Source organism: Camelus ferus, chromosome 13 (genome assembly GCF_009834535.1).
Source record: "Camelus ferus isolate YT-003-E chromosome 13, BCGSAC_Cfer_1.0, whole genome shotgun sequence".
Taxonomy (NCBI): domain Eukaryota; kingdom Metazoa; phylum Chordata; class Mammalia; order Artiodactyla; family Camelidae; genus Camelus; species Camelus ferus.
The window spans coordinates 6,025,820-6,309,102 of record NC_045708.1 but is presented as its reverse complement, the minus strand read 5'-3'; the positions used below and the strand labels follow the sequence as shown (position 1 = coordinate 6,309,102).

The 283,283-nt window shown below is 52.8% G+C and overlaps 3 protein-coding genes and 3 long non-coding RNA genes across 16 annotated transcripts; 3 read left to right on the top strand and 3 right to left on the bottom strand.

The window, feature by feature from the left end:
* The first annotated feature begins 10,651 nt into the window (after positions 1 to 10,651).
* On the top strand, positions 10,652 to 20,319 carry LOC106728873. 2 transcript variants are annotated; one of them, XR_004325328.1, is made up of 4 exons: positions 10,652 to 11,193; positions 19,104 to 19,319; positions 19,543 to 19,792; positions 20,082 to 20,319. It is a non-coding gene; the product is annotated as an uncharacterized LOC106728873 (long non-coding RNA). The 2 variants fall into 2 exon arrangements; XR_001365150.2 differs by lacking the exon at positions 10,652 to 11,193 and having other exon boundaries at positions 18,582 to 19,319.
* Positions 20,320 to 83,460: 63,141 nt separating this feature from the next.
* Positions 83,461 to 145,738, bottom strand: SPSB1 (splA/ryanodine receptor domain and SOCS box containing 1). 5 transcript variants are annotated; one of them, XM_032495133.1, is made up of 3 exons: positions 145,531 to 145,738; positions 92,710 to 93,550; positions 83,461 to 85,513 (listed from the first exon to the last, which is right to left on the bottom strand). In XM_032495133.1, the coding sequence occupies exons 2-3, from the start codon at positions 93,401 to 93,403 to the stop codon at positions 85,386 to 85,388; spliced, it is 822 nt and encodes a 273-aa protein (XP_032351024.1). In that variant the 5' UTR covers positions 93,404 to 93,550; positions 145,531 to 145,738; the 3' UTR covers positions 83,461 to 85,385. The 5 variants fall into 5 exon arrangements, with proteins under 5 accessions (XP_032351024.1, XP_032351023.1, XP_032351025.1 ...); XM_032495132.1 differs by having other exon boundaries at positions 145,545 to 145,738; XM_032495134.1 differs by lacking the exon at positions 145,531 to 145,738 and adding an exon at positions 131,180 to 131,400.
* Positions 145,739 to 164,157: 18,419 nt separating this feature from the next.
* Positions 164,158 to 193,549, bottom strand: H6PD (hexose-6-phosphate dehydrogenase/glucose 1-dehydrogenase). 2 transcript variants are annotated; one of them, XM_032495131.1, is made up of 5 exons: positions 193,157 to 193,549; positions 184,335 to 184,980; positions 183,092 to 183,209; positions 172,610 to 172,879; positions 164,158 to 171,374 (listed from the first exon to the last, which is right to left on the bottom strand). In XM_032495131.1, the coding sequence occupies exons 1-5, from the start codon at positions 193,159 to 193,161 to the stop codon at positions 170,011 to 170,013; spliced, it is 2,403 nt and encodes an 800-aa protein (XP_032351022.1). In that variant the 5' UTR covers positions 193,162 to 193,549; the 3' UTR covers positions 164,158 to 170,010. The 2 variants fall into 2 exon arrangements, with proteins under 2 accessions (XP_032351022.1, XP_032351021.1); XM_032495130.1 differs by lacking the exon at positions 193,157 to 193,549 and adding an exon at positions 188,732 to 188,911.
* A 25,400-nt stretch (positions 193,550 to 218,949) lies between these two features.
* LOC116668247 lies at positions 218,950 to 232,134 on the bottom strand. Of its 2 annotated transcripts, XR_004325327.1 has the most exons (6): positions 230,495 to 232,134; positions 229,605 to 229,674; positions 228,701 to 228,800; positions 223,442 to 223,568; positions 220,555 to 222,632; positions 218,950 to 219,640 (listed from the first exon to the last, which is right to left on the bottom strand). It is a non-coding gene; the product is annotated as an uncharacterized LOC116668247 (long non-coding RNA). The 2 variants fall into 2 exon arrangements; XR_004325326.1 differs by having other exon boundaries at positions 229,605 to 232,134.
* Positions 232,135 to 244,838: 12,704 nt separating this feature from the next.
* LOC116668246 lies at positions 244,839 to 255,078 on the top strand. Its single transcript, XR_004325325.1, has 3 exons — positions 244,839 to 247,856; positions 248,417 to 248,732; positions 250,100 to 255,078. It is a non-coding gene; the product is annotated as an uncharacterized LOC116668246 (long non-coding RNA).
* A 10,707-nt stretch (positions 255,079 to 265,785) lies between these two features.
* Positions 265,786 to 280,907, top strand: GPR157 (G protein-coupled receptor 157). 4 transcript variants are annotated; one of them, XM_032495125.1, is made up of 5 exons: positions 265,786 to 266,356; positions 273,617 to 273,801; positions 276,295 to 276,508; positions 279,672 to 279,866; positions 280,265 to 280,907. In XM_032495125.1, the coding sequence occupies exons 1-5, from the start codon at positions 265,790 to 265,792 to the stop codon at positions 280,466 to 280,468; spliced, it is 1,365 nt and encodes a 454-aa protein (XP_032351016.1). In that variant the 5' UTR covers positions 265,786 to 265,789; the 3' UTR covers positions 280,469 to 280,907. The 4 variants fall into 4 exon arrangements, with proteins under 4 accessions (XP_032351016.1, XP_032351017.1, XP_032351019.1 ...); XM_032495128.1 differs by lacking the exon at positions 265,786 to 266,356 and adding an exon at positions 268,205 to 268,234; XM_032495127.1 differs by lacking the exon at positions 265,786 to 266,356 and adding an exon at positions 268,576 to 268,623.
* Positions 280,908 to 283,283: the final 2,376 nt, after the last annotated feature.

The following is a 283,283-nucleotide window of genomic DNA, read 5'->3' as shown; positions in this document are numbered from 1 at the left end:
TATCCAGAAAAAACTCTAATTTGAAAAGATACATGCACCCCAATGTTCATAGTAGCACTATTTACAATAGCCAAGACGTGGAAGTATCCTAAGTGTCCACTGACAGATGACTGGATAAAGAAAATGTAGAATACTACTCAGTCATAAAAAAGGAAAGAATGAAATAATGCTGTTTGCAGCAACATGGATGGACCTAGAGGTTATCATACTAAATGAAGTTAGCCAGACAGAGAAGACAAATATCATATGGTATCACTTATATGTGGAATCTAAAAAGTGACACAAATGAACTCATTTACGAAACAGAAAAAGACTCACAGACATAGAAAACAAAACTTATGGTTTCCAAAGGGGAAATGAGGGGAGGAGGGGTAAATTAGGAGTTTGAGATTAGCAGACACAAACTACTATATACAGAATAGATAAACAACAAGGTCTTACTGCAGAGCACAGGGAGCTGTATTGAATAACTTGTAATAACCTATCATGAAAAAGAATACATATGTAAATGTATATATGTATGATTGAATCACTATGCTGTACACCAGAAACTAACACAACATTGTAAATCAACTATACTTCAATAAAGAAAAGAATATGTCGCCCTTTGTGTCTGGTTTCCTTCACTGAGCGTAAGGTTCTCAAGGTTCATCTGTGTTGTGTGTGTGTCCTTTTCATGGCTGAGTAATATTCCACCACATGGCTGTGCCTGATTGTTTATCCAGCCCTCTGTCTATGGACACATGACTTGTTTTCATCTTTTGTGAATAGTGCTGCTATGAACATTCATGTACAAGTTTTTGTTTGATGTGTTTAATATTAAAGTCCTACTGGAAGAGCAAAACTTTAATTGCCCAAGTACAGGAGGGGAAAGTTCTGTGACCTAGATCTGCAGTTTTCCTTCATTCTCATCTCAGTGAGGACCAGTGGTGTAATTCATCTCTTAGGGAAAAAGATAAATGAGTGCAGTCTTTGGACTGTAATTTGCTCAGCTTGGACCAAAGGCCAGACCTGCATCAGCTGTTTACCGTGGAGGTGGCAGTTCTTGGAGAATAAGTCCCTCGTGACCAGAAGTACCAGCCCCACTGTGTCCCATGCTGGTCAGTCATGAGCACTGAGGGCTTACAGGGGCCACAGAAAAGGTAAGGCCTTGGGTTCAAACCCCAGTCCTGCTACCTCCTGACTGCAGGGCTAATTTTGTCACTAAACCTGTCTGACCCTAGCACCTACTCATAATGGAAATTTCCTAGGATGATTGTCTCAGATAAAGTGAGATAATGTGGCAATACTTGTCATGTGAAAAATGCTCCACTGACATTTGCAAGGGCCTTGGGGTGCAGGAAGGGCCAGCCCAGGGCTCCAGGATCACCCACTGAGACCCCTGGCTTTGCTCCCCAGGCTGAAGGTGCTTTAGGCAGAAACAGATCATAATACAAAGCAAGCTGCTCTCACAGTTTGATAAAGAGGATCCAGCGAGGGCAGAAAAGCAGGTCGGGAGACGGGGGGAAACCGTGAGGATCACAAACACGCTCGACCCGGCCAAGGTCGTGTCTGCAGTCGGGCCGATGAGATGCACCTGCACAAAGACAGCCCCCTTGGCAGTAAGACGGCGTCCCCTACTGGGAGGATTTTCTTTCGGGTCTCCCCACCTAGAGCTCACCAGCGACGCTGGAGGGAGTTTTGAGGAGAAAAGGCAATAACAGTGACGAACAGGCTGGAGGGCTTGGTTATGAGAAAAGATGAAATGACAGCTTGGCCGTAGCACAGATTTAGGGGAGACCCGGCCTCCATCTGGCAGATGTGAAGAGTCCCAGATGGAAGGAGAAGTTGGGAGAGTCTGGAAGGACGTGGGAGGAGTAATGATGCGGTGTTATGAAAAGGAAGTGATAGGCCGAGCGTCAAGACGATTTCTGGGCGAGGAGCCTGCTTAGGAGAATAATAGCCTCCCGAGGGCCGCGGATGTGCTCCGTGGCCTGCTACAGCTAACACTGCACAAGATCAAAGTCTTAGAAGCTGCTCTGTTGGGAGTGGCCGCCTCCTCCTCACCTCAGATGTTTCATCTCCAGGCCCCTTTCCTGTTTCATAAGATTTGGAAACACCACGCGGGTTTGCAGCCCAGGTCTTCTGGGCGGCGGATGGGGTGCTGGCCATGAACACAGGCTCCGAGGAGAGCTTAGCAAAGAGGAGCAGACGGATGGGCTAGCCCGAGGGTAGCTTTATCCGCCCCGGGAGCCAAGGGCGGATGAGGGGCGAGACCAAGGGGGATGCTGTTGGCACACCGGGGCAAACAACCAACACGCTTCTGGCCTCTGGTCTGAGCCAAGCAAACGTTTGGCGGGCTCTTCTAGGGCCAGTTTCTTTGACTTGTATGGTTCCTGTTCTAACTGTGTCATGATGCCAGCCACATTTCCAGTGGTCAAAGCTGTTTCGTGCCTATTGCCTCCTTTATGTGCTCACTGTCACTACTTGAAGCCGACCTTAAGGGCGGCAGAAACCTTCGCACCATCCGGTCCCCTAATTTGCTGTGAGGAAACCAAAGCCCCCCAAAAGCAAGTGACTGGATCCGAGGCAGCTGGCACGTCCAGACCTCGCAGGAGGAATCCTGGGGCCATGGGGCAGGACTCCACGCCCAGGAAGCGCACCAGGGCAGTGCTTGGCTGAACTCTAGAAGGATCGCTTCTGGGAGGAGCCGTGGGTGGCTGAGGGTGGACACGGATTGGAGAGAGACTTAACTGTATTCCCCTCGTATACATTTTAAATTCTGGGCTGTGTGCATGTATTACTTATTTAAAAATAAATAGTATTTTAAAAAACAAGGAGAGGACTAGCGTGCATGGGGTAAAGGGAGCAACGCGGATGTGGAAGAGCTGACGTTGGAAAGTAGGGCGTGACCAGGGGCTACTGTAAGGAATTTGAGCTTTATCAGTGCTGGCTGTGTGGCCCTGGGCAAGCTACCTAACCTTCCCGTGCCTTTATTTCTCAGGCTCTACCTCAGGGCTGTCATGAAGGGTAACGAGTGACTCTTCCTGGGAAAAGTGATTCCCTGAGAAGCAACTGTCAATGGTAATCCTCCAAAGACGTTCGCAGCTGGGACCCGCGCTCGTCCCGCCGGGGCGGCTGGGACCTGTGCTCGCCCGCCAGGGCGGCTGGGTTCGGTTGGGAACTGCAGGGCTGATGAATGACCCCGGTGGGGGCGCATGGGGCATGCAGGTGCTTTTCAAATGGGGGCAGGTGGCAGGTGAGTGACTTCTCAGAGGATGAGGCTTCCGGCACGCCAGACCCTGCTCTGCTGAGCCCAGGAGGGAAGCCGGCAGTGGGTTCCCGCAGTACAGCCCGGAGCAGGGGAACCCATTCTTCCTAAGTCCTGGGAGGGACTAGGGTATTAGAATTCGAGGGCCCAGGTGTGCAGTTGCTCCTGGGAAGTTAAACCAGCAGCTCCAGGAGGTATGAAGGGTCCAGAGAGATGACTTTTGCTCCCTGACAAATAAATGCCGGGACCGACGGGGGAGGAGACCGCTGGGAACCAACTAGCATTGCCTGTCATTGGGGTAAAGGAGTCTGTGGATCTTCCTCCTTTGACTCAGCATCACCGGTTCCCAAACAGTCTCGGGTTACCCAGCTCAGCCTCACCCAATCTGTTCACACCTTAACTAGCATCCGGAGGGGTGGTCCCTTCTGGGAGACCCAGGAACAAGGGAAAATGCGCCTGGGAGGGTCCTCCGCCCACCCTGCCGGCGCCACCTCCAGATCCGCCCTCTACTCACTGAGGCCCGATCACTGAATCAAAGGGCACGGGGCCAGCTGGCCAGGGGCAGGCAGAGCCCCGACATCATCGCCTTGGCTGGTCTGCAAATCAGAATCATCCATGAGGAAGTGAGGACCACAGCTGATCCCCTCTGACAGCCTCTGGGCTCTCACATTTAAAATCATGAATGTGGCCGCTACCAGAAGCATTAGACAGGCTTTGGGGGGCATCTAAAGGCCTGATCAGGATCCTCCCAGGCTGGGGGAGAGAACTCCGTGCTCCCCACCATCCACAGTGTGTGAAAGGCCTCCCTGTGAGGGAGTCCCATCTCTCGCCCACCCCGCCTTCCCCCCTCCACCGGCAGGGGTGGGATATGGCTCCAGAGGGAAGGGCCCCAGAGTCCAATCTCAGCCAAAGCAAAGACCAATCACTGAAATATTAGAATTTGCATCCTTAAGTTCAGGACAGAACGGAGCTGCGCTTGCCTGGATGAAGGCTGCTGCATAAATGTAAACTGCATGTCTTTGGGAAACACTTGGGATATAAGCTCTCTTTTAAAGCAGTGTTTCAAGACGTTTCATTCATCCATTCATTCAACTGACATATATTGAAGGCTGACAGTGGCCCAAGCGCTGTGCTGGTCAGCAGTAGGCCAGGCGCAGACCGAGCCCGGAAGGAGCCCTGTTTGGTGTGTGTGGGGTGGAGAGGAGACATCGGCAGATAATTAAGAACAACGTGCAGGCGAGTGGTATGACTGAACCACACGCAAGGCTGTGGGGAGCCCCAGGGACGCGGCTTTCTGCTGGAGGAGAGGTGGGGCACTGAGTCAGGGAAGGCTTTTTGGAGGAGGTAATGCATGAATTGAGTGATAAAGGATGAGTAAGCTTTCAGGGGTTGGGTGGGTGTGATGAGAGCATTCCGGGCTGAGGAGACTGGGAAAGCAGAGCCCCTAAGGCAGGAAAAGTGTCGTGTGTGTGTGTGTGTGTATGTGTTTGTACTGTGCGGCTGGCATATTAAATTAGAGGCAGAGGGTATAAGGGATGAAGAGGGAGGGAGGCAGGGCTGGATCAGGAAGGCTGTATGTTCCTTTCTAAGGAGCTGTATTATATTCCATAAGGGATGGGGGCACGCAAAGGCTGGTGGGTGAAATGAAGTCATGTTTGCCACATGTATTGTTTGGGTCTCTTTTAGTTGCAGAAACTCAATGCCAACTAGCTTGGGCACAGAAGGATGTCACTGGCTTTCAAAAATGAAATGTCTGAGGATAGTGCTACCTTCAGGGAGAGCTGGACCCAGGTGCTCAGACAATGTTTTTTTTTTTTTTTTTAACATTTTTTATTGCGTTATAATCATTTTACAATGTTGTGTCAAATTCCAGTGTACAGCACAATTTTTCAGTTATACATAAACATATATATATTCATCATCACATTTTTTGTCTGTGAGCTACCATAAGATCTTGTATATATTTCCCTGTGCTATACAGTATAATCTTGTTTATCTGTTCTACATTTTGAAATCCCAGTTCTGTCCCTTCCCACCCCCCACCCCCTTGGAAACCACAAGTTTGTATTCTATGTCTATGAGTCTGTTTTTGTTTGTTTGTTTGTTTGTTTGTTTGTTTATTTTAAGATTCCACATATGAGTGACCTCATATGGTATTTTTCTTTCTCTTTCTGGCTTACTTCACTTAGAATGACATTCTTCAGGAGCATTCATGTTGCTGCAAATGGTGTTATGTTGTCAGTTTTTATGGCTGAGTAGTATTCCATTGTATAAATATACCACATCTTCTTTACCCAGTCATCCGTTGATGGACATTTAGGCTGTTTCCATGTCTTGGTTATTGTAAATAGTGCTGCTATGAACATTGGGGTGCAGGTGTCATTTTGAAGTAGGGTTCCTTCTGGTTATATGCACAGGAGCGGGATTCCTGGGTCATATGGTAAGTCTGTTCCTAGTCTTTTGAGGAATCTCCATACTGTTTTCCACAGTGGCTGCACCAAACTGCATTCCCACCAGCAGTGTAGGAGGGTTCCCTTTTCTCCACAGCCTCTCCCACATTTGTCATTTGTGGACTTTTGAATGATGGCCATTCTGACTGGTGTGAGGCAATACCTCATTGTAGTTTTGATTTGCATTTCGCTGATAATTAGTGATATTGAGCATTTTTTCATGTGCCTATTCATCATTTGTATTTCTTCCTTGGAGAATTGCTTGTTTAGGTCTTTGGCCCATTATTGGATTGGGTTGTTTGTTTTTTCTTATTAAGTCATATGAGCTGCTTATATATTCTGGAGATCAAGTCTTTGTCGGTTTCATTTGCAAAATTTTTCCCCTATTCCGTAGGTTGTCGTTTTGTTTTACTTATGGTTTCCTTTGCTGTGCAGAAGCTTGTAAGTTTAATTAGGTCCCATTTGTTTATTCTTGATTTTATTTCTATTGCTTGGGTAGACTGCCCTAGGAGAACATTTTTGAGATGTATGTCAGATACAGGTGCTCAAACAATGTTGACAAGAACTTCCACTGAAACCGTTTCAGCCTTCTGCTGAAACCAAGTCCTATGACTAGTTTATAATTAAAACTAATACCTGGGTTTCTGTTCTTGATCTTCTTATTCCTCTTTGTCCTAGTCCATACCTGTTTGATCACGTTTGCCTAAAGAAGAAGGAGTAGTGGAAGGTCAGGTGCCTTGGGCCACAGCTTCCTGATAAGCATCACTGTTTGTGTGATGTTCTGAGTTATCTTCCAGGGCAAGATGACCTGTGCAGATTACGCTGACACAGACCCCGGAGTTCACAGACCGTCGGACCAAAGACTCGTTAGACCGCAGATGATTGAAATGATTAACCCAGCTCCTTTGTTCTCCCCCTTTAGAAATCCCTAACTCAGAGACCAAGGTGGAGTGGATCTGGGACTTGTCTCCCATTCCCTTGCTTGGCTCCCTGCAACAAAATCCTCACTTTGTTGCAAACTCCTGCAGTCAGAGCTTTCTGTGCCACTGACACATCAACCCTTTGCTCGGATTCAGGGATTCTGTTCTTTGTCTCTGCTTTCTTCTGGGTGGGTTTCATTCCCAGGCGGGCACTCCTTCCATGGTGGCAAAGGTGGCTGCCAGCAACTCCAGTCAAACAGAGAGCACTGTGTGCTCCAGAAGCCCTGATGCTGCTCTCATTGCCTGGGGTTGAGTCACAAGCCCAGCCCTGAACCAATCACAGAGACTGATCTGCCAGGCTTGGGTCACGAGCCCGCACCTGCAGAAAGCAGGTGGGGAAGCCAGATGGGTTGAGGGGCGGAAGGGATGGCTTCCCCAAAGTAAAATGTGGGTGCTACGATCAGCAGGGGAAATGGGGTGCTGGGCAGCTAGAAACAACAGATGTCTAGTTTCATATTGTATGACTCCATTTCTATGAGATGTCCAGAATAGGTAAATCCAGAGGCAGAAGGCAGATTGGTGGCTGCCAGGGGCTGGGAGGAGGGGGAACAGGAAGTGATGGTTTAATGGGCAGGGGGCTCTCTTTTGGGGTGATAAAAATGTTTTGAAACTAGTTAGAGGTGGTGGTTGCACAACACGGTGAGTGTACTAAGTAGTCCTGCATTGTTCACTTTACAGTGGTTAATTTGATGTCCTGTGAATCTCACCTCAATGAAAAAAACCATCAACACAGTGGGTATCTACTCCCCAGGCAACCATGGGATGCTTCCTCGTCCCACAGAGCCTGCTGGATGGCATGACTCCTTTCCTTCCCTTTTCTCCTGTTCGCTCCCTCCTTACACCTCAGAGGGCTTGGGACCTGCAGTGGATTGTAAGCCGGAGGTATTTCTGGGCGTGGTCACTGGCAGAGCCAGAGTGGTTGGTCCAGAAACTGAGCTCATGACCTGGTGGAGTGGGCTCCGGTGAGATGCCAAGGACGTCTTGTTCACCAGCTGTACCTGTTTTCCTCCTGGCGTTGGGTAGTGGAAGGGAATTACATGACGTAGGGTGCAGGGCTGCAGCTCCAACTGGCCGTGAAGACTTGGAATGCCGGATTTCCATCATCTCTTGGCACTGAAGGTGCATAGATGACGCCACTGTGAAAGGGCTGGTCTTGGGGAAAAGCGATTCGCATTGGAATTGTAAAGGGGAGAGAGGGGTTTGGCTCACTCTCTGGGCCTTTCCAAATCCTCCATGCTGGGGTTTGGGCAGAGCCCAGAGCTGCCTTGAGGCTCTCCCAGAATGAGCTTGCATTAGCTCCTCCAGGAATGGGCGTTTGAATCCAAACGCTCCTCCTCGGTTGCTCGGCACCAGCTGGCTGCAGCGGGATGAGGACCTCTGGGCCCTGGCAGGCCCGGCCCTGGGCTCATCTGGCACAGACACGGGGAGCGGACCCTCTGGCTGAGCTGTGCTCTCTGCTCCTGCCTTGAGCCAGAGACGAGCTGGTCTAACGGGGTCTGATCTCAGTGATGCTTCAGGGATTCTCAGGTCATGGTTCTGGCCCCGCCTGCACTGCCTGCTCCCAGTCACGTGGGGTTCAGGGTCCTATTTACAATGCAGATTATGGTTCCCCTTCCCCGACCAGCCGACTGGGTCAGAACCTCTGAGACAGATTTTACAAACTCCTTTCAGGGACGCTTTCACAAACTGAAGTCAGAGAGTGACTGGCAGCTGGGACTGTGTTTTGCTCCTGAAAGTGAGAATTTCTACTTGTTTTCCCTCTTGTCTGGACAGGTAGGGCAGGGATTCTGGCAGATGTCGGGTTCTGACAGGAATATTGCAGTGGGTCCTGGGGCCAGCGCGGCCTGGATTTCAATCCTGACTCCACCCCTTTTCAGCCAAGGGACTCTGGACTAACCACCTCCCTTCACTGGACCCCAGTGGTATCATCTGTACAAAGGAGCTCTCAAAATCCATGTCCACCCAGACCCTCTGAAGGTGACCTTATTTGGAAATAGGGCCTTTGCATATGTAGTTAGTTAAGAAGCCCCAGATGAGGTCACCCTGGATGGAGGGTGGACCCTAAATCTGACGGCTGGTGTCCTTGTAAGAAAAGGAGAGGATTCGCAGAGAGATACACAGAGTGGAAAAGCCATGTGAAGACCAGGCAGAGAGGGCAGTGATGTGGCCCCAACTAAGGAAAGCCTGAAGCCACCAGAGCAGGGAAGGGCAGGAAGGATTCTCCCCGAGAGCCTTCGAGGGAGCTTGGGCCTGCTGACACTTGATTTCCAATTTCTGGACTCTTGAACTGTGAGAAACGCTTTTCTGTTGTTTTAAGCCACCTCGTTTGTGGTAATTTGTAATGGACAGCGTATAGGAAGTGAAAACACTCCCTCAAAATGTTACCAAACTCAGGTCAGGCTGCTCGCTGCTCAAGCAATACTGAGAGGAACTTGTTGGTAGAAAGGAAAGTTGCTTTTAATCAGGATGCCAGCAATCTGGGGAGAAGGTGGACTCATGTCCCAAAACCAACTCTGAAGAGTCTGCTCAGCCATGAAAGTTTTAAAGGGAAAAGGGGATGTCATCTCAGTTAATCGCTGAAGTACAAGATCAGAGTTGTAGCCATCTCCCACTGCCTGCAGGCTTGTCGACTCCTCGTGGTCTTTCCTTAAGTGCTACCTCATTCACACAGTCTGTTCAAGAGATTACCAGAGGAGGAGCAAGGGAAGAGATCTGGTCATCTGTTACATATTCTTCATTTCTAATTCTTTGATGTATGGAAAGAACCAACAGGTTAGGCAAGATATTGTGTGATCAAAAGATTTGAAAGGTATGCTTGGGGCAGAGATGAGTAGAGCATAGGGGGCCTGGTTTCAAAGTTGTTTACCGTGTAGCTTTGCTAAAGTGACAAGGCAGAGGAGCATCCTACTGAGAGTGGTTTCCTGCAAAGAGCTCCTTACAAATCCCCTCCCATTTCCCATCAGATATCATGCTGTTCCTGTGGGACTAGGGACGAAGGTCTGTCTGCCATGACTGCTTACACTGAGAAAGGGCATCGAGGTCTTAGGGTGAAAGATAGCGATGTGGGTTTGAAGCATCTCTTTGCTGACAGTTTTAGTTGCCCGCTTACATATACCAGTAGAACAAGCTACAATTATTTTGATGCCTACAAAGATACACATTATTATGGGCAATAGTGTCAATGCCAGCCTTTTAAGGCCAGTTCTTGGCATTGTGCTGGCCACAGATTCAGTCCTGCTCAACATGGAACAGCCCGTGTCGTGGCCGCAGTCTGGTCATTGTCCAGTTAGCTTTCTCCCTCTGGTGGCAGTTATAGTGTCTGTAAAATGACTCAGGAAAGAGCATCAGATTGTGAGTCTGTGACTCCATTGTCCTAGTCATCACGTGCTTGAGCCTACGCTTTTGTGACTCAGGGAGGCCCAGGAGAATTAAGCTTTTCTACAAACAAGAGGCGGGGGACATAGAGGGCCTTTGTATTTTGAGGGGGCGGGGTTCTGCTCAGTTCCAGAAGGAAGTCATCTCCTAAAGCATTTTATACACAGTTAGCAAGTAGTAGTCAATAAACACCCATGACATTCACCATGCTGCCGCCCCCCAAGACGGAGCAGCAGGACAACCCTGTGTCTTCCGGCGGGCAGCCAGTGGCCCTGGGGAGGACCAACACGTCAAAAGGAGCACCCCGAGTGTGCTCAGGGTGCACTGCCTCACTCCTCACCCTCCTGGCCTCCGGAGGCTGGAACCCTGGGGCAACACAGCCTGGAGGGAGCAGGGAGCAGGCAGGCAGCATGCGGAATGCTCAGAGCTGTGAATCATGGCACGCGGGCCTGCTGACACATCACACTTCCAGGGCAGGACAGCGGTGAGCTAATGTGGGTGTCGAACACTCAGGGCCCCTCCCAGCACCGCCCAGTGCTTCAGTGTTGCCCAGAGGGAGCTGTCCCCACCCCACCCCTGCCCAAGCGTGTGTGCTCTCCCCTCCCTTGCACACACAGCAGGACGAGCAAACTGAGCAAACCGTCTAAGCCAAGACGTCAGTGGAGGTTTATTATTTGGATGCTTTGGAATGGGCGAGGCAAACAGTTTCCACTTCCCTGAGGGCAGCCTCATCGTAAATCCTGGAATACACACCGCACATCTGCCACAGCTGCATGGGAGAGTGTGACGGGATAAGCTTCGAAGGGCTTCGTTCCCAGGGCTGGAGTCCCTTTCTCTCCTGCCTCCATCTATAAAAATAATGGCTTTCAGATGGGGAAACTGAGGCCCAGAGTTGCTAAGGACCTACTATGCATCTCCAAGTCAGAGACCTTCTTGGCAACAGAGCTAGGATTGAAACTGAGAGCTCATCTTGGGCAAAGTTCTTTTCTACTTTCTGGACCAGGGTCCTCGTCTTCTCGGCCATCGCTGCAAATCTCCACACCCCTGCGCCCGGGTCCCGGATGTGCCCCCGAGTCATGCATTGTGGCTCCTGAGGTCTAGAAACGACTCTTACTGTCTTGGCCCTCACCTTCTGAAAGTGAGTATGCCTCCCTTCAGCAGTGCGCTCACTGCGGACTCCCTCTGTGCCCACCCCACCATCAGAGGTAAAGTTTTCCCGAGGCTCTGGATCTGGGTCCTGGGCCTCTGTGGTTGCCAGATGGCAGTGAGCAAGAATTTTAGGAGAGTCGGTGGAGATGGCATCTAGCATGGAGAACGGGCTCTGGCGTATCCGGGCACACGCAGCCCCTAACCTGTCCTCCGTCTCCCCAGGAGAGAGCTCCAGGCTTCCCTGTGGGCGAGCCATGTCCTTGCCGGGGCTCTGAGCGGGCATCTGGGACAACGGACAGGGCCACTTCGAGCTCCCCAAGGCGCTTGCTTATTTATTTTACCATCATGACTTGAAGCCAATATTTAAGCATTACCAAGGCAACAGCCCAACTCTCCCAGCCCTTGGCCCCCGTCCAGCCCCACGTGGTGGGGACAAGGGCAGGAGGGGAGCAAGGAAAATGAGTCAATCACCCCCCACCCCCCAACCACCTGGGAAAACAGTGACCCAAAAACAGATCCCAGCTTCTCTTACAGGGAAGTGGTAGTTTTCTGTGGTCCTGCGACTGAGCGCTTGTCACACAAGAGGAACAGAATCGAGCAAGACTTCTACCCCAATAGTTTGCTTTGTTTTGGCTGTTATGGTTGGAGATGACAGGTTTTTCAAACGTTTTGTTGAAGCTTAATATACACGGGGAAACCACATATTCCAAGGGTATCATTTTTTTTCACAAACTGAACTCACCCTTTCACCAGCACTCCGATCAACAAACAGCACATGAGCAGTGCCCCAAAGGCCCCCTTGCCCCCCATCCTCATCACTGAGTCCCAGGGTGACCATTACCCCGGCTGCTCACAGCCTAGCTCGGTTTTGCCTGTTTCTGTACTTTACATAAATGGAATCGTCTGCTATGTTCCATCTTGGGTTGAAGCCAACAGCAGTTTTAGGCACTGGGAGGGTCCAGGGGTCCTTTTCCACTGCCAGCTCCTGGGAGGAGGAGAGGGCACCTTCCCTGTCCCATGGGCCATGCAGGTGTCAGGACAGGGACTGGAGAGCACAGATAGAATGGGGCGGGCGGTGGTCTTGATTTTATAAAAAAGCCCCAGCATCTTTTTCCTCTGCGTATCTCAGGTTTCTACCTGACGTGCAGGGATGGAGAAAGGGGGTGGGACGCAGAAGCATAATAAGCCCGACCAGTGGGGTCCCCAGAACCCCGGTCCCCAGAAGCCTCACTTCTGGCAGGATGCCGGGTGCACCCACATCCCCTTTGCTGGTCAGTGGGCCTCTCCACTGCAGGGCTGGCTCTGATCACCCCCGTTTTTATGCCTGGTCGGGGCGGGGCAGGGGTTCTAGTGGCTGGTCGTCCCGGAGATGGGGAGAGCCTGGGCTCCTGGCCGCCTGGTCAGGCCCTCTGTATTTTCAACACTTCCTAGCCCAGACTGCTGCCTTTGTGAAATACAACAACCGTGACGTACGTGGGAACATGAAATGGAAGGAACGAAAGCCTCACAAAATACAGGCGCCCATTTCTTTTTTTTATTACTAGATTCGATGGTCATTAAGTTACATCTCACAAAATATAATAAGACACACCTAACGAGAGGCAAAAGGCGTACAGAGGTTTCTCAGGGCTCACTCTTGATCTCTACACGTACCCTGTGGGCTTTGTGACAAGCTGTTAGCTGACCAGCAGGTCTGTGGGCCACACTTGGAGCAGCCCCGCCTTAGACTACCCTCTGCCCTGCCCTGAGCTGACCTTGACCGGCCTCTGCAGTTGGCATCTGCCTGTGGCCCCCTTCCCAGCTCTGTGCAGGGCCTGTCTCCTTCCTATTTCTGTATATGTTGCTTTAGCTGAAGTAAAAGAGTCAGAAGCCTCTGCCCACCCATTTTAGGGTCCTTGTACAAGACCCTGAGCACAGAAGCTTTGCTCTTTTCAGTTTCTCATAGATCCTTAGGAATTACACCTCAACTTTTTTGGCCTCTCGTGACCTCTCTCTCTTGGGTGTGGGACAGGTTCCCCCCGGAGCTGGGTTGGAATATTATACTGCTGAGAAGAGGATGGGGCCACACACTTCTCTCCTCCCTTTGCCTCCACCCACTGAATCCCAGCAGCCCAGCGTCACCCTCTGAGAGGTGCTGAGAGTGGGAAGGAGGTACCTAGAGAGGGCAGGAGGCATCTCTGCCCACTCCTTGCTTAAGAGTCTCCATCCTGTGGTTCAATCCTGAGCCCACTCGTCCTGGGCTTTTTCTTGAGGGAACGCTCTCAGGATCCAAGTGGGCTGGCAGCTTTATCCCTGTTGAGGTCACCACCAGGTCTGTGACCAAGCCCTCCACCCCCAGTGTCCTCTCTCTCCCTGCAGGAGATCCGTGGTCTCGGCTCCTCTTACTCAGGGAGACCCCCGAGGTTGCTCATCCTCCCCTCACTTGCAGGAGGGACAGCTCCTCCGTGGCCATCTACTGTGTGACCAGCCTCTCCAGAGGACAGCCCACATACACCTCTTCTGGCCCTAAGTGTCACCAGACCCATCTGACCAGAGTGTCATGGGTGTATGTGGGATCACATGTAGGAAGGGGGACAGTGAGGAGGGCGGAGTGCGTTTCCTACGTGAGACTGATTTTATCTGGGCTTCTTTTGGGACAGATGGGCTCAGCGAGGATCGCAAAACCCCAGCCAGAGACACACGCAGAACCAGCGGTGTTGGGATTTACGAGCTGTCACCGGCCCTGCTGTGTACAAGCCTTCCTGCTTTCCCCTTTCCTCTCCTCATTCTTCTGCTTCTTTTTTTCTTTTTAATAACCCTGGCTACGTATTTTCTCTAAACCAAACCATCTGTTTACTAGCTTTCATAAGCAGTAATAAAGACAGTGGAGACCCAAGAGCCTTTTGGGTCTAGGCTACTTCCCCAGCTGTCCCCAGGCGGCCCAAGGATGGAGTTAAGTGCCCCAGAGCGGGGCCTGGGGGTCACGGGTCCGGCAGGGTTCTTTCCTTCTTCCTGAAGTTGCCAATTCGGAGCCGAGTCTCTTTGGAGAGCAGCTGCAGCTGCCTCTCCATCGCTCCCTCTTTGCAGAGATGCCACAGGACGGTGGGGTCACCTGCCCGCGGCAAGCTGCCTGCTGGATGCGGAGCTGGAGCAGAGGAGCTGGGAAGTGAGGCTGCTGAGCGATCCGGGGGTAGCGGGTGCCAAGTTCTCTCCGCGGGAATGTACTGGGCTGGGAGGATGGGTGAGCCCAGGAAAACATTTCGACAACAATGCTGAGTGCCTAGGTGACAGAGGAAAAAAAAAAAAAAGAGGAGTCTGTTTGGGAACAGATTTCAGCCTCCACTTCCAAGGCATTAGTAATTCAAGCAGCAGTGAGTGTAATATTTACTTGGGAAACTATGAAAAGTCGTGTAACAATGTTCTCCGCAGAGCTTTCATCGTTGGCTTGCTGGGTTCCGAGCGCAGTCAGCCACCTAATCACAGACAGGGCCGCACTCTGCCATCTGGCAGCAAAGGTTAGCACGCTGCCGGCAGCTGGGACCGAGGCCCCTTCAGTTCCAGGCGTCCTCCATCACCAGGCCCAGTGCCAGCCCCTGAGCCCCAGGGAGCCCAGCATGTCCCATCAGGTCACTGCCGTAAGGATGGCACCACACATGGCTTGGACCGGGAAGAAGCCAGGGATGGTGGTGTTGACGATTACCTGTCTGGCCCAGCAAGCAGGCCCAAGGAAAGATGAAATCTTAGGTCAACAGCTCTACTTTATTATGTTACGCTGTTACGTTATGTTTTTTGGTAGGGTAGAAGTGAGAGGTAGAGTGAGCAACCATCCTGGTTTGTCTAGGACCAAGAGGGTTCCAGGCTACAGGACTCTATGTTCTAAAACCAGGACGAGTTGGTCACCCTAGTGGAGGGGATGTCTACAGAGTAGGCAAAAGTGCAGGATTCAAAATCAGCACTCATGGTTTGCCCCCAGGAAAATCAGGTAACCTCCCCAGGGTTTATCTATAAAATGAATAGATTTGACTCTTAGGGGAAGGAGCAAATTTGACAGTGTACAGGCCGGGCAGGTAAGCTGACAGTGAAAGGGGCAGGTGTGGGGACACAGGGGGGTCTGTGGGCTGGTGGTGACCAAGGAGGTCTGGAGGAGAGGCTCCTCCCCTCACCGCAGTCAGGTGAAAAGTGGGCCCTGGGCTGCCAGACCTCTGAGTTTTTTAAAGAATTTTTTGTGAAAATCCCCAAATTCTGAAACATTGGCTCACCTATTAAGGACATCCTGTAGAGGCCTCACAAACACATCTGGTTGCCAAGTTGGCCTCTGGGCAACCGGTTTGCAACCTCTTCACTGCACAAGTTCTAAGTTTCCGGTCAGCTCTACAGTTCAATGATTTTGCAAACCCCAGCCAGCCACCCCCTCGGTTAGCTGGAAATTAACCACATGGTTTACTTTGGGGAAGAGTAAGCATATTACAAAAGATGATGCCAGGGAGTTAATTCTAAAAAGTGGTTTCTACGAACTGTCCCAGGCTTGCCTTTCTCTCTGCTTATTTAGATGTTGTAGCGTCCCCATTGTTAAGATGTCTGCTATAACCTGGACGAACCTTAAAACAGTATGCTGAGTGAAAGAAGCCAGACACCAAAGATCACATGTTGTATGATTCCATTAATATGAACTGTCCAGAACAGGCAAATCCATAGAGACAGAAAATAGATCAGTGGTTGCCAGGGGTTGGGGAAGGCATGATGGGAAGTAACTGCGAGTGTGTACAGGCCTTCCTTTGGGGTGATGAAAGTGTTCTGGAATTTGATGGTGGTGATGGTTGCACAATGTTGTAAGTACTAGGAACCACTGAATAGTATAATTTAAAATGGAGAACTTTTTGGTATGTGAATTATATCTCAATTAAAAATATACACTGTTAAGTTGTCATTTCTCTTCAGGTTGATCTATAGATTTTAAGCAATCCCAGTCAAAATTCCAGCCAGGCTTTTGGGGTCAGAAATTAACAAAATGACTCTAGAATTCAAATGGAAACGCACTGGGCATAGGATAGCAAAACAACTTTGAAAAGGAAAGGCAAAGGAGGAAGTCTCACACCACCTGATTTTAAGACTTGTAAAGCTACAGTAAGCAAGACGGTGTGGTACTAGCATAAAGACAAATAGATCAAGATAAACAACAAGTTTATACTGTCCAGCACAGGGAACTATATTCAATATCTTGTAGTAACCCATAATGAAAAAGAATATGAAAAGGAATATGTGTATGTATATGTATGACTGAACTATTAGGCTGTATACCAGCAATTGACACAACACTGTAAACTGACTATACACCATTAAAAAAAAAATCAACAGTCCTCTAGAAATAAACAGGTCTATTTAAAGACAAATAGGTTAGTGAAACAGAAAAGAGAGCCCAGAAATAGACCAAACAAATACAGACAATAGATTTTGAACAAAGGTTAAAAGGCAATTCGATGAGAAAAGGACAGTCATTTCAACAAATGTTCTGGAACACCTGAATATCCATATGCAAAAAAAACTTGATCCATATATTGCATCATACAAAAATATTAAATTAAAACAGACTTAAATGTAAAACTTAAAACTATAAGACTACAGAAGAAAACACAGGAGAAAACCTTGTAACTTGGGTTAGGCAAAGATTTCTTAGATATGGCACCAAAAGCACAATCCATAAAAGAACAAATTGATAAACCGAACTTATCCAAATGTAAAAGTTCTATTTTTTTGAAAGACAGTCTTAAGAGACTATAGCTAAGCCACAGACTGCTAGAAGATACTTACAGATCACATGTCAGATAAAGGACTTGTATTCAGAATACATAAAGAACTTTCAAAAGTTAATAAGAAAATAACCCATTTAAAAATGGGTGAAATATTTGAACAAATAAATGCTTATTTTGTTTAATAAGCTTATATTTTTCTTATTGGATGGCCAACAGCATATGAGAAAATCCCAAAATTATTACTCATTAGGGAAATGCAAATTAAAGCCATAATGAGATGTCGCTACACACCTATTAGAATAGCTAAAATGAACAAGACTGACCATGTCAAGTGATGGTGACGATGTGGAGCCACCGGAAGTCTTATCTATTTCTGGTGGGAATGAAAAATAGTACAACCACCTTGGAAGAGAGTTTGGCAGTTTTTTAAAAAGTTAAAGTATACCATATGACCATATGACCCAGCCATTCTATTCTTAAGAATATTCAAAAGAAAAGGAAATACATGTCCACACAAAGACAAATGTTCACAGCAGCATTACTTATAACAAGTAAAAACTGGAAACGACCTGAATGTCCATCAACAGGCGAGAGGGTAAATAAATCCACACAATGAAACAGTTCTCAACAATAGAAAGAAGTGAGCTAGCGATACAGGAAAAAACATAGACAAATTTCAAAATAATTATCCTGAATGAAAGAAGACGCACCCCTCCCCCAGCACTTGTATCAGCTTGCTTGCGCTGCCGCCGTAACCAAGTGCCACGGGTTGCGTGGCTCAAAAAACAGGTATTTACTTCCTCGCATTTCTGGAGGCTGGAAGCCTGAGATCGAAGCATTGGCAGGTCTGGCTTCTCCCCTTGGCTTGTAGATGGATCTCTCTCTGGTGTCTTCACATGCTCATCCCTCGGAGTGTCTGTCTTAATCACTTCTTCTGGTAGGGACCCCAGGCATATTGAGTTAGGTCTCCCTAATGATCGCATTTGAACTTAATTACCTCTTAAAGACCCCATCTCCAAATGCAGTCGCATCCTGAGGTCCTGGGGGTTAGGGCTTCAACACATGAATTTGGGGAGGAAGGCACAAACCATCCCATAACAATACTGTATGATTGCATTTATGGAAAACTCTAGAAAATGCACACCGATCTAGAGTGACAGATCGGTGGCTGCCTGAGGGTGGGGGAGCAGAAGGGGAGGAAGGAAGTGGTGACAAGGGGCCTGAGGGAACTTCTCGGCGTGATGATACGTTCCTTAGCTCGATTGTGGAGATGCTTCCATGGATGTGTACATATATCCAGAGGTCATCAAGTTGTACCCTTTAAACACAGGCTGCTTGACACAGAAAATAAACTATGATTACCAAAGGGGAAAAGGGTGGGGGCAGGGATAAATGAGGAGTTTGGGATTAACACACACACTACAACATATAAAATAGATCAACAAGGACCTACTGTATAGCACACAGAACTATAGTCAGTATCTTGTAATAACTTACAATGGAAAAGAATCTGAAAAAGAATGTAGGGGGAGGGTATAGCTCAGTGATAAAGCATATGCTTAGCATGCGTGAGGTTCCTGGTTCAATTCCCAGTACCTCCATTAAACAAACATAAAAAAATAATAATAAAGGAAATTATTTTTAAAAATAATAATATATATGTATATGTATAGTTGAATCACTTTGCTGTACACTTGAAACCAACACATCATTGTAAATCAACTATGCCTCAATAAAAAAAAAAATACATGCTGTTTATTGCATGTCAACTAGACATTATGTCTTAATTAAGCTATTTTTAATGAAGCAGTCTCAGTGGTTTAGTTCTAAACGGCAGTCTCTCCAAGTGTCCTGGGCCTGGTGTACCTCCAGCTCCATCCTGTCCGTGGCTGTCCACGAGGACCCTGATGGTTGAGAGGGGCTTCCCCCTCGCTCGCCTCCTCTCAGGCCATACTCCACATCACTTGCTTTCCTGAAGCTCACACCGGCCTTTCTGTCCCTCACACAGATCCAGTTTCTTCCTCCCCCAGGGAGGATGTGGCCCCCAGCATGCCGCATCCTCACCTCCTCCTCCTGCTCCAGGTCTCTGTGTCATCTCTGTGCTTGATGGAATTCTAAAAATGCCTTTCCCCCTTCTATGTCCTAATCCCTGGAAACTGTGAACACGAAGAGACCTCTGATCACTCCTGCGGCTAGGTGATGCAGTATGACAAAGTTGGCCTTAAGATGGGAAGTCACGAGCCCTGAAAAGCAGACAGTTTTCTCCAGCTGGTGGCAGAAGGAGAAGTCGAGGGACACAAGATGTGAGAAAAATCAGACACTGCGGTTGCTTTGAAGATGGAAGGGCCACACAGGAAGGAATGTGGGTGACCCCAAGTTGCTGAGGGTAAGCCCTTGCTGACACCAGCCAGAAAAGGGGTGACCTCAGTCCTTGCTATAGGCTACACGTTTGCATCCCCTCCAAATTCAGATGTTGAAACCCAGTTCCCAGTGTGGTGCCGTTTGGGGTGAAGTCCTTGGGATGTGATTAGGTTGGGAAGGTGGAGTCCTCATGAATGGGGTTAGTGTCCTTATAAAAAAGACCCTGGAGAGCTCCCTTGCTGTTTCAGCCACGTGAGGACACAGCGAGAAGACAGCTGTCTAAGAACCAGGAAGCGGCCTCTCACCGACACTGAATCAGCTGACAACTTGATCTTGAACTTCCCAGTTTCCAGAACCCTGAGTAATAAATGGTGCCTGGTCTGTGGTATTCTGTGACAGCAGCTCGAGCAGACTAAGACAGTCCTACAGCTGCAAGAAACTGGATTCTGTGAACAACTGGGATGAAGTTGGAAGAGGATTCTTTCTGAGAGCTTCCAGGTAAGACCCCAGCCCAGACAACACCTCGATTTTGGCCAAGTGAGACCCTGAGCATAGAACCCTGGTGAGCTTACAGGAACTGAGACTAATAAATGGGTGCTGTTTTTAAACTGCTGAGTTTGTGGTGACTTGTTATGGCAGCAAAACTAACATAGCTCCTCAGGGGGATTCCCTGACCATCCTGTCTGAAGCAGCCCCCACCCCCCTACACCTCTAATTTTCTCACAGCCCTTCTGTTACCTGCAAAGCAATAGTTTTGCTTGGTTTTTCCGATGCATTCCTATACTAGAACGTAACCCATGAAGGGGAAGACGCTGTCTCTTCTGCTCACCTGTGGATCCAGAGCATCCGGGCCTGACCTGAAACAAGTGCTTGATTTGTGTCTGTGGATGGACAAGTGATCCTTGAAGATGGTGCAGCCTGACCACCAAGGAAATTCCAACGCTCCTCGGCTCCCTTCTTTCTAAGATGTAATTATAATGTGCTAATTTGAATTAGAAGACCTCTCAGTAAAAGTTAAAATGACATTAAGAAATGATTATTATTAATTTCGTCTAACCAAAGCAGCCAGTTAGCCAACTTTCTCAGCTAACATTGAACTTGAACCCTTGTACTTGTTTAGAATCTTTCTGGAAAGGTCCAGTGATACTGTTATTGTTTTGCTAAATGTGACTGACCAATTCTTAGACATCTGAACATTGATAGGAGTAGAAACCATCAAGGCAGTTCCCAGAAAGATTCAACATGGAGTTTCCATATAATACAGCCACTCCACTCTTGGGGGCCCCCACAAGGAAAGTGAAAACGTGTGTGCAAACGAAATCATGTTCACAAATGTGCAAAGCAGCATCACTCAGCCAAAAAAGTGGAAACAACAAAATGGCTATCAACTGGTGAATGGATAAATGAAATGTGGTCTATCCATGCAATGGAAAATTATTCATACATAAAAATGAAGCAATGACATACGCTACTGCATGGTGAACCTTGAAACATTGCAGTAAGTGAAAGGAGCGAGATACAAAAGACAGCATATTGTATGATTCTGTTATTTATGAGATGCTCAAAATAGGCAAACTCATAAATAGAGAATAGATTGGTGGCTGCCTACGGCTGGGAGGGATGGGAAAATTAGGGGATGATGGCTAAAGACTGCAAGGTTTCTTTTTGGGGTGATAAAAATGTTTTGAAATGGATTGTAGTAATGGTGACACAACCCTGTGGATATACTAAAAGCCACTTTTTTTTTTTTAAATGGAGGTACCGGGCATTGAACCAGAACTTCATGCATGCTAAGCATGCATTCTACCACTGACCTATACCCACTGCATTGTGCAAATTTAAAAGGGTGAACTGTATTGTGTGTAAATTCTATCTCAATATAAAATGTAAATGCCACAAAAGTAAGAATAAGAACAAAGTGAATGGGGTGAGAGCTGCTGGCATTACAAAGATGTGGACCCATCAGAGAGAGGAAGGGGGCCTGGCGCAGAACCTTCAGCGAGGACTCTCTCCCCCAGGCCCACATCCCTCCTTGCAGGGCAGACTCCTCCTCACTGCCACCAAGACTCTGAAGCTAAGAAAGCTCCTCCTTCCCTGGTCCACTCTGAAAATACAAGGGTGTTTTCAAGTTTGGTCATTGGTGTCTTTGCACTTCGACACATACACGCGGAATCTATCTAAAATTTGACAAGTTAAGGCCAGAGAGTTTATGCAACCTGCAGATCTTCTCTCGTGGGTTGTCTGATATCGTGAAGGCATCCTCTGAGTTTCCTTCTCAGGATCCCTACTGGGCCTTCTGAGAGCCCAGCTTCAAGGACTTTCAAACCCTCTGCAGGAGACAGGCACCGGCCTCCTCCAGGTGTCTGGGTGCCTTGAAATCCCTCTCGCCTGATTCCAACAGAGTCTGTGGTTAATCCCTCCAAGAAATGTCAGAGTGCTTGGAAGGAACTCAGCTCCTGAGTAACACATATGGCGGAGAGAGAAACACCTGCTGGATCCTCAGCGACTCGGGGCGCACGCTCAGAGCGCCTTATCAAGGCTGCGCAGCCGCATATGTTATTTACCGGAATCAACTCATCCGCCCCTGGAAGGAATCTTGGCCTGGAACCTGGAAACGTCAGGCATGTAAATCTGAGCCTGGAGAGATTCTTGCAGCTGCTGGGGCTCCGTCCAGAGCTCACTCCCTGTAACTTCCTCTAGGCTTAAGGTTGAGGACTGGAAAGCACAGAATCCATCTTCTTTGGCCTTTCACAAACTTTCCCACGTGACCCAGAAGACGAGTCCTGGTGCTGGGCGGTTCCGAGACCAAGCCCTCTTACCAGCGTGGGGTGCTTGTTTTTACCCTTTGCAGGGACTTTCTAGAATCATACCTGATATTTCTCCCAGAGGGACAGAGATGCTTGGTTCAACTTAGAGGCTTCTTGGTGTCTAGCCTGGTCTCTCTTTAGCCTGGAGGACAACCCTGGCTACCTGGTCGTGGCTTCCTTCCCTGAGACCTGGGGCAGCCTCTGGGACCACGAGGCCTGGACCCCTTGGCTGTCTGGCTTTCCCTGACCTCAGCCCTTTGATGGTCTGTGCATCAACCCTGGGATAAACACCTGCCTCCCCACTTGGCCAAAATCGCAAGTAAGTCCTCCAAGATTGAGCCACATTAACTCCATGCTGCCCGAGGATGCAGGCCCCAAAAGGCCACGTGCAAAGCTAGAAATCTTGCGTTTTGCACAAAGGTGGGATGTCGGGTGACTGGAGATGTCCATCGCCAAGAAAAGCCCACTCTGGGCGCTTGGAAGAGACATTTTGATCCGCTCTCGCCAGAGGGCGCCACACGCCTATATTGCTCCCCAGATGTTGCCTCCAGATTTCAGAAAGGGGGTGGGCGTGCCTTCCAGATTCTCACAATCACCACTTTGCAAACTACTCACAGGCATCCCAGGTCACATTGGGTACCTTGATGATTTTATGAGAAAACTCAGCTGACCTGAAAAGGGGTCTTTGATCAAATAACCAATTTTTTTTGGAGGGGGAGAAGGGGATAATGAGGTCGGTTTGTTTGTTTGTTTATTTATTTATTAATTTATTGGTCTATTTATTTATAATGGAGCTACAGGGGATTGAACCCAGGACCTCCCAGGACCTCGTGCCTGCTAAGCACACACTCTACCACTTGACTATTAACCCTCCCTCTACCGACGTTGCTTTTTCACAAAGCCTTGCATTGTAGCCTTTTGCATGTCTCCATGTGCTTGTCCTAGTGCTCATGAGATGGCATCACCAAACTGGCCTCATCACTGTAAATAGCGGTGGATGGGGAGCTGCTCAGAGTGGGTGAGCCAGTGGCATCCCGCCTGCGTGTTTCCCAGCTTCCTCCACCAACCCCTGATGGAGCCAAATGGATACAGGACAGAAATACACAAGTGAGGGGGGAAAAAGTCTAGATTTGTGCTGAAAACCTTTGAAGCATTCCAAGGAGAAACCAAGAGTTGGAGTCAAACACTGGAGGGTCAGGGACACACTAGAGCTTTCAGCAAGTTCCCAATCCCTCTAGAAAGACGAAGCACACCAAGAATTTGACACCCACGGGGGGCTGAGGACCAGGCCACTGCCGCTGGAAACGCTCTCTGCTGAGCACAGGCCCACACCCGCTGGTCCAGAGTATCCTCTTGGCCTTGCCTCTGCCGGGCTCTTGTTCACAGCTCAGAAAACCATCTCAGCCTGGGTGAGTGCGTCTCGGCCTCCTGTCTCCTCCTACTTTGTACATTCAAAACTTACATTTTCTCCTTCCCTCACATGGATTCTCGTTCCACCTTCCTCATTTTGTCATTGCCCCTTCTCCAATCTTCCTCATCTTCGGAGCTTACCCAGCGAGCCTCTCCTCTCTTACCTCCATCAGCTCCATCGCTGCCCTGGAGCATTAGTTTTTCCGTGACAGGGTCGGTGGGAGCGCCCTCTTCCTGTCCGGTCTGTGCCCAGCCCCACCCACAGGCAGGTTTCCCCTCTGCATTCTACACTTTCTACAATGTAGCCACCTGCTGAGCAAGTGATTCAACACCAAGTCTAGGTTAAGGTTTTCTCCTGCTAAAGAAAAAGTTATTTAGTGACACTTGCTGCAGACAGGAAGGCAGATTTTCCAGCGGGACCATGGCAGTGGGTGCAGGGACCACTGTGGTGGGGTCTTACCGTCGGGGAGAGACTGGGTCTAACTCCAAATACAGGTTGGGCAGATGGGAGTTTAGAGTCAAGGACCAGGGGTGGGGTCAGTAGGTGGAAAATTCCTAAGAGGAAACACTGGGGGCAAGGGGATTCTGGCTAAACAGACCTCACAAGGTTCTTGCTGAGGGCAGGCCAGGGTGGGCAGACATCCCCTGGGGGCTGGAGGGGGATGAGGAAGCTGATCAGATATTGAGCGCTGGGTGGGGAAGGGGGTGGTTCTTGCTGAACTGACTCAGCAGGCTTCTTGCCAAAAACTAGATTTTACAAGGAAGGGATAAAGATGGGCCTAGAAGTTTCAGAAGTCTTAAAAAGTTTGGTCAAGCAAAGAATCTTCGTCCTTTTCTAACATTTGCCCCAAGGACAGTATTTTTCTCATCTCCGATGGTTCCAGGTATATAGTGCCTCGCACAGCTGCTTGAGAATGCTGTGAGATGGGAACAATGACTTTTTTTACCTTATGGGACCAGCATTCTTCTTAGGGAACAAAAGGTCTTTGTTTAGGAAAATACCTCGCTAAGGGGTGGAAGGTGAAGCCCTCAGAGTTCGCAGAAGAGACCAAAAAAACCAAACCAGACCCCACATACCTTAAACTATTCTGCATAATCAGAGAACAAGCATTTGGGGAGAGAGAGAAGGGAGAAGCTTGGAAGCAGAAGCAGTAAAGTGGGGGTGAAGGCAGAAATGGCTCATGGATATTTCAGAACACTGCAGAGGCTAACATTCCCTTTTAAGTTGGCAGCATCTGTAAACTTGCTTCAAGCCTCCAAATCTTCAGCAAGAGTTTTGTTGTTATTATTATTACTTGATTTTCAAAGAGAAGGCATGAGGCCACGCATCCGCCGGGGTTGATGCCGAGGTGGAGATAAAGCAATAGGAAGAGTCAGGGTGGGGCGGGGAGGGAAGCAGGGCAGGGCCAGGCTGCGGGGCCAGCAGTGGCCGGGAGAAACATGACAGGAAATCTTGGGGAGGCTTGGACCTGCCTAAGGGGCTGGAGGAAGACAGAGCCTGAAGCCACCATCCAGCACTCAACAAGTCTGCCTGGACGCATCTCATGGATGGGTAGGTGGGGGGTCTGCTCTGCCAACTCGCATCTCTGCTGCACCGACTGTGTGCCTGGCATGATGCTACAGAGACACAGGGGGAACTTGCTCGCAGCTCCACAGTTCCCATCACTCCCTGGAATCACGACTGCTTCCTTGCTTAGACAGCTTTGCCAGCTCCTCCTGCCTGAAGGCAAAGTCAGCGTCAGTGCACATTCCTGGGCCTGGGAGATGACCCTTTTTAGCCCAGCCCCAGCTTACTTGTTCAGGCTCTCCTCCGAAGTCCCTCAGGAAGCCCCTCTGCCCTCAGGCTGCATCTGATTCCCGGATGTTCCCAGAAGGCATCAGGCCAGGCTGCAAAGCTTGTATACCCCAAATTCTATTCCTGCTGCCTTGGTGAAATCTCACCTGGACCTTTCCTGTCCATCCTGTCCATCCTTCCAAGCCAGGTGAGCGATCACTGGCCTTGTGGTCCTCCCTGACCACTCCTTCCCCTCTCCCCACCCCGGCACCATTCCCTCAGGCCCAGCAGCCTCCATCATGGTTCCCTTGGTGCCCCGTGGTGCTCTCCATGGGCAGAGATGGACCAGATCATCACGATTTGCTTTGACAGAGTCTTCGCTCCTGGACTGTAACAAGAAGAGGGGCCGGTCTTACTCATCTCAGCGCCCACCAGGCACCTGGCATTCAACCAGCGTCGGCTGAATTTAACTGTCTAGGCAGTGAGGGTGAGAGATATTTTTGTCTGAGGATCCCGAGAACTTTCCCCAGAGGACAAGGAACACCAACTATGACTGTAGCCATCCCTTGGACTAAATTTCGTCCCACTCCCGGTATAAATAGCTCCCTTTCCGCATATCAGAAAACAGTGGCTCCTACTAGCTGCCCAGCTGTGTACCAGCGCTATAAATATCCCCGGCTGGACCTAGCCTGCCTTGGCACGGGGGCCAGGAGAACTTGGACAGGGCGAACACCCAGCAAGACGAGGGCAGTGGGAGTGAAGACGCAGAAATTGCCCAACCTTGCTCTTTCTGCACCTCCAGGCACAGGCTGACAAGGCTTCCCACGTGGGCTTGGAAACCCCCAAAGTATTCCTGGGAATTGGGCAGAGACAGAGAAATATCAGCTCCTCCTGGTCTGGTGGTTTTCAACGTACTGTCTGCTGCGTCTCTCACCGGCTGAGACACAGCTTGGAACTCAATCTGAGGCAATGCTCCCAATTCCAGCGGGATTCTTGCAGGATGGGAAACGATATGTCTTTGAAAGGAGTTGCTTTTCAAGCATGTTTCAAAAGGGTCATGTAATTCGATGCTCCTTGAAGCTACTTTTTACACTGAATAAACCAAGGACCTGAATTCCACATGGTCCTGTGCTTTAGAACCTGCACAGATGGCCAAGGAGGGGAAAGGGAATTGATTGTTCCGGTTCCTCCCACGAACACAAACCAACTGCAGGCATCACACACCATGTTTTGAAACCAGGGCGTGGCATGGACGGGGTTTATGCAACAGTAAAACTCTCTTCTTTACTCTCCAGGGCCCGTTCCACATGCCTAGGGGGCTGGTTTCTCTCCAGCCTCCCCCAACCACCCCCAGTGCAATCTCTGGCAGCCCCAGTGCCCTCTGGCAGCTGTAGGATAGTAAAAAGGCTTCAGTCACTTCAAGTCTACAAAAATTCATAGAAGGTAAGTTTCTTCCCACCTAACTTCGGCTGCGTCCAGCCACAAGCCTGCAGTGGGAAGTGGTGGAGGGTCACTTCTCAAAGCCCCCTCTATGGTTTGGGCCGGGGTCTCTAGAGAATTGATAGGAGACAGAGCTATATATGTGCTCTAAGGAGCTGGCCTCTAAGCATGATGCAGGCGGAGCAGCCCAAGACCTGCAGAGGGCAAGCCGGAGGAGACCCCTGGAGAGCTGAAGGCTCAGGCTCCTGTCTGAGCGAAGGTCCGGAGGCAGGAGTGGTTGGACGTCCCAGCTTGAGGACAGTCAGGGGGAGAGAAAGCTTTCTTTCTTACTTCACCTTCTGATCTACTCAGGCCTTCAGTGGATGGGCTGAGGCCCACTCCCCGCCGAGGAGGCGACCTGCTTCAGTCGGCCAACTCTGATGCTAATCTCGTCCAGAAACACCTTCACAGACACACCCAGAAATAGTGGTTGGTCAAATCTCCAGGCACCCCGTGTCTGAGACATGTAATGTTAACCCTCACACTTGATTCCTCCACGTTGTCTTCTGCTCTTCTCCCTCCCAGTACCTGGGCCCCTCCAGGGTGAAGTGGGCGAGGGGGGCCCATGCTGTCAGTCATGGCAAATATTCTGAGCTGACTTTTCTCCTGTGAGAGGCTTTGGGGTTCCTTGGAGGCACCTCATGAGCTGGGGGCTTGCTCGCCTGCTGTTCCCTTGAGGGAGATGGAGATACACCCAGCTGGGGCTTTAGTGGGATTGGCCCCCTTTTCCCAGCAGCCCTCCGGGGCCAGCTCTCTCTCATCGTCCATATCTGGTCCAGGAGGAAAACCAGGGGCTGGGACTCTGTCCCTAATTGTGCAGCCACCTCCCCTTGTAATGACTTTAGGGCTTCTTGCTGTTAAGATTTCCCGCATATGTGACAGACACCAGTAGTCTGGTCCCCCAAGCCCCTGGGTATGTATGTCAGCTCTCTGAATGGCCTCCTCGAAGTCCCCCTTACTGGACCCCCTCCTCTCATCCATGATTGGGGCCACAGCATCCAACCACTCTCTCTAAAGAAATCATCTAATTTCCAATCTCTCCCTCTCGGCCTTACCACCTCCAACCTGTGGGTGGCCACAGCTCTTTGCAGGCCATGCAGTGGTGGTCTAGTACCTGCTTGGGACACAGTAGTTGGCACCTACTGGTTTGTTCTCTGCCTCAGGACCTTTGCCAGAGTTGAAACAGAATTGCTTTTTAACATCTTGTTCCATTGACATTAGCTGAGGATAGTAGGCCAGCAGTTAGTTTTAATCGTACAGCTTGTCTTCTTTGGTCTAATGATGCTCCAGGCATTTCCAATGGTCTTAGTGACACCCAGGGCAGAGAAGGTTGGAAGCTAGAGTAGCTTTTGTGCACTAGGCTGCTAGCGGCTTCACAGAGTTGGTTGGTTACCTCATGGTCATAAATGGCTGCTGCAGCTCCAGGAATCATGCCCACTGTCAAGGCAGGAAGAAGGGGAAGGGGCAACACCAGTTCTATCTGTTTCATAGAAGAAAAGCAAAACCTCTACCAGAGAGGCTTCCTGAAGACATCCATGCCTGTGTCCTTTGGTAGGACTGGGCCAGGTGCATTTGGCTCTTCCAGCCTGAGCTGAGGTGGGCGAGGGAGGAGGGGGGGCTGGGAATGATAACTTGTTAGTCACAGTGACAGTCAGCGTTGAGCAGCCCACTGCAACCGAGATGGTGGCTGTGCTCAGGAAAATCTTTCCCACCATGATCACCATCCTCCTCCTCCTAATTACCAAATACAGATGGGCTGTCATGAATGATGCCGTGTGGATAAGACACTACATTTGATAAATTAGATTCCATTCTCAAGGGGCTCGTCCTGATGCTTGTGGAGTCCCTCCACCAGCAGATACATCTCAAACATTACACTTTTTTTTTATTGTTGCTCTCGATGTTGATAAGTCATGGTGGTATTTCAACCCTGGCTCAAGAAAACTCAGATGTTACAAAGTGATCTGGATGTACTGGGACAGACTCAAGACGTGAAAATGTGAATCAAACCATTAATGCAGAAAAGGGAGGTTCTCTGCAATTCCTGACAAAAATTTGGATATAAAGGGGAAGGCTCAGTGGTAGAGCATATGCTTAGCATGCATGAGGTCCTGGGTTCAATTCCCAGCACCTCCATTAAAATATATACATACATACACAAATAAATAAATAAGCCTAATTACCTCCCCCTTCAAAAAAAATTGGATATAGCCTTCATATCTGTCTTCTTTCATGGAAATTTTAGTTTGCAATTGGTTCTATGTAGACCTTTCTAAATAGAATTGTTGTCAAGACTGTAAGTAGTTGAATTTTTGGTCTAAAATTAATTTTTCAGTTGGATTTCTCTAAGGGATCAAGTGATTGCCTAAAAGTAGGCTGGCTATGCTCTTAGGCTAGTTCAGTGCTTTTAATGTAAGTTCATGAAATATTCCTTGAGCCTAAAATAGCTTCAGAGTTACCAGACTCAGTGATGATGGTAGAGACAGCTTGGCACCAGTAAGGATCTGGCTGATCAGGTGAGGAGAGCCTTTCAAAAGCCACTCGATGACATTGTAGGTTTGGAAGGGGGTGTCCTCCCCACTGAAACCAGGATAACCAATCAGGTGTAGGAGTCAGAGAAAATGAGGCTGGGACGCTAGTGTCATTATTTTTATGAACCTGTTTGTAGGACATGGCTTGGGTCTGTGGGCTAGTGGGCTTGCTTGATGTTGCCCTCCTGAACTGGACATGCTGATTTACTCAGGCCAGCTGAGAGCTGACCAGCTGACCAGTGTGTGCTCTACAGCCAGGCCATCCCAGAGAGGAGATGGGAGATGCTCTGAGCATGCCCAGTTCCTCCCCATCTGACCAACTGGGAAAGTGGCTCCTCCTCCCATCGGAAAGGAAGGGGCGAAAGGAGGAAGTAAGGTGGGGGGGAGAGGCAAGGAGTGTCACTTTAAGGAATTCCCTTTGCATGGCAACCCCAGGAGCTGGGAGTAAGAGTTCATCCCCTCCCCAAATTTATAAACTTAAAATACTACAAACATACATTGTGCTCTAATCTGAGATGGAGCAAACAGCTGGGATTCTAGACTCTTCTGTTCTTTTTATGAATCTCCCCACAGGTTCTCTCTGTGCCTCAGTTTACTTATTACAACCAGAAGGATAACAAGGGCTTCATATTAATAGGGTTGATGTAGAGGTTGTTGTGTTTAAGCCAAGTATTGCCTTTATCTTCTCTTAGAGTTTATTCTAATACTAGTTATTAACAAATTATAGTATCCTATTAAAAAATCTGGCTGCTTAAATATATATGAAAATGGCTACATCCAAGCAGTGAAATATTATTTAGTCCCCAAAAGAAATGCGCCATCAAGACACGCAAAGGTGTGGAGGAAACGTCAACGCGTTACTAAGTGAAAGAGGCCAATTGGAAAAGGCTGCTTCTGTGTGATTCCAACCACAGGACATTCTCAAAAGGCCAAGCTATGGAGGAAGTCAAAAGAGCAGAGGTTGCCAGGGACTGGGGGGAGGGAGGAACGAATACAGGAGCACAGAGGATTTTGGGCCGATGAAACGGCTCTGCATGACGCTCTCAGGATGGATATGTGTCATTATACATTTGTCAAAATCTGCAGAGTATACAAAACACAGAATGAACCCTAATGTGAGGTTTGGGTGACAACGACGTGTCGACGTCGGTTCGCTGCGGGTACCGCTCCGGTGCGGGATATTCACGGTGAGGGGGCTGTGCGTGCAGCGGGGGGCAGGGGGTATACGAGAAACCTCTGTACTTTCCATTCAATTCGTTATGCATCTAAAGCTGCTGTAAAAAATAAAGTCTATTAAAATATATATATTTGAAAATGGTTAATAAAGAGACCCGGGTGTATTTATTTTTAGAAGTCCACCCATTTCATTCCCAAAGTCTGCCAACAAATTCTTCCTCCATATTTGAGATGGACGTCGTGTCCGGCCGAGGGAGAACATCACCAATGTTTTTCCATAAAGACATCCATTCAGGCAGCTTCACCTTCCTCCGCTCCCACCTCCCTCCAGGCCGCCGTGGGCTCCCTGTGCTGGCCCTGAGCGCACAGAACATTGCCAGGTCAGCAGGATACACCGTCCCTTAGACACAGGAGTATTATTTAGTCTACGAACTCTCAAAGGAAATATCCACTTGCACGTGAAAAATCTCTGGAATTTCTCTGTTCCTCTCTGTCCAGGGTCCCTGCATCTGTGAAACCGCCTTGAAGGGCTTCCATACACAAGTGCTGCCTTGTTCTGCGCTGACTACCTCAGGCCCAGCTCCAGAACCCTTCTGTCCCCGCCGGTGTCATTCCGAGCCGCTCCTGCCCCTCTGAGACTGGCTGAGCCCAGGAGGAAGAGAGGGGGGGGGGTAGAGGAGGGAGGAGGCAGGGGAGGAGGACCCTCTGAAGGTCAGAAGTGAGAAGACATCCACGACTGGGGAAAATCTAGGAGTACAATCCAAAGCCTTAAACTCTCCATCCTTGACTATCTGAACCTCACCACTCTTCACTCCGTAACTGAGGCGGGGAAGATTTGGGACTTAGATGTTGGTAAAACCTCTGGGCTCGCGTCCTGACACTCAGCCATTCTCAGTCTCTGCCTTTGATCGCTTGTGCTGAAAATTCCTCTGTTCCCCGGTTTCCGGCCCCACTCATCCCCTTTCTGAATTCTTTTTCTTCTTCTCTTGAGTGTCCCCTGCCCCTGACAGGCAACTGATGCTGACGGATCTGGAGTTTATTTAGATTAGGTGCCCGGGACTCAGGGGGCACCTGAGGGCCTTACTAGAGAGGCTGTGGAGGTAACCGCACTGAGTGCCCGCCTTTGCCTTCCCTGTCACTTGAGGACAGGGGAGCACTTTTCCCTTCTTCGGCCCCTCTCTAGCCCTCACCCTCCAGCACTGTCGCCGGGGCTGCCCCGTCTCCATCCGAGCCCGGTTTTGGCAGCAAAGGTGAAAGGTCACAACTTCCCAGCTCCTTTTATAAATGTCGTTCTTTTTCTGCCTTTGGGTTGGGTGAAACCCAGCAGGTTGGGTTAAACCAAACCAGCACGGAAACGGGAAGGTGGAAAAAAATCCGAGGGAGAGAGGGTACCCTTTGGAAAACAAGAAATAGTCCAGTACCAGGTGCGAAAGTTTTAAATAGAAACGTGCTTACGCTGCACTCGTGGTGACAACAGCTGGCCCTTGGAGGTCCCGGGTCTTTTCAGAAGACAAACATTTAACTTCCAGACGGTTCTGGGACAGCGTTACCATCACATGAACTCATGACAGCAAATGCTCAGTGGCTCTTTCTGTCTGTGCATCTCAAATTCCTGGTTCTCAGTTGTATGCTGAACCGCTCACATTCCAACACACACACAATGACTCCATTTTTTGAAATGCAGTCATACATGGGAATTTTATGACATCAAACCCTTAAAAATGTGGAAACTTCGGTTTCAAAATACTTAATGGAGAAAATAATAAACCCCTTGATTCTCAGTTTCTTTGCTCTACTCATGATCCGTTTCAGAAACTGTGGCTGGCACGGGGTCTAGGAGGCATAATCAAGTATTCATATATGCCCAGTCTTGGCACTGCAGACCGATCGCTCTGATCTGGAAATATTTTCCCTCCAGACAGGAATAGAGAGGTTACTTTTGGGTCAACTCTCAATCTCACAAAAGGCTTTTCAAAAGGGATGAAAGAAAATAAGTTCTGACTTGTGGGGAGAAGCCAGTGAGCTTTCAAATGATAAAGATGCGGAGAGCCTCTGGGGCTGGCAAATCTCTGGGGTGGGGAGTGGGTGAGATACACAGGGTTACAGGCCGGCGGAGAGGGATGGAGGCCCCACTTCCTCCAGGTCTCTTACGTAGACTTTCCAGCTGGGCTGCTGGCTGCAGGCTCCGTCCCTCTCCCCGTGGCTGGGGCAGCAGCTCCCCAGATCTCTCCGGAAAGCCTTTGGAATGGCCCTCTGCCTGCATGTGGCTGCCTTGTCTGCAGCTCTCCCCGCCCCATGGCTCTGTAACAACAGGGGAGGTGACCACACATCAGATGCTTTTCCTCCTCAGGAGCTCGTCAAAAGTGGGGATGGTTGGCCCCAGTGGAGCAAACACCCATGTTCCTAAATCATAAACGGTTCTGCCTTTGCTCTGGAATGATCCCCCTTTCCTGTGTCTGTTGGGAAAGTAGAATGTACAGACTCAAGGGGGCGGCGAGGTAGAGGGAGAGAGGAAAGTGTTGGCTCATCTCCTTCAATCTCTCCGAGGAATCAGGAGAACCAGTTTCCTTCAGCTTATAGAACTTACTTAGCACCTTAAAGCAGAGTCATTTCCTCAGTTGCTGGGCAAAACTTTTGCAAAAACATCCAGTGCCTAGACTAGTGCCTGGTGTGCAGAGGACATGCAATAAATACTTCAGAGTGGGTATGCCAAGCACTGTTACAGGGACTGGGCTGTGACAGTGGAGCAAGAGAGTCAAAAATGTCTGCCCACGTGGAGCTGGTGCTCCAACCAGGGAGGCAGGTGGAGGGCAGACGAGGAGCCGGTGCTGTTTTGGCGGGGATAGCAGCTCCAGGGACAGTCATGAGTGGAAGGAGGACACACGTGGAAGGGCCTGGGGAGGAGGGCGGTTGAGATGATCCCACTGGTTAGCAGGCATGTGGATAAAGACCTAATGGAAGGGACTGGAGGGAGCCACATGGACGACCCAGAGAGAGTGTTCCAGGCAGAGGGAGCAGCATGTGCCAAGGCCCTGAGGTGGCTGTGTGTCTGGTGAGTTCAAGCATCAGCAGGACATCAACTGGGGGGCTGGCATGGTGGCAGCTGAGTGGACAGAGAGCCTAGGGGATGAGGTCAGAGATGTGAAGGAATGAATTTTGTTTAGGCTCTCATCTTCAAAAACCTCCAGGGGCATATTCAAGGGAAAATGTCATTTAGATTAGAGACTGACATGACTGTGGGATAAAACAGGCAACAGAATTGACAGCAAGTACCGGGCATTTGGGAAACAGGAACAGGTGGATGGAGGAGCATCTTGGGTCTGAGACAGGTTGTGTTCCGAATCGGACTGGAGCAAACTCTTAAGATCCTCAGGTGGGTAGAGATGTTTTGAAATCTCCCGGGGCAGCTGGACTGATTCTTTGGATAAGACAGAGTGGAGTCTTTATCCTAAAATGACCTCTGTTGAGGTTGAAGGAAGAGAGAGCTTGTGTCTTTACATCTGAACCGTGTCTCCTCTACGTGGTTCTCTCATGCCTACGTTTAGCAGCCGCTAGTCTCATTGTTCTGTTAGGAGATGGGAACTCTGCCTTGCCGATGCGGAAAGAGAAGAAGCTTCCCTGTTGAATCTGCCTTTGCCTCCAGCCCCTGAGCCATCTCCTACTTCGGATTCCCCCCACCCCCAGATTTCGTTAAGTAAAACTGCTCCAGTATATAATGCCCCCCATCATTTTGGGATCCAAACCAAATCACCCTCCCTAAGCTTCCTACAACCTCATCTCACTGAGATAAAGAAATTGCTGCCAGGGGCAGACTTGGACCCCAGGGTTTACAGCTGCTGCTGTCCCGTTGTGTCAGCTAGGGCGCAGAGGAACAGGTCAATGACATTTAAGAGCCTTGCTACTTCTGAAGTCATGTGGAGCTGAACCCTGTCCCTGCCATGGTGCATCACCTGTCCTCTCTGTCCTCAGGTTTTCCCAGTCACCTCTGTGAACTTAGGGGATGTCACTCTGTACATGAGTGTTTTGAGCCCCTTGTGAGCTTTTGTTTTTGTTTTTACCCACGTAGGGAGCTGGCTCAGGGGACACTCTGGCCCGTGGGACATAGTTACCTTTGGAGGTGGCTTCCAAAGCACTCTGAGTCACTCTCACACCACACAAGTAGAGCCATCCTGGAATAAATAATTTTTTTCCAAAAAAAAAAAAAAAAAACCGACCCTGGTTTCCTGGCAGCTCTGAAATTCATAAGGGGCGCGATGTTGCAATACCAGGGGGGCAGGTTGGAGAGGGAAGCGCTGTGCTGTGGGAAACTTGGACATGATCTCATCCTGCTCAGGCTGCAGCCCGGGCTCCGTCTGCTTCTACAGGGAAGTGTTGGCAGAGCAGGGAGGAGAGCCAAGCCCCAGAAAATGCCAGAGAGAGAGTGCCTAACCTGGGCAAGCTGCGAGAAGGTGGCCCCAGGGCGCCCTGACGTCCACGGTCAGATTCGAGTGGGAACGCTGTCTGCTGACCAGCAGCTCTGATTCCTTTGCTGAAACCCCAGCTGTGCTGGGAACTGACCTCATTCATGAAGTAAACACTGAATCAGATACCAGCAGGCCTAGCCCTGGGTAAGTGGAAATAATCCGGACATTTCCATAATTCTGGAGCTGCCAATTGGATTTGGCGAGAGAAACTCTCAATATGTCAATCGGAGTGAGTTCATTACCTTCTCTCGCCAACTTAATCAGAAGCCAATTTGCCTTGCTGCGGTTGAATTTATTTGTATGAAAGTGCTTTCCTTACATTTTAGTTTTTACAGCCCAAAGAATGTACTGGAAAGCAGCGTAGTCTAGCAACTGGAAGACAATACTGGGAATCCGTCGATGGGCGTCCAGTGCTGGCCGGGCCCACAGCACTTCCCTGTGCCAGCGGTTAGCGCACTTGGCCTCGGGATCCTGTTATTGGAAGACGGCCGAAGGGCAAGGCTTGGTTGTAATCTTGGGGCCCTGTGGTTGTGTGTTCCACCTCGCGGTCACACCCACCTGCTGTCGGGTGATGCTGTCCACTCGGGATTACTCAGACCTCCTGGACCCACCTGGCGTGTTCTTCGCACCAGCCTTCCCGTTTCTACCTGGCTCCTCCCTCAGGGGTAAAAGAGTTGGCTTGTCCCTCTATGGTAGTTGAGACCACTGTTTGCAAGACAGTTGCATGATGTGGGGGAGAAATAATTTCCAATAGCAATTCCTTTTTCATCCTCCTTTACTTACGTAAGCCATGCCTCACTGACTTAGGGAGACGGGCTGCCCGAGTTCCGACCCCAGCTCCATCCCTTCCAGGATGGGTGACCTTGAGCAGGTGGCTTACACTCCGTTCTGCACCTCAGTCTCATCATCTGTGAAAAACCAAGTGAAAACAGCGCCTACCCCACAGGAGTGCTGTGGGGCTGAAAGGGTTAACTCGTGGGGCGCACTTAGAAACATGCTTGGCACACACACCAGAGAGCCAAGTCTTAGCTTTTATTAGCATTCTTACTGTTATTATCAGTCTGAATGAGCAAGAACCGACAGCGGGGAATGGCCATTTTTACATAGTTTAGTGGTAAATTTACAAGGTGAAAATCAACAACTACATTACAGGCCCGGCTACAAGAAGCCAGGCGGCCAGAGGCATGACTGACTCACCGTGTCACTGAACTCAGTTACCTGATTTCTCTCTTAGTTTCTTTATCTGTTGCAGGGAAGTGTTTACTGTTCCTTAGTCTTGTCTGATTTTTGATCCCGAAGTAACTCAGAGAAAGGTGTCATTTAAAGATGATTCTGTTCATGCCTGTTTTTCTCATTATGCCTGGAGCTGGACACCCAGAGTCTCCCCTCCCGGGCCCACTGGAGCTGTTTCTTCACCCAATGCCGAGAACAGTCTGTAAATGCCAGTCTCACAAAGGCCCTCTTTCCCCTCAGATGGAGCCATCCTGCCTGTTTCCTTCCAGTGCTGCCCGAGCTGTTTATGACCCTCTTCCAGGCACCCTGGCCCCTTTGTCCATGCTGGGAGCAGAGGAGGATCTCCGTGAAAAAAAACATTACGTATTAGATAAACTGAAGCCAATGAGCTTGGTGTTGATCCTGGGCACAGTTCTGGAGCAGATAATCACATGAGTGGTTGACCAGCACTTAGAAAGAGGGATCTTTAGGGTCAATTTTGATGGTCGAAGGACTTCCATTAGATTAGTCAATCCAGTGAGTGCTTTGCCAAAGTGTGATGACTTTTAACAATAGCTTAAAAGTTTCTCATGAAATCCAAATGGACAAAATCATGACCAAAGTCTGCTAGAGGTTGAAGGGACATTAGCTAGTCATGTGTCACATCTCCCATTAAGGTGACACCACTTGCCCAAAGTCACACAGCTAATTAGTGTCCAGGCTGGAGTCTGGGCCTGGCCCTATGCCCCAGATGAAGGCCCCACCCAGCAGCTGTGGCTCCTGGGCGTGGTCAGGTGGAATCCTAACAGTACATGGGACACTGTCCTCCCAAGGCGTTCCCTAGTGGCATGCCAAACGGTTCTATCCTTGGCGCTCAACTCTTTAACATTCTATCAACAACTTGGATAAAGCCAAAGATAACTGCTTATCAACTGTGCAAATAACACAAGGCTGGGTGGGAAGGCCAGTGTGTTGGAATCACAGAATCTCGATCCAAATGATCTCAACAGGAAGGAATGATTGGTGGAATCCAACAAGATAAAATCGAACTGTAATACATGTCAGCTCCTGCATTTAACTCCAAAACCCAATTGCAAAAGTATAGGATGTGGTTGGAAAACATGTCCCACCTTACCCGTAATCAAAGACATGCAAATTAGAGCAGCCATGAGCTAATCACTTTCCCCTATCAGACTGGCAATGATTAAAAGAATGAAAATTCTCCAGTTTGGTGGCTAAGGTGTGGGGAAATAGGCCCCCCTATAAACCGCTTGTGGGAGTACCAACAAAATCACCCTTTCTAGAGGGTAATCTGGAAACAGAGCGAAAACTGTAAAATGTACCATTTGTCCCAAAAGTTTTGCTTGTAGAAATGTATCCAAAGACAATTATGTTAAGATCTATGTACAAAGATAGTCACAAAATTACTGTTAAGAGAAGAACATTTTGGGGGGTGGTGTTCACTTTGGGAACAGAAATCTTGGAGGCCTCAGAAGGGTACCACAAAGCTCTTGTCAAATACTGGACACAGTAAAGAGGAGGGGTCAGGGTCTGTGTAGCTCCTCAAAGCCAGACCAGAACATAAAAGAGATTTATGTGGCCTAATATTATAAAGCAGATTCTAACAATCAATTCTGCCCCAAATTAGGATGGGCCCTCTGTCCAGGGTGTCGAAGTGGACAGTTATTATTCTTTAGCCATTGGGATGAAATGTTCATCTTGGTTCCTCCCAATGCAAAGGGGCAATGAGTCTTTATTGTATGAAATCAACAAAGGGCAGACTCGCCACTCAAGGTGAAGGTGGGAGGGAGGTGATACTGGGTTTTACTTCCTGATACTGAATTCTAGGAATAAAATGATAAACCCCTGGCCCCCAACATCACCCTTACTGAAAGCCTCAGGGAGATGACCACACCCCTTCACCCCTAATCTTTTAGGACTATCTGCTGTGTATCAGTTCCCCAAAGATAAAACCTCAGGGGGACTTTTAGCTTTTAGGCCTGAAGAAAAGAAATAAAAGATGAATGCTCTTTCTCACCAAATCATTTCCACTGTATTTTGGCTTCCAGGAGACAGACATATGGGGTAAGTGTTTAACTACTCTGTCTACACCTTTTCTCTTTTGTGTTAGTTTCATCTAAAACTTTCAGTTTTAGTCACGAATCACACCTGTCTCAGCCACATTTTATGCAGCACCTCCAAATGTGCACATTCCCTTCTTTTTGATGCTTCTTCTTAAGTGTGCCTGCATATTTATCATTTCAGTTTGTTGAGTTTATTTTCTTCAGGTCTCCCCATCAACTGTGTCAGGTGATAATTAACAAAAATATTCATAGTTAACACTTTACTGAGCCCTTGAGTGAGACATCACCCTGTACCCTATCAGGTGGTCCTCACCGGCACACACCCTGGGACTGGGCACAGCCTCCCTCCACTCATTTGTGGCCAGAGTAATCTTTACATATGACAACACCTATCACATCACCAACCACAGGCCTAGGTGGCCTCCAGGGCCCTGTATGGGCTGCTCCCCCTGAACCCCAGTGTATCTTCTACCAGGTTCCTTCACTTTGAGCTCAAGTCACATGGGCCTGTCACTTCTTCCAAGCTGTCACACTCCTTCCAGCCAGTTTTTCTACACATAATCTTCCCTCTTGTCCCATCTCTTCTTCCTATGCATTCTTAATTAACGCTATGAGGTAAATGGTGTCTCCCCTGCCAATCATATACTGGAGTTCTAACCCCCAGGACCTCAGAATGTGACTGAGTTTGGAGATCCGGGCCTTTAACAAGGTAATCATGTTAAAATGAGGCCATTAGGATGGGCCCTGATCCAATCTGACTGGTGTCTTTGTAAGAAGAGATTAAGCCGCCTGGAGAGACACTACGCTTGCAAGTGCACGGAGAGACCATGTGAGGACACAGGGAGAAGGTGGCCATCTGCAAGGCCAGGAGAGAGGCCTCTGGAGGAACCAAACCTTAGACTTCCAGCCTCCAGGACTGTGAGCAAACAAATGTCTGTTGTCTAAGCCGCCTGGCCTGTGGCATTTTGTTATGGCAGCCCAAGCAGACTAGTAGTTAAGAAGTCATTCCCTCAGAGAGGTTCTTCCCACCCTCCTCCCCATCTGCAGCACTATATTGCCCCCCCCCCGCCCCCGTCACACTTACCAGTTTGTGAATAGTCACTTATCTGGAGGACTACATGGCTATTGTCTGTATCCCTTCCTCAGGATCTAGACTCTGGGGCAGCAGAGAGACATGCATTTAGGTTCTCCATAGTGTCTCCAGCAGCTAGCACAGTGCTTGCTGGTCACGTGGGGGCGTGGGTGTTCTGTATTGTTTACTGAAATGCTGAAGTATTAAACTGAGGCTCAGTTAAACTTCTTAAAGGTCACAAAGCAGCTAAGTGGCAAAGGGAGACTGAAACGTCAGCCCCTAAAGCTCTGGCTCTTAACCACTACTTAACCCTCTGATCTTGAAATGCAACGGTTCACTCAACAGGTGCTTCCTGAGCACTTATCACTTTCTGGCTTCTGTCTAGGAACTGGGGATGCAGCCATGACAAAACAGACAAAATCGCTGCCTTCCTGGGCAGAGGGATGTCACATTCGTAAGGAAGTAAGTTGTGTGGTATATTAGAAGGTGATAAATGCCATGGAGCCCAATGGGAATTTGGGGCTGGGGAGTCGGATTTGTAATTTAAAGTCAGAGATTAGACAGGCCTTTTTGAGTAAGGAATGTTTGAGTCAGGCTTTGACGGAGGTGAGAGAGGGACCCTCAGGGATATTTGAGGACAAGCCCCATACAGAGGTAAAAGCAAGTTCAGTGTCTTGGAGGCAGAAGGAAGCCTGGCAAAATGACTTATGCGGCTGGAGTGAAATGAGTAAGGGAGTCAAGTTAGGAGAGGGGCTCAGCAAGCTTCCAGGTGGTGGACGACATCTCTGTCCATGGTACAACTTTGGCTTTCGCTTGAGAAGGACGCCTTTGGAAGATTTTGCAGAGGAGCCACATGATACGACTTTTAACAGAATTACTCAGGCTGCAGTTACATAACATAGACTGAGGAAGAGAGGGGTAAAGGTAGACTCTGGGAGCAGTTTGGAAGGCATTTATAATCACCCATTTACAATCATCCGTGAGGGACGAGGGGCTGGGTCTAAGATGCTGTCAGTGGAAGTAGGATTCTACATATATTTTAAAGAAAAAGCCAAGGGGATTTGCTGGCAGGTTGGATGTGGGATGAAGGAGATCACAAGGTTTGGAGCCTGAGAAGCTGGAAGGATGGAGGTGCCATTCTCTGAGATGAGGAAGAGCACGGGTGAAGCACTTTTTGGTGAAGAAGCTCAGGAATTGCATTTGGACATGATCAGTTTGAGCATCTTACTAGGTATCCAAGTTTTGATACCAAATAGTTGTATATTCAAGTACTGAGATTCAGGGGAAAGGCTCTCATTAGCATTTAGATGATTTAGAGCCATGAAACTACATGAGGTCACCAAGATACTAAGTTAAAAGAGAGAAATCCAAGCAGACAGCTCTGGAGGCACTGCTACATTGAAAGGTCAGGGGAATGTGGAGGAACCAGCGATTGAGACTGAGAAGTAGAAGCCAGGGACAGACGAAGAAAATCAAGAGTGTGCAGTCCTGCGAGGCAAATGAACAAAGTGTTTCACGGAGGAGAGGAGATAAACTGTTTCAAATGTTGCTGATAGAGCAGATAGGAGGACCGCAGGGAAGAAACGGAGTGTGCAAGGAGAGGGGTCAACAAAGAGCGGAGAGAGCTGGAGACTGCGACTATAGACACTTTCAAGAAGCTCTGATATTCAGAGAAAGGGAGGGAGAGAGGAGGTGTGAGCTGGAGAAGTGGAGTCAAGGAAAGGTTTTCTTAGGAAGGAAGAAATAATATATTTATATGCTTATGGGAAAGATCTTGTGGAGAAGAAACTGAGGCACAAAAAAGTTAGGTTACCCCTAGCACTAAGTCTCCTGGTCTAGACCCTTCGTCCCATCCCTACGCTGCTTAAGTGACAGATTTAAGCCTTATCCGGGCCTCCTGCCCCACCCAGAATCGGATCTAGGGCAGTTTGAATTTTTACTTTACTTGGATCAGAAAGTCATCCGAAATGTACTACCTTAAGTCAAGAAAACCCTTACATTGAATTCTGGACTCTGACTCTAACTTTGGGGCTTCCTGTAACTCGCCGGGCTGAACAGAGCGAAGACGTACGGGATCCTAGAAAAACTCGCGTAGAGAGCGCCTCACGGCGCCTCCCGCGCGATTTCTAAACCTCACCAACGTCAGCTGACCAGCTCTCCTCCAATCCCGCCTCGTGGGCGGGGCTAGAGGCCCCGTCTCCACAGCAACGCCTTCGTCAGTTCGAGCCGGGGGCTTCAGCACCGTGGGAGGCGCGCTCGGATGACGTCACGCGCCCCGCGGCGCTTGTATGACGTCATTCCTAGCTCAGCAGAGGGGGCCGCCGACCCGCACGTATAAAAACAAGCACGGCTTTGGACACCAAGCATGTGTCATCTCAGATTGACTCCTGAGTAGCTCTTAAACGCCAAGTCGTGAGCGAGCGCAGTTGAGGTCCGCCCGCCTTCGCTGCTGTTCTTTTCGTTTTGGCCAGAGATATCGTCAGAGGTGCTTACAGTTCCATCTGGCTTTGTCAGAGCTAGTAGCTTAAGGGCGGATATCGAAGAATCAGACAGTCCCTTCACTTCATCTTGTGTGTCTCTTACCTCTCCTGGTGCGTTTCATCCACAGTGTCACAGACTAGTCTGAAAATGCTAGTTGGATTCCCAAATTGCTGTTGCCAGCAAGCTTCCTCTGGCTGGCCATTTGTTTCTCAACCAATGCTTGTAAGGTCAGCAAGCAGACTTTTTAGCACCAGTTGTAAAGTAAGGGTAACCAGACTCCCACCGAGGGCCTGAGAAGTTCTCAGAGTCAAGTATTTGAACTTTTAAGGACTTGGCAACTTCTGTTGACAGCTTGTAGTTCTTTCTACCTTCTTTCAGACTTTTACCCAGGATACATACATTCGACCTGGCTAAGTAAATGACCTCCAGGTGAATGAAATGTCACTGTTCTGAAACGTAGAAAGCACCCACTGGTGCTGAGTCCTGGGAATACAGTGATGATAACGACAGTCCCTGCCATTCAATGACAGCTCATTTACATTGATTCATTCAAGAAACATTAATTGAACAACAGCTGTGTGCTAGGCATGGTTTAGATTACTATTCAATGAAAGAATGAAGTAAGACCTAGAACAGCATGTGGCTAGGAGTCAGACTTGATTTTGAACCTTGGCCCTGGCTCCTTACTTGCTGAGTGATCTTGAGTGAGTTATGACCCCCTCTGCACCTGAATTTCATGATTTGTAAAAATGCACATAATCCTACCTCCTAAAGGTGACAGATGTGAGAGTTAAACCTTGTGCTGAGGTTTGGGGGGCCTTTTCTCTCCACTCCTTCCCTTCTCGGTGAGTCTTTCTCAGGTCTTACACAGCGGATAGCACCACTAGTGGGAAAACAGCGCCCTGAGCAGCACACAGCCCTCAGAGGTCACCCACAGATTCTCCTCAAATTGTTTTAAAAACAACTTTCATCCAGACGCTGTTTTTTGTGGGTCTGTATGCTGAGGCCAAGTTATACTTAAGCAGAACTGTCCTATCTCATCCCCAAACAAGTTCCTCTAAAACCACCCAAATCCAGAAGGAAAAAAAAACCCGTTTCTTGAAGTGCATGGTGACTTGAAGCCAGGTGTTGGAGGGTGGCCTATGAGGTTGGGTCAGATCCTGGGTCACTGTCTGAGGGGGAATGAGGCACTGACAGGGTTGGGGAGCGGGTGTCTGGCTCCCTTGTCACCACAGGGCCTGTGGTTTCCAACCCTGTCTGCATCCCCGTCCCATCAAACGACAGTGGGAGAGAAAACAGACGTGCACATAGGCGGACACACACAAGCATGCAGACTTGCACAGCCTTCAGAGGAAGTGGAGGACCAGATGTTCTGGGTTTCCTGTTCGATGCTTCCACAGCTGGTCGAGTCTGTGGTTGTGGTTTGTCTGTCTCGGGCTCATGTGAGAGACAAAAGCTGGGCTGACGGGAAACCTCCCCTCCCGGCCCCCCTTCCTCAGCTCTAACTGATCAGTCACACGGAAACCTGGCAGGTCAGACATTTCCTGAAACACCCAGAGTCTGGATTCTCCCAGGAGGAAGCTGAATCCCCGAGCCCTAAGAAGAAGCCCCTGGGCGGATAGCCGGCCCTCACGGATCCTGGGGACGATAGAAACTTCTCCAAATATACTACTAATATAGACCTCCATCCCTGCTGAAGAGAATGAAGATGAGGCCGGGTTGCTCCAGTCACTAAGCCAGTGCTGGCATAGAGCAGTCACTCAAAAACACTCAGTGCACGAAGGAATGAATGAGGCACAGGGAACTTCTTTTTCGGCGGCTGGATCTAAAAGCCCCAGCTGGCCATCGCTTCTCATAAGCATCTCTGGATTCAAAGAGATAAGGGTTTGAAGCAGCTCTGCGCTACCGATTGGCTGCAAGTAATTTAATCTCTCTAGGCCCACTGTCCTCATCGACAACATTATCTGTTTCACAAAGTTGTGAGGCCTGATGAGACACATGGATTTGCTTGAGGTGGAGTCTGGCCCATCGTAACTGCTCAATAGATGCTGGTTCCCTTTTCTACTTGCAACACTGCTGTTCATTTAAGGAGATGCACTAAAAAAACAAAAGAGATAAAACAACAAGCAAAATATTGACCCCAGGACAACTGCCTGGTGGGGCCATAGAGTGGGAGTTCTGGTATTTGTGTCGGTGCCCATTGTGGGGAGGATGCTGGGAGAAGGGGCGGGGCTGTCTCAGGGTCTCCAGGCCCTGGAGGCAGCATCAATGTCTTCCTCTGGGCGTGGAGTAAGGTGGTGGAGGGAAGAGCAGGCAGAGTGCCCCTTCACCCCTTCACTCAGAGTGATATTAATAGTGATGTCTCCTATTCAATCTGCATTTGGACGTGGGCAATGGGGGACCCCTGCCTGAGCCCCAGCCTCCAACAGTCTCCACTCCAGCCCTCCTTCAGCCGCATCCCTCTCTTTGAAATGAGGCATCCACAGCTAAGTGTAGCCATGAGGGTCATCGCCTCTGAAGTCTGACGGACCAGGTTCACATGCTGGTTCTGACACTTACAAGCGCTGCAGTCTTGGGCAAGTTACTTCACCTCTCAGTGCCTCTGTTGCCTCATCTATAAAATGGGTCAAATAATAACCACATCATAGAATAGTTGTGATGTTTAAATGTGTGAATATATGTAAAGCACTTTGAACAGCTGCTGGCTCCGTGGATCAGTGTTAACCACTAGATGCGCAATCGTGTTTGATTCTTAACTGCAAATAGGTCCTGTTAGTAGTTCTGTTTCACAGATGAGAAGACTGAAGCTCAGAGAGAGATGTAACTTTTGCAAGTTCACCCAGGTAGTAAATAGTCAGGCTGAGACTTTACTCCAGGTCTTTCTGACTCTTTCTCGTGCATGAGGTTTTAACCACCTCCCCAAGTTGCATATTTTTCTTCTCCTTGGAGTCCTCCTCCCACCCCCACCCCCACCCCATGATGCTCAGCCTCTCCCTGCCGTCCTGGACCTCACCCTCTGCAGTCTCCAGCTGGATTTTTGCTTTCAGGTCAAGGTCTTGACTCTTCACTGTTTCCCTGCAGGAACTTACCTTGCAGAGTGACTTCTTACATGCAAATATTCCTTCCTGGGGATCACCTGAGTTTATTCACGAGAAGATTTCAAGTGTTTCTAGGACTGTTCATATTTTAACCCAAAGAAATGACTCTTTGGAGAGAATTCCACAAAGAGAAGCCTGGCAGGGGAGACATTCTATTGCTGTTTTAGCTGGAGAGGTGGTCCTTTGCTGCCCCCTCAAATCCCACTGCCCCGGTGGTGGGCTTCGTCTGATGGAAGAGGCAACACGTGGTGATGCAAAGGGTCTCAGACTTCATGAGCATAATTATTGCCTGAGGAGCTTTGAACATGGAAACTCCTGGGCCCCATCTCAGTCTGTAAACTACATTTTGAGAAATGCTGGTATTGCAGCAAGAGGCTCAGACCTCGGTTCAAGTTCTCTAATTAGCTGAGAGACCTCAGGAGGACATTAACTCCTTCCGAGCTTCATTATTCTCATCTTTAAAATAGGTATTAAGCCGATCCCACCCACCTCATAGGGGATCACTAGTGAAAATGCCTCATTCCCTGTTCAGCGAGAGACTGTGAGAGAGGACCATTACTATACTAATGTTTAACCAAGTGCTATAGAGAAATTCAAAGGAAAGCGTAGACACAGGCCCAAGCTTCAGAAGTTCCTGAAATCTTTAATGAGATAGGGAACCATGGGCCCCTGAATGTAAGCACTCCTTTGGGTGAAGGCTGCTGGCTGGAAGGGGCGGAAGCATTGCTTTCCACCTCTTGGGCACAGGTCCCTCCCACTGCACAACATGGCAAAGTGTGTGAGAGTCTGCCAGGAGCATTAATCAGCCAGGGCTTGCCAGGTAATGCTGCAGTGAGAAACCAGCCCTGGGTCTCAGTGGCTGAACACGGCAAAAGGTTCTTTCTTGGTCAAGCTGGACATCTCAGTGGGTCAGCAGGCAGTTCTGTTCCACAGACTTGCTCAGGGACCCAAGCAGGCAGAAGCTCCACCACCTTGAACCACACCGTCTGGAACACACGGCTTCCATAGTCAGAGTGGCCGGGAAAGAGTGACTAGAGATCAGGGACTGGGCTTTTTACTGCCCCAGCCTGGCAGTGCCTTGCATCCTTTCTGCTCAGTTTCATTGGCCAAAACTAGTCACGTGGCATGGCTGGGAAAGACCAGGAGCAAATGGCATATTTGGGGAGCATTATTGTCCCTGCCACAGGATGCTTCCTGCATAGTGTAGGGGGCTCTGAAAACTCTTGGTCCAGATTTCTAGCTAGGGCACAAAGACCAGTATCTCTCAGAGAGAAAAGAGAGGAAGAGTTCTCTGATGAGTTGCTCCCGCATCCTATGTGCTGAGAAGCTCGGCTTTCCTGTCTGGTAGAGCAGAGTTTTATTTGTTAGTTAATGTGGTTGGCTTTTTTTTTCCCCCTCTCTCTCTTCTTCCTTTTTCTCATTCTTGCCTACCCTCAAAACATGGGAAGAGAAGCAGTCTGCTTCAAACAGCCAGCAGTCTGGCCCAGCTCCCTCATCTGGAGAGGGGCCATCTCTCAGCAGGCCAAGAAATACCCCGGAGCTCCCAGGGTCCTGTGGGCGCTGGGTGGGAGGCTCACAGAGCCAGGAGGCTCTGTGCCCGGCCGCCAGCTCCACTATCGGCCTGAGCACTCTGCGCAGAGCACAGCCGAAAGCAACCCAAAGCTCTTCGGAGCTGGAGAACGCTGGAATGGAACCCAGCAATTTGGGGCAGGAGTGATTCTGGAGCATGCAGCTTGGGAATTTGCCTGAAGAAATCTTTCATTCCTAGAGCGTTGGTGGATAGATGGCACTTATTTGTTTAACCTCAAATCAAGCCACAGACCCCATTTCTGGGCTGCTTTGAAAGGGTTGTTTTAAAATAGCTGAACAAGCTGAAAATCATGGGTCTAAGTTGCTGGAATGGCTTTGCAGAAAGCAGCAGGCTCAGGAAGTTCCTGAATTTTCCGTAGAATGTGACTGGCAGTAGACGGTGGGGGTGGGGGGTAGGGAACAGAGCCTGGACCTTTTTCCTGCAGGTTGGCTGGACTGTCTCTGTGGCGGGTTCGGCGCTGACCTGGTCAGTGTCCCCTTGGGCGTTTCGGGTGGGAGGAACCCTGGAAGATTCCCGTCTGAGATCCGCTGTAAGCAGTTTTGCAGTATCAGAGTGGAGTTCCTCTGTTATTTCTGTCTGACCAGCCTCTGCTTCCCCTCTCTTGGTAACAGAATGTGTCTTTCCTCAGGACAACTGTTTCCCTGGTTTAGGTAGGGCTGACTCTGTGGCCTGTGTGTTTGACAGCTGGCTCTGGGGGGGTGGCGTGGGGAAGCCCTGACGCGCAGCGTTTGCCAGTTTCCCTGGTGTAAATACAGGCGCACCTTATTTTATTGTGCTTTGCTTTATTGGGCTTCCTGGATATTGTGTTTTTCACAAACTGAAGGTTCGTGGCAACCCTATGCCGTCAGATAATGGTTAGCATTTTTTTTAGCAATCAAGCATGTTTAAGTTAAGGCATATACCTTGTTTTCTAAGACATAATGTTATTGCACACTTAATAGACCACGGTGTAGTGTAAACACTATGGAAAGTTTTGCATGCACTTGGAAACCAAAAAAATCGCATGAGTTGCTTTATTGTGACATTTTCTTCATTGCGGTGGTCTAGAACTGAACCCACAATATCTCCGAGGTCTGCCTGTACTCCCACCATGGCCAATTTCAAGCTACAAACATGACAGTACTGAACCCCCATAGCACATCTCTGGTGCTGATTCTGCCGTATCCAGGGATGAGCAGATGACCCAGAGGCACCCTGTCAGAATTCTTAGGAGCTATCAGAGAAGACCATTTCCTTCTTTTGGAATTGCCAGATAGATAGGATGTAGTCTGAGGCTGTCAGCAGTCATCTTCCCAGTCACAGAGAGAATTTGTTAGAGAGAGAGCCCGCAGCAAGGGGACACTCATGATGCCATTTGAACACCTGAATCCAGCTGTATCTGAAGCTGGTATATCTCTGACTATCCAGTTACACAAATCAGCATTTCCCTTTCTTTGTCTAGGCAGTGTGAGCTAAGCTCCTGCCAGCTACCAATAAAAATGCCATGAATAATACAAACAGGTCACCCATAGGAAGCCAATTAAGTAGATTTGGTGTTTATCTTGATTGTGGCGGTGGTTTCACAGGATATGCATCTGCTAAAACTCACCAAATCGTACACTTTACGTGGGCGCAGCTTATTGTAAGTAAATGATATCTTAACTAAGATGTTACAAATTAATAAACAACAACAACAGGTTTTGGGGCGGGGGGTGTGGTGGGTGGGAGTGGCTTTTTCATATCTTATTCTGCCACGCAAAGGCTCAGACAGGAAAAGGTGAATCTAGATGGTTCTACCACTCCCATCAACTGGTTCCTGCTTCCACCAGTGCCATGATTTTTATCCACCCATCACTGACCACCTGGGACTTCTTGGAGAAGAAATGGATGAAGGAAGGACGGAAGGAAACAGCCCTCTTGGAAGTCGGGGAAGCAGAGCTGAAGTTGGGTGTTACCTCCCCCGCAAGCCCTGGAAACCAGCCAAGTTACCATTGTCCTTCATCCAGTGACAACAGAGCAGCCCCGCTGACAAAAGCGAGCTTGGCCTGGGGTTCCTTTGAGAGGGGGATGAAACCAACCCAGTGTGCACCCACTCCCCTCTTCCACCTCGGGGGTCTGGGAGACAGTGGGCTCCAGGTTGCAAAGAAAGAGAACCTGGCCTTGAGCTCAAATCCCACCATTTTGGTGCTGGCGCAGGGCCCCGAGGCTGCCAGCTTACTTTCTCCCTGGGCGCCTGGGACCACACCTCGTCTCCTATGCAGCCAACTTAGTCGCTAGTGGAGTGGAGAAATAATACTGACGGAGGCAGCTACTGCTGCTTCTTTCTTATGAGACTGTTTGAGTGTCCACCCTGAGCCAATTTCATGTTCCAAATCGTAGAGGTAAGTTCTCTGACAGTCGCCATTATACAGATGAGGAAGCCAGAGCTCAGAGAGGTTAGGTAACCTGCTAGAACACAGCTAGACACAGCTAAGAAGAGGCATTGCTGGGCCTCAAACTCACATCCTTCTGGTCCTGAACCTGGCTTCCACATCTGTACAGAGTGCAAAGCAGAGTGAACTGCATTTGCCTTTCTCACTTGGTGGCACCGAATTCATAATAAGCCAGCCCCAACAAGGTGAGCCAGCTGGGCAAGATGAATTTCAAACGCCTGCTGCGTGTCAGATTGCCCCGAGCCCCCGGGCCACGGTAGAGTTTTCCCAGCCAGGGCACTGATCCCCACCTGCACCCCAGAGGAAAGTCCTGGGGAGATGGCTGGGGGCAGAGTTGGGCCACCCAGCTATAATGGGCCAGAATCAGCCTGGGTCCGGCTCACTACTCTGCAGGAGGGGCTGGGCACTGGTGCTGCCCCTGGCCATGAGCTTTTCCCCAAGTGTGGCAGGAGTGTTATTCCAGAACAGGTAGGGGTTCTCAGCCCAGTCTGCCCAACACACACCTCTCTGATGACCACCAGGCCCTCGAGAGAGGCTGTGCAGAGCCAGTGAGAGTTCTACAGCCATTTGGGGCCCCTGGCAGGGTAGGCATAGTTGTGCTCTTGTGCCCTTGTGCCCATTTCACTCAAATCACACCCGGTTCTGGTCTCCTGAATCATCCCGATTGAAGTCACCCCCTTCCCCACTGCAGCCCTGATCTGCAGAGAGACTGCTTCGAGCAAAGGACCCACTTTGGCTGAGATTTTAGCTGGGTTTCAGGAGGCTGACTTGGTCTGATTGGGTGGTGTGGATAGCCAGATGTGAAGGGGGAGGGAGAGGACGGGGTGGGTGCAAGGTGGTGGGTTTGTCGGGGTGGAATGTGGACAGAGAACAGGGGAGACCAGTGAGCTTAGGGGGAAAGATGGAGCAGAAAGGGGCTCTGAGGCCGGAAAGGGGAGTGGGGGCAGTGTGCACCCCAGGGCTGGAGAGAGGAAAAGCACCAGAGTAACTAGAGCCCTGAGAAAGGGCAGAGTGGAATTACAAAAGGATTATTGATGAAGGCTGTTAGGCAGGAGGGGCAGCGGGGTCCCCAGATCAAGAGCGGAGCTGCCCCAGTTTGGGGATGAGTGCTGTCTGGGTGTGTCTGGCTGGCAGGAAGCTGGGCAGGGCCCGGGTCCACTGGGTTTGGGCTTCAGTGTCTGTGGGGTGCAGACAGCAGCCACGGGGCTCTCAGCCCCAGGACCCGTTGGAGCTGGCCTGGGCGTCCGAGGTGTCCTAACGATGCTCGTATTTACCACTTCCATTTACAGATCATTTACAGTTGGTGTGACTGGCGCAGCACTCAGCACGCTCAGCAGTTTTCTCATTTAATCACCCAGGGCTCCGAGCCTGGTCTCATATGAAGTAACAAGTGGTGGGACTGGGGTTGGGACCTGGGTCACTCCTCTGGCCGTGTCACCCTGTGTCAGTGGAGGGGGTGGGAGCCGAGGTGGGGGCTAGAACTGCTGGGGACAGTGTCACCAGCCAGCTTGTCTCGTTGGCCAGGAGTTCCCCCTTCTGTCTCTCCTTTCATGAGGCAGCGAGGGCAAGGTGCTCTGAGCCACCAGGAGGGTGGAGAGGAGGGGACAGCCTGTGATAAGAATGAGTGAGTGTGTCGGGGAAGACGAGTGTGTGTGAAGGTGGGAGCGAGTGTGTGTGGGTGAGTGTGAGTGAGGGGCTGGGCTGGCCAGGGGACATTAGCCCCCACAGAGTCTGGCTGTGACAGGAAGTCACTCACCCTCGGTGTACCCAGCAGCCCTCCTGGGCTGGGACAGGATGCTGTGGTCTCTGCAGAAAAACGGGAACCTGGGAGGGAGCAGAGGGAGGCAGTGGCTGAGAGGGAGGAGGTGGGAGATAGGGTTGGAGGCCTGGAGGTGGGTGGGGGGATACCAGGGGCTGGGATGGTTGAAAGGTGAGACTTTGGAAATGCTCTAAGACACTGAAGAAAGGGAGGAGGGCAGATCTTTGCCTCATGTCCTCAGGGATGTACTGGGGGACAAGTGAAGCATGTCCCCCCTGGAACTGACTCGCTCCACCGTCAGACTGGCACTGCTGTTTTAATTCCTGGGCTCCTCTGCCTGGGCCCCAGCTGCCAGCCCAGGGCCCCAGGGTCCCAGGCCAGGGGACATGCCTCCCTCAGCTCTGTCAGCAGGAACCCTGCCCACTTTGGAAGACAAGATGTACCTGGTGCTTCACCTCTGAGAAGCCTTCCCTCCCGTGGCACAGGGGCTCCTCCCTTGTGGCCCGAGCTGCTCATTTGTACAGACATCAGCTCCCCAACCCTACGGGGCAGCCTTTCAATTCCTCTTCAGCGTCTGCAGCATCCTGTCGAATGTGGTAGGGCCGGTCTCACAGCTGACACCACCACTCACGATGAAAACCATGCAAAAACCATATTGGGTGGATGGGGTTGGGGAGGGGGAATATGGGAGGCAGGAGGGATCCCACCCCTGCTCTGTCCCCAGTGAGACCTCATTCCCATTTTTCTCTTAATACCATTTGTTAAGATTAAAGACTGGGGAGTCTGGGGTGAGATGAACTTGGTTTAAAGTCACCCTTTTCTTCATGTGTGGCAACCCTTCACACTGTAATCCCACATCTGGAAATTCGAGAATTTGACTGAAGACAGTAATCTCCAAAAAATGAAAGACTTTTCCATATGAAGATGTTCACAACAGTGTTATTTATAACTGTGAAGAATTGGAAACTACCTGTATATGCCAACATGGGACAATGGCTAAATGCATAAATATTAGATAGACATTTTAAAAGATGGTTATGATGACTTTGTGGTCCCACGGGAAAGTTTCGTAATAATGTAAGATGATCATGGCTACGTTAAACAAACAACAACCTTACATCCAAAATGTCTGCGTGGGAGAAACTGCAAAAGAAAACAGGGAGATGTGAGTGTTGACAGTACTACGGTGATTTCTAATTTCTCCTTTCTGCTTTTCTCTAACAAGCATGAATATTTATATCAAGATTAATTATACTTAAAAATATCTTTTTTCTTATCTTGAGAGTCTTAAAAAAAAATAAAACAACACCAAAATGAGAAGAAACAAGCATGTTAATATGCTGTGTATTTCCTTCCAGTCCTTTCTCCACGCATATTTCCACATCTATAAATAGATGCTCAGTTGACTAGAAAAGAAAAATCCCAAGGAATTTTGGAGGCGTTCTCTCTGGGCTTGGAGGTCCCAGTTCCCTGGAAGCTTCCTGCGGCTGTGGGAAGAGTCAGGCTTCTGGGGCGAGAGCTGCTCCCTGCTTGGAGCCTTGGGCCAGGGTGAGCCCACTACCCTCAACCTGAGAGCTGCTCCCCAGGAACCAGCTTGCTGACGGGTGTCCCTCAGACTTACCTTCTCTGTTCCAGCCCCCAAGTCCTGGTCCTGCCCCTCCACTGCCTTTCTAAGGACCTCTCAGCAACCAATTTGCTAATGAATCCTGACCTTTCCAAAGTCTGAAGTTTCTTACTAGTGAGAGACTTTCCCTTTTCAAGTGGTTTTGGCAGTTGTTGGCCACGGCTTGGGGCTTTCCACCTCAGTTCCACGGGTTGGCCAATCAACGGCAGGTCTGGCCCCAGAGGTTGGTGGTGCCAGGACCTGCTGGGCCTTGCCCTGCCTCACCCTGCTCAGGTGGGGACATTTGCTCCAGGGCTCTGTCAAGGCCGCCACCCTGGCCCCCTGGGAATCTGCTAGCAGAATTCAGGTGGCTGTTGACTCATTCACCCCTCCCAGGCCTGGGACCATCTCCACGCCCTTGACCGGGGGGATAGTTGCTGCCTCCACCCTTCCTAGGAAGCACCATGCACTCTGGCGAGGAGGGCACGAGGGAGGTGGGGGATATGGCAGCCCGGCTCTGTGCAGCCTGCCCTCAGCATAGGACTCCGCTCCCCACCCTCACCCCGTCCCATCCTATGGCCCTAAGAATAAGACCCTGTGATTCAGAACATCTCTGTTCCCCCAGCATCCCTCCCCGTACCCCCTCCTTCTTCTGCACCGTCCCCCATGCCCGCCTGAGTCGCTTTCTGATAACCACAGCTGGGTTTCTATCTTGGTCAGAGATGCACATGAATCAAGATTTACCAGGTTCTGCCCTGAGCTGACTTTCCTTTTCAGCAGCCTGTTTCCACTTAGAAGACAAAACAGGTCAGGCTGGCCCAGCCCTGCTTGCTGGGTCAGGACGAGGACAGGGTGGGGAGGCTGGGCTCGGGACCAGGGCAGGCATGGGAGGGTGGGATGAGGTGCCCAGGCACTGCCGTCTGCACTGCCCTCCAGCGCCCTGCACAGAGCCAGGCGCACAGGACCACTTCAGAGTAGTTTTGCAGAATAGATGCTCTTCCCCAAGCCTGTAGGGGATGCAGCAAAAGATTTGGTCATGTTTTTGTCTTTCGATGATGGGAATTTTTTTGGCTCCATTCTCAGTCTAAATCCCTGAAAAAAGCACCTGCTAATCACCCACTGGGTGCAGAACATGTGCTCTATTTTCAAAGGAAAGCTCCGTCATCCCATTGCTCACTTCCAACTCAGACCTGGAGGGAGGCTGTCTCACATCTCAGGCCCTTCCCGGGATGGTGCTCTGGAGACCCGGCGTCCTGTCTAGGCCTGGGGCGTTGGAATTTAAGTGGCACTTCTTAGCAACGTTCCCTTTAATCCATTAGACATTTATTATGGTTGTACTTCTAACATCATTGTTGATGGTATGAAGGGGCCTGAGACACCAAGGTGCCCCATAATCAACAGCATAACTCGCAAGGCGGTGGCTCGCCCGGGGGGAGAAGGCAGACAGAGGAGGCCCGAACCCCTCTACGAACTGTGATGGACCCTTCCAGTTGCAGGGAAGGTCCACTCAGGGTTTGCTTGGAGACTGGGGGTCCACCGGAAGGATAACTGTGGACCCAAAGCTGGGAGGGGCCTCAACCAGGCCACCCTAACCGGGAGGCACAGCTGTTCCTGCAGGTCCAGCCCCTCTTCCCTCCGCTGGTAGCCGCACCCCCGACTACTGCATGAGAGGCAGTTGCCAGCGTTTCCAAGACCCCGCCCTCTTCTCCTAGGGGGAGGGCCCATGACTCAGAGCCCGCCAATCTCCTCACACCTCTGACTGCAGTGATTGGCTTAGGAATTAGCACATGCTCCAAGCTGGCCAATCAGAGCCCTCCCAGGCATTCACTGCGGGGAAGGAGCTCTTTTTCCTGGGCCAGGGACCAACAGAGCAAGCTTTGGGTTTCAAACGACCATCAAGATCCACTCCTAGAGAAAACTGTCTTAGAGATGTGGTGAAACATGGACGCCTGAAGCTGAAGCTGGCCCATCTGGGAAGTTTTCAGATAAAAGCTCATAGGGTTTTTTCCCCCCTTAAGCTAGTATGAATTGGGTTTCTGGTACTATTAAGGAAGAGACAAGCCCACAGGGGTTATTGTTGCTTCTCCTGGATATGGCATGGGTCTTCAGGAGGAACCAATTCAGGTTGATCTTTATCTTTAAAATTTATTTATTTATTTATAATTTTTTTTGGGAGGGGAGATAATTAGGTTTATTTATTTATTTAATTTTATAGGATGTACTGGGAATTGAACCCAGGACCTCGTGCATGCTAAGCACACCCTCTACCACTGAGCTATACCTTCCCCCATCAAGTTGATCTTTTTAACAACTACATCTGATATACAAGGTCTTGATCCAGGTTTCTTTCTGTGTCCTCATGCCCCTCTCAGGCCCCCAGCCCCCAACCCCCAAAATCCTCTCAGATAATCTTCTCTTTGGCTGACTTCAGTGTGGTCAGCAGAATAAGGACCCTCTAAAGATGTCCCCGTCCCTGTCCCCAGAACCTGTGACTATGTGCCCTCACGTGGCAAAAGGGATTTTGCAGATGTGACTAGAGTTAAGGACCTTGAGATGGGGAGATTATCCTGGGTTATTCGGGGGCCCCCTGTAATCTCAAGGATCCTTATCAGAAGGAAGCAGGAGGATCAGAGCCAGAGAAGGAGACGTGACAACGGGAACAGAAGCTGGTGTGAACTGAGGAAGAGGCTGTGAGCCAAGGAATGCAGGTGGACTCTAAAGGCTGGGAAAGGCAAGACAATGGATTCTCCCTTTGAGCCTCCAAAAGGAACAGCCCTCCTGACCCTTCTTTTAGCCCAGTGTATAGTCTGCTTGGTATACCATACCAAAATACCACGGTCTGGGTGGTTTAAACAACAGAAATCTATTTTCTCACAGTTCCGGTGGCTAGGAGTCCAAGATCAAGGTGCCAGAAAATTCGATTTTCCTTATCTCCTTAAAGGCCCTCTCTCCAAATATAGTCTCATCAGGGGATTAAGGCTTCAACGTATGAATCTGGGAGGAGGAACACAGTTCAGACTGTAACACTCAGTGTGGCTGGTTTTAGACTTCTGACCTCCAGAACTACTGGAGAATATACTTCGGCTGTTTTAAGTGACTACACGTGTGGTACCCTGTACAGCAGCAACAGGCTCACACACCCAGTCGGCAATGCTCTTTCTCTCTCACCATCATGTCCTCCCACGTGCTGTGCCTTCTGCCTGTCACTCTCAGCTGGCCAGCTCCTGCCAGTCCTTCCTGACTCAGCTTCCTGTTCCACGAAGTTTTCCTCTGTTTATGTATCTGTCCCCTAGCCGGGCGGAAAACTCCCATCCCCATCCTCCATTCGGGAGGTATATACTGAGCACATCCTATGAACTCTACAAAACCCAACGTTCTTACCCCCTTGGGGCTTTTGTTCCAGCAGGGGACAGAGGGCAGGATCTCCACCCCTCTCACCTGTGTATCCCCAGCACCTAGCAGTGTTAGGCACACGATGGACCCCAGCGCTATCAAATCAATGAGAGACCGTGAGTGAGTCTGAAGTCCACAGCCCCAGGCCTCGCCCTCGCACATATCCCTACAACTGCCATTCTGGAAAAAGCCCAGAGTTCAAGTCTCAAGTCTGGCGGATCAGCCGGAGTGTGTTTTCCTGGCTCTGAGTGTTCCCTGGGTCCTCCCACACTTGTTAAGCCTTCTCTTTGCTCAGCCAGCATCCAAGGCCAACTCTGGGGCCAAGGGCACAAGTAGCCCATTCATCAGCCTGTGCCCTCAGTGTGTCCACTCTGAGGTTGGGTCCCCCTGCCCCTTCATTTCCAAGCCCTACGGTTCTCAACATGGGGTGATTCCTCCCTCCTCTCCTCTGCCTCCTGCCTCAGGGACATTTGGCAATATCTGGAGACATTTTTAGTTGATGTCATGACTCTGGGTGGGGAGGGGTGCTATGGATATTTAGTGAGCAGAGGCCAGGGATGCCACTGAACGTCATCTGATGAACAGGACAGCTCCCTTCCAAAGCAACAAAGAAATGTCCAGCCCCAAAAGTCAGTAGTCCTGAGGTTGAAGAACCCTGAGGCTTAACCGCACTCTTTTGGACTCTTTTTGGCTGGAGAGTTCAAGCACTTGGGTTATGAGATTTGGCCCCTCTTTTTAGGACTAGATGGGCAAATCTCTGCTGTATCATGTTAACGGTGGTGTCCTGTTGAGAGACAGTCCGCCACTGTGTTATCTTCTTTTGAAGGCCTCCCATTGTAACTTTGTTCTAGTGGATTCTACATGCTGAGGCTGGGACATTTGGAGGCCACACCAGACTGAGAGAAGTGTGTTTACTGATTCCTGACACAACAGCAACCCCCAAACACACCTGTGGTTCAGTCTCTGCTCACATCAGCCCTGCTCCGGTGACAGGTGTGTGTTGAAAATCACATGGTATCAGACCATCCTGGGCACAAGCCCTTGCCCTGTGGCCTCTGAGCCTCAGTTCCCTGATTTGTAAAACAGGGATGGTTAACCTGTCCTATGGGATCGTAGGGGAATGAGATATGCGTCTGCTGGAATGCTAGAGCCGGCTTGTGCCGGCTCATGAGGGTTGAATGATCAATTTTCAGGAATTTTGTGTGTCGGTGGTTAAATATGGCCCTCATTAATAATTCAGTTTTACAAATTATATCAAAAACAATGCTAATACCCCCAACTCAACACTTCCTCCTTATTTTTTTTACTTTTTGCTATTGCCTGAAATCTTATGGTTATTTACGTCTGCTGCATCTGCGTGCTGTGAATGTTATATAATGCTATAATATTAGCCGCTATATATTTCTTCTCAACTCCGCAGGCAGTGGCGCCACCTCGGTAGCTTGGAATCAGCCACAGTGGAAGTGTTCACACCATGGAAGTTGGTACACACTATTGGGGCTTGAAAGTGAAGGGGAAGAATGGTAATAACGCAGGTTAAACCTGAAAGCGAGTCAGGTCTCTGGTCCTTACACTGTGAACAGCATACCAAATTGAAGATAAGACTCTTTTCATATTCAAACACCGTTACTCAGTTCAGCAAAAAAGTGCAGTTGCCATGCGCACCTCCGCTGTTTCACTCTCCCTCGCTCATTCAGGTAAATGGAGATATTAATCAACCTTCAGGTCAGAACTGCACCCGCTCAATGATACGGGCTATTTCTTTCACCGAGGTGGATAGTGATGAGCGTTGATTTGTAGTTTAGACTAAATGTATGTTCGCATGCATACGGGCCCTTTTCCCGTCAGAGAGCCGATTGTTAAACATTTACCAGCACAGCGAGGGATGTGAGCATAGATATTAAAATTCTTAATGCAGAGACAGAATTCCATCGCAGTGTCAGCTTAGCTGACGGCCCTGCAGCTGGAGCCCTGTGGGAAGATGACGTGTGCGTCTGAGATGAGGCGGGGACTGGTTCTTGTGAACCGTGGCCTGGAGGGCCCACTCTCCCTGCCCATCAAGCTACCTTGGGTGGGCATCCTTGGCACTAGCAGGTGCACACACAGGCTGAGCCTGCCTGGTTGCAGGTGAGGGATCGGAGTACCCAAGGTGGACGCCTCCTGGTGTGGGCGGGTCCAGTGCCCATCCACCTCAGGAGATGGCCTAGAAACTCCAGGAGAACCCAGACTGAGCAGGTTGGAAGGGCAGGACGTGGGCCTAAGTGGTTTTTGGGGGATGGGATGGAGGTGACCTCAAGGGCCACACTCAGAGTGAGTCCAGCCTTGCCGGCAAAATACTGGGCAGCAAGCCATTTACACTGAGTCATTCATTGATTCAAACACCATTTGAAAAACATCCTGTCTGCGCTGGCCCTTGGCTGCGTGCTAGTCATCCAGCTCATTTATCTTTCTTTCTCTTGAGGAGAGAGTGTTCTAGGCAGAGGGGACAGGCCCTGGCTGCTCTAGAGCACGGCTGGAATTGGTAGGGGTGGGGTGGTGACAGCATGTTCAGGGCCAGATGGGGGAGAAGTGTCACAGAGACCAATGTAAACAGTGAGCTCTAAGCCCAGCTCACATGGCACCATTTTACTAGTAAAGCTTATAAGCAAATGTTGGTTGAATGAAAACCGTCAGGAGACGGGAAGCTCACACTAAACTTCTAGGGGGCGGGAAGGAAAGGTTCTCAGATGTCTGAGAATCTGTGTGAGCAGCATTCTGGGAGGATAAGCCAGGCAGGAGGTTCAAAGCCTGCAAGGACCCACCCCCATCCCCGACCAGGCAGAAGCTGAAATGATGTTCCCGATGGTAAGACCAGACCGTCTGGTAGGATGGTTGGTGCAGTGGGTCCTTAACTAAGATCACACACTTCCTACCTGGCAGGACTGGCACTGGGGGACGGGTGAGGTCAGCAGGGTGGCTGAGTGAGCTTCTCAGACTTTGTATAAAAGGCCCCTAAGGTGAATCTTTCAGGGGCGTTTCCTCCAAACCCCCTTCCTATGCCCCGCTCCTGCTGGGAACCCCCTCATTGTTCTGCGCCTCCACCCCTAAGGTAGCCAGATTCAGCAAGTGAAAATAAGACTCTTCGTTAAATTAGAATTTCAGGTAAGGAACAAATAACATTTTAGTTGATGTATGTTCCTTGCAACGTTTGGCAACTCTGCGCCACCCGCACCTCCCTGAATTGGTCCCGGGGGCCTCCTCTCGTCTCCAGCCATCCCTCTGGGCGGGGATGGTGCGGCGCAAGGTGGACTGAGTCAGCGCTGAAGTCAGGTGCAGATGCAGGGAGAGGCCCAGGAGCTGGAGGACACGGAGGAGTGAGGTGTCCAGCGGGAACTCTGAGGGCAGACCTGGACCTGAACCAGGATTGAGGGTCCCAGACTTATTTTTGTGTGTGTGTGTGTGGATAATTAGGTTTTAATTTATTTATTTATTTTTATTTCATTCATTCATTCATTCATTCATTCATTTAATGAGGTACTGGGGATTGAACCCAGGACCTTGGCATGCTAAGCACACACTATCACTGAGCTATACTTTCCCCCCAAATATTTTGTTCCTATTTTGTTTTTCTTTGTTTGTTTGTTTGTTTGTTTGTTTTTTAGGGGAGATAATTAAGTTCACTTATTTTTTTAAAATTATTATTATTTTTTAGTGGAGGTACTGGGGGATTGAACCCAGGATCTTGGCATGCTAAACACACACTCTACCACTGAGCTGTACCCTCCCCTGGGGGTCCCAAACTTCGTAACTCCCACCTGCCAAAGGGTGGGCTGGCACCCGGCTTCTCTGAGCTCATGTTGTCCCCTCTGTCAAATGGGGATATTAATACCACATACAGGTGGTGGTGAAGGTTACGGGGGATGGAGGGCACTTGGCATAGTGCCTGGCTTATGCTGGGTGCTCAGTAAGTGGTGGGCATGACTGTACACTTACCCATTATTCTATATATTTTGTTAATTACTCACAATAAGAAATTATGATTTCTCTAGACTGGTCCTTTGTTTTGCTTACTGTTATATTGCCAGCATCTAGAATGATGCCTGGGACAGAGTGGGTACTCAGTTATTATGTACTGAGTGGGTAAATAATGTGGGAAAGGCCTTCACCTCCAGGTAGCCGGGAGTGGTCCAGGCACCCAGCCTGATCCCTGAGGTTGGCCCAGCCTCCTCCCACCTAACCAAGCCAGCCGGCATCGCCCAAATGATAAATAAACAAGGCACGTGGGAACATAGAAAATCCAGGCTGAAATGTGTAGCTTTGTTTCCATTGAGTTCTGGGAAGTCAGGCCTGTGACAGGAGGCGGGTGGTCTCTGGGTGCGTCTCAGGAGCCTGGCTCCCGTTGAGAGCCCTGTGGGGATGAAGGATGTCACGGTCTAGCCCTCCCGGCAGATGGAGAGGAACCTGGGAAAACAAATGCAGGATGGGCAGCCACAGATTCTGTTCTAGACGTCCCTGTGTCTGTCCCCACCTCCTCAGTGTCCAGTCTGCCTGGCTGGCATTGTGGAAGGACGCAGCATCCCACAGCCCATGCCTGGGGTCCGAGTTCTGGTTCGCAGTATTTGGGCAGAGGTGCGTTCAAATTCCTGAGACTCTGATCGAGATGCCCTGCAAGCCCCAGACTCAGTCTGTCTGAACCGAGCTCTGACCTAATTCCAGGGATCCGCCCCTCCCTGGGTCTCTGCCGCAGGCATTCCCCTGATCTCACGCCAGCGATCCTGGGGTCTCTCCACATTTCCACACCCTCTCTCCCCACATACAAGCTCCCACCAGGTCCTGTCATTTCTACCCCCAGCTATCTCCTGATCTCTCCACACCCAACAGCACCGTCACTGCCTTGCCATCACCGACCACTGAGTAATCACTGCCACGCCCTAACGTCCTGGCCTCCCACCTGTTCTCCTAGCGGCCATCCCTGAGTGCTGGCCTTGGCCAGGCTGCCCTCTGTCCTGTGCACCTTCTCCCGGCTTTGCTTAGCTACTTCCTACTCAGCCCGCAGGTGCCTGCCTCCTTGACGGACACAGAAATATTCAAGTCGATCACAGACGCACAACAACACTCCCTCCTGAATATTTAGACAAGAGCCTTCTAAGATCAGAGACAGTCTCCTGCATAAGCAAAATCCCATTTTCATGCCTGGGAACTTTACTTTGATGCAGGAAGATGATACAACATGTGACCCATAATTTAATTCTCCCAGAATCCTTAAAGTTAGTGGCTGCCTTGATTTCGCTTTAATCCAGGATCTAACCAAGTGTTATGCATGGTGTCTGGTCGCGTGCCCCTGTTGTCTTTGTGATCCCCCGGCACCACCCGAACTTGCCCCCCAAAGCCCTAACCCTTCTCTACAAGGCAGCTTTAACCATCTGCTCTGCCTCTCGACCGCCAGCTCTCCAAGGGGCGGGGCTTGTCTTGGGTTTGGTTGTTCCTGGTTCAATAGTTTTTGAAGTTGAATAGAGGCAATGACACAAAATTCTGTGGGCTCCCAACTATCCTATCCTTCAGTGATAAAATCGGTGCCCTGCAAAGGGGCATGGTTGGGAGAACACTGTGAACTCAAACTCTCACTCTAAACCGTGGAAGGTGTGAACCTTGAAAACAGCAGAGGCAGCTTGTCTGTGCCTGATTTTGGTGTCTGTGTGAGACATGACACTGTCCTTTTATAGTGAGAGGGAGGTTAGGGACCCCTGGGGCAGCGGTGTAGGGGGAAGGGACAGGGTCAAAGTTGAGCATCTTTCTGGCTCTTCCTGAGTCTGGGCCTCCCTGTGTTGCCCATCTCTCTGCACCCTGGTTTCACCAGTTCCCAGGCGGTCCAGGGAGTGCTGGGTACGTGCAAGTGCAAAGCTAGGACGCAGCACACGCTTCCTGGATTATCAGCTCACTGGGGTCATTCATCCTCTGAGGCCCTCTCACTGGCAAGAAGAGCTACATACTAGCTGGAATAACAATGGCCTGGACTGGGTCTTTGGAGGGGCAGGAAGGCCCAAACAGCCCTGCGAGACGGAGAGGTCATTCAGAGTCACCAATATTTATTGACACAGCCATGACTGTTCCTGGGACAGCTGTGAATCAGAGGAACTGCCGGGAATAGCACTCAAAGGCCAGACTCACACTGTCTGACCAGCTGCCTGCTGGCGTCCCTCCCTCATCCCCACCCCCCACCCCCAGCAGTGGGGCAGGAACCTCACCAGGGCCCATCAGGCCCCAGCTCGGGTGCTATGTGGGCAGGGTGAATGCAGCAGGGTACCTGCTTCTAGCTTGTTGCACTGTGCTGAAGACAAATTCATTCCTTCATTTGTTCAACATGTACCACTTTTGAGCACTTACTGTATGCCAGGCAGAGTTCTAAGCGCTGGATTTGGCTATTCCATCTACATTTTTTGAGTACCTACTATGTGCTAGGCATTGTCTAGATACTGGGTTCCAGTTATTTGTCCTTCATTTTTTGGAGCACCTACTGTGTGCATGCCAGGTACATAGCAGGTGCTTGCCCAGGGCAACTCAAGCCAGTAAAGTAAATCCCAGTGCCAGGCCCTGTCTTCATGCCTTTGGGTCTTGGCAGTGCCACCCTGGGCTGGGTAGAGCAGTTTTGCCTCAGCCTGACAGGGATCTGCCCTCCCCAAAGTCAGCCCTTTGAGGGGGCGACCAGAGTGGAAGACCCACTTCTAGCCCAGGGCGTCCAGGCCTGGCCGCTCACAGGCAATGCAGCCAGGCTGAATTCATCTCTCACTGGCTCCTCGGGGTGCCCCCCTCCCCATCAGAGTGGCCTCCGTTGCTGGGAGACATCGGTACAAAACAGTGCTGGCTATTCTGCAAACCTGGCGTCGCCCCCAGCCCCGAGGGCTGCTGCACAGAGCCCAATCCCCTAATTAGAACCGGCCGGCTTGGCCTGCACCCGGCCCAGGCCCAGGCTGACTTCAGTGGCCGTAAAACTTGCAAACTCTTTCCTGTGTGTTCCCCTGGGATGCAGCCTGCAGGAGCCTGGGAGGCGAGTCATTTCCCCTGGCCTTGGGCCGGGCAGGTGCAGCTGCGGCCTCCGGCCTCCTGGACGGCAGAGGCTACGGCTCCAGGGCGTGGGCCTGGCATGCTGTGGGCGCTGGGAAGGGATTGCTGAACCAATGAGCCCCCGCCCTCCTCACCCCTGCAGAGGCCTCCCTTCAGCATCCTCACCCCTTCCTGCTGACCCCGTCTGCCCCAGGGCATCTCCCCATCCTGCAAGGCCTAGCTTGGGGGCACTTCCCTGGTGGCCTTGTGCAGACATACTGTGTTGCCTTTGTTTTACCTGTCTGCCTGGGAGTTCCTCAAAGTTCGGAGCTGAGTTTTGTCCATCTCTACATCTCAGCACCCACCATGGGGCTGGGTCTAGAGTAAGTTCAGGGTCATTTGTTGAGTGGCTGATTGGAGGCTCAGCTGCTGGTTTCCAAACCTCTCTTGGGTCCCCCGGCTCTGGCAGGAAGGAGCCCACCCTTCTCCTCCAGGGGCCAGAGATATCAAAGCCAAAAGCCTTCTCCCAACAGACCCCCAGAAGCTGGCACAGCCTAAGACATCAATGTCCCCGGCCAGGTGGACCAGGCTGATTCCAGCTTATAAGCCAACTTCTATCCAAGCCCGGGCCGAGATTTTCACTTGGAAAAGATCCCCATGGTTGGGCTGGCCAAGGACCCAATTCGGAACCTCTGACTAATCCCCGCTGTCCGACCTCTAGCCCCCGGGTACAAGGGAGCAGCTGGCACTGAGCTTCCTCCCCAGGTGCTCCTAGCCCTGTCTGTGTGAGAGGTGGCCAGGGTGGGGCTGGATTGACACCCTGAGGTCTTCTGCTTCCCCTTTGCACCCCAAAGCCCACGTCAGTATGCAGAGAGCCGTGGCCCCTAGGGTTTTTCCCGGCCCCGAGGACTGTGTGCGGCGGCCTCCAGCAGGCCCTGCCTGGCTGCGTGTTTTCTGGAAAGATGGTTGCTCTTTTCCGAGCTCTGGGGGTGCTTGTCCACACCAGAGGCAGTGGGATCCCCTGGTGGGAGGCCAGAGGGAAGGGCTGTCAGCCGAGGCAGGGACTTCAAAGTGCTCCTCTGGGCTCCCCGCTTGGGCCTCCAGCTGCAGGCTGGGCTGAGCCGCCAGCCCGGCAGCTGGCAAAACAGGGCTCTGCTTGCTCGAAGCACCAAACAGCAAACAAGGATGGTGCCCAGAGAATCAGAGTGACAGCGGGATCCTCCCAAGGAGTTGGGGCTGGAGGGTGGTTCAGGCTGCAGGCACAGACAGGGTCTCCACCCGCATCTCTTTAGGGCTGGGTGGAGGATAGGGGGGAACTGGCTGGTCCTCGGTCACCTCTTCTGGGGACATGTCACCCAGCTTTTGCTGATTATCTAGGTACTGATTCGTGAAAGATCCACCAGGGGCAAAACGGGGACTAGGAAGACTGTGACATGATGCTAAGGAGGAGAGGAAACTGGCATTTATTGCCCACCAACTGCCTGCCTGGCTTGGTGCTGAATGTTGGAGCTAGAATGGAGGAGGGCAGCCCACAGGGGCGGGAGGGAGCGGGAGGGAGGTGAGTCCAGGCTGTGGGCTGCCCTGGGATCTGCTGGGAATGGGGAGGCCAGTCCCCCGTCCTTGTGGGTGGGGCCCGCCAGTGTGTCCAGAGAATGAGGTCTTTGGTGGGCCATGTCCCTGGAAAGGAGGGAGGAGTGGAGGAGAGGAAGTGGTGAATTGGCTGAAGCTGTAGTGGGACCCTCCTCCCAGCCTCTTCCCAGGTTCCCTTGCTGGCTGCCGACCCCTCTCCTCCTGTTCCCTCTGTGATCCCAGCAGGGGCGATGAAAAGGGCCCTCCCCACCCCCGGCCACCTGCCTCCTGGTCTCAAAGTTCCCGTGTGACTCAGGAGGGTGGAGAAGCAGCCTGGAAGCATCTCAGCATCCTCTTCCATCCCCTCCCCGGCTGCCAGCCAGAATTCCTCACCTTTCCTATAGGACCCGGATGGCCTGCCTGGCTCTTGGGTCCTGCAGAGCACATGGGATCTGAACCGTGCTTCCACTCAGGAAAAAACTGGCTTGTCCAAGGGTGTGGCTGGCAGGCCTTGGCCAGGGGCCCTGTGCCAGCCGAGCGGCCGTCGCCGTGCCCTGGCTCGTCTACCCCAAACAAGGGCTGCTGCTCGACCTCACAGACTTAACCGAAGAGTACTTTTAAATCTCTCCAGCTGCTGGTCACTAAGGCCTGGACAGAGAATTCTGGGCTCTGGAATCCATCCCAGGGGACAAGCCTGCTGGGTCCAGGGGAGCCTCCAGCCCCTGCCCTGCAGGACCTGTTTCTCCCCAGGAAAGAAGTGGCAGGGCCCTGCCCGAGCCTGGTAACTAAGCTGTGGAGGCCTCAGTCCCCTGGAATCCAGCTTGACAGGACCTGGTATATGTGTGTGTGTGTGTGTGTGTGTGTGTGTGTGTGTGTGTGTGTGTTGTGTGTGTGTGGCGGGGGGTAGGCTGAGCTTTTACGGAGTGGCCCTGAGGATGGCGAAGGCAGCAGGACCGCAGCCATGGCCGGACGCTCTCCTGGGGAGCCCTGTCCTTTCCTTCCTCTTCCCGGGGATTGCTGAGACCGGGACAGTTCAGCAGGGCCCAGCCCCATGTCCACAAACACCGTTGCTGGGGCCCTGATGGCCAAGCGGAGGCCGCCAGGATCCCGCTGAGAGCGCGAGCCAGTCCTGCAGGTGCCAACTCAGGGGAGGGTGACCATTTCGGAATCCACCCCTGTTCCTCTTGTAAATGATTTACTTTCTTTTATTTTTTAAATATTAAGCTCTTTATTGGGTCTGGAATTCTGCCCCAAGAGTTGATGTAGGTGGGTCTGAGAAAGTGTAGGATTCCCTCCTTCCTTCCAGCGGGCCCTTCCCCAGCTTCACCTTCCTGTGACTTCCTGGGGAGCGGGGACAGTGACGCGCCAGGGACGGTGTCCTCTTGGCTTTCACCAGCATTGAGCCGCTGATCCTCTGCCCTCGGGGTGTTTTTGGAGAAGGTTCTCTGTCACTGGACTGTGTGCTGGGCCCTGTTTTCCTAGGTCAAAGGTCAGGGGCAGCAGTTTTCAACTGCAGGATCTAATAGGCTAGATGCCTCTCTGAGGCAGAACCGAATAATCCATCACTAGTGGGAGTTAGGGCGTGAACATTAGGATGGGTACGAAGCTGTGGTAGAATCATGGCTGCCCAAAGCGGTCGGCTTTCTAGTCCCCAGAACCTGTGACTCTGTGGCCTTCTGTGGCCAAAGGGACTTTACAGATGTAATTAAATTAAGTACTTTGAGATGGTGAGATTAGCCTGTATTATCCAGGTGGGCCCAATGTGGTCACAAGGGTTCTCACATGGAAGACAGGAGTGTCAGAAGGATAGCTAGTTATGGGCTGAACATTTGTGTCCCCCCAATGTCCACATGTTGAGGCCTTAACCAAACCCCTCCTGGCCCCCCACCCTACCTGCCGCAGTGTGGCTGCGTTTGGAGATGGCGGGATCTAAGGAAGAAATTAAGGTTAGATGAGGTCACAAGGGTGGGGCCCTGGTCAGGCAGGAGTAGTGTCTTCACAAGGGGATATGCTGGAGAGGCTGCACTCTCTCCCCTCCCCCTCCCCTTGTCCCTCCCCCTCCTCCTCTCCTTCTCTCCCCTCCCCCACCCCTGCCACTGAGGAAAGGCTGGGTGAGGACAAACCGAGAAGGTGCCCGACTGCAAGCAAGCTGGGAGGAGGGTTCTCACGAGGAATCGCATTGGCCAGCACCTTGATCTTGGACTTCCCAGCCTTCAGAACTGACAAATTTCTATTGTTTAAGTCACCATCAGTGGTATTTTGTATGGCAGGCTGAACAGAGAGAGAGAAACAGAGAGAGAGGGGAGATGGATGAAGGGTCATGAGCCAGGGAATGCGGGTGCCCCTAGAAGCTGGAAAAGGCAAGGAAACAGATTCTTCCCTAGAGCTTCCCGAAGTCAGCCCTGCTGACACCTTGAGTTTAGGACTTCTGGCCTCTAGACTGTGCAATAATACATTTGTGTTATTTTAAGTCATTTTGTGGCAGTTTGTTATAGCAACCACAGGAAACTAGCGTGGGGCCGTCGGAGCTCTGACCTGCCCTGTCTGGCTTCCTTCCCCGTCCCCTGGTGGCTGCTCCCGGACCTTCCTCTGGGAGCCTCTCCTCCCTGCTTTCAGTCCCTCTCTGAGTTAAGTGGAACTGGCCCCAGCCCTGAGCCCCTGCGTGAAGCAGGTGACCAGAAAATAAAAACATCACAGCAGCACGTCTCCCTGGCTGCAGGGCAGGTGGCTGAGCCCACAAGGCTCCGCGCTGGGACTCCTGCAGGAACCACAGGGTGGAGGGAACCGCTCTTTCCATGAGGTGGCTGAGGATGAACGTGGGCTGGGAGCAGCTGGTGGCCCCCGGCCACTGCGGGGTGAGGGCCGCTTCGAGATGGAGCCCATGCAAGGACTCAGGGGCCTAGAACTGAGGGGGGACCTGGGTGCCTCCTGGCCTCCCGATCAAGCCCCAGCAACCCAGTCCTGAATTTGGTGACACAGGAACCACTAGAGCCCCCGTTTGGCTTAACTCAGTTTGAGGTGGGATTCCATTACTTGCAACTCAGAGCTTCTAATGATGTCGCCCCTTGCCACTGTATTGCAGTCAGTCTGCTCAGGTGGGAGAGAAGGGGCTGGAGTCGCAGCTGCAGCTCCGGAGTCACCCCTCCCCCCTCACCCTGCCTCATCCCGACAGCAGCCCCTTTAGTGTTTGTCGGGGGTATCAGGACGCATCGCCCTGCTCCTTGAGGAGTCTGACTTGGAGCTTCTGTGATAATCCCGAGAGTGCTTCCTGTTTGGATGTCTTCACCCTTCACTGCATTGCCCTCCCCAGGTGGCCCCCACCTCAAGCCCCCTGGACACCCTCCTGTAGATGGAGACCCTCTTTTCTGATTGTTTCATTCCATGGTGTTCTGGGACAGAGGGCTTGGGCTCGGGGCATGGGACAGAAAGCACAGGGTGGCTCTCTGGCTAATCTCATGGAAGCCCGTGTGGTAACAGGCATGGATGCCAACATTATCATCATCATTGTCAGTACAGACACGGGCGGCGGGACCCCCATGCCCTCAGGCAGGCTGGGATCCATCGGGGCCTCCAGGGTTCCATTTCCACATCCCTGGGGACGGAAGAGCCACAGCTCTCCCTCTGGGATCTGGGTGGGGTGTCACTGTAATAGTAACTGATATCTGCTTACCCCTCCATCCCCTGCCTCCTGAGTCGGAGGCTGCTGGTGTGACCCACCCTCCACCTTCTGGCTGGGGAGCCCCGCAGCAAGCTAGAGGGAGAGAGGAGCCTGAGGGTGGGGCACACATTTTCTCGGCCCCCTCCCCATAGGCCTGTGTTGGTTTCCTGGGGTGGCCAGGAGTACCACAGACAGGCCGAATTAACAACAGCAGACGTTTATCCTCTTACAAGTCAGGAAGTCATCGTGTGTGAAATCACGGTGTCAGTAGGGCCCCGGTCCCTCTGAGGCTCTGGGGGAGAGTCCATCCTGGCCTCTCCCAGCCTCCGGGGCTCCAGCTGTTTCTCGGCTTGTGGCCTCATCACTCCAATCTCTGCCTCCGTCTTCACATGGCCTCTCCTCTGTCTGTCTGTGTGTCCCCTCCTCTTATGAGGACACCAGTTATAGATTTAGGATCACCCCAAGTGTGGGGTGATCTCATCTCGAGATCATTAAAAGACTACATCCACAAAGACCTTACTTGCAAATAAGTTCGCATTCTGAGGTTCTGGGGGGACATGCGTTCTGGGGGTACTGTTCAACCTACCACAAAGCCCCCTTGGACTTGCTGTGTTCCCTGCCCGGAAGTCACTGCCCCTCAAGGTGTCCTGCTCGGCACGCCTCTCTCGTTCCGGGCTTGGACGGCTCCCACCACCCTTCTCCTGCACCCCGATGGTAACGGCTCTGCTTGGTGCCAGCCCTGGTTCCCGCGTTCTCCTCTTCTCCCTTGAGGTTCCCCTGCATCCCACCTTGTAAACAAGCCCTTCTGGGAGGATCCAAAGGTGCCAACTGTTTCTCATCGGGATGCTGAGGATGGGCACTGAGCACTTCCTCCACCTTCCGGCCCCACAATCGGTATTATTCCCGCCTGAATGAAGAGACAGGCTCTGAGGGCTAGGTTACTTGGCCAAAGCCATGCGGCTGAGATGTGGTGCTGGTCCACCCCCGGAGCCCGGCTTCGACCTCAGGGCTTCACTGTGACCTGCGATACCCTCCTTTCTGCAGGATCCTGGGAAAAGCCAGCTCTGCCTCCGAGGGGTGTCCTTCAGGGTGTGGAGACGCAGGGAGAGTGGGGCCTGACTGTGCGGACTGCTCCAGACTCTTGTGGCTGTGGGTGATAGAACCCCAGCTCTCACTGGCTTCAGCAAAAAAATTTATTGGCTCATGCACCTCAAAAGCTATCGGGTGGCCTGGCCTGAGGCGCCTCTGGATTCAGGGTGCAAAGGATGGCTCGGAGTGGGTGTGTTTCCCTCCCCTGTCTCAGCTCTGTGTCCCCTGCACTGGCTCCACCCTCAAGCAGGCAGCTCTGCCCAGGCTCATCCTCAGCAGGATGGTTCTCAGCAGGAAGAGAGCCTGTGGCAGTCCCAGGCAAGGCAGTGGTAGACTGGATCACGTGCCGGGCAGGTGGCTCCCCACAGGGAAGTCAGGGTACCTCTGAGACTTCAGCAAAGGGCAGGTTCCCAGCCTCCAGCTTGATGGGGAAGGTGGGCAGAGGTTTTATCAGTCACCTAGAGCAGCAGGGATGGGGCAGGCAGACTTGGGGCTGGGGCTTCCTCCTTAGCACAAGGGTCCTACTGGGCCAGAGTTCTGGGAAGGAGGGGGTGGGCAGTCTGTCTGGGCAGGCAGGGGGGATGATGGTGGTGATGGGGTGGAGGTGTGTGCGAGCACCTGGGTGCGGTGTGCAGATGGACAGCCGACCTGGTCCCAGGACTTCAACACCACAAAACTTCCCAAGGGACGGGGCTGCATCTTCAAAGTCTGCCTTTGCGTCCCCAGACATCACAGGCCCCCAGATCTCCCTGGCTGCTCCCCACAAAGGCTCTGCTAGAGTGAGAGAGCCCTGACTGCCACATCCTAGCTGTGTGACCTTGGGTCGGCCCCTTCCCTCTCTGGGCCTCAGTTTCCTTTGCTGTAAGAGGAGGCCTGCTCCCTTTGTTGGGAGGACTGAGCGGAACTTCAGCTGAGAGACAGCTGCCTGGGGCCTCAGCAGACATTCGACAAGCACCCTGTCTGAGTCTAAAATCCCTCCTCCGAGTCCCTGCGGTGGGGCCGGTGCTCTGCAGCTGGGGCCTGTGTTTCCAGTCTCCTCAGTGTCCCTTCTGTTCACCTTGTGCCCAGCCAGGCGGAAGGCACATAGAGCCTGGGCTACTGGTCCACTGCTGTCCTTGCCACCCCCGGTGTCTTCAGTAAGGGCTTGTGGAGAGGCAGGTGCAAGGGATGGGGGTCTCGGGAGTGAGGAAGGGAGGGCTCTGCTTTCTCTGGGTCGTGCATTGAATAAATGTCTTGGGCCGACATGGTGCCAGGCGGCGGGGGACACGGGGAGGCGGAGGGGCTGGGAGGCCTGGAATCAGAGCTGCCTCTGTCTGAACCCAGACCCCGCCTCCTCCCAGCTGCGAGCTTCACTTTGGGGCAACCTACTCCCCACCTCCCCCCATGCCTCAGTTTCCTCCTCTGTGAGCTCTAAGTGAGGCTGGTGCCTTGCACGGGACCTGGTCCCTGAGCCGCAGGCTTCGTGGACAGTTTATCAAACAGCCTGGATGAGTTTGATTTTGCTCCAGTCACTTGCCTCCCAGCTGTGCTTGGTCAAACCGCTGCTCCCTGGCCCTTGACTTGCAGATTTTTAATCACTTTCAATTTTAAAAAGCAGAGGCCTGTGCGTTCTAATTCTCCAGTCTCTTCCTTCACTCTTCCCTTCCTGCTTACCCGGCATCAACAGGTGCACCCCCTTCCTTGCAGCTGGGGAAGGGAGATGCCTGGCGGGGTGCCCTCCAGTAAGGCGAGGGGACGCTGGTCCTGGTGGCCGGAGTCTGTTACTGGAGGCAGGTATAATCTGGGGCAACAGGAAGTGTCTCACTCCCTCTCCTGCATAACATTGTCAATACTACTGAATGCTTGGGACAGAAATTTCTTTGTTCTGTGCACACTGTTGATGTGAGCAGAGAAAGAGGAGGAGGAGGGGGAAAAAATCTCAGGAGTGTGCAGTCCCTTTCCTGAGGGTCTGCAGGGCCTCCTTTGTCTGAGGTGGTCCTGGCAGAGGCCTGTCTATAGCCAGAGGGACCAGTGAGATGGTCCCTCCCCACTGCGGAGCTGCTTGGCATGGTTTGGGGAGTTCCTCCCTGAACATTCTGGACTAATGGTACCATTTAGATCAGATGGGTCAGAGAGACCCCACAGAAAGGACGCCTGCCTCCACTCTGGCCGTTGCTCTGGGGAGATGGGGACAGCCCAGGTGCATGAACCCCATGGCACTGACCCCTCCCATCCTACCTGTGACCCTCATTTTCCTCTGTCTTGGCTCCTAGGAGCCCTGCCCTGGGTGGATGGAGGGGCAAGGTTTGGAGAAGAGAGTGAGCATGGCTCTGCTGAATCCCACCAGCGGAAGCTCTCGCCTCCAGGATGGGCCAGAGTACCAGATTAGGAGCCTGAAGGGTGGGGTCTAGTCCCCAGTTACCCCGTAATAAAAGCAGAAGTTCCACTCCACCCACAGGGAGAGTGCTGTGCTGGGCACTTACACGTGTGTCCTTGGAGAATCCAGCCCACAGCTCCCTGAGGTCGGGGTCCATCTCCACCATCTGCCTCTTGATTCTGTGTCAGTCTTTCTTCTGCTCGCCCACTGACCTTCCAGGGCTCCCCCAGCGCACACCAGAGGCCAGAATGAAGGGTCCACTGACCATGGAGGATCTAGGTTTTCTGTTACAGAGATTCAGTCTGGCTGGGCCTGACGGGAGAGAGCGGAGGTGGCACAGGGCTGCCTTGCACAGGTGTTCAGGTTGTGTACTGCACAAAGGTGCCTGGCCTGTGAGAGCAGCTGTTGATGAAAACATAAAGTGACTTTAATGAGACTGTGTGGGCAAGTGTGTGAATTTGGGCCTGTGCTCCTAGGGAGCCAGGTAATTCTTTACGTGACCCTCACACAGGCCAGAACACCCTCAGGGAGGCAGGTAACTGCACACTCCTGTGTGCACACGTACACACATGTATACACATGTAGCTGTACCATCCCCGCTGAGCTCAGGAAATGCCCCAGGGTCCCTCCCCCTGCCTGCTGCTCTCAGACTGATCTCTGCCCTCTCCGGGTTCCCCGCGGGCAGACCTGAGACAGGATTTGAGAAACAAGCAGAAACCAAATAAACGAATGCATAAAGGAGAGGGCAGGCGGCTGAAAATTCCAACCTTGTACCTTGACTTCGTGGGCTGAGCAGCGCTCTGGACCCTGGCAGGCTCTGGGGTCTTTGCTGGGTGGAGGGAGTGCGCTTTCTCTCAGTTTAACCCCAAGTGGTTCTGGGCTTGAGTCCGCAGCTTCTCCCAGCCCAGACCTGGGCCCAGGGACCAGTGCACTGACTTTGGAAACTGAAGTTAAAGCACCCAGTGGCCACCCGAGTGTCCACTGGTCCAGCAGTCACCACAGGCCCCGGGGAGTGGTGAGTGCCCAGGATGGGGCAGATGCCTTACCAGGGCCCCAGGGGGACCGTCCAGGAGTGCCTGGCCTCCTTCCTCCTTCCTCCTTCCCACAGGCAGCGTAGGCTCCCGGCCCCCCAGGTGTGGGGCTGGGGTCTGGAGGCAGGGGCAGAGGTGGGCAGGGAGGGAGGGGGAGCTCTGTCCCCGCCAGCCTGCGGGGAGTCTGCTCACCCCACCCCAGGCTCTGTAGAGAGGCTGGAAGACAAAGCTATTTTTATTTATGATAGTGTCAGTGGGCTGGCCTCTGTCTAGACAGCTGGTGTTATCATTCGAGGCCATCCTGGAATGCGCAGCCCCATTTATTGAGAACAGAAGACAGTGTGCAGATTAAACAGCTCATAAAAATAAGCTGGGAACAACACTGGGCCGGGAAGAGCAAGGTAACCTGGCTAGGTCAATTGTCCTTGTTTGTTTTGGACCCAGGGGCATTTTCAGAGAAAACAAAGAGTGATGTGGCCCCGGGGAAGCCAGCAGCTCTGCCTGTGGCCCTAGGCAGATATCGTGGGGGCAGGCTGCAGAGTCTCTCCCTTGGGGGCAGGAAGGGACAAAGGGGACAGGCCTGTGGAGCAGTCAGGGCTCTGTCTGTAGAAACCTTGGCCTCCGCAGGGCTGCCAAGCACCCAGCTGCCCTCTCCTGCCCTCAGCGCAGAGGCCATTGCTGTCATCCTGTTATTTGGGCTTCAAGGAAAAGCCAGACTCTGGGTGATTGATCAAGGAGACAAGTGTCCTGGGCGCACATTGACCACTTCATATGTTCATTCATTCATTCATTTATTCACTAATTCATCTGTTCATTTATTCATTCAGTCAATCAATCCACAAATGTTTATAGCATTTATAACATGCCTGGCAGTAACTTGGGTCTTATCTTCAAGATACTTCCAGGGGAAACAGACGTGAAAACACAGACTTGGGTCCTGGCGTGGAATGCCAATGATCTGACCTCACCACTCCCTTAGTTAAAGGGCTACTTGGTGCCCACGAGAGAGAGAGGCTGGCACCCCAGCCCAGTCTTCCTCAATGCCAGCGTCATGTCTCCGCAGTCTCTGCCCTCAGCCTGCTGTCTGCACCCTTCATCCCAGTGCTGATGACCCACCCTCCCCAGGGCCCCCCTTCCCCTCCTCGGAGCCTCTCCACGGGCTGCTCACTCTGTTCTAGATGGCGTTCCCTTAGGTCCCCCCCGACTTCCCCACCTCAGAGAAGCCCTCACAGCCCTGCCCCAGACAAGGGTTCTCGAGGCCACCTCTGTGGGCTGCAAAGCCTCACTTTCCCCCTACCCCTGCAGGTCCTGGGGGTGGGGGCTGGGAGCTGAGCACATGTGCGTGTGAGCCCTACGGGCCGGGGCCGGAACCTGCTAGTCCTGTGCGGATGGCGCACCAGCTGCCCTGAGCCTCAGTGTCCTCGTCTGCGAAGCGCGGATGAGCTCGGCCCCCCCACCCTGGGGGGAGGACGGCATGGATGAGAGAGCGCTGGCACACCGTGACGATTTCCCGATGCTAACGCGTGCTACTGTTCTGTCATTGTCACTTAATCCACTTTCTACCTTCAAGACCTGCCCCAAACCCGGTGCAAGCTGGGTGTGGCGTGAGCCAAGTGACAGAGGGAGGTTTTCTGGGAAGTCTCCCTTTCTGTGAGCGGCTCAGGGATCAGCTTCTAAGCTCCAAACACAAAAAGGTCAGTTCTGGGGAAGGGGAAGAAAGAGGAGGCAGCAAGAGTGGCCTTGACCCAGTCCTTCCGGAGGGACAAGTCTGCTGTGGTGCGGCTGCTGTGTGGACACAGCCAGGCGGAGCTGGCGGGGCCCAGGTCTGGGCAGGAGAGGGTTCCTGCAGGGTTATAGCCTGGCAGGGCCCAGCTCTGCTCCCAGCAGACAGTCCCAGCTCCCCTCGGAGCCTCGGTTTCTACTTCTGGGGAAGGAGGATGCTAGGATCTCCCCTGTGGGCTTGCCCGGGACAGGGCACCCAGTGCTCAGGTAGCGCTGGATGCTGTGTGGACGCCTGTGTCCACCGAAGGCCAGGACATGACAGCCCTCGCCAGATAAATCCGTCAGGCAGACTGGGCCCAGGGGTCCGCTGGGTTGGGAGAAAGTAACGCAGCCTCTTGTGGTATCTGGTGCTCTTCCAAGCACACCCTGCCTCCCACCCCAACCCCCGCCGGCACCAGCTGAAGGTAGCAAATTCCCTCTTCTGGTTGCCCTGACGGATGCCTTGGCCTCTCAAAGTCAAGGCCTCCATCCTAACACAGCTCCCTGCCTCGTCCCTCGGCCTGGGGCCTCCGTGGTCAGAGACGCCTTGGTTGCCTTTCCTTCACCTTCAGAAAGCCCGAGGGTTTCTCCTGCTAGCCCTCCAGGCCTTCAAGAGCTAAGCCCCTCCCTCTCAGCCTCTTCTCTCATTCACCCCATGTGCATTTGCTGAACACCTACTGTGTGCCCAGATAAAGTGGGAACCAGACAGGCACGACACCCACCCTCCCATTCCTGTGGCAGGTAGGGTCCACTCCGTCCTGGGGCTACACTCAGGGTCCAACACAGTGTCCAGCAAAGTCAGGGCTTGGTGGACACCTGCTGAATGAATGAGCACGTGGCTGCCAGGTGGCAGAAATCTCCCAACAGCCTGAGGGAGGTGACAGAGACTGGGGTCAAGAGCCCAGGGTTTGGTGCCAGTGAGGCCTGGTTTTGAGTTCCGGTTTCACCACTTCAGCTGTGTGACCTTGGGCAAGTGAATGAGCCTCTGAGCATCCGAGTTCATGGCAGCACCTGCCATGGAGGTCTGCCGACTAGATCGCACTGGAACCCAGGTCTCAACTCTGAGTCCTTTTTTTGAACCCACTACCTTCAGGAGGAGCTGACGCCAGCTCCTCCAGGACTCCTGCCCAGGAATGACCCTGGGGAAGGCAGGCTCAACTTCCCTGGGGATGCTGGGCCCTGTTCCCCCCACCGTGCCCCACGGCACAGCAGCAGCAGCTTTGCTGGGCTGCCCCACTGACACCCCTAGGCCTGGGGATCACTGTGCACAGAAGAGGTCCAGGAGCACAGGACCCCACCTTCCCAGGACCCCCTGCACTGCATGCGCTGAGTGGGCTCCACACAGCCACCGTGATGCTCCAGAAAAGCCAGACACCAAAGGGTGGAGCTAAAGGAGCCACACAGATGGGCCTGGGCTCTTCTAGGTGTATAGACTCTGGTGAGTTTTGAGTCTAGAGCACCCAGGAGAATTCACAGCCAGAGCCTGCGCCGGGAGCTGCCCAAAGATGGAAGAACTTTTGTATGTAAACAGAATAAATGACCGACCCCGGATACCTGAAGTTCTGGGTTTAATGCTCCTTCAAGAGGCTGCCTGTGGGAGACAGAGAGGCTGTGAGCTTAGACAACATTATTATCATTCATAACAGTAGTTTACTGTTTCTACCCAACCCTTAAATGGCACTCGCTATGTGTCAGCCAATGTTCCCTGTACCTTACAAAGAGCCACCCAATGAGGCAGGTCCTATCACCATCCCCATTTTACAGTGGAACCTACACAAATAGGCTCACTTCCCTCCCCCTGGAAAACTCCTATTCATCCTTCAAAGCCCTGCTAGGGCATTCCTGCCCTGATCAACTGGTGGAGCCCATCACTTCTAATTTTATATCACTTTGATGCGAAGCCCCATCTCCCACATCTGCTGCTCTGTGTCCACCCATTGGTCTTGCTCAGAAGCCTGGTTTTCTGAGTCTGAATCCCTGGCATCTCCATGTGTCTGGCACAGAAAAGGGGTCAAGATGTGTTTGCCTAATGGGACCACGGAGGCTGTGGCACCTCTTCTCCTTACTCCCACGGGGCCTCCTGCAGGAAGAGGTCACTTGTCCCCTGCATAGGTGGCCAGGATGACTTCAAGGACCGGTCCTCCGGAGGTGGGTCTGGGTGGGCTGCTGCTTCCCTTCATCCCCAGCTCACCCTTCCAGGAAGCCAGGGGTGGGGGTACTCAGAGGAGGTCCCCAGCCTCTGGGGACGGCTACAGGGAGCGTGAGGGGAAGCCCCAGGACCAGAGGGAGGGGCGCTTTCCGGGAGGGCCAGGCATGGATGCTTATCTTCCCTACTTGCTCATAAACAGACATTATAGCAACTAGACCTTGGGCATGCTTGGACTTCACAACTTCTCACGGCGTTGCCCCATACCCAGACCTCATTTGATCTTTGCAACACCATGAGCTTGGCTGGAAGGTATCATTAGTCCTACTTCACAGAAGAGGAAATTGAGGCTCTCGTAGGTGGTATCCAGAGCCATGGGGTTGGTGACTGACGTTCTGATCTAAACCCCAGACCCCGGCCTTTCTGCTCCCTTGCCTGTGTCTCTCTGCACTTCTGTAGGCTGTTGGGGGCATCATACACCCCGCGGTGGGAGGGCCTGGGAATGCCCTAAGTCCCACCACCATTTCTGGACTGGGAACACAGACACGTGGGAGAGGACGCCCTGGTCGTAATCTCTCTCTGGTTCTCTGCAGGATTCAGAAGTTAAAAGGGAGCAGGGCTGGGAATGGGTGATGCAGAGAAGTATGTCGCTGAGGGCTGTCAGAAAAGGTAGGCTAGGGGGGTCTCCCCTTGTACCCCAGGGAAGCAGGCCCTCCAGGGCCCCATGAGCTGCTCCCCACAGCCCCGCTCCTCCCAGCACGGCCCTCAGAAGGAGAGCCAGACGCGGGCGTGCTGGCCCAGGAGGTTTCCTGCCCAGTGGACAAAACATTTCTGGCGCTTCCAGGAGGGGACTGAACACTTTGTCCACTTTGGCGGACTTCAGGATTCCTGGACGGACACAAGTGTGTTTCACATGCAACAAGATTAATTGCACAACCTCCCCACCCCCAGCCCAGGCTCCTCACTGCCCCACCCTCTTCCCTGGTTGCCTGCTCTGTTCCAGAGCAAACTTCTGAGAATTCATTCCAAGTGGCCTCAGGAAGTGAACACTGAAATCATGTGTCTCTCTCCACTGGCCTCATTGGTGGGGAGAGAGGCTGAGAACCCCCCACAACCCTGCATCCTGTGAACCCCAGCATGCTGGAGCATCATGGCCCTCTAGACGGGGTTGGCCTCTGGCCTGACGTGGTGGCCTCGACCCCAAGCCTGGTCTTACTGGTGCCTCTCTGGAACTTCCCTTGTTCGCTGGGATTTCCAGGAGGTTGGGAACCTTCCAGAACTGCCCTCCCCCAAAGAACTGTGGTCCCATCCCCGGTGCCCTGTGGCCTTCCACACCCCATTTGAAGAGGCCGGCCAAAGTGGGACCAGAATGGAAGAGCAGGAATGAAATGATGAAGTCTGTGTCCACACCTGCCAGGGGACAGCCCTGGCACGTGGGGCCTGCTCCAAGGGTGCCTCCTTGCCAAGCTGTTTGTAGGGTCTCAAGGCTGGTTTTAGACCCTGCCTACCCCAGCGGGTCCAGCAGTGAGAACATTCCACAAGTTTAGGGTGCCTGCAAGATGCTCTGAAGTCAGGGTCAGGCTGCCACCCCAGGCAAGTCGGATGCTTTGGAAAGCAGTCTCCCACTCTGGCTCCACTCAAGGCAGAGCAGGCTTGGGTTGCACGGGAGGGAGCATCCAGGCCGCTGAACAAAGGCCCATGGGCGGATGCCAGGGCCCCAAACCCTTTGGGGCAAGATGAACTCCGGCGGGAGGCAGGCTGCTAACCAGTAAGCAAGTTGTAAAAACCCAACTCAGACACAACATCTGGCAGTGGCTTCAAATAGTTCTCTGTCTGAAGTTGGAGTTGCTCGTGGCCCTCCAGTAAATCAAACCATGTGCAGAGAGGAGCCCTGGGCCGACCTGAGGCACCCTGCTTGGCCGGGTCCCAGCCGCGCCTCCAGTTTCTTGTGCTCTTTAAATAGCCTGGGGTTCACATTCCATTTCCTTGTACGATCTGTTTGAGCGGGCCTGGCTGGGGACGCTGCTGGGAGGCAAGCTGCCTCCCTGGGTCCCAGAGAAGGATGGAGGGAGGGAGGTCGTGAGACTCCACAGGAAACTTGGCACCTGGGGCCTCCTGCCCCTGGCTCAGCCTCGGTTTCTGATGAGCAATGCCCGCACCTTTCCAGACCCTGGGACCCACTCACTATAGCTGGTCAGAGGGAGACCCGGAGAGAGGGTTCACATCCTCTGTCCAGGGACAAGTTTCCAGTTCTCTCCACATCCTGGCCTGAGCTTGGCCCTGAAGTTCCCATACACAGCCTGGGCACCCACCTTGTAGAAAACATCTGTCAATCCAGAGCTGACCTGCTCTCATGGGACTGGCTGTAGGTGGCTGGGGCAGGGGTAGGTGGGACTGTGGCTAATAATGCAGGGACTTCTTGCCCCTTTGGCAGCATTCATCACAGGCCTGGCCTTGGCTATGTTTTCTACCTTCATCGTTTCATAAATCCTCATGGTCATCCTATCAGTGTACTGTTATGAACTCTGTTCTAAAGATGTGTGTGTGTGTATGTGTGTGTGTGTGTATGGGGGGGTGGGTATAGCTCAGTGGTAGAGTACGTGCTTAGCATGCACAAGATCCTGGGTTCAATCTCCAGTACCTCCATTAAAAATTAAAAAATAAAGATGTGCCCAGAGGGTTGAATGGTGGCCCTTAGGAAGATACATCTGTATCCTAACCCCAGGACTGTGACTGATCTTATTTGGAAAAAGGGTCTTAGATGCCATTGAGTTAAGGATTTGGAGATGATTTCATCCTGGATAACCTGAGAGGACCCTAAATCCAGTGCCAATTGCCCTTATAAGACAGACACGGAGACATAGAGGGGAGAGGGTCATGTGACGATGGAGGCAAAATTTGGAGGGATGTGACCACAAGCCAAGGACTGCCTGGAGCCTCCAGGAGCTGGAAGCAGGAAGGATTTTTCCCTAGCGCCTCCAGAGGGAGCACGGCTCTGTCCACACTTTGATTTTAGGCCTCTGGCTTCCAGAACTGTAAGAAAATAAATGTGTGTTGTGTTAAGTCACCCTTGCAGGGTAGTAACTCCTTGCAGCAGCCACAGGAAACTAGTACAATGTGGAGATGGGGGTCAGAGAGGCTGAGCAAGACCACATAGCTCCTGACTGCTGGGCACTCTGCTGCCTGATTATGAGACTGATTTTTAGAAAAGTGACCTTGTTTCCATCCAGAGGGACAGAAGCTCCCAGGCCCAGGCAAATTCCCTGCAGGACGTCCTCCTGGGAAAGGCTAGTTCCTGTGCAGCGGCTGCAGGAGGCTGGAGCACAGACAGCGTCTCTGGGCGTCTCAGGCAGTGTGCAAGTAATCACACCGGCTGCTTTTATTGACCCCTTACTATGCGCTGGGCAGTGCTCTGAGTTCTTCACAGACACACTTTAAAATGGTGAATCTGATGATGTGTATATCTCACCTCAATCTTCAAAAAGAGCCAGTTGGGAAATAGTGAGGTAGGGGTGCCTCATACCGGTATCCTGGTGTGCTCAGCCCTAAACCTATGATGGCTCAGTGGCCTCTGGGAGGAAAGTGTGGGTCCCACGTCACAGATGGGGACAACAAGGCTCCTGGGGTTCTTATTCCCCTCCGGGCAGTAAGGAGGGGAGCTGGGCTGGAATCCCGGGCTGTCCTGGCTCTGGATGGTGTCCAGACCCTGTCCCCATCACGCAGCCCCAACACACAGATCAGCTGGAAGGTGAGGGCCTTTGCTTTGGGGCTGGAGTTTACTCTGCCTGTGTCATCAACAGCCCAATGGCGGCTTCGCTTAACAGAAATCATTGGGAGGGCACTTCATAAATGGGCTTTGGTTGAAAATTTTCAAAATGTGGGGCCCAGGGACACAGGTGGGAGGGGAAGTGGAACGTCAGGGGACATGGTCCTGGGTGGGCTCTGAGGTCGTGGGAAGTGGCCTCGAGCAGCTCCCCAGTGGCCGGCCCTACGGGACGGCGCAGGGGCAGCTCTCAGATCCTGGTCTGGCTTTCCAGGGACTAATTTCCTTGGGGAAAACCGAGGCTCAGGGGAAGAGCCCAAGGCTGAAGCTCCTCCGCCCCCACCCCGGCGTTTCCCCTGGGACCCACCTTGCTCACTCCTCCGAGACAAGCACTTCCGTCGCAGCCCCAGCTGCCTGGGGCTTTTGCTCACGGTCTGAAGCAGGGCGGGTAGAGCTGATTCCCATGGAATCTTCCACCCTGGTGCTCGCCAAGCTCCTCTGGGTCACAGCCCCTCTCGGGCCTCTGCAGGAAGTGGGGAACAGTGGCGGTGGCGGGGGGCGGGGGAAGTGGTTGGTGCTCTGCATGGGTATAACCTTGCACGTAATTCTGGGGCCCCAGGGACCCCTCTACTGCATCAAAATTTCTGGGATTTTGTTTTTTCCCCAAGGTCACCTGGTCATTCAGATGCAAGAGGTACTTGTACTTCAAATTGAGGCCCCCAAACTAGGTCCTGTTACTCCTGCACTTCTGTGAGACACATTCTTAGGGGTGGCTGTGAGATCCACCCTCAAAAGAGTCAGGGAAGGGATACATGAGGCCTCTGCTTTTCCTGTCTACAAAGTAGATCCAGAAGAGGCTACTGCTGGGCTGGGCGGGAAGACAGACCCGGGGCAAGGTCAGTGCCACCTTCCATTTAGCTAGTTTCCCCAGCCTGGGCTTTTCCAGCGAGAACATTTTCTCTGCCCAGAAATATCATTATCAGACCAGCAGCTGTTCTCCGGCCCAGGAATAAAGGTTCCAGAGAAGTGTTAGCTTCTTTTTCTCTTTAAAAAAAGAAAGGAAAGTCAGAGCCCTCAGAGGACACGGAGGCCTGAAGCTGGGACCGGATTTTGCCGAGGACACCAGGAGGCCGGTTGCTGGTCCTGCCCGCCAGCAGTTGAGCCCTGAGAAGCCCTCCAAGAGCCCTGAGTGGCTTCCTCTGCGTTTGCTCGGCCAGGACATCATTTGTTGATTCTAGAGCCCAGTCCCTAGCTCATGATTTCCTCCCTGGTTGCCATGGCCCCGCACAGACAACACAGCAACTCCTGGCCCCAGGCAGCTCATTTATTTCAAATATTCCTTGCAGCTGGCCTCCAACCATGTTTGGGTGTCTGGACTGGAGCATGAACTAATTGCTCTGTCTTCGGCCCCCTCCCCAGCTCCCCCGGCATACTTTATGGTTCAGTAAATCCACATTCCTCATCTAGCCCTCCCCGCCGAGGAGAAGCGGGGGGGGGGGGGGGGGGCGGGAGGGAAGCCGTGTGCAGGAGATGGTCTGCCGAGGGGGGAGGGAGGGCTCTTCCCATCGACGGCCAAGCCCGAGAGCCCGCTACCTGCTTGAAGGCAGGGTATTAATTACAACCACATGAGCCAGTCTGCAAGATGGTTTTATTAAGACCGCTCCCTTCAGCACGAAACCCTGCTCCCCCAGAAGTCTCTCGGCAGCACAAAGGCCCTCATTTTCCCCATGCTTCTAGTCCCCCGCCTCCGTCCTACCCCACCGTCTGACCCCTCGCTTCCCCCTGCCACCACTTCTAAGCAAGCTGGAGTCCCAACTGCAACCCAGACATGAACTCCAACCTAAAAATAATTTCAGCCCACCCCTTTCTTCCAGCTGCATCTGGGGAAGGCATCCAGGGGTCCCTTTTCCCAATACCCACCCTTGATCTTTGAAGACTTTACCTGGGAGGAAAGAACATTTGTCAGGAAGTTGGTTTAGGAACGTTTGGTCCATTCTCAGAAACCAAGTTCAATCCAGGAACTGCCATTTCCCAGAACAGAAGTGCGTGAGCAATTACAGCATTTGTTTGCAGGCTGGTTAATATGCCCAGTCCTGTTCTAAAGCCTCATTTCACTCTTGCTACCCTCCTCCGAGATGGGCACTGTGATGACTGCCATTTTGCGGAGGCTCATCTAAGATCACACAGCTCGTGAGGGTCAGAGCCAACATCTGAACAGGTCTGACTCAGGAGGCCACGTGCTCATCGCTGGACCAGCCCACCAACACACTGAAAGAATCTCCCCTTACCCCGCAACTTTTACAGAGAAAAAGCTGACACGGTCTCCAACAGTGGTCTCCAAATGCTCTTCAACAAGGTCCCTGCGTAGTTGGAGAAAACTGCCAATTCCTGGTCCCCAGAGGTGCTGATTCAGCCCATCCCAGGTGGGGCCCTGAGACGGGCACTTTAACAAACATCTCCCAGGTGGTGCCGATGCAGGTGGTCTGAAAAAATCTGGCCAGGAGGCCGTCAGAGAAAGGGACACAGGACTTTGGTCCCAGGGGTCTTGGACCCTCAGACCAGGGCACTTTTCCCATCACCACGGATTCTGACATGCCTTTAGAATGAAAAGTACCCAAAGGGAGCTGAATGCACCCTTGTTAATTCTTTGGAAACTAGTCACAACACGTGATCATATCTAGTAAATTTCTTGACTGTTCACTTTCTCACCAATTCTCTAAGCCGGAATTTCCTGTCTTCTCTGCTGTGCTGGGGTGTGGGGAGGGGAGACCCTGCTCACAGTGGCAGGCAGAATGAGTTCACTTGGCATCACTATGCGCTTGGCACTGGGTACACGAAGATGAAGTGAAGTTCCAGCTCCTTCCACTGAGTGCCCAGAGCCTGGACTCTGAGCCCACACCTGGGCTCCTAAAAGTCCACTGGCAACTCAACCATGAGCCAGAGGTGTTCACTATGTGCAGAATCCTATTAGGTCAGCAAGTCCCTTACTCTGAGCTGCAGGCTCACGAACTTCTGAAAAGGGACGGGGAGGTTCTGGGATCACCCCTTCCAGGAGTCTCCTTCTCCATCTGGGGCTCCAGCTGGCATCCCACCCTCTCCCAAAGGGTCAGGGAGGGTCACCCCCTTATCTGTTGAAAACCATGGACCCAGGGAGGAGTCAGCCACGCCCCATCCCTTCCCCCAAAGCACAAAGTGGCTTTGTATTACATTACTACATATAAAATAGATAAACAGCAAGGACCTACTGTGTAGCACAAGGAACTATATTCAATTTCTTGTAATAAGCTACCGTGGAAAAGAATCCGCATATATATATATATGTATATGTATATGTATATGTATAACTGAATCACTTTGCTGTACACCTGAAACTAACACTGTAAATCAACGACAGTTCAATTGAAAAAATAAAATAAAAAAAACAACAAAGTGGCTTTCTATTTTAATAAACTTTACTTTATTCTAATAAGGTTACTGACTATTATCAACCATCATAAAATAGAATGGGAGTTTCAAAACTGTACAGGCCACAAGGCTCTGGGCTGAGAGGAAAGAAGGATGGGGTTGAGGTTCGGGGAGCTGGGGGGCGGGACATGCAGAGAGATGACAAGGAGCCCGGTGATTTGTCCAGCGTCTGCGGGAGACGGCTGGGTCAAGGTGATAAGGCTGGATCTGTATAAGTGAGACCCTCTTGTGTGCAACATTCATCAAAACATGACCCAACCTGAAACCGGAGTGAGGACAATCTTTAAAAGTCTTACAGGTAAGGTTCCTCCCCCGCCACCCCCTGAAAAAAAAAACACCTCTAAATAATAAGGGGGTAATTTACACTCCTCACCCAGTCTTGGCACCAATTTTGTGCTTTAAAAAATACACACTTTTTTTTAAAGGTACCCTACAGCAGCTGTTTAAAACACGATTCTTACAGACAAATATATATGCATATATATTAAACATTTTAAACAAATAAAGTCATCTATTGTACCTGTACAGAAATGGACAGAAGTCAGATTCTAAGAGCGTTGACTTCAAGACATAAGAAATGGTGAATGTGGTGGCAGGTGCTGGGGTCTGCTACATGGGGGAGCTGTGCAGGAGAGGGAGTGTCCGTCTCCTGCTGGCTGCCCGCCCCGCCCCACCCTGCCCCTCTAGCACTGGGGCATCACGATGAACTGGCCCAGAGCGTGGACAGGGGCATTTAGCAGAGACCTGCACTGGCTTCTAGGATCCACGACTCTACTCTGGTCTCCCCCACCCCACTCCGCCCCTGGCTTCTCGGGGGATGGAGACTCACACATCTTCCCTTCCTGGCTGAGGTGGCCCTCGGGGAAGCCGAAGCTTCTGAGGATGCGCGTAGAAGGTCTCAGGATAGCAAAGCAAAAGTAAAACCGAAACCATACCCCAAATCCCATAGAAGACGAAAGAAATAAAACCACGTGCAAAGACGTATGAGCCCAAGTGGTAAGTGGCTTCCAGGAGAGACACAGGGAGCTGCCACAGCCCGTGCCGACTGGTCCCCCAAGACTCTAATATTGCACGTGAGGCTGATGCTCCCTGAGGGGCCCGCTTGGGAACTCGGTGCCCCCTGGAAACCTTAGGTCAAGAGACCCAAACAAAGACACCCTGTCCCCACGTGGGGACACATCACAGACACGACCCAGCGAGAAGGGCAGGTGAGGCACACACATCCCAGGGAGGGGCAGGTGGATGAAAAGCAACAGAACACTCCAGAGAGAGGTGACCCAAACAAGCTTTCCTTTCTAAATGGAATAAATAAATGGCTTTTGTTATTGTTAAAAGAATAAATACAGGGTACAGGGGGCACCAACAGCCAGGACTGATGCTCGGTGCTCACGTGCCTGCGGAAGGTCCAATTTTGGTTTCTGCCTTGGTGGCCATGGTGAGCTTCTGACATCCTGAGCTTCGTCTGCCGTGGCCGGGCCCTGCTGGGTGGGCCCCGGCCCTTGTCTAAGCACCTCTTAGCACCCCCGGGATCTGCTCTCGGCACCAGGGCATCTCCCACCTGCTCCATCACTGTGGGACCCGGCAGGTGGGGAAGTACCCCAGGCTACCCGGAGAGCAGACCAGAGCTCAGGGTAGGAGTTTATTCTATGTGTCTTTGTCCGAGGAGGGGCCGTGATTCGGCACGCAGGGAACTTCTGCCAACGTCCGGAAGGGGAACGGAGGGGCCCGCGTCCAGAGCTGTCTGTGTCTGGCGGGGCAGCCAGGGAGGATGAAGAGGAAGAGAGGGACTTCCTCCCACGCCGAGAACGCCGGTCCAAGATGCGGGGCGCGGCGGTGGCTCAGTGAGTTGGCACCAGGGGGCTGTCGTGCGGGCGGCCCCGGGCGGGGCGTCACTGGTAGAGGAGGTAGGCCTTGAGGGAGGCGGGCAGCGGCAGCGCGTGGATCTCACCCAGGCGCTCCTTCCCCAGGGCCAGGCGCACTGAGCGGCGGCAGAGGTCCATGAGCGGCAGGGGCTCCGCTGGGGAAACCGAGGAGAGACAGAGAGCGTCGGGTTAGCACAGCTCTGGGTGGTTCTAGAACAGACAACACTAACAGCAACAGCATCATTAACTGTAGTTTTAATACACAGACTATTAAAAATTAACTCATTTTACATTTTAAATGAGCTATTAATTGCTAGCACAGAGAACTCAACTGGGCCAGGCACCTTTGTAAGCCCCTCTGCGAACACTAACTCATTTAATCCTGGCAATGGTTCATGATGAATGGTTTAATAGTCACGGGCAGGTACTATTATCATTCCCATTTTACAGATGGGGAAACTGAGGGGTGGAGAGTCCAAATCACTTGCCCAGGGTTGCACTGTTGGTAGGAGGTGAAGCTAGGATTCCACCCCAGGCCGTCCCTGCTCTTACCCACCGGACAAGTGGTGGCCTTCAATGCACGTCCATCCAGGGCACACAGAGTGGACCCTCCCTAGCACCAGACCCCACACGGACTTTTAGGAGGGGAATCATTTGGTGTTAATGCAACTGTTCATGGGTACCGTTCTCATCTCTACAGCCGAGGGGACCAAATTGCCAGGGTTACAGGCCGGGATCCAAATCCAGGCAGTCTGGGCCCAGCTCTTGGCACAGGTGCGCAGGCCCTGGGTTCCAGAGGGGCTGCTAGCTGCAGTCTACCGTTGTACCTCTGTCTTTGTGTTCCCAGGGGGCCCGGCTTCTTGCAAGAGGCTCTGTGTAGCCTGCATCTTATTTAAAGTCTCAGCTCCAAAAGGAGCCAGAAAGTCATGCCCTCCCTGGCCCTGGAGGCTGCCAGGGGCCCCCGTGAGCTGACTCCTTGCTCTTGTGCCTGAAACCAGGTATAGGTGAGCACACCTGAATAGCTCGGGGTCCCCCCACCAAGTCCTGGACATGGAAAGAGCTGAAATGAATGGATTGGTGGCTTCATCCATGGTCTCCCCCGAGTCTTTTATGAGCAAAATAAAGCTCAGATCTCATTCCACCAATTAAAAGTAGATTAAAGTTCTTTAATATTCACCAATGTGTCTTAGAATATTAAAAATAACATTGAAAATTCTGTTACTGAAGACCAAATCCTCTGGTGGGGGTGCTGGGATAGACAAGGCATGACCGCTAATGAGCAGAGGCTCCCTCTGGAGTGACGGAAGTGCTGTGAGGAGGACCGCCGCGGTGGTCCACAGCTGTGAGTGCACGAGAGGCCAGCGAACCGTGCACGCTGATGGGTGACTTGTGTGGCGTGTGAGTTATAGCTCAATAAAGCTGTTAATAAAAAATACGTCTTAGGCTTGATAATGCATTTACTGAATTCCAGGCTTTAAAGGAAGACAAACAACGGGTCTTCATCTCCCAGGAGCAGTCACAGGAGACAGGGCTAAAGTGACAACTGTTTTTCATGGAAAGCTTTGAAACAGGGCCTTTCCTGGAAGCAAAGGATGAACTAAATGACCTTTTGGGTCAAGGATTCCACAGACTCCTGGTGGGTCAGGCCGAGGTCCTCCTGGGGAGGAGAGCCTGGGGTCTACCTCACCATACAGTGTCCTGCCTCGGTGATCCCTGACCTGGTCCTTCACTTCCACCCTGCACAGCAGCCTGACCTCGAGCAGATCACTCCCTCTGCCTGGGCCTCAGTTTCCCCATCCATCGTAAGATAAGGCTCCCCAAAGTCCCACTGGCTGAGCTCCTGAAGGCCAGCAACACCTCACAGCAGCTCTCGGCTGGACCAGCTGTTGTGAAGGGAGTGGTCCTCTGAGTGATCGAGTAGGGGAACTGGGCTCCCCTCTCTTCCATCTTCCCCCAGCGCCTTGTCCTACAAGGATGTGGCTCAGCTCCCACTGGGAGGCAGAGGGCTTCCCCTGGTGGCCCAAGGCACTTGAGAAAGCATTAAGAGCCATTGACCGTGGCTGAGAGCCCTACCAGGCTGTGGGGGGAGGGCAGAGAGGGAGTTCCCATCATCACCTCTTGGCTACATGGGTTTCAGGTCCACTCACCAACATCCTCAGGAATAAACATTTCCAAGACAGCAGGTCATTCCCAGCCCCACTGATCTCGCAGGAGGCAAAACAGTGATGCTCAGGGTCACGGTCTGATTGCAGAGACCCAGCGCGAGGCTACAGAAAAGGACGTGGGCACTGTGCCAGGAGAAACATCTGTCCCACACATTTTGGTTGGTCGCTAACAGGACTCCGGGGGCCTCCCCCAACCTCAACACTTTGGACAGGGGGCGGCAGGTTCTGCATCCAACTCCATCCACACAGCCAGTGCCCAGTGCTCTTCCTCGGAGGCACGAGGGGCCTCTGGCCGCAATGTCCACCTCCAGGAAGCCTAGGCGCCTGCTCATTTACATAGTTTATATGAATGAGAGGGGGTGGCGCCCAGAGAGCAGCACAGGAATCAGGAAGTGACGCTGGCGCTATTTACGGGAGCAGAAGGTTGAGGAAATGGACGAGACCACACGCCCACTTCCACATTTCCAGGAGAAATGAGCACCTGGTGGTCTATTTGAACAGATGGCGGGGCCGTCTCCCGGTTCTCCAAGAGACTGCAACCCAGCCGTTGCCCCCAGAGCCTGGCGTCCTGTTCGTGGGCTAAGTGAATGAACTTCGGGGCTGTGAGGTCAAGTATGAACATCTCAAGTCAGGAAGTGCCTGGTTCAGGGAGGTTCCCATCCAACACCTTCCCGGCTCCCAGGACTGGCCCTGCACTCACTTCTGCAGGCAGCCTGCAGTGAAAAGGCTCTACGAAAAGGATGCTGGAAAGTTGTGGGCGGAGGAGGACCGTCCCAAGGCATGTGTGTGTTTCCCCTTTACATGAAGCAGTTCTTACAAAAAAGAAGCAAAACAAAATACCACCCTTGTCCTTGACCATCAGGGAAGGACGCCGGACACCCGGCCAGGGCACGTGGGCAGACTTGCTTCTGTGCCCCCCCGTTCTGAGAGTTTGCTCTCTTCATATGCTCCCCTGCCTCCCACATGGCCCCTCTCCCCTAGAAGGAAGCCCCTGCAGGGTGGGGTGATTGGTCCCCCCGATGAGGAGCTGCCCCAGAGCCCAGCTGGAATGGAGGTGCAGGACGTGAGGTGCCAGGGAGGGCGCTGGGGAGGCCAGGAGAACACCGGGAAGAGGTCACCAAGTTGAACGACAGGAAAAGAGCTGAGCCTTTCTTGAACTGGCAATCATGACAAACCACACCAAATGTATCTGGGAGCCGTGAAAGAGAGAATTTGAAAATGCTGAATTGCAGGGAAATGCTTCCTGACTGGGAGGTGCCTTTAAAAGCAGTGGGGGCAGGGAGAACCCATGGTTCAGGGACTCTCCCTTGAGTGATGGCCAGTCTGCTGCTTGCAAAGGGGCCTCTCCCTTCTGCATCTCTGGGGAATGTGGCAGGCAGGCCTGGGGCCAAGCTGGGCCCTGTCTCCCCACTGCCATGGCCATCTCTGCCCCTTGGCCCCAGGAAAGAGCAAGGTGCCACAGCAGCCCCTCTGGTTACAGCCTCAGCCCCAGAGGTCGCAAGCCTTCAGGGAAGAGTCAGAGCACGTGGCCTGTGATCATTGTTGTCTGGACAGGGTAGGTCTCGTAGGGACACACTGCTCTTGCTCTGGCCCCAGCCAGTTCAGCCCATGGCCCCAGCACTGGGGCAGGGACTCTGATGGGGTGGGGAAGGGTCTGCCTGGTTCCCAGGGGAAGGCAGGCTGGGAGGACAAACGGCCACTGCAGCATCCACATGCCACCGGCGACTCTGCTGACCCTCTCTGTGAACAGCTGCTCCCTGCTGAGGTCAGGACCTGGTGACCAGGCTGGGTAGGGAAGGAGGGAGCAGACTTCCCAAACATCCCCGGGAGCAGGAACAGATCAGAACCACCTCCAAGACTGAGAGCAAAGTCCAGTCCAGGCCTGACACCAAGAAGATGTATTTGGCCAGCCCTGGCCAGAGCTTCTGCCTGTCACACCCTGCTCCCTGGGTGGATCCTGACATTCCTCCCTCCTCAGCTGCCTTGGAAAGGAAAGCAAACCCTCCTGGGCCCAGTACTTGGGCGCCCTTTGACCTCACCTGACAGACACTCCACCATCTGAGCGCTGGACTCGGTCTGTCACAGTCCTGTCTCCTGGCCAGGTGGCAGCCCAGGAGGGGGAAGGTACCGCGGGCGGAATGGCACCCGCCCCCCACACTAAATTCAGGACCGTCTGGAACCTCAGAATGTGCCCCTATTTGAAACAGGGTCTTTGCAGTTGTAATTAGTTAAGATGAGGCCCCACGGGAGTAGGATGGGTACTGAATCCAATGGCTGGTGTCCTTGTAACAAGAGGACAGACACAGAGGAGGCCACGTGACCACAGAGGCCAAGACTGAGTGATGTGTCTACAAGCCAAGGAGTGCTGGTGTGGGGTGGACTCGAACCCTCAGAAGGAACCAACCCTGCCCACACCTGGGTTTCGGACACCTGGCCTCCTGACCTGGGACTGCACACATTTCTGTTGCTTGAAGCTGCCCAGTTGGTGGTCACTTGTCCCTGTGGCCTCAGGAAATGACCACACCGCCCTTCCTGCTCCTCTCTACACCAGCCACTGTCTTAGGATTCTGACCCCACCCCATCCAGATGACCCTTGACAAGGTCACCAGTGATCACCTCACTGCCAAAGCTGATGGACAAGTTTCAGCCACAAGTGTACTTGATCCGGCTTCACTTTGTCCTTCGTGAATTCCTTTTTTCGCTTGGTGTCCGGGACAGCCCTCTCTCCTCCAGCCCCACGGCTACTCCACCTCTTCTCCCGCCTTGTCCACCCCAGGGCTTGGCCTCAGCCCTCTCCCCTGTCCCTCCCTAGGTGACTTCATCCAGGGGTCCAAGCTTTAAGCTCCATCCCACCACCGGTGACTCCCCGACTGACCACTGTCTCAGACTCGCAGAGCCACCAGGATGGGTCAAATAAGCATCTCAAATTCCACTTCCCCACTTCCATGGTGCCCACTCTGGCCTTAGCCCCTATCACCTCTGCCCTGGACAATGGTCAGGGCTCCTCCCTGGCCTTGCAGTGGCCACTCTCCTCCCCACCATCCATTTCTAAACAGCAGCCAGAGTGACCCTTCCAGGACATGAGATCTAACATCTCGCAGTGGCCCGGGATGCTACACCGGCTGCACGGAGTTCCCCACCTGGATCCTCTGAAGTCAGCCAGCAGTGCAGAGTGGGGCCCATTCATGTCTGACCAGAAGTGGGGAAGCCAAGAAGCCAAGGGGCCCTGGCACTGCCTGTCATGATGATTCTGGTGGGGAGGGAGGGGGTCCCCATCGGTAACCAAGAGTGTTGAGGGGGCTCAAGCCACTGGGCACCTGGTCTCCACTCAAGGTCTGGCTCACCAGTGGGATTCTCACAGCCCATGCTGCTCCTCCCTGCCTCAGCCCCGCTTACATTTCCCAAACCCCAAAAATGATGAAAGCATCCAACCTCCCATCTGATGCAGAGCTGACAGGGCCTACACCTATGACACCGCTGGGGCTCCAAGACTGTTCCGGCAGACCAGCTGCCGAGCCTTGTCCTGACTTGGCGGGGAAACCGTTCTGCTCGCGCGTGCCCTGACTTGCCCCGGGTGAACAGGCTCCAGTCCCCTCCCGGCCGCTCTGGATCCTGTGTTCTGCCTTGGAGCTGGGCACGTGAACAGTAAAGCCATGCCCTCACTGCACCGATGGCCCTGTTTCCAGAACGGATAGGGCTGCACGGCTCTTGTGGAGACCAGCAGTCCCAGGGGCCTGGCAATGATGCGACTGGCCCAACAATTCGCTTGTCTCCCTGTACAGAACAGGCCGTGGTCACTCTCTGCCAGAAAGAGGGAGGCAGGGCTGTGGGCCAGGGTCCCCTGAGATCCTAGATCCCAGGGCTCCCAATCCTTGCCCATCCCTGCACAGGGCAGATTTGGCTGTGGACTTTTTACCCTGTCACCTGGGGAGACAGACTCACAGAACTCGCCCTGCTGGTTCCCTAGACCAGGTCTGAGGTTACTTCCTCGGGGAGGTTACCTGCAGGACGCACACCTGGCCGCCCCGCCGAGCCGCACGGCCTAGGGTGCCAGTCGCCCGCACCACCTGCACAGGTGAGGCAGGTGCCCCGCCTGGCTGTGCGCTCACTGTCATCGCCCAGGCAGAGCCTAAGAGGGGCAGCGACAGAAAGAGGCTTCCAAAGAGAAACATTTTAAGAGTTAGCTCTGCCTAGTGGTCCTGGATGTTTTCTCCGGCATCTTCCGCAAACTGAAGGAGGAATGGGAGAACCTGAAAGTTTGGAGGCTGCAAGACCAGAGGAAGTGTCTGTGCTCCTGACCCCTGGCCAGGGCTTCGTCCACCACTCACCTGGGCTGCGAGTGGGGCTAGATCCCGGGGATGCCAGGCCAAGCCCACCCCTAAAGAGGTCAGTGCATGGGTGGACAAAGCTTTCTGGCCCACCCCCTTTCCAAAGGTGGCATCTGCAGATGGTAGAACGGACTCGCAAAGGAGTGAGGGTCAAACATGTTCTGGAACCCTGCGGTCTCCTGCCACCATGGGCTCCCAGCCACAAAGCCACAGAGCTCCCCACTTCCCATCCCAGGCCTGTGCTGCTGTGTGCTACCAGGACATGCAGGCTGTTTTCACACGTGGTCTAAGAAAGGCCACTCCCTTCTCCAAAGGGACAGGTGGAAGCTGCTGCTGACTCAGCCCGATTCTAATCCACATTCTCCTCTCCAAAGGCCTCCTGACACTGAACAAGCTCCTCTCAGGGAACTGTGTCCCAAAGGAGCCCACTGGCTTTCATTTATGTGAGAGGCCCTAGTACCCCCAAAGCCGCAAAGCCCAGCTCAATACCGTGCTGGCTACTGTGCTAGAAAGTAGTCAGTTGCAGATCAAATCTGGAGGCAGGTCAATCACATCTACCAAAGACCATCCATCCACCTATTCACTCATTTATTCACCCATCCACCCATCCATCCATCCATCCATCCATCCATCCATCCATCCATCCATCCACAGGTGCTGACAGGAAATCTGGCAGACTCTGGCTAGAAATCCTCCTTTAACCAGAGGCAGGCAAGAGTCACCTCTGAGGATCTGAATGCTGGGATAAAGATATTTAAATTTCAACAACTGTAAACTTTCAACCAGGTTCAGCCAGGCCAAGGGGAACACGGGAAGTCCAGGGACACTGCCACTTTGGACGGCGCAGAGGACACTTACGGTCAAGTCCGTTCAAGTAGCGCATGCGGATCTCACAGTGGCCCCAGACGGCGCTCACTACAGGATAGAGTTTTTTGCCCTTGAGTCCCCGAAAAGCTACTCCCATGTACTGTCCATCCACAATGAAACTCAGGGTCCCGTCGTCCATATCCAGGGCCACCAGGAAGGAGTCAGGGACAATGAACGTCTCGTCCGGCTCCAGAAAGGCCGGGTACGTTTTGCTCGGCTGGTTTTTGCCATCATGGTAGAGCCGGTTGCGTCCCAAGTCCCAGCCCCAGGACTCATGGTTATTCCCCACGAGCGTCGTGTACCCAACGGAGTGCAGGGGGGCGTCCGCCGTCGCCACGCCCACCACGGCATGGGTGCCCCGCTGCCTCATGGCCCACGTGATCTGCCACACGTGCAGCCCGCGTGTGTACCCGACTTTGCCCCTGATGGCGTCTGTGCTCTGGGCCACCGGATGCCGGTGAAAGATCAGCTTGTCGTCCTCCTTCACAAAGACGTTGAGCGAGCGGTCGTTGTTGTTCCAGGAGTGGAGCAGCTGGACGTCGTAGGACACGGGGGGCATGTCCAGCAGCAGGTCCAGGCGGGTGGGCTTGCAGTAGTCCAGACCCTGGAGCTCCTGCTTCAAGGGCCGGTACGTGGGGTCCCTCATGTCCACAGTCTTGATCCCTCCAGTGACCTTCTGACCCATCCTGGCCTCCTGTATCACCTGTTCACCGACTCCCAAGGCACACTCATCAATCGCAGGGCCTCTTCTCCAGTTTTCCAATCAGGCCCAGACAGCACTCCCAGGACGTGGCTAGGCGGCCTCTGCACAGGGCAGAGTGCCCAGTATTGCCTGGCAGATGGAAAAAGAAACACGAGGCTAGTGAGCAGGGGTGCGGAGAGAAAGGGGAGAAGCCAGCTAGGGGCACAAGGTTCCTATCGTATGGGCACATCCTGGCAGCCTGCCTTCCTGGCTCCCAACACACCCAACTCGGGGCAGGCCAGAGCCTCGGCACAGACTGAAATTCCCTTCTGGGCCCGCAGCTAGGTTGGCATAAAGGAGGGGGCCGTCCACCAGGCAGTCTGCGTGCAAAGGTGGGCTCTGGGGATGGGCGTTATGCTCAACTGTGTCAGATGCATGGCCTGAAACAGGCATGGTTTCTCAGGGCAGAAAGCCAAGTTGGTCCCGGTCCCCAGATCAGCCTGGTGCGGTGGGCATCTCTCCTGGTCAGAGCAAGAGGAAGCTTACTTCTCGCACCTGCTGTTTGGAGGGCAGACGAAGCCCCAAGTGGCAGCAGAAGCTGTTTGAGATGCTAACTCTCAGCCCCTCCTCTCTTTCCCACCACAGCTGCCTCCAAAGATGTACCACTGGTTCACTCTAGGGAAGGGAACCCCAGGGGGCACATAAAGCTCTTATAAAGGCCCCTGAGGCTGCAGCAACCTCCACAGCACGTCACACATCGTGCCTGGGCTGGGGCTGCCAGTGATGCTCTTCTCGGGGCTCAGCTGGCCCGAGTCAGGTGGGCACAGTGGCTCTCATCCTGCACCCCCAGGTAGCTCTGGACCAACGCTTAGACGGCTGCCTCTTTCCTACCCACATCCTTCAACTAGCAGCTAATGTTTGCTCCTTGGGTCCCAACAGCCCATCTGGAGAGGAAGTCTGACTCCAAGACGCCTCATTCCCACCCTGGCTTTACTGTCTCTTGGGTCCTTTAAGGGGGATCAGAGCCACGAGTTGGAGGAGAGATTTCACTGCATCCGTCCCCTCCTCTTCATCGGCAGCACCAGGAGGAGGGGACTGAAACGAGGGACAGGACTCTGGCCACTCCTGTCCTTGCTGCCTGCCTTGGAGAGGGAAAAATCACATGCTATTTTGATTTCCCGTGGCTCACTGGAGAGAAAAGCTTCTTCCCGCCACCACAAACTCCCTGGCCGGTGGAAAGGACTCTGGGCTGCCTGGTATGGAGACGGGCTCCTAGGAATGACCAGACAAGGGAGCAGGCAGGCTCTGGGCTAAATAAACACGACTAAATGAGTATGCAGAGGAGCCCGGGCGAGAGGCCATCGGTGCCTGGCTGCTGGAGGAGCGTCACATGGGTCACTTGTTCCAGGGAGCACTCTGGTGCCTGGGACAAAGAACACAAAGGAGCCCAGTGTGCGGACTGCAGGGCTGCCCCCTGCAGTGGGTGTGTTGCTTCCCCACGGTGGCAGAAGACAGAGTGCCTGCTGGGGGATGAGGGCAGGGACCGGCTGCAGGACGTCAGTCTGGGAACCTGGGACCACTGGCCTCCCTACTGGGGCTCAGCGACCAGCCAGATGCCTGTCAGGTCTCCAGCTGACCTGGTGCTGCCTCCCTCTCAGCTGGGAAGAGACCCTGTGAGATGACACCTTCAGGGCAGCCAGGGCTGCTGGAGGCTGGCTCTCAGCAGACGCCCCTGTGGGGACACTTGGCCCCAGATCCCTCATCTCAGTGGGCAGGTCACTCTTCCCTTCCTCCCCTTTCTGGTGTGGAACAAGGGGCTCCCCAACTCCCTCATGGGCACTGCTTCAGAGACAGGCTGGGACCCCTTGTGTCAAATATTTTCAAAGCCAGTTCAGAGCTGAGGGGTCCCTCTGTAGTCGGGGGACCACCTTGGTTCTAGAAAGTTCTGAGGATACCATGACCTCATGTCCTGGAACTCCCAGGACAGTCCCAGTTTCAAGGTCTCAGTCCCATCAACTCCCAAGAGCCATGGAAACCTCCAGGACTCCCCTACGGGCCCTGCTGAGCGGGCACCCCGTGGCTTCGGGGCCTGATCACCAGGCTGCACAAGGGTGGAGGGTTCTGGGTTTTGGTGTGGAAACATGGTCCTGGTTCCTGCAGAGACCGGCCCCTCGGCTCAGCCATCCCTGACCCCCTTCTTCCATGCCTCCTCGACAGCATCTTTCTGAGTGGGGGGTGGGGAGGCTGACCCAAGGCAGATCTCAAAGTCCGAAGCACCCACACCCATCTCTGTCTGGACACCTCCTCTGGCGGTGCCTGGCGACCTCTCTGTGAAGGACTCCGCGGGGACACAGGTCCCCTCTCTGGGAGGATGAGGAGTGGAATTAACTTCCAAAGAAAGTTCATTTTACTGCCTCCTGGAGTGAGGCAGCTTGCTGTCCTCCTGGTGGCTGGCTCACAGCAGGAAGGCCCTCTCTCCTAGAACCTCATGGCAGGACAGTCCCACCCAACTCCCATCCGTGGGAACAGGTGGGAGGAGAGGAGACACTGGGCAGGTGGGCCACGTGGGTAGGGAAGGTGGTGCGGAAAAGTCCTTCTGACACATTAATTTAAAATACTTGGAGCAGGGAAGGTACAGCTCAGTGGTAGAGTGCATGCCTAGCATGCATGAGGTCCTGGGTTCAATCCCCAGTACCGCCACTAAAAAAATAAATAAACCGAATTACCTCCCCACCCTAATAAAATACTTGGAGAGAAATGGGGGGGGAATGGAGAAGGACCATAACAGGGAGGATGAGCATAAGTCAGAGGTGGAGCTGCGAGAGGGGAGAGAGGGAGGGGGAGACGCATGGAGGGAGCTCTCTGGCCAGTAAATCCGAGTCTGTGCACACGTATAACTCCTACTTCAGCTGGACCAGCATCAGCAAACCTTTTCCACAACGGGCGAGACAGCAAATGTTTTAGGCTTTGTGGGCCCGATAGTCTCTGTGCAACTGCTCAGCTCTGCCTTGCAGCACTAAAGCAGCCACAGACAGCTCAGTGAGCACGGCTGAGTTCCAATAAAACTTTATTCACAAGAACAGTCCAGTAAGAAGGTGACCAACCCCTGAGCTGGAGCGAGGGCCCTGCACGCGTAGCGCTGCAGTGGAAAAGCATGAGACGGAGGTGGTGAGGAATCTCGTGGCAACCAGGTCAGTCTGGCCTCGGAAAGAGGGGTCAGAAAAGACAGCACAGCCTCACAGTGGCTTGTCAGCTGTCTGTCCAGGTCAGCTCCACAGGCCCTTCCCTTTCTGAGATTCCCGCCTCCAAGTCTGGTTGCCAAGCAGGTGCACTTACATGGCCCTTGTGCTAAGCTCCAACCCTCCTGGGCCCCCATGTGGGGAACCATCCAAGGTCTGTGGGGCTGGGGGGCTTCTGGCCCCTGGACCACATGACCTTGAGCAGAGGGGGCCCCTGGGAGGAAGAGGCTGGGAAGAGGGGGTGGGGAGGGCAGGCAAAGGTGCCTGCAGCATCCTGGGGCCGCTCCTGCAGAGGGGCCCCCTAGGGCCACCCCTTTTGAGTCCTCCCAGGCAGTCCGTCACTGTGGTAACCCTAAGGCCACTCGATTCACCTGTCACCTGCCCAACCCCACCGTGTGTCCAGGCCAACACTTCCCTCTGGTAGACTTCCTGCTGTCGACATAAGGCCACTAAGGCCATCCAGCCGCCCTCTACCTTCTATCTACTTTTAAATGTGGCCGCAGAGACCCACTAGCCCTCTTTTGGGGGAACAGAGCCCAGCAGGGTGCTCCCTCTTAGGCTCCTCTCCATCCTCACCTCCCCGCTCTGCAGTCCTGCCAGCCCTGCTCCAGGGGCTTCCAATCCTTGGGCCTCTGCCTAGGACTTGTCCTCAGCTTTTCCGAGCCTCAGTTTGCTCCTCTGTAAGATGGGTGCTCCAGGCTTACTTAAGACTCATCTGAGACAATGTTCCAGAGAGCACCTGGAAAGTTGGCCTTTTCACTTTAGTTTTTGTTTTTATTTTATTTTCTAGACCACGCTCCGTACCCTGAACAAAGATCACTGTTATCCATCATCTTGGTCACTGTACCTGGTCTGACAGATGGATGCTGTCTTTGGGCCAAGACCCAAGTGGTTGGACTGCTAAGCTAGAGAAGATCAAGTTTAAGGTCCCTTCTAAGCCAGGGGCAAGCAGACTTGTTCTAGATGGATGATCACAGCCACAGGGCAGGGTCACTGCACTTCACACACTGGCCCTCATTTTACCCTGAAGAGGGACACAGAGGGACATGAGCCCCACCCTCCGCCCCCACCCCAGAAGTCTGGCAAGTCTTCGAGATTTTGCATTTACTTTCAGTAGAGCGAATAAGACCAAAAGCTGTGGGACAGAGCGGGAGGGACGTCTGCTAAGCCCAGTGGTTTGACTTGGTTGGACCCTTTCCACCCACTGAGAACCCCCTCCCCCCTCTGATGCAGCACACACACCATCCTCACTGGGCCAAAAGTCAGCTCACGGTTCACTGTGAAAGGGGATGCCTCTTGGACCCTCTAATGGACAAAAGCCTTCCACGCAGTGTACCTGGCGGCTGCCATGGGACAGGGGGGTGGCCTGGGGCTCCAAGAATCCACCAGAGCTGCCTGTCCAAAATGGGGGTCCAGGCTCTAAGCAGATGGCTTTCCCAAAGCCGCCTCCTGCCATCGCCGCCACAGGCAGCCAATGGAGTGCTCTCGGCTCAGGGTCTGGGGACCAGTGCTCCTATCACGTACCTCTGCTTTGGAGAGGGTTTGCTGGGGGCCACAGCTCTCCACAGGAAAGAAGAACAGACCCTCACAAAGCACCTTCTTTCTAGTTTCTTGGGCTCCTCCAGGTGGGCTCTTTGTGCCCTAACAGGGAGGGGCAACCAGAGCCAGAATGGGTGGCTGTGCACGGAAGGAACCCCAGAGCCAGCCAGTGACCCCAGGAGGGCAGCGAGGGGCCAGAAGCACCCCCGAAGCGCTCTGGGAGTCTGAGACCCGGGCCGGGCGAGTGGCCGCCAGCCTCTCATGATCCTAGGCAGCAACTCTCTCTGAAGGGGGAGGGAGTGGGCTCGCTCATGCCCATGCCCCCTGGGCACGTGTGGCGGAGAACACCTGTTGGGTACGCCCACTGTTTTCACTGTGCTAGTCACAGAGAAAAGTGGTGCTGGCAGAGTTCCATCAGCGACAGGGGCCCAGTGAGTCTTGCGGGATGCACAGGGCTAACAAAGGTTAAGGGAAACTGGAGAGGATGTGGGGAGAAGGCCATTCGTGTACAGGCACAGGTGTGGGTGTGTAGCCCAAACAGACAGACCTCAACCGGCACACGCTTCTCAGCCTGCAGGTGCCAAGTGGCAGTCCCTGCCCGGGTGTAAGACACCCAGCAGTCACCCACTGACCACGCTTCCAGGGGTCCCATCTAGGAAAGCCTACAGCCGGACGCGTGGGCAAAGACGCACACTGCTCGGGGACCTGCGGGACCTGCGCAGCCGCGGGGAGGCGGCAGCCCCCCAGGTGTGCTGAATTAACATAGACGGTAACCCTACGCTGTCGCGTGTTTAAAAAGCAAACTGGGGAACAAAACGCAGCACAGGATCCCATTTCTGTAAGAACAGAATTTTTAAAAGATTCTATCTGTGTGCATTTACCTGTTTGGAGGCACAGAGAAAAGTCTAGAAGAATAAGCACCAAATTATTAACACCAAAGGTTAGCTTTCACCATGGCTAATCTTGCAGGGTGGGGCAGGAGGAAAGATGCATTCACTTTAAGCACCTTTTGAACTGAAAAAAAAAATTCTTTTTAAATGCACGTATTGTTTTTGTAATGAAAATGATTTTTAAGCACACACACACAAAATAAAGGGTTAAGAAACACTTTAACACAGTATATTCGCAAGAACAAGTTGTCCCCAGAGCAATTCCTAAAGGCTCTCCACGTGTGTCACTTCTTGTAAAGCAAGCACAGGATAAATGTTTAATTTACCCACAAAGAGACACATGAAGGAGCTCACAGTTGACAGCGGGGCATTTAAAATAAAGGACAAAAATCTCCAGGTACGGCTCTGGAGCCAACCCAAAAGGGGACATTACTTCTGCAACGAGTTCTCCTAAGACTTCCAATCTCACTGCTGCTACGTCACCGATTTTAATCTGCCCAGCAGGGGTGGGGATGTGATCCGTCTCCCTGGGCCCCAAGGAAGAAAAGAACTGCTCCACCCTCCAACCAGAAAGCCAGTGCTGGCGGCGAGCACACTTCTGCGCCCCGCCAAGGGCAGGGGAGGGGGTGAGGAAGGCGGATCTCGGGGTGGGGGCAGAGGCTGGAAAGGGAGACAAGGATGCCACCCTTGGCTCAGATAGGACAGCGTGTTCAGCACCTGCCCGGAACTCTATGCTGTCCCTTCCATTAAAGCCACAACTCTGCAGTTCTGCCTTCCAGAAAAGTACTTTCGGATCAATTGGCCCTGGAACTACTTAAAAGTATCCTTTTGTTTAAAAAAAGGATAATTTTGTTGAAGGAGCAATAACCCTCCGTTGGAGACATGTCCAAGGTGACCGGTGACAAATGGATGGAACAGGGGTGGGGGGCAGGGGACACACAGAGGAGGCCACTGTGGAGCGGAGGACGCGCGCTCGCCTCCTTTCAGCTCAGTTCCCCCTCAGTGCATCCGACTGACCCCAGAACAGTAAAACCATTGTTTCAACCCAAGACGGGGAAAGAGTAAAATTCAGGATGTGGAACAAGGTGACCTATTTATAAAGCTTCCTTTCACCTGAAGATCAAATGAGCTCCCTCCCTCCACCCCCCCACCTCACACGTCTCGGTGGTTGCAGCCCAGGATTTTTGCAAGAGAAGCAGACCTGAGTGATCCGGTATTAGATCAGAATGCAACGCCTGCAGCCAGACTCAGTGGCTGCCCAGCTCTGCCTGCTAATTAGGGCTGCGGGCTCCGTGCGCCACGGCTCAGGAACGACTTTGCTGGTGGCAGCGCTCAGGATGTGCGTGTTCTGGGCAGGCTTGGCCGTGGAGCCTCACAAAGTGTCACCAAATGCAAGAGCCATGTGGTTCCAACCCCCATCTCACCCTACCTGCACACTCGAGGAGAGACTCCTGGGAAGACCCGGGAGAGCTGTCTTCTTGCTCAAGCAGGGATATAAAAGTCAGGGTCTGCCCTGAGAATCAACATAAAGTAGTGGACCCTTCTGGAAAGTTCTGACGAGCGAAAAATCCCACACGGTCCAGAGCTCTAGCCTCTGACCTCAAAAGACCAAAAAAAAAAAAAAAAAAAAATGTACCTGCCGTAAACACCTACAGAAGGACCCAGATTACTCATGACACTTTCAGAAAGTGCTCGAATCAGTTGAGCCTTGCCCCTGGGAAACAGCATTAACATTCATTCGGAGACTAAACATTAAAAAAAAAGAAGTCACAGCTGCAGCCAGGTCAAGGTTGTGACAGCAACGGCCTGTGCTTTGCTTAGATGAGAAGCCCTGATCTTCGGAGGGACCTGAGTGACACTCAATGACACAGTGACCTTTCGAGAAGTTTTCCAAGCCAGCAGCAGATGCACCTTCGACTGGCAGTGAGAATGAAGTCTAGATTGTGGACCCCCACCCGACGTCGCCCAGGCTGGGCAGTCCATCAAACCGGGTCCGCCTGGACCATGCAGGAGCGGGGGTGTCCCCTAAAGGGGGCAGGAAGGCAGGGTGGACAGTGTCACCACCAGCCATCTCCACGAGGAGGGCCCACGGGCACCCAAGGGGAAAGCTCAAGGGTACCTCGGGGACCCTGGCCCCTCCTCGCCCCACCTGTTGGGGAAGCCTGTAACTCCTCCACCGGATGGGCTGGTGGACCCACCAAGCTCACTCTGGCCCCAGGAAAAGTGGGGTTCACCTTCCCCAAGGTCAGCATCTGGAGGAGGCGCCAGTGGAAACCAGGCTTCTCTCCAGAGGCCCTCGCCTCCTGCAGGATGCTCGCTCACCAGCTCACTCCAAGCTGAACAGCCTGCGAGGAGGCCTGGAGCAACGCCACCTGCTATGTGCCTCCATCAGGGCCCCCGGAACAAGGTCTGACCTCACCCAGGCTCCAGAGCCCAGAGGCCTGAGTAGGAGCAGGTGACACGCTGGCCTCTTCCAGTGGGATGTGCCAACTGAGAAAGGTCACCACAGAGAGTGGTCCCTTGGGCCACCCCACGCCCCTCCAGGGAGAATGAGCAGCAGGGAGGCCAGGGAGAGATCTAAGGACACGAGAGGAACTGGCTCTCAGAGAGATCTGAGGGAGTCAAGAGGAGCCTGGGTGCCCTTACCCCACCTGCAGACCCAGGCGATGGTCTCAAACTACCTGGGGGTAAGAGGAGGGGGAGGGGCAGAGCTCATGACTTCAACATGGAATTGTGCAGCTAAAGCACTCAACCCAGCATCGGGTGCACAGAGTAGGGACTTAACACATGCCACTCCCTGCCCACTCCCGCCTCCCTTTAACATCAGGGGACACCTAAAAGGATGGAATCTTGAAAGCCATGTGCAGGAGGGCACTCAACCAGGAAGTGCCAAGGTGGGTGCCAGTTAAGACCTCACAGGGTGGCCCAAGGAGCCCAGTCCCCCTGTGAGACCACGGCTCCAGCAAAGCTGCTTGCGGACGTACAAACTCAAAAACCCCATTAAATAAGGTGAACCCCTTAAGTCAAAAGCAGGGGCAGAAGTCCCACAAAATTTCTATAGCAGGAAGAAGTTGTGGGGAAGCTCTCTTATAACTGGGTTCACAGGAGTGGTTCTCAAAGTAGGGTCCTGGGATCAGCAGATCCCCATCACCTGTTAGAGACACAGATGCTTGGGCCTGACCTTTGACCTCCTGAATCAGGGACTCTGGGGGTGGGGCCCAGCAGTCTGCATTCTACTGAGCCCTCCAGCAGATTAGAACACTGCTGGCTCAAAGGAATGACAGCTCAGTATTTTGGAATCTCAAATCCACAGTAAATGAGAACCGATAGGCTTGGATTTATAACCACAACTTTAAAAAAATGTCTTGTTCTATCTTGACTTGAAATATTTCATATGTTACACATCCTCATAAGAAATCTCAGAGAAAATGTATAAAGTATGAATTAAAATATGCCCCTCCCACTCTGGCGCATACACAGGCTCAGATACAGGGACCGTCCACTTAAAGCAAAGGATCACACCACACACACCAAGCCCCAGTTTGCTTGTTCCAAGTCACTATTAGCTCCTAAGTCAATTTCATGTGTTAGTAGCTGCATAATATTCCACTACCACAATTTTGGTAACTTTCCCTTATAGATGGACATCTAGGTTGTTTGATTGTAATGATGGTCACATGTGGGAGGTCAAGGCCTCCCAGGACAACCTTAGGGCAGTTTCTTTTCATTTAGTTCACAGCCACCTCTCCTCTCATCACCCTCAAAATCTTGGCCCTCAGAAACCCCCCCCCACTTCACTGTCCATTTTTAGGAGAAGAAAAGCAAATGTCTGAGTGACCTACCGCCAGGCTTCCCGATCTCGGAACTGACCGTGGGGTCTGAAGACGCTCAGGAGTTTCTGCACAGCCAGTTGAACCGAAGGTTTGTCAACTGGACCTCGTGTGGACCGCAGCCAATGAACTTGGACAGGATTCTAAGCAGAATTGGGCAGTGCGTCTCCCAGTGCAATCTAATCACCTTTCCCCGGGTGGGATTTCACGGAACCCAACAGGATGCCAAGGAGGAGGTAAAATCCCTGGGCCTCACAAGCCAGGTGGTGAAAGAGGGACTTAAATACACCTTTACAAGAGCCTACAGGAACTTCCTCTATTATGTGGCTGGCCTTCCTCCCCCAATCCTGTTAACCTGGAAAGTTCTGAACACCTGGGGCGACAGCTTGACAAGGGAAAGCCTCAGCAAGCCCACGGGCAGCAAATAAGTTAACCCTGAACTCCCAGGTAAGCAGAAGGGTCCAGATGCCAGATTCCATGGCACCAGTTGGTTGTGTGGGGGATGCGACAAGGAGTCAGGAAGGGGCCTCCTGGGGCAGGACATCTGTGGAGATGGATATTGCTTCTCAAGATGCTAGCTGAAACGATTGCTGTACAAGAGGCCAGGAAAAAGGTTTGCTATGTCAGGTGAAAGGAAGGCACTCCGTATCTGCCCTCAGAATAAAATCTAGAAAAAAACTATATAGGCACATGCGGGAAAAGAGGTGAAAAGGGAGATGGAAAATGATAATGTTTCTGTGTTTAGAGAGACGAGCTTCAGAGTTTCCCTTTCTTTCAAATTTCCTTCCTGCTCTTACTATTGTTGCAAAAACATAAATGGATGAATCCAAATGTCCATGAATGGCTGAATGGATACACAAATTGTGGAACACAAACACAATGGAATATTATTCAGCCATGAACAGGAATAAAAGACTGACACTTGCCACAACATGGATGGACCTCAAATATTTTATGCTGGTGAAAGAATGCAGATATAAAAGGTCACCCAGTGATGCTCCCACTTAACATGAAATAGCCAGAATAGGGAAACCCATAGAGACAGAAAGTAGATTGGTGGTTGCCGGGGTGCTGGGAGGGGAGGGGAGTAGGGAGTGGCTGCCAACGAGTCAGGGCCTCTTTTGTGGGGGGTGAAAATGTTTTGGAACTCGATGGAGATGGTGGTTGCACACCATGAATGTACTACATGCCACTGAACTCTGTAAACGGTTCCTGTTATGTGAATTTCACAACAAATTAAAAAAAAAAACATAAATGGATGAAAAACATGCACTTCTCCAAAATCCACATGGCAGGAGGCAGGTGTGGAAAGGGTCGTCAGTGCAGAGAGAGGCCCAGAGCTTGCAGAGACCTGGCGGGCGGAACCAGGCCTGTCAGCCAGGGTTACACACAGGGACACAGCTAATGATGTTCATATGTGGGAAGCGAGGCGCCTTCTGGAGCTGAGCTCTCTGCTCCCCACCCCATCCCTCCTTGTCTTTCCTCCAAAAGCAAAAGTGCAGCACTGTGGTTTGGCAACCCTGCTGCCTCGAGACGGCACCTGTAGATCGAGTTTCTCTGGAGGAACCCAGAATGTGTGCCTGCATCTCCGTGCCTGCACCCAGACCGTGGTGTGAGGAGGGAGCGACCAACACACGCACAAGCGTCCCTGGGCTGGGGACCAGGACGTGGGAGAACCGAGGTCACGCAGAGCCCTGGTCTGTGCACTCCCCACCCTGGGGACGAGGTGGGGCAGGGAGACAGACACGTGCTTGAATGCCCAGGTCCCTGCTTTTCCACAGAGCAGGTCAACACCCCAAGGCCGTGCCAAGCTGGCAAAGGCCATGCTTTGTGTTATCAGGAGACCATCCCAGCCACGTGGCTCCTGCTCACTCCTCTGTCGGTGACGCCGGGGCCTGCCTGCCAGCTCAGATGTCACACCACGGGGCTCGGGGCCCAGGCCCGGCGGGCCCCAGGCTAAAGCACAGTTTGGCTGGACCTGTTGCCACATGAAAACCTGTTCTGATGGGTTGAGTTTCTGCATTCTTATGAGGATTATCATTCACAGACCTGGAGCGACCCCGGCTTCTCATGCCAAGGGCCACCATCTCCCACAGATCCTTTCTGGCCAGATTCACTCACGGAAAACATGGAAAGTTGGCCCCAAAGGACCACACTCAAGTCCTGTGCATATATAGTAGGTGCTAATTAATACCTGAGTTGCTCGCCACCCACCCCACCAGCACCTGCTAAACCCCCGACGAGATGGTATGGGCTTCCTTAGATTCTTTCTTTGGTCCTTAGTCCCTGAGAACCTCAACAAAGTGGATGATTCAAAACTGTGGGCCACACATGGTCGGTGTTTGGGAAAGCAGGAGACTGTTCCACCTACACTGCCAGGAAGCATCATGCCCAGGAGGAAACTGATAAGAACCAACAAAATCTCCACGATAGACACCTGCAGAAGTGATCCAGACTGAGAGGTGGTCCATAAATGTTCCGCTGATGAGCACTTGGGAAACACCCAAGGCCAAATAAGGTGCTTTAGGGTTGGAATTCATTCCAAAAATATTAGGTACCTACTATATACATTATACATACACATACTATGTGGGTAGAGATCATTGTTCCCGTGGAGCTTACAGTCTCATACGGGAGACAGAGAGCAAACATAACAATCATTTCAACAGTCAGTGTGAGCTTCAGGACTGAGGTTTTTCTCTGTTGTGTTCACTGCCGTAGCCCCCATGGCTGAAACAGCACTTGGAACGTAGTAAGTAAGTGTTGAATGAACGAATATCTAACATAACAAAGAGCCAACACTGGCCATGTATTTACAGGTTAGTGGTCTGAGGAGGGAGGGACGGCTTCCTGAGAAGGCTCCCCAGTGGTGGAATGCGGCCACACAGATCCTGCACTGCACCCCAAAGTCAGCAATCTCCCACAGAGGACAGCCGCCTTGGGTGTCCGCGACCCAGCTCTGTGGCTGCCTCTCGCCATCTCAAGCTCACTAATGGTGACAGAGGCCTCCACGGGAAGCCTCCAGGTGCCACCGAAGTGGAGGCTACCCAGCACCCGCAGTGGTTTTGTCTGCCTCCTCTGAACTCTCCTTATCCCACCGCACCTGCTTCAAGAATGGGGTGGCAGTGGTGGTGGTGAGTCTGCCACGCCCCCGTACGAGGACAGACACAACTGGAGAAGTTTCTTGGAAAAGCAACTTGGATCTGGGGTGAGTCTGGTCCACTTATCACATCTGAGGACACAAAAGGAATACATGGGAAGTGGAAAAAAGGGAAACTGGTCCAATATCCATGAAATGGGCGAGTCCAGGATGGCAATAGGGGCAGAGGGAGGGAGAAGCCAGAACGAAGGCACTTGCTTGTTTAGCAAACTGGTCAGCTCAGCCCCACTTTGGAAACAAGCAAGCCCAGGACGGGCCATTCTAGCTGGACCAGGTCCCCGGTACTCAGCAGGCGCGAGGGCTGCACACACACATTTCACCTGCTCGCCCCAGCTTCAGACAGACGGCGCTCAGAACGGTATCTCCTCTGCAAGCTGGGCTTTCCATAAAATCAAAACAGCAGATGTCGCCTTCACAGGAGACATGGGGAGCAGAGGACGTGTCCCCCCCATTCCTCAGTGTCAGGAAAGGCCAGCCTCGTCACAGCTGTTGGGGGCATGGACCAGAGACCCGGGTTGGGGGACCTCCTTTCCCAGCTCCATGTGGGGCCGCCAGCCCCGGGCCGCCACCACGGCCAAGCAGCGAGTTCCCATGACTGGAGGAGGACCACCGGTCCCCTCCCGCAGAACACCCTGAGTATTTCCAACGCGGTCCCAAGTTTCCGTTCCCATATCAAAAGCGCCTCTTTTCAGCTGAGGTGGCAAGACCTGCCAACAAAACAAGCCGCTGGGACCCACGGTTTTTGTAACACAACGCCTTCCCTTGAAACGCACTTCAATGAATCACTGAGGTTAAATAGTACCGGCAGCTTGGCTGGTGGAAGGAGTCCATGTGAAAGTCGGACAGAGGCACTCGGGCCAGTCCCCCAGTGCCATGCCCCAGCCCCCCGCCCAGATATCCCTGCTCTTGATTGACAGGACCCCCTCTCTGGGCCCCCGAACAGAAAACCAGACGCACCTGAGATTCTGCATGCAGAGCAGGACAACTCCTCTTTAGGAGGGAGGGAGCTGGTCACCCTCTGCATCTGGTCACACCCAGGGAGCCCATGGGCCCCAGCACAGGCATCTTCTGGGAGCCTGTTGGAAATGCAGAGCCTCAGGCCTGTCTGTCGCTGACTGCCTCTGAACGGCCCTATCTCAGGTGATCTGTGTGCCCAGGTGGGTGGGGCTGTGCTGTGGGTCCTCCCCAAGGCAGAGGCGGGGAAGAAACACATCAGAAAGAAAGAAAACGGAGGCACGTCCATCCCTCTCCAGGAAGCCAGTCCCGAAACATAACTGACTCCTAACCAACCAATGTAGAAGCCGACAAGTTTAACAGAAGTTGTGGGCAGAGCCTGTCAGGGCCCCGTCCTCTGCCAGACCAACGAGTGGGGGTGCGTAAAACAGGCTGTGGATTCCCTGGCCCAGATTTTCTAGAAGCCCTCTGTCACTCAGGGTCTGGGAAGACCAAGGTGGCGGCAGCACCACTTCCAAACCCCACTCTGTCCCTGCTCCCAGCTCCTGACAAGCCTCCTCAACTCTCCCTGCTCCTCTAAATAGCCCCGATTTGCCAACCAGCCAAGCCAGCCCGGCCACCTCCAGGAGCCTCACACTTTCTTGTGGCCACACCTGTTACAACGCCATTCCTTTCACTGCAAACAACCCTACCCGATCGGAATCCGGTCCATCTCAGACCGGTCCTGGCCCTCTTGGCCACAGAGTCTGCCCTGGTCAGTTTTACAGCCCGTCTCCTTCTCCCGCAAAATCTCCCTCAGAACTAGCTCAGGACCCCGCGTCCTGCTGGAATCTAGAATGAAGGTCAGCCCCCCAGCCCTGAGCAGCATCCCGGCTGAGGTCCACAACCCTGCCCGCAACCCACCCCAACACGGCCTGCCAGCGAGTGGCCTCCCGGTCTCCCAGGCACCTACCGGAGGATCGGAATTCTGGAATATTTCGGGCCAGTGCCTGGGGGGAGCACTAGCAGGGAAACAGGTCTTCAGGCTTGGGGTACGGAGGTGGAGGGCAGGCAGCTCCCTGACACTCCGGGAGCAGGGTGCCCTCCCTGCCAGCAGCCAGGCCCTGTGGGTCCCCAGGCCTCCCTCGCCGGGGCTGGATCAGCCCTGGCCTGAGTGAGCTCCACCGTCACCAAGGGGAAGCGGCCCTTGGTTACCGCTGGCCCGGAGAACACAGAAGGCAAAACAAACACTGGACTCGCTCCTCACTGCTGGGAACAATTACAAGGTAATCGGCCAGTTTTTAAAAGCCCTCCAGAAGGGAGGCTGCAGGCCCAATGGGAGGCTGGTCTGTAACCCGTTCCCTTCCTCCAGCTGCCACTGCATCTTCCTCAAGACCCAGGGACCTCCCCCCCCCCCACTCAGGGTCACCCAGAGAGGCAAGGCTGGAGTCACAGAGGAAGCAGGACAGTCACGGGTGGGCCCCGCGCCGTTTCAGCGGCCATCATCACGTTCCAGAATGACAGGGGGCCCAGCCTGGCAGGTGTGGACCGCAGCCGGCCTGCAGGGGCAGACGCTCGGCAGCACTGACCCCTTCCCCATTCCCTGCTCCCCTTCTAGCAGCGACCAGCTCTCTTGTCCCCAAGCAACTTGTCATAAAATGAACAGAAACTCAGCAGCAAATAGGAAAGTGCCCCCCTTACCAGGCTCCAGCCAGGGCTGGTGGGCCATCTGCCAGGACTGCCCCCTGCCCACAGCCACCCACCAAGGGCTGTCCGTAGGGGGTCTTCAGGCACAGCTGGGCACTGACCGTGAACTGCCATGTCAGCAGACCTGGGAACCCTGGCAGTGACACACCTCCTCCCGGAAACAGGGGAGGCCCCCCACAGCCGGCTGTCCCAGGACCCATGAGCACAAACCATGGGGAGGCCCCAGTGGAAACCAGGGAGAGGGAGAGCTGAGTGATACCCCAGCCTGTCTCTAGGTCTCCCGGGGCGCGGGGGGGAGGCGGGAAGAGGTTTCCCTCCCCCACTGTGGATCTGCACCTGAGCCCTCAGTGTCTTCCAGGCATTGATTTCAAGCCTCACTCTCTTCTCTGCTCCCTCACTGGGAAGGTGGGGCACCTTTTTTGCGGACAGACTGCTGACGTTGGACAGAGAATGTGGCAGCAGGTCCAAACCCCTGACAAGCAGGTCCTGACTCACCCTCTTGAATTCCCCCACCCCACGCTGCCGGGCACACCAGTCCATTTTCCCAACTTACTGAAGCCACACTGGTCTCAGGTGAGAAGAGCCCACCTTGACTTCTCGGGCCTCCCCGGGGACGAGAGAGAGAGATGGAGAAAGACACGGGGAGACAGAGAGAGACACAGACAGAGAGACAGAGACACAGAGGGACACAGAGACAGAGACACACGATAAAGAGACAGAGACTGAGATGGAGACATGAAAAGAGACAGATGTAAAGACAGAGAGACACACAGAGACAGAAAGAGACAAACAGAAACAGAGAGACACACACAGAGACAGAGAAGCAGAGAGAGACACACAGAGAGAAAGAGACAGACAGACAGAGATAGACAGGGAGGGAAGCAGAGACAGAGAGACAGAGAAAGAAGCCGCAAGGGGAGAGGGGACTGGGAAGCAGTAGGGGGAGCCCGAGCCGGGCTGCAGGGCGTCCCCACCAGGAGGGCGGGGCTGAGGCTCTGAGTGGGAGCTACGCCCAGGGATGCCCAGAGGACCTTGCCCCAGCAGGGCAGGGGAGTCGCTGATCACAGCTGGAGGGAGGGAGCGGGGTGCCGGGCAGGAGGTTGGGGTGCATCTCTGCCCACACCCACCTTCACCTGGTTCTCCCACTCCCCCAAAGAGGGTTTCTTGTCCCCAAACCAGGGAGATCTGGAAGTTAAAAAAGTCAGCGACCTCACTGACCAGGCAGGCCAGTGGCTCCAGGGCTGGGGCCGGGGCTCCTGCGGGTGTGGGACCCGCCTGGGCTGTGCTCCAGGACGCGAGGGGCACCAATGGCAGGCACAGTGGCGGTGACGGCTCCACTGGGTGGGCCAGGCACCTTGAGAGGGTCCCTCTTTCTAAAAATATCAAATCAGGACCTTTAGAGGTGAAGGCCTGGCTCACCTGAGTGTCAGGATCCAACCTCCAGGCCCCACCGGCCCACCAGGCCAAGCCTCTGCTTGTCGCAGAGGAACCTGGGGGCCCGCATCCGCCCCCACCATGCCCCGGGCACACAGAGCTGTTCTTTAGGGGGTGCTGAGCGGGGCTGGAGCCTCAGACCCCGACTCTGACAGGCTGGGAACTGAAATGGGGCATTTCTAGGACTACTAGGCAGAAACCACCAGCAAGGCCCACGCCTCCTCTCACCTGAGCTGATGGAGAAGTTTCTTCCAGATCTCCAGGTGAGGAATTTGATCTCAGAGGGGGAGGTGAAGGGGCCAAGAATCACTGCACTAAGAAGCCGGACCCTGCTTGGCATCCGCACCTGCACTCCCCGCCTCCCTTTCAGGCCCTGGGCGGGGCAGCCATCGCCGCCTTACACACAGGAGCCCGGCTAGCGAAGAAGGCACTTCGCGCGTCTTCTGTTTAAATGTCCGCACGCTGGCTTTCTCCTGGTGGTCTTTCCCCTCATGTGGTGAAGGAAAATTTAAACCATCAGGGAAAGTAAAAAGCTTCCCGACACAGCCTTGCTCTTCTCTAACCACTAACAATCCGTTCAGCAAACGCGACGGCTTGTCCCGCAGGAGAGCCTGGAGTGGCTGGGGACCCTGAGGCCAGCGAGCCGCCAGTGCCCACGGCCCCACAGGAGAGAGCACAGTGAAACAGCTACAGCGGACGCAGGATGCACGACCCGGGTCGGGGCTGGGGGGCGCTGCTGAGATGGGTGGGGGTGGAGGATGAGTGGGACTCTCGGGGACGTCCCCTTCGATTCCTGACCAAGGCTGGGACTTCAATAACAGACAAGCCGAGAGAGGAAGCAGGCAGACCCCAGGCAGTGAGAGAAGCCCACCCACAGAGGTGGGGAGGTGTAGTTGGGACTCGGGGGGTGGTCAGTGACTAGAATGCCATTTGAAGCATCTGGAGGGTAATTGGGGTGGGGGGGAGAGGAACATAATCTGGAGCCAGAAGGCAAGGGCCTTGAATGCCACAACAGGAAGCTGGGACTCGGGTACGGAGGCCAGGTAGGGAGGGGACAGATCAGAAAGTTTGCGCCAAAAGTTCATCCAAGCCCTTCCACCCCGGCCCCCCCAGTGGAACCAGAAAGCACTTGAAATGGAGGGGCGATGTCCCCTCCTTCCACAGAGCAGCTACACTTGCACCGCTTAATGAAAAGTGCCGTGAGGGTCAGTGGTTCCATAAGTACTTTGGGGGAGGTACGTTAAGAACAAGGAAGAAAGAATCAGAACATTTCTTTTAGGTAAACAGAACATCTTAAGTGTGTTGACAACCCAAGAGATACCACTTCCAACCAACATCATGAGAAAGCATCACTAATTTTTCACCCGCAAAAATGAGAGAGATGATAAATACCTACCCTGCAGATAATGATAATGCATATATTCAAAGAGGCCAAAAAGTTTCCAGAACATAGTAGGTCCTCAGACAATGCCAGATACTCACACGGCCCTCACGACGGGTAGGGCATCTCGCCTTGCACGTGCGTTAATGGCTTAGGTGGCGGTGGTAAGTCTCACTGATACATGATGATCGGGTGCTCAAATCTTAACTCCAAAGATCATATTCCAGCCACTGACCATGGAACCAGAGAACCAAAACCTTCTTTTGAAGTGTAAAGATACCTTAAAGATCATCCAGTAAAAGTGCTTCATTTTGTAAAACGGTGCAGCTGTTGTGGCCAATGGAATGGCAAATCCTTAAAACAGCAAACGCGGAATTACCACTACCATATGATCCAGCAAGTCCACTCCTGGGTGTGGACCCAGAAGAAGAGGAAGCGGAGTGTCAGACGGTTATGGGTGCACCTGTGTTCACAGCAGCATCATTCACAACACCTGAAAGGTGGAAGCAGCCTAGGTGTCCACCGACGGGTGAACGGATAAGCGAGACAGAGTGTAGGCACACTCTGCGGATGGAGTGTCATTCAGCCTTAAAAAGGGAGGACATTCTGACACATGCTGCAACATGGATGAACCTTCATTCACGTGAAGCTCAGTGAATGAAGCCAGCCACAAAAAGACAAATACCATACGATTCCACTCACATGAGGTACCGAGAGTAGTCAACTTCATAGAGACAGAAAGTGGAAGTTGGAGGGGCTGGAGCAAGGGCAGGGGGCGTTAGTGTTTAATGGGGACAGAGCTTCAGTTTGGGAAGATGAAAAAGGTCTGGAAGTGGATGGTGGTGATGGTCACACAATGTGAATGTACTTAATGCCACTGAACTGTACTCTTCCAAATGGTTAAAATGCGCAATTTTATGTTACGGCTATTCTACTACAATAAAAAAAAATGCTTCATTTTATATAAAAATAAAGGAGAAAAAATCCTGAGGGGTAGAAAAATTACGTGATGGAAGGGAGGGTCCCTCTATCCTGACGCTACTGGAGCAAATGCTGAATAATGCCGAGGCATCAGCCGCCATCCCCAGCCAAACCCCTTCTGCATTTTAAGCCAAACAATGGCCAAGGTTGTCCCCACCTGGAGCTGTTTTCCCAGGAGTCCTGCTGGACAGGAAAAAGGCCGTGATGGAACGTCACCATTTACTTAGCTAATGGGGTCCTCAGACCTCCTTGCCAATCTCTCTTCTTTTCATCTGGAGTAAGAAAAAGAAGGACTTGAATCCTCACAGGCTTGCTCACACGCTGTTTCTTGCTTGCAGGTGCTTCAGAAACCCCACAAGGAGACAGGACCGGCAGGAAATAGAAGCTGACTTGAAAAGGAAGATAAATTTATGAAAGGCCAAGCCCAAAATGGCTAAGAAGCTGGGACAGGTTGCTGTCCAGGAAGTGACTCATGTGTCCTCTGGTCCCTCGGGGCTGCTCCGGGAACAGACACTGAAGAGTGCAGACCAAGGTTCTTGGGGTTGTCACAAGGAAGGTGGCTTCTGGTGAATTCCCCTCGGACACTTGGGGTGGCCGGTGCCTGGCACGGCCCTCAAGGGCAGCTCAATCCACATGTGCTGATGAAGAGTGCTGGAGCCAAGCCGGACTGCCACAGAGGCCGGGGCCGAGGCCCTCTCCTGCAGCCACCCACACTTCCTGTGGCCTCTGTCACCCTTCATGCACTCGGGCTGCAGAACCCAGCGAGCTGACTTCAGGCCCCAGCCACTTCAGGGAAAAGTGGTCTTCCAAGGTTACCACCTCCTAATCGATAAATTGAACGGCCTAAAAAAGCATCTCCTCTACCTGGCAACCGCATCTGAAAATCCTGACCATGTTCTTGACCTTGAAGCTGTTTTCCGCGACAGTGTACCCCCCCATCCTGCAAGGCTCTCGCCCAGCTCCTTGGCCAGTTTCCTCCTTCTGCCCCTTAAACACAGGTGTTCTTCAGGGGCCCTCCCTTCACAGGCTCCTCTGCGCTCGTGGCTCCAGGGAACATTTCCCTTGAACTTGATGCATCACCCAATGGCATCACCCTTACGGCAACCCTGCCCCCTACTCTCACAGATCCCTCCTCTGACAGACTCATCCACGGCCCCTCCCAGCCTCTGCATCTCTGCCAAGTTCTGCCATCATCTTCCTGGTCGGTCATCCAGATTCAAACCCCTCATCTCCCTGGATTCTTCATCTCCTTGGTTTCCCACGTTATCACCAAATGGTATGAATTCTCCCATACTTGCCCAAATCTGTCCCCACTCTCACTGTTTGAGTCATTATCACCTACAAGGCTATTGCAAGTCTCCAAGCTGGTCTCCCTGCCCCCAGCACCTCTCTGACCCCAACTGGTCTTCCTAAAACCCTCTCACTTAGGTATTAGTCTATTTTTTTTTTTAATTTGGAAAATTTGTAATTCAAACATGCACAAAAGAGACACATACTTTCAACACCTACAACAAACAGCTGTCCACAGTTTATCACATTTGCTTCTGGTCCTTAGATTAACAGTCAAATGTCCAGAGGACTTGAAGAGGCAACTTAGGAAAAAAACTAAACGCGAACGGCCAATAAACTTGTACCAAAAGACAGCCAACCTGTCCAGGAAACAGGGAAACATAAAATTAAGCACTAGTGAGCTAGCTAGCACTTTGCATCCCCCTAGATTTCTACACAGTCAACAGAGAGATGGTGCCTACTGCTGGTGGGGACAGGCACCCACATGGCTGGTGGAATCGAAATCTTGTAGCTTTTGGGAAACAAACTGGCGACCGAGCCAGCAATCCCACCCCTGCGCCACAAGAATAAAAGCACCTGTGCCAAGTACATCAGTACAGGTGTTTATTACAGAGTCACCACCATTTCCTGCCACTCCCAATTAAGCATGTTGCCACCAAAGACAACTGATCAAGTGGACAACTCCGGTGCGTCTGTGCCACAAACTCTTCATCACATGGCAATTTAAAACACAAGGTAGAGCCACCCTGGAGCCTGGGGGCATTTCCACAGGCCTTCAGTGAGAAGGGCAGGGTAGAATATGAAAGGCAAACCCATTTTATTTTATTTTATTTTAAATTTTCTTTTTGGGGGGAGGTAATTAGGTTTATTTATTTATTTATTTTATTTTTTTAATGGAGGTACTGAGGATTGAACCCAGAACCTCATGCATGCTAAGCATGTGGTCTACCACTGAGCCACACCCTCCCCACCAAGCCCATTTTAATAAAATAATGGTGTCCCCAAAAGATACATACACTTATACGCCTGGGCAGGCAGGAAGGTATGGAACTAGCCGAGGTGCCTTAACCTTCAATAAAAGGCTTAGGGTAAAAACAAAAAGAACAAGAAAATAATAGATGTTGGCGAGGATGTGGAGACATTGGAACCCACATCCTTGCTGATGGGAATGTAAAATGGCACAGCCACTGTGGAAAACAGTATGGCGGTTCCTCAAAAAAAAAAAAAAAAAAAAGGATGACTGTCTTTCACTTCAGGGTACAGACCCAGAAGAATTGAAAGCAGGGTCTCGAGCAGATACTTGTACACCTGTGTGCACAGCAGCATTATTCACAAGAACCAAAGGGTGGAAGCAACCGGAATACCCTTCAACAGATGTATGGATAAGCAAAACTTGTAGCTCCACACAATGGAATACTATTCACCCTGAAAAAGGAAAGCCTGTCACATGCTACAACACGGATGAGCCTTGACAACATCACGCTAAGTGAAATAAGCCCGTCGCAAAAAGACAAATACTGTGTGATTCCACTTACATGAGGTACCAAGAGCACCTCAAATTCAGAGACAGAAAGCAGAATGATGGTTGCCAAAGGCTGGGGGTGGGGGAATGAGGGAGTTGTAGTTTAAATGGGGGCAGAGTTTCTGTTTTGTAAGATAAAAAGAGTTAGGGAGACGGATGGTGATGATGGTTGCACAACTTCATCAACGTACTTAACATACTGATGTGTGCACTCAAAGATGGTTAGGATGTTATGGGCCGAATGTTCGTGTTCCCCAAAACTCCTATGTTGAAATCCTACCCCCCAGTGTGACGGTGTTAGGCGGTAGGTCTTTGAGAGGTAATTAGATAATGGGGGTGGAACCCTCGTGAATATAATTAGTGCCCTTATAAGATGAAACACCAGAGAGCGATCTCTCTCGGCCACCTGAGTATACTGTAAGACTGGAAGCCAGGAAAAGGGTTCACACCAGACGCCAGTTCTACCAACTCCTTGCTCGTGGACTTCCCAGCTTCCAGAACTGTAAGAAAGAAATGTTGGCTGTTTAAGCCACTCTGTCCATAGTATTCTGTTTTGGCAGCCCAAGATCACTAAGACAAATGGTAAAATTTGTCATACGTGTTACCACAATTTTTTTAAAAAGGGCGGAAAGACATGTTATAGGTTAACATCAGTTAGGGATGAGACTGAAGGACAGAAAAAGCAGCAGAGAGGATGCAGGCAAACCCAAAACACTCCCCGCAAAGCGTTACGTGAAGTTACACGTGTGCGTCATCAGCACCACACGGTCAGCTGTCAGAATCCTACCGTGGGTGTCCTAGAATTGCAAGTGATTTGTATTTCTTCATATTTACACGCATCATTCAGTTTCCTCACAATGAGTGTGCAATATAATTAGGAACGATGCAGCTATTTTCATTGTGGAAAAAATTACCTACAGAAACGGGCAAAGGTTGACAGCACCAAAACCCCATGTTTTTTCCATGCAGAACAAGCATCTATTAACAATGCTGACTCAGATCGAGCCGCGTCTCCTGGGAGCATCTTGCGAACTGAGCGCCTGTGATACGTGCGTACATTCTCCTGTAAACGTGCACGATTCTCATCTTGATGCTCTCGGTCTGACGTCTTCTGTGGCTTCCTCCTGCTTAGAGGATCGAGTCGAAACTTCCAAGACGGGCACCAAAGGCTGTTCCCACACTGACCTCAGCCCGCTTTGTCACAGAAAGGCTTTCTTGAACACTTCACTCGCTCTTACGGCTGCTCCTGGCCCCCAGTGTGGTTCACACATGTGTCCCTGCTAGCTCACCCCATCTGCCGACCGGGAAGGCTGCCACTCCAGACCCAGGGAGACCCTCCGGGGCTCTCTGCATGTTCTCCATCACCTTAAACACCTAACTGACCGGCGTGGGGGGGGGTGGTCCCTTTCCTTTCTGTGAGCCCATGTTAGACTTTGAAACAAACCCTCCCCTGCCCCGTGCCCTAACTCAGACACCCAGCAACTATTTAAAAACTTCGGTGAGAAAGGACGCCCTGTGTACCCAGAATGGTGGCATGAGGCTCACGCAGACCATCAGGTTTCACTTTTCCTCTGCACAGACGTGGGGCCACCTAGATCTGTGCCACTCTGAACCAGCTGTCTGTCATCCAGTACAATCTTCCTCCCTGGACTCTAGGCATCAGGCCCAGAAAAAAACTCCCAGAGCTTCAGAGCATCAGAGTTTCGAGAATAAAATGTAGAGTGACACTGCCTGCAGAAGGTTCTCCACATCCCTGCCGCTGGACACGTCCGCATCCCAGCCCACTGTCCTTCTGGCCTTCCATCCAAGGCCAAGGCCTGACTTCTGGTTGGCTGCCAGGCTCACCTCTTGGAACGATCTCCTCGCCACTGCCTTCTGCACCCCTCCCACCAACCCATCGACTTTCCAGAACACTCCCCGCTTGCAAGGTCATTCCCCTCCTGCTCTGGCGTGAAGTCCTCTGACTGTGACGCGCACATCCTCCCCCCATTCAGGATCTCACCTTTGCCTCCCTCTCCAGGTGTGCTCTCCTCACCCCAGGAACCTCTCAACTGGTCTGCAGAACTGAGCAGCATGTGCTGTTTCACACCTTCAGGACTCTCCTGGCAACCTGCCTGGGATGTCTCCCCCTTTGCCCTGTGCCCCGAAGAGAACTTTCCTACACTCTGCCAGAGCTCGGGTAAATCTTTCTACCATTTACCAACAATTCCAGCAAATGAACGATCCACACCGACTGGCTTAAGATAAAACAGGGGTTCTTAACCACGGTGATTTTACCCCCAGAGGACATTTGGCCAAGTCTGGGGACATTTTTGGTGGTCACAATGGGGGGGGCATCTAGTGAGTGGAGGCCTGGGATATTGTTAAATATCTTACAGGCAAGAACGGCCCCATATCAAAAATTACCTTGTGCGTAAGGTCAACGTGCATGGTTGGGAAACCCTGAGACAGAGCGGGCTTCGGACAAAAGGACGCAGTGCATCCCTGCGGCAAAACCAACCCCATGTGGCCAGAAGCACAACCCCAGACACCCACATCTGTGACTCTGTGTCAGGACAAGGCCACGAACCCTGTGCACGTCCCAACACTGTCACCAGCCTTCTGTGTCACCTGAGCAAGACATTCAGCCTCTCTGGGAGATAGGTTTCCACATCTATAAAATAAAGGGTTGCAGGAGATCAGCTCTTCCCCAGGGCGGTCTGGACAGATCCTTAAGCACCTGAAAAGTTGCTTCTGAGTTTGGGGAAATAGGATATCCCTTCCTAAAGAGTCACAGAGCCCATCAGCATCTTAAAGGCTCTTAGAAGTCCTGCAGGAGAAGAGCTTGGCAGGTTTCAACTCTAGGGGTTCCCACCCTTGAAGAGAAGGGGATGTTCCTCCTACACGTTTTCCCTCCACATCCCGAGGGATGCCAGTTTGAAGGGCCTCCAAACCTCTCTTGGCTCTGCTGTTTTTTGATTCTCTGATGAGCAGATCCCTGACTCTCACAGCCACATTTCCCTGGCTCTAAAAGAGGTGTGAAAGCCAGAGCTGAGTGTTCCATAGGCTGAGGGAAGGGGCTGCTTACTGCTCTGCAAACTCTGTGGGACCACACCATACCCCCAGGTCCCCCCAAGGGGAAGTCTACTGGAGCAAGGTTGGGGACTTGCTTTTAGGTGGGTAATTTTGGCTGGTTCCGGGCTCCACTAGGCCCGTCCTCTTAATTTAGACCAGAGCTTGGCAAACAATGACTCCATGAGCCAGTCTGGCCCACTGCCTGTTTTTGCAAACAAAGCTTTATTGGTACATAGCCATCGCTTGTTTTTGCAAATAAAGTTTTATTGGCACACAGCCATTCCCTTTTGTTTACACATTGCCTCTGGCATTCCCGCTCACTCACACGCCCACTACAACAGCTGAGTCAAGTAGTTGCAACAGGCCTAAATATTTCCTATCTGGCCCTTAGAATTTGCTAACCCTTGATCTAGACCTTAAGAAATGGTGCCTACAAGGGGCCAAACCTCTCCCCTAAACTCCTCTAAAAGCGTGTTCCACCAGACCCAGCACCCGTGGCCCCGCAAATCCAGGTGGCACACAGTGCCCAAAACATGGGAAAGAGCCAGGGTCCTGCCGTCTGCCCACCCCACGCCCAGCGCTCTGTCCCCTGTACATGCATGTCCCCTGCCACAGCCTTTGCTGGACTCCAGTGATGCCCCCTCCCTTCACAAACCAGAGCTCATATACAGCAGAATGCACTAGCCTTTTTTGGTTATGCACCAGATTTGCAAACTTTTAAGCATATATCCCCCCAAAGACATATTGTGCACGCATTATACTGGCATGCTTCTGTATTGATAGATGATACATGTTATGAAATACATACCAAAAAAAAAAAGAAGAAGAAATTAAACAGGAGGAGATAAAAGTAAAAATACAGGGAACTTTATTCAATATCCTGTAATAGCCTTTTATGAAAAGGCTATTATACACACACACACACACACACACATATAACTGAATCACTTTGCTGTACACCAGAAATTAACACAACATTGTAAATCAACTATAGTTCAATTAAAAAAAAAAAGAAAGCTACCAATTTCTACTCATACAGTCTCAGAAGCGGTCACTCTGGAGGCGGCTAGCTCCCAGGGTCACCCGGCACCCCCGCCCCACGTGTACAGCACTTGGACAGAGGGCGCTGTGCACTTCCCCCAGCGGGAAGCAGCAGTTTTACCAGAGGATGGCGACTCACCCTGACACCCAGTTCTGAGCGCCTGCCCTGGGGACCCGGCCTGCGGAGGCTGGGAGTCTCAGGACCCAGGAGCCTCACCCATCTGGCTGTGGCTGGAAGGGAAGGATTAGGGACCCCCCCGGAGGAGGCGCCAGCTGCTCCCAAGGTGGCAAACACCACGGCGCATCCAGGGGGATTTTTATGTTTTGACTCAGAGGCAGTAAGTCTCTCAAGTTAAACCGACGCAGACTAAACTGCAGGAAAGAGGAAAGCCCCTTCGAAGCCGTCGGCTGGGGGTTACCACTCTGCCACGCGGGTGGTAGGGAAGGCGGCTGGTGGCGGGGCTGGTAAGCAGAGGGCGGAAAGGCAAGGATGCCCGTGCCCGGCGGCAGAGTTCTGGAAGGCGGGCACTGCGGCTGCAGGAGGGCCTGTGAGCATGGCAGCTTCAGGGTTCTCAGACCCACCGCTCAGTTTCTGGGCTGTGCCCTCCAGCGCTCACTCCATGCTAGCCCACCCACCAGGGAAACACTGGGCCACCCGCAGGCAGTGATCCTGGGGGCACGAGGTCCCATCACACCTTCTCAGCCACTGCTCAAGGGGCCCTTTGGGTGACCACTCGGACACCACCCACTAACTGGCTGTGGGCAGTTCAGGTGGCTGTGTGGAGTGACGCTTCATGACCCAAGAAATCTCATGAGCACCAAAGGTGGAGAAGAGCAAATTCAGCCCCACAGAGAACATTCCGCCTGACCATTTTCCTCAACAAACGCCAGCCACCAGCCCAGCCACACGCCTGGGGTCAGACACAGCCCTGGAGGTACAGGGTGGGGTGGGTGGGTGAGCCTGACCTCTTGGATCCCAGACCCCTTACAGCATCTGCTCTGCTCCCGGGAGGAGTCAGGCAGACAGGATACATCGTCCCTCGAGTTTTTATGGAGAAAAAAAATTCAGCTACAGGGAGTTTTGTGCCAGCCCAGGAAGCAGGGCCACCCAAGTGAAAAGGCGGCCTCACCGGGCAGCCGGCTGCTTTTAGAAACACACCCTGCTCATCCGCCACAAACATCAGCCAGCAGCTAAAAGAGGGAAGTGAACCAAACAGCTCTCCGGATAAGATGAGGGCTGAGAGGATGCTGAGGGCAAAGCTAATGATAGGATTCAACTCAGCCACCCAAATTTGTCCAGACGGCCTCATATGGAGAGGGGCGTGGGGGGGGGCATGACAGCCCGCAGCAGGAGGAAGCAAGAAGGGGAGGGGGCCCCCGTGCCAGGCTCTGTGCTGAGTCGGCCTGAGGTCCTGGCCTTCTCAAACCCTCATCTGACTCTGCTGCTTCCCTGTTTAAAACCATCTGGGGGCCATCCAGGAGACACACAGGTCACCTGGTGCCTATCACCTCAAGGACAATGGTCAAACTCTCACATGTAGAAGTGCTTTATGACCTGGTTCTGACTGCCCTCCCAGCCTCATTCTGTCCCCCTTCCCTGCCACTGTCCTCCCCGGAACACCCACCAGATGAAAAGATGCACATCTTCCCTAATGAGCTGGGGTGGGCACCTGAGCCCTCTGCCCCAGCACCGGGCTTCTCTTGTTCTGATGATGCAGCTCAATTCTGGCTTGGACCCCCTGTCCCCACTCCTGGCCCCGGGCTCTGGTGGAGGGGTGCACAACCTCGATCTGCGAGAGGAGGGCATCACCCACCCCTGTGACAGTGAGTTTGCAGGCAAGTCAGAGCCAATCTTGGGACTTTTGCTTAAATGACCTTCTGAAAATGATGCCAAAAAGAAAGAAAACAGACACTTACACAGAGAGAGAGGTAATTGCTGATGCCAGGGTTTGAGCTTCTGGATCCAGCTGTGCCTGAAACCCCTTGACTTTTTAGCTGCTTACAGTTCAGCAAACCAGTTGCTTTTTGCTTAAGGCTGTGTGGATTGGGTTTTTTCTCTCTTGCAACTGGAAAATTCTAACCAACCCAACAAGCCAAGCTTTTTAAAGACTTTACTTTTTTGTTTATGCTGTTTCTTCCATCTGGAACATCCAGACTTTCTTATCAGGTTTTTTCCCCATTTGGACTTTGCAACTGGACTCAGGTTCCCTCTGGAAAGCCTTTCTGACCTCTCCCCAGTGTCATTTAGATGCCTCTATGCTGTGTCCTACTCTTTTGTACCTGTGTGTTCTGGTCGTTCACTCCTTCCCCAAATATGTGCTGAGCAGCCACGCCCTGGCCCTTGGTCAGCTCAATCCGGGGGGAGAGAGGCTGTGACCGCTGATATTCTTGCCTGTCTGTCCCTCCTTGCAGGTAGGGACCAGGCTGCTCCAGCACCTCGCACACAGCAGGACTGATGTCTGCTGGAGGAGGGGCAGCCCTGCCTCAGGGTGGCCCACCTTATCCCTGGCCACATCCTGTGTGAGTGATGGGACAAAAGTTCAAGCCAGTCCTGGAGCAAACCCTGGATCTTCAATCCATCCAGAACCCGGCCACCCTCACGGCCTCACTGCTCCCTCTCGGGCCTCAGCACCGGCTTCCTCTGCCCTGACTGCTCCGTGGTTCCACTCAGTGAAAAGCAGGTGTCTCACGGGGCCCCACAGCCCTCACAGCCCAGCCTCCTGCACCTCCATGCCCCTCGCCCCCATCTCCTCCCACACGCTGTCCTGCCTCACTGGCCTTCTTGCCATTCCTGGCACGTGCCAAGCTCCTACCTCAGGGCCTCTGCACTTCCCAAGCAAGCCCTCTGCCTGGTACACTGAGCCTGGGGACCCAGACAGCCATGCCTTCATTTCCAGCAGGCCTCTGCTCAAAGGATGCCCAATCAGCGAGGCCTTTCCCAGCCACCCTCCTTTAAATGGCCACCGTCCTCTGCCCTCAGCACTCCTGCTCCCACACTTTCCTATGACATCCAGTTGTCTGCTTAGGACCTGTCCCCCTATACGAAATCATGCTTCATAAGGACAGGTGTCTTGGTCACCTCTGTGGAGGTGACCTCCACAGGTCTGGGCATGGAGCAGCACGCGGCACATAGCAGGTGCTCAGTGAATACCTGCTGAACGCGGGAGGGGCTCTTTCCATTCTGTGAAGCCACCTGCTCGAACCACTATGCGCCACAGATACAGGTCCCCTCCTACACCACCTTCCTAAAGGGGTGGTCAGGTGTCCATCTGTCTGTCCCCAACCTGCTCTGGATCCTTCCCTCAGTTGACCCACAGGCCTCTCACTCCTTGAGAACTCAGTCCCCGAATATGGCAAGAGCTCACCCCTACACGCCCAAACCATCCCCAGGGAGCCAGGCCAGCCGGAGCCCAGAGACAGGGCACTCTTCCCCTCTCCTGCACGGGCTGCTCTTTTCTGGAAAACCCCGAGTCAGCGGTGGGAGCAGACACAGCTCCACCAGCTACTACCAGCCCTGGGGCCCCAGAGTGCCCACACAAGCCCTCCATTCAGGGGGCAGCCACGGGTGGGGGGCTGGCTTCCAGATGGGCTGACGCAGACCCGCTCACAAGATGCCGGCATCGCAGCCCTGTCCCTGCTGCCCCCACCCACTCGGTTTTCCAAGAAAGAATGTGTCTGGTCTGGCTCCGACGATGCTGGTCCCAAGACACGGAGAACAGATTTGTTGTCCCAAACTCACTGTCTGGCCTGATGTCGTCTGGCTCTAAGAGGTCAAGGGTCACAGGAGTTATCACTGCAGCGCGCAGTGGTCACACCCGTTCCCAGGGAGAGTCTGGGCGCCGGGAGACGCTGGCTGTCTCCTCCTCTGCCGGGAGCCACATACAAAGTTCCCTTTATGGGAACAAGGCGGGCCGGGCACTGGCAGTTTCAGCCTCAGGGAAACCCAGGTTTGGGTTTTCTCTGAGGGCACAACCAGGCCTTTGTCTTGACTTTACCCGTCCCCAGCTGGGCTGGCCTCCTGGCCGGGTACACAGCATCCAGGACCCCAGCCCTTCCGGGCCCACCCTTCCGAGGATGGGCACCAGGACACACCACGGAAGACAGCGAGGGACATTCCCCGAAACCTCACTGAGGACCTACTACGTGCTGATCACCGGACCCACAGTGGAACCCGCCACAGAGGAGGGCAGCAGATGTGATGATGCTAATTAGGACACAGTCACAGATGCCAGGAATTGCTGTGAGCCCCACTACGTGCTGGCACTGGGCCTGCGGTGGATCCATTGCAAAGCACTGCCCACCTGGAGCCCCCCCCAGCTGTATCCAATATGCCAACTAACCAAGGAAAGCAGGAATGTGTGACTGCACAGCAGGGATTCGGTCCCCTACTTTGACACACAAAAAAGATGCGGCCTAAAAAACTAGGGAAAAAGAAATGGGGAAAAAAACCCTAGGAACTGTGACTGAACAGGGCAACCAGGATGCCCAAGGAGGGATCCAGGCAGCCAAGAGGGGCTGGTACTACACGTCAAGCCTGCACATGACCTCCTCTTTGGGGTCTGTATCCTGGTTCTCCTTCCTGCAGGAAAAGTTCCCCCGAATTTCCTGCTGGCCACGGGGAGGAAGGACCCCAGAGGAGGGAGGGAAGAGGCCCAGTCCCACGGTTCTGGGGACTTGTGCTTGGTTGTGTGAGCATGGCAGGAGAAATGAACTGCTCGCCACACTGGGAGCCCAGCAGCGGGACGTCGATGGCGTGGATGAAGTATTGCCTCGCTGGGGCCCAGGAGGCCTTCAGGATTCTGCAAAGGTCACTTCCCCAGAATCTGCCCAGCTTGGGCTCTCAGTGCCTGGAGACACAGGGGCAGCCAGGCGTGAGAAAGAGACCACCTCCTTGGAGAGAGACGGGTCTGGTGTTCTCCCGTCCACGGAGCTTCAAAATGAAGCCCAAACTAAGCATTCCACTGCAGACAGGGCTTCAGGCTCAGGTGCGGGGCCACGCTGCCCAGCGCTGACTCCAGGCACTGGGCCACATTGGAGCGCTGACCTTCGGGGTCAGCCTGGGCGCCTGGGCCATACAGCGAGCCTCTTCCGAGCTCCACCACCGCCTCCGCCAATGGTCCCTGAGGGACGGCTCCCCAAGCTGGCCAGTGGAGAAACGGAAAAACCCCAGCCATTCTGAGGAAGGAACATCTGAGGCTGAGCCAGGCAGAGGGGCTGGGGGCCGGAGAGGGGCCAAATCGGGGCCACCAGCCCCCCTCGGCTCTGGCTCAGCAGGAATCAGTCTGTTCCATCGAGACAGTCAAAGCCGCAGGCCCAGCCAGGGCACCTCACGGAGCGGAAAAGGTCGGATGCTCAGACGGAGGGTCGGGAGCGTGGATTTCCCCTTTCCAGTGTGGCCAAGGGGAGGAGGGCCGGCAGGCACTGCCGCAGAGGCAGCGAAGTCCTCGAAGGCCAGAGTAGGGGAAGGGTGCCCGCCCCGCCCCCCCATACTCGCTGCCCCTCCACAGACAGCATCAAAGAGTGACGGCCAGACACTGTCACCACGGGGAAGGTCACATGTGGGTCAGTGCCGGCGGCACGGGAAGGGAGTGACCTATTTCCAAAGCCCATTCAGGAACCTCCCTGCAAACCCAGACGTCTGATGCAGCCAGACAACAAAGGAAAGAGGGCTGGGGGGAGGGCCGAGGTGTCTGACGGTCCAAGGCAGCAGCACGCTCCTCCTTCACGGGGGCCCCCACTGCTGCACCTTGGCTCCTGCTGACCATCGGAGTGTCCAGGACCGGATGTACATCTGCACTGGTTCTCCTGACCCTCTGGAATATCCTGCCAACTTTCACCCTCAGTGGAACCGAGGAGGTCCTGGCCTCACCAGAATTTGGCCCAGGACCCCATAAGCACATCTTTCCCCAGCAATCATGCCATTTCTCATGAGGCCCTGAGGAACACTCACCACCCTGGGTCTTATTCACAGACACCCCTTCTCAATCAACCAGCAAGTCACTTACCAACAGGCCAAGTTATGGTGCAAACTGGGGAGGAATGACAAATGAGGATCTGTGGACAATCTGCGAGAGCGAGAAACAGGCAGGGGCTTCAGAGCTGACAGCCCTGGGCTCAAAGCCCAGCTCTGACTTGGGAGTTTCTCAGCCTCAGCTTCCCCAACTGCAAAATGGGACAATAACCATATCTATCTCACAGGGACAGGGCACTGGAGGGTGAGATGATGCTGGTGCACATGTGTCCCTGCCTGGTCCCTACTGAGTGCTGGCTGACGAGAAGCTACAGAGGTGAGTCTAGGACAGAGAAGGAGCCCAGTCGCCAGGGACTAAGCCCCAGGGGTTTGGGTTGTTAATAAAGAGCCACTCAAGACCCTCACAGGATGGCAGCTCAGAGAGAGTAGGTACTAAAATCCCCCACCTGATGTTATTCCCAGGTGGGAGTTACCTGGGATGGCCTTTGCCACCTGGACCACAGACTCATCACAGCTGTTCCTCCAGGGGCTGAGAGGCTGCAGCAAATAAATGACCAGAATGGGGCCACACCCAGTGACCACTGGATTCATGGTGCCCACTGGCAGGGATTTTGCTGGGCTGCATCCCCAGCCCGCCTCTGCCCCCTGAGGTACCTACTGCAGTTGAACAAACCTCTTCCACGAACTGAGCAATGCCTCCCGCCAGGCCAGTGCCCCCATCCCATCTCCTCTCGTGACACTGAGTGATTCACATCTTAACATCACTGAAATTGGGCTGGTTCTGGAGCCCAAGGCTCATTACAGCCACAACCAGCAGCGCAGTACAAATGGCGAACCTTCCTCCCGATGAGTCATAGATGTGATGAGAGAGCATTAGTGAGCCTCCAGCTTCTGTCTCCTGCACGGGTGTCGAGCTTCTGGAATGGCTCTCTGACCCATTTTTTGGCTGAATAGTAAGTGTGCACAAAAGGTCTGAGAACCGAACTATTGAAATGCCTCCCTCCCGGGTACCAAGGTGATGACTAACAGGTCAGGGCAAGTTTAGATCAAGCACAGGGCCTGCTCTCCCCGCAGAACGGGCTCTGGTACTTGGGGGCCCCTCCGTGCCATCTGGGATATTTGGAATTCCACCACACACACATGTTTTCTTTGTGAAGACTTCTGGCTTCACCCTCCACGTACCACTAACCCAGAAACTCGACACGCCAAAGAACCGGCTAAGCCCAAGGAATGCAAATGTTTAAGGCCCACCGCCTGCGATGTCTCTCAGACTAAACTGAGGAGGTTTAAGAGCTTTTCTCAGCTTAGTGTGTGTGTGTGTGTGTGTGTGTGTGTGTGTGTGTGTGTGTGTGTGTGTGTGTCTGTGTGTGTGTCTGTGTGTGAAGGAGAAGGTTCAAAGGGAAATGGGATGATTTCCAGTACCTGTAATTCCACTGCTGCCTTTTTCAGCCCATCAGTCCCGCTGCCTTGGCCTGGGGAGTGGGTCAGAGGCTCAGGAACTGAGACTGTGAATGGAGCAGAGGAGAAGCCAGATGCCTATTTTAAAAAGGGGGGGAGGGTCTTCCACTGGAGCCTGGGGAGTGACCCCTCCTGATCACGCCAACCTCTCACGAGTAGAACTTCCCATAATTCCATCCCACGAAAACAAGCCATGATGGGAGGTGTGGCCCCAACAGCACCAGTGACGTCAACGAAAAGTCCCCACAAGGAAACAAGAGACATGGAGCCCACAGTCCAGGGCACCTTCAAAAGGAAGGTCATGCTCAGCCGGAGGGGTGGGGGACAGCCACACAGGGGTGCAGTCAGACCCTACAGTGGGGATAAGGTGATGGCTGAAATGTAATCGGCTGATTCAGCCCCACCGTGTGCCCCACCTTGTCGAACTCAGTAGATGGAGGTCCTGCCCTCATGGAGAAAGACAGTCAACCCACAACCATGGAATGTGGGCTGATTAGATCAAAGATGTCACCTTTTCCACAGTGCCGTTCCGGCCTGTGTGCCAGGCCGGCACCAGGACCTGACCTTGGTAACCAAGACCTCGCCCCAGGGGATGTTTCAGCGACTCCCACCACACCCCCAGGACTCTCATAGTGCCTCCTGGATTCCTTACAAGCCCCGAGGCCAGGCACTGAATGCAGAGACCAGACCCAGCTGTGTGCGGCCTGTTCCCTCAGCGATGTGGGGTGAACCCACCTGGCTGGGGTAGGGAGGGAGGAGGTGTTGTGGGTGGACCCTGGAGTCACAGAGGGCAGTCCTGTCCCAGAGACAATAATGGTTAATTATCACCCTCCAGTCTGTCTTGCTCCTGCTGTAACCGCCCCCCCCCCCGGCCTAGAACAATAGCAGACAGTGGGTGCCCAGTAAATATTTGTAGAAGGAGGCATCTGCTGTGTAAATTTGAGAGGGAGGCAAAGAGGAACCAGAGTTGGGGGAGGGTGCCCAGAAGCAGTGAGAAACAAACACCACCGGGACGTCAGGGTCCTCAGCAGAGACCTCTGGCCCTGTCCTGGCAGGTCAGTCTGGCCACCACAACAGAAGTCATTTGATCCAACGGGCCTGAAGTATGGACTCTCCTCCTCCCTCTGAGAAGGAGAGGCCCACCTCTGACCCCAGGACCAGGCCGCAGGTGGCGGCCCGGGGCCAGGCCCAGACGGGGTCTTTCCAGGAAGTCTGGGACGGGATCCCTGGGGACAGAAAAGGTGAGAAGGCAGCAGCTCTGGCAGTCCCAGGACCAGGGGTGTGGACTCAGGAGCTCATGGAAACCAGGTTGTCCTGCCTCCAACCACCAGGCTGGACAGTGCTCTGAAGCCCCCCGTTGAGAGGTGGCCCTACCAACAACAACCCCCACCCAAATCGCACCAGTCGCGCCTGGGCCCGGGAGGGCCCGCACTTCAAAGCTACATAAAATTCACTGCCTCCACCACTGTCATCCAGGTTCACTCTGCCCCTTCCCGCCCTGCGACCCCCTCTCTCTGATCCGGGTGGCCACCTGGGGCTGCTCCACAGTAAGGCCTTCTCCCTGCTCACATCAGCCTCACAGGCCAGGACTTCACCAAGCCCAGAACCCAAGACTGTCTCAACCTGACTTCAGGGGGTCCCGAGGCGGGGAGCAGCAGCAGGGCCCAGAGCTGTCCTTGTCCCTCCACCTGCCTCCTCTCTGGCCCCTGCATTCCAGTGCTCCCGAGGCGGAGCAGCCTTTGCGGGTGAGGCCCTGGCCTGATGGGGTGGAGCGTGTCTCACGGACAAGGCGAGCCCCACGTTGTGGCCTTGGTGGCTCCCAGGCTGGGCCTCCGTTTGCCTCTCTCGCCAGCCTGCCATACCCACACACTGCCCTGCAGCCCACACGATGTTGCTGCTGGCTGCCCTCCCCGCACTGTCCCCTCAGCTCCCCGCCCCTCCCTACTCTTCAGGACCTCCCTTCCTGGCCAAGGTTGGGCTCCTGGCAAGAGTCTTTCCTTGGAACTTTCCCCTGCACCAGTCCCTGTGCTGTAGCTACAGCTCATATGACTGTCCCCTCAACGGATGGAGACTCCTCAGGGGGTCCCTGCTGTACCAGAGCCTGGCAGAGGCCCTGACCTGGGTGAGCTGCCCACACTGCTAGATGACAAAGGCACAATTCTCTGAATGAAGGCAACAATGGCCTACGAGGCACCAGCCACGCTTCAGCCAGTCCTTTGTTTAGTCCCTGCGGTGATCCTCATGCCCATTTCTACAATCGTGGAAACTGAGGCTCAGAGAGGCTAAGTCATCTGTCCAGGATCCAGGTCGATAGCCAGAATCAGAACTCATGGTCTTCCAGGATGCTGGACGCCTGAAAGTGGAGGTGGGGTGGCCTTAGGGAAAAGGAGGAACATGACCGGAGGGCCATGTCCCCCAGCGCCTGGAGATGCTGTGCTCAGGAGATGCTGGGGAGGAAACACAAAGAGGCAGGGGCCCAAGAGAACAGACAGCAGGGGCAGTGAGACCGGGAAGGACCAGAGTTGGGGAGGCACAAGGACCACCTCCCAAGGACCCAGGGGCATCACGGGCCTCTGGGTGCCCACACCCACCTTCACCCCTCACCAACTCAGCCCAGACCCCTCGGGGCCTCCCTCACCAGGCCACAGGAAACGCCATCCCTCCCCACGATGCACCTGCCTCAAAATCACCTGCCCGGAAAGGGAGAGTGAGAGCAGTGGCTTCCTGTGGTCCCCACCTGGCTGTCACAGGCACGACTGTCCACCACTTCCCCTGGCTCCCGTGGGACGCTCGGTCAGACCCTCGTACCAACCTGGGCATCGGGAAGTTCCAGAAGAGCCGGGGCACAAAAACCCAACAACGGTCGGGACTCCCCTCAGGCCTTCGCCCGTGTCCCTGTTTCCTGTCTGCACGCCCCAGCAGCGACCAGGGCAGGAGAGAGCCCGGCATCGAAGGCCCTTGGCGAACGTGTGGGATGAACGGAAGGCCGACGGAAAATAAACGCAGTCAACCGAGAAGCCCGCGGAACTGCAGGGGCTCAGGAGAACCGGTCCCCTCGCCACAGGAAATCAGCTGCGTGCGGCTGTGAGACTGTCTCTTCCACCTGGTGGCCAGAAAATCTCCACCCCACACACACGTGCACACACACACATACACACGCACATACACACACTTTACCCCTTCACTTCTTGATGGGAAAGCAATGAGTTTTGGTTCTGGCTTCCAACCTTGGATCCTGGACAAATCACTCGGCCTCTTCCAGCCTCAGTTTCCACATCCATAAAAACAGATTCCCAGACACCTAAACTGGAAACCTGGGAGTCATGCTGATTTCGACGACAGTATTTATGAAGTGCTTACTACACACCGAGTACCATCGAAGCGCCTAAGCATACGCACATCCCCTTCCCCCAAAGATCTCTTTCCTACTTTCCTGCCTCCTCCCTCTTCAGTCCTTACATGTCCTAAGGGCCGGCTTCAGTATCACCTCCTCCAGGAAGCCCTCCTGGATTCACCAGCTGACCCTCATCAAAATCCTCCAGAACTCTACTTGCCTCTCATTGCCTTTATTACCCTCTGCCTAACATGATATAGCTTGAGAGTTACTATATATTCACCCTTCTCCCCTTCCAGAAAGCACACAAAGCAAGCACTCAAAGGCCAGGATTAAGGATTATAAATTCCAAGACATGTTCCTTGCAGCAGGAAGATGCGTGGGCAGTAAGGCCCCACCCCACCTCAGGTTTTGGATCCCAGTTATGGCACCTGGGAGCTCACAAGGTCAACTCATTCCATCCACTGGGACCTCTTACACCCCCATTTCACAGGTGGCATGCTAAGGCCCAGGTCATAGAGGCAGGAAGTACCAGAACAGGACTCCAGCCTCCTCCATCTGACTCCCAGGCCAGGTTCATAACTGCTCCAGCCTGGGCTCCCAGACTAGAGGCAGCTTCTGGGACCGCAGCCTCCAGAGAAGAAATCGTGGATCATAGATGCCACCCAGCAGAATGGTGTGTTTGTGCTCCGAGGCAGAGGGATACACGTGGGCTGTGAGATCCCCAAACACTCCCAGACCTGTTGGTAAATAGTGATTTCCCTGAGCCCCTGGGTGCCCCTGCATTGATCAGCCCCTTTGCCACGACCACGCCCCCTTACCACCCAGCAACAAAAGGGGTCATACCTGGCAGGCAGTAGTCCCAGGACCGAACACCAATGCCAGGTCTGCTCTGCTTGGCCAGTGCCCACGCCAAACCAGCGTTCAGACATTACCAGCAGAGCATGCGCGCGCGCACACACACATACACACACCCCGTCCCTTGCCCCTGGGCACACCACCATCTCCAACTCACCTGAAGCAGGTGGCCCAGCCAGCTGGGCAGTGTCTCCTTCCCAGGCCCAGTCCTTTGGGAGGTGCAGCGAGTCCCAGGGCAGGTGAGGCCAGCTGTCTCACCTGGCATCTTTCCCTTCCCCAGATCCCCTCCCCCACCCCATGGGGTTTGGGCTGAGCAAGGAGGTCCCTGTTCCCTCTGCAGGACCCGGTGGCCGCTGCACCTCCCTGACCTCCAGCACCTGGTCCCTGCTGGTAAATGACTAAGCGATTTCCACCTCAGAGCCCGCCTGCCAAGAGGCCCCGCTGGCTGCCGAAAGGCCCCGGGATGCCCGGAGCCACATGCAGTAAACCCATAATTGGCGAGTCCTCTTCTTGGGAAAGAAAACCCCCTCCATATTTTGTTTTGTTTTGTTTTCCCCTTAAATGAAACAAATCCACCCACGTAGTTACTGGAAACTCAAGCATGTGAAACTGAACCGTTTGCAAAGAGAATTAGTCAGCAACCTTGTGAGCAGAGGAGCAGTCCCTCCACGGGTGGAGCTGCCTGTGCTCTCGAGGCTCCCGTCCAGGAGGGCAGCAGGGTGGCAGCGACCTCCACGCCAGGTTCCCCAAACTGCAGGTGATGCCCTGGGGGTCAGTCAGCACGAGGACACACTGCCACCTGAGGGCAAGTCCGCTTGCACTGGGTCGAGGGTGAAACACACTTCTCACTGCTGTACACGGGCGATGGTCAGAAGCCCAGGCTCAGGGATCAGACCCCACCCCCTCCAGTTAGTTGAGCCCCCAGGTCTCAGTTTCCTCATCTGCAGAATGAGGCTAAAGATGCCAGGCGCGTAGTCAGATCCCTAGAGACAACCTAGGGCAGCTCGTTGCGCCCGGTGCCCGACAGGCAGTCCTGAATGCTGACTCTTCAGAAGGTGCCTTTCACCGGAGACTATGGGGAGTGGGTGGGATTGTCAGGACTTTGGCCCTCTGGGTGCAGTGGAATTTGCTGAGTTGGTTCCCAGCCCTGCTGCCTTACCCAGGATGTGGCACCATCAGGCCAGGTGCCAGCAGGTACAGGTCTGGTCCCAGCGCCCTAAGCCCCAAGCTATGTGACTCCACTGGCCTCTGGCCTTACCCTCCTCGTCTGTGCAGGGAGGGCACAGACATTCTATTCTGTGCTATTTCTCTAAGAACAAACAAACAAAAAACCCACTAAGTCATTTACCTACTTAAAAAAAAATCTGGATTCCTGGCTTCTCTTAGAGGAGAAAGAAGTGGACTGTAATGCGCTGGCCTCCACATCTCTGGCAAGAGAGGCCACCCCCTTGTACAGGACATACCCATGCCGCTCCTCCACAGTCCCCCCGGCCCCCATAGCCTTCCACCCACTGCGACATTTGTGCCTCCTTCCTGGCCCCTGGGGGCGTCTCAGTTTGTGACCCAGTTTAAAACCCTCATTTTATTTGGGAGCACGACCTCAGCCACTTGTCACTTGAAATATCCACAGGAAGTGTCCCTCGGGAAGGTAATTAAAGTCTGATGCTTAAGGCTGATTTTTCTCAAAAAGAAACATGACAATGTAAGAAGATCTATGCTCCACTCTGGCTGAGGGAAACCCAGGAAGGAGGTGGTAGTTTTCTGAAATTCTTTCTGTGATTGACTAGACAAAGAGCAGAAGTGAGTGCCCGGGGTCCTGCCCTTCATTGCCCGAATCTCCCTCCCTCTCCTTTTGTTTATGAACCAAAGAGGGGTCTCATTCTTCGGACCTCACCCCTCTGGACACGCAGAAGGTGGGCAGTGGGAGTCAAGATACTGACAAGTGGAGCCTTCAGGAGCTTCTAGGACAGCTGCTGCAGAACGAGCGCTGCCAGCTCGCTTGAGCTGGCCAGCCGTCTTGTTTATTTAAGGGGGCGGGGAAGGTAGGATTCAGCCGACACATCCGAACCTTCTCACAGCTCAGCAGAGATGTTGAAAATATCCAGGGGATGCTTGAGGACAATTTCTAGCTGTCTTGGTTGCTCCTGAAGGGAAAAAGTCAAGACTCAGGACGTCCAGTGTCCTGGCCTTGCTAATGACACTTGGCTCATTCAACCTCCATGGAGCGCCTGCGCAGGGCCGGCCCAGGCTCGCGACACAGCGAAGCCAGGCTAGACCCACCTCGACCTTGCATCGCAGCACCTCCTGAACCAGTCCTCCTCTCCCCATCTCAGCTCTTGCACCTCCTCCACCTAAGGGCACCTTTCCTGGGCCCTCTCCTTTGTCTGGCTAAGGCCTGCTCTCCTCCAGAAAGTTCTCCCTCATCACCCCCCGAAGCATCCCGGGCACACCCGTATCACAGAACTTAACACGGTGTGGTATCCCTGCGACCACTGCCTCTGGACCCACTCCCCATCCCAGCCAGATCATAAGCCTTCTCACGCTCAGAGCCCGTGTGGGGCAGTGACTCAGAGCACAGGCTGGGTCTGCGACCAGAGTGACTTCTTGGCTGTGTGATCCCAGGCAAATGATTTGATTTTTTTGTGCTTCAGTCTTCCCATCTGTAAAATGGGCATAATAAACCCTACTCAATGGGGTTCTTGGGAGCAATATAAGTTAACTCATGGAAAGTGTTGAGAACGGTGCCTGCCGGCACACAGCAGGTGCTCAGTAAACCCGAAGCAAACTGGTCTAAATCCAGGAGGAAAAGGTGGTCCACGTGTGCAGGTCCGCCGGGGATGCACACAGCCTCGGGCCCGGATGGAACAACTGGCACTGGCTGCTTCACCTCTGCATCCTCCGCACAGCCCCAGACTCTGCCCAGGCAGCCTTCAACAGGTGCTTTACAAATCCATGCCGCTTCAGTGAGAGCACACCACATGAGATTGTCCAATCCTCAAAATTCAGCTCATGAGCCGCTCACCCAAGAAACCTCCACAATTGTACCTGCCTACGACGATACCAGAGCTACTGAGACTCAGGAAAACTGCAGCCCCCCAGCCCGGTTCCCACCTACAGGGCAATGAATCCCGCATTAGCTCCTGCTGTATACACTCTGAGCCTCGAAGAGACAGCCTCCCACCGCTACAAGGTCCAGGAAGATCAGGTACTACCTGCTTTGTCTTGTAAAAAATTCAGGGGAAACAGTTACACCAAGACAAAACTTGATCATCTTGGGTCTCCCCGTGGCTGAAGGAAGGAAAGCCAGCCCCACTTTTCCGCTTTGTCTGAACACAGCTATTTAATCTGGCTAGCGAAGAAGCATAGTTCAACCCAAGGAGAAAATTCCCCAAGGATCCTTCAAACGCACCTTCCAGGGGAGAAAATTGAGACCACACCCCCAAACCCAAAACGTGATGGTTAAAACCACATCTCGCACCCAGCGCCCCGCAACTCGGGCAGCACTGTCTTGGATGCCACCGCTCAACCCTGCTCCTAACCTCTGTCTCCCTCCACAGGGTTGCCGAAGCGTGCTGGGGAGAGGACGGGGCAGGAGGGGACAGGAGAAAACCATCCCAATCTGCTTCTATAAGAGTGGCCCACAAACTTATTTTTAGCGGTTCAAATGACTTTCCCCCAAAGTTAAGCCTTGTACAAAACCCTACCCCGTTCAAGAAAAAAAGAAAAGAAAAAAGTCTAACTACTCTGTTCAAATGGCCTGTCTTCCCGCTCTGCGTGGCCCCCCTGAGGCTCTGCAGGAAATGAGGGGCCAGGGATGTGGTGTCCACACCCCCACCCATGGGACAGAGTCCCTCACCGCCTTCAGAGCAGGTGGTCCCGGGACACCCCATACCCTAATGTCAGAGCCGCCGAGGAAACAAGAGCACAGTTTCAAAGCCCCAAAGCCCCGTCTGACCCTTCTGGGACTTGGCTGTTATCCCTAAGGCTGGTCTGCCCGGAAATGAGGATGTCCCCTACGTGCAGTCGAACTGGATGATGGAGCGGTGACTGCAGCCAGCGAGACGCAGACATGGGGCTCTCGACACCGGCCTCTGCCCTTGCATGTGTTCGAATTTTTCCATTCAAAAAAAAAAAAAAGTGTAAACACTGACTGCAAAGCAAAACCTCAGCAGAGGGAGAAACCCCAGTCATGGCTCAGACTCAGCTCAGACACCGCAGCAGCCGAGACAGAGCAGGCATTCAGGGAACACTGGCTGAATGATGAAGGAATTAAAAAAAAAAAAACCCTTTATCCGAGCTGTCCAGACACCCCTGAGTGTGACCCGATGGTGAGGAAGACGGGCTTTCTGGGACCCTGGAGAGGGGTGCAGGGCAAAGAGAGAAAACGTGAGATCTACAAAACTGGCTCAGTAAGCTGGACCTGGGACGAAAGGGGGAAAGCCCTGTCTTCTGAACCTCACACTTCTCCAAAGACGAGGAGGATTCTTTAAAGGGACCCTGACGTTTATGTATAATTTATACATAAGCTTCACAAAGGCAGGGTGACTCTTCTCATTAGAGCTTCTTAAAATCTCCAAACTGAGCCCCTCAGACCAGCAAAATCCCTCGCAGGTCTTCCCCTCCCTCCCCTGTCTCATCAGACAGAAATCCACAGAGGCACCCCCAGAACTTGGCTGGGTCCCTCTCCCCACAACGACAAAAACAGCCGTCCTGTCCTCTGGATCCTGTGTTTCATCTCAGGGTGGCATGAGGTTCCCTGGGATCCGCCCAGCAGGCAGATCCACCAACACAGCCCGTCTCCTGTGTGGCCCGTTAGCCCCCACTCCCGAGAAAAGGTGCCCAGCCACAGTGCAGCCCTGCCCCAGCCAGAAACCCCAGCCCTGGTCAGACCTCCGGCTAAATCGCCAAGCAGACGGCGAATGATGTGTCCAGAGGGTCCCCAGCGCATCCAGGCCAAAGAGCTGGGGAGCTGAACTGGTACTCCTAGCACTAGTTCTCTGGCCAGTGTTGAATGCACTGCAAATGGAGACAAAATTTCTAATTTATGCACACATCCTTGGAGCAACGTTTGGGGCGCACGGGGTGGGGGAGGGACGCAGTCACCAGTGCCCACTTGGAACCCCTGGACCCAGCATTCAAGGCCTCCCTGCTACACAGCAGCCTCCCGGTGATCCTTATGACAACGAGTCCCTCTTCCTCAGCAGGAGGGCAGGGGGTCACTCTGCCTCCCTGCCCCCAACCTCGGAAACCCCACAGCCTGCAATCAGCCTTCCCAGTCACAGGAGGACTCGCCGTCCACTCAGCACACCTGGCAGTGAGCTAGTGTTTCCTGCACACACCTGTCGTCTCCACCTGCTCCATCCCAGACTCCCCAAGGCCAAGGGCTGCTCCACACACCTGCAGTGTTATCTCTGGCAGACAGGAAGTACCCAATTAATGATGCGGTGTGTTCAGCACTCACAGCAGAAAGAACATAGCCGTGAACCAGGCCGACCTTACATCATCCACAGAGCCATGTCACTTCCTGCAGCGCAGAAAACGCCTCTGAGTCTCACTTTTCTCCTCTGCACACAGGGAGGTAACACCTAACTCACGGGTTGTTTGAAGGATGAGAAATCTGTCTACAGAGGCAAGCACAGCGCCCGGCACATGGGAGGCATTTGACACAGATTAAGACCGTTTCTGGCAAAGTCATGCACAGAGCAGACAGGAGTCAAGATATCCTCAACTAGATGTTGGCCCAAGAATGGGAGGAAAATGCTGTCAGAGGGCTCCCGTGACTGCAGGACCGGTGTTCCCTCAGGCGGTGACAGCTCAGGTCTCCCCCAATCCAGGCCTGTCTACAAACTCCCCCATCCGCAGTCATAGCACCGTGGCTCTGGGGGCCGCCAGGCCAGGACCCACTGTTGGAGTCAATGGTGGACAAAGAGCAAATGGTCCAACTGCTCGTGGACACTGCTCGGGGCACCACTGTCCCAGAGCAGGGCAGGAAGCTCTCAGTCACACCTCAGATGAGACAGACAGTCAGGTCTCAGAAAACTGGGAGGGAAGCGGGGAAGGAAGTGATGTCTGAAGCTGAAGCTCTGCTCCCAGATGGGCCAGTAGGATTTTAAAGTGGTACCAAATCGCAAAGCAGTCAGACCAATCCTGGAAGCAGTTCCCACCCTAGGCAGCTGGGGAAGAAGGTGCTCCACGGCCCCCTGCCTCAGAGCTGGTCCACAGACATGAGGCATGGTTGCTTGAGATGGGGGAGGGGGTGGCCTGCACACAGTGAGCTTGAGACCAGGTCATGCCCCGAAGGCCACATCATGGGTTTGGGAATTTACTCAAAGAGCAACAGTTGCTGACGATGGGTTTCAAGAAGCGAGTTGATGTCCTCAGGGGTTCACTTTAAAAAGCTCGCCGAAAAAAATTAAGAACAAGGAAGAGATTCGCTAGCTGCAAGAGGGCAGTGGCTGGGTCTTCGGGGGCGATGGATATGGAGAGAAAGGCAGGTGTCTGCAGCTCCAGGTGAATGTTTTAGACAAGCTCCCACCTCCAAGTGGCCCCCAAGTGAGCTAGGAGAGGAAATCCAGCTTCTTCCTAGGAAACACTTCAATCTGCAGTGCCCAACATAATTAGCCAGAGGCCAGACACAAAAGGTTCCGGAATGGATGATTCCATTTACAGGAAATGTCCAGAATCGGCAAATCCACAGAGACAGAACACAGACTGGTGCTTGCCACGGACTGGGGGAGGGGCACAGGGAGTGACTGCTTCATGGGTACAAGGGTTCCTTTTGGAGTGATGAAGATTCTGGAACTAGATGGAACTGGAGGCACAATACTGCGAATGTACTAAATGCCACTGAATTGTTCAATTTAGAACAGTTACTTTTATGTCATGTGGAATTCACCTCAATCTTTCTTAAAAACCATAATTAGCCCACATCGGAGCACATCACCACACTGAGACCCAGAGTGAGGACCGAGCCCATTTCCTCTGGGGGTTCACCATTTCCCCACACACCTGGGGCCACTTCGGACTCTCATCAGCCCCCTACATCCCACTTATCAGGCTGCAGGTGACATCCGATCCTCTGGCCCGTCCCTCAGCTCACTCATTTCTACTGCTCTTCTTCTTTGCAGAAGAGCTTGGTGATGAAGTGTGTAGACCCGGGAGCCAGGCTGCAGGGTTCAGCTCCCAGCTCCTGAGCAGCCCTGAACTGGTCTCAGTTTTCTCATCTGTAAAATGGGGCAGCAGCCACCTGCCCTACAGACATCACAGACATTATGAAGACCAACCGACTTCATGCACACACAGTCCCTGGAAGCACGCCCAGAGAAGCCAGCCTCCGCCAGCTGGCTGTTGTTACTGCACTCCGAGCCCAGCACTGTGCCTGAAGTCATCCCACCTCTTCTCCACTTGATCCCTTGTGTGTGGCTCTCCTTCCTACAATGGTGACTCCATCACGTCCAAACCATCCAGCTTGGCTTTCAAGCGCCCCTGAACCCATCCAGCCCATCCACCTACCTTCACATCCTCCACACTCCATCCCACCCCCACCTCCCGCATCTGGGCTGGAGGGTAAGAGGTATCCCCAGGAAAATGGGTTCTCTCGCACCACACACCCCAACTTGGCTGTGCCAGAATGCGCTCCATGATCAAAGCCGGGTTCTTAAGCAAACTGTGGCAGGAAGAAGCATCCACCACGCGGGAGGCCCAGGGCCCAGGCCTCCTGCTGCAGGGACCCACGGTGAAGATGGTGAAGACAGCCAGCAGGAATGAGTAATTACTCCGAGGCCCTCAGCCACTGCCTTGAGGAGTCCAAGTCAGAGCACATGCTCCAGGGGACCCCGCCCCTCCCCATAGGAGCACCCCTCAATCTCCCAGCCCCTCTCCCCACAGGCCCCTCCCCTGGTGTTCTCCAGCCTTCTGCCCTCATTCAGCCCCACTCCAGCCACACTCTAGCCAATGCTCACCTTCCACACTTGCCATTCTCCCACCTGAAATGCCCATTTGCCTTCCACGCCCTCTTCCCTCTGCTAGCGTGCCCCCAAGCCCTGGGGTAGGGAGACAGGCCTGTCTCTCCCACTAGACACACAGGTCTCTGAGAGTGAAACCCTCTCCGTCCTCTGTATCCTCAGCCCCAGCAGGCCGGCTGCATACTGTAGGTGCTCAATAAATGTTTGAATGAAAGAGTGAACACAAGCGGTCTAATAACAGCTCATGAGAAGAGGTTTTGGAGTCCTGACCGTCCACGGAGCTGTGGGGGAAATTCTGGTCAGGTCCTGTAACAAGAGCCCAAGGCGGGTGCGGTCCACCCCCCGCGCAGCACGCCGAGGGCCACGCACTGTGGCCAGTATTGATGCACATCACCTCCCTGAAACCTCGGTCAGGGAGGCCAAGGCTCCTAGGGGAAGCCTGTGTCCAGGCCACCTCTGAGCCCAGGTTTGTGTTCCTCCAAGCTCTGCTCAGAACCACCGAGCTACCGGCCTTTCCTGCACCCATTTGTCTGGTAGGTATCCAGCAGGAACCTACTGTGTGAGCTGGCTGGGGACAAGTGATGAACAAGATCCATGTGGCCTGGTCCCACCGTCTGCCAGCTGCCTACGTTGCCTCGAGGGGTTACTGGGTGGAAGGTGGGGTCAGGGCTACCTGTGGGCAGGAGCCCCACGGTTGCGAGGGGGTCAGGAAGAGGGAGGACCAGGGAAGCCCAGTTTTCCAGGTCAAGGGAGAAGGGCTTGCAGGACATCCACGCAGAAATGTGGCCGGACTGGTTGGCATGAAACACACTGGGCAGAGGCATCTGTACCTGAGACAGAGCTGGGGGACATCAGGACACAGATGCCGGGGACTGACGCTACAAGGTGGGTGAGGGGGACCTGTGTTGGGGGGGAATGGGGGAGACAAAGCGGGCAGGGCCAGGTGGGGCGTGGCAGTGGCCCCGGGGGCAGGGTGGGAGACAGCTCTCTCAGCAGGCAACAGGGACAAACGGATCCAAGCAGCAGAAATGGTGAGTGGACATGAGTGTGGGCAGTTAGGACGGTGGCCTCCAGGAGCTGCTGGAAAGACCTAGAAGTGCCGGAAGTGAGGCAGTAGAAACCAGGAGTGTGTGGCCCCAAGAATGAGAGGCTGGGCGGCAGCTGGAGGGGCTGCTTCTCTTGCCCAGATAGCAGCTCTGGGGCTCTTGGCCAAGTGAAGACTGAGCCCAGTGGCTTCCTGGCCCCTGCAAGCCCCCACAAGTGGCCTCACCTTACCTCTGACCAGCTGGAGAGGGCAGCAGATTGTGAGGCTGGGACAGTCACATCAGGGCAAGGCAGTAGCCCAGAAGTCCATCATCTGAGCCCCCTTCCTCCGCATCCCCACAAGCACCCGAAGGGCCACGATGGGGCCCCTCCCTGCAGCCTGTAACTCTCACAGAGGACAAGGAAAAACCAGAGACCAAGTGTCCACCCACAGATGAATGGATAAGCAAGTGGTCCCTCCACACAGTGGAATATTACACAGCCCTACAAAGGAAGGAAGTTCTGACATATGCCACAGCACGGATGAAGACAACATGCTAAGTGAAATAAGCCAGTCACAGAAGGACAGCGTGTATATGACTCCACTTATCTGACGGACCTAGAGTAGTCAAGTTCATAGGGACAGAAGGCAGAAGGGTTATTGCCAGGGGCTGGTGAGAGAGGGAGAACGGAGAGTTAGTGTTCAAAGGACACAGGAGTTTTGGTTTTGCAAGATGAAAAGAGTTCTGGAGATAGAGGCGCTGATGGCTGCACAATATTGTGAATGTACTTAATACCACTGAACTGTACACTTAAAAATGATTTAGACATAAATTTAATGTTATGTGTATCTTACCATGATCAGAAAGAGAGAAGAAGAAAGCCCCTAAACCAAGAGAAACCTTCCCAATGGTCCTGGCACCCTGGCACCCACCGTGGAGACCCCAGCCCACAGCCCCCTTGTCAGAGGCGGACCCTCCCAGAACACGGAGAAATGCCAGGAGAGTGGTTTCTGCATCCTGGGCACGCCACACCTCATGCCAAATGCTGCCGTGCTGCTGGCATTAACCCCCTTTGAAAGAAGGTTCCAAAGTTTTGGCCTCCAGCTCAGGCCTCTCTCTTGCCACCAGGCTGCGACGCTACCTGGACACACCTGGATAGACCATTTCCAGCCGGGACAGGTTCAAGGCACATCCATGTCCTTAGCCCTCCATGTTCCCTATAGGGTCACCCTCCGCTCTGACCCCCAAACAGACCCGCAATTCTTCACCTGTCTTCACACCCAGTGTCCAACTAGTTACCAAACTTGCTGATTCCACCTTGAAAATGCAGCCAGGCTCCATCCTGCCAGGCAGGAAACAGAGGCAACGCAACCCAAGGAAACATTTTTAATAGTCAGAGGCCCTAAGAGCAGATGCAGCAGCTGTGTGTGGCCCCAAGCAGCCTGTCTGGTGAGGGGCAGCTGTCCAGACCTTGTCACCAGGTAGGTCCCAGGTTCCTACTCAGTGTGGTGTTTACACCCCACATGCCCTCATTCTGGGGCCCACATCACCCACCACCTTCTTCATTTTCCCAGTAGCATCGCGAGGGCTGCAGATGCTCCCACACACCTCCACCCATTATCCACAGGCGGAATTCAAGATGGTGAAGCTTGGGTTTAGGTCGGGGGGCAGCGCTTGTGGATGGCCCATCCCCACAGGCCAGCTGTCCACCCAGGCCAGCACTGCAGAAGACGGGCCTCGGCGGGGGACATGGCTGGGTTGTCCTTGGCGGCTTCTCCAAAGGAGGCGCAGGGAGCCTGTGTGGTCCACCCCCTGACCAGACTCATTTATTTGTAATGCTGGGCATGACAGGATTTTTAAAACACGAAACAGCAGGAAGCTTCCCAAAGTAGGTGGGGTGGAGGGGTGGCAACAAGACAGGTCCTCCCCACCCCTCCTCTGTGAGCCATCCTCCCCTGTCACAGCCAGGAAGGTCCCTCAACTCCAAGTCAGGGAGAGCATCCTTACCCCAACTTGCCCCCCAAAGTCCCCCTCTTAGAGACATGACACGTCTCTTGAATGCTTCTTAGGAAGTACTCACAGGCAAACTGACATCACGCCTGAGATGTGCTTCCAAATAATGCAGAATTAGTGTGTGCATGGGTGTGTGTCTATGTGTGGGCGTGGGCGTGCACGTGTGTGTGCGTGCTGACACCTGCAGCTGGTGAGGGAACCTAAGAGGTTTCTCTCAACTTTGGGATCTGCTGTCAGATGCTCTACCACTGAGCTACACCCCCTGGAATCTGTTTGAAATTTTCCATAATAATAACCATTTTTTAGGGGGAGGGTATAGCTCAAGTGGTAGAGCACATGAGGTCCTGGGTTCAATGCCTGGTACCTTCTCTAAAAATAAATAAATAAACAGACCTAATTACCTCCCCCTACAAAAAGTATGAATAAAAAAATTTTTTTTTAAATATCCATTAAAAAAAATTAACACCTGCTTCCTAAAGAAAAGGCTAAGGCGATGGAGGTGGGATAATGTACTGGTTAAGGGCTTGGGTGCCAAAATCAGGGGAGCAAAACTCTAACCCCGGCCAAGTCACGTGGCCATTCCAGCCTCAGCAGAAGGTGGGCGGTGGGAGAACCCACTCACTGCCCTGGGTTCTTAGGAAGAGCACAAGGACTCAATCAGAGCCTCATACTAGTGCAAGCTGTAACAGTTCCCCTACTGTTTCCCACCATACGATAATATAATAATAATTGTTATTATTATCAAATAAGGTGCTGCCCATAAAGCACTAGGCAGCCCAGTGCCTGGCACCTACGAAAGCAGGAGTTTTACCCCTAGATTGGGAGGATGCTATCAGATGCTATCAGATAACCAGGAAATGGGAGAGCACTAGGCTGAAAGCCCAAAATAAAGGTCCTTTGAAGTTTGGATTTCATTGATCAGGCTTGGGGGGGGAGGGTAAAATTATGCACCTCTAGGTGGACTGAGGCAGGTCTATACCTGCCCTGTGCTTCTGTCTGATAAAGATGCTCGGTCGCAAACTTTTCACGAACGAAAAGATAAATTGATCACAAACACCAGCCACAATCTATTTCTTGGGAAGAATTGTTGCAAAACTCCCAGACTAAACTTGTGAAGGCTGTAAGAATCAGAGGTTTTGCTAAATGGGAAAACGTATGGGCAGCAAGTCTCTGCTTGCCCAGGAGGAGGGGGAAAGGTGCCAGGAGGGACCAGGCGCAGCATGGCGGAGCACAGCATCCAACGCCCTCAGCATTGGCCTCCACCAACTGGATGCCCACCACACTTCCCCACTCCGTAGGAAGGTGATTCCGCCACGGGTGTTAGAGTTTTACCAGGCAGCCCAAGGGAACCCACTGAAGGGTGGTTTCAGCCTGGCTGGGGCAGCCCAGCAAGGAACGCAGCCTCACCCAGCTCCAGAGTGACATCACCTAGGGCCCCATGCAGGACCACTCCTAAGAGCCCTGGAACTCCCAGAACCCACTGATTCTCCCCAGATCCCCAGCCTCCCTGAAGCCAGGCCTGCCCCTGTTGGTAACTGTCAGAGCCCCTGGGAGCAATGTGCCACTGCTTTTATTCTCTCTGCTTCCCTGGTGGTAGCCACACTGGGAAAGGAAAGGAAGCTTGTAAAGTTACTGCATTAGGCCACTCCACACCTCCCCATCTCTGTCTCTCTCTCTCTTCATCTACTGGGTAAAGCGCTCCCTGCAGAAGACAAAGCAGTAAGAGAACAAGAGGAGTGTTTTAGAGGATCTAGCCCAGCCCATCATTTACAGCTGGGGAGACACGAAGTGCCCAGCCCATGACCTCAGCGCTGGCGACAGTAACCAACGGCAGCAGCAAGGGCTCTGGAGACTTGGTCCACGGCCCCTGGCTGTATAACTGGGGTAAGCTGGCCACCGTCTCTGGACCCTAGCTGGGAAAGGAAGGGCTGGCCCAGATGGATGCCCTGTAGGTAAGATAGGGCTTCCCTAGCTCTGTGACTCCTCAGTGTGCGAGAAGCCTGCCTATGCCCCGAATGCTTCATCTAGTGCTTTCCACCACGGAGGGGCCAGGGGCAGGGGTCAGGAAGGGGTACAGCAGAGAAGGGAGGGGCAGCCCCTCCCCCTTCCGTGCGGGCTGCCCTCACACCCAAACCAGGGTTAGAAGCCTGCTTCCCCTCAGCTGTTCTTCTCCAGGAGAGAATTCTTCCAAGGACACAGGCTTTAGTCACCAGAGATGGCATTTTTACCATCAACACCTGTTAAAACTCAACTCATGACCAGTTTCTGATGCTCCAGGCTGGAGTATTTAATTAAATATTACTCACGCAGGAAGCAGTCCCTGCCAACTCACCCCCAAACTGTACAGTTCATTTTCAGAGAAAAAGGGAGGGAGGGAGGAGCCTGTGCCCTCCTCAGCTGGTACCTCTCCCAGGTCCAGCGCAGCCCTCTTGAAAACTGAGAAAGGAAAGTTAACTTAAGAAGATCTCAGGAGCCAGCGGCCCCACTGCTGCTGGATTACCGTGGACGGCACATACACACTCAGCACACACAGATGCACTCAGAGACGCACACTAACTCACAGACACACTCCGACACACATGCACAGACACACGTGCACAGACACACAGAAACACATTCACACATACACATTCGCACACACTCACACACTCACGGACACACACACACAGCTCCCAAACTCTCCCCGAAGACCAAGTCACCGCGCCTCGGAGGCCTTCAGCATTCCAAGGAGCGTTTCCCTTGAACTTGAACAGGAAAATTACCACCGACGGACCCAGGCTGCTCTGGTTTTTCTGTTTTAATTGATTTCCTGACATAACTAACACTCGTCTCTCCCTTGGTTGCCGGGAGAAGCTGCGGCGGCTTCGGGGCGGCGGGGAGGGCGGCAGCGCCCGGGATGTCTCCCGGCGGGCTCCCCGGGGGAGGCGCTGCGGGCAGAGGTGAGGAGCCTCCGGGGGGCTAGTCGGGCCGCGCTGCGGATCCCAGCCATGGCTGGCGGGAAAAGCGAAAGTAACTTTGTGGAGCAGGGTCGCGCTGCCCCCGTGCGGAAGGGGCAGGCCGGCGCCCCCGCCTCGCCGCGGGGATGGTCGCGGGAACCGAGGCCCCGGCCGTTTGGGCACCTAGAAGTCGGAGGGGGCCACCGAGCGTCCTGGGCCCCCTTCCCAGGGTCTGCAGCCTCCGAGGCTCAATCACGGGTGCGACGGTCGTCGCGGCCGCCGGGACTCCTGTCCCATCTCGCCCCCGCAGGTGGTACCCTGGGCCGCGCGACCTACCCGCGCCTGCAGCTGCAGCAGCAGCAGCGACGCTGGGCGGCGCCCCGGCCGCCCTTCCTGGGATCCCCGGCGAGAGAAAGGCTCCCCGCGCGCCCCTATCGGGTCCCCAGCCGGGACCCCACCCGGGACCCCACCCGGTCCCCAGTGTCCGGCCCCGCGCTCGGGTTCCCATTCGATCCCCAAGTGCCGCGATCCCCACGCGCACCCGGCCCGGACCCCCACCCACCCACGTACCCGGCCCTGCCTACCGCTCCCGGGAGGCCGCTGCCGCCGCTAGCTCTCCGGGGCCGAAGAGGCTCCCGCCGCCGGGAGCGAAGTCGCCTCCTCTCCGTGGCCCCGGCGCCAGCGCCTGGAGCCTGGTTCCTGCTGCGAGCGCGCGGGCTGCCCGAGCGCGACTTCTGTGCAAAGAAGAAAAAGCAACCCAAGGCTTTAAAGTGGAAAAAAAAAAAAAAAAGAAAGAAAGAAAGCGCCGGGGGCGGGGCCGTCCCGGGGCCGTCCCGCCCCCGCCCCGCCCCGCCCCGCCCCGCCCCGCCCTCGGCTCCCCCTAGGGCTGCGGCACGCGGGGCGCTGTGAGCTGCTGGGGCGGCCGCGGGGCGCGGGGAGCTGGGCGGGCGGCCGGTCACGTGCCCGGCGCTCGCTCGGCCGCCCCCGCCCCCGCCCCCTCCTCCGCCTCGCTGCCATCCCCACCCGGAGGCCATCGGGGCGCGGGAGGCTGCGGCTGGGAGGCCGCGCGGGCGGCGCCGAAGCTGCGGTCCCTCTGGAGGACTCTGGGAAACGCCGGACAGCCCTCTGGACAAGAGGCCGGGGTTGCAACACTTGGCGGGCTGCGGTGGTGCCCGGCCCCCGAGTGGAGGCGAGGGGTTTACTAATAATTTTTAAAACCTCTCGAGAGGGTCGGGGTTTCTTCAGTAACCCCGGGAGCGAGGCCTTGCTTGCCTCATCTGAAATTCCCAGCAGTTTAAAGTTCCGTAATTCTAGGGCACAGGAGGGGTTCATGGGACCGCACATAATCCAGGGACGCCACGCCCGGCCGGAGCCCACCCCTCTCGACGCATTTCCTTCTCTGTACCCACAGACACGGGGATCTTGGGACTCCCAGACCTAGGGGGAATCAAGCAACTCGGCATCCGGGCATACAGCAAACGTGCTCCATGAACGTTTGTTGAATGAATGATGGAATGAAAGAAAGGAGGGAGGGAAGGAGCAAGGGCCATAGCCCGGTAGGTACCCACCACCTCCCACCCCTCTACACTTCTTTGTATAGAGTGTCCTGTGGCTCTAGGTGACCAAAGGAATTTTCCTCTCTTGCCCCCAACAGAGCAGTCACTTGACCTCTAGAATGGGGAAGACTTCAAAGAAAGATATTCTTAAAGAACAAAATCTCCTTGCATTCCTCCACCCCTCATTGTATGTAGTGTCTATTGAAGGGAATGGAGAATTAGCATTATTGGAGAAGCTGTTAAGAATAATGTGGTTCCCTAGTTATTTCATCTTTACCATAACTCTGTAAGAACGGGACTGTTACTCGGGTTGTAAAGATGAGGTAGCCGTAACTGGCCAAAGACCCTGCTGTAGCAGAGCGTGGAGCCAGCTGGGCTCTCTGAGATCCCAAAGTTTGTTGTCTTCTCACCTCACCATGCTGAAAATCAGGTTTTTTTGAATTTTAAAAATACTAAGGCTCAACTAGCAGTCACGGGCAGGGCAGGCCTGGGTGGTCGTTCTGGCCTTGGTTAACATTCCTGGTTCGAATTGTCTAGGATGTTGAACCAGGCCAGGCAGGAGGGCAGCCATTGCCAGCACCCAGGGGTGCTTTGCATTTAAAAAGAGCACTGGACTCCCTTGGCCACTTGCAGTTTGAGAACCATTAGTTGTCCCAAGATGCAATGACACTTGAAAGAACTGTGAAAACATCCAGGCAGGCAGGAGGTCTGTCCGAGTTCCCGGTGTCCCCCAGAGTAGTCTGATCCCTGGAAAGCATGGCCGCCTCTGTGCTCTCTGTGCTCCATTTCCTTCCCTCCGAGAATAACCGTAGTTGGCATGTTACCCAGGATGTGTACGCCCCTCACCGGAAGTGGTCCTGGAAGGGTGGGCTGGAGGCTCACGCTGTAGCCGCACAACCTGGGACCGTGATGATGTCAGCCTTCCTGAGGGGAACTCCTCCAGGCCTCGCCCCTTTTCCTGGAGGATACCTACCAGGTAGGTACCTTGGGCAGACTAGGTGTAATTCAAGTAGTAGGATCTATTCATCTGGGACCAGAGACCCCACCTTTGGTATGAGGGCCCTGAAACAGGCCCTTCCTAGTTAGAAGCCCTCAGCACTCCCAGCCCACCCTCCTGCAGCATTAATCTTGGCGTCTCAGCGCTGATCCAGCGGTGTAATTAGATTCTGCTGACCTAAATTTCCCAGAGGAATCCCTGGGGAGTGAGCCTTCCTCTCCTCCAGGACAAGAGCAGGTTGGCGGCACGATGCTGGAAAGCTGAGACCCGGAGCCGTGTTGAGCAACTGTGGAGACCAGGCTGTGTGAAAGGGGTGTGTGCTCATCCTATCAGCACTGGTACTATTGTTTGTTAAAAAGATACAGAAACTTGCGGTACTGTAACATCAGCTGATAAACACCATCCAGGAATCTGAAGGCTGACTCAAGTCTCAAACCAAGTATGTGTGCTCCCCAGGGGTGAGCAGGGAGGGCTGTGGCTCTGGGCTCCTGGTGATGTCACCCCCCCCCCACTCCACCCCCACCCCTACTCACATTTCATCACTTGTAATAGCCAAACTTGCTCACTTCTCTAATCTGTCCCAGGAAAACGACGGGGAGGAACTATTAGATAGCAAATTAGCATCAACTGCTTTTTCTAATGATGAAGTCTGTCCAGAGATGTCTCAGACACCCTTTGAGCCTTTAGAGCAGAAGCCTGCTGCCCTCACAAGCTCCCATCTCCTAGGGGCTCCTGTGATCTCTGAGTCCCTTTTGCTGATTGGAGTGAATGGGCCAGGAATTTGGGATTAGCAAACCTAAGGCAAACCTCAGCTCTGCCATTCACCAGCTGTGTGCCCTTGGGCAAGTGACTTAATCTTTCTGGGACCCAGTTTTCTCATCTGTAGAATAGCTCTACCTGTTTCCCAGGGTTTGGGGGCAGGGGTGGGGAGGGTAGTAGTCATTCAACAAATATTAATTGAGCACAACATGTTCAAGGTGTTGTGTTAAATGAAATTTGGAGGGTTTTGACGACTGTCAGGATGATAGATACATTTTAGATGTTATTGACAATAATATCAAGAGGTTTCCTAGAAAAAAAAAATACTGAAGCAGATGAATAATATTTAGGTCCATTCTGCACCCCTAACACAAGCTATACCATAAAGTATCTCATGAAGTGAAACTGAAATACAGTGGACCTTATCTTACAGAACTTTGATCTTAAAGCGTTCATGAGTCAGTTCACAGATTCTTTCCATAGACTGCCCTTAAATATCTGGGGCTTTCACTCCACATCACATCATTATTAGACAGTGACACCTGCTGGCAGAGTGCGATATTGCAGTGCAGCTCTATCAGACATTGGTAATCATCAGTCCAAAAGGATAATGCAAAGTTTCCATGACTTCAAATGAGACAATGGTTGGCAACCAGCCTTGAGGAGAGTTCCCATGACCTTGAGAAGAAATTGACAAAGAGATGACCTTGACTTGTGACAATAGTTATTGCCAAGTTCTTCTAAAACACTCTCAGTGAAATAAAAGTGAGCAGGCTGTGATCTTGACTGTCTTAACTCTTCACCAGACGTTTTCAACAGTTTTTCAGTGTATTTCCCCCCCACGGGCCAGCTTCAATATTATAGTAAAATTCCATTAAAGTAATACAGGTGAAGCACCCCTCCAAGTATCTTTTTTGTTGTTGTTGTTTACTAAATACTGAGGAACTGAATGAATAGACGTTGAACAGCACTATTCTGCATGCTGGAGAGAGAGTAGTAAACAAAATTGACCAGGCTCCTGGCCTTAGAGAATTTCTATTTAAGTGGGAGAGACAGACTATAAACAGCAAATGAGATCATTTCAGATAGTAACAAATGATAAAGAATTGTTTTATGTAAATTTGCTCTGTGGTCTATTTTTCTTTAGAAAGAAAGGTATTCAAGTGAACTCAGTTCAAACTTGAAGACTCAGTACATAAAGATTCTAGAAAGGTCATGCTTCTGTCTCAAATGCCAGATCAGAGACCTCCAATAGTCTGGGACTCATCTCCTTCCTGTCCCCCACAGCAGTTTGCGGTGTTTGGTAGACACCTTGAAAATGAGTCCAAACTCACAGGTCTGGCTTCTCTGTTCCGTCCTTATCTCAGGATGCCCCATTTTCCAGCCAGAGGGTCAGCTGCCAAGTTCATTAAGCAAACATTTAGTGGGAGTGAGCCGAATGCCCCATTCTGTGTTGGGAGCTTCCTGGGTTAACATGGATCCCATGAGGAACCAATTTGGTAAGTGACATGGATCAGTTCCCACTCTGCTTCACTCCTGGAAAAATAACTCCAAGCCTTTAGAGCGTCAGTCCTTTTACCCTTCTGCACAAAGCCTGGCACTTTCTGGCTGGGGATTGGTGATGCTGGTTCTGGATGGGCTTTTCCCTCACTGGGGATGTCCCGAGTATTTCTCTTCAGGAGAGATCAGTTCAGAAGAAGAAAGAATGAAGGTGTCCAAACCTATAGGATGATCATAGCTATAGTGATATTTTTAAAGCTAACACTTATTAACCACTTACTATATGCCAGGTTCTGTGCTCTGCATTTTACTTGTATCGTCTCGTGCACCCCTTCCACAAGGTGGGTACTAGGATCATCTACATTTTCGATGGGGAGACTGAGACGTGAAGTGGTAAGTCGATCCCCCAGAGTTGCTCAGCTAGTCAGTGGCAGAGCCCAGACTTGCACCCAGAGTGACTCAAAAGCTCACGCTACATGCTGGGCTGGGTCTGATTGACCCCTGTGAACTCAGGGCATCTGGAGCACTAAGTGGCAGAGAAAGAAGGGTAAGTGTTTCTCAACCTCTGGAAGGGGTCAAAGACACAGCAACAGCCAAACAGGAGCCCTGTGCAAGTCAGAGACCAGCTGACAAATGCGTGAGTGGACACTAAGCAGTGGCTCTGAGGGCAGGTGAAGGGTCGGCAGAGTGGGATACCGGGTGGCCCTCAGCGGACCCAGCTCCATGTTCATTCATTTCCCCTAAGTAACTCCTAACACTGTCCATCCTTGTGTCACCTCCTCTGCCCTCCCTCTGTGCCACACTGTCCTGGGTGAGAAAATGTGTCCCCACAATTCTTGCCCACCTGGAACCTGTGAATGTGACCTTATTTGGAAATAGGTCCTTACAGATGTCATCAAGTTGGGTTGGGGTGGGCCCTAATCTGACGATGGATGTCCCTGTAAGAAAAGAGAGAGATTTGGACACAGAGGAGAATGTCATGTGATGACAGGGGCAGAGATTGGACGGCTGTATCCACAAGCCAAGGAATGCCAGCACCCACTGAAGCTGGAAGAGGCCAGGAAGAATTCTCTCCTGGAGCCTTTGGAGAGAGCGTGGTCCTGCTGACATCCTGGTCTTGGACTTCCAGCCTCGGAACTGTGAAAGAATCAGTTTTAGTTGTTTGAAGCCACTCAATTCGTGGTACTTTGTTACCGCAGCCGAGGAAACAGATACACAGGCCATCATCACCTCTCACCTGGATGACTGCCAGCGCCTTCTCTCCCAACTCCTTGCTGGCATTCGTGGCCCCTCCAATCTGATTTCTACTCAGCAGTGGAAGTGATATTTGCAAAATGCATGTCAGAATTCTTCATGTGCCCACAGGGCTCTAGGTGGTCTGTCTTCTGCCTGCCCTAGCCCTAACCTTAACCCTGTCCCATTGGCCCCACGTGGCACCTGCACCCCCCCACCTTCCTCCTACTGCTCCTTCAAGTTCTATGCTCCTTCCTTCTTGTACCGAGGCCTCTCTGCCTGGATTTCCCCTCCTCCCTTGCTTCTCCCCCAGGTACCAGCTCCCAGCTCCCATCTTCTCCTGCCTGATCATTATTTCTCACTGTACATTCTCCCATGTACCGCTTACTCTATACCCTTGTCACAGAAGACAGCTTTACTCTTACTTATTTCAGACCTTGGCACACAGTAGGCTCTTGTATCAGTCAGCCATTGCTGCATAACAAACAACCCCAAAACACAGTGGCTTCAAGCCACAACCATTTCTTCTTGCTCACATTTCTGCCAGGTAGCTGGGGGCCAGCTAGTCCACCAGGCTCTGCTTTGGGTTATCAGACTGCCCGACTTGGCTCACAGATCTGTTCTATGCATTCATCCCAGAGCAGAAGGGGCAATGGAAATTTCCAGAAAGCTCCTCTCCTGGTGGTGGCAGAGGTGCTGGGGAGGAAAGCCCAGCAGTGAAAGCGCATTTCAATCTCTGCTCGTGTCTCACGTCTACTCGCTTCCAGTTGGCCAAAACCAGTCTGAGCTCCAGGTCATGGGATGGGGAAGAACTCATCTCTAGGGGCTGGGGTGGAGGACAATAAATATTTCTCTCCTGCAATCCTCAATCAATATTTGTTGACTAAATATGTTTGCTTGAGCAAGATTAGTCAAATGGAAATACAGGGATGCAGAATTCCAAGAGGGTCCTGGATGCTCTGCAAGTTTGACGTGCCTTGGGCCTGCCCTGTGCTGACCATTCTCCGGGAGATCCTGCAATGGTCAGCATTAAGCTCCTGTGAAAGAACAAAAAGGTAGCACCCAACTTCACTGCGGGGGCCACAGAGGGAGACCCTGCGGGAGGACTCCATCCTCTTTCCTCCCAGCTCCTATGGTCTCTTCCCTGGTTACACAGGCCCTGCTGATGCTTTATGGCCCACAGCTGGCCAGTTGGTCAGCCCTGGGTGCCCTTCTCCAGAGAACATGCATCCGGCCCGCCCCCAGCAGTGCCCTGCTCTCCCCGCCCCTCCTTATGATGACAGAATTGCATGTTCCTGTGTCTGGAAGTTACCTCGCAGTCCCCCTCCCCAGAGGAATGCAGGTGGCTGACTGATGCTTCTCTCTTTGCCTGGATTATTGGCTGGGCAGCCTCTCATGCATAGAATCCTCCAAGTTCAGCACTGGGCAGAGGGGGATGGCCTTGAACCCAGTCCACGATGGGTGAGGAAACTGAGGCGTGCAGCCAGGAATGACTTGCTTAGGACCTCAAAACTAGCTTTAGATTTAAATCCCCAAACTGGTGCAGAAACGTAAGGTCTCTCTTGGTACCAAAGCCAGCTCAGAAGTCATGTTGGTAACTACTGTGTATAAAATAGATAAACAACAGTCTTCTTCTGTGTAGCCCAGGGAACCATATTCAATATCTTGTAGTAACCTATAATGAAAAAGAACATGAAAACGAATGTAAGTATGTATATGTATGACTGAAGCAATGGGCTGAACACCAGGAATTGACACAACGGTGTAAACTGACTATACTACAATAAGAAAACAAAAAGAAAAAAATTTTTAATTAAAAATGTAAAAAAAGAAGTCACATTGGGGAGCCCCTGTCTTCCTCCAGCGGAAGCCCCAAGCTCAGCCCCCAGGCCCCTGTAAGGAGGCCATTTCTGTTACTATTATCTTAGTATTTCTGCTGCACAGGTAACTCACAGGAAAGCAGGGTGGCCAAGGGCGCTTAGGGACCCAGCTGCCAGGGTTGCCTGGCAGCCCACCTGCGACTGCAGGAGAGTCATCTGATCTCCGGCCTGGGGCTCCTGTCTGTGCAGGGCGCATGGTGACAGAGGCCACCTTGTGAGCTTGCAGCAGACCCTGCCTTTGCCCTCCCTGTCTCCGGTCCCAGGGGTGGGCAGCAGTGACCCCTGGGCACGACTCTGCCTGCCCGCTTGGGTTCCCAGTCGATGCTGAGGTGGGGGAGACTGGGGCCCTGACGACCAGCCACGTGTGGGCAGTCCTGGGGCGCAGGTGGTTAACGCCCACAGGGGCAAACCTTTAACCAATGGGATACGGGAGCCAAAGGGTTGGTTCTCCCCCTGAGGTGCAGCTCCAGGGTCTTCCCAGCACAGCCCTGAAGGGCGGGGCAGTAGGCGGTGAGGCCCGCTCAGGGACGCCCATGCTTCTCCCCCACAACACTCCCCTCCCCTCGCTGCTGGCCTGAGATCACAGGTGTCGGGAGGCGGGAAGAGTCAGCATTCATAAAGCCCTCAGTGTGGGGCCCGGCCTGGAGCCCCCACAGGTGGGAGCGCTCCGATAATTCCTGACGTAGCTGTTGTCCCCGGAGCAGAACTTTCCAAGAAGGGATTCCTGACTCAACACGGCTGACCCAACACTCATATGTCGCTGTCTCCCTCCCAAAATGTATTATTGAAATGAGTTTTTTCAAGTATGAGTGCGCAAGGGCAAAGAGGTTAGGAGAGAAAGTATCTGATGAGGGATGTTAACAAAACGTCACAGGGAGGGCACGTGGTGGCGGGCTGGGCGGAGCAGAGGGAGTGCCTGCAGAGAGGAGGCCCCGCACCCCACAGAGCAGGGGTACAGATCCCTCCCTCCGAAAGCAGGTGTAAGGCTGGTGAGAAGGGGAGGCCTGGTTGAAAATGCAGGTGAAGGAGTGGGATTCCAAACCCCCTCCCAGCCAGGGGCAGCCAGGCTGCGTCCTACCCCCCTGGGGGGAAGCTGGGCTCAGACACCTGGCCGAGTGGAGGGGTGTGGGCAGTGAGGCACCTTACTGAAAATAACGTGTTGAAGCCCAAGTCTGCACGATGAACTGGGACCTCTGCCCTCTCCCCCTTGGCCAGCTCCCAGGGCGCTGGTGGCCAAGCCCCATAGAGTAATCTTTTGTGGGGACTCTAACCTGTCCAAGGGCAAAGACCTACAGATCCTTACCCTCGGCCCCCCAACAAGTGGACTCCACTGGTTGATAAACATCTCCCATACATGCTGGGTTTCCATCAGCTTTCTGTTTATGTTTTTTTGTATTTGGGAGAAGGTAATTAGTTTTATTTTAATGGAGGTCCTGGGGATTGAACCCAGGACCTCGTGCATGCTAAGCACATGCTCTGCCACTTAGCTATACCCTCCCCCTGTCCATCACCTTTCTAAGCCTCGCTTTCAAACGTGAGTGGGGAGCTGAGGATGGTGGTCATTTGAACAGAGTCCGAGCCGGTCAGGAGAGGCGAGGTTTTTTATGATAACAAGCTCCCCAAAGCTCAGAGCCTTTAACTCTCGTTCACCCTCCCTGTTGATCTCTGCTCCACGTTGTCCCCACTCAGGGACCCAGACCAGTGGTGCCTCAACCATCTGTGGGTGGCTGTCTCAGAGGGAAAGTGTGATAACTGCCATCATGACTCACTACCTTTATTCATCATTTTTGTTGTTGAGTTTCAATGATCTGAAACTGATAGAAAAGTGGCAAGAATTGTGTAGAGTTGCTGTCTCTTGAATCACTTGAGAGTTCTGACATGATACGCCTCCTTGCCTCCCAAAATAAGGCTACTCCCCTCCCTAACCGTGACACTCCATCCATGGCAGGGACCTCGCTGTGGCATGTGAGCACCCTCTAATCCTCAGACCCCACAAGTTCTGCCAGTCGTCCCAGTAATGGACTTCAGAACAGAAGGACCCAGTTTGGAATTATGTGTCACCTTTGGCTGTTACATCTCTCTTGCCTCTTTTGACCTGGAATTGTTCCTAAATCTTTCCTCGACTCTCATGACCTGGCTCCTTAGAAGTAAGTCTCATGACTACAGGCCAGTTATTCTGTGGAGTCCCTCAGTCTGGGTCTGTCTGCTTCCTCATGACAAGATTCATGTTGTGCCTCTTTGGCAGGAAGACCACAGAGTGACGCTGGCTTCCTCATGTTGCCTCCCGTCAGGTGGCACTTGACTTTTATCCATCCCATTACTGCTGACACTAACTTGGACCACTTAATTAAGGTAGTGTCTGCCAGACTTTTCTATGGTCAAGTTACTCTTTTCCCCTTTGTAATTAATACATATTTTATGGGTAGGTGCTTTGAGACAGTGTAAATATTCCATTTCGGATCCGACTTTCATTTTATTTGTTAATATCCATATGGACGCATGGATTCCTAGTTCAAAGGATTACTATCCATTACTATCATGATTTATTTAAAAGTTCAAATCGTGCCTACTTTAACCAGTGGACCCCTGTCAAATTGACTTCTGTGATGTTCTTTGGACAAGTCTCCACTGCTCTCTGAACATTCCCTTCCCTACACAGCAGGATGCCCCAGGCTCGTTTTCTTCTTCCCCTGCAATCAGCCATTTCACCCAGGAGCCCTGATTGCTACTGCAGGGGAGGGATGTTTAGAACCCAGGATCTGGGTGTTCATTCTCATAAGCCCTTGTCCCTGCTGGACCCCTGCTCAGTGAGCAGCCAAGCTGGCTTGGAGCAGGAGGCCAGTAGGCTCCAAAGTAGGACTGATGGATGACTGTACTGAAATGAGACTCCCAGTTCCCTCAGGGATTTGGTGGGAAGAATTAGTGATAAGAAATTAAAAGACAAGGCAATAATGAACTACAGGAAAAACAAAACCTATAGACCAGAAAGGAAATTGGACTGTAGTAGCCCACGCAGCTCAGCTGTAAGTGATGTTTAGACAGTCATTACACAATAAATGTGTATTTAATCAAAATGGTAATATAACTGTATTATGAAGTTGGAAGAAGAGTGTGGATTCGCATCTCTCATAGATGGAAGACGATAATCATAGTGATGTTGATGATGGCCAACACTTGCTGAGAGGTTTATTATGTGCCATGACCAAAGGACACGTGTGAATCCATTTACCCCTCACAGAGCCCCCTGGGGCAGGTACCACTACCCCACATTACAGATAAGGACACAGAGGCGTGATGAGATAAGAAACTTGTTCATGGTTGTTCTATTAGTAAGTGGCAGAACCTGGGTTTGAAACCAGACCATCTGGCTCAAAAAGCAACATCTTAACCATTATTCTACGTAGTTTCTTAGATTTTAAACATTTGGATAATATCAAAAGTGAAAAAAAAAAAAACCAAACCCAGTAGTATGAGCAAGCTATTGAGGAAAACAGCAGTAAATAACGGAAGAAACAGCTCCGAAGGATTGCAAGTAGCCGCCTCTTGGGTGGAGCATTTGGGCGTGGGAGGGGTGGGACTGGAAATGGTGGGGGTTTTTTTTCTTCTTGTAGCATTTTGATATTTTGAAAACTATCTACATGCATTATTTTGATTAAAATAGAAATCAAATCCCCCCAGAAAGGAACCTCAAACAGTACAAAAAGGATTCCCAGTTCCCTCCCCCAAGACAACCCTCTGGCTAGCTTCCTGTGTGTCATCCAGACCTGTCTGTGCTCTAACCTGGGGGCGAATGCCACACATGGCTCTCCCTTTGCTTCTCTCTCAGGACGGTCCAATCTGGGCACGGGCGTCTCTCCCTAATATTCCACTGTGGCTTGGAATCAAGACAGGTGTCCCGGCTGCAGAGGCGCTGGGAGAGCTCTTCCCCTTGTGTCCAAGATGGAGGAGCAGGGCCATGAGGCAGCACTCAGAGCCCCGGGGGCAGAGCTCTTGCCAGGTGGCCCTGAGCATCAGAGCCTCTCTGCCCGCTTCTCATTTTATGAGTCGTCTGGTTATCTTTCTCCTCTGATTTCAAGGTGCCACAGAGACACTCAGTGCCCCTCTGGACAGATAATGCTCTGGGAAATTGGGTCTGCCAAATGCCATTCAGGCCCTCCCACTCAGCCCCAGGAACCCGCCCTCATGAGTGGGTGAGCCCCTCCCTGTCCTCACCCTGTCCTTGCTTTGTCCCCCTGGGAGCCAAGCTGCTTAGTGTTGTTGGGGAGGCTACGTCTGGGTGAGGTCCCCAGGGTGCCCACTCACAACCCAGAAGGAGGACTGGGGTGGAGTGAGTTGAATTTCCTTTCTATTTAAAGAAAAAACCCAAGTCAATATTTTTAGGTGCCAGCTAAGAAGTGGCTTCCTCTGCACAGGGTCTTCGTCTGGCGTGCAGCGGGCTGGTGACTGACCCAGCCCGCAGAGTGAGGATGGGGAAGGAGGAGGAGGAGAGAGTGGGGAAGGCGGTGGTTGGGGGGGGGAGCTTCTGTCTCCCTGGGCTGGTTCAGGACAGATGCTGACATCTGGTTTTAAATGAGGGATCTGTTTTTTTCCTACTCAGCCAGTGGGTTTGCCTGGAGTTCCACAAGGAACTTCCAGGAAATTGGTGGCAATTTGAACCCAGGTTCCGTCTGGCCTCTGGATTTCATTCTGATACCAGACCACCCAGGCGGCTGGCACGTACCAGGAATGGGCTGAACTCTGTCTGGAAGCCGCATTTGGGAGACAGTCTGCGGCGGATGCCAAAAGCCAGGCCATCTGCGGGACTGTCAGCCCGTGTCTCTCCGTGCCCTCTGGGCCAGTTACAAGGAGGTGCTCTGCTGCCTCCATAGCTTGTGCACTTGTGGAAGTGCCCTCTGCCTCCCAGTGCTGCTGGCGAGCACACAGGGACTGCAGCCAAGGCCCGAGGGGAAGCTCAGTCCCCCTTTAGGGGGTTCCGGGCTCTGGGTGCTGCCAGGGATGGGGAGCTGAGGCCTGGGGGTGTGGGCAAGGCAAGTGCAGAGGGGAGGGCTGGGCGGGCCCCTCCTGGACCCGGCTGCTGGACAGACAGCTTTGCTGGTAAACCTGCCTCCACAGCCACGATTCTGACAGTTAAGGGAGCGCTCGGAGAAGGCCCTGCGCTTTCCAGGGGCTTCCAGGTCACAAGCAGTAGTAGGTCCCCTGGACCCTGGGGAGGCCTTGGGGGTTACATCCCACCAGGGCTGCCAGAGCCTGAGAAGAGAATCAAGCTTCAAGTCTGGCAGCCCCAACGCCCGTGACGTGTGGATGGTGAGACCGAGGCCCAGAGACGGGAAGGGGCTGACCCTGCATCCTGCAGGGCCTCCCCTCTTGTTGGCTCCCGGCAGAAGCCTCCCTTCTTGGAGAGAGGCCTGTGATGCCCCCCTGGGGTGGGTAGGCGCCTCCGCCAGGCCTCCCATGGCCCCAGCCAGGCTGCCATTGCTGGGGCCTTGTCTCTCCGCCAGTGGACGGGGAGCCCCGGTCAGGGTCCGCCCCAGTCCTGGGCCCTGCTTGTCCAACACCACGCACAGTGCGTGGCACACAGTAGGTGCTCCACAGACACTCGGGATGGGGGGCCTGTGGCATCAGTGGGAAGTGCTTCCGGAACACCAAACTGGCAGCCTCCAGCTTGTGAGGCTGCTTCCTGACCACCTCACCCACCCCGCAAGAACCCCATCTTTCCCGGAGCCCGGCTACTCCCACTGCGAGTTCTCTCAGGACGCAGGCAGCACCTGAGAGCACACTTTATATAAGACAGAGTTCCCGGCACGTGGAGGGGCCCCAGCTGTCCGATAAGCGGGCTCAGCGGGGGACACACGAACCTGTTCTCCCTGGAGACCGTGCCTCCCGGCCATGGGTCTCCCCAAACAAGGGCCACGCTGAAACCCTGGCTCTGTGCCTCCTTCCGGCAAATTGAGGCTTACCCTCCCAGCTAGCAGAGGAGGAGACCAAAGGTCACAGTGGTAAAAATGGGCCAGGATTTGAACCCAGATACTTCCACCTCCAGGGCCAAACTCCTAACCCTACAACGCACGGACTCCTCCCAGGTATCCCGGAGACGCCAAGGATCCGCATCCTTGTTCCCAGCATCCTACCAAGGGGCGGAAACTGTGCCACAGGGTAGGCGCGCACCCTCGCTGTTTGGACAGGACTCAGGCCTGAAAGGAAATCGCTCTTGGCAGGAGCCCCTCTGGAGTGGGAGCCGCCGTGTGGGCAGAGCTGGAGCGGGGACCTGGCGGAGCCAGCAAACGCTGGCCTCTCCGCTGATACAAAACACATGGCAGCACAACCTGACCAAGCGGTACTGAGGCAGCCCATAAGCACTTACTGGGCGCCCACTGTTTACCACAGAGACAAGTAGTTGGCCCTTGCCAGGCTAGTGGAGGGGGGTTCCGTCAAAAGACAAATCACAGATTGGTATGGAAGGGGGTACCCTGCCTGCTTTGTTCACGGCTGTGTCCCCAGCACTGGCCACAGTGACCTCTACTCATAGTTATTTCTGGAATGATTGCATGGATGGATGATCCCGTGGTGGGCAGTTGGGCTGACCCCATCTTGCTGACCCCTCATGCCACAGCCAGACCTGGCTGGACCTCTCCCCCGTTAGCAAACCTCTTGAAGACATCCTCACAACCCAGAAAGTGATGCTCAATGTTTCCCCCAAACCACCCTAACCCACCTCAAGCAGAGTCTCTCTGGAGTCTTGTGTTTTATATTGAAAAGGATGGAATTTCATTTTCTGCTTCAGGTTTGTTTTAGCATAAAAATCGTATTTTCCTTCAACTCTTGGGGCACAGATTTTGTCCAAGGAGCTGGGGCTTCATTTGTTCTATGGCTTCAAGTCCCCCCAACTCTGTGTAGTGAAGTTTTTGAGATGTTTGGGAGGCTGGGACTGACCCAGGATAACGTCCCTGCTCCCTGGCTGGCCTTCAAGGCCCTAGGGTCTGGTTTCTCTCACCTCTCCTGCCCACGTCTGCCACTTGGACTGTCCTCTCCAGAGTGTAGGACTGTGTGCGCTGCCCCCAATCCAATTCAGACTGCTTCAGGGCCCCACCCTCCTCTCCTGGCTGACGTCTACCCATGATTCAGGACTTGACTCGGCACCTTCTCCTCCAGGAAGCCCTCCTGGCCCCCAGGTGGGGCTTAGTGTTCTGCCGTGTCCTCCATCATGTTCTCCAGTGTTGGACTTCCAGTGGAGTGTTAGAATGATGTTCATGGCTGTCCGCTGTATAATCCTGCAGGCGACAAAAACCTAACAGAATGATGTTCACAGCTGTCCACTGTATAGTCCTGCAGGTGACAAAAACCCAATTCAAATCAGTTTAAGCTAGAAAAAGAGGTGGGATGGATTGGTTCACAAAACTGGGAGGGTGTGGGGGGAGCAAGCCTGGGGGTGGCAGTGCTGGTTGGAACCCTCTGTGCCTCTTGTCTAAGTGGCTTCTTTCTCTGGGACAGAAGACTTGGCTGCCTGTTTCCCAGGCAAACACAGACAGCTCGGAGTCACAGGAAGAACACTCTTTTCCACCAGCTCCAGGTAGAAAAATCCCAGGGAAGGCGTATCTGCCCAGGTCCCAGCTTATTGCTATATACCAGCTAGGCTGATTTGAGGAGAGCTGCAAAGGGGGCTCTTTGCAGAGGCCTGGGCCCATTAGGGAAACCGGGGCTGGTGAGGGGGTGGGGTGTACAAGTACCGGAGCCCCAAGGGAGAGAGACACATCGGGAGGCCATCTGCACAAGCACTGTGACCTTTCGTCAAGGACACAGCCAGCCCAGGCGACCCCCCACAGCTGGGGTGGTAAGTCACCCTGCTCACAGCTGTCTCCTTGAAGGATCCAACTAGAGCCAGGGGGCAAAGGGCCAAGAAGCAGCCCCTGCAGGCCAGCCTCCTGGGCCCAGACTGGAGCGGAGCAGGTTGCAGAGGGGGGCAAGGAGGAGACACCTGCACGTCACCCTCTCTCTGCAGGCCTCTCTGGGGCCGGCGAGGGGCCTTGCTGCCCTCCTCATGGAGAGGGGGAGGGAGGACAGGGTGCTGGGAAGGCGAAAGCCACAGTCGAGACCCCCACTCAATACACCAGGTCCCTGGAGTCAGGGCCCGTGATGGGTCTCCTCTCTCCAGGGCTCAACATGGATAAACACATATTCAAGTAGACAAATGAGGCTGTCGCAAAGCCTGGTGCACAGGGGCTGCTGGGCCCAGGGGTGTCTAGCCACCTCAGGACAGTGAGCAAGGCCCGGGTCCCCCCAGGGCACAGGCTGCAGGGACAGCTAGAGGACGCACTTTGGGCTCCTTCCCTGCTGCCCTCACGTCACACAGTGTCTCCAGGTTGCGGCCGCCAGGCAGGTCCGGTGTTCTGAAGGTCGGGCCTAGGAGGCGGCCCAGAAGAGCTGCCTCCCTGCTGGGCTGGGATGAGCAGATGGAGGGGAGCTGCTGAGTGGGTTCTGGGGGCCACAGCGGGGAGGACAGGAGAGCCTGGCGCCTGCGGAGGGGAGAAGGGATTGGCCCCACGTGTCCATTTTTAGGAAATACAGAGCCTATTTGTGGAAGAGTTTCCCAGGTGGCCATCCCAGGGTTGGGGGCAGAGGGCAGACGGCATAGACACAACCCTTGGAATCGAGGCTGCAGAGGGACCTTGGTCCCAAACTGCCTCCGGGTCACCTGAGGTCCAGCCCAGGGACCTTCCCTCCTCAGGTGACCAGCGTGCAGCCCCTGGAGCCGCTCACAGCCTGTCTGCTGGGCTTGACCAGCTTGGGAAGTCGTTCAACTTCAAGTGACGGGCGACTGCAGTTCTGTGGTTGCTGGTCCTCTACACTGCCTTTCAGGATTTTGTGAAAACCTTCCATGGCAGCACATGAAGTCATAATATTTGCAAGGAATCAAACCACGGCTAAGACTGGAGAGGCTGTGGTGGCCCTGGAATTTTTGAGGCACTGGGAGTAATTTTAGCCTTTGCTGGGGGGGAGCCAAATAAAGCACTACGATCGTGTTTATCTTCAGAGCACAAGGCCACTCGCGCTCTCCCTCCCGCCTCGCTCTCTGACTTTGCTCCCGAACACGGGTGGGCGTTGGAGCCGATGGCCTGCAAAACTGGTTGTAAACATGGCCCTGGGCTTGGGTTTCCTGGGGATGACATGCTTCTAAAATAGCTTTGTGATTAGAAAAACTTTCGGTTGGATGTTCCCTTCTCCGGAACACGGAATAACAACTGCTAAAATTGTTATTTCTGTTAACTAGATGGCCCTGATTTCTAAGGACCGAGACACACAGAGTGAGAAGTTTGAAACTCTCCAACGTGCATTCAGCCAAAGTAGTGGGTCCATGTGGATCTGGGCACAGCTTGTTCTCCTTCTGAGAGCGACCCACCTGATTATCTGGACACCCCGGGGATGGACAAATGCCCCATCCGGCGATCAGTTCAGAAACGGGAGCTACCCGAATTCCCATGAAGAGGGGCTTTGGGGTGGGATCCGATTAGAAAGGGGAGCTTGGCACTCGCCTTGAGGCTGCATGAACTGTGTAGTGCTTCACAAAGACTGAAAAACATTCAAGAATTTGGGGGGTGCTGATGGGGAAGAAGGGGAGGGAGGGGTTTCTAGGCACCACCTGGTGCTGTCACCATGCTGGGCCCAACAAAGTCCTCCCCAGGGTGTCCCCTGCAGAGCTGTGAACCAAGGCCCTCTCTCCCTGGAGCATCCCGGCCATCCAGACACTGTAAGCTGCTGGCAACCACGTTCCATCACAGGAAAAGCCACGTGCATGAGACAGGAACAACGTCAGCGTGCACAGCAGGGTCGCCAGATTAAACACAGGACATTCAGGTAAATTTGCATTTCTGACAAACAACAAATTATGTTTTAGTCTGTCCCAAATGTTGCCTGGGACACTCTTCTACTAAAATTGCAACTGTTGCTTACCTTAAACTCAGACTCTCCTGTGCATCCTGTAGATTTATTGGCTAAATCTTGCAACCCTGATGAGACGGGCGTCTAACTCAGCTTCCTGGCGACTCTGGCTGACCTCCCCGCATCCAGCCGTGCCGAAGCCGCTCCCACCCTGGGCCTTCCCAGGAGAGGAGCCAGGCACTTCTTTCAGATCTAGTTTCAGCTGAGTTTCTGTCACTTGCAACCAAAGGAATCCAGGTTAAAATTACAAGTGTTGGACACAATTCAGGAACAAAGTCACATGTGGCTGGGGATCCAGGGGCTTAGAAACCCGAAGTGTAGAACCAGGGGCTGAAGAACTCTTGAGAAGGAGGATTTCTGGTCTGCAGCCTCTTCTCGCTCAGCCTTCAGGTGCCGTGACCCCACACAGCCTGTGACCTTGCAGATCCGGGGTTCCCTCCTGTCTCCCCAGACCCAGAGCTTTCCAGTCTCTTCCTGCCTTCAGATTCTCCCCTCCTAGGCCATTGGGTATTATTCTGGTTGTAATTATTATCATATTGGGGTTTGTTTCCTGATTACAAAGCAATTCATATTCACTGGGTCATTTTAAACCTCACATTTCCATGATTTTAAAAGAATAGAAAAGTTTTTTGCTTTTCTAAATACCCTTGGTTGCAGCATGATCTTCCAACAGATGAAAGCTAGAAATAACCTAAATGTCCAGCAACAGAGGGCAGGACACGGTCACGGGAGGGAGGCCGCCTTGGGAGGCCTCCAGACCTGCTTGGGTCCTGCACAATGCTGACAACAACAAACAAATCTCTGTACCCCCAGTGGTCCCACAATTTTATTTGACTCCCCCCAAACTCTACGTTCCTGAGGTATAGGGCACAGGTTGCAGGCAGAGGATATGAGAGAAGACAAGCATCAGGCTCTGCTGCTTTCAAAGATGCCCCCTCCCCAGGATGCCCTCTCCCCGATGCCCCCTCCCCAAGATGCCTTCTCCCCAAGATGCTCCCTCCTCAAAATGCCTTCTCCCCAAGATGCCCCCTCCCTGATGCCCCCTCCCCAAGATGCTTCCTCCCTAAGATGCTTGGACACCACGGTTAACTCCCTCTGGGGTGATGCCCTGTCCCATCCATTGGGCTGCCAGGAAGGTGTAGGGTGGGGACAGCTTTCCCCAGACTGCTTGGGAATCTATGAAATCCAGTCACTGTACCCACCACTGCCTCTGCCAGGAGCCCAGGGACCTTCAAGCAAACGGAAAGCAGCTGATTGCTCAGACGTCCCTCCGTCCCTCCCTCCAAGCACAGACAGCCATCACACTGTCTGTCTCCCAGAGAAAGAATGAAAACATGAATTTTGGCAAAACAATTTTATTGTTTTAAAAATAAATGTTACATTTCACATACAAAAAGACATTTTAAAAAACTCTGTTCTGAATATGTCTCATAATTAGAGGCATCGTTTTAAGTGTCCAGCATTTCCACAAAAACCGCGGGCAGTTTCTGCAAAGAAAGCATGGTGCGTTCTTGCCCTTGGCAGAGGGGCGGTTTCATGCTCACTGTCTCCTCGCCACATGAGGGAACAGACGGTCCTCTGAGAAAGAGTCTTCCTGTCTCTCTTCTGCTCTCTTGACAGAAATCCAGTGCCAAGTTTCCCAGCGCGGGACAAGGCGCAGGGACGTGAGCCAGACTACAACACGTCCTGCGTTCAGGGCCCACACCCCCTATCTAGGTCTCTTGCTAGTGAGCACGGTACCAAAGTGGCTTCCCAGCTGGAAGCAAGGCCTTCGCTCAGGCCTGGGCAGCAACAGCTCCTGGGCCCAGCAGAGGCCCCGCTCCTGTCTGCCCTCACCCCGTTCTCCCAAGTGAAGGACCAGGAGGCGCGGACCGCACAGGTCGCATCTCGGAGAAGGGGAGACAAACTGGGCCCATGATCACCAGCTACTCCAGGGTCCTTCCTTCTGGACTTAAGTACCTCAGACCGTTTAATAACCGACACGTCTAGACACCTGTGGGGTACAGAATAGGAGCCAAGCTAGCAGACACATAGTTCTATTTACACTTCTGCTTTCAAAGCTAATACTAGCCATTCAAATCTACTCCATGCGGCTTTCAGCAAGTGAAAATGTGTTTACCCCTGCCCACATGAGAGGGACAGGAAAGATGCAGACTTCCTTTAGAACACCTGAGAGCAAGGCAAGAGTTTTAAACAAAGACCATCCTGGAATCAAAGAACAGAAGACGCATAATTAATCCAATCCCCGTCCTTTCCCATCTTTGGGTCACACACAGACATGGCCCCAGGGGCCTGCTTTGCAAACAGGCTGGAGAGATCGTTTCCCCAACTTGTAACAATTTCAGAAGTGCCTCCTCAAATCTGCTGCTGCGTCCCCCTCGCGCTGACGGCATCAGTACGCCTGCACCTTGCTCCGTAACGAGCCGAGGGATCTTCAGAGCTTCTCACTCTGGCCTCACCTTGAGCTGCTGACTGCCGGGGGCCGCGAGCACCCCTATGGAGAAGGGCCCTGGACGTTCTTGGAGGACATCTGTGATCACAACTCGTCCAAGAAGACACGTGATTTGGGCTCCCGCTGGCTTCCTCTGGCGAAGACACGCTGAGTAAGGATGGCTGATCCACACGGGAGGCAGCGTCCTGCTCCAGAGCAGGAAGGGCAGGAAGCGGGGTTTTCATCGCCTGTGGAGACTACATAGTATGCAGCAAAGGGCCACAGAGAACATGCTGGTGCCCCACCTAATCCTCCAAGTGGGCAACGGAAGATGGCAGGCTGACGCCTGGGCGGCCCCTGGATGGTCAGCGGGAGGGGAGGAGGGCAGGCAAGGTTATTAGAGGAGCGACCCACAGCTGCAGCTGAGATGCGCAGAGCCTCCGAGTGGGGTGGCCCCAGCGGGGCCGTGCTTACCGCGCGGTCCATCCAGATGTCCTCCTGGGCTCAGACTAGCTGCCAGACATGAATGAGGCTGGAGGAACTATCCTCTTCCTCCTGGAAATCTCACCTGGACCAAGCAAGCAGCTCAAGGGCCGCCTGCACAGCTGTAGCCTCAAGGTCTGCGGTGCCCAGAGCAGACGGCCGAGGGGAGAGGACACCGCGCAGATGGGCTTCAACTCAGCAGGTGGCTGGGGGGGGGGGGGCTGGGGACCGGCCCCTAGTGGGCCACTCGAGTGGCAAGGCCACCCACCTCAGGTCTATCTTTTGGGTGGCAGGCAGGTGCCAATCGTGTTGGCTGCCACCATGGCCACCTCACCCTCATGTCATGATGGTCTTTCCTGTGACCTGTTCAATCTCTGACATAGACATGCTGCCTGGCAGCTAGTCTAACCAGCAGACTAAGGTCCGCAGGGCCCCGTCTGCTTACAATAAAAACAGAGCTGGGGAAAGCTGGTGCAAAGGCTGTTTCTGGGAGGTTGCATGTATTTCTGTTGAAAAAAGAAGTCTGTTTCTGTAAACTAACTGGAGGAAACCATCCTTTAAAGTTCTATGGGGGTGTCTCCCTCCCTTTCTCTGTCACCCTGTCCCCTGCCCTCTGTACAAACAGGAAAGGAGGGAGCGAGGCAGCAGACCAGGGAGTCTGGGACTGTGCCTTCTGGAAGGGCTCCCTCGAGGGAGTACTTGGAACCACTGCCCACCGGCAGGGCTTGTACTGTGCCCAGAACCAGAGGCTGGAGTGGGAATGAAGCAGCGTTTGCAGAGAAACAAGCAGGGCAGAGCAACAAGACTCTCCTAACCTGTGGTTAGCAGAGACTTTGCACCCAGATGGAAATCAGAATCCAGCTTACAGCAACCTGGAAAGTCCCTCAGTTCTTTCCCTACAGCACACGGCAACAGCGCCTGGGAATAAGAGATGTGGGTTTGAAGCGGCCTCCCAAAGAAGGGGCCCTGTGCCTTTCACAGGCCCACAAGTGTGCGCGCGGGGTCCACACAGGGAAGCTGGACTCTGGGAACCGCAGCCACACCAGGCGCCCTGGGAGGCAGGTGACGGAGCAGGGTGGCTGGGGGCACATGTCTAGAATCATGAAGCTTTGGGTTCCACACCTGGCTTGAAACCACTGGCTTGCTGGCATGAGACAACTCCAAGTTTCAGTTTCAAAATCACCAGTAATTGAAGATCCCGCCACCTACTCACAGGGTTGTTGTAAAAGTTAAAGGCCACGCCGTGCAAAACGCTTAGTGCTGAGCCTAGCACGTGTCACCCCACTAAAGGACACATTGTCATCGCTCCTACAAGCCACAGGCTTCCGGTTGGGGAATCTTCACCCACTGGCTCCCCTGCCTCCTGATGGAACAGGCGAGCATCCCACCGCAGAGGCTGGAGCGGAGTCAGCTGGGACCAGCCGAGGCGTGAAGCTGCAGAGACGGATGCCTGGGTTCTGGTCCCAGCGCAGTCACAAGCCTTGTGAGCTGGGCTCGCATGCTCCCTTCCAAACCTTGGGGGCCTCGATTTATACACCAGGGTAAAGTCAGAATAGAGCTGCACTTTCCCAACTATGTATCAACTCAACTTAGAGGATTACAAGCAGCATTTTCTAAAAATGAAAAAGAGGAAAAGAGATGATATCCTGTATTCTCAGGATGAGAACTCCTTTAAAAAATTTTTGCTTGAGACCCAGATTTATTCACAAACGTGAGCACTGACTCATGATGTAAAGTGTGCTTCTTGCTGCGGATCGTGGTTCAAAAAGCTTGAAAACCACCGGCAGAGGTGGCCCTGTTCAGAGAATCTCTCCTTCCTAACACAGGGAAAGGGAGGGAAAGGGGAAAGGGGAAAGGGAGGGGGTGGAAGCAGGAACCGTGACAGTGGCTCCCAATGGACTTTTCTGGTGTGACTTTAAGAAAGCACTCGATTCCAGAAGGAAAACCTTCGCTCTTTTTGCCCCCACCCCTACCCCTACACGCGCTCGCCACAGATGACGGGTGCTCTTTGAGGCCAGGCGCTCCCCTGAGAACAGGACAGGCCAGGCTCAGGGCCGCAGTGACTCACTATTATTCAGAAACAGTGACATCAGGAGTCTGCTCGCCCGTATCCCACAGTGACACCCGGCATGTGGCGGTCCCCCTCTCCTCGTGGTGCAAACGCAGAGGAAGAAGTTCCAAAAGAACAGATTGGGGGAGTATGTGGGGGGGCAGTGCTCAGCACCAAGAGATCAGGGATGTAGAATATGGAAACACCACGGAGGAACCTGCCAGGAGGGGGATTTCCTCCTCAGTCAGATGTCCAGAAGGCAGGGATGGTGCCAGGGCGCCCCCACGTGGCCAGAGGTGGCACCCGGCCTGCAACCACGTGTCCACTCCTGCAGGCGGGCCCACCAGATGTATCCGAGCCAAAATGCTGACCCCCAGAAACAGAGGAGACTTCCTGACCCGGGCACTGCATTCTGTTCCACCACGGTGAGCTCTCTCGGCACTGAGAGAGATGTCCTGTCTGGACTGGTCGCTGGAGGCCAGGGGGAGCCGAATTTTAACACGCAGAGCCCCCCCCCCCCCCCAGATACCCATCTCCCACACACACACACATCTAGGATGACAGCAAGAATTATTTTAAATCCGTAGCCTTGAAGGAAGTGTAACAATCAAAAGTAAAGAAACAGATTCCACGATGCCCCTCCTCACCCAGGAAAGCCCTTGGTGTGACCTTGACACTTTGTATCTGCCTGATCAGATACAAAATGTGACTGTAAGACGGGGGAAGCAGTCACCCAGAAAAGCCTGTCTTGTGCTCTACTGATGGATCTTGGGGGCATGGCTACATGGGAATTTGAAATAAAAATTAAGTGCATCCTGAGAATTTTGAATTTTTTAAAAAATAATTTCAAAGATACCCCCTCTCTCCTTGGGGGTTTCAGAAAAACAGGTATTACTGGTCCATGGCTTCCCAGGAGCAGAGCACCCAACCTATTTCTTGAGAAGAAGCTCTGCTGGGTTCTCCCACGTCCTCAGCAAGGCAGTAGTGGTGAGGTGAGCGCTGGCAGGAGGGCCCAGCAGACCGGATGTCGATGCCACCGAGAGGTAGTGTGAGGAGGACGGGCTGAGAATCAGCCGAGTCCCTGAGATGGTCGTGGGCAGCCCCTGCTAACATGAGCTGCGGCCGCCCTGCCAAGGAGACCTGGCTCCTGACTGGTCAGATCAGAGCGCCTGCTGGTCTAGGGCACTTGGTGTCACACCTCTCTCCCCAAATGAGATGTCACCACCAAAGATTTAACTGGATCTTCCCAGGTAAAACAAGAGGGGACACTGAGAGCAGAAGCACTGGGAAGTCCACTGAGACACAAGGGACCCTCTCAAATCAGGGAAGCCTGGAATAGCCTGATCATCCACGTCTGGTATGTCTCAGGCGGAGGGCTGGCTAGAGATGGGAGCGCTGGGGTGGGGCAGGGGTCCTCCCTCACGAAGCTGAGGGAGCCAGCGCTTTCCCCATCAGAGAAGTTCATCTGCTGAGAAAAGGAGCTGCAAACAAGTCACAAGATTTCTGGTCCGTTTTAGCATCCTAGCATTTGCTGCTGCGTTACTGTCATCGTCTGTCCATAAATGGGGCGTCTGAGGGACAGTGTAGAAACAGAAAGGGGATGGGAAGACCTCTACAGTAGGGACAGAGGAGAAATGAACCCAAGACGCAGAGCAGGTGGGGGTGGCCATGGGGAGCACAGGGCAGCAGGCTGAATGGCGGAGGCTTGGGAAGAAGGGGATGGATGGAGGTGAGGGCCTGAAAGCTCATGGTCTTGGGGCAGCTCCCAGCACCCCCCCCACTCTGCACAGGGTGCTGTGCCCAAAGCGATGCCCGTGCTCCTGCTCCTGCTGGTCAACGCTCTGCTTTTCCCCCAAGGTCCCGGCCCACGGGAAACGTCCCAATTAACCGCAGCCCACCACACTCCCCCTCCAGTGGGGAGCTTTCAAATCGTCTTGTTTTGCACCGGTTGATGTTCACGTGTAACTGCTGCAGGTCTTTTCTTAAGGCGGACATTTCTCTCCAGACTTGGATTTGAAGCTTCTAGAGAGCAGAGATTACATTTCTTCCTTGTTTCAGTGTGTACCCACCACCACCAGACAGGGGCCGTCACAGGGACTGGGATGGGGGCCTGGCCCTGAGGCATCAGCTCCCAGAGAGCCGAGGTGTGTGGGTGGGGGGCAGGACCGAGGGAGCAGAGAGAGGACAGTGAAGGGATGCACAGGGGTGAGCGAAGGGTGAAGGCACCATCATCCCAGGAATGCTTCGTAGTCCATGTACCACACCAGCTGGCCGGAATCAGGCAGGACGCCTGAGATGGGCCACTTCCTGGGCTCGTGGCCCACGCGGCTCACCAGCACGGCGATCTCACGCTTCATCCTGCCCATGACCAGGACCGCCACCTTCCTGGCCCGGTTGATGAGGGGCAGGCTGAGGCTCATGCGCTGGTACGGCCTGAAGGGGCTCTTGGTCAGCACTACCAGCTGCTCGCCGTCCAGGCCGGTGGGCGACTGCGGGAAGAGGGAGGCCGTGTGCCCGTCGGTGCCCATGCCCAGCAGCACCAGGTCGAAGCTGCTGTTGGCCACCAGGGCGGAGATCTCCTCGGCATAGACCTGGGCGCCCCGGTCCTCCTCGGCGCAGAGCCGCTGGCGCAGGTGCACGGGCATGGGGTGGATGTTGTAGTAGGGGACCCTGACGTGCTGCAGCAGGTGCGCCTGCAGGCCCTGGAAGTTTGACTCGGGGTCCCAGAGCGGGACGCAGCGCTCGTCTGCCAGCCACAGGTGCGTGTGGGCCCAGGGGAAGCCATAGTGCCCCGTGGCCAGCTGCTGGAACAGGGCTATGGGGCTTGAGCCGCCCGACAGCGCCAGGTGGAACTTGCCAAAGCGCCGCACTGCCTGCACAGCTGTGGCCTCAATGTCGTCGGCCAGCTTGGCGATCAGCTCCTCAGGCCAGGCTGAGATCAGTGGGCTCTCTCGGTACTTGGCCCTGAGAACCTGGAAGTCACTGGGTGTCGGCCCAGAACCTGGCCCCGGCACCAGCTGCTCCAGCGGCTGCTGGGAAAAGGCTAAACTGTTGCCGCTGAACTCAAAGTCCAACAGGCGTCCGTTCTCAGCTCCTCCTGGGTAGAGGCGTGGGACCTCGTGGGCCAGGCTGTCCAGCAAGGGTGTCCAGAAGACCCAGGAGGCCAGCAAGTTCTCCGTGGTGATGAAGGAGTCCTTCCGGTGGTGGAAGATGTGAGAGATGAGGATGGAGTAGGCATCTTGCTCCCTCACGGGGCTGTAGGCGTAGTAATCAGACAGAGGGCGGCCAAAGAGGTGGAGCCCAGGCCGGCCAGCCACTTCCTGCCAGCTTGCAGATGGCAGGGAGGGTCTGAACAGGTTCCGGCTGACCAGCACGGCAGGGCTGCCCAGCTCGCCATGTCCGATGTAGAAGACGATCTGCTGAGGCAGGCACCGGCTCTGGTCTGGCACCCAGTGCTTCTCGCTCTGGACACAGCACGCCTGGTTCTTGAACAAGATCCTAACGTAGCTCACTCGCTCATCCAAGGCTTTGCCAGACATCAGGATGAAAGGAACGCCCTCCCAGCGAAGGTTGTCGATGTGAACGAGGACGCCTGAGGTGACAGGGGGACAGCGGAGGTGATGCTCCAGCACAGAGAACCCGGGACCTCCCAGCCCACTCGCCTTCCCCTCTTTTCCTTCTTGCCAGCCAGCCTCCTCCTGCCCGAGCCCCTCCTCTGGGCACACACTGCATCGGGAACACCCCTTGCCTTGCTAGCCTCACCCCCTAACTTTCACCTCTTCCATTATCTTCTCTTCCCAGTCAGTGCTCAGACGGTGGCCTCTGGGGCCACCTCAGACACCCACCTCCCTTGAGGCACCTCTTAGAGCCACAGTCTTCCAGGCAAAGGAGAACTGGGCTGAGAGGTTCCAATCTGGAGACTCTAAGGCGAGTCTCGTGGTGGAGGCAAGGTGGTGGAGATCCTGACTGTCAGTGGGGACGTCCTATGGAAAGGTGCTCCCTTCCTGTCTGTAGAGCACTCAGGACACACTGCGGCCAGGTCAGATATAGGGAGAAGGGGAGGGGACGGGGCTCTCAGCCACAGACCAGTAGGGAACTGGTGTGCAGGTGAGAAAGCTTGCAGCGGGGGCCACGGGGTAAAAGCTGGACGCTGAGCTCACTCCAGACTCAAGTTCCAGACCTGGCTTTCTCATCTACTGTCTCTGCAAGACCTTGGGCAAGTTTGGGCAACTTCACTGAGACTCATGTTCCGTCACCTCTAAATGGGGCTGATAATCATACCTGCCTGAAGCATCTGTGCATGTGAGGGTTAAATGAGATCGTGTATATGGCATGCCTGACAGCAGCTGCTGCTCTGGTTGTGGGGGTTATTATCTGCAGTCTTAGGGAGCCAGACTCCCCCAGAAAGCTCTGAGCCTGTGGAACCATCCAGAGGATGGCCCTGGGGGGCACCTGTCTGACTGGCATGGTGCTTGCCCACTGGAGGTGCCCCTGGCTGTGGTGGGCTGGTCTGCAGCCTCACTGGGGCTGGATGTAAAGTCTGCAAAGGCAGAACTTGGTCTGAACTCAGCTCCACAAGCCCTGTGGACGTGGACTGAACTGAGACCACCACAGAGGTGTCCTCTGTCCAGAGAGAGCCAGCAGGTGACCCGTTGCTTTAAGCTAGTGGAAGGCCAGAGAAGCAGGGGAACCTTTCACTTGCCACTGAGCTCCCTTGTGAAAACCCCCCTTCAAGTCCCTTCCAACCCACACCAAAGGGCATCTGGGTTTGGAGAGCGGCTTCTGCCTGGGGGGAGGGGGCAGCCCATGCCCAGCCCCGGAGCCCACCTGCGAAGGTTGGTGTCAGGCTGTGAAAGCCGTCTGGCTTCTGCAGCTCTCTGCGCACCTGCTCGCTGTACGCCTGGTACTGGCCCAGGACCGCGCTGCCCTTCTGCAGGCCCCGCAGGGCCCGGAAGGCCTGGAGCTTGTGCTGCAGCACCGCCTCCGAGCTGCTGACGTTGCGGGGCAGCTCCATGGCCACCAGCGTGAGGATCTCCGTCAGGTGGTTCTGGAGGACATCTCGGATGACCCCATACTCCTCGTAGAAGCTGGTGCGACCTGAGCGGGGGGAGCAGGGAGAGGTAGTGAGGACTGGAGGCCCACGACGCCCGCCACAACTGTGCTTCTGTCCTGGCACCCACACCCCACAGTCCAGAGAGTGACTGTGCCAGAGCACACAAGAGAAGGAAGCAGGGCGGGCGTCCTTGAGCCACCCCCCTTCAATGAGACCCGTTCTGCGGGACGGTGTCAGACCCCTGGGCCTCCCTAGGAGCCTGCGTGGGGAAGGCTCTGGTCCCCACAGACACCAGGCACCAGCCATCTGGTCCGGCTCTGCAGGGGGCTGCAGCATCACGGGAGGGCCTGCCTGCTTACTAACGTACCGCCCGGGGCGAGATACTGACTTCTGAGTCTCTGTTCTGCATCCTGTCCTTAAATGGGGCCTAACTGCCTCCCCACTACCAAGTGCACACACGTGCTGGGCAACAAACAGCTTACAGTGGTGGGGAGGGAAGATGGGAGGGAGAAAAAGTCAATAAAGACATTATAGACAGAGCCTGTGACAGAGGGTAACGGGGCAGGCCCCTGAGCCCTGAAGAGGCAGACCAGAAAAAGCCAGGCAGAGGATTCTGGTTGACGGCGCTTCAAGAGGAAAGGCCTTGAGGCAGGACGAGCTGGGCTGCAGAGTGTCCAGAAGGAGGAGCGCGAGAGGGAGCAGACAGGCGGGCAGGCGTCCGCAGCAAAGGTGCGGAGGCTGGACTCATTTCTAAGCGCAGGGGAAGCCACAGGCAGGTTTGAAGCAGGAAATGTCAAGACCACTCGTGTATTTGGAATGGATCCCCGGCCTGCTGTGGGGAGACTGGCTGCAGAAGCACAAGACCCAGGAGGAGGCTGTGTAGGTGCCCAGAGGAGAGCTGGTGGGGCCTGGACTCCAGTGGCAGTGAAGGGGCTTCAGGGAGTGGACAGTTCTCTCTGGAGCCAGAACTGACTGGACCTGCTGACAGATGCGGTAAGCACGAGCAGAAAGGGGGAACCAAAGGTAACTCCTAGAACTGGGGCCTGAGCCAAAGACAGGCAGTGGTGGGGTTTGCCGAGATGGGGAGACTGGGAGAGGGACAGTTTGATGGAGAGGAAACCAGGAGTTCTGTTTTAGGTGAGCTTAAGCTTCTGACAGACAGGTGGAGATGTCAAGGTGGCTGGGGGTGGACAGGGTTACTGAGAGGGTAAAAGAGGGCGGCGCACAGAACACTGACCACAGAGCTGGGCAGCGACGGCACGGGTGCCCCCTGCACCTGGCACAGTACTGAGGTGTTGGGCGCCCCTCCCCGTCACACCCACAAGATCCTGCAGGGCGGGGACCACGACTGTCCCTGTTCCACACGAGAGGAGGACTCAGAGGCCCAGGGTTCGGATGGGACCAGCAGAGTCAGGAGCTGGTTAACGACACACGACATCACACCCACTCCTCCAGAGCTCAGTGTGAACCCTGATCATCAGTGACTTGCCCACATACAAGTGAATGGCCTACTTAAGGCTTAGAGTTCAAATGTGCAACACCTCACATGTGCCATGGTTCATACTCTGCTAACTTGCCAAGACTCACACACAGGAAAGGCCTTCCAGACGTCGCGGCGGGGACAGCACTCACTTATCCGGTTCCACGCGCACTACCTGGATCGTGGGATCAGCCCTCACCCAGTATCTCCTGCTCGTCCTTTCAGGTCTCGGCTTCGAGGAGACCTTACTGAACTCTTGGCCTCCCCCCTGGAAAGTTCACCTAACTTGGTGCCTGCTTCTCTCTCTCTTCTCAGCTATTCCTGAAGCTCCATCAAAGCACGACTGGGCTGTCCGCTCACTGCCGCAGCCGGGGCACCGGACACAGCACTGCAGTCACGCGACAGAGCCCCGTGCGGCAGAGAAAATGCACACACGTCGCCGCAGACAGACCCCAAAGGCACCACGTCGAGCGAAAGAAACGCGACTGCTTTAAAGATAAAAATTAACTTCGAAAATAGGACATAATATGACCAGAATAAACAGAGTTTCAATACACGAAAAAGTGCAATGGGAAATTAGAAATTCAACGGATGGGTTTTATGGATTAGGAGTAGCTGGGGAAAAAAAATCAGCTATTGGAAGACAGAGCTGAAGAGGTTATCCTGAAAGCAGGGTAAAGGGGCAGACAGACTCAGCACTCAGACACGCAGAGCGTGCTTCCTCTTCTAAACTAAACGGTGATCAGAGAAACAACAAAGTGAAGTGCAGGAACAGTCTACCTAAAATTTGGAACCAAAAAGGAGAGGAACTGGGATAGGATCTAGGGAGGAACACGAGAAGACAATGAAGCTTCTTGTTAAAAACAGGCTGGCAGGCACACTGGTGTTCGTTGTATCATAGTTCCGTACGTTTCACACACATTTTGTAGGCATTCTTTTCTACCTAGTCAACACTTCATTCAAACAAACAAAAAGAAGCGACTCCTGGCTCAGACCTGCTGGGCCGTGTCCCTCAGGCCAGCTGCATGGTGAGCAGGGACCACCTGCCGTGAGTTCAGCCCGACAGGCCAGGCCTGGTGGTGGCCCAGTGCCGTGGCGGGAGAAGCGAGGCCCGCAGCTGGCTCGTGGGAAGGCACCCTCGTCCTCCGACTCTTGTCCTCAGCCAGAGCGTGAGGGTGCAGCTCTGGCCAGGGAGGCTGAAGCCTGAACGGCAGGACAGGAAGCCCAGCTGTGCCAGTCGAAGTGCCCGGAGGGCCCCCCGCGGAGAAACAGCGTCTGAGCTCCCAGCACCTGCAGGGTCCTGGCCTCAGTGAGAAGACATCAAGGAAAAGACATTAACCATGACAACGATGGAGTCCATTTACTGCTCATGGTAATGATCCGTAAGGAGGTCCTACTATTACCCTGTTTTAAAATGTTAGGGAACTGAGGTTCAGAGAAGTTAGGCGACTTGCCCAAGGACACACAGCTGGTAAAGGGGTAAATGTGAGATTTGAACCCAGGCAATTGGCCCCAAAGCCTGCACTTCTTATACCAACACAGCTCCCTTTTAACTTCCTCGCACTCCCATCTAAGCAACCGCACAGCAAACATTCTACCCAGTGTGGAGCTGAGCAGCAGGAGGACCAGCGGCTTCTAGAAGGGGACACAGAGATTGAAGCAGCCGGCTAAGTGGGTCTTGGGAAAGATGAATCTAGGCGAGAGGGCAGGGTCTGCAATGCCTCCTGGCCAGGAAGAGTGTGAGGAGGGCAAGGCAGGGTGTCAGCTGCAGTCAGGTGGTGGCGCCTCATGGGAGTGTGGGCCCACGGTGACCATATCTTGCAATTTTTTACAAGAATAGACAAATTTGGATCATTAAGTATAATCTCACATGCACAAATAATTCAGATTTTTTGAATTGCTGTGTGTCTCAAAGAAATGTATGTCCGGGCTGACTCTGCCCCGGGCCACATCCTAGTTGCGGTGAGGAGCGGAAGTGGCCAATCCGGGATTTGGAATTGCAGAAATCGACAGCAGATGGACAGGGCTTTGGAAACTGGACTGAGGAGTGTGAGGAGCTACTAAAAGTTCTCAACCTCAACCAGCTAAACAGTCACCAGCAGTTCCACTCCGAGGCACACGCCCAAGAGAAACGAAAACACATGCCCACCCAGAAACGTGTACATGAATGTTCATGGCAGCATTCTTCACGAGAGCCCGAGAGGAGAAACAACCCAAATTTCCACCAGCTCATAAATGGGTAATAAAATGTGGCACGCCCATCCACACAACAGAATGTTACTCTGCAATAAAAAACAAACGAGGCCCTGACACACTCCCCAACGTGGATGGACCCTGAAAACACTGCGCTGAGTGAGAGAGGCCAGACACAAAAAGTCACTTACTCTATATCTGATCTATACAAAGTGTCCAGAACAGGCAAATCCAGAGAGACAGTAAATTCATTAGTAGGTGAGTGAAAACTGTTTGGTGACACAGGCTGGACCCAAGACAGACAGTTCAGAGCTGTGACCTGAATGGAGTGTGACCGCAGGCAAGGGGCTCTATGTCACATATAAAAGAGGGCTGGTCACAGGACCTGCCTTGCAGGGCCGCTGTGAGGATTAATGAGTTAACAAACACACAGGGCTTGGAACAGTGCCTGCCATGCAGGCAGCACTAATAAATACTGGTAAGTGTTTTTATTATTACAGAGGATGCAAGAGAAAGGCTACCAGCCGGGCAACTCAGAGAACAGTTACCATTTGAAAATAAAGAAGTTAGAAAGAGTCTCAGTGTCTGACGAGAAAGAGGCAATGGTGGTTTAAGTTCACAACGTGCCGAGTCTGACGGACTCATATACATCCAGCGAAAATGTCTCAAAGGGAGCTGCAGATGTTAAGACCAGGGCGAGGAAAGGCAATGAATGCTGGAGATACACAAGATCCCATCAAATCAAAAATGCCAATGGTGGTGGAAGCATCATTATTTTATAACCACTAAGGAAGAAACAGGCTGTCAATTCAACTGTATCACCCCATTGATGGTAAACCCAACTTCCAGAGAATATGTAAAATATGTAAAAATATGTCAGAATCAACGAATTAGCGTAGATTTAAGAGTGTGAAGAGGATAGTTGAAGCTTTGAGAACAGAAGAAATTTTGATGGAGAGAACACAGCAGAGTCTTAAAAAGCCGTGTTATCTGCTTACTAGTCTTTAGTTCAGCAAACCCCTAAGTGGCCCTTTTCCTATTTTTATCCTCTCTCACTGTGTGGGGAGGAGCATTCACAGGTTTGCTACCCGCTGTGTAAAAAAGAGCTTCCTTTATTCCTTAATTTCAAGCTTCGGGGTGGGGGTAGGGGCACACATTTGCGGGTCCTCCCCTGGTGGGCTGTCTTTCCAGAGCTGGAGTGATCAGGTCCATAGCCGGCCCCTCATGGGGGCGAGGCCACGCAGCCACGCACAATGGTAGGCAGTCAGGGGCTGATCGTCCTGACGGCGCCCAAGTTGATTTTCTTCTGGTTACTACCAGTTACTGTGCACTGATTTTCTTCCTGACAATGATCTATAAAGGACTCTTAGTATCCTTTCCCAGGTTGAAAGTTGAGGGTTAAAAACCCATCAATATATGAACACAGACAGAAGAAAAAAGCACAACCAGAGGGGACAATGGAAGAAAGACATCTCCCCGCTCCCCAAACTTGGCTTCCAAACTGTTCGCACCCAGAGCTCATCCGCGTCCCAAGGCCACAAGCACAGGGACCCATCGCTCCACCCCTTCGAAACCTTGTGGGGGGGCAGCCTGGGCAAGGCGCGAGTGGCTGTGTCCCACGCGCCTGAAAGGGCAGCTACAGACCCACCAGGGAGACAGGAGCACCCAACGTGGGCAGAGCTGTGGGAACGCACTAGTTACGGGCGCTGCTGTCTCGAATTTTCTGGAAAACAGTCTGATAAGATGTAGTAACAGTTATAAAGCAGTCTTTACCCTTATGGCCTAGTCATTCCACTTTCGAAGTACACTTAAAAAAAAAAAAAAACTTTTAAAAATGCTCACTCACAAATGTTCTAGAGTTAGATGAGTGCACAACTTTATGAATATGTTAAAAACTGCTGAATTGTACACTTTTTTTAAAAAAAGGGTAAATTTTATGGTGTGTGAATCAAATCTTATTTTTTTTAAAGCTTGCCAAGTATTATTTAAAATAGCCAAAAAACAAAAAACAGTGGAAACCACCAAGATGTCTAATAATACGACAACTCACATTCTGTGATACAAACAGAATGGAACAGAAATACAGAGCTACCAAAAGGTACAGATGATGCAAACTGTCAATACGTGGAAATTTAAGTACATACACAGAGAGAGGTAATACTAGGCGAAGAATGGACATAAGAGAGCACTGCAGATCAGTTACAGGGCTTTATATAACCCGACACAAGTCACCCACAGGCCACGTGGAGCCCGGGGAGAGACGGAGGACACTGCTGCTTCCCCTTCTTGCCAACTTGGAAGGAGGGCAGCACCTCCATTTGTACAGTATTCCCGTGTATATTATCCGATTTAATCCTTAAAACAATCCCAAGACAGAAGTAACAGGGGTTTTCATCATTACATAGAGATGGTGCTGAAGATCGCAGCCTTCAGATCTGGGACCAGTAACCCTTCCCCGTTGCCTCCACATTGTGGGAGGTTCCCAGCAGAAACACAGATGTTAAACAAAATCACTGAAGGCCAGCTGCGATCTCTAGGAGTAGCTTCTGGGGCCACAAAAATAAAAAGTGGGGAGGGCCAAGGAGAGAGTGGGTTCCTGGGCTGGCCGGGGTGCTCTCCAGGCAGGAGGCTGGGCAGCTGCCCTGGGCTCACCTTGGAGACGCCCGGCAGGGCAGCAGGGCAGCTCCAACCCCTTCTGCACACCAGGCTGGGAGCGGGACAGCTGGTGTGAACCTGGGAGGACTCTGGCCACCTTGGTCCCTCCGTGAGAGGTACTGAATGGTCACTCCAGCTCTGAGGTCAATACACACCAATGTCAGAAAAAGGACCGTCCCAAAGCAGGGACAGCTACACCATCCTCAGGAAGTTTCCCTCCTTCCTCCCTGCACCCCCCAAAAATAAATAAAAAATAAGAGCCCCCCCCGCCGCCCCGTCTCCAGAGGGGAAGCGAGGGCAGCAGAGAGGCTGCCCTGAGCACACCCTGGCAGGAAGGCCCACTGCTGGGGCCCGGGCAGACCGAGGCTGTAGGCGCAGTGCTTAGAAGCCTGCGCTCTGAGGTGCCACTGACCTGGGACCACATCCCAGCACTCCCAGCTTGCCCAGCTGAACCCCAGTCCAAGAGCGACCAGCCTCTCTCTCAGCACAGCCCTTCCCAGTGGCTGTGAGGAGGACCAGCGGAGGTCATCTCCAGAGGCCAAGTGGCCTAGCCAAGGTCACGCCCTGTGTGGCCCGGAGCGCTGCTTCAGGAGACCGCTGGCAGTTACTCTCAGGGGCTCACTGGTCAGGGACTCCCCAGAAGGGCATCCCAGATGAGGCTGAGAGGGAGCTGGGCGCTGGGGCTGCTCCTCCCACCTCACGCTCTCTCCCTTCTGCCTATGCAGCAGCCCTGACTGCAGCAAACTCCTCTGGGCCAGAGGCTGCAGGCAGAAAACAGGAAAAAACCTCTGACACAGCGGGGGAGGGAGGGAGCTGGGGAAGCCAGCTACCCCCCAAGGCGCGTGGCGGCGGGGGAGGCAGCTCAGAAGCTCAAGGTCCCAGGGCCTGTGGTCCCTCCCCTCCCAGAGCCCGGGAGACTGCTGGGTGGCTCAGGGCCTCCCTGCTGGAGTCTGAGGGGTCTGCACAACTGCAGCAGGACAAGGACCGGCCGGGGTGGGGGTGGGGTGCGGCCACACTCTGTCCTTCTGCTTAACCCTCAGACCGGGTCTCGGACACCGGCTGGCCGTGCCCAGTCCCGCGGCGGGCGGCTTGTCTACTAAGCTCACCTCCCATGGGGAGGGAAGCCTCCCCTCCGGCCTTCTCCCCACCCCCAATCCCAGGAGAAGGCACAGCAGAGGCCGAAGTGCTGGGCGCAGGGCTTATGGCTACGGCTACGGTGGGGAGGCCGCAGGGTCCCAGCTCCCATCCTCTCCAGCCTGAACTAGGGTCCATCAGGCCCCCTGAGGGATGGGCTCCAAAGCAGGACCCAGAGGGGAGAGGGAGGGTCAGTGCCTGGGCCTCAGGGCTGCACCAGGCCGCTTCCTCGGGACTCAGGGAGCACTTGTCCTTCTGGGTCCCCGAAGCCCAGGGGAGAGAGGGACAGGTGGAAGGAGAGGGAGGGAAGGGGAGAGAGAAAGAGAGGGGGAGAGAGAGGGGGAAGGAGAACTCACCAGTGAGCAGAGGAGCAGGAGGTCGCTCATCAGGCCCTGTTAGGGCCTGTGCAGGCGACTAGCAGTCAAGGGCCAGCCAGGGACACCCAACGCCCAGGACAGCTGCAGCCCTGCTGGCCACCTCTGACAAGGGCAGTGGGCTGAACTAGCCCCCTCTGGCCGCATCCTTACTGGTTGCAAGTCCGTTGGGCCAGTGGGTCCCAGCTGCCTGCCCTGCTTTGGGCCTCTCTGCCTCTGGGCCTGGCAGCAGTGAGGCCCACTGCTCGGAGCCCACCCCCTGAAGGCAACGGGGCCCCGCGCTTTGGGCCTGCACAGCGCCCTGAAGGCAGAGCCACGGCGCCCGCCCTCCCTCCCGGACCTCAGTTGTTGTGTTGCAGTTCAAACCCGAGATCCTCCCTGCCACAGGCTTGCCTTGCCAGACAGGCTGCCCAGGCCTGCGCCCGCCTTTCTGTCTTGCCTTCCATTTTCCTTTCTCCAACACCCAAAACATAAGAAGGCCAGCAGTTTGCCAAGCCCCGGGCTCCACAGGGATCTTACAAAAGCCCCAAAATGACATAAGACACCAAGAAGGACGGGGTGGCAGGGTTGGAAGAGTTAAGAGGCAACAATGCCAACCGGTAACTCCAGACATCACAGCTCCTCCCCAACCTAGGGAGGGCCCAGGAGGGAGCTGCCAGAAATGGGGCAGGGAGGAGACCCGGTGTCAAGTCCAGGCAGAGAGGCGCTGGCCCCCAAGCCTGGCCCGCAGCAGGGGTGGCAGCGGCGTCCTCCTGTTCCGCCCCACGCTCTCAGTGCCAGATCTGCAGCACATCTCTCTGCGAACGCAGCAAGGGCAGGGCCCAGCATTCACTCCCGCCAGGACACCTGACACACACAGGCACAGGAGCAAACTGGGGCCTGAGCCCTTGCTGAGGACAGAAGGGGAATTTCGGAAGGCTTGGGGAGGGTCCCCAAGACCCACGGAGGTTCACTGCAGTGGGGAGAGGACCTCTCTTCTAACGTGGGGTCCAGACTGGAGACAGCGATGCCCTCAGAAGCCCAGCTCATGCCTGACCGCCCCGCCCACCACGCCTCCCCTCCCCGGCCTCCCACAGCACCACCTGCTTCCATCATTGGTTCTGGAGTTTGTCCTAACATATTATGTCCCCCAAGAATCTGTGAGGTATTATGGGACAGAGGCTGGGTCTCACACCTATCACCTCATCTCACCCAGAGCTTCCAACACTAAACACACATTCAAAGAGGAAAGAGAAGAAAGCTGAAGAGTAACCAAGGGGGAGAGAAGGAAAAGAGGAAAAGACAAAGACAAGACAGACCTCCCGGCCCCCAACCCGGGCCTGCGGGGTCGGGGGCCCCCCCCCGCCCAGGCACACACTGTGGAGTGGGGATGGTGGCCTCGGGCACTCCTGCTCGGGCTGCAGAAAGCAGTCACGGGGATGAGCTGGCTGCAGTGGCACAGAGCCTGGTGTTGAAGCCAGACTGCCTGAACCAGGACCGGCCCCACCACTTCCTGCCGTGACCTTGGGCTCGTCACCAAGCCTCATCTGTAGGTGGAGGCTAATAATAGAGCCCATCTCACTCGGCTACTGGGGGCACGAGGACACAATAAGAATCAGCCTTTATTATTGGGGCTAAGAACTGATGCTTTGAATACACAGTCAATGCTCAAAAGATGTGATGAATTCACAGAATGCTACAGCTCAAAGGGGGGCTGTCAGCTGTGTAGACAAGCCACTCATTTCAGACGAGGGATGTGACATGCTGAGGTCACCGGGTGAAGGCAGAGACGGGCCTGACACCCAGGTGTCCCGACTCCCAGGTCAATGCCGCTCACTCACGCGGTGTTTGGTCAGCACTTCCGAGGCGGTGCCAGGTGCCAGCGAGGAGGCAGCCTGGAGCCCCTGGTGTAGTGGGAGAGACAGACTGGCCGGGGATGAGACGAGGCAAAGACTGAGGAGGGGCAGGGAAGGGAGGTACGTGTGCACTGAGAATGCAGCGGGCATGGGCTTTGTCAGGACAGTCAGCAGAGGCTCCCCGAGAAAGTGACCACTGAGCTGAGAATGAGCGGGCGGGAGGGACGGGAGGTGAGGAGGAGAGAAGGCAGAGGGAACCCTCGTGCAGCCTGACAGCCTCCCCCATGCTCACATCAAAGGCAGCCTAACTTCCAGGGTTTACTGCCAGCCCGCTGTTTCAGTGTCCAGGCCAAGTTCACGTCACCGGCCCACACACTCCCAAGGGCAGCAATGACTGCACAGGGCTTGCCTGCAGGCACCCTGGGGTGCAGCACAGTCCAAGGCTGGGCATGTGGCAGGCCCTGGAGGGAGACCACACACCAGCAAAATCTCTCTCTGAGAAGTACTGGCCGAGGCGCGGGGGCCGGGCAGACCCTCCAGCGCCGCGGGGCCCGACGCCTCATCACAGATGTGACCCTCGCGCACCTCCTGCATCCACGGTCTCTTTCATGATGATCTCCACCCGATCCACGTGGTGCCGGCTCCAGAGGCCGTCCAGGGCCTCGCGGTTCTGGTCTCGGAAAGGCAGGATCTGGGCCACCACCTGCCAGGGAAAGAGACTGATTGTGCTGCGGTCTCCTCTCAGAACAAAGAGGGGATCCTGACTCCACGGAAGGGCCCCACCCTCTCCATCCCCTGCTCAGAGAAGACACTCTCTGGAGCAATAGTCCCAGGACGTCAGGGCTTCACAGCCCATAAGGACTTCAAAAACCTTTCAGGGACCTCCACAGGGTTACCTGCTTTTTATTTTGCCAAGAAAGAAAATATTTAAAGTTCTCTATCTTCTATTAACATTGACTTTTAATAAAAGATATTTTAATACTGAAAATGGAGGGAAAAAAGCTTCAAATTGAATATATTCAGGGTTTTTTTTTTGTTTGTTTTTTGTCATTTTCCCGTAAACAAGTGAAAACCTACCAGGAGGGACACTGGTTTGAGGACGTGTCTTTGAAACACTGCAACTCCAAACAGGGCTGGATGGAGGGCAATGCCTCAGCCCCAGACGGCTATGTGGTGCCCCCCAAGTGGCCAGGGGCCCACGTCCTGGTCAGTACCAGAGAACACAGGAGTCGACGTATTCTTTGCTGTGGTTTCTGGGAAGATGTCCCGAAGGAGCCCTGAAGGCATGCTCAGAGTGAACTGGCCAGCTGACTAGCACCACCCAGGAGGCCAGCCCCACGCTCTGCCACAGGCCTGGATGAGAAGCATGGGCGCATGGTCCCCGTTCCATTTTAAGATCTTGTTACCAGCCTTCCGGCTCAAAACAGAACTCAGGAAGAAAAAGGTACTGAAAAAAGACAGGTGGGTGTCGAAAAAGGTGGTTAACTCTTAATTCCCACAGCGTGCCCAGCTGGAAGCCAGGTCCAGGCACCAGAGTCTTGGGGCCACCTCTGTAGAGAATGCAGGGCAATGCTGAGAAATTGGAGCCCAGACCCTGGCTGGGAAACAAGAGGGTAGGACACACAAAAGAACAGGCGGCTGGACACGTGGACGGGGCCAAGCAGGCCTGCCCTTGCCCCGCACCGCTGTTCCTCCATCCTCTCACCTCCTGCCCATCGGCCAGGTGACCGTGGGAGCTCAGACTTCACAACGCCTTCGGGCGCAATTCCACCACTAGTGGTGTGGCCCCAGAGCACTCCACCCTGGCAGGCTCCCGGCCGAGGCTCACCTGCTTGCCCAGGTAATGGTCCACCCGGTACATCTCATCCTCCTGGAAAAAGCTCCCGAGTTCTGTGGCCAGCTGCTGGGCCGAGCGGTGGTCATGGCCAAAGGGCTTCTCGAGGGCAACGCGCAGCCAGGCGCCCGGGCCAGGACGGCAGCTGCTGTTGATGTTGCGGGCAATGTCTGCGTAGGCGAAGGGCGGCACGGAGAAGTAGAAAACCCTGCCCGCCTCCCGGAGGCCTTCGCGCTGGACCCACGCCTCGATGTCCTTGCTCAGGGCCAGGTAGTCCTCTGCAGTCTTCAGGCGGCGGTACTCGCTCAGCTGCTGGAACTGATCCTTGAGTTCAGCACAGCGAGCGGGAGCCGTGTCCCTGGGGCAGGACAGGGACTCCAGGACTTTGGCTATGACCTCCTGGCCCTGCTCGGTGGTCGTCAGAGCAGCCCCGTGGAAGCGAAAACTGTGGCCCTTCCCGGCCTCATCCAGGTACAGCTGGAACAGCCCCTGCCATAGGTATTTTCTGGCCAGGTCCCCAGTTGCTCCCAGCAGGATTACAGAGATGTGTCCCCGGAGCTCCTGGGCGTGCAGGCAGGCCAGCAGGGCCACACACACTGACGCTGTGAGCATCTTCCAAACACCAGCGTGCCTGGGGTACCTGGGAAAGACAGACCAGGAACAAGGAAGGGTCAGACATGGCTCAGGTGATGCAATGTGCGGGAAACGCACTTCTAGGTGATTAAACATTTCCTGCCTGGCAAGAATCAGCTGCTTGTTCCTCAGGAAAATGTTATAGTCCCACAGCTTCCCTCTCCCTCCTCAGCAGCTTGGCTGGCTTCTGTGCCAAGAAGCCAGTGGGTCGGGAGCCTGCCCGTGAGCAGGGGCTACGCCACTTGCTAGAGGTGGACTGTTTTGCTGCAGGAGCCTGGGAAGGCGGCATCAACCCCTAGGGAGGCCCCACGCACTGCCGTGTGGCTGGGGCTGTACACCTCACCACCAGGGCCAGCCTTGTCCACGAGCACAGGCTGCAGGGACCATCGGAGCAGCCGGCCTTGATCCTGGATGACAGCTGGACCTGTGAGAAGACATCATCACCCTTCACTTCTCTCTCTGCTCTTCCCGTGTCCACTGGGCTCCAGGCACGAAATGACTGCCAATCGCTGCCACAGCATGGTGATTAAAAATGCGGACCCTGGAACCAACTGGCAGAGTTTGAATCCCAGCTCAGCCCTTACCCTGAACAATTATTTAACCTCTCTATACCTTGGTTTCCTCATCGTAAATGGGGGTATTAGCGGTACCTATACCAGACGGTTGTTATACGGATAAACTGAGTTAATATTTATAACCTGCTCAGGACAGTGCCTACCACCAACTAAGCACTGTATGAGTGGCAGCTATCATTATGGGAAATTAATAACAGCAGCAAACACTGAATGCCAGCACGTGCCAAACACAGAACTAAGCACGTTTGTGCACTAGATCTGAGTGCAGACAGGAACCCTAAAAAGAACCAGTGGAGGGGTACCATCACAGCCCCCTCGTGCAGACAGACAAGCTGAGACTCAGGCAGGTGAAGGTCCCGCGGCGAGACAGCGGGGAAGCAGGCAGGACCAGGCTCCTGGCTCCCGGGTTAACCGACAGCAAGTGCACACTGCGGCCTCCCCGAGGTTAGCCCAGCCTCCTGGCTAGTTTTCAGCCTAATTTGAAGCAGCTGACATGTAGGGAAGGCGAGAGGCCTCGGACCTGTCACAAACGCACTGGGGGCTTACTTTCTCTGGCCTTCTGCTCTGACCAGGCCTGGAGGGCTAGATGTGCTCACGTCTTACTCCATGGCACTCTCATTCTCTGATTTCCCACCAAGGCCAGTGCTTCAAAGGAAAGGCAGAAGGAAGTGAGGAAGAAAGCAGCGCGGCTCTCAGACATTGAGGGGGGTGGCTGGAGCCCAGCTTGGGGCGTGGCAGCGGTGAAGAAGGAGCTAAGATTCCTGACTTAGCACCTATTATATGGCAGACATTCTACCAGATCAAAGATTATCAAAATCCTCAACAATGACGCTACAGTCTAGTTACACAGACAGGGAAACTGAGGTTTGAAGGGGTAGCAGGAATTCAGAAAAGGCCCTGCAGACCTTCACACGTCCCTATATCATCCCCTCTGTCGAGGGACCAGACCTGCGCCCTGACTCTGACAATGCGCCCCCTCCTCCCACATCTCCCTTTGCCTCTTCCTCTCGAGATCCATCCTCAAGGTGGCCCCAGTTAGTGGCCAAACCAAGATGAGGATCCAACAGCAGCATCTGCACCAGAACCTTTAGGACACCAGACACTTCTTGTTATTGGAGCTTTAAGTGAAGGACCAAGGGACCACAAGGGCGGCCTCCCAGCCTTCCTCTTCCGCCCTCCCTGCCTGCATTCACTCCCAAGTCCACAGGTGGACCACAGGACCATTCCACTTTCTTCTCCTGCTTTCCAATCTCTGTCCTTGGCCCTTCAAGCATTTCCTTCTCAACTGGCAACTACCCCTGTCTGGAGGGAAGGAAACACTGCAAGGTCAGTGTGGGAAGAGGCAGTGAGAAATCTGAAGCCCAGAGAACAGCCTGGAGGAGGAGCCGCCAGCTGGCAAGCTGCGTTTCAGAGCTCCTGAGCGGACATCAGTGGCCAGGGCTCTGGATGTGCCTGGGTGGGCAGGTGAGGGAGCCCCGAGGGCCAGCACCTCTACCCCCACCCCAGAAGACTGCAGAAGGCCTGACAGACGGCTGCTGGGCCTGATTTGACCCCCAGGCCTCAATTTAATTCTGTTCTGACTCTGGAGGCTGGCTGCAGTCTTCCCTGACCAGCCCCATTCCGAGTTCCCAGTTCTCAGGTTAGCCTCCCTTATCTCTTGCCTACACCCCCAGCACTCCTTTAAACAAATGCCAGTCATTGCAACACAGCTGCTGACTGCTTGCTAAACAACCAGGGAACAGCTCTCTCCTGAACGAGTAGGGTGGGGGGGCGGGGGGGCGGAGGAACAGTGTCTGTGTGTTTGGTTTTCTTCTACCATGTTTTTTTTAAACCTTAACAGGGTTTCTGGAACTTCAACGTGCTTATGAATCTCTCGGGGATCTTTTTAAAATGTAGATTCTGCTGCAGAGGGTCTGGGGAGGGGCCTAATGCTGAAAGCAGGCCCAAAGAGCACACTGAGCAGCGAAGTCTTGGGCAGGGGCTCTCCCCACAGGGGAGCGTCAGATTCAACCGGAGGGTTTTTCAAAATACACACCCCTGGCCTCCTGCTCCCTTCACCAAGGCAACGAACCTCTGATTCAGCAGGTCCAGCGTGGGTGCAAACATGGGTATTTCAAAGCAGCCTCCGATGGTTTAGATTCACCTAACCCCCTGCAAAAACCGGTTGCTGACTATCGTGAGCCTAATGGTAATGCCTAACGTTGACCAAGCAGTCGGCGCATGGACACCAGAACACTCCCCGGGCTGGTCTCACACCCGGAGAGGAGGAAGACGGCGGGTACCCTCCCCGCTGCCCCACAGGGAAGAAACAGGCTCAGAGAGGCCCAGGCCCTGGCGCAGAGGTGAGGTACAGAGAAACCCGATGGCTCCACACCCACCTGGGGCCTAAACTGCTCCGGGGCTGCGAGGCAAGCACTTCCTCCTGCCTCCCCGCCTGCTCGTAGGGGAACGGGCCGTGAAATACATCTAAAATGACACACTTGAAGTTAGTCCCCAAAACACGAAAGTGGCGTTCCAACGGCTGACCCTGCTGTGAGTCGCTTCTATTTTTAATTAATAAATAAGAAAACGCTTAGTGCAAAGTTTGAGCCGCTCTGGGACAGGGGGACAGTGTATTATTGGACTGCGGATTGGAACAGGTGGTGATTCTTTTCCAGAAGAATCTAAATACCACGTAGCCTTGGACGTGCACGTACCCTGCTAGGCCTGTTTCCCCATCTGTGAGGAGCTAAAGGAACTCTACAGCACTTTCCTGCCCCTAAACTCTGTTTTCCAAGGAAAGGAGACGACCTCTCTGTTATTAGGGAGATGGCCACCGCCTTTCTATAAAGGCAGCTTAGAGGCAGCTTAGTGCTTGCAGCCTCAGGCCAACGCAGCAGGAACGGGGAATGCAGGACTGAAGTATGAAGCACAAAGCTGATAACTGAGCACCACTCAGAAGTTAAGACCAAACTCTCTGAAGCTCTAACTTAAGTGTGTGTAGGATGCAATTTCATTTACAATTATTATTCAAGAAACACATGATGCTGTAAAGTGTGGTGCCAGGGACACCTTCCATCCTCCGGGGGTACGGGCTCAACTCAGAGTCGGGGCTGACCGGGCACCTGTCCACAGTCCAGGGCACCTCTTGCTGTCCCTAACACCAGGGCAAGGGGTTCCCAGCTGGCATCCTGGGAGACTCACCTTTTAAAGGAAGGCTCTGCAACCATCCCCCAAGCTGTGAGCTCTGACGTGGCCAGCCAGAAGGTGTGGGTCAGAACTGGGGTTCCAGCCTGCTTCTGCCCAAGTGAGAGGCAGATGTGGGGTGCTCCCAGGCAGCCGTGTCTGCCCAGGACCCAGCCCAGCTCGGGCAGGCACTCCAGCAGCAGAGCTGGCTTCTGGTAAACCCTGGGAGGCTGCAGCTGGATCCTCCAGTCCTGGCAGATAAGGGGCAGGAGGAAGCGGTTGGGAGATAGGTGTCAGTGGCGGCTGCTGCTCTGTTCCCTTTCCCAATGCCACGTCAACACCTCTGACCTCCATCTTCGGTCTGCCACGCAGGAAGAAGGGGGATTTTCTCCAAATCACAGCCCATGAATGTGGAATTTTTTAAAGACTGTGTGGGAGTAAAACAAGAATTGGAACTGAAGATCTTTCTTAGCTAAAGGACAAGAGGATGGGCCCAGCCCCTCCACCATCACCAACTCAAATGTGTGCTCTGCACCCCTTCCTCTGTGTTCCGGGCCCTCTGGACAAACACCCCCACACAGGTGCCAGTCGGACCCCTCATCACAAGCTGCGACATGCATGTGTCCCCCTCAGGGCTGGACAAGGGACAGAACCCACAAGGTCGGCTCTGACGCCTTTTCCCTCTCTAATCTCAGAGAATCCCTTTTCCCAACATCTCATCAGGTATCCAACCTGGGTCCTTGGGACCCAAATCGCGTGCTGGAGCCACCGCATGCGGGGCTGCATACCAGATTCAACTGCTGAAGTTTCAGGAATTTGTCAAGCCAGTTGACAAACATAGCCATTGTGAAAAACAGAATTACACAAATCTGCAACCAAGTACATTATATTAAAGACAAAGGCATGAAACACTCAAAACCCAACACTTCCCTATTACTCTACTACATCTGACTGTTATCTATGCTCCTAACATGATTTACACCTATTTTATCTGCAAGGTGAGGGTATTCTGTTACGGTGTGCTTGAAGCTGGCCAGTGTGGGAACATGTACCCAGCGGATGTCAGCAAACAGTATCAATCACGCTCTCCACCCCCAACTGCCACCCTTTTCAGAGGCTGTTAAACATTGACCAGCACACAACTGCCTCTACCCCAGGCCGTGATTTCCAGCCTGGACTTTCTCCCCCTAAATGCCAGCCTCCCACAATCAACTGCTGCTCTGGCACCAAGAGTTGGATGTCTCCAAGACTTACCACGTTCAAAACTGAACTGTCTTATCTCCCAAATGCTCCAAATGCAGCTCTCATCTTCCCCATCAGGGTCATCCAATCTGTCAGCAAATCCTATAGTTTCTATCACCAACATTTATCCAGAGTACAACTATGTCTCACCACCTTCCACTGCTCCACCCTGGTCCGAGCCACCATCACCTGTCTGGACTACCAAACGGATCACCCAACTGGCCTCCCATTTCTATCACTGCCTAAACACAGCAGTCAGGGTGATCTGCTCATAGCATCGGTCTGACCGTGTCACTCTTCTTTTCAGGGGTCTCCAGGGGCTACACCTTCTGGCCTCCCACTTATCACCGCTTTGATCTTTTCTCCAGTTGCCACTCTGCCCCTCTCTGGGCTCCAGCCACCCATCCTCCTGCCCCAGGGCCTTTGTACTTGCTGTTCTCTCTGCCTGACCTACTTCTCCCTGCAGATGTCCACGTGGTTCACTCCCTCAGTAACTTCAATTCTTTGCTGAAATGTCACCTTCTCGGCGACGCTTTCTCAGCCGACTCTGTGTAAAACTGTAAACCCTCCACCCCAATCTCACCTGCATAGTACAGATCACTTTCTAATACACTGCATGTGATACGTGTATTTACTTTATTGTCTGTCACCCCTCCCCTCAGGAATGTGACAGTAAGGACAGGGGGTTTTGTGTTTCGTTCACTATCTCCAGGATCCAAAACAGGGCCTGGCACACAGAAGGTGCACTCTAAACATTTGCTGAATCAACAAATAAATCTCATTTACTCAAGACTATTGTCACCTGTTATAAGCTATCTGCATGTGAATAATGGCACAAAGGAATAAGTCTCTAAAAGTGACTACAAGCACTGTGACAGAGCACACATTAGCAGCAGCTCACTACTTGTAAGGACACTAGTAATAATAAAAGACACATTTATAGAGTATTTAACTATATGCCAGATTTTGGGCTAAGAGCTTCACACGCATCATGCCACTTAATCCTCGCCACAATCTATGAGGTAGGTCCGATCATGGTCCCCATTTTTAGAATGGGTCGACAGGAAACTAAGGTGGAGAGAGAGAAAATCACTTACTGACAGTTGGGCATCTTAGAGGATTTAAATACAGGCAGTCTGGCTCCAGCATTTACTTCCCCCCACCTGTAAAATGTGTGACTACAACCCCAAATGGCAAATGTAAAACACTGTTTCAGTGTGGACACGGATTCTCCTCCCTTAGAAGACTGGAATGACAGTGGTCTAAACACTCACATAAGCTATCCAAGCTGGGCAGCCGTTCTGCTCCCTGGTGTCAGGCTGCCCTGAACACCAAGTGCTGTGAACGGCCTCGGCCTCACACGTCCTCTCTGACAGTGATTCACTCACCCTCCTTCTGACGTCATGAAGACACCGTGTTTTAGTCTGAGCTGCTCTGTTAAAACCTGGAGGCTTCTGAATCCTTGTTCTGCCCCTTAGTAGTAGCTGTGTGACCTCACACAAGCTATTTCACCTCTCCTGACCTCAACCACAGAGTTGGGGAAACAAGCCAATAAGAAGCACAGACAGCCAGTCCATACAAAGCAGTCCGCACAATGCTTGGCACACAGGAAGCACCTGAGAAATGTTCGCCCCTACCATTATTCAACCCACAGCATCACAAGCAAGGGACTTCTGCTGGCATCTTGAAACTGCTGCAAAACCAATCAACATCTCTCAACAGGGAAAAAAAAAAAAAAAAAAAAAAAGCCAAGGAGCAGCTCATCGACAGACTGGTGACCTCCCAGTCATACTGATGAAAAAACATATAAGACATAATACAATGTTGAGGTGGTTCAAGACGCCCCCACCTCAGCCCACAGGGAGTTTATAATCCAGCCCGAAGAATATGGAAGTAGGCTGGTGCCTTTCACTTGACTGCTCAGGGCCTTTTCTCCAGCTGTAAAACGGGGATCATCCACCTTATTTTTATGCCCAGCCAAAAACAAACAAACAAACAAACAAAAAAACCCAGGTCATGGTTGCGAAAATACTCTTGAGAGGCAATGGTGGTTAAGAGCTCTCTTAGACAAATAGCCACCTGGCTCCCAGCTCAGGGCAACAAGAAGCAAAACCTGACTTCCAGCTCTGTCCGTGGGGTTAGGGCCTCGCAGAACCCACGGTGAAGTTCAGCAGCGAGCAATGACATGTTGCCTTGTTCATATTCCAGCAATAAAGTGAGAAGTGGCTAGGTCACAGATGACCAGAGGTGCCTCTTGCTTCCCCCTTTTAAACAGCCTAACACCACCTGACTGTAAGGGTAACTTAGGAACTTCTACTCTTTGGATAAAAATAACTCGAAGGTCTGCCTGGAGTAGCTTATCTGCTGATCAGTTACGCACCTCAAAAAAAGTTACACAAAACACTGCCTAAAAATGAGCTCTCTTCATGCCCGACACCGAGCAGTTTTTATCCCAGGTGCTCCTAAAACTTGCCAAAAGACCATCCTTATAAGCTCAGAACTATTAGACATCCACCACTGCAGCCAGTGTAGAATATAATTTAAAATAGACCCAGTCTACCGAGGCTTCCCTCATTGGCTACCTTTCACCAGCCACAGGCCTGGTGGGCGGACAAAGCGGTGGGTGGGCAAGTAATTTCGGCTTACGATTTTTCCAGAAGTTCTCACTTCTGGCTAAACATTCAAGTATGAGTGTGCTACTTTTCTGAGACCTAAATAGGTTTACTTCTGGAAAACCATTCATTGGATGGATGTCTTTGCAACGCTGATTGAAACCTGAGAGCTAATGCCAAAGATTAAGCAGATCCCCGGGGAAGGCGGGGGAAGGGGGCACCACGTTCCTACCCTCATTGAACTGAATTCCAGAAAGCCTAGGAAAGGGGGCGCCGCTGGCCGCTCTGGACCAGCCTCGACAGGGCCTGGCTGCCTCCTGCCCACCCGCCACCAAACAGAACCGCCCCGCCAAGGGATCTGCGGAGGAGGAAGTGAACAATTAATTTATTCTGCGGAAGGAAGGCAGGGAAGGGAATTCGGGCGGGTGGGTGGGGTGACTCTTCCAAACCAAATGCCCGAGGGTTTGAGAGCCACGCGTGGCCAGCCTCCCGCGCCTGTGGGCTCGGCCCGGCGCAAGCGCGCAGCCGCTGTCCGCCTGTAAATAACTCCCGTGGCCAAAGGAGCCGGAAAGCAGGGGAGGCAGCTTACTTCATCTCGCCCGTCGGAGCCGGCCGCTTCTCCGGGAAACGTCGCGGGCGGCGCAGGGCGCGCGGTGCTGCGGGCCGGGCTCGGGCCAGGCCCCTTCCCCGCGCATCCTCTTCCGCCCGCCGGGCCCGCCCCGACAGGTGCGCGTCACGCGGCCCCGCGCCTGACGCGCGCTCGGGTTTCGCCAGCGACGCCGGGGGCGGCGAGCCGGGAGGGCGCGAGGCCAAGGGCGGCCCGTCCGCCCTTACTCGGCCCAACCCAAGATGTCTCTGTGTCCGGGAGCGCGGCGGACCCGCCGGGCCTGGGCCTCAGACCAGGCGGCCTCGGCGCGCGCGCAGTGGGAGCCCCGTGCCAGGGACGCGAGGGGCGCGCTCAGTGGGGCCGAGCCAGGGGCGGCGGCAGAGGCTCAGGCGAGACCACGCCCCCTAGCTCGGGGTCGTGCGGGCAGGGGCGGGGATTGGGGGGGGGGCGCTCCCTGATGATTCCTTGGTTCGCGTAAATCCACTGAACTTCAGAGCGAAGTGAGCGGGCCCTTCTCTCGCGCGCTGGGCTCTTTCCTGCATCATAGGGGCTGCCTTCGGAGACACGCGAGGGCCAGAGAAGTGGTTGTCTCTTGAAGCCTGGTTGCTGGCTCCTCCCCAGGATCTGGCACAAGGTGTGAGACCTGAAACAGGTTACTTAACCTCCCTAGGCCTCGCTTTTCTCCATCTGTAGAATGAGCAGCTTGATTCATCCTATTTGAATATCCGGAAGCAGTGATTTAGGGGTAGGAGAGCACGCTACGGCCATGTCTCCACTTGACGACTTCGGATCCCTGCCTAAGCTTGGGTCACTTGAAGACACCAACCTGTGATAAGTGCTCAGGAAATGGTATCTTCACCTGTGTGGCTTTATCAGCAAGACAACAGATGGGAATAAGACCTTCTCTATGGAGTGATAATGAGGTTATAAATGAGATGACAGGGTCAGCCGCCTCTCTCCACACCCAGTGGTTGGTATGCCAGTCCTCTACCCCACCCCTCACCGTTATCACGCAGTACCTGGCCCTCAGCCTCATCCTCATGCCCACTTTTCCCCAGCCCTACAGTGCTGTCAGTGCCCGCAGTGGGGCCCTGGCCATCAGAGGCAGCCGCTCCTTCCTGCTTTTCAGCAAACCCTGGGTGATGTCGGGTTACATGAGACAGGGCCACTGCTGCACTGACCAGCCAAGCCAACCAGGACTACCTCCTGGACCTAGATCCCCCATCCACCCCCACTCCTGAGCATCTCAGCTCTGTCCATTCTTCAGACCCACCATCCTCCCATCCCAGAGATGGGAGAATGCCTGGTCACCTCTGCTGAAGAGCACTGGACCACCCAGAAGAGGGCAAACAGGAGAGAGAAAACTTGTAGCAGCTTTTTATTTCATGAAAGTTCCATTAGAGGTAGGAACAGCAGACGGAACTTGGCAGTGGCCAGCAGGACTAAGTAGGGACAACGGGCGTGATTACCACACAGGATATTAGGCAAGAGGGTTCCGGGAAGGCTGGGGAGCCAAGGGGGGCTGGGCTCCACTGTCAGCAAGGCCAGGGGCCATCTGGGGGCCTGCAGTGAGCCTCTGGGCCACAGGAAGGATTTGGCCATACTGGGTGGGACCTGGGTGGAGAGTCAAGGAGCCAGGTACCTGCTGGGCTGCCTCCACAACTGGAAGTGGGTGGGAGGGCCTAAGGCAGGGCCAGCCAAAGCAGACTGGATGATGCCAAGACTCTTGGCCAAGAGCCCTTCCCATGTTCCATAATCCTGGGCACACTGTGCACTCAGACACTATGTTAACTGGGGCCAAAGGAGGCACAGATGGGAGAAGACAGGTGCCCATACTCTGAGATGAACAGAGGGGACGTTTCCCAGATCACTATACAGTCATCACAAGAGTGATCTTCTGTTACCTTGACGGCATCTTGAAAAACATCACATGGGGGGAGGGTGTAGCTCAGTGGTAGAGCGCATGCTTAGCATGTACTAGGTCCTGGGGTCAATCCCAGTACTCCATCAAAAAACAAAAATTAAAAAAAAATTTTTTTTAATCCCAAAGCCAAGTCAACTGTAGTCAGCTTATTAAAAAAAATGCACGTGCCTAATTAGGTGTCAGTGGGGTGGAGACTGAGGAGTGACATGAAATGAGCCTAGGGTGTCACAACTGCCCTCCCCACTGGTACTTCCAGGCCCACTGGCAGGTGAGGTGTGTTCATTTCTCTGTCCTCCTCTCTCGCTTTTAGTTCTTATCTCAGTCTCCTCCTGACTCTGCCTTCTAATCTGATCTAGATCATTGCTCTGCTTTCTTTCCATCATGAAAATAATTGTCTCATCGAGGGGTGAGAGTATTGCCCCCCAAAACCAAAAATCTAAAACCTTGTCTGCTGGGGCTTTGTGAAGAGCTTTAGTATCTCTGAATACCTGAAGTGTTTCTCATTTCTGTGCTAACAGCAGCTGCAAGGCCACATCACAAGGTACTCCACATCACCGGGGGCCAGGTGTGCCCAAAACCGTCTGAAGGAAACCAGGAGGAAGGAGTGATGCCCTGTGGGGGGGCCTTGTGACCTGAACTGTGTCTGCCAAGGCGCGCCCTGGAGCTCTGATTGTGAAGCTGACTTTTTCGTCTTCCTAAACAGTGGGGTAGGCAGAAGTCGGAGTTAACTCAGCCTGCTTCCCAGATGTGGAAAGTGAGACCTGGAAGGGTGGATGACTCATGAGAGAGGTCTGTGGTGTTAGAAATAAAATCACGTTGCAGTTTCTATTTTCAGGCACCACTCACTAAGTCAGCTCTGCTTGTTCACTCTTGGCACCGGGTGGGGAGGGGAGGACAAGTGTCATGGATATTCAGCTGCAAGTCATCTTTTCATCCCCAGACTTGAGAAAGAAAATGCAGCACTCTTTTGTTGTTGTTAAAGATTGGCTTCATAAAGTCTACACAAAGAAGCTACGTATTAGTTATCCATTATGGCCATTTCATGGCTTAAACAACGCAAATACATTATCTTACAGCCCTGTGGGTCAGAAGTCTTGGCGTGGGTCTCACTGGGCTAAAAACCAAGGCGTTGCGGGGCTGCGTTCCTCTCAAGCAGAGCCCTTTTCTTGCTCATTTGGGTGTTGGCAGAATTCACTTCCCTGTGGTTTTAGGACTGAGATCTTCGTTCCCTTGCTGGCTGTCAGCTGAGGGCCATTCGCAGCTTCTAAAGGCTGGCACACGCCCTGGCTTGTGGCCCCCTTCAGCAGTCTTCAAAGCCAGCAGTAGCAGGTCAAGTGCTTTGACTCGCTCATCCTTCTTTTTCAGGTTCATCTCTCTGCTGCATCTGCTTTTAAGGACTCATAGGATTAGACTGACCACACTCGTATAAACCAGATCATCTCCCCATCTTAAAGTCCATATCTTTAATCACACCTGCAAAGTTCCGTCTGCCCCATAAAGTGACATATGGATTCCCGACATTAGGGCCTGGGCACTTTGAGGGAGTCATTGTTCTGCCTACCACAATTTACACATTTCCAGATTCTCAGACCCTCTTGATTGTCCAGGATCTTGATCACATGATTTTTGTTTGTTTGTTGAGGGGGGAGGGTAATTAGGTTTGTTTATTTTATTTTTTATTTTACGTTTAGAGGAGGTACTGGGGATTGAACCCAGGACCTCATGCATACTAAGCATTCACTCTACCACTTGAGCTATACTCTCCCCCCATATCACATGATTTTTCAATAACAGCTTTATTGGGATGTAATTCACATGCTATACAATTCACCCATTTAAACTGTACAATTCACTGTTTTTTAGAACAGCCACAGAGTTGTGCACCCATCATCACAATCAATTAAGAACATTTTAATCACCTCAACAAGAAACCATGTCCCTGTTAGCACTCACTTCCTGTTTTCCCCGGACCCTCTCAGCCCTAGGTAACCACTAATCTACTTTCTGTCTCTGTGAACTTGGCTGTACTACATATTTCATATAAATGGAATCATATAATATGTGGACTTCTGTGTATACGTAATGTGTTGGCTAGACACACATATATATAATATGTATCTATGTAATGTTTTCAACCTTTATGCATGTTGTCGTGCTTCATTCCTTTGTATTGCTAAATAACGTTTGATTGTATGGATAGACCACACTTTGTTTATGCATTCCTCAGTTCATGGACATTTGGGTTACTTTCACTTTTGAGCTATGGTGACTAACACTGCTATGAGCGTATGTGTACATGTTTTTGTGTGGACATAGGTTTTCACTCTCTTGGGAGTGGAATTGCTGTGTCATGTGGTAAATCTATGTTTAACTTTTGAAGGAACGATAAGATTATTTTCCACAGTGGCTGCACGATGTTACATTCCCACCAGCAATGTACAGAGATCCTGTTTCTCCACATCTTCACCAACACGTGTTATTAGCTGACTTTTTGACTCTAGCCATCCTTGTGGGTGTGAGTGGATCTGATCGTGTGATTGTGTTTCTGATTTGCATTTTCCTCATGGCTAATGACACTGGGCATCTTTTCACATGCTTATTGGCCATTTGTATGTCTGCTTTGGAGAAATATCTAGTCATGTTCTTCGCCCATTTTTCAGTTGGGTTATCTTTTTATTATTGTGTTGTTAGAATTCTTTATATATTCTAGATACAAACTCCTTACCAGATTTGCAAAAGTGTTCTCCCATTCTGTGGGTTGTCTTTTCACCCCCTTGATGGTGTCCTTTGAAGCCTAGAAATTTTTTATTCTGATGCCCAATTTATCTATTTTTCTTTTTTTGCTTGTGCTTTTGGCATCATATCTAAGAATGTTTTTGCCGAACCCAATATTATGGAAATTTATGCTTATATTTTCTTCTAAGAGTTGAATAGCTTTAGAGGGGAGGGTATAGCTCTAGTGGTAAAAGTGTGTGCTTAGCGTGCACAAGGTCCTGAGTTCAATCCCTGGTACCTCCACTAAAAGTAAATATATAAAATAAGTTACCTCCCCACCCCACCCCAAAAAAAGAGTTGAATAGCTTTTACTGAGACATTTGGGCTTTTGATTTATTTTTAGTTAATTTTTATATGTGATATGAGATGTAGGTGGTCCAACTTTATTCTTTTGCATGTGGCTATCCAGTTGTCCCAGAATGCTTTGTTGAACTGTCACATAATGTACTCCAAAAACATCCGCTTGGGTAGCTATGCAGCACTGAATGACCAAGGTCCCCGCCCAGGCCAGTGAGGCAGACCCCCGAAGACCCCCACCTGGCAAGTGGCAGATCCTCCAAAAATGTTTGTCAAATGAATATGGTGCAAGGTGCGGACCCAGAGCCACCAAATGCATGTGTTAGAGGTCCCTTCACTCTACCCATGGCTGTGAGTGACTCCAGAAATGTTTTCTCCAAGTGGCCTTTTGGCCAGAGTCTAAGGAGGTGCATTGGTCCCCTTGAGTAAAAGGGGCAAACTAGCAGTGTCACTGCTGCCTGAGCCAGATCTCAGACAAAAAAATTCCCAAATTTTGTTTTGAGGCTGCCAAGGAACAGGGGAAAAGAAGAGAGAAGACTGGGGAGCAGCTGGCTTGGATGTGAACCAGGACGAGGGAACCTTGAGTAACGAATCAAGAAGCACCTGTACTCAAGGTCATCATTTCTTGCCTCAAGCTTCAAGAGGCAAAAGCAGGGAAAAGCTCTTGGCTGGCAGTTGAAATGAAAAGATAAAAGTGCTGGCAGCCACCCCAGACGTCTCTGCACCAGCAAAAGCTGCATCGTATCCTTTGGGCCAAGTGGATACAGCCTGGGGACAGCCAAGCTCTGGGGCAGGCAGCGGATGAGCCTGGGGTCTGGGGAAGGACACGGCACCCTGCTGGGGGAAATGTGATGGTCAGCAGAACCTCACGAGACAGAGGCTGGCTTCCCGTCGGCTTCTCCAGGAAGCAGGCACGTCTGCCTTTCCCAGCCTGACCCTGCAGTGGCTGGTCTGGGGCCAGGAGCTTGGGAGCCGCTAGTGAGCCAGCAGCTCCCGAGTGGCTACAGCAGGGTCACAGCAGGGGACAAGTCTGCACTCATCAGCCCCTTCCACTCCTCCCCTCTCCAGTCCTGGAAACACAGGTAAGGTACCCTTCATTCATTCATCCAATACTACACGGCAGGCTGCCTGGCTCAGGGGACACAGCCATGAACAAGGCCTCCCCGTATTCTCAAGGAGCTTATATTCTACTCCAAGTCGGGGTGTGCAGGTGTGGAGATGGACAATAAACAAGTAAAAGAATAATTACAGAGTGACAAGGGCAATGTCGAAAATAGAACAGAATGATGGACTAGAATGTCTGACTGTAGTTAAGGAAGGCCTCTCCAGGGGTGACATTTGACTGAGACCAGAGGGAAAAGGGCCAGTCTCACAAGAGCTAGGGGAAGAGTGTTCCGGGCAGCGAGAACAGCACGTACAAAGGCCCCGAGGCAGGAAATAGCTTGGCGTCTCTGAGCTGAACTGAAAGGAGGCCAGTGCGGCTGGAGCGCTGAGTGAGAGGAGGCCTGGGGACAGGCTGTAGAAGCTGGGACACACGGGGCCTTCTAGGCCACGGCAAGGAACGTGGATTTTATTCTCATTTGTAGTGGAAGCCTCCGGGGGCACTTTACATAAGAGGACAACACCATCGGTTTTCATTTTGGAAAGTCCCTGGGCTCCTGGGCTGCGGGCCGGGAGGAGAAGCACCTTGAGTGGCTGGCAGTTATTATGGGGTCCAGACGGGCGAGGGACACAACACTGGGGTGTTTTAAGATGTAAATGTTATTACTATTCAGATAGGAATAACAGATGGGAGATGACCGCCAATGTTTGTTACAGTTCTCGAGAAGAGCAGGCGCGCCCTGCCACCCACGCAGGGCCACACAGAGAAGCACCAGGTCAGCCAGGAGGCAGCGGGAGTGAGGGAAAATATGTACAAGGGCTTTGCTAGTGGTTTCCATGGGGAGGCATGGGCAGGGCAGGGTCAGCAGGCTTAGGAGTGGCCAATTTAAAGAGTTTCAACAGGCTCCGAGGCTTAGGGGTCACCCCCTCGTTGTCTCTACCGGGTCCTGGGTGCTTAGGGCAGGTGGTAGTCGCCCTGAGTGTGAGGGCCTGATCCAGAAGGCGGCTGGGGCTTTGGGATCTGGACCGGTAGGCTTGCACGTGAAAGGCACACTCCAGACTGAATCATTGACTGTTTCTAGGAATCAGCTAGCCCAGGAAGGTGGGGGGAGTCCCTTCTGGGTCAGCAAGGCCCCAGATGTCAGAGCCTCAGAGCCACACGGCTGCTACACAGGCGACACCTGTGTTCTGTGGAGAGAGTCTCTGGAGAGGAAATTGATGGGATCTGCCATTGGGTTACATGCAGGTCATGAGGGAGCAGGCGGAGTCAAGGATGCTGCCCGGCTGTGGGCTTAAGCGATTGGGTCCCCTCACTCTCAAGCAAGTCTTCGAGGGCTGATGAGACACAGCTACACTCAGGGAGCCTAAATTCTCATAGGGGAGCCAGGCTTCAAGTAGGGACGGTTGGCAAGTCAAGTCGGTGGTGCTGGGCTGCCTGGAGGACTGGTGTGCCTCACCTTAAGTGACAGAAATGTTACTGAAAAGCAATACATAAGGCAACTTTCATATTAACAATCTAATAAGAATAGAGTAATGTAATAATATTCAGATGCAAGATTTCCCTCTTGTTCCTGTGTTATCATTTCAGCGATCGTGATTTCTAAAAGACGTTCATTTATCCGAGGCCCAGGACTCGAGATGAGGGTTTCTGCTGCTACAGTCCAGGGATTTCATGCTTCTGTAAACCCATCTCATCTGTGTTAGGAAATGTCTTTATCAGAATTTAAGATTAAGGCTTTAAAATATATAGATTCTTTTGGGGGGAGGCGGTAATTAACTTTATTTATTTTAATGGTAGTGCTGAAGATTGAACCCAGGACCTCGTATGTGCTAAGCACAAGCTATACCCTCCACCCTAGACTCTTTGGACTGTGTAAATAATTGCCTTTTAACTTTTTATTTCATAAGATCTACTTCTGTTAAATTCAATAATATGTAACAGCAAACAACTTTTATTATTATTAATTATTTTAAAATCAAGATGAAGAAAACAGAGCACCCATGACATAAAATAAGTGCTCAATAGACATTTTTTTCCTGTAATTTTGATGGTGTAGCTTCCATGAAAGGCAGGACTGGTGATGCATTTATATCTGCTGCAAAGCTACAAAGATGCTCTCCCTGCCGAATAGAATAACCTTAAGCCGGTGAGGGGCTAACTGAGCTGGGGCTGTCCTGTCACCTGAAGTGAACATTCTCAAGGTCTTGCTGGTTTAGGAGTCACACATCTGCTGTGAGGATGGAAATACTGATCGCTGGTGAGAAATTTGATCGTGTGGTTTGGGACAGGTGATGAGGAGTTGTGTGGCTTTCCCAGACCAGCTTCCCTTGATGCTGGAATTCCGATTGGAATTCACATGTTTGAAGTGATCAGATGTCACCTGCACGCATTCATTGTTGTTTTCAGCCTCTCTGTTTTACAGGAAGTGTCCTGTCAACTAGGTTATAAATACTTTGAAGGGGGGCTGTCCGGTGGCTTTTATATCTTATGAACGTAAACCCCTCTCCAGCACCCAGAACAAGGCTCTCCTTAATACATACTTGTTGGTTAAATGGGTGGATTAATTTACATTGCATAGCTGTCAGCTGGTGGATCTATGTCAGACCAACCATTTTTTAAAACAAATATAAAAAAATCACACTTGTGCATCAAAGGACACTATCTAGAGAAGGAAAAGACAACCCTCAAAATAGGAGAAAATATTTGTAAATCATATGTCTGATAAGGGCTTAATATTTAGAATCTATAAAGAACCCTTACAACTCAACAACAGCAAAAAAAAGAAAACAAAAACCCAATTCAAAATGGGCAAAGGACTTGAATAGACATTTTTCCAAAGAAGATATACAAATGGCCAACAAGCACATGAAAAGATGTTCAACATCATTAATCACGTGGGAAATACAAGTCAAACCACGAGACAACACTTCACATCCACCAGGATGGCTCTAATCAAACAAACAAAAAATGGAAAATAAGTGTTGGGGAGGATGTGGAGAAATAGTAACCCTTGCACGTTGCTTGTGGGAATGTAAAATGGTGCAACTGCTAGGGAAAACAGTTTAGAGGTTCCTCACAAAGTTAAACACAGAATGACTATATGATCCAGCAGTTCCATTCCTAGGCACAGACCCAAAAGAACTGAAAGCTGGGACCCAGATACTTATACATCAATGTCCATGGTAGCGTTAGTTACAGAAGTTGAAAGTGGAAACAACTCAAGTATCAGCCAATAAATGAACTGATTTTTTAAATGTGGCATATCAATGAAATACTATTCATCCACAAAAAGGAATGAAATTCTGATACACACTGCAGCATGGATGAACATTGAAAACTTTATGCTAAGTGAAAGAAGCCAGGCACAAAAGGATAAATGTTGTATGTCTTCATTTATATGCGACGCCTAAAATCGGCACATTCATGGAGACAGAAAGTGAAATGGTGGTTGCCGAGAGCAGGGGAAGTGGAAGTATGGGAGCTGGGTACAGAGTTCCTGTTTGGGAAGATGAATAAAGTTCTGGAGATGGATGGTGGTGATGGTTACTCAGTATTGTGGATACTTAATGCCACTGAATTGTGCACTTAGAGATGATTAAAATGGTAAATTTCATGTTATGTCTACTTTGTCACAATTTTTAAAAATCACTAAAAAGAAAAAAAGAAGTCACATTGGGGCAGCGTCCTGTGCATGAGGATCTGAGAGGGGTCTGGCTTGTGTAGCATCATTTACCCCAGACAGGAGGGATATTCTGCCCGCCTGTCTCCCCTGTGCCCTGGGATTAGGACACGCTGGTCCTTTGTGTGGAAACTGCTAGACACATGGAGGTTTATCCCCAAGACTGACACTTGTCAGAGCTGGGACAGCAGCCAACGTCCACACAGCAAAAACCTCTTCAAGGGCCCAGATCTTGTCTCTACTCTGCATCCCTCTCAAGGCCTCCTCGATTGTCCAGCTGCAATTTTATTGTAAAGGGTAACGATGTGTTAGCTTACATCAGGCATTTTGCCTTGACTACCAGTCCAGGGCGGGAGAACGTTGGGTACACGTGAGTCCCTGTTACAGAATAAAAGGCTTATGAAATTCACACGTATGCCAGGGTCTCTGAAACACTTTGTTCTCAGAACCCATGCAGTTGGGTAACAGGATAATGGTGTTCTCTGAACTCTTCCAGAATTAAGTGCCACATGGATGAGACCCCAAATGAGTTTATCTGAATTAAGTTCCAGGATGTTGGGTAGCGTTAGAGCACAGCTCCCAGGTACTTGAAGAAACCTGAATTACAAATAGAAAACTAATGAGTGCAGCCTTAGAGGAACCAGCTTCACAGAAACAGATATTTAGAGGTGAGACAGGAAGTGTAAATGGAGCCCTAATTAACACATCGCTTATTGTGCTTTCCTGCAATTGGGAGATTAACCCTGACACATTTTTACGTTGAACAAGTGGCACTCGTTGGGTGCAAAAGACAAAACTTCCTCTCTCCCCACGGCCGGTTCAAGCCTGCTGTGATGCTTCTATACCACCTTTGGATGAAATCTAAAACTGAAATTTTGGATGAAATCTGAGTTTTCCAGCCTCTCTCTCCAGGCAGGATATAAAATGTCTCATCCCATGTAATAGTCAGAACCCTAAAGTTACAGCTTCTCCCCGCCCCCAGCTCCTGGAGGGGAGGGGCTGGGATACAGTTTTTCCGCTGAGGCGGCCCTCCGCTCCCCAGCGGTGCTCTCTGCCTGCTTCGGAACTGCAGGAAGGAGACAAGAGAAGGCAATAAGTGATGTTTACCTGGACTGGGAGGTCCTGGGCTGGCATCACTGCTCGCTGGATTCCGCAAATATTCAAAGCTTATTATACCAGACACTTTGGAAATTCTTAGGAGATTTCAAAAGGGAAGAGCTCACCTGCTGTTCTTTTGACTCCAGTAGAAACACTTTCTCTGGCTGGTCTTTTGTTATTTGTAATTCCATCCCCAGCCCTCGGAGAGCAGACTCCTTCCTCCAAGCTCTCCTTTCCCCTCCAGGCGGTCCATTGGGAAGATCTGAGACTCTTTGAGACACACATCTGGTCCCCAGAAGCTCCCACCTTGGACTGGCTCTCAGGGAAAGAATGTCACTTGCCAGGGGGTGCTTTAGCCAGGCACCCCCTCCCCACCTTTAGATTTCTCAGATGGGAACTGCACCTGGCCCTTGCGGACTCGTGCTGCCCTCTGAGTTCTCTCCATAAAGATCCCTTCAGCCGGCGAGAGGGAAGAGGAAGCAAGCCCCTGCGCCACCACATGGGGGCGATACTCACGGGACACTGACCACTGAAAACATTCTTCCCTCATCTCAAACGAGCTGCATCTTTTTTCTCCCTCAGAGTAAGTTATTGGGTGATGGATGCAAAGCAGTCGCTTGACCCCTCCTTTGCCTGTTTGTCCCTCGTCCATACCCTGAGATTAGGGATGGTGGCCTCTCAAGACGGGGCCCGCGGCTGGAAGGGAGCCCAAAGGAATCCCTTCTGAACCCCTTCTGAACATCTCATTACACACGCTTTTCATGACCATAATAAGATTGAGGGCAAAGTAAGGATTTTTTTTCATCTTTTAAGAGTTTTGCATAATACTAAATCTAAAAGGTGAAGTATTTTCAGCAGAATTCAAGGGACCTATGAAAATCACCAAGTGGCTTCAGGAGGCCCAGAAAATTTTTCCAAAACAGGAGTCACTGGGAAAACTCCAGCTACAGTCCCACTGCCACCAGAGCATCAGTGGATCAGAATTCTCCTCCACTGGGTGAGTTTTGTCAGGAATATGAGTGATTTCCCCGGTGCCCTCCTTCCTAGGTTCTAAAACACAAATGCATTCTCCTTCCTCACCTAACCTCATCAAGAAGGAACCCAGACACCACCTCAGGTCATTTCACACACATATATCACCTCCATGAGCAAGCACCCCATTGGCGGGCACCCCTCACCCCTCCTTTTATCCCCTGGTTCTACACTGTGCGAGGCACATAGTAGGATCCAGGCAAAGCCTGAACTGAATTACAATCTGAGGATAAAGTGGGAAGACACGCAGAGATATGGAATTTATTCTTTAAGGATTTTACTCTTCTCCTTTAAAACATTCTTTTTAATTAGATTTTAGATATTTAAAAAGTCAATCTGCTGCTTTATTTTATGACTCTTCTGTTATATTAAATTGTGCCCTTGGTGGCTTAGAACTGTACGAGTAAAGTCTATAAAACAAAATAGCCGGTGTGTTAAAACTGCCTATATTTTTCAAAAGTGGACCCCTAACGTCCTCCTGCAGAAAAGCCAGGTGTCCTAACATGCAAGGAAAGAGGACACAGTGTTCTATTGCATCTACTTGTCCACCCAATATCCATCCTCCCTTTCTTCTACTAACAAATCCTTGATTTTATGCAGTGTGGCAATGTACACAGTTACAACACTACATTTCCAAGCTTCTCTTGCAGCTGAATATGGCCACATGATTAAGTTCTGGCCCAAGAGATGTAAGCAGAAGTTGTCAAGTAGAATTTATGAAAAAGAGGATGGACAGCTGGCATGTGCTTTTTTCATATTCTTCCTCCATCTGCTCTTTGCTTCTTGCCTGGAATGCTGATGTAACAGCTGGGGCTCCAGCAACTCTCTTGGGTCGTGAGGTGACAGTAAGACCGGAAGTCACATGCTAAGAATGGCAGAAGAGAAAGGTAGGAGGAACTCAGGACCCTGATGACATTGTGGACTTTTGACCTCTGGAATTGTTTTTTAATGTGAAAGAGAAATTAACTTCTATTTTGTCTGTCTCTTTATTTATGACTTCTGTCATTTACACACCTCTTATGTGTTACATCTGTCATAAAGGATCACTTAGGCACCAATCATTGTATTTTACCCATTTTGGAAAGAAATCTCTCTTGAATGCAGCGTATACTCTCTTCCTTTTTAAAATAAAGCGCATAGTGAACACAGGGTTACTAGGTAAAATATATCCAGGATACTTGTAAACTTGACACCCAAAAAACTTGAATTTCAGATAAGCAACAAACAGTTATTGAGTAAAAGCATGTCCCAAATATTACATGGGACAAACTTATGCTAAAAAATAACGTGTTGCCCATCTGAAATTCAAATTTAACTGAGAGTCTTGTATTTCTGTTTGCTGACTCTGCCAGCCCCTCTTCCTGCTGTTGCCTGTGATGAGCTGTGTGGTGATGCAGTGGGGACCCACGAAGGCATGAAAGGCTCTTCCCCCTTATGGAGATGAACCCAGATCACCTCGCTTTTTATTCTTATTCAGCTCTTTCTAACATTCCTGTCTCTTCTTCGGTTGCCAGTCTATCGATTGCCTCGTCTGTTCCTCTCAAAGCGTGCCTGCCTGTCCAAGCCCTCTCCCCACTGATGATGCTCCCTGACAATCTCTGGGCAAATGCAGAGTTTGGAACATGTGCCCTGGAGCTGGAAGTCTGGGTCCCACTCTGGGTCCCCCCACTTTCAACTCCATGACCTGGGGCAGCTCATTCGACCTGTCTGAGCTTGGTTCCTATCTAAATAATAAGCAGGCAGTCAGAGACGCCTCGTGGGTTTTGTGAGGCTTAAACGTGGGGCAGGACCCAGCCCTTAGGAAGCGCTCAGCAAATAGGGTAATTGCTGTGTGGTGGGCTGAGCAACCGGATAACCAGGCTCGAGAAACAAGGATCTAAGGAGAAACGTTCTATGAGTAAAATATGAGCAATAGGGACGCTGAGGTCACCGAGAGGAGGGGTGGGAGGGAGCATGGTGGCTGGAGGCCCAGGTCAGAGGGAGCAGGAGAGCTCACGCTGGGGGGGGGGGCAGTGGATAGCATGTGTGTTATTGTGTTTCCCCCCCAGATTTGTACTCTGAAACCCTAACCCCTAGGACCTCAGACTGTGACTGTATTTGGAGATAAGGTCCTTAAAGAGGTAATTAATTAGGTGGTGGCCAAAAAAAAAGATGTAATTAAGTCAATGAGAAGTCATCAGAGAGCCCTAATCCAATCTAACTGGGTCCTTATAAGAAGAAGGGATTAGGACGGACACACACACACACACACACACACACACGGAAAACCATGTGAGGACACAGCAAGGAGACAGCCGTCTGCAAACTGAGCAGGGAGCCCTCAGGAGAAACCAGCCCTGCCAGCACCTGCATCTTGGGCTTCCAGCCTGCAGGACTGAGAGAATGCATTTCTGCTGTTTGAGCCACCCCGTCCGTGGCTCCTCGTGGCGGGGCCCCAGCAGACTGCCACGGTGTCAGCCCGAAGGCGTGGGCCAAGTGCCGGAAGCAGTCAAGCAGCCCTTGACCCCACTGACATTCTAGTTGATGCTGACATCTGTGGTGGGGTTGACACCAGGGACTCTTCCGGGCACAGGGAGTCCAGCGATGAGCGCTGTCTCGTGAGCGAAGAACAGAGGAACCAGAGAGTCGCAGATGTGAGGCTGTGGGGACCCGCTGGGAAGAGGTGGGGAGCAGGGAGCCAGGAGCCGCTCTGGGAAGCTGATCCAGAGAGGCTCTTGGTTGGGGGGAGCTAGGCTGACACTGAAGGGGAGAGGGGGCCTGCAGGCAGAGGAGTTCCCAGACAGCAACGGAGGCGGGGCTGCCGGAGCCCAGCGGGAAGGAGAGGGCAGCTAGAGGAGGCGGGAGGCGGGAAGCAGGGGCCTCCTGGGCCTCAGTAGGACACTTGCATTTTATTCTCAGGTGAGGGGCAGCTTGCAATGGGTGTGCGATTGCAGAGGGCCAGCCTGCTGGGCCAGCCCTTCCTCCCAGCCTGTGTGTCAGGGATGACGGGGTGACTTCCCTGGGACGTGATCTGTGGAGCCGTACATGCGGGCTTGTGGGGAGCCAACTTTCACTCAAGGGGGAAAGTTAGAAGTCTCCGAGCGGTGATGATCATAGGTTTGCCTGGAATTGAAGGATTCCCCAGGGCACAGATAGAAAAGAAAGGAAGTGTGCTCGATCATTCATTCATTTGTTTACGAATATGTTTGGAGCCTCTACTGCCTGCCAGACACAGTTCTAGTGCTGGGGACACAGGGGCGAGTGAAACAGCCAACTTCTCGGCTTTGCGGGAGGTTATGTTCCAGTTCAAGGAGACAAAGAACAAATAAATAAGTCTCCAATGTCAGGTGCTGATAGATCCGCTCAGAACAGAGAAAAAGCCTGCAAGAATAGAGTGAGGAGTGGTGCTGGTGTGCCATTTTGAAGAAGAGAGGGACTCTGACACGGAGACATTTGGGCACAAGCCAAGAGAGGTGGGTTCCATGGGCACAGTGACAGATGCTCATGGCCAGGGTGGTCGTTCCAAGGACCCCAGGCAGGCTTCCTTGCAATGAAAATATTTTTCCTCAGGCAGCCAGGGCCTGAAGATGCCCCCATCACCCCTTGGCAGTCAACGTCTTCATTCTTCTTTTAAATACAGACATTCCAGGGAAAAATCACATCTTAAGCCAGTGAACCTTCAGGGTCTCAGCAAAGATACATTAATAATCGATGGAGTGCAAGCTCACCTCTAGTCCAGTATGGCCTGAATGTGTGTCTCTCCACTGCTCTGCACATAGTAGGTGCTCAGTAATCACTTGTTTTCCTTAATAGAAGCTTTATTTGCATTAAGGAGAAATATTTAATGCACACAATTCAAAATGATGGATTTTTTTTAACACCCTTATTGTAGTCTGGTTTCTGTACAGTGAACTACACATATTTCAGATGTGGAATTTGATGAATTTTGATAGATGTAGACACCCATGAAGCCACCACCATAATCAAGATAGCTAACATTTCCATCACTCCCCAAGGGGTGCAATTTTCAAATTCCCAGTTTATCCCTTCCCACCCCCTTTACCCCCTGGTAACCGTAAGTTTGTTCTCTATGAATCTGTGAATCTGTGAATCTGTTTCTGTTTTGTAGATAAGTTCATTTGTGTCTTTTTTTTTTTTTTTTTTTTTTTTAGATTCCATATGTAGGTGATATCATATGGCATTTTCCTTTCTCTTTCTGGCTTACTTCACTTAGAATGATGATCTCCGGGTTCATCCATTTTGTTGCAAATGGCATTATCTTATTCTTTTTAATGGCCAAGTAGTATTCCAGTGTGTGTGTGTGTGTGTGTGTATGCGCGTGTGTACACACATACCACATCTTCTTTACCCAGTTATCTGTGGATGAACATTTGGGTTGTTTCTATGCCTTGTATTTACTATTGTAAATAGTGCTGCTGTGAACATTGGGGCACATGTGTCTTTTTGAATTATATTTTTCTCCAGATATTTGCCGAGGAGTTGAGTTGCTGGATCGTATGGCAAGTCTATTTTTAGTTTTTTACAGACTCTCCACACTGTTTTCCACAGTGGCTGCACCACTTTACATCCCCATCAACAGTGTAGGAGGGTTCGTTTTTCTCCACCCTCTCTCCAGCAATTATCACCTGTAGACTTTTTGATGATGGCCATTCTGACTGGTGTGAGGTGACAGCTCATTAGTAATCAATCACTTTTCAAATGAAGAACTGAGAAAACCTAGTGTGGACATGTAAGCTGGCAGATCAGATATGTGAGAATGTATGGTTTATTTAAATAGACTGAGAGGCAGACCGGGAGGGTAGAGATTGCTGTCCCATAGCTGACCATAAAGAAGCAGGAGGAAGAAATAATGTAACTGGGGCGGAAGAGTTCTTACTAATTATAAAATGCATTTGACTCTGCCATCCTCGTGCCCTCATATGTCAGGGCTCAGAGCAGATGACCTCTGCTCAGCACAGTTATCAAACTGTACAGGAGATTCAAGGCGATTATCTTCTGTTGAAGACGAAAGCCACCCTTTTGGACCCCTCCTTGGTGTTGGGGGTTTTGTGTTGATAGAGAAAAGGCCAAGCACATGGAAATCATCACAGAAACTTTTACTCATCCGGAAAAAAAGCCACTGTGATGCAGTCAACGACGTCCTCCAGTCCCAACTCAGATGCTTTGCTATGTAAAGGTCAAGGGACTTTTTATGATTTCAGAGGCAGGGAATCTCCTGAGTCAGATGGCAATCTAGAGCTCCCCCCCGGGCAGCCCTTCTCCTGGGCCTTTGAGGGTTCTGCCTCGTCCTAAAAAGAGGAATATTTTACAACAGCTTCCAGATAGGACACTTAACTTGAACCTAGCTTTCTACTGCTGTCACTGAACATAAAAGAGACAGCGGGATTGTTGCACATTAAACCCGCATCAGGCAGCCAGTGAAAAAACTGGGGCTGTTTCTGCCTTCCACCCCCGTGCGTGCCAGCTGCTCGCTGCCAGTGCGGGAGACCCAGAGAGGAACTAGAAGGCTGAGTTATTTCTCGAGGTCCACGTCGACAGGGTCGTTGGCATGCCAAAGCTATAAAGATTTAATGGCTAAGAAGAAATCTTCCATAGATTAGGACTTGCTCTTGAAGAAGGCAGAAGGTTCCCCAGATGTGGTAAAACAGTCTGGGAAGGAAGACCCAACACGAGGACCCACAATATTGGCAGTTCCAAAAGACCACCATTGTTCCTAAGTCTCTTCTTTCTTATTGACTGAAAAATGGATGCTTGTTTCATGTTAGTTATTGACCTGACAGGTGTTTTGTTAATCATTAGTGACAAAGTTAGATGTGCAGTGACGTCTCCCCTCCGTTCTTAGGATGACTTCATGAGCTTATCTGCACAGTTACCTTTCCTGAGTCCCTTATGTGTGTCTAAAGGCTGAAGAGGTGTCCCTGGTAGAGATGGCAAAGGGCAACTCTCGAAGTTAGATCAGCACAGAGCACACACACAAAACACCCAATAAACATCCGTAAAAGAAACAAGTCAGAGCCGTGGGTTGGATAGAAAAATCAATGGTGTTCAAAGAAGACATCCAGATGGCCAACAGGCACGTGAAAAGATGCTCGATATTGTTAATTATCAGAGAAATGTAAATTAAAACTACAATGAGGAATCACCTCATAACAGTCAGAATGGCCATCATCCAAAAGTCTACAAGTGATAAATGCTGGAGAAGGCGTGGAGAAAAAGGAACACTCCTACCCTGTTGGTGGGAGTGTAAATTGTGCTGCCACTATAGAGTACAGTATGGAGATTCCTTATAAAACTTAAAAATAGGGTTACCATATGTCCCAGCAATCCCACTCCTATGCATATATTGAGAGAAAACTCTAATTTGAAAAGATACATGCACCCCAATGTTCACAGTAGCACAATTTACAATAGCCAAGACATGGGAGCAACCTAAATGTCCATCAACAGATGACTGGATAAAGAAGTTGTGCTATATTTATGCAGTGGAATACTACTCAGCCGCAAAAAGGAATGAAATATTGCCATTTGTGGCAACATGGATGAACAGAGAGATTATCATATTAAGTGAAGCAAGACAGAGGAAAGACAAATATCATATGATATAATTTACATGTAGAATCTTTAAAAAATGATACAAATGAACTTATTTACAAACCAGAAATAGGCTCACAGACATAGAAAGAAAACTATGGTTACCAAAGGGAAAGGAAGGGAGGGAGGGATAAATTGGGAGTTTAAGATTAACATATACACACAGCTGTGTATAAAATATACAACAAGGACCTACTGTACAGCACAGGGAACTATATTCTCCATCTTGTAATAATCTATAATGGAAAATAATCTGAAAAAGAATATATATTGTGTGTGTATAACCTAATCACTTTGCTGTACAACTGAAACTAACCACAACATTGTGAATCAACTACACTTCGATTTAAAAAAAAAAGAAAATCAACGTTGTCAAGTCAAGAGAGAGAAGGATCTGCGAGCCCAGCGCGGTTGAGCAGAAGCGTGGAGAAGAGCGCATGGCCTGCAGCCAGATGGCCTCAGTCCTGCCACTTGGTCGCTGTGTGACCCAAACCTCTTTGCGCCTTAGTTTCCTTGACTGTAAAACGTGGGTGGAGGGCAGGGTACAGCTCAGTGGTAGAGCGCATGCTTAGCATGCACGAGGTCCTGGGTTCAATTCCCAGTGCCTCCATTAAAATAAATAAGAAAATAAATAAATCTAATTACCTCCCTCCAACAAACAAAAATAAATAAATAATTTTTATTAAATAAATAAATAAAATGGGGGTGATACTGACAGTGCCTGATGCAGAGGGTTGGAGAGAGAACCCACTTTATTCGTGTTAACCAAGTCAACACAAGTAAAGCATTTAGAGGGCCAGCATTCTGTCCACGTAGCTCTTAGCTTCTTATAACCCAAGGGCTCCGTGTTGTGGCACCTCCAGAGACTGCGATGGGATCAGCGCCTTGATATTCCATTGCTGTTGGTTCTCGTGGGAAAACTTTTGATGGACAATGTAGTGGGTTGAATGACGGTCCCCCCTCCACAAAAGACATGGAATCTGTGATGATGACCTCATGTGGAAAAGAGTTTTTGCAGATTGTACTTAAGTTAAGGATCTCCAGAGGAGATCATGCCGGATGAGGATGCGCCCTAAATCCAATGACAAGGGTCCTTGTAAGAGAAGAGATGAAATGAGAAGGGAGGCGGCACACAGCAAAGGATGCCACGTGAAGACAGGCAGGGATGCGGTGATGCATCCACGAGCCAAGGAACGTTCAGAATGGCCAGCAACCGGCAGGAGTCAGGGGAGGCATGGAACGGATCCTCCTCCGGAGCTTCCAGAAGGAACCGCCCCGCTGACATCTGGGCTTCAGACTTTTGGCCTCCAGAACTGGCAGACAATACATTTCTGCTGTTTTAAGCCATCAAGCTTGTGGCAATTTGTTCCTGTGTCCCCCAGGAGACCAATGCAGAGGACGCCGTAAGTCTCCAAATCCTCGGAGGAGACTGAAAACAGCTTGCTTTGGCTTCTAAGCCTTAGGTATGGTCTTGCTTCTGAAAGCAAGACAATGATATTGGTATTTTTCCTGTGTCCAAAGAGTTGAAACTCCTTGGCCTAAGTCTGCATGACATCTAGGGAGGGAAAATTGAGTCACAGAACAGAGAGGTGACCCTCAAGGTCAGATGAGGAAGGGGCAGAGGAGGGCGGCTCACCCAAGCGGGGGGTGGATGACAAAATTAATGCGAAGTTTGCAGGGCAAAGAATCTAAAGACCCAAATTCTGATCCAGGTTCTGCATCTCACCAGCCAGTTGACCTTGGATGGTTTCTTGGGTCTCAGGATGACCCATCTGTGAAATGGAGGGTTTGGGGTATGCACTGTCTGGGATTCCTCCCACTGGGACATTCCTTGAGTCTGCGGCCACAACCAGGGGGACAGCGTGGAGGAGGAGAGTGCTGACAGCCTGACGGGGGCTGGTCCTTGCCTCTGTCTGCCAGCACAGCCCGTGCTGCACGGCCTCACCTGTCTGAAGCCCAAGAGCCAGGGAGGTGGGTGAGGGCAGCCGGCGGATGCGGTGCCCACGTTGGCGGTGGTGCAGTGCAGCAGCGTGGCCCTGTGTGTCCCAGGCAGGATGCCGGCAACACAGTCTTCCCTCCTCGTCTGCTTAGAAACAAGTCACACACCAGGTCTCACTTCAGTAATGAAATATACATGAAATTGATGCAATTGGTCCTTCTGAACAATTTACTCAGGAGTCTTAGTTCCCCTCCCCCTCTTCTCCTTTATTGTCCTTTCTCAGACTCCGAATTTGCATTAAATTCAAAACCTGGGAATCCCTTCTTTCCCCTCACCCTCTTCTTCTCAGTTTATCTATTCTGCTCTATCTCTTGTGGATTATATTAGGATGTGCTATTTTAGCCATATCTGCATTTAAAGTGCTTCTCTCTCCTGGAATTTCCCCAATTAAATCCTTGTCTCAATCTTACATGATACTAACTTGCACAGAGGCAGGAGCAAAAACTTCAAGAATCACAGACATGTTAGGACAAAATTTACACTTTGTGGCCATCTTGTACATTTCATGTGCCTGCTAATTTTTAAAAACAGGGTTTTCTTGAAGGAAAGCAAAAATAGAGATTTCCCAAACTGTTGAAAATTTGCCAGCGGACAGAGAGGAATTTTCCTATACTTTTCACCCTGGGTCTACCTCTGTCCTTTTTTCAGTGATGTGATGGTGTAGACTTTTGTCTGAAGCAAAGCAGTCTATCACTCACTGCCCCTGCTCTTTCCTGGGCAAAAGGCTGCAATTCTCAAACTCCTGAACAAGTTACATCTTCTCCAAAATGGGGTCCCAGGAAAGAAGGAATCAAGAATTCTGCAGTCCCCATCTTCCTTTTTTTTTTTTTTGGCAAGAAAAGCATCTTCAGGTGAATAAATGTGGGAGGTGGAGCAAAACCTTGGACCTGGTGGTAAGGAGGCTCTTTGGAGACGTGTCTCCGTAGAAGCGGGCATCTTGCAGTGTCAGGGGTTTAAATTAAACCAAGGGGAGGGGAAAGGGGTGAGACCATCCCCGTGCCTGCAACGTTGACTCCTGGCATCATTTCGGTGCAGGGACCCAGCTGACACTTCTTATTTCGGGTCCTGCCTCCCCGGCAGCAGTCTGCAACTTGCCGGCATCCAGGCAGGACAGGAGTCGGCAGCCGCTGAACAGAGGAGAGAGGTAACTTTCAGAGAGGGGTGTGTGGGTTTCTTGATGCTCAGTCAGCTCATTTTACATGCTCCTTAAGTAGACAGCAGAAAGATCCCCTTTTCTTGGGGTTTTAGAGAAGCTTTCTTTTCTAAAAAGCTGTAGCCTTCTCCCCGCACTTTGCAGAAACTCTGGCTCCATGAAGTTCACCCAGGTCCTTCTCTGCATGGCTTTCCAGCCAAGCAGTGTAAGGAAAGCCGAGTCAGCTTCTCACAGGAGTAAATTTTTCAAAATAACTTAAAGATGCTATTCAAATTCTAATTTTTTAAATTGGGTTTCTTTCTTATGTTGGCTTCATGTTTGCACCCTGTGTTTTAATTCAGCTACAATGACTATAAGTTTGTGGAGGAAATTTTGGTAAGGGTTTTGTGATTAAAAAATTAATACTACCGCTCCATTGCAGTCCCGCTGCAGTCCCGCTGCATTCCCAGAAACCTGGTTTAGCTGCAGAGGCTACCACAGTGCGGTCTGCCTCTCCTCTTTATTTACCCTTGCTAGAGTCCGAGTCTCTGATTCCCACCTGCCTGGCTTCCCCAAGCCCCCCGTCCCCCCCGTCTCCCTGCCCACCCACCCTCTGCAAAGGACCCCGGTAAGTGAGCTGATGTCCGTGACACTTGGGGTTTGAAGGAGAATTTGGACACTGCAGCTTTAAGAATGCCGTACTGCGAAATCTTTCTCCTTCAAGTGACTGCAGAACCTCAGCAGCAGGAGGAGGCTGCAGGAAGAGGAGGAGGAGGAGAGAGAAAGGGATACCCACTCCTCGGGTCAGTCCGCTGGGTAACTCGGACTGGGGAGTGCTCAGCCTTGGGCGAAATCCAAAGTGCAGTCAGGACCTGACTTCGGGTTGGTCCACACGCTTGGGCAGGGGGAGAAGCCACAGACTTACTGATGAGTTTAAGCTTAGTCCTTGCCTTGGGTGCATGCGTCTGTGTCTGGTTAAAGAGCTCTTTAAGCCGTGAGGGATCTTTAAGCTGTGTGGCTAGAGAATCCGGGTCTGATCTCTACTGTGATCTTCCCAGCCGGGCTGGAACCTGGGGAACACAGATGCCGTCTTCGCTGCCTTATTAATCAGGGGTGGAGGTTTTCTTCTTGTGGGTTTATTGAGATGAGCTTTGGAGGGAAACTCGAAACAGTGATTTGTGACCGCAGGGGCAGAGGCTGCAGCATTTAAGAATGGGTGGGCTGACTTAGGTGTTAGTAGTAGGTGTTGAGTGGTGATGCACGGGGTGCCAGGCGGTCGTGGGGGCTCCAGAAAAGCTCATCTAGTTGAGGATGTGAATTGCACAGAAGCAGCAGAAAGCAGGCTTTGGGCAGTGACTCCTTTCTGGGGAAATACAGGAGAAGTCCAAGGCGTCTGAACGCTGGTCGCTGGGACCAGACTCCTCCCCACCCCACCAGAGGGCCGCCCCTAAGGCAGTTGCTGCCTCAGTAGGTGGCGGCTGGAGGAGTGCCAGGGCTGGCACTGCGGGCGTGGTATTCCGGGACATGCGGAGCTTGGATCCAGGTCTGTGTTGGGGGTGATGTCATGCAGGGCCAACGGTGCCATGTGCCCAGGTGGTCCCAGGCACTGGAAGGACTGAGCTCCCGTGCAGTTCTTCCCAAAGCCAAAAAGCCATTTTTACAAAAAAAAAAAAAAAAAACAACAACAAAAAACTTTAGGTCTCGCAGTAAATCTGCTCTAAGGGTGTGCAGTAAACCTCTCAGCTATAAATGATGCAGGCAAGTCCTTGAAACAGCAGCTGGGTTGAGACCAGCACTGTGCCATGACCTCCATGGGTTCCTGCCTCGTGTTCTGGGTCTTGCTGTAGACAGGAGCCAGGTGTGGAGGCTCGTCTTTAGAAAACTCTGCCCGCACTCCGGCCAGGGCTGCTTCAGGGGAAGCTCCCTGGAGCATGAGAGATGCTCCCAGCAAACCGTCTGCAGGCATCTGGGAAAATTCAGGCTCACAGACAAATGTTTCACAGCGTTGTAGACCGTGTAATTGCCTAGACTGGAGAAGCCCTCTGCGGGTGAGACCAAACCCCCTCTCGCATATTAGAAGTGTCTTGATTCTCTGCTTTCACAATCCCCGTCCTTCTGTCTCACTCCATCCACTTTTGTATACACTCCCTGTATATTTAACACCATCTTTGACCTCTGCTCGTAAATCTGTGCTGTGTGTTTGCAGAACCCCCTGAGATACACAGCAACTCTATTTTTCCAGACTGACATCCTTGGACGTGAACAATTTCGAGCCTGGGGTACCCAGATGAGTCACTGAGGCCCCACACAGGTTCTTTTGTGGTCAGCATCCTGTGGTGCTCAAGATGGAGATTTATCTGTGCATCAGGCAGAAATTGCCCCTCTCCCAAGAAAGCTGCTAGGATGTGCTGTTTGGACAAACCTTGATGAGTTTTCCCTCATCAATGGGATGGAGGTGTCAGTGGCCTCTCCACCCTGGGGAGCAAGACACTAGAGCTGGCAGGCCCAGGCAAACTCCTTCCCCATTTGGTGCCTCCCTCCCCACCCGGATGACAAACGAGCATCCTTTCTTCCAGGAATTAATTCCTTTATCTCTCAAATTAGCCAAGAGAAAGGCCTCTTGTGAGTGACTGCAGAGCAAATGCCACTGTGAGCCCCAGCATCCTGTCCATGTCCACTGGTCCCTGGTCCCCTAAGGGGAGGCCAGGTGAGACAGGAACTTCACAGTTGTGCCCTGAGGGGAGCAGGTACCCTGGAACCCAGCACTCAGACATCACCGGGGCTTGTGAAGTGAATGGCACATGAGGCCAATGTGAGATGAACAAGGGGCCTCTAGAGCTCCTCGAGGTGAGAGGCCATCTTCTGTCAGGCAGGTGCTGCCCAGGCCAAGGAGACCACATCCAGGCAGTCAGGGAGGAAGCAGCCAAGGTGGCGTGAGACCCTCAGGGATGGGCAGGTGGGGCGGGCCTAAGCCCCTGCAGGGCCCTGGACACCCTCCTCAGTCAGGGAGTAGAATGCGGAAGCCAGCTGCTGGCAAGAGCTGGCCTGGCCCTGGACAGCAAGGGATCCGCATTTCCCAGGTTTTTCTCAGGCAGAAAACCAATGCGATTGGTGGCCATGCCCCCCATCCCCCCATCAGATCCACTAGCCCTGGGGCTGCAGCAGGGCGGGAGCAGGAAGAAATTCTCCCCTCCCTGCCCATGGGTCAGATCTAGTGGGGTGACAGGGGCCTGGGCTGGTCTTTAAAAAGAATTCTCTCTTTCCATCCCCCAGAGTACTTAGAGCAAGCGCACGATAGCACTGTGATCTTGTTGAGGGGAAATCGTTGAGCTTAGGGCTAGAGCTGGCCCCTAAGTTAGCTAGGGGTGTGCCTGGAGGGGCAGGAGGGGGCGGGCGTCTGGGTCCCAGGCTCCCCGGCCTGCCGCTCCGCTCGCAATGCACCAGTGCTGACTCAGGGCTTCCCGGGCCCTCCCCTCTCCCACCCCATCACCTGCCCCAGCCTTGGCCAGCCGAGCCCGCGCTGCTGCTTCTCCAGGTCTCCCTGCGCAGGGCCAGTTGGAACCCAAGCTGCTGCGGGCCCTCCCCCGCCCTCCCCCGCCCTCCCCGCCGCCCGGGCCAAGTCAGCAGTGCTGGCGGCTGCGGGGCTGCAGCAGCGGGCGGTGCAGAGGCCCTGCACCACTGCTCCGGCTGGCGGGCGGGCGGCGCGTCTCTGCCGCGCTCGCGTCCCGACGGCCACCTCCCGGCGGCTGCGCGCAGCCACCGCCGAGACAGGACCCGGTCCCTGATTGGTGCAGCGAGTGAGTCTCCGGCTTTATTTATACAACCTTTTCTTCACGACTCTACTTCATCCGAGTTGAGGGCTGGGGCCGGAGGCAGCCTCCCCGCATGATAAGGATGACCAACGGGGCTCTTGTACTGACTGGCTTGTGCATCCTTGGATGGGCCATTGGCACAGACACTTCTGTATGGAGCACCCACCAGGTGTGCGACGTGATTTTCGGAAACCTCCATAGACGAACAAGACCTGCAGCAGCTCAGGAGGACTGGAAGGGTGAAGGCTTTGAGATGAGCCCCGGGACGCTGGGCCTGGGCCCTCGCTTTGGACCTTCTGCTCTGAGTGGTGGACACCAGTCTGGAAAGCGAGGATGCCTTTCCAACTGAGGGGTAAGAAGGGGTTCCTAACTCAAGCATCTTCTTGGGTAAGGGCAGAGGGACTTTCTGGGACCATATTCTTGAATGCTCCACCCAGGATGTCTGAGAAAGCCTATGGAGAAAGACTGAGGCACAAAGATGGTGGGAGAAAGGTCTTTTCCCAGTGTCATGGAGTTAGTTGCAGAAGGTTAAAGTTGGACGTGGAGGAAGTCCAGCTTCCCCTGCAGAGGGAAGTTGAGTCAGCAAATGTGGGCGGGGTCCAGGAGCTGCTGACCCTTCAGGGTGATGTCAGGGAATTCGGTGGGGGGAGCCGGGGGCTGGGAACAGAGAGGGTAGCCCGGCAGAGGCGGGGGATGTCCAGACAGCACCTTCTGCCCAGAATAGCAGCTTCTGGTGTTGGTCCTCTGTTTGCCAGTGGCATGAAAATGCTGTCCGACTTGTCCCCTGGGGCCTCTTCCTGGCAAAAGCCTGTCTCCTGGCAAGATGGGAAGTGATGTCACACTGCACACAGGAGCCTGCTCTTCTGGGCCTGTTCACGGTTGTGAGCCAGTTCAGAGACTGATACCTCTCGCTGTCCTGGACCCTGGACTTCCCCCGGGCAGAGCCTCAGTGCTGGTGGCTGCTTCCTCCCATTGCTCACTCGAGTGTCTCCACCTTGGAGGCTGCCCTTGGAGCCTGCATTGCCCTGGGAGGGGGAGGGAGGAGGCAGAGGGGGAAGAGAAGGAGATGGCAGGGGTCATGGGGCCTGCAGACCCTGCTTCCTGCTGATGTCATCATTTGGGGGGCCTGCCCAGGCCCATGGCTGCCCCAGAACTGACACCAGGAGCCCTCCTGCTCAGCCTGGGACAGGCGCAGCGCTGCGGCTGCCAGTCTTCCTGCCAAGGACATAGGGACAGGTGGCTCTCCGGGGGACCGCCTTCACCCTCTGGGCAGAGCCAACCGGCCGGCTGAGTCCCTGGGGCTCCTCCAGGTACTAAAGTGCAAGGAAAAGGTGGGGACCATGATAACAAATGGTGGGCCTGGATTTCAGCTAGAAATGGGCCACTGGGGGTGCTCACCTGGTAAGGTGGCTGCACTCAGAAGATAGGGAGTACCAGGAGGCAGGCGGGGGATGTGGGGAAAGACCCCAAGATGCTGCTGGGATCCTGGGGCCCCAGGACCAGATCCTGACCTATGGTGCTTCTCCACTGACTGCTTTTGCTTCTCACCCAGTGCAGAGTCACCAGTTCCCCTGCTGTGCTCATTTGGCGCAGATCTGATTAAGGATCAGAACCTGTCCTCCCTCTTCTGCATGTAAACTTTAGCTCCACAAATGAAGGATGCTTCAAAATCATCTGATGTAAGCCCTGAGCTCAGAGACGAGGACAGTGAGGCCTAGAGATTAACCAATTTGCCCAAGGAGACAGGAAGCTCAGGGCAGACCTGGGAGTCCCCAGGATATGTTTCAACCTGCCTGTGGGACAAGGATGAAGTGATCAGTGCTGGACTCATCGGTGGCCCTGACTCAGGTGACCCACCCCAACTAGGACAAGGTAAGGAAATTGGGGACCAGGAGGTGACACAGACCTGAGGTCCAAAAGACCATGGGGCAGAACTTACTGGACATGGGGCAGTGCTGTTCTGGGAACTGAATGCCGCCTTTGAGCAGGTTTGCAGCACCTCTGGTTTACGATTCGCACTGGATGAAGTGTCAGGGGGAGAAAACTTGGGGCTTTTTTTTGCCGAGTTGTTCCTCTTTGCAATTCTGGGAAACCAGGGCCGCCTGAGCCTGGCGTCTCCCCGTCAGGTTATTAGCGCTGTAACTCATGCGTCCTCCAGCAGAGGGCGCCTGAGGACGCGGGAGGGAAACCGGGCCCCTCACCGCGGGGCAGGCGATTTGCTGGATGGGGATAGTCTTATTGGGTGCCATGCGTTCAGGAGAAGAATTTTCCAGGATTTTGTTTTGACTGATAAAACAGAAAGTTTACTTAGAAGTTTCCCTGCCGTTCTGGATCTGTGTCATCTCCTGGGTCCTCCCACATTTCGTTTTGACCTCTTTGAAGGGTCTTGGGGAGAACAGTGGGGAGGGTGGACTGGGCCCTTCCTTGTTCCCATTTCTCAGAGTAGGCGTTACGAGCCACGTGCGCATCTGTTGTCTGAGGAAGCTGAACAAAATGCCCAGGGAGAGCTGACCATCCTTGAATAGGGTGGCAAAGGACCGAGGCAATGGCCCACCAGCAACCCTACACTGGGCGTTCCGGTCCATTTGCAGGATCTTGGGTTTCAGGTGGGGCCTTGTGCCCACCCCCTTTTAGGGGAATGTTACAGAATGACAGTAACCATCCCAGGCAGAGTCTACATGAATCAGCCACTGGGTTTGGCCTCATTTTTTTCCAACAGCCGCTCCCCCGATGGTCTTTCTGTCCTTGTTTGGGGGTTTCGGAGTCTCAGCGCACTTCCGGGCCCAGTGAGTTCCCTCTTTCCTCCCCAGCAGTTCCACTTGTTTAATGCTGATTTGGGTTTGTGAGTAGGACCAATCTGAATGCCCAAAACACTAAAATGCTGCTCACTAGTAACCTTCCACAACGTGGAGGTGAATTACCATGATTATCTATAAAGTGGCCGATTTTCCTGTGTCATGGGATGACCTTTCCTCTCTATGGCAAAATGTGTTTTTTAGCTGGCAAGCTCTCCTGCCCAGCTGGAAACTTTTTAGCTCTCCAGTTGGGGCAGGTGCAAGACTGTGTCGTAAGCACTACACATCTTGTTGATGTAATGGCTGCAGGGCAGGAGAGCTGCCAGACCCCTTGTTAAGACATGGGTTGACTTGACAGAGGTGGAGGAAGTTAACCAAGAAATCTGACTGGGGCCATCTCAGATGGGACCAATAGGCAACACAGAGCTTTTTTACTTTGCTGGTGTAAAATATTATTTCTCCCCCAAAATTCTTGATCATTTGGTTCAACCCAACAAGTATTTACTGGGCATCCACTGACATGAAAATCAGAGCTGTTGAATAGGTACAAACAATATATGGCATGATACTTGCCTTTAAAAATTAATAGCATTTGGTGTGGGGGGGTGGTAATAGCTCAGAAGGTAGAGTGCATGCTTAGCATGCACAAGGTCCTGGGTTCTAGTTCCAGTACCTCCATTAAAAAAAAATAGCATTTAGGAGAAAGGGGTAAATTAGAAATTTGAGATTAACAGATATACTGTCGCTATATAAAACAGATAAACAGCAAGGACCTGCTGGATAGCACAGGGAACTATATTCTATATCTTATAATAACCTATAATGGGAAAGAATCTGAAAATATATATGTGTGTATGTATAACTGAGTCACTTTGCTATGTACCTGAAACGTTGTAAATCAACTATACTTCAATTTTAAGCAATCAGTCGCTTTTCCCTGTATGACCATAGAGTTGCAAAGCACCAAAGGATGGGGTCACTTCTCAGTGACAGAGTTGATGGTTCCAGTTCAGTCTTCTCCTGGCTGAGTCAAGGCCCAGTCCAGAGTGGACACTCAGACGTTTTGCCAGTGTGCTGGGTCACTTGAGTTTAGAAGCTCGGCGAGGGGTTGATCTGTCCCATCCGGGGCTGATTCCTATCGTGGTGGGCGGGTCACTTGCTTTCTTGGGGTAACTTGCTTTGAGGTTGTTCTGTCTGCTGTGGGTGAGGCATCTGGCCTGAGCTGCGTGTTCAAAAAGAATTTTTAGATCTGTAAAAATATCATTTCTAGTAAACAGTGCAATTCTCTTGTGTTTTGAGCTGTGTATGTGTGTGTTAAAAGCATTCCGTTTTTAAATTTTAAATGTTTAAAATGCACTTTTCTAATCCGGTTTTGACATTTCTTCATTCTGTAAACTCCCAGGTCCCCTGAGACATGGCAAATGGCCTGGATGCCTCGCATCCTCTGAAGGGCCCCACCTCACACCAGGCACTGCCCCTGCCTGGTCTGAAGGTCACCTTGCCCTGCAGCCCCAGTGTTGTAAATAGTCCGTCAGGGCCTCAGGGATGCCAGGCGTCCTTCTGAGTAATAAATGTGCTTATTTCACAGCAGGGAGTGGACCAGGCAGAAGTGGGGGTTTTTTCCTTTTTAAGGTACAAATTGGGTTTTTCTTCAAAACAGGAGGTGTGAGATAGGGCTGGCTCATGGTAAAACAGTGCAACGGGCCCCACTTGGCTTTGACGCGGCCCCACTGGCCTCCCAGGCTGCCCCATAGGCTCAAAGGGACTCCAAGTCACCAAGGAGCCACTACCTTGCGCCTCTGCTCAGCCTGGTGACCCGAGCGCCACATTCCTGCTGCATCTGACATGCCTCTCTCTCCCTTCTACCCTAGAAGTTTGCAGATTCTGTTGGGGAAACCAGCACACACAGGCCTCTGGAAGGCACAGACTCTCTTGGACATTTCCTGGGACTGTAACACCTTCGCTCAAAGTGGAGGCTCCTCCTGGGAAAATCACCCTTTGGAGAGAAGGTTGAGGGAGACCCGAACAGACCTGCCGTCACCTGCAGGCTGCTTCTGTGCGCACCTGGCCCCGAAGTACGCTGGCTTTCACAGCTGCTTTGCTTCTTGGCTTCTCTAGGTCCCCAGAGGCCAAAAATGGCTGCTCTCCCAAGGCGTTCCTGCCGGACAAATGGGAAAGACCCAGCTCCAGCAAAGAAGTCCTGTGAGTGCTCTTTATCTCTCCCAGCTAGGAATCCGGATGCTTGCAACATGCAGTTTTCTGAGGGTTGTGCTAAGCTTTCTTCCTCTTTATAGAAAGACATGAGTGACGCTCGTCTGTGGCTAAGTACAGTGAAAGGGGCGATGGCTGCAAATACAGAACTTGGCAATATCCGCCAAAGGGACTGGGGGTGAGGGTTGGTGTGGCTGGCCAGAGGAGAAGGGGTTCCACTAAGGACAGTGACCTGATGGTTCATTCATGAGACACACCCCTCTGGTCCTCATGTTGGAAATGTTCGTAGATTCTAGGATCTGGCTGCCTCTCTTTCTGGCTTTCTCGTGGACCTCGGCTATCCTTGAGAGTACACTTTCCTTCTGTGGGCAGCCCATTCTGCCAATGACTGTGTCTCTTTAACATCTGCCCCGCTTCACAGTGGTCCCACTCATCCTCGGCATTTCTACAGCATTCTCCACTCGACACTCTCAAAGCCGAGTGTGGAATTCTGCTCAACCCACCCTCCAAGGGCTGATCTCTCTTCTATAGAACAATCCACATTTCCTGCTGGCATGGGTTGACTTTCCCCCTCCTTTTTTTTTCCCCTTTCTAGTTAATAGAATAACATGGTTATCTTTATCAGAAATAAAGTGCTTATGTTAATATTTTCTGAATTAGGAAAGAACTGTCACTTTTTTCCTCCATGACCCTTTGGCTGTAAGAAATGAGTATTGTGAACATGAGCCTAAGGACCAACTTTGTACTGTTTCCTCTAGTGTCTTCCTGCGGGCCCCAGAATGGAAACTGGCTTCATGGTTACAGCCTCTGGTTCTCACTGCCCACTGATGGTGGTGGTGGGGTGACCGAGGATGGTGGATGTGGGCCCCCAGGGTCTTGGTCTGGTTCCTTTGGTCTCAGGGAGAGGGGGGAGGACTTCTTGGTGTGTTCTAGGATCAGCAAGGAGGCTAGTGTGGGACAGAGTCAGCAAGGGGGAGAGTAGTAAGAAGTGAGGTCAAGGGTCAGTTGGGGGCTGGTTCATTTGAGCTTTTTAGGCCACAGAAGGGACTTTGCTTTGACTTTGAACAAGGTGAGGTGCCACTGAGGGTTCTGAGCAGAAAAGTGACATGATCAGTCTTCATTCTAAATAGATCCTCCGGGAGGCTGTGCTGAGGACAGACCCTGGGGAGCAAGGGTCCAGGGAAACCAGCTAAGAGGCTATGCCCGTCATCCAGGCAAGAGAATGATAGTGGCTTAGTCCAGAGTGGAAGCAATGAATGGGGAGAGAAAAAGCAGAGAAGAGTCTGGATTCCGGCTGTATTTTGAAGGTGGAGCCAGCAGGCTCTGCTGATGGACCGGACATTGGGGGAAGTGAGACAGAGGTCAAGGGTGAACTGCAAAGATTTTTGCCAGAGACCTGGAAGGATGGAGTTGCTGAGGGTGGAGACGGGGGAGACTTCAGAGGAGAGGTCTGGGGAGTCAGGGTGGAACCAGGACTTTAGTTTGGGATGCATCACATCTTCAGATTCCTATTACACATCCACAAGACTGAGTTAGCCATTGGCTATTAAAGTCTGGAGGTCGTGACTACAGATATTGATTTGGGAGTCATCAGTGTATAGATGTGAGGGGTAGGCATTGAGGCTGGATGAGATCACCCAGGGAGAGTGGGTTGGTGAATGGAGCCCTGGGGTCTTCCAACACAAAAAGGGTGGGAGCTGGGGAGGAACCAGCAGCGGAAACAGAAGGAGTGGTGGGTGAAGTTGATAAGAACCAAGAGAGAATGGCACCCAAAAATCCAAACAGAAAGGAAAAAAAGAGTTTCAAGGATCAGGGAGGGACCAGCTGAGTTAAATGATGCTAATGGGTCAAGCAAAATGGGGCTTGGAATCGACCACTGAGTTTAGGAACGTCGTCAAGGTCATTGGTGACCTTGGTGACATATGAGCAGAACAAAAGCAAGCTTCAGCGCTGCCTCCCTCGACCCAGTGGGCAAGAAAGAGGATCTGTCAGATTTGGGCTCGTGGCAGCGAAGTGGGCGGGCACTGGCCCAGCAGCCTTCAGGTTCTGAAGACCTCCTCGGTCAGGGGATGCCCGTCCCTGCTGCCGTAGGTCTCAGCAGGCGCAGCTGCAGGGTCAGGGGCCTGTCCTCTTGTCTCCAGTGATTGCGGAGAGACAGCCTCCAGGCCATTTGTCTGGTTAGGCCAGCCAGGCCCCGTTCTGGTCCCACTGGCATTCAGCACTGGGCTGCCCAGCAAGAGTGACTCATCAGACCTTTCCAAATTTTTTGTCCAAACTCAGTCACACGACTACCTTTCAAACACCACCCTTGTGCTCATATTCAGATTGCTGCATTATAATCAGAGCACGTCAGCTGGCTTGATTTTGAAAGACCTTCAGCCTTCAACTAAGTTAAAGGACAGTTTGGCAACCAAAGAAAAGTCTCCTTACCATGTTGTGTTTGGGGATCCCAGCCCCCAAAAGTGGATGGTCATGGAGACCCCTATCAATACCTAGTTTGCTTCATGTAATAAACAGTGTCTTAGAGTAAACATACTGGGTGGGGAACCATGTCCTAGGTCTCTTTCTCATAAGGTCTCTCAACATAAGCCAGTGTGTGATACGGCCTAGTTTTGTAATCCTCTGATGCTCTGGCTAATTTGGGATAGACTTCAGAGCTGCACTGTCCAATACAGTAGCCACGAGCCACATGTGCCAATGCCATGGGGAACTGAACGTTACATCTAATTTAGTTAATTCATTCCAGCAGTCATGTGTGGCTAGTAAACTGGACAGCAAAGACACAGAACTTTTCCATCATCCAGGGCAGCTCTACTGGACAGCATCACACCATTTTTAACCTTTTAAGTTTGATGGGAGGAGGGGGTAGAGAGAGAGCAGTCAAGGAATCTTCTGAAACTTTGTGTGATGCAAGTTGTTGGGTTTTTTCCTTGGAAATTCATCAGAGTCTCAAAGGATTATGTGACCCAAAAAAGATTATGAACCATCAGTCTGGAGTAGTAGGTAATATATATTTAGATATAATATTATGTATAATATGCCATGTATTATATAATATATATGTTGTGCAGTAGCAACTGGTGAGGCAGAACATACCTTTTTATTTAATGAGAGAAAAGTTGGGTACTGCCTGTTTCTGGCAGTGGAGTCCTGGGGCTGTCTAGAGCAGTCTTTCTTTGTCCTCAAGGGTCCCTGTGATGCTGGGTTCTGGGACAGGATAAGACTGGAAATCTTTAGCTGAGGAACGGCTGTAGCCGGGTAGAGCTGTGCTCCCTGCCCCCGGTAGAGTGTAAAGATTGCTGGGAAAGCGATTGGAAATTCACAGTGCCTCAGGGACAGGGAGAGAGGAGTCCCAGAGCTTTGGTCTGTCTGGGATGAACTGGGATGACCCAGTGAGATCAGTTGACAGGAGGGACCACACCTCAAAAGGTGAGTTATCTGAAGCCAACCCCAGGATTAGGAAGTCCTACAGAAGGGGATGGTCTTAGTGCCCTGGTACAGGGTGCCTTAGTAGCTTATATGGGGGTTGATGGCAGCCTCGAGCCAGAGCATCTGGGCTCACATCCCACCTCTGCTGCTAACTAGCAGCATGACCTGGGGTGAGTTATCTAACCTTAAGAGCAAGGGTTATTCTGAGTGTTAAAGAAGTTAGTATCTGTAAAGCATTTGGGCCTGAGTCTGGCCAAGGAAGACCCCTCCTCTAAGTCCTGGGGAGACCTCCAGACAGGTGACCTGACGAGCCAGACCTCCTCTGAAGGGGTGGCCGGGGCAACACCAGGACTGGCAGCCTTGGGATGGGCTGCGGCTCTGGGGGTTCTTCGCGGGAGGGTGGGCCCTTGTCCTTCTCACAATTCCTTAGGACAGGAGCTTGGGGCCATTGTCCTTTTAAACATTAAAGGAAACTGGCCCTCTTTTCCTCTGTGAGCTGGAGAAATGGGAGGTAGCAGTTCCATGTATTTATGAAAGGTGCAGGTAGCAAACATACCAGGCAAGTCTCACTTTCCTGGACTCAAGGTCAGAGAGTTTCCACTCATCCCACCAAAATTGGAGGGGGTTCCCTGTGTGCCTGCCGACTTTGTCAAATCAAGCCCCTGTGTCCGGAGGTGAACTGCCTTTGAGATGCAGTCGAGGTCCAAATGCCACACACATCTGCTGCTTACAGCGGCTGGGGGATCAGATGAGATCGCGTGGGTAAAACACGTAATAGTACATAACGTATATATAAGGGCTTGATAAGTGGCAGCTAAATCATGTATGTATGTGTATGTATTAAATATCCATTGTTCTATTGATCAATCAATTACTCCATAGACAGATAGCGCCTAAAAATAAGCTGACCTCTGTCTCTCTTCAATGAGGAACAAGGTGGATTTGATGCATAAGCCAAAGAGCAACTTTAGGAGCTGGGGAAATAAAAGAACCTTAAAGCTTAGTTAAAATGCAGAGTCAGCATAGCAGTGAGTAACCACTTAAAAATAATTCTCCCCTTTGTACAGCATTTTGACTTCTCACATTTACTTGCTGTGTTTTAATCCAGTGGTGATTTCTTCACGAGCCCTACAAGCTGAGCCTCCCTATTCAGAGATGGGGCTTTGCAGAGCGTGCTCGCTGACACAGGGGCTCTGTAAGCGCCAGGCGGGCTCCCTGGAGCACTTCACATGCTACACACACACGCACACTGGCCCGTCCGCCTTCCCCCCACCAAGGAGCTCTCTGATGTTGGGGCTGCAGTGGAGTCCGCCCCCCGCCAAGTCTCCTTCCTGCTGCAGGATCCAGTCCAGGGCCCTGTGTCCCTGCAGTCCTGTCATTGCGGGCATTAGAGACAGGCTGCTGTGGCCTCTTGGCCACTCGCCCCTGAGATGGCCACAGTCAGGGCCCTCACAGAACAGCTATAGCCATAGGATGCCCGACCCTCCTGTACCACTCAACCTGCAGTTAGATCTGCTAAGTCAAGGGAGTCAGCATTCAGGAGCGCCGGGGCTTTCAGACAACCGGCTGGGTTCATGCCGTGTATTCTGACCAGGAAGGAAGAATGGTGGCTCTTTTTTTTTTTTTCCTACTGAGATATAACTTACATACCATAAATTTCACCATTTAAAGCACGCAATTTGGTGGTCTTAGTATCTGGTCAGCCCTCTGTATCTGGAGGATCCGTAGCTGTGAAGCAGCCAACAGCGAACTGAAAAAAAAAAAAAAACCAAAAAATTTCCAGAAAGTTCCAAAAAACAAAACTTTAATCTGCTGGTGCCAGCAAACATAGCATTTACATTAAATTTACAACTATTTACATTGAATTAGGTATTATAAGTAATCTAGAGATGATTTAAAGTATACAAGAGGATGCGCATAGATTATATCCAAACACCATCTCATTTTATATAAGGAGCTCGAGCATCCACAGATTTTGGTATCCTGGAAACAATCCCCCCTTGGATACGGAGGGATGACTATATTCACAAAATTGTGCCACCATCACTATGATCTATTCCCAGGAATAGATTGTTATCTTTTTTTTTTTTAATTCACATTTTTGGACAACTCAATCCATAGGCCAACTGGGGAGTCCTTGGGCTTCTGTGGCTAAATTTAAGACCTGAATGCCTCCGCAAATGCACTGTTTTGATGCTGTGTGTGAGGATGCAGGTTTGGCACAGGATGGCAGGGAGCGGGGGATGTAACTCGGACTTTGTCCATGCTACCCCTGTGGCCCCAGTTTCTCCGTAGCCCTCTTGCTTGTAAATCAGGGGTGTGTGTACGTCTGGGTGCTAGATGGATTCTAGGGGAAACACAAATGAGCTCAGCATCCTTGTGCCTGGCAGTGTGGGGAGAGGTGACATGGACTTTGGCATATGGTGAGGCTTTTGTAAACCAGTCCTCACTTATGCAAAAATAACTAAAGGGAAAAAAAAGAGGCCTGGATATGGTTTGGCCTCTCTGGATAGAAAAGTGGGTGAGAATCTGGTTATTTCAGTCCTCGAGTTACCAAAGTCTGGTGTCTCCCACGTGTACTCAATCAATCTGGTAGCTGCCCAGGTCAAGGCATTTTGGTGGCTCTGAAAGGAAAGCAAGAAAGGACCAATGAGGGAGGAGGTCTCAGCCGGAAATACTCGCAGGTGTCTATATGGGTGGAGTAGGGAACGTTTGCTTCTTTGGGCCTGGGGCTCCACAGAGGTTCCTTAGACGAGCTGTTGAAGGCATGGAAATGCCTGCTGCATGCAGGAACTCCACAGGCTGCAGTCCTCACAGTTACCCTGAGGGGCAGGGCATTCATTCATTCATTGCACAATAGTTACTGAATCTGTACCATGAGCCTGGTACTGCCTATTCAGGCGAGGACGCCGAGGCTTGGAGAGGCTAAGCAATTTGCCAAATTGAGGCCAGGTGGCAGGTGCTTAAGGCATGAGGCTTGGGGGTCAGAAAGTCATGGATTTGGGTCCTGGTTCCACCCTACTCTCCTTGTGATGGTGGCCAAGTTTTACCTTTCTAGTCCTTGATTTCCTCACCTGAAAATGGGGCAATACTAGTGTCTATCTCAGAGTACTGTTCTGAGGATTGAATGGGGTTATCTGGGGGAGGGTTTTGGATGCCTGGTACACTGAGCACTCAACCTGAGTTGGCTGTTATTAATATTATTATGGCTTGAGGTCACACAGCAAATCAGGATTAGAACCCCCTTTTCCCTTCTGTCATCTTGTGCTGTCTCCAGAGCTATCACCCTTATTGAATCCTCTTGTCTTTGAGCATCTGCAGAGGCCTTCCTCATCCCACCCACCCCATGGTGATGGCCACTGGGGGTAAGGCTCTCCCCAGCACTGCTCGTGTGAAAAAGGTAGTCCTGACCTGCAGCTCTGCAGTGCACCCTGGAATTCTCACCTGCTGGCTGGCTCTTTCCTTCTCTAGGACTGTTTCTCTAGAAAAAGTCTGTGAACATGGGCTCCACACAGACTCATATGTGTGGGCCTCAGGACTGTCATCAGGCAAATGGGGACATCTCACACCTGGCCTCCACCTGCTCCCTCCAGGGTGCCCAAATGTGATCACACACATGGGCAGCAGCTGCTTTCCTGTAGCTGCTTCCCTGTTGTCCCCCAAGGACCACTTTCTCCCAGTACAAGTCGGATGAGTCTCCTGGGGCCAAGAAGACCTTCCCCTTTCAGCTTTGTCCATGTGGAGGAGACAGGTGTCTGTCCGTTTGCGGTGCATCTCGGCGGGTGCTACAAGTGTGTCTGAGTGTGAGTCTATGAACGGGGTTTGATTCTGAGGATGCAATTTCTGTCCTGCAACGACCCTGAGAGCAGTAACACTTGCAGAGGGAGGTCTGGGGGACTCCTCTTCGGAACTCCGTACCTGGGCGCGCGGGCTGCAGGGCAGTTTGTCGCTCAAGGGTCCTAGGTCTGAACCTGGTCCGACTGGGTGCGGATTTACGGTGGTTGGGGGAACGGAGTGGTGACAGGAACCCCTCCCCACAGCAGAGAGGTTGTCTTCAGGGCCGCCCCTGCACGTGTGTCCCCATCAACCCGGAAGGCGTCGCGCCCCATGCGCAGGGCAGCGTGGAAACGCCGAGTAAAGAGAGCCGCGCACCTCGCGGGCTGTCGGGCGCCTCCCCGCAGCTCTGCGCCGAGGCCCCGCGTTCAGCCGGGACGGGAGCACTGAAGGCCGGCGCTGGGGGCTACGACCGGCCCCTTGTGTCAGTCGAGCCCTGCCCGGCGCGGCCCCCGCCCGGCGCACCCGGCTCCTGAGCGCCGCGTCTGGGCCGTGCCGGCCGCCGGCCTCTGCGCCCCGGGACGTGAAGAGCAGTCACTCTGGCGGCCCGCAGCGCCGGGACTTGGGGGCGCGGTGAGTGGGGGCGGCGCGCCCGGCCGGTGGGCGGGGGCCGCGGCGGGGGGCCCGTTTCTGGCACTAGAAGTCTTTTCCTGTCTCCTTGAATCGGGGCTGCGTAGGACCTCCGAGCTCTCCGAGCTCTCCGAGCTGGCAGTGTCGCGGGCACGACAGGTCCAGACCCAGGACACCTCCTCGCCCGCGCCGGGGACGCAGATTTTTCCTTCCCTCTTCTCGGGGAGAGGCTGGCGGCCTGGGCTTCGCGGCGAGCGTCCCCGTGGTTTCTGTTTGCTTTCTTACAGGGCCCTCTGGATCCGCCCGGGCTTCGGTCCGGCCGCGGAGGGGCGAGGAGCCCCCGGGAGGTTCGCGATGGCCGTGGAGTCCGGTCGTCGGACTCCGGAGCGCTCCCCGGGACCCCGCGGCGGACGGAGGCGAGGGTCCCTGCGCGATTCGCGCTGTCATCAGGGAAGCACCATTCCAGGCAGGCGGCGGAGGGCCCGGGGGCCGGTCCCCGGTGCCCGGGGGTACCCGCCTCTCGGCCGATTGCGTTCGGCCGCCTTGCGGCGCGCCCCGCCGCCGCGCCCCGCCGCCGCGCCTCGGGCCTCAGGCAGCGCGCACACCCCACCCCCGACGTGATCCTGCCTCTCGCAGCTCTCCCGCCCCATCCAGCGCGGGCTGGCGCCGCCCCCACCCGCCCCTCCTTGCCTACCTGGGTCCTTTTCCTGTTCAGATGGAGGAGATGCCGGCGCCCGATCCGTCTAGGGTGAGTCGACTCCCCGGATCTGGAACCGGAGAGACGCGTCTCCCGCCCCGGGGCCGGGTGATGCGCGCAGGAGGGAGGACCTAGAAGCGGGCTCTGCCTGGGCTTGCCTGGGCTTGTTCAGAGCCAGGCTGCTTCCCTCAGTGACCGCGCCGATCTGGGGGGATTTCAAGATTTTGCGGGAGCCCTGGAGCCAAGACCCGGGGAGGTGGAGGCTGGAAGCGCGGGTGACCTGCTCGCCCCGTCCAAGGGCGAGCCCAGGTAAACGCTTGAGTTTTCGGTCTGTGTGAAAGTTGGTAAAGTAGGAGGCGGAACTGGATCAAATACTTTAATAATAGTAATAATGGGAAGTCTGTTGAATTGTGTGGCCTCCGAGTCATAGAAAGAATTTCCAAGAAGCAACAAAATGCTCTTTGATTTCATAATCTTTGGAGAGAAAGGATCCCTTTTTTGGGTTTTGCATGGCTGGTTATTTCTTTCCTCCTCACCCCACATCGTGGGTGCATCAGGGCTCACTGGTCTAGGAGTGGACATGGGGACTGGTTTTACTGCCGCTGCTCACCCACGTGGTACCGGAGCAAATACCTTGACCTCTTCAAAGTGGGTGCATTGAAACTAGTTCCCCAAGGTGGTTGTGAAAAGTCTCATATGTGAAAAGTGCTTTGGTCGCGAAAGTAATGTTACGTAAGAAGTCAAGTCCGCCAGCTCGCGTTTTAAACAGAGGAACAGGAGACAGGGTTCCGGCGGCTTATAGTCCTGCAGACTAGCCTCCCCTCCCCTACTCTGCCTCTCTCCCCCGTCCCCGCACCCCCGTCCTCCCGCTGTGGAAACACTGTCCAGCCTGGGAACTGCAGGTCAGGATGAAGACAGGGAAGGCGAGGGAGTGAGCCTTCAGTGGTTCATCCTCGTGGCGGGGAGCAGCCGGCGGCAGTGCGTGGATGCCCCTTCCCCCAGGTTCGATGGATGAGGCTAGCAGTGAGGACAGGGTACCTGCTTCCGTGCCTTCACCGTTTCTGTGCTTGGTGGGGCACAGGGAGCAAGGGGACGCCGTGGCTGGGCAGAAAGACCCAGGGCCTGTGCCCTCCTGTTGTATCCACACTGGTCTCCTGCAGCTGAGAGGGGTGGGGAGTCCTGGGTAAGCACCTGCAGAGCTCTCTCACAAATGCCAGGAGTCATGTCAAGGGGGTAAAATGCAAACTGTGAGTCATGTGGGGCCAGTTGTGCCTCTGCCCCCAGGTCTGAGAGACCTTTGGGACAGACGGCCACTCCCCTGAGCCTCTGTGCAGCAGTTGCTGAGATGGGTGGGCTGAGCAGGAGGGGAGGCTCCTGTACTCGCTGACATTCCCCTCGAAGATCTACCCAGGAGCAGAGGGCTGATGGGGCAGCATCCGCTGGTACCCCGGGGCCCATGGGCATCTGTTGCCCTGTGAGTTAGTGGCCCGTTTTCTGAGTTTCCCAAACCTGGGGACTGGTCTGGACTGTCCATCTCTGTCCAATCCAGATTTCTCTCCAGCCTAAAGAATCCCCTGGTTAACAGGCTTGGCAGCCCCCAAGGACTGCACTTTTAGTCCTCACCCCAGGCCCTTGGCACTCTTCACAAATCAATAATGGTGGGGGAGGGTATAGCTCAGTGGTAGAGCGTGCTTAGCATGCACAAAGTCTTGGGTTCAATCCCCAGTACCTCCACTTAAAAAAAAGATATTAAAAAAATTAATAATGCTAAACTTAGACCAGCCACCCAGTCCTTTCCATCATGCCAGGCAGCTCCACCCATTGATTGTGGAAGCTGATTGCCTTCCCAGCCCTGAACCTGCCTTTGGAACCTGCCCTGAGCTAGGAGGTATAGGAAGATGAAGGGATGAACAAGATGCTGCCTCTGGGTGGAGGCTGCTCAGCCTCTGGTTAGAAAAGATCAGACATATACAACAAGAAAGTGACTAGCCAGGACTCATTCATTCATTCAGCAAATATTTATTGAATCCTTGCTATTTAGGATTGAGAGTACAGCAGTGAGCCAAATAGGCAAATTCTTGCTTTTGTGGAGCAGCTGATCTTCTGATGGAGAAAACAGGCAATAAATGCACAAAATAAATATTTAAAGCAATGTTAGGTTGTGATAAATATGACGAGGGGGTTGGAGGTGAAGAGTGCTGGGGAAGGGGTGTTATTTTGCTGGGGGGGGGAGTCGTCATTGAGGTGAGAGGAGGGCTTTTCAGATAGAAAGGTCAGCCCATGTAAAAGTGCATTTGAGAAATTTGCAAGAAAGCCAGTGAGGTGGAGGTGAGTGGTACCGGTTAAACCTGGGCAGGGGCTTTGCATGCCCCGAGGACTTAGCATAAAATCCAAAGGGTGATGTTCAGCAGCCTTTGGAGGGCTTTGAGCTGCAACCGTCCTGATCTTATGTTTTCAAACAATCCCTCTGGCTGTTGTGTAGCCATACGCACAAGAGTGGCAGCAGGGAGATCTGATGGAGTCTGTTCCTCAGTTCAGCTAGAAACCACATCGGCAGGACGGGGTTTGCAGCCTGGAGGGAACAGAGGCAGTAGGTTTTGAAGGTGGAGCCAATGGAATCTGCTGCTGGACGGACATGGGGAGATGGGGCAGGAAAAAAAAAAAAAGAGAAAATAAAGATGACTTCAAAGTTGATGGCTTGCAAAGATGCATAAATCATTTACTGAGACGGAGAAAACTGGGAGGTGCCGGCTGCAGGCTTTTATGGGGGATCTGGAGTTCTGATTTGACTACAGTAAGTCACCTGTTGGACACTCAAGTGGAGATGGTATTGGGTGTTGGAACCTGGAGTGGAGGAGAGAGGTCAGGGCAGGGGGTTCGCAGTGAATAAGATGGTATCTGATTCCGCAAGACTGGGTGGGATTGCTGGGGGAGTGGGTGGTGGAGGTTTGAGGGAGAACAGAAAGTGGGAAGTAGTCATCTTGGAGAATGGGGAGAGAATGGACAAGGGAAATGACACAACAGTGCCTGATGGATAAAGATTTGTTGAGTGGATGGATAGATGGATGGATGTATACATGCACTGCTGTGGTGCTGAGTGTCTGAAGGCCAAGTAGGGGATGTAATAGGACTAAATTCTCTGGGATTTCAGGAACTCACAGGGCTGGGGAGAGGCCAAGGCAGCTTTGTGAAAGTAGAAGGTATTTGATCTGAGCCTGGGAGAGCAGCCAGGGTCCTGAGACGGTTGAAGAAGGAATGGTAAATTGAAGGGAACAGCATTAGCACAATTAGAAATGCACGAGGCATGTTTAGGAATCTGATGCAGGTAGCGGAGTTAGACAGGGTGGAGGGTTCTTATGAAGGGGGAGTTGGTGGAGTGGAATGGCTGAGGGCCTCTTTCCCCTGGGGACTAGGGGACAGAGGGAGCGTCGGGATAGTGAGAGAGTCTGCCCCTGGACTCCGTCTTCATTTCCAAGCCTCCACCCTGACAAATCCTGGGTGACCGGGTCTACACCTGCCACCCAGCCTAGGCGGAGCGCCTGACGGCACATCCTCTGGTCTGTGCGGTAGGGACGGCGTGGGGGTTATGATCCTCATTTTTGATAGATGAAAAGTGAGGTGCAGGGAGGCTATGAGACTCAGCTCCTTAGAGGGTGATGTGGGCACAGTCTCCCCCCAGAGCTCTCCAGAAGATCCTGCTGATTTTACCCTGGTGGCCTTTGCTGGAGGGGTTCCCTGCATCTCGTGTTAGGACAGGAGAGGATGGAGACACCTGCTTGTATCCCACTTGAGTCCTGGCGTCAGCACACCCATCAGTATCTTTTCCTTTTAGGCTGTCTGACAACAAGGGCTGATGTCTGCGGTCAGTCAGGGAGGAATGGCCCCGGCTGCTTTAAATTCCAGTTTCAATGAAGAAAGAGTCCTTCAGAGTGAAAGCACTTGGTGGCTGGCCTTGGGCGTCCCCTCCCATCCCGGGCCTGGCTGTAGATCCCATGCAGGGTCCAGGAGCGGTTTGGATCCTTTCTCTCCAGTTCAAAGGCACCTCGGTTCCCTGCTGGGGCTCCCAACATCCATTAAGCGCATGACCTGGAATCAAGGCCTTGCCTTCCAGGCCCATCATTGTCACTGGCTGCTTGGATCTAGAAATGTGACTTAACCTTCCTGGATTTGGTCCTCGTCAGTAAAGTTGGGCTTACGTTAGGACCCACTTCACAGAGTTACGGTGTAAAATAAATCAGCTCATGCGCCTCAGCTATGCAGTGGGGGCTGTGGTGGCTGCTGGTTATACCGGTGATAATGCACTTTGCCTTCACAGATGTTTAATACCTTTACCAAATCAGAAGGATCTTTCTTTACCCTGATAGAATTTAGTGAGATTTTTGGAGTTTTTTTGTTTGTTGGATTTTTGCATTGCAAATATCCCTCCCTTCCCCTTCCTAGGAATTGCCGCTTTCATTTTTTTTTTTTGATAAGTTCTTTGTTTTATTTTATTTTATTTCATTTTATTTTATTTTTACAGGTTGACTGCACATACACATTATATTGCATGTAAATACATATAAACAGTATACTGCACATTTCTGATGCTTTCATTTTTGTTGTTGTTGACTAGTGTTGCAAATATTTCAACAGAGCAAGATGCCTTGGGTCAATGCAAAAAACAAAAACAAAAACAAAAAAACAATTCTGCTCTGGTATCCCTGGCTGTGGGCAGATGGTAACTGACCCCAGTGCTTAGGGGCAGCCCCCATGTATGGTGCCCATGATCGACCAGTCTAGTCCTGGGGCCCCACCCTGACCTCCATGGTACCAGGTGACCGACTGCACTGTCATTTGATGCTTGTCTTGTGCTTCCTGAGAACGGTGCTGACTCACTCCTCCCAGCCCCCGCCACCTGGCACCGGCTGGCAGCTCCTGCCTGACTCCTGAGGCTCCCTCCCCAGGCACGCCCATTCTTCTCTTGGCAGGTCAGCTTCAGGCTGGGGGCGTCCCAGCTCCCTAGGGGGAAAGCAGAGTGCCAGCACTCAGTAGATGGGAAAGTGGGCGGAGGAAGAGAAGGTTCCATCCAGAGAAGAAAGAGCGGCCAGACAGTCGTGGGGGAGGGGTGTCCTTCCTGGGGGAGGGGTGTTAGTTGACTTGAGCCGAACTGATTCCTAATCCTGGTGTTAAACGTATTCTGAGGCTGTCACATCATTTCACAGCAAAATTAATGAAACTAGACTTGAAAGTGGGTGACTACTGCCGTTATAACCCCCTTTTATTATGAAACCCGCCACCAGTGATGGGGTGAAACAACTTTGAAATCCTGGACCATGTTATCAGCCCCTGATCGATAGTCTCTCCTCCAGGATGACTGCAAGGCAGGTGCTGGTTCTCAGAATGATCTACCCAAACCCCAAAGCAAATTCAAGTCCCTCGCCTCTCACCCGGAGATACGGAGAAACAGTTCTTGATAATCTACTGAGAAGCAGCTGCTCTGGGGACCTGGGTTGAATTTACTTGCCCTGGGTACCACCCGGTTATCTCCCTGCCCAGAACGCCCATCTCCCTGATCAGGGCAGAACCAGGTGAGGGATGTGGGCTGGGGTGTGGAAAGACCCTGCGAGGGTGAGTGGGCAGCTGTGGTGGCCTTTGCAGCAGGGAGAAGGGCAGACAGGCCCAAAGCAGTATTTCAGACTCAGCCTGCACCCTGGGGCCCCAGAGCTCTCAGAAGCCCCCTCTGTCCTGTCCCCCAAAAGCCATTTAACCCCAAAGTACTTCAGAAACCTCCCTTCCCTTAGAGCCACTCTTAAGCCACATCATTCCACACCTTCCATTCTCTCCTCTTCACCAGGAGACTCACGCCTTCTCCGGAATGCTTCCAGAAATGCCGACTTCAAGTGTGTACATATAGTGCTAATTATGCTCGTTTCTATGGATTTTTTCCATTTAAGCCTAATTACTGTACTGGAGGCTAACACACTTATCCTTAAATATGTGTCAAATGAACTGTGTTAGAAGTTGTGTTTTAAGCAGTGGAGAAACAGAAAGAACGTTGTCTGGGAGTGAGATGGCCCTTGTTTTATCCTTCATTTCCCCGGTGCTGGTAGGTAAGAATTTAATCCTCATTTCATCTCTCAAGACATGTTCTCGTCTTGGAATAAAAAATTCCCGTCCTGCCTGCCTCACAGAGGACGGCATCATTCACAAGTACTCCGTGACCCACCTCGTGTTCACGGCTCTGTGCGACAGCCGGCCAGACAGGCCGTCGCTGCCCGCATGGACCTTATGGTCCAACCAGGACAACAGAAGGTGGATAAGTAATGCATAAATAGCGAACGTTTATTGAGTGCTTACTGTGTGGTAGGCACTGTGCTAAGCATTTTTCTTTCTTTCTTTTTATTTTCTTTCTTTATTTTTTTAAGGGGGGAGGTAATTAGATTTGTTTATTTTTAGAAGCAGTACTGGGGATTGAGCCCAGGGCCTTTGTGCATGCTAAGCACGCGCTCTGCCACTTGAGCTATACCCTCCCCGCGCAAGCATTTTTCAAATATGACCTTATTTAATCCTTATAACAGCGCTGTGAGGAAGCTGCTGTTGTTCCCATTTTACGTATGAGGAAACTGAGGCTTAGGGGGTTTACATCGCTGGGCACAGTGTGGTTAAGGTGGAGCCTGGGCCGGATTGTGTGCAGTCTGACTCAGTCTGCAGTCCTAGTCACTCTGCTGCTTCCACGATGTGGGGGAGACTGCGAGGCGCCCTGAGAACCAAACGGTGTGAAGGCTCTTCAAGATCTGCAATACTGCTACCTTGACCCTCTTCTCTTGGTCAGAAGTGAGTCCCGGGTCCCGTGCACACTTGAGGGGAGGGGGTGGCACAAGGGCATGAGCATCACGGAGCCACTGAGAGTCCGCCACCACCATTTCTAATTCTATCCGTGGTAGTTTCTCGTCATGTCCACAATTTACAATTTAAAAAAAAAGTCAGGACACTAGCAGCATGTCTTACATTTTTTCCTGATCCCCCTGGATTGCAAGGACCTGCCCTCTGGGGGAATTAATATCGTCATGGCTGTTTCCGTGGTTAAATGGTCCCAGGAATTTTATGAAAGAGAAAAGAAGCTGCAGGAGCCTGAGGCAGAGTCGGCAGAGAGTGAGGCTGAGCCCAGGGAAGAATTCAGACGTTTGATCGAAACTTTAAATTCACCCCACTGCTTCACTCTTTTATTCATTCATTCTTATGTTCTGGCGTTCGGCACCCTTTGGGAGGCCCTCCCTGGGTGTGTGCCCTGCTCTGGGCCAAGTCCCCTCACTGCACCCTGGGCAGAGTTAACGAGAGGAGAGGGTGGGACACCCTCTGCCTGGGACATCTCGGCAGCTTCACTCCCCGTGGGCGGGGGGACCGGCCTGGAGTTCACTGCGGGGACAGGCGGACAAAGGGAACAGTATGCTTCTTCAAACAGGACAAGCACAATTTTACCCCGTCCCGCTGAGCCAGATTGTCACTCTGCACATGCATGACTGTGCTGTCGGTGTGGAACGATGGCCTGAAGCCCCAGCCCCAGGGCGCCGGGCTCCTTTAAGTGTTGTCGAGTGTGTTTTCCAGCATTTCCACTTCTTCTGTGGCTCTGCACCCCTCTACTGTCTCTCCTTGGTTTTGTCAGTGAATCTGACTTCAGCAGAACTTCTCCTCCCTTCTGAGTGGCTGCTCCTGAATTACTGTGAGGTCAGAAATCGCCGTCTCTAGGTCAGGTTAGCACTGTGCGTCAAGTATGAGTTAATAAGTGGATCCCAAGGGCAAGGCTGCCCCCATCCCAACGTCAGAATAAAGGGGTGGCTGTCATTTGAAAACAAGGCATTGCTTTGATTTGTTTTTTTTAAATATTAGTCACATCACTTACTTGATTTTGAATTTCAGCTAACTGTAAAGCTGGGGTGACTGTGTTTAGCCGAAGAGGGTATTGATGAACAGAATATGAGGAGACTGCAGAGCACAGTCCTGGGGGTAACGATACAGTCTGAGGAAGGGGAAGGAGCAGGGAGGCTCAGCAGGCTCTTCCCGCCCCCCCCCTCCCCTGCCCCCAAGCCCCTGCTCCCTCTCTTCCTGTTGCAGTTTAATGAATTGACTGATGACTCCAGGGGTATATGAGTTTCCTGTGGCTGTTGTGACGAATGACCACAAACTGGGTGGCTTAAAACAACAGAAATGTATTCTCTCACAGTCCTGGAGGCTGGAAGTCCAAAACCCGGCAGAGGGAGGCTGGGGGAGGGCCCTTCCTGCCTCTTGCAGCTGCTGGCGGGCCCTGGCTTCCTGGGCTCGTGGCTGCATCACTCGGTCTCTGCCTCTGTCTTCACATCACCTTCTCTGTGTGTCTGTGTCTCCTCTTCCGACTCAAATCTCCTGCCTCGGTTTGTAAGGACACTTATCACAGGACTGAATTAGGGTCCAGACAGATACCCCAGGGTGATCCCCTCATCTTGAGACCTTGAATTAATCCCATCACAGAGACCCTTCTTCCAGATACCATCACGTTTACAGGCATCAGGGATTTCACGTGGATATCCTTTGGGGGCAGTTTTTTGGTTCACCACACTGGGCGATGCAGCTAAAGGGTTTAGAACAGCACCTGGCGCACAGTGTGGCCACTGTCAATTCTCTGGCTGTTCTATTACTCATCCTTTCATCCATTCACTGAGCACCCGCCCTGGCCCACCACCACGCTGTGTGTCAAGGATACGGAAGTGAAGTGAGGCGTGGCCCAGCCCTCAAGGGGACACCTGCTGTGTTTCCAGATGTCTGAGGTCTGCTCTGAGCACAGGCGCTCAGTTAAGTAGACTCTCCGGGGTGGGTCTGCACACCTGCTCACATTACAGTGTTGTCTCTTTGGGGCGTGGCACCCTTGGTTCCAGGCGCCCAACTTCTGAAAAGTCCAAATCACTGTTGAGTTACAAATCAGATGGGCTCAAAGATAGCCTAACATGTCAGCATCATTCCGTACATTTAGAGTTTTTAAAACGCTGTCCCACCTGCTGCCTCACCTGTGTTGTGCACTCGCTCACAGACGATCCAACTGCTACTCCGCCCGATCACCAGCGAAGGGTGTGAACCTGGGCTTCCTGACTCTGAGTGCAGGCTGGCCAGCAGCCCTGCCTGTCTTCTCCCGCCCGTGCTCGCCCCTCCTGTGAGCCTTTCTTGGTGTTTTCTGTGCTAGGTGCTGAGAATACAAGCAGGAAGGTCAGCCTCGGTCTGGTTGGGGGTGGAAATGACGGGTGATCCTTGAGCCTAGGGGGCCCACAGCCAGGGCATGAACCATGCTTCCCCTAGAGGGAGGGCTGATCGAGGCTTGAAGGACAAGTTAAGGTTTGTTTGTTGAAGCTGGAAAAAGGGTGCTCAGCACTGAGACCAGCCCCGTGAAGCGCAGAGGCAGGAGCAGTGGCATCCGAGGGAGCAGCACACTCTGGCCGTGATCTCACGGAAGTCTCCCCGTTTGCCATCACCCCCACCCAGCCTCTCTCAGTGAGCTGGTTTGTGGCTGAAATGTAAAAATTAGAGCTTCGTTCTTTTGGCTTAAGCCAGATAGCAAATTTACTCTTTGCCAAAATGTAAAATCCCCTGAACGGGCGAGGCTCCTGCTCAGCCAACCAGTTTGCAGGTCATGGTGTCTGGTTCTTCTGAGGACAGGTTTTGCTCAGTGAACCGGGGGTCAGGCAGGATCTGAGGACGTTGCATACTTGCAGGCGTAGGTGGGAAGTCCCCATCAGTATGTGGGGACAGGAGCAGAGGGGACAGCACTTGAGATCCACAAACATCCCTCCTTTATCATTTCTGTGGGGCCAGCCTTGAGCTGTCTGACTACCCTGCGCCATGGGGTCCTGCTGCTCTGCCTTATAAACAGACTAGATGCTTGAGCCCTTCTTTTGGGTGCCCAGGGAGGGAGTGGGCTCCCCCATTAATTTACTGTCCAATGTAGTGAATTCTTATCTGCTTGGCTTCTGTATCTCTTCCGCTCTCCCCACCGTATCCCAGACCATCAGTTAACCCCGGAGCCTGGACCCCAGACTGGGCTTCAGGGAGCTGCTCCCCTCTTGTGTGACTCAGTGGGGCAGCACCTCTCTGGGATCAAAGTGAATTTTCCATTTGGCCCACTGGGAATATTGCTTTTCTTCGCCTTTCTACTTGTGTGTGTGTGTGTGTGTGTGTGTGTGTGTGTGTGTGTGTGTGTATTTTTGTTCTTAAGATTATTTTTAATTGGAGTATAGTTGATTTACAATATTATGTTAGTTTCAGATGCACAATATAGTGATTCAGAATTTTTATAGATGGTACTCCATTTAAAGTTATTATAAAATACTGGCGACATTCCCTGTGCTGTACAATACATCCTTACAGCTTAGTTATTTTATAGGTAGTAGTTTGTACCTCTTAGTCCCCTCCCCCTAGCTTGCCCCTCCCCTCTTCTCTCTCTCCACTGGTAAACACTAGTTTGTTCTCTATATCTGTGAGTCTGTTTCTGTTTTGTTGTAGTCATTCCTGTTTTATTTTTTAGATTCTCACATATAAGTGAGAACACACAGTATTTGTCTTTCTCGGTTTGACTTATTTCACTAAGCATAATACCCTTCAGGTCTATCTATGTTGTCACAAATGGCAAATTTTCATCCTTTTTTATGGCTGAGTAGTAGTCCAGTGTGTGTGTGTGTGTGTGTGTGTGTGTGTGTGTGTGTGTACACCATATCTTCTTTATCTAGTTATCTTTATCCATTGATGGGCACTTGGATTGCTTTCATGTCTTGACTCTTGTAAATAATGCTGCTTTGAACACTGGGGTGCATGTGTCTTTTCAAATTAGAGTTTTCACTTTTTTCAGATATACTCAGGAGTGGAATTGCTGTGTCATATGGTAGTTCTACTTTTAGTCTTTTTGAGGCCCCTCCGTACTGTTTTCCACAGTGGCTGCACCAGTTTACATTCCCACCAACAGTGTACAAGGGTTCCTTTTTCTCCACACCCTCTCCAGCATCTATTGTTTGTGGACTTTTTAATGATGGCCCTTCTGACTGGTGTGAGGTGGTATCTCACTGTGGTTCTGGTTTGCGTTTCCCTGGTGATTACCGATGCTGAACATCGGTAATGTTCTTTTATGTGCCTGTTGGCCATCTGTATGTCTTTTCATGTGCCCGTTGGCCATCTGTATGTCTTCTTTATGTCTTGCACCCATTTTTAATTGGGCTGTTTGTTTTTATATTGAGTTGTATAAGCTGTTTATATATTTTGGATATTAACCCCTTGCCAGTATCATTTGCAAATATTTTCTCCCAGTTGGTCAGTTGTTTTCCGTTTTGTTGATGATTTCCTTTGCTTGCAAAAGCTTTTAAGTTTAATTAGGCCCCATATTGTTTATTTTTGCTTTTGTTTCCTTTGTCTTAGGAGACAGATCCAAAAAAATACTGCTACAATTTATGGTCAGAGAGTGTTCTGCCTGTGTTTTCTTCTATGTACCTGTATATTCTCAAGCTAAAGACACAAACAAGCTTTAGGTCATTATTTTGAATATTATTTATCGACGTATCCATTTTTCCTTACACATTTTACAATGTATACTCTGCTGTTAAAATGTAAAGTTGTTCTGGCCAAATGTTGCATTTCTAGTTTTACTGTTGATGTCAGCAGCCCATACAAATATTAGAGCATGTGAGTTGTCCCTCTACATCAGCCCCCACTCCCCTAGCTCAAGCCCTGCCTCTGGGTATCTGGGTCCTTCCTGTAGGACAGGGGAACCTGGGAAGGTGAATGGTCTAGGGGACACCTGGGTGTGCATTATTCACCAGGCTGTGGGTAACAGAGTCCGTGGAGGGGAGCCCAAGAGAAGTGAGAGGCTGAACTGTGGTGACACTGCTGGGACCCAGGCCTGGAGCTGACTGCAGGTAGAAAACCTGATCTTGGGTTCCTAGCGCCCAAAGTGGGCTGTGATGGAGGTTGACATGGCAGTTCAAGGAGGCTGTGCCTTGTTCGAACTGAGTTGAACAGGCTGGGTGGCGAGAGGGCGCCACGCTGGGGGAGTAGGTGGGGAGATACATTTTAGCCCTGCACCACTTTCCTCCACATTGTGAACCCCAGCAGGCAAGCGATAGATCCGGAACCTCATCTTGGTCTGCGGGGACCACTGATGGTGACAGCCACCTGCTCAGGAGGTGTCGGCAGGAAACATGGGGATGTTCGGGCCGCAGCCTTCCTCCCACCCGGGCTGCTGGCCTGGCCTTGGCTTTCCCATCCCGGCTCCTCTCTCCCGTCGCCTCTGCTTTCTCTCTGGCCTTTGCGGAGTCTCACTTGTGGCAGTTTTCTGGGGTCTGGTGACTGGGAGCTGCAGCCAGTGAAAGACATCCGTGGAGAGTTTCCTGAGCAAGTGAGGTGTGTTCCCAGGAAAGAGGACATGGATGCGAGATATTCTGTCCTCTTTTTTTTTTTAATATTCTTTTAAAATGATAAAATTAGTAATAATGCTCATAAAAAGTCAAACAGTTCAGAGGTAGACGAAGTTAGTGGGTTGGGCCCATTCTGGCCTGCCTCTCCCCTCACTCCCAGCTCCCCAAAGGCGGCCACTGTCAGCCCTGGGCGTGGGTCCTCCCCAGCTCTTGGGGTGGTTTCTGTTGCCTGTTTGTTGAGCTTATGGCAGAAAAACCTCCAGGAGTGTGACGTGCTCTGTATACTTCCCTGAGCCTCCCTTTCTCTGGGACTCATATCCTGACCTTCAGCTGCAGGGCTCTACAGCTAGAAGCCAGGGTAACCCCCAGATGCTGAGGCCGCCGGCCCAGCTCTGGTCCCTGGGGGCTCACCAGACAGGAGTGACTCTGCGAATCCTGTTACTCAGGTGCCTCCCATACTCAGCTTGTCTGCCGAGGTCCGGGGCGGGGAGTCTGGCTGGGCTCAGTCAGGGGTCTCTGTCAGCTCCCAGCGTCCTCTGTGCCTGGCCTTTGTGTGATGGGAAGGTGGACACCTGCTCTCCCTTCCCATCCCCCTGCACACTTGGACATGTGTCTTCTGCGTGTCCCACTGGCCTGGCAGGTCAGGAACGCAGAAAGACTGCTTTAATGGGTGAGGCTCTTATTTATTCAGGCGAGACAAACTATGTGAAAGGTCGCTGAGGCCCAGGAAGCACCTCCCACAGGTGAGGTTGTCTGCTGTGACAATGAGAACTGTCACTGCTCTCTCTCCACAGCTTCACTGTGAGCTCCCCGGAGCTGCACGGCGGTGGGGGGCGGGGGTGAGTTCTGAGGATTCGGACCCTTGGCCGAGAACAGCCAGGCAGCTCGCCCAAGCTGGGGTCTGTTCCTAGAGACCCCGCCGAAGATACTGGCCCCATGATCACCCGGCCTCACTGCAGGTAGCAGGGGGCCCTCTGGGCTGAAGGATATGTCCAGTGATTAAAGGTGACCATTTGTCCGGGACTTTTCAGGAAGAGAGGAAAACCTTTTTCATTGTATTAGAGCCATTTCCCAGTCACAGTGCTGGTGACCTTTGGGGCAGATAATTCTCTGCTGTGTGTCTGTCCTGTGCAGCGTGCGATATTATCAGCACGTCTGGCCTGTGCCCAGTAGATGCCAGTAGCATCCTCACCCCAGGTATGACCACCAGAAAGGTCTCCAGACATTGTCAGATGTGCCCTGGGGGGACAGAATTGCCCCCCCCCCGTAGAGCCCCTGCACTCGAGGATGCAGAGCAGGCTTGCAGCGACCCCCGCCTCGGCATCGTCAGCTGCCTCTCGCTGGGGTGCGCTTTTCTTTGTTCCTTTTCCAAAAGGCTGACCTCATCGGGCTCATTTGTTTGTTTCGTTGACTCACCCGGCTCTAACCACAAGCAGCCTTCCTACTTTGGGGGATCCCAAATGACTTATCCCAGGACTCTGTATGTAAATTTAAAAGATTCTTTTCTAGTAAATTCAAGGTAGACACTTCTTTTTTAGCTCTGCTTGGGAAGTCCTTGCCTCAAACATTCAGGGGCCTTCCGGGTTCCTGCTGAGGATTTTATGGTGAGCATCCTTGCAGTTGAGTTTTCTGGAATCGCCAAGCATTTCTCTCCCATTGGTTTGGGTCTTAGCCCAGTGACTAGCAGATGATCTAAGGGCCAGGGCGGTCTGAAGTTGGCCAGTGCTTGCGGGATTTTCTTAAGGCCTCTGACCCAGGTCTGGCGGGGGAGGAAGGCGAAGCACTGGCTGTTTGTGAGTGAGGAGGAGGAAGAGGAGGACAATGAGGTGGATGAGGAAGGGTGGTCAGGTCACAGGTGGACCTACCCGGAGTCACACCACACTGCCGGGCATCAGGCCCCTTGAGCAAGGCCTGGCCTGTTTGTGGCCCCTCCTGGGGTCACAGAGAAAGCTTCTGGCTTTGAGTTGAGGCTTCACAAAGCACAGTGCTGCCCCGAGGACGGATGCAATCCTGAGGTCGGAGGTCACGCCTTCTCCTACATTTGGTGAGCAGGGCTGGAATGCGGAGGAAGGAGGTTGGGTTCTGTCTGAATTCTGCCACTGGTCCTCTCTTGGGCTCCCTTCCATGCCTCACTGTCTCCTTGGGGAAATGGATTCTGGTTTCCTAGTAGGAGGCTTTAGATCTTAGCACCTGCCTGACACTGGAAAACTCTAGTTATCAGAACATCTCAGTGTGCCCACAGCTCTCCTCTCGGGCTGCTCTGCTCCTGTTCTGCAGTGGCTCCCAGAGGCTCAGCTTAATTGGCTGCCTCCAAAGCACGCGATTGATCTTGAGCAGTGGCTGGGATTCCTGGGCCCGCCCCCAGGCACGCCCATGGCCTCACACTCAGCCAGGGCTGAGCTCAGGTGCTCACTCACTGTCGACTTGTGCCTGAAGGGCCGGGGAATGGTGCAAGGGAACAGAAGCTAGATCTGGCCGCCAGGGGCTCTTCGTCTTGGATGGCGGGACAGTAGCCAGTCATGCTGCTAGACCAGATGCCAGCAGCCCCACCAGCTGTGCCCATCGGCACCCTAGCTCATACCTCAAGCCAGGACCGCCTCTCACAAACCAGACAGCATCCCAGGTGCTCAGGGACCCTTGCTGGAGGGCTGGGACCAAGAGGCATGGGTAGGCCTGTGTGCACTCGTGGCAGAGTTTCGGGGGTGCCGGGAACTTGCCCTTTGTCCTCTGGGGCTGTTCGCCCTGCTTTCACCTGTGCTGCGGCCTTGGCAGAGCTCCGAGTCTTCCGGATTCCAGCGCCCGCGGTAGCCAGTCTGTCGACTGCCGGCGGAAAGCTGCTTTCCCAAAATAGCCACCCAGAGAGAAAGAGCAGCCCTGGAATTTGACCCTGACGATCACCGTGAAGGCCCTGCCCAGGCTCCTGGTCCCACCTGGCTCCACCTCTGACCATCACCGAGGCGCTGTTGGTGGGTGTGGGGGCCGGGTTTTTCCTCTCTCCCCCATCCCCTTTCCTCTTCCCTTTCGTTCTTTTCTCCACCAGCCTTAGTTTAGGATCCAAATGACTCAGGAGAGATGTTCTGGTGCCTGATTGGCTGGGGGGGGGGGGGCAGGTCACGGGTTGGGAGCAGAGAAGGGGGGCACCTGTGTGCCAGCACCTCTCCGCAGGTGAATGCACACCCATGGCGGGGCCCGGGCCCGGGCCCGGGGCGGCAAGCCCGGCAGGTCGGACAGGTGGAGCCAGCCCTGCGGCTGCGGGGCCACAGCTGAAGATCCCATCTCCATCCTCCCTCAGCCCACAAACAAGGTAAACCACCTTTTAATTTTTTCTGCTGCTTTGAGTTCACTGTCAACTTCAGGCGACACTTGCAACTTGAGAAAAGGGCCTTTGGGTTTGTCAGGGGAAATTATGAGTTTGTTTGGAGAGATTTTGCTGTGTTCGTGTATGGGAAATGTGGCCTTGGGTTTAGAAAAACAAGTCTAATCGTCCAGTCTTTGGTTCTGCAAATTTCTTACGGAGCCTGGATGCTAAACGGCACAGCAGGAAGGCAAGGTCCAGAAATGATGAGACTTTTCTGTGACTCCAAGTGGAAAGCTTGAGGAAGACTTTGTCATGGTTAGGGCTGTCTTCCTGTCCCATAAGGAGGCTTTGGGCCGGGGGGCTTCTTCTGCTCAGCGTGCAGGCCTGGCTGTGTCCGGGCAGTCCCTACTCAGAGAAGAATGAGTGCTGGGCTTCTTCTGAAACTCAGATTTATATTATAGCCCTTGGGCTGGATTTTACCTTGAAGTTGTTTGAAATTTCAAATCACCTCTCTTGTTAAGAAGACTAAAACCAGTCTCCAGCATTCTCACACGCATTTTATTTAGCCAGGGAATTGCTTCCTTCATCTTCGGGATATTACTGGCCAGAGGGCAGGAAAGGAAGAGCACAGGGCTGAAGAAGAAACCCAGTACACTCTCTCCCCCGAAACAGCAGCTGGTTTTGTCCTGCTCAGCACCGTGGAAATGTGTGCGCCGTCTTCCTCTCAGGGATCCGTGCCCTCCCGGCTGCCACCCCACCACGGGACATCACCGGATGCTTCCTGGGAAGGGACGGGCTCAGAGCAGATGCTGCGACTGTCTCGGAGAGCCTGGCACTGTACAGGGAGAGAACAGGGAAGCTGCTTCTGCTGTTGAACCTTTTGTGAGAGACATTTTCTGTTACATGGTTTGCTTTTTTGTTTTTTACTTTTTTAATTCCAAGGTAATTTGTGGTGCCCCAATTATTAGATTATGGGACAGATCAGTCAGGTTTCCTTCTTCTGCAAGGAGAAGGCTCTACTCAAAATGATTTAAATATTCAGAACATTAACAAATTTATAAAACATAAGTGCAGAGGTCGGGCAGCTTCGTGATGGATTATGTCAGGCTCAGCAAGGTCACGGAGGTAGACTCTCTCGTATTTCTGCTCTGCCGTCCTCCACATACTGACTCCTCTCCTGCCAGCTTTCCTCCCGTCCCCTAACCGTCCTGCTCGTCCTGGGGTCCCTCATTATGAGTAAGGAAACCTTTCCCAAGCCCCACCCCCATCTACACACTCCCTCACCGCTGACTTTCCCATGCACCTCATTGGCCAGAATTCTGCCTCGTGTCCAGCCCTAGCCAGTCAGTGGTGAGGGGAGGGGTTATCGTGAGGAATTCGTGAGGCCTATCTGACCAGTGAGAGGAGGGTGGATTACCCAAACCAAATAAAGACCTGTGAGCGAGAGAGGGCATGGATCTGGGGCAGTAGCTGCTACAGTCGGAAATTTACATTTATTCAGATTTCTAACTGATTTAGGGGGTACTACAACAACTCTTGCTCCTAAAATGTAATTTTTTTATACTTAACTTTTTTTTTTTTAATGGAGGCACTGGGGATTGAACCCAGGACCGCGTGCGCTCTACCACTGAGCTATTTCTCTCCCATATACTCAATTCTGAATGCAAGGGCAGTTTTAGACAATCGTGGTGTCCATCCTTAGCCTTTTACCTCCCAGGCGGCCCTCTTCCTTAAGCATCTGGGCTGGTGGTTTTTAAAAGTTTGAGCTTTTTTCTGTCTTGATCAACCGGCTACCACCCAGAGTTGGCTTCTCAAGACTCCATCCCTAAGAATGAGAATAGGAGACAGTAAGAGTTCTAAATATTAAGAGGTGTTACATGAACACGTCTCTGGCTCTACAAAGGGCAGTGGCAATGGGGTTCTGGCTGGAAGCTCCCCAGAGCCAACAGTGCACCTGCCGTTTGCTTGCAACACTGCAGGTTTGCAAGGGGCAGGCCTCCACTAACATCACCTCCCAGAGACTTGCTGGAGTTTTCTCTTTTCTCCAAGGCAGGCGTGGGCAGCTCCTGAAACTTGGGGGAAATAGGGTGGAACACATGGAACACAGTGGGAAAGCTGGTTCCAAAAGACATGGACCTGACAGTAATTTTTGAGGCTGAAAACATCCAAGTTGGTCTTTTTTTTCTCCCATCCCTGAGACTCCCACTCTTAAGGCTTGTTTCTCTCTATCCCGTTTCGAACCTGGGCAGAAGTCACCTGCAGATCTGGATGGATCTCTGAATCTCCTCTGAGCCACCATCACCTTCTTGCCACTGGGTCAGGTTTTCTGGATGAGATCAATGCAGGGACAGAAAAATTCCTGCCCACTTTTAACGTCACTGTGAAACGCAAGAGGACACTCTGGGCAGATATTAAACACCCACAATTTCTTTGAAAGCCTAGCAAGGAGTGTGTGATGCAAAACCGTGACTCGTTCTGAGTACCATGCCTCTTCCACCAGGACGGGCACGTCCGAAGCACTTGTTCCTGTGGTTCAGAACTGCTCACAGGTGTGATTTTGCATGCCTGTGATTTCCTGCTCGGCTCTCTGTCTCCATCGATCCCCAAAGGCCCGAGATGTCTGCCATCCTCCCCGTCTTGTCCTCAACGCCCCGTACATCACAGGGGCTCCAGTCGGCATGCGATGGGTGCATGGAGGGGATATGAAAAATGCTCTGTGGAATTAGGAAGGCTTCCAGGGTGAGTTTCCACATCTCCATGGATGGAGAGGGGTCCTACTTTCCCAGGAATCGTAACATCCAAGAGCCTTGTTACCAGAATCCACTTTTTCTGTAGTGCTTTAAACTTTTAAGTGTTAGGACCTTAAAACGCCCGTTGATGAAGATGACCCAGTTTTCTTGCATTCCTTCTGGTTCTGCAGCAAGACGTATTGGGCCTGGGGCTCAGGAGGGCCTCTGTAAGGAGAAGCGACATGAAGGCACCATCAGGGTCCTGAACTGAGCTCTAGGCCTTTTAAACATCTTGTGCAGCAGAAGCTTGCCCTGGTAACTGGACCCAACGCCTTTCAGGAGAAAGGAAAGTACATTTAAGTATGTTCACTCTGACCTCGGGTTGTGACTTCCAGGAAAATCTGATTTGGTGAAAGACTGCTGACTTCTTGTGTTTTGTATTTCATGGAACACAGTCAAATTTTGTGTGTTGACAGATTATTCACCCTTGCCTAAAGTCCTAGCCTCCTCTCGCTGACCTGCAGAGATTGTCCTTTCCATCTGAGGGCCCTGGCCGACCCACCCTGGTGCCAGCTGAGCCCTGGCCCTCTGTGGGCAGACAACTTCATCCAGGTGACTGCCTAGATTCAGAAAATGGGGCTCTTTATGGAAATCAGGGACCGGGGCTGCTTAGCAGTGGAAGGTGCTTCTGGTTTGGCTTCGATGCCCCCAGGCCCCTCTCTTGCTTTTCTGAGACATCTTTCTTTCTAGACTGGATCAGAACTTGGCCGGCCCCTTATCTTCACCCTTCCCAGACTCTTTTACGCCTGCTCGTTACGCTGCTGGGGTTCAGAGCCCGTGAAACACACGGGCCCTCCCACCATCTGCAGCAGCAATGCCACGTGCGGGTCCGCAGCCGGAGAGCATCCACAGAGACCGAGAGTGCCACTGTTGCTTTATTTCCGTGAAGCTGTCTTTACCTTGGGAAGCCTGCCTCTGCTTTCGGCCTTCCCGGGTCCTCCGCCTGGGCTGGGAGTCCAGGGAGGGGGAGGCTTTACTTGGGCTGCTGCTTGTCCCTGTGCTCACTTGAGGACACGGTCACTGCAGAAGAAAGTGCCTTTGGCTCCTTCCCGGACCTGCTGGGTCAGAAGCTCTGCTGTGCAGCTGGGAATCTGCTCTGTCACCAAGCTCCCAGGCGACTCTTAACACAGAGGAGAGCTGAGAGCCGGTGCTCCAAGCTGATGAACAGGCTCTGCCAGAACTGACCTTTGGGGTAAAACTGGGGCATATTTTTTTCTGCTCTGAAAGATAATAATTAAGGTCTGGCCTGGCTTGCTTTTTAGACAGAGCATGCATTCACCTGTTTGGGAGCAGAGGAATAAGATAGGAGGGCACCCCCGTTAGCACCCCCTGGACAAGCCTGTGCCCTGCCTCCTGCTGTCCCGCTGTGTGAGGGGGAGGCCCTCTGAGGGGTTTCTCCTCAGCAAGGAGATGGTACTGGCTTGTGAGCTGCTTTGATCTGTACCACCTTGGCTGGAACACAGGTTTCCTAGGACCTCCCATGCTGGGGTAGAAGTCACACTGAGAACACTCCTGCAGGACCCCACGAAAGAGGAGCAGTCCCGTGGATGGTCTGCATCCAAAGCAGTTAGTCACGAGATCTTCAGGCCGCCTCGGTGTGATGGTCAGTTTGAGGCATCCACGTGGCCTGCCTGTGGTACCCAGAACCTCAGCCAAACACTAATCTAGGTGCTGATGTGAAGGTATTTTGCAGATGGGGCAACATCTACCATCAGTTGACTCTGAGTGAAGATTATTCTCGAGAATGTGGGGGTTGAGGGGTTCTGATCCAGTCCACTGAAGGTCTTAAGAGCAGAGCTGGAGCTTCTGAGGAAGAAGAAAGTCCCTGCGTGGGCTGCAGCATCGGCTGCTGCCCAAGAGTCTCCAGCCTCCCAGGCTGCCCTGCAGATTTCAGCCCCTGCAGTCCGAGAGCCCATTCCTTGACATCGAGCTCTCGATCCACATCTCCCATGGCAGAACTCTGATACGCACTCTAAATGGTACCCGGGACGGGGCAGCAGTCTGTGCAGCTTTATGCTGTGGCTTCCTTTTCATGTAGACACGCGGGTTTTCAACTTCTGTCGTTTTCTTTTTCTCTTCCAGGAAAGGGCTGACTTGTGTTTCCCTCCAGGTCAGTGGCCAGCCCTATTGGGATCTGTTGCCTGGCCTCAGCTTTCTCCTCCGTCCTCTCTTTCCTCCCCACATTTCCTTCTTCTCCACAGGTCCTAGGGCGAGGCGGGGCAGGCCTGCCCCTGAGTCATCGGCAGGGCCGGCTGTGAGTGTTTCTTTGGCAGTGTCTTAGCTGGTTGTTGTGAGTAATAGTGAAGGAAGCAATCAGCAAGTATACTGCCCTAGAAGTGCTGCACATTATGGGGCCCAAGAGGGAAGAAGCGGGCAGGAGACGCGAGCCAGCGTGGGGCACCGGGCAGGGCGGTGGAGGCTCCGCTCCGCCGTGTCAGCTGGTGAGGGCTGCGGCGGGGGGCAAGCTCCGGGCCCCTGGAACCGGCCTGCTCACGGATGCTGGAGGGAAACCGCGCACAGGCCCAGCCATGGGTGGTTCCTGGCTGGGAGAAGTTTGCAGGTAGGAATGATGATGGCCAGTTTTTACGGAGCACTCACTATGTGCGAAGCCCTGTCCCAAGCATCCTAGATGTATTCTCCCAGGAACAAGAGTCTGCTGTTATCCCCATCTTACAGAGACGAAAACAGAAATACAAAGAGCAAAAGTAATGAAGGGTGCAGTTGACGGAACCGGGGTCCAAGCCGTCTGGCTCCAGATCTCTTAACCACTGGCTCTTGTCCTTGGAGATGGGCTGGGACGGTATCACTACCCTGTGGACCCTCTTTGCCCAGTGAATTGAACATGAACACCCTTCCACTTTTTCTCTTTCCCTGCATGAGATGAATTTCAAATGCAGTCATATGCTTTGGAGAATGTGCCTGCGTGGGCCTTAGAAGATATGTCTGCCTTGGGGAGAGGTTTCCTTTTCAGCGGAAGCCAGGCCCAGGATGCTGATGGCAGTGAGAAGCTGGTGGTGTTTTCTGCTCTGGTGGCTGAGAAGGGCTCCTCCAAGGAGCTCGTCTGAGACCAGAGTTCAGTTCTCCAGCTCCCACCAGCTCCACCTACAGATGCCAACCTTGGGTCTGGTGAACTGTGAGGCCAGCTGGATGCCATGGCAACAGGAACTGGACCCTAAGCCACTAGAAGATGGAGAGTGAAGACACAGTGGTGGCTTTTCCAGGTTTTGGACCACGAGGACTGCCCACGGCCTCCAGCAAGCCCGGCATAACCCATCAGCAGGCCCTGTGCCTCCCCAGAGTCTGTTCAGTCAGCCTTGGGTCCTTGCCTCTCTGCTGCTGGTGTGGTGTTTGTGTTCTTTGCCATTGGCCCATGACTACACCGGTTCTCTCTCCCACTGATTGTCCCGCTGTTCTCCAGCCTGGCGCTTATAGGAATTCACACAAGTCCCAGAGGTGAAGCCATAGGCCAGTGGCTGCCTCTTCTGACCCCACTAAGATAAGTCTCCAGCATCCATGAAGTGATAGGTTCCTTTGATGCAGACTCAGGACAGCACCTGCTGTGACCGCCAGCCTCTGCATGTCCCCTCTGCTCCCCTTCCAGCCACTGCCCAGGGCAGCTCCCCTGCTCGTGCCTACCCGCCCGAACCCCATTTCTTGGCTCTGTCTTGACTCAGTCCTGCCTGACACTGGAGGGGAGAGGAGCCTGTTTCCACTCTGACCTGCTTTATGAGAGTCAGAAGGCCCTTGGAGAGATTTCCTTGGCCTTGACACACTGTGGCTGAGAGGCCCCTCCTCCAGTGGAAGCCAGGGCTCTTCCTCTTACTGCCTGGAGAGCAGAGCGAGCAGCCCAATCGGATTCCTGCGGGAATTGTTCCGTTTCTCCTCTGCTCAGAGGGCTTGCTTCAGAGAGGGTCCCTTTGTAAAGCGCGCTGGATGGACCACGCCCCGGCCGCCCAGCCCAGCTCCCCTCTGCTCCCCGGGCCAGCGGGGGCGGGGTTGGGGCCGTGGATGCCTGGGATGCCACACGCAGTGGCAGGGCCAGCTCGGGCCCCTCACGGGAGCTTGGACTGAGGCAGCACTGGGATCACTCGTGAGCCGAAGTCTTTACATTTTTCCCGGTTTTAGGCTGAAGTCAAGAATGCCTGCCTTCTTTGTCTACTAAGTGAAGTAAGCCAGAAAGAAAGAAAAATACCGTCTGATATCACTCATATGTGGAATCTAAAAAAAGGACATAAATGAACTTATAGACAGACTCACAGATATAGAAAACAAACGTAACGGTTACTAAGGCGGAAAGGGAGTGGTGGAGGGATGAATCGGGAGTTTGAGATTTGCAGATACTAATATATATGAAATAGATAAACAGCAAGTTTATACTGTGTAGCACAGGGAACTATATTCAATATCTTGTAGTAACTTACGGTCATGAAAAAGAATATGAGAACAAATATATGTGTGTTCATGTATGACTGAAACATTATGCTGCACACCAGAAATTGACACAGCACCGTAAACCGGCTATACTTCAATAAAAATATATATATACAAAAAAAAATCCTATCTCCTAATTCAGTCACATTCTGAGGCCCAGGGGTTAGGACTTCAGCACGTGGATTTGGGGGAGTGGGGAGACACAGTTCAGCCCATCACTGGGGTTTTTCTGGACACTTCCAAATCAGATTTTAATAGCTTAACAGTTATCTTTCCAGCCAAGACATCACCGACTGGAGTCTGTTCTCCATCCACAGGAACAGGCAGCGTCAGACCCCGCGGCCACAGAATGTGGCTGTGGGAGGTTGCTTAAGGCTGTGAGGCTGGTGACTTAATACTGACTTTCAGATGGACACAGGAAGAGTGACCATACAGAGGACAGGGGCCAGCCGTGCCTGGGGCCTGCAGGGCCCGAGCAAGAGGAATGAGTGTGAGGTGGAGGATTCGGGTCAGAGATGGGAAAAGACCATCAGGCTTGAGGGGAAGCGAGGGTCGGAGGCCAAGGTCATGAGACCCGCACTGGGTCACGGGGTGGGGGTGGGGAGTGTCCAGGAGGCGGGACCAGGTTTGTAACTGGTTCCCAAATGGCCTGGGAGCTTTGTAAGCCCTGAGTCTGATTCCCCACCCTCCCACCCCACCCCCGTCTCGGGCGGGGCCTGGGCGCCTGCACACTTAGAAAGGTCCCCAGGTAGGATGTAGATGAAACAAGATTGCCCGTGAGGCCATCATTGTTGAAGTTGGCTCATGGCTCCCTGAGGGTTCATGTATTTTTGTACATTTTGAAATTTTCCATAAGGAAAAAAAAAAAAAAAACTTTTCTCAAGAGATAGTGGATGGGGGGTGGGAAAGGGAGAGAGACATGGGGGAAGAGAAAATGAGAACAAGAAAAAAGCTGCGAGGAGGTTCCGATGCCAGCCCAGGTCAGAACAAAGATGGGAGGAGGAAGCCTGTACTGGCGCCGGCTTCCTCTGACACGGAGGAAGCAGCGCCCCCTGGTGGCCAGAGGCGGCACTAACAGCTGAGTCATGACCTGGAGACGGTGTGAACCTGGAACCAGGAAGGTGTGTGTCCCAGGAATGACTGTGGAGGGGGAGACGAGGCAAGCCCTTGGAGCAAGCTTTTAACCTTGGTTTTACCATGGACCCCTCGCCCACTTACCAATGCCTGTAGACCCAAAAGGCCAACAAATACACGGATTAATAAGTAGAATAATTATAGTGTAATATAATTATCAGAATAGTTGATAAAACCAAATCTGTTAGAGTGGTACACATGCTCCTTATTAGCACATTAAATCAGATCTAGCAGAAGCTGGCCTAGTAACGACTGTGATTTAAAAGTAGTGATGGCACGAGTGGTCTTTTGAGAAACCTGCAACATGGTGGGAAAATATCTGCTATTTCCATTGTTGATAAACTCACAGATACTGCTTTAGAAAAAAAACCCAAAAACTCCTGGGACTTGTTTCCACATTCATAAGTAAAGGAACTGCTCGATTCTCGTGGGAAGTTGGTGAAAACAGACACACCTGGACGCCCTCTAGGTTACTGGCCCACAGGTAAGAGCCCTGCCTTAACAAGGCCGTGGGGGGTCCTCTGCTTCCCTCACCACCACTCCAGCGACTGTCATCTGTCAGATTCCCATCATGCATTCCACGGACTGACGGAGGACCTACTGTGTGACGGACACCGTGCCCAACGCAGACCCGTCCCTGCCCCTTACCAAGCATGGGTCGTTCCACAGAGAGACGGGTGATAAACAGGACGTAGCGCACCCTCTGCGTGCTCCACATTTAGGCCCCACGTTCCTATTGAACATAGTATGGAATATCTAGCAATGTTTCCTGCATAACTGAGATATAATTCTTCTCATTAAAAGTTTTCTTTTAATTCCATTGGCTTTGAAGCCAAGTTCTCAACTTAGTTTAACCCATAGTCCTTTTTTATAGAGCAAGAGAAGTCTTGCATCCTCTGGAAGATTCTGAAGGGCTTCTGGGAAGGAGAGGTGCTCACACTTTATATTTCCTCCCCGAACCCATGTCGAGTCACTGCTCATTCGCAGCAGCCTTATTCACAATAGCCCCAAAGTGGAAACAACCCAGGTGTTCAACAGATGAATGGCTAAACAAAATATCCATCCAGTGGACTATTATTTAGCCACAAAAGGAAATGGAGTGCCAGTGCGTGCTACGTCATGGATAAACTTTGAACGCATTATGGTGAGTGAAAGAAGCCACACATAAAAGACCACCTACTGTCTGAGGCCATTGACGCGAAATGTCCAGAAAAGGAAAATCCACAGAGACAGAAAGTAGATGTGGCCAGTGCTGGGGAGAAGAGGCAGTGGGGAGTTATTGCTTAAAGTGCACAAAATTTCTGTTGGGAGTGATGAAAAAGTTTTGGAAATAGTGGTGATGGTTACACAATCTTGTGACTGTCATCAATGCCAGTGAGTTGTATACTTAGAGTTAAAATGGCAATTTTTATGATATATGTCTTGCCACAATACAAAAAAGAAAAAATCACTGCTTAAAGACATCTTTCTGAATACACTGGCTCATCCCGCCCACCCCAGCCATTGCAGTCTCTGGGCTCCCTCCACAGACGTCTCTCTCCACACTCTGTCCCGGGGAACTCTCAGGTCTCCTGGCTTCGCACTATCTTCCCCACCCCGCACCCCCACCCCCTGCCATGTCTAATAGGAATCAAACGCTCCCAGAACTGAGCTTCTCCTGTTGCCTCCCCACAAACCCGCTCCCTCCAGAGAAGAGCAGACGTCTAGAATCTTCCTTGTCTCCTCATTTGCTCACACTCACATCTGACCCCTCAGGAAATCCCATCATCTCTGCATCTAGAACACGCCCCTGACTTCTGCCTCCATCGTCCCTCACCTAGACGATGCAGGAGCCTCCACGCCAAACTTTACTCTTTCCAAGTAGCCACCTCACACCTCCGCTCAGCCCCAGTGGCTCCCGTGTCACTCCGTGTGGAAAAGTTGAAGTCTTCCTGTTGCCTGCAGGCCCCTCATGACCTCCCTGCCTCTCTGCCCTCTGCTCCCCTTTCGTGACGGCTCCAGCCAGAGGCTCTTTGCTGTTCCCGGACCACATAGGCTGCAGTCTGCCTCGGGGCCTTTGCACATTAACCTAGCTGTCCTAAATTATGAAAATTGTGAGTCAACACCCAAGCTGGCAAAGTTACTGAAACTACTCTTTGGGCTCAGAATGAGCTGGACCAGAAGAAGTAAAATATCCCCAAATGACAGACTTGAGGAAGGGTGTGACTGAGGATCCCAAGTGCAGGTGGACCCCCCGCGTGCCTGAAGGTTTTTACTGCAGCGGAGAACTCTTTCCCCACTCCTTTTAGATTTTTTTTTTAACCCAGCATCTCTTTTAAAGGGAAAAATGGCCCTTCCCCCCGGTGTCTCAGGACCCTGTCCTTCACTTTAGGATCTTGTTCAAACGCCATCAGGGAGGAGGTCTCTGGACACCTGTATAAAGCACACCCTCACCCGCTTATATACTCTTCTCGCCCACGCTTGTAATTTGACACGTTGCATATTTGCTGGTTGTTTATCGTCTGTCTCTGACGAAGGCAGAAGTCAGGGACGTGTTCTAGCTGCAGAGATGATAGGATTTCCTGAGGAGTCAGGAAAACTCTTCCAAGGCGAGGATTTCGTTTTGTTCAATGTCATATCTTCAGGCAATTAGTAAGGGCTCAATAAACATTTGTGGAGTAAACAAATTACTAGAATCCCTGATTTGCTGAGCTTCCAGAATATTCTGCAGATCACATTTATAAGCACTAACAGATCACTTGAGATCTGATGGTCCATTTTACAAAATAAAATCCTGGGTGAAAGGGGGGCTCTGGGCCCATTCATGCAAACATGGCATCCCCAAGTCCTCACTGCCGCCTCTGGACCCGTTTCCCCTGTATTACTTGCTTGTCGGGGTTAAGGCAGAGCCCAGGCTGCCGTTAACAGCGGCCCCCAGTAGCCGGAGGCTCCGAGGAAGCCGACGTTTATCTCTCTCTCACATTCCAGGTCAGTGGGTGACTCAGCCACCCCCTCATTCAGAGACCTGGGTTCTTTCCTTTTTTCTCCACCATCCGGTAGGTTATGTTCCGTGTCTGCTTGTTGAAGCTGTGTGGCTGGCACCTCAGTGTTCTGGTCATAGTTGGGGGCAGGAGCTGGGTGACAGGGGCCCTGTTTTAAGGCAGCCCACATGCCCCACTCACATTTCACCAGTGAGGGCTGGTCATGTGACCACACCTGCTTGCAGGGGTATCTGGGAAATGTAGTCTCCGGCTGGGTGGCCATAAGCTCAGCTACTTACTACTCAGGTACCAAGGAGCTAGCTGCTGTGGGCTCCATTTTCGAGGTGAGGAAACTGAGACTAGGGGAAGTTCAGTAACTTGCTCAAGGCCACACAACAAGCAAATTTTGGCCTCAAGTCACCAAGTCCAGGGCTCGGTCTACAAGCCCCAATAGCCCTTATTCACAACAACTCTGAGGATTTTCTGTCCTTATTTTTGGATGAGGCACTAGGGGTCTAGAAAGATTAACTGGTCCCTGCCCTGTAGTGTTTTAATTTCCTATTTCTTTGTAACAAATTACACAGACTTGGTGGCTTACAAAACAGCACCTGTTTATTTTAATCTCACAGTGCCTGCAGCTCAGAAGTCTATCCTGCCTGGACAGGGTCCTCTGCTCAGGGTCTCACACTCAGGCGCTGGCGGCTGTGTTCCCAGCTCTGTCAGGCGGTTGGTGGGGTTTGGGGGTCTCAGCTTCCAGCAGTGTTTCTCAGGGCCTCTCACACTGTCACCCCAGGGGGCTGTGTCCTCACACCGAATCCCCCTCACATGGAATCTCCGTCTCTTCAATTCTCCCTGACTTCCTCTTCTGCTACTGGCCAGAGAAAACCTTCCACTTGTAAATGGTTCCCTGACTAGACCGACCTGGACCGTCTTGGTCTCTGGAGGGCGCCAGATAGACTTCGTCAGCTGGCGCTGCTATAACAAAACACCACAACACCACAGACCGAGTGGCTTCAACAGTAGACGTTTATTCCTCACGGTTCTGGAGGCTGGAAGTCCAAGTTCAAGGTGCCGGCAGATCTGGTTCCTGGAGAGAGCCTGCTTCTGGGCTTGTAGCCTGCTGCCTTTCTGCTATGTCCTCACATGGTGGAGAGAAGAAGCTCTGGGCTTTTTTCCTCTTCTCTTACAGAGGAACCAACCCCATTAAGGTGGCTCCATCCTCCCACCTCATCGAGACCTAATTACGTCCTAAAGGCCCCACCTTGTAAGACCATCACATCGAGGGTTAGTTTCAACACGTGGAATTGGGGGGAGAGGGAGAGGGAGCACAAACATTCCGACCATAACAGGCCTTTAATGACATCGTCAAAACCCCCTTGCAGTACCTAGATTAGTGTTTAAAGAAATAACCAGGGGACAGGAATCTTGAGTTGGGGATGTCTTTAGAATTCTGCCCGCAAAATATATCCAGGACAGGTGTCGGACTAGAACCTGGGTCTTCCGCTAGAGAGTACAACCTCCCTCCTGGTGCCAGCAGCGTCCAGCCAGTGCCAGCCAGTCTCACCTACAGGGCAAGTCCCCCAGCAGAGGTATAGAGGAAAACAGCCTCTCCCCTTAGCGGCTCAGCTGCTCTCTAATTTGGCCCAGGCAGCTGGGAACTGCCGAAGTGGCCACCCCCAGGGGCTGGTGCAAGGTTAAGAGCCTGGCAGAACTAGGGGCTGCAGAGTTTCTGCTGGCGGGAGGGCCAGGGGCCCGGCGAGCTGGGGGCAACAGCCTTCAGCCTTTGGGCTGGGGAGGGGGAGGGCTCAAGGGGACGGCGGGGCGAGCTTAAACACAGCCCACTGCGTGCTGAGGGCTTCTGCAGAAAAATCCACCCACCTGCTCTGCCCCTTGAGGGAGAGGCCCCTGACTGCAGAAGCATGGCAAGTCAGGCTTGTCCTGTTCCTCCATCTGTGTGGCCTGATGGTCACAGGAGCATGCCAGGGGTTCCACAACCTCCTTTGTGGATGCTGGGAGTGGGGGAGCACAGAGAGGGGCCCCCCATGAACCCAGTTCCTCTTCCATGGCCGTTGCTCGCAGTGGTACCTCAGTAGAAAAGGCAAGACAAGCCATATCCACCTTCAAAGAGGGAAATGAGAAAGGTGGCCAGCCCACATTTCTAGCACCAAGGTGAGGAAAAGTCCCTCTTCTGTCCTAGATTTTAAAATAACCTACATGGCTTGTTACTTAGGTTGAAGTTGAGCTTAGAAAGTCACTTCGGGCTCCTCCAGTCTAGAAACTCCAAACTGTCACCTCCTTTACAGTTGTCAGAGAAGAAGCATCTTGTGCCAGTTACTGGGGTACAAATAACTATCCCCTCCCGAGAAGCAAACCGAAGCCAGCCTGCTCCCAGGCCACTGGCCTCTCTGGCTCTGGGCCCCGAGTTCTGCCAGACAACTGCAGGGCGAGGGGGGCTGTCATGATGTGCCAGGACCTTGAGACATGGCCCCTTTGGCCCTGGTCTGTGGAGTAGCAGACAACTGCCGGCTGGCTTGGCACAGATGCTAGAGAGATGACTCAGGGTCAAAAGAAGAATCTATCTAGGTTTCTCACCAATTCCCCCAAGGAAGAGGAGGGAGAGAGAGGCCTGAGAGACCAGAATTTAGAAGGTGGCTGACAGGACACCGCATCCCACAGGCGGAGAGAACCATCAGCGGGAGCTTGGAGCCTGGGCTTCTCTGGGTCTGCTGCTTTGGTCATGCCTCCCTGGAGGACCAGCAGCCCTGGGATGGGAGAAGCAGAGCCCAGGCAGGGCGTCAGATGTCACGGCTCCCTTTGGCGGAGACCACACTAGCTGGTTTCAGATCACCCAGCAACTTGGGACTTGTGATTTTCACCTCCTGCTTCATCCCTGGACTCATCGGGGCAACATCGGTGTGATCAGACTGGGAAATTAGCTTCAAGCTTAAATCTAAGCGATTTGACGCTATATCATTGCATGTCTTTCCCATTTTTTTTCCCTATCGTGGCAAGTCTGAATGTTCTTTGAATGTTGTTTTCCAGTGCAAAGAAGATGAAGCGATCTCCTGGTCAAACTTGCTTGTGAAATAACCAACCGATCACCTGGGGGAGTGGGTGAAGGGCTCTTATTTCACCAAAGCAGGAAAAATACAGTCAGGCTTGATCTGTGATGGAGATACTTGCCAGAAGACCTCTCCTGTCTCCTATTCTTCCCTAAATAACCAGAAGATTAAATGATTGTGATCTGGGGAGAGAGTCCATTCCAGGCTCTTGCATGGCCATGTGCCAAAGACCTGGCTGGTTGCACAATCCAAGCTTAAAACTGTTCACACTAGTGAAAAGCTGAGAGGCTTCATTGACAACTGGGATCTGTTCACGGTCTGGGGTCCTCTCAGGAGGAGGTCAGGGGCTTCCTAAGTGACTCAGAAGGGAAGCAGCTGCTCTTCAGCCTCTGCAGAACACAGCCCATGAATACACTTACTCAAGCTGCTGAGAATTCTTCTTAGTAACTTTTTCCTGATTAAAGAAGAATGTATGCTCCTTCCAGCATTGCTTGTAACAGTCAAAATCTGGGAACAACCCAAATGTCCCCAAACAGTAGAAAAGATAAATAGATCCAAAAATATTTTTAATGGCATACTATACAGCAATGAAAATGAAAGAATTGTATGAGAAAGTGGATGAATCTCACACAAAAAAATGTTGAACAAAAAATAGAAGACACAAAAGGGAAAACCGGTGATTCCCACTTGTATAAAATTCAATGACAGGCAAATTATACTGTTTTCTTAAGGGATGCATGCATGAATAATTTTCAAAAAGCAAGGAAGTCACTGAGGAGGAAGAAAGAGGTTTGGGAGGAAGTTTCTGGTGTGCTGGTAATGTTATATTTCTTGCTCTGGGTGGGTATTTGCTTTATAATTATTTATTAAACTGTATATTTGTGTTTTAGGTACTTGTCAGTATGTTTTTTAAGGTTAGACACAAAAAGATAATCTATGCAGATGATAATCTTTGCCTTTTATGAATCACATGCAAAATCAAATCCATGTAAACTGAAAACTACATCACTGAAAGAAATTAAAGATGATATAATTAAATGGAAAGACATCCCCTGGACATAGATAAGAACATTTAATATTAAGGTAGCATTCTTCCCCCAAAATTATATGTATATTCAATGTAATCCCTACCAAAATCCCAGCTGGATTTTTTTTTTTTTTCAGAAATGGAAAAGCTGATTCTCAAATTGATACAGATTGCAAGGGGAACCAAACAGCCAAAATAATACTGAAAAAGAAAAACAACATTGGAGGACTCACACTTCCCAATTTCAAAATTTCCTGCAAAGCTACAGTAACCAAAGCTGTGTCATACTGGGAAGAAAGAAAACAGGTGTCAATCTTCATAAGCTTGAATTAGGCACTGGTTTCTTAGATATGGCACCAAAGATAATACACCAAAAGCACAGCAACCAAAGGGAAAAAATTAGGTAAACTGGACATCAAAATTAAAACGTTTGTGCATTCCTAGTATACTATTAAGAAAGTGAAGAGACAACCCACAAAACGGGAGAACATTTCTGTCAATCATATATCTGATGAGTCTAGTATCTAGACAATATGAAGAACTCCTACCACTCAATAACAAAAAGACAACTTAACTGAAAAATAGGCAAGGGATTTGAACAGACGTTCCTCCTAAGAGGATATGCAAATGGCCAATAGGCATATGAAAAGATGACCCGCATCATTATTAATTAGAGAAATGCAAATCAAAACCACAATGAAACACCACTTCATACCACTAGAATTGTTAGAATCAAAAAGCAGATGATAAAAGTGTCAGGAGAATGTGGAGAAATGAGAGCCCTCATACACTGCTGTAGGAATATAAAATGGTGCAGCCACTTTGCAAAACAATCCAGCAGTTCCTCAAAAAGTTAAAAATGGAGTAGCTATATGACAGAGCAGTTCCACTCCTGGGTATATACCCAAGACATGTATATACCCAAGAGAAATGAAAATATATGTCGGCACAAAAGCTTCTTTATGAATGTTCCTAGCATCATAATTCATAATGGCCAAATTGTAGCCATCAGTTGATAAATGGAAAAACAAATGTGGGATAGCCGTACGATGGAATATTATTAGGCCATGAAAAGGAATGAAGCACCCTACATGCTACAATGTGGATGAACCTTGAAAATGAGCTGAGTGAAAGAAGCCAGTCACAAAAGACCACTTATTATCTGATCCCGTCCCTGTGAAATGTCCAGAATAGGCAAATCCATAGACACAGAAGGTGGATTAGAGTTGCCAGGAGCTCGGGGGAGGGAGAAATGGGGAATGACTACTATTAAAAAACAAAATACAACTGAGTAAATTGTAAAGATTGCATTGGCTTTATTCACTCATCATGAATCACCCAGCATCCTACCTAGCAAACAGAAAGGAGCTCTGAAGAGCTGTACACAATGGAAGATTTTTATAGGCAGAAGATGGGATAAGGAAATTATTCTAGCAAAGAGCTGATTATTTCAGGCAAGGTCACCTTCCTTTGGGGGATGGCAGGGGTCTATCAGATGGATTCCCTCACTAGTGCTAACTAGGAAGTTCCAGATCAAATGGTTAAAAGTACATTCCTGGGAGAGACGGAAACTGCAACTAGGTAAGGTGTGAGGTCTAGGTTACGAGATGTGAGCTTAGAACAAGTGACTCCATTTTGGACCTGTTACCTCTCTTTTGACACTACTAACTGTGTTTCTTTTTGAGGTGATGAAAATGTTATGGATTACGTAATGATGATGGTTGCACAAATTTGTGTCCTATAAATCTCTGTACACACTTAAAAGGGCCAATTTTATGGTCTGTGATTGGTATCCCAATTTTTTAAAGTGAAATTTTCAAAAAAGAAGAAAAATTGGGAGTTAATGTTTCATTTAAAAAAAAAAAAAAAGCTTGCCTTATAGCTCAATTTTAAAAAACAGCGTGCTTATTGTAAGAAAAATTGGGAACACTCCCTGGGGGAAGCACCACTCGATGACAGGTACCATTGCTTAAGGAATGAGGATCACACTCTAGAGTTGCTTTTATTACCACTGGAAAGAACACCTCCATCCCCTTTCCCTAATATACACCCCCCTCCACCACACACACACACACACACACACACACACACACGTGTGCTGGCTAAAAGGCAGGAAGGTAATATTAGCCCTAGAAATGCCAGTCCATTTCTCCCAGGACTGGACGTCCTAGCCTGCTGGCAAGAGCTGGGGGTTCTAGGGGGTGGGGGGGAGGGAGCGCGGTGATTCGGACAGGATGTGGGGACTATCAGGTGGAATGTGGAGGGCACAAGAGTGTGGTGTGAGGGCTGGGGAGGCGGCACGGGGGTGGTGCTGGGGAGCTGGGAGGATAGGGAAGGAGGAGGGTAGAAGGTGCGCCCGCAGGGACACGGCGCTGCGGCGTGGACAGGGCTCATGGGAGGGGCTTAGGGGTCCAGCACCGGGCTTCAACCGGGACGTGGGGGTCACAGGGTGGGGCGTGGGGGTCGCAGGGGCGTGGTGTGAGAGCGGGGGCGGGGCGCCGGGGCGGGGCGCGGGGGCGGTCCGGACGCGGGTGCCATGGGGTGGGGCGTGGAGGGCGCGGGCCCGGAGGAGTCAGGAGGGGCCGGGACGCGGGCGGGCGAGGCGGGGGCCGGTACGAGAGCCGCTCCCGGGTGGGTGCCCAGACAGCGGCGGCGGCCGTGCACGGTGCCCGGCCTCTGGCCTTGCGGCGCCCCGGCCCCGGCCCCCTCCGCGCCAGGCCATGCCTCCTCCCGCGCCGCCCACCGTGCTGGTGCCGTCGGAGCGCGCCGTGGTGCTGCTGTCCTGCGCGCTCTCCGCGCTCGGCTCGGGCCTGCTGGTGGCCACGCACGCCCTGTGGCCGGACCTGCGCAGCCGGGCGCGGCTCCTGCTGTTTTTCCTGTCGCTGGCCGACCTGCTCTCGGCTGCCTCCTACTTCTACGGGGTTCTGCAGGACTTCGAGGGCTCCTCGTGGGACTGCGTGCTGCAGGGCGCGGTCTCCACCTTCGCCAGCACCAGCTCCTTCTTCTGGACAGTGGCCATCGCCCTCTACCTGTACCTCAGCATCGTCCGCTCCATGTGCGGGCCCGAGGCCCGCCGCCTGCTCTGGGTTTTCCACATCGTCAGGTGGGTGGCGGCCGCGCTGCTTTCCCTCGAGCCCGAGCCCGAGACCCCTGGCCGGGCGCCCAGCGGGCAGTCTCCTCATGCCCCGCGACCGCCCTAGGCTAGCGGGCCAGCGAGATGATGCCAGGCTTGCCTGAGAGATGGACCATTCCTGAGCCTCTCCGCAAGGGTGCTCCTTTGAGGCGACCCCAGCCTGAGCCTCCCGAGGAGGTGGGCGCCTCAGCGCAGCCCCTGGAGGGTGGGGGCCCAGAGCTGGCCCACAGAGCCTGACCCTGGTAACTTGGAAGCACTTGGAGAGCTGGCGAAGGCACGTTAGGCCCTACGTCTCCTGCTTCGTTGCGTTCTGGTCATCCCCGCTGCCCAAGGGGAGAAGCACCTGGGATCGGGGCTGGGAGATAAGTTAGGTGGCTGCCCCAGGCTGGCGAGGTAGGTGTGGTGCACTGAGCCACTCCCAGGCTGCCCCTCCACTCAGCCCTCTGCCAGACACACTGCTTCAGCTAAAACATTTAGGAGGGACAGCCTTGTTTATTTTATCTTTGCCCATCTCTAAATCAGGCCCCAGTCGCTTGTTATCGCTGTTCTAGATAATCTTTACTTTCTAGAGTTCAGTAGCTCTGAAATTGAGGTCAGTGGCAGAGGCTGGTCTGGAAGAGGGCTGCCAGCTGCCTGAAGTCTCTAAGAGTAGAGAAAACCAAGGCCTTGTCCTGCCCTGGCTTTGGAGTGTCTCATCCAAGTAACCCTCACCTATGGAGGAAGGTTGGCCCCTTCCTGGTGTTAATCTCAAGATTCAGACATCTGGTGGTGTCCTGTGCTGAACCCAGGGCAGCAATTTTATAGAGCTTCTATCCTCTCTCCTTCCAGATAAGTGCACCAAATGCTGCCCTAATTATAGGTCCTCTATGTTAAATACTTGAGTTCTTTCCAAGAGACTGAGGCTAGTCAGCACTTTGGTAGAGACAGGTCACCTGGGTGTCACAACAGTGAGGTCACAAGCCTGCAAGAGTCACTTGACCTCCAGGTCTCAGAGCTGTTGGATCGAGGCCATTCAGTCCCTGGGAAACTCAATGGCCTGCTTCTCAGCTGTTCAAGTCAAAACTTTTGCCCAGAGCCATTCAGACGTGCCTCAGGGGGCCCACCGAGCAGGACTGCCTTTCCTCTCTCTGCATCCTTCCTGGTCTCCAGGTCCATTCCCGAGACCCCATCCTTGGCAGGCTGCGTGGGTGTGGGCAGCGGGGGGGCGCACGTGCACTTGAGAAGAAGCCAAGACTCTGCAAGAATCTCTCCTCTTTTCCCCCCTCTTTTGAAAAATTCTGAATACAATGTATTTTTTAAGTGATAAAGAGCCTGGTGCAGCTCCTGTAGAAAAGACAAATTTCCTAAGAACCCTGAGTTGGAAGTTCTTTCTGTTCACTTCTGGGGATGTTTTCTGTGATGCCTAAGGAAGGCCTAAGAAAGTCTGCGTGGCCTTCTCTGGCCATAAAAAAAGAAGCAAATTGTTCATCTTGTCTGTTGGATGTGACCCACGTGCTTCTTAAAAAGAAAAAAAAAGTTTCCTAAATCCAAGCTAGTAAGGAGCTTTGGCAGTTTATTCCCTTTCAGAAGTTAGCACGCACGTTGCACATCTAAGAATTGGTAAAACCTGTCCAACAGGCTCGTGTATTGACCTAGATCTTCCAAGACTGTCTTGCTAAGGACTGTCCAGCGACTTTCTTTGGAGGATTAATTTCTTGCTGCTGAAGGACCTCTCAGTGTGGGAATCTCATCTTCAGACACAGGCGACACAGTCACCCACTGGTTAATCTTTTCAAACGACTGGAAATCAGTCTTCTTCTTTAAACCTTTCAGTCTTGGAAAATATTTTAAAATATGACAACACAAAAGGTTGATATCTCTAGTCTGTAAGGAGTTTTTATGAGTTGATTTTTAAAAAAAAACTGACACATATCCTGATAAATAGACAAAGGACATTCTAACAATAGTAAAAGCATGAGAACTCAAAACAACACACGTTGTAACAGTGAGGTATCATTTTCTCATTAAATTAGAAGGAAAAAATTAGCGAGGAAGAATACTGATGTGATAAATGCAGGTGAAACTGGTGTTTTCGTACATCATTATTGGCGATGTAAATTGGTATAATCCATGTAGGAAGTATTTGGTTCATACCCCTTGATCCCAGTAATCCTATTTATAGGGACCTGGTCTAAGGAGATAAACCAAATTGCATGCAAAGCCGGATGTACAGAGGAGTTTGTACGGCACTGTTAATGGTAAGAATTTGAAAGCAACCTAAATGTCCAAAAAATAGGGGAATGGTAAGTTACAGACTTCACCTCACCTGGAAGTGTTGCACTGCCGTTATATATTGACCGTGAATTCTATTAAATCATATATTTTTTAACTGGTATGCTACAGTGTTAAGTGGGGGGTGGGGAGGAAAAAAAAAAAAGCCAGGCACAGCAGGAGGCTAGAGAGAGTGGTGCTCACGTGCAAGTTCCCAGAAAGCACCTGCACGGCCCCGGGGGGCCCATCATAATGTCTGACATAGTGTCCTTTACAGAAAGAATTTTTTTTTTAAATCTATTTGGGGAAAGTGGGCAGCTTAGACTTGATCCTCAGGGACACTGCATGTCATCACAAGCTGCATCAGGCCCCTGAGGTCTTGCAAAGTGAGGTCCCATTCCTCAGCTCATCTGTCATCTGTAACCCGGGTGCTCCAGGTGATCACGCTCCCGGCACAGCCCATGAGACTTGCCCGAGGCTGCACGAGCTGTTAGTGGGAAGCTCAGAGTTAGAACTCGAAGGTCAGTGCTCATTTTAGGATTCCATCTTGTCTCCAGGCCTTGACAATAATTTCTTAAACTGAGAGAGAATTTGGAAATAATTTATTTTTAACTTTCCAGATTTCTACCATTATTAACATTTTACCATGTTAGCTTTACCTTGTCTGATTTTTTTTTCTGAAACCATTTAAGAGGAAGTTGAAGACCTGATGCCCCCCAACTCCTGAATCCTTTAGTGTGTCTTTATTTTAAAAGTCAAGGATAGTCTCTTGCATAACCACACACACCTCCTCAAAGCAGGAGATTAACACGGAGCAATGCCAGTGTCTGACTGCGGGTTTATTGAGGTTTTGTGAGTCATCTAATAAGGTCCCCGATAGCAAAGGAAGGTCCTGGCTTATGCGTTGACTTCGTTTTCCTCTCTCTACCCTCCTTTCATCTGGAATATTTCTTCCATCTTCCCTGGGGTTTCACATTTGATCTTTTTGAAGAGAACAGGCCTGTTACTTTGCAGCATGTCCCCTGCCTGGCTTGCCTGATGCTTTCTCGTGAGTGGACTCAGGATCTGCACTTTGGGCTGGAATCTCAAGGAAACGTGTTCTCGCTTCTTTCACAGCAGTGCCCGACAACTTTGATTTGTCCCTTTACTGGTGATGTTCACTTTGACCCCTGGGTCAACGTGTTATCTGCCGGTTCTCCACCGCAGCTACGCTTTCCTTTTGTAACTAACGAGGACCTCTTGTAAGTCCTCAGACTTTTGCCCAAAGGTTGCACAACCACTGATGCCGACAGTATTCGGAGGTGAATCTTCTGGTTGTTGCTGCATTTTTAAGGTTGGGTGAGAATATCCTGTGTTGGAGGGAAAGCCCTGTATTAACTCCCCTCCTGTTGCATCTTAGCTGTGGAGGCAGCATGATACCAGTGCCCCGAATTCTGCATCCACTGGATAGGCATCTGTGGCCATCTATCTGCAGTGCTGGCCTAAGAACGTGCTGAGCAGGTCAGCTGGCAGCTGCTGTGGGCAGGGTCACTTCCCCTCTGATAAGATAAGCCTGAAACCATCTCTGTCCCCCTGCAGAAGGTGCCCTGCCTTTCAGAAGCAGTCGTTAGCACCTCTCCCCCTGCAGCAAGGTAGTGGGTTCCTCTGAACCGAGCCGGCAGGGTCATTAACTGTCTCCCCACCTGTGTGCCCCTGGCCACCGCTGTGCCAGGCACCCACTGGTGTGTCCTGTGAGCGTGGGGGGAGGTCAGGCCAGGGGTGCCTCCTCTCACCGAGTCAGAAGTCAGGGCCCGGGCCGGGCTGGCCACCTCGAGCCGTCGTAGGATTTCTTCTGGCCCCACTGAAGTGGGAGGAGGTGTGGGCATGACCCCTGGCCCACGTGCCCACCTGCTCTCTGGCATTTGCTGGGGGGTTCTGGAAGAAGAGAGTCGATGGCACCCCAAGTTCACCATGAACCACCCCCCCCCCCGTGAGGCGTGGGAAGTTCCATCACAGAGAAAAGGGGAACTATGGGCCCAGAGAGGGGAAAGCCTGCAAGCTCTCTAAGCAGAAAGTGGCCCACCGTAGGGCCGGGCAGGGCCCCAGCGGGCAGGGTCAGAATAGGGGGTGGACACAGAAGCACCCCACGTCGGTCAGTCCTCCCCAGAATAACAAGAGTTGAACTGGCTTTGTTCCCCCGTAGACGTTTCCCGGGGGCACTGCTACAGCGTGAGGTCTCCACACTGCTTTCAGGGGAGCCCACTGCAGGGGCTGCACTGTGGCACCAGTGGCTACCCCTTGACCCTTCCAGGGCAAAGTCAGATCCTACTGGCCCTTCCCTGGGCCCAGGTGGGCAGGAAAGCATCTCTGAGGAGCTCCTGGGCGCCCATGGAAGCGGGGCTGCAGAAGGTGGTGCCCTGGGGGCGAGTGTTTAAAAGTCTCTCTGGACATCCCTCCCCACTCCTGTGGCCAGAGCTTCAGAGGCTCTGGTGGTGGCCTGGCCAGTGGCCGACTCCCTGCACTCCCACGCCGGCCCCTCTGCCCCATGCTTAACAATCAGAGCCCACTGTTCCGGACAGAAACCTCCAGGCAGCCGAGCCCTGGAGTCCTTTCACCAGGCCTGCTGCCCGCAGCTGCGTCCCAGCTGGGTCCCTCCAGCAGGCTCTGTCTGGCTCCCAAGAGCTTTCTAAATTGGCACACTGTTGCTAACAGTTTTGTTCATAGTAGATGCTCAATAAAAATGCACTGAATAAATGGTCAAGCAGATCAGGGCATTCTGAGGTCATGTTAACATTCAAGGCTTTTCATAGGCCACGGGCACCTGGACCAGGCTCTGCTCTTTGGGGGAGAAGACGCTTTTGTGGCCTTCCCAGCAGGTGCCACCCACCCCACAAAGATCTATAGGAAGGGGGAGGTTTGGGGTGAGGAGAAAGTGCAGGAATCAATGGTGTATTGAGCAGACCATGAGCCCCCTTCCACGAGATGGGGGAGGCTATGTCACCCCAGGTGTCCCCCCTGCCTCTGACTGGTGGGAGAGGTTCCAGAAGATGCCCAGCTGGGCAAACTGGGGACCCACTGGGAAACCCAGAGTGTTGCTGTTGTGGGCACTGGCCGCCTCTCGTGCTCACCTGACAGATGCCAGGGAATCCAGGTGTGGGACGTAGCCTGCTCACCACCTGGCTGATCCCACAGTGGTTCAGCTTCTCTCTGGGAGACCGAGGAACACAGTGGATGCTGAGTCCCAGGGGCCGAGCTCATGAGCAGTCTGAAGGGCTTCCCCCTCCTCTAAGCTTCCTGAGGGCCCCCAGCTCCGCCAGCCTGGCTGTGGTGGGAGGGGGTCCCCTGTTTCTGGGCTACTGCGCCCTGCCAGGGAGCACTCCTCCCCCACTGTTGGTAGGAGCTTCTACCTTCGTCTGCTCTGGCTGCCCTAACAGAGCCCGCAGAACACAAGTGAGGGCTGGGCCCAGGCACCTCCGGAAGAAGCTCTTGGTGCCCCTCCCAGTGGGGGATACTGCTCAGAATGGCCTTCTGACCCCCTGCATCTAGGTGACCCCAGCCCTGCTTCTTCTCAGTCCGAGTCACAGGTTTGGAGCAAAGGGGCCTTGTTGGTCACCTGCTTTAACCACGTCCCTCCTCGGCACCTCTCCCAGCGCCCCCGGCACACTCCCTCTGGGGAGGCCGCCCGTTCAGCCCTCAGCTTTCTGACTGAGCAGGACACCTGCCCTTTCCTCCGGCCACCAGACTCCACCCCACTAGCAGGACCTCCTCAGAGTCTTTAAATGTTCCGGAACAGCTCAAGGCCCTGCGTCTCCTCCCAGGCCCGGCTCTGGTGCCAGCTTCCCAGTCTCAGGTTTAGCACGTGGGTCACAGGTGTCCGCACGGAGGCAGGGCAGTTTGCCGGCTGACCTCCCCCTCAACATCTGGGCGTCAGGGCGACCCCTCTGACCACACGACTTTCTCGGTCACGGTCAGCTAAAACCCTGGGTCTGTTTCACACGTGCTGTTGAGCTGTATCTTACTCGTTCTGATTTTATTTTTTGATGGATGGCTTCTTTTTTTTGGAGGGGTAAAAACTCTTATGTGATACATGTCAGAAATTAGAAGTATGCATTTACGGAAAGCAGGAATTACATCACAGGTGTCTTTGTAGAGTTCCTTCCAGATTCGTACCACCTCCATCTCAGGGTGGCCACTGGCCGGAGAAGAGCTGGGCTTATCTGAGCTTGCCGAAATGACTTCCTCCTCATTCTGCTCTCTGGGTCCAGAACCTGGGGCAGCTTCAGCTCCCTACCGTTCCCTTCCTCTGTCCCGTGGTGTCCTGGAGCCAGCTTGCGGGACCCGATTGCAAAATTTCAGGGCATTTTGTGGGCTGATTGTTGGATACCACCATCATTAAAAGTTACATTATATAAACTTACAATTAAATAAATTACATTAAAAACAAAATTAATAAATATTCAAAACTCCTTCGGTCCTAATTATTATTTTGTTGATTTGCAGAGCAGATGGCAGCAAACTGTTCCCTGTAGAGGACGAGATAGTGAGTATTTTCAGCTCGGCAGGCCAGGTGATCTCCGCTGCAGCTGCTCAGCTCAGCTCTTGCAGCTTGAAAGCAGTCATAGACAACATGAGGCCAGTGCGTATGGCTGTGTGCCAATAAAACTTTATTGAAAAAAAACAGACCTTGGGCCAGATTTGGCCTGAGGGCCGTAGTTTGCTGGACGGCTGATCTAGATTTAAGGAAGTGATAGAGAAAATGTCAAATATAAAGATTAAACATAAAAGTGTTACTGATCTCTGAACTTATGCAGAGGCTGCTGCCACATGAGGGCAGGCAGGAAGCTGGGTATTTGAGCGGGAGGTGATGAGAAGGGGCAGGATCTCAGAGCCGGAAAATAGAAGACATATTCTTCCAGGGTTGGGAAATTATTACCTGACCCACAGAGAGGTTGCTCACCTCATGCTGACCCGGTGAGGTTCCAGCTTTTGTCTGTTCCCCAGGTCTTCCTCATGTCACTTCCATCTTACCGGTTAAGGAGGATGGAAATACCGCCCACCTTCATGTCATGGAGCCACCCTCATTTGCTAACTGCGGCCACAGGTTGGCTGCGGATACCTGAGTTTGGCAAAAAGCAGCAGCAGCATCGTGTGAGCCTCACTTGGCGGCATGGAATTGACAAGAGGGGGTAACGTGCATTTTATTATTATTTTTAAAGTGTGTGCCTCACATCCTTGATGTCAGTAAAATTCATAGTTTGTGTGTATAAATCCACACACACGTTTGTGCATATACGTCTTTCTGATGTTGAAATATCACCAGCACCCCATTGTCTGTGCCCGCAAATTATGAGTCTGGGTGAGCCTGCTTGGCTGGGTTACGGACCATCCCTCCCACTCCATTCCGTGAGATTACCCCTCCTTCCCACCCCCACCTAAGTGCCTCCCCAGGCAGCTTCTGGCCCCCGTAGAGCTGCTGGCTGTGCTTAAGTTCAAACAGCAACTCTGATTGATCAACCCCTGGTCTTAACCCTGTCAGAGCTGTCTGTCTGTCTGGGCTCCCCTCTGGATGTTTCCCAACACAGACTCAGCTCCAGGCACACCTCCGGGACACAGAGGAAACACATCACTTTGCAGCTTTCGTATGACAGACCTAAAGCTGCAAACCGTGGGGCTGTCACCCTGTGGTCCCCGGGTTTCCCTTAAGGGCCCTAGGGATGCCGAGGAGGAACAGGAGCCCCTTCCTCCTGCCACACCCTGCTCTCCCTTCCTGCCTGAGTGGGAATCCTCGGCTCCAGTCCTGCCGGGTGACTGTCCCTACGCACTGCGCTCCCCTCTTCCCAGAACTCCTCAGAGGAACCCTGTGAACCGTGAAGTGATGAGAAAGCCCACCTCTGACTTCAGGATTTCAGATGCAGTTCTTGAAAAGCCTTTTAGCTCCTTTGCATAATGTCTTTGCAGTGAATATTTAGGAAGTCAGTTGGGGAAGCTGTCTCAGTCACTTGGCTCAAACTTCATTCGTTCACTCACTCACTCATTCATTCAGCAGGTCCCAGTTTGGCCCCTCCCACGTGCCAGGCACTGTTGTAGATGCCGAGATAAACAGCAGTGAACCCACACAGGCTCCTGGAGCTCACAGCTGACCTGTGTAAAATCCCAGGACGGCCTGAGTTTTAAAACGGTAACCCTTTATTAAGGCAAAATAGCTTGACACTAATATCTGTTAACTTACCAGATGAATAACTTTGCACAGGACTAGCATTTAAAATGGACACACTCCATTTTAAAGTGTAACTTGGTACCTTTCTCATAACCCTTTAACTCCTGTAGGGTTTCTGCCCCTTCTGAGCCTTTGTGACTTCGAGGAGGACTTGCTGCGCTGTCCCTCCTGTGGAGGCTGCGGAGGCGAGGGGACAGGTGGTTCTGAGAGCCTCCTGCACCCCGTCCTTCCCAGGCCAAGAGAGCCAACTTCCTCCCTTTCATTTACTGATGACACTGTCCCGTTCACTGCTTGTTCTGTGGGTAACTGGGCCGGGACGTAGGCCCATGTGTCCTTTTCCTGGGGGCAGCGACCGCACAGGCCTCACACATTCCTGGCGCCTGCACCACAGGCCCGAATCCTGGGACGTGGGGTCAGAACTCATTGACAACAGCGGTCATCAACACAGACACACTCACCACGTCTCGTGTGCTGGGCGTAACGCTGGTCAGTTTATTCCTGTGGTGACCCGGAGCGGCGCTGTGCTCGAGGCTCTGTGATCATTCCCACTTGGTGGAGAAAAACACTGCCACGGTCAGCCAGGTGGGCCAGGCTGGGACACAGCACGCCCAGCCCCTTGCATCACGGCCCAAGCTCTTCGCCACCCTGCCAGGTGGCCATGTAGTGTCTGTGTGTCTCGCTACCTGATTTAAAAGGCTCTGCAAAGAGACTGATGTGGGGAGCTCTGGGGGGCGGGCCTTGGGGCTCGGCTCTAACCCGGGCTGTGTTGCCACTGCGTTAAGCTCTTGAAAAGTCAGCCCAGCACTCCCCTGAGAGGGAGACCTTGCTCTGGGCTTTCTGCTTTAGAGGGTCCCCTTTGACCCTTGCCAGGGCCCACCCCCTTCCCATAGAGGAAGGGGGCCTGAGGACCGAGGAGGTGTGTCTGCCCCGAGCCCATGTTCACCCTTCCAGGTCCTGCTGCAGGTGCCCAGGACCTTGGAATTCCCCACCCAGACAACCCCATGCCACCAGGGCGTGCTCCCCTGGAGCCAGGCTGGCCAGGGAGGGCTGACTGTCAGCAGGGTGTGTGGATGAGGCCCGGACACGTGGGCTGGTGTTTGCAGGCCCCTGGGTGCAGGAAGGAGCCAGCTGTTCCCAGGCCACAGCATCCCAGAGCCGGCCTCCAAGGAGCCTGGCAGTTCGAAATAGAACCTGAGGGGTTGGGAGGGTGTGTCTGTCCAGGCGAGATGCCGGGACATCCCTGGTGTCCCCTTCCCCAGGCTCTACGACTTCAGGGTGGGCCTGGCGGGTGGGGTTGGGGGCTTTGAGGACTCCCGCCCCTCTTTTCTCCAGGGACACTGTCTGTTCCAGACTCCCGAGGGCACTGCTCTCCTTGTCTACATGGCATCCCGGTCACTTCGCCCTCGCCCTGCCAGGAACCGGGCCTGACCTCGCTGCCTCCCGTTTGCTCCTTATTCCTCAGCTGGGGGGTCCCGCTGGTCATCACCGTAATAGCCGTGGCTCTAAAGAAGATCGGCTACGACGCCTCGGACGTGTCCGTGGGCTGGTGCTGGATTGACCTGGAGGCAGAGGACCGCGTGCTGTGGATGCTGCTGACTGGGAAGCTGTGGGAGCTGCTGGCCTACGTCACGCTGCCCGTGCTCTACCTGCTCATCCGGAAGCACATCGGCAGAGCGGTAGGTGCCCCTCGGGGCCCCGCCCGAGCTCTGTGCGGCCGCGGGGTCCCAGGCCAGCCCCCCTGGGGACAGGCCTAGTGACAGGCCAGAGGGACAGAGGGTTTGCTGTGCTGGGCAGCGGGACCACACCTAATTACGAGAATTGTGGGCTGTCTGGCTTGCTAATTACGCAGCCCTGTCAGGAGCGGGTCCTGTGATTCCTACTTTTGTGGATGAGGAAACAGGAGCTTCCCGAGGTTAAGGGGCCCCCCTAAACTCGCCCAGCTCAGAATGAGCTGCTTTGGAGTCAGAAGGCTGAGGGCTCCGCCTGTGTTCTGAGCCACAGCTCTCTACTGCCCCCTCCTGGAAGTCTGCCATGGTTGCTTAACCTTGAGAGGAATTTGGATGAAAGATGAGCAGTATCCAATAAGAAGGGAACTGGCGTGTGCTGGGGAGGGGAGGGGAGGCCGTGGAATTTTATAATCAGTGATACAAATAACTCACCTCACTATCCGTGGTGATTAAAATACCATAAATGGTAGACTTTTCAGGCTCGCAGGAATTCATAAATCAATAGGCAGGGCTGGCCAGGAGTCTAGGAGACTTCTGACAACGTGGGTTGGCCTGCAGCTCTAGGAAGGAGTGGTTTTCCTCTTGATAATCTGGTGAAATTGTCCCTTGTTCTGGCCTCCTGGTTCTGCAGATGTAAAGCATGGGCTTCCTCCTGGCCACAGGCAAACTGCTGCCAAAAAAAGGCTCAGGTTAGCCCATCCATTGATCTGCTTGACCATTTTATTCAGTGCATCTTTACTGAGCATCTACTATGCACAAAAGCTCTGTGTGGCCCGGGAGTTTGTAATGAGAACTCAGGCGTGAGTCCTGCCCTCCTAGAAGGAGGCAGAAGTGTGAGTGATTACGATGGAAAAGAAAATGTGACCCGTGGCTGGAGCAGTAACACAGGCTTCCGTGAACACTCTGGGGACAGACTTCCAAGCTCCTGCTGCTGGTGTGGGGTCCTGTGTTCCTTTTTGCTCTGAGTTTTCAAGGCTGACGTCGTAGGAGAGTGTGTCCCCATCTTTCAGGGTGTGCTGTTGGTGTCAGCCGCCACTGCCAAGTGTGCAGGGTGCTCCCGCAGCTGTCTGACCCTGATCCGCACCCTGTACTCCCATCTGTGTCTTCCCGGACACAGACTTGTTCTCTTTGTACTTCAAAATTTACCTGATTCTCACTCCTCCCTGCCACCCTCCTCTGGCTCAGCTTGGAGTCGTTGACAGAGATGCTGGCAGGGCTTCCCAACTGGTCTGAAATCCTCTTTGTCTTCTTCAGGCTTTCTGGTTGGTCTCCTGCCTGGGCTGGGGCTGCGCTGCTCATCTCCTTTTTTCTGCGGCCCTGGGAAGGTCTCAGGCTCCCCGATGAAAGCTCCCAGGAGCTCCCCCTGGCTCTGCCTAGGAGCCCCACCCCCACCCCACCTCCAGCTGCGTGTCTTTCTTCTTCCCTTCCTGTAGCGGGGCAGGAAGCCTGGGGCCCTGCCTGTGAGGCTGACCCTCACAAGTGTGAATGGGGCGTCTTTTACAACTCTGTGAATGTTTCCGGAAAAAAGGAATAATCACGGGCAGGGAGGTGAGAATGAGTTGTTCCTGCCTCCAGCTAGGAGGGAGAGCTGAACATAAATGAGCTGGAGCAGGCTTTGCTCTTAAGAGGAGTGGGCCAGCAGCCCTAGCTGGTGCCCGGCGGCTCCCCCCACCCCCGCCCAAGTGGTTCTGGGGGGTAGGGGTGGGGCGTGCAGCTCTCTGGGTGCTGCTGACGGTCCCAGGGGAGGCGGCAGGTGCTCTGAGCAGGTGAGCTGCACCAGCTTGGGTGCCCAGAGATGCCAGGGTGTGTGGCTTCTCTCCTAACCTGGGCCTTCAGTGTCCCCACAGATGACCAGGCTCAAAACCACATCTTTGTTTTGGAGTAGGTTTTTTTTTCCCGTCTATTTTTACAAGTGCAGTTGTGATCTGGAACTCCCTTTCCTCTCACTGAAGGGCATGCGGAGGAGCAGGGAAGCCAAAGCAGGTGCCTGCTCACCTTCTCCTTCCGCCCCAGCTTTGGTGGAAACCCCTGCTGGGGGCAGGCCGGGGTGGGGCCCAGCAGCCCTGTGCCCTAGATTGGGGGGTGGTTGCATTATGGAAGGAGAGGGTGATCGTGAGTAATAGGTTTGATAAACAAGGGTGAGTGGAGTGTAGGAAGGAGGATGATAAAAGCTATGAAAAGCAGATAGGAATAAAGAGCTGGCTGTGGGGACAGGACCACCCGGGGAATGCCTTTGCTGTGTAAAGAGGGCTATCAGGGTAGGCCCTCTCCAGAAGGTGACATTGGAGCAAAGACTCAAAGAGGGTGAGGAGTGAGCCACGCAGACCTCTGGGGAAGAGCATTCCAGAAGGAGGGAGCAGCTTGTGCAAAGGCCCTGGGGTGGGGGTGTGCCTTGCATGTCTGGGGCATTAGGAAGCCTGTGTGACTGGAGTGGAGTAAACAGGGGGATAGCAGCAGGGATGAGGTCAGAGCTGCACTGGGGTGGGGACATTGTAAGGAACGTGTGAAATGGGGAGCCACCGAGAGCTTTGAGTGGAAGACTGGCTTGGTCCGACTTCAGTTTTCAAGGAACTGCACTGCTCCTGTTTTGAGAATAAGACTAAGATGGGGAGGGATCAGGGTGGGGAGGGCGATGGAGAGGGTCAGTTAAGAGGCAGTTGAAAGTATCCAAGGAAGCAGTGGTGGTGCTTGGACCAGGCTGGCGGCAGTGGCAGTGGATAGAATATCCAGGTCTGGGTCTGTTTTAGAGGCAGAGCCCTCAGGACTTCCCTGGGGATGGGCTGTGAGCTGGAGCACAAAGAAGGGTCAAAGACGGCTCCCAAGTTTTGGGCCTGGGCAGCTGGAAGGGCAGAGTTCCCTTAGCTGAGATGGGGAAGCATGCAGTGGGCTTGACGGTGGAGGTCCATCACCCATTTTGGACACCCATGTGGGGATGTGGAGCAGGCAGCAGATGGAGTAGACGGGAGATCAGAAGGATCTGGGCCAGAGGAGGGAACCTGGGAGAAGGCATCGCCCACCGTACATCCTCCCCCAGCCAGCCTGTCCCTGCAAGGGTTGTGAGCAGGGCGGGAGGTGCGTCTGGCTCACCCCAGCTCTCTGTGTTCCCGCCCAGCACGCAGCGCTCTCCGAGTACCGGCCCATCATCTCCCAGGCGCAGCAGCTTCAGCGCCAAACATCCGTGGCCGATAAGAAACTGGTCCTGATCCCGCTCATCTTCATTTTCCTCCGGGTCTGGAGCACCGTGCGCTTCATCCTGACCCTCTACAGCTCCCCAGTGGTGCAGTCGCCGGTGCTGGTCGTTCTGCACGTAGGTCTGCCCAGCCCCTCCCCTGGCGCAGCCCAGCTCATCCAGCCCGAGCTGCACCCCGCCTTCCCCTCGCCCACAGGGAGCCTTGACCAGAGGAGGTGGGAGGTCAGTGTGGCCCTGGGGCAGCCCGGGGGAGCTGCGCGGCTGCCCAGTGGCTGAGGAGTAGCCCCAGGGGAGTTGACTGATCCGAAGTCCTCCCCCACCCGGAAGACCTGGAGACGTGCACCTGCAAGTTCAGGCCCGCCCCGAGCTGAACCACACTGCCAGGGTCACCGCAGACCAGCCTCAGGGGGTGGAGGGCAAGGTCCTGGGGTCCCAGCCCTCCCCAGCCCCCTCACGTGTGGGGATCAGACCCGCTCCAGCCCTGGCCCTGACACCTCTTCTGTTCTCCCGGCCAGGGTATCGGGAACACGTTTCAGGGAGGTGCCAACTGCATCACGTTCGCCCTCTGCACGCGCGCCGTCCGCACCCGGCTCCTCTCTCTCTGCTGCTGCTGCCCTTCTCAGCCCCCTGCCCAGAGCCCTCCCAAGGCACCGGCGCCCTCCCAGACAGGCCAGGCCCAGCGACCCACGCGGACCCCAGGCGAACTTCCGTGCACCTGAGCTTCTCCCTTCCTAGATCTGTGCATGGGTGCTGTGACCTGGGGCCCGGCGGTCTGAGCGCTGGCTGCAGGGAGCGGGCGTGGGTGTCGGTGCGCTGCCGGCCTTCCGCTAGCCAAGCTCTTGACCCCTGCCGGGGAGCAGCGCAGTCTCAGCTTCTTCTACCTCCTCGACCCTCAGGCGCACGTGCCCCTCACACTGCATCCTTCTGCACCCGGGGGTAGTCATCTGCATAGGGTTGGCACTGAGATTCAGGGAAACTAGAGGTATGTGATCATTATCAGGGCACCTTGTGGTCCGGGGGTCCTCGGCCTCATGACCACGCAGCACTGTTTACAATTTGACGGGACCCACACCTGTGGGAAGAGCATGAAGAGACTTGTACACTGTGCACCATCCTAAATAAAATGTCAGGGGGACCAGAGATGTGTCCCCAACCAGACGCCACGGAGCAGATTCCTTGTTTATCAGAGTGTTGCAATTCTCCCAAGAGCCTGGCTTTTCTTGGATAGCTCTGCTGGTCAACAGAAGTGCCAGTTACCTTTAACCAGGAGGTTCCCTGGTGACCACCGTGAGCACAGCCCAGCACAGCTGCTCAGGACAGCCGGTCTCCTTGGGACCTCCCAGGTTCTCTCTGTGGGCTGCCAGCCCTTGATGGAGATTGTGTTTGAGTTTCAAGCACGGGCCAGAATCCTGACACTTAAAATACAGGTCCCTCCTCCAGGGCAAGAGCTGGACCAGGACAGGAAGAGGCCGCTGCAGGGAGTCCCCCGGGTTCCCCACTGCCACCCGGGTCTGTCCTTGTGGAGACTGAAATAGGGGTGGGGTGGGGGAGGACCTGGCTTATCAACTTCCTAGTTTAATGTTTTATAGGAAAGGTGACCAGAGAGGGAGTGAATCATCCAGATCCTGATTCCTCCCTGACGGTGAAGGTTCTGGGAATTGGTTAGGGGAAACTGACACACACACATCACGGGGTGATTATTTACATTGAAAAGAAAAAGCATTTAAAATAAGCATATGTATCTCTGTGAGAAGTGGCTGTTCCACCAACACGTTCCACTTATTTCAGAAAACAGTTTTCTCTGTGAAGTCACAGAAGGCACTGGCCAGGAGTGAGCCTAGGGGGAGAAGTACAATTTTACCCGGTAGATGCCCCCCCCCTTGGGTCCCATGAGAACTCTGCAAAGCTGGAATGACTTTCTGAACCTATAATACGGTTCTGGATTAAAACCGCAGCCACACCGTATTGTTGATGCCCGTTTTACTCCCAAAAGCAAAACTCTGTAACCGGAGGGGAATCTGAATAGGCTTGTCCTCTACAGAGCTAGGTCCAGAGTGCTCATTTGGGGTTTCCTTTAAAAAAAGGTTTTATGAAAATCAGCAAGAGGTAGACATCCCCTCAGGATTCAGAGAAAGCTCTGGGCTGCCCTGCAGAAAGCTGCTTGTCAGTAGGTCAGTCTCCTTACAGAAACGGCCCATATGCGGGGCACCTGGTTCCCCTGAAGATGTTACAGCACGTCACGGGCACCTGACTGGTAAGGACCCTCACGTTAGCTTCTGGAATGGAGCAGAAATTCAGGAAGTTCCTTGCTGCAGAAAAGAAAATGACTCACGGCTGAGTTAGAGCATGGGCCATGGGACAATGATGCCGGAATAAAGCCTGCTGTGAAGGGGGCCCCCGGATTCCTCGGCTCAGGTGGTGCAATGCCGGCTCCCGCTGGGCGTGGCCTCTCCAGAACCAGCCTGAGACCTGGGTTTCCCCAGACCAGCCGGGAAGGACCTGCAGAGGGAGTCAGGGCTCCGAGAAGAGCATCTCTGTGTGCCCGGGCCTCCCTCGTATTCTCCTTCCACCTGTTCGTTGCTGCTGTTGTGCTGTGGGGTGCAAAAACCACCCCAGAGTTGCACCTGGCTGTTTCCGTTTCAACTCCCTCTGCTCCACACCACGTCTCTGCAGATGACTGGATGTGTTAGTACTGGGGGGGGGGGGGCGGGGGGGAGCATGTCCCAGTGCCCGGGGCCGGTGCTGACGGCAGCAGAACCTTGGAAACACAGCATCACCTCTTTCTCGGGTCAGTCTAGCTCGGCGGGTGGCGTTCAGGATGTGTGAGGAGGAAGTCATTTCCTGAAAGTCCAGGAGGGGCTCTTGCCTCGGACCAGAGCAAGACGAGCTGTGAGCCTCTCACACTTTGCTCGGCCTCAGGGGGTTCCTTCTCTTCTGTCCATGTGGTTCATGTCTGTCCACCCTCACCCCTCGGTTACAGGTGTGTGTCCTCAGCCTGAACAGGTGCTAGTTCTCGTTCCAGTGTGTTCTCAGCCCGGTGCCCCTCTCTCCTCAGGTGCTTGGTCTTTTCCTCAGGTCTCCTGCGCACTTTCTGCCTCTTTGGGCTCCTGAGTCGATTCTGTCTGCGTTTGTTTTTCAATAAAGATGAGGACTTGGCCCAGGCTGAGGGTGCAGACAGCTCGTCATACACCCACGACAAGAAAACACCTTTCTTCAAACTTCCCATCACGCCACAGTAACATCTCATGCGGTTTTTTGCACGTGCAGGTTGTACTGAAAACCCTCACCGTCTGGGTCAAGGCCAAAGTCTTGCTGCTCTCAATTAAATAAAAGAATTATTTTTCTTTTGCGTGTTTGGTGAACTGATTGCCCATGATGTGTGTGTGTTGAGGGGGATGTGCGGGGAGGAAGGATGGGGCAGGGCGGCTCAGACCGACCTGTGCTAGTGGGGGCGCAGGTCCAGAGCCTTCTGTGAGGTTGGGCCCTGGAGACGACGTCTGGGCCCTTCTCTGTGAGCAAATGTGGTCACGTAGG

What these genes read in the sequence shown, in the direction of transcription:
- GPR157 (XM_032495125.1), top strand. Translation starts at nt 265,790, where the DNA reads ATGGGGTGGGGCGTGGAGGGCGCGGGCCCGGAGGAGTCAGGAGGGGCC. An exon ending in TGGGTTTTCCACATCGTCAG is followed by an intron (nt 266,357 to 273,616) that starts GTGGGTGGCGGC and finishes TCTGTTCCCCAG; the next exon opens with GTCTTCCTCATGTCACTTCC. An exon ending in GGAAGCACATCGGCAGAGCG is followed by an intron (nt 276,509 to 279,671) that starts GTAGGTGCCCCT and finishes GTTCCCGCCCAG; the next exon opens with CACGCAGCGCTCTCCGAGTA.
- SPSB1 (XM_032495133.1), bottom strand. Translation starts at nt 93,403, where the DNA reads ATGGGTCAGAAGGTCACTGGAGGGATCAAGACTGTGGACATGAGGGAC. An exon ending in CTACTTGAACGGACTTGACC is followed by an intron (nt 85,514 to 92,709) that starts GTAAGTGTCCTC and finishes CGGTTTCCCCAG; the next exon opens with CGGAGCCCCTGCCGCTCATG.
- H6PD (XM_032495130.1), bottom strand. Translation starts at nt 188,757, where the DNA reads ATGGTTGCAGAGCCTTCCTTTAAAAG. An exon ending in ACCATTACCTGGGCAAGCAG is followed by an intron (nt 183,210 to 184,334) that starts GTGAGCCTCGGC and finishes TTTCCCTGGCAG; the next exon opens with GTGGTGGCCCAGATCCTGCC. An exon ending in CCTGACACCAACCTTCGCAG is followed by an intron (nt 171,375 to 172,609) that starts GTGGGCTCCGGG and finishes CTGTCACCTCAG; the next exon opens with GCGTCCTCGTTCACATCGAC.